The sequence below is a fragment of the Phyllostomus hastatus genome, unplaced genomic scaffold (assembly GCF_019186645.2).
Source record: "Phyllostomus hastatus isolate PE091 unplaced genomic scaffold, TTU_PhHast_1.1 phas_contig_196, whole genome shotgun sequence".
Lineage (NCBI taxonomy): Eukaryota > Metazoa > Chordata > Mammalia > Chiroptera > Phyllostomidae > Phyllostomus > Phyllostomus hastatus.
This window is the reverse complement of record NW_025333709.1, coordinates 7,339,290-7,626,833: the sequence shown is the minus strand read 5'-3', so window position 1 is coordinate 7,626,833 and position 287,544 is coordinate 7,339,290. Positions and strand designations below refer to the sequence as shown.

Here is a 287,544-nt window from a genome sequence, read left to right as displayed (position 1 = left end):
CAAAAACCAGCACAGGGACATTTATAGCACCTGTATTCGCAATGACCAAAGCTTGGAAGCCACTGAGATGTCCTTCAGGAAGTAAATGGATAAGTAGATGGTGTTACATTGCAATAGTGAAATATCATTCAGTGCAAAAAATAATGAGCTATCACACCATAAAAAGACATGGAGGAAACTTACAATCATATACGGAGTGAAAGATGTCCACCTGAAAATGTTACATTCCATCTGATTTCAACTTGATGACGTTCTGGAAAAAGCTAAACTATGGAGACAGGGAAAAGATCAGCGGTTACCAGGGATTGGGAAGAGGGAGGGATGGAGAGGCGGAACACAGAAGATATTCAGGACAGTGAAAACACTCTCTACGATACTAGAATTATAGATATGTGTCATTGTACATTTGTGAAAACCCACAGAGTGTACAACACCAAGAGCAAACTGTCAGAAGCACCGTGGACTCTGGGTAATGGTGATGCGCCAAGGAAGACTCATCAGCTGTCACGACTGTCCCACTCGGGTGGAGGAGGCAGACACTGTGAGCATCGGTGCCAGTGGTCAGTGGGGTGGGGGCATGTATGGGAACTCTGTCCTTTCTGCTCACCTGTGCTGGAAACCAAAAACTACTCTTCAAAATAAAGTCTATTAATGATTTTAAAAAGAACATCAAATAAAAAGTAAGGAGATCTAAACAATATGTAGACTTTAGGAATGCTGTATCAATAGTGGTACAATCATTTTATAAATGTGGCATTACAATGTAAGAGGTTACCCACAGGGGATGCTGGGTGAGATGCTGTGGGTCAGGGGACCAGTGACACTGATAGAGAGATGATGATATCTGAGCTGAACCCTGATGGATGAGCCAGTGTGTGCCGGGCAAAGTGGGACTGGAAGAGCCTTCCAAGTATGGGGTACAGAGGGAGCAAAGGCAGGAAGTGGGCAACCATGCTCAGGAAGTGGTGAGTGAGTAGCTTAGTGCAGCCATATTGGAGTCTGTGTGTGTGTGTGTAAATGAGTGTGGAATGACAGGCATTTGGAACCGCCCTGCCTGGTTTCAGAATCTGTAACACCCACCCCCAAGGCTAAGGCTGAGTGAGCGACCTTCAGACCATAAGCCACTAAGGGGACAAAACTTATCTCCTTGGCAGGAGCACTGCCTCTGCTCCTTTTACTTCACCCTGCCTGGCCCCCAATGCTTGATCAGTTAGCCAGTGATGGGTAAGATTCCTCAAGGGAGGGATGACCTAAGACAGGCATGGGGAGGCCCCAGGGAAGGACTTGGGGGGCTATAGCAAAAGGGGGTGATGGGCCCTCACCCCTCAGCTTTGACATAGCCTGAGTCCTCATTCTGTCTTCGAGAAGTCTCCTAACATCTTGGCTGCCTTACTTCCCCTGCCTGACTTAAGCCTAAAACAATGACAGAGGGTGGTGCAGCCCTGTGCTGGAAAGGGCGGGTTCCCAGGGTGATCAGGCCTAAGAAAGAATACATAAAATCCTGTGAAACCTGCTTTGCTAAGAATGCTCTCAATTAAATGTTAAGGGTCTGAGCAGGAAATGAGTTTGTTTCCCAAAGTATTGTAGCCCTTTAGCTAACAGACCCTGACTCAGAATAAGCCCTCATAGTTCTTTGTATGTTATCTATTGTTTGATCCTTACTGCCTGACCATGATTAATGAGCTTTACCTGCATTCCTGTGTAAAACGAACCTAATAACAGCCCATTGAGGAAAAGGCTCTTGGTCCTTCCCTTTTTAGAGAACAGCCACCTTTCCTCCCCAAGCAGATCATATCCTGATAGACTTACTCTCATCTGCGGCAGATGGAGGGCCCTGCGGGCAAAGCTCCCCCACAGACAGGCTGAGCCAACAGGGGAAGATCTACATAGCCTGGTGTAACACTGTGCCCTTGTTTAAAATAGAAAGATCGGGACAGACGTTGGGATGGGATCACAGGAAGGCTGAATGAGGCCCACCAGAAGCCGGTGGGGGCTGTTCTGTGTTCCCTGACGAAACTGAAGGAAACACTTCTCAGAAAAGGTCCTGGAGGCCACCTGTTCCCTTCAAATGTGCTTTGTGTTCTGACCTCCAGCCTTCCTCCAGAAAAAATCTGGCTGCCTCATGAGGATCAGGATGAACTTATTATTTCAGAGGCCACCTTGATCTCTCTCTCCCTGTGGAACAAAGCGGCTTTATCTTGCAAACGCCCCAATGATTTTCTAAAGCATCACGCTGTGAGTGCCTATTTGGGGAGCTCGTGGCTCTGCAGAGTGGTGGCCAGGACAATGCGGATGGATCTCTTTATGAGCCAGTTGTATAAGAGGCCTGGAGTCTGGGGAGATGGCCCCTCGGACGGCAGGTGTGAAAAGACCCTTTGACCCTCTGAGTAAACCAGTCCACACCCATAATTCTGTGACCTTGGGATTCTCAAATGGGGGCATCCTGAGTGGAATCCAACCACAGTTATGACAGCCGGGTGTCTTTACTGTGGGCCAGGATGGCATTTTTAGAGGATTTCAAGAGACGCCATTTTTATAAAAAAATGTATGAGTACATACCAAAAAAAAAAAACAAAACCCATGACTGCTGAAAATACTGACTGCCACACCGCATGTTCTCAGCCAGCTGGAGCTGAGTGCTGACCCGCAGGTGCCAGGACCGACCCAGATCGCCACGGTCCCCACCACTTCCTGTGATGCCCACGGCTTCCTGTTGTGCCCCTGTTATGCCCCACCGCTTTCCACCACTCCCGTATTTTTCTTTTCGCAAAGGCAAGGTTGCTTGCCATTTATTACTATTCACATACTATTGTTTTCTTTACGGCTGAGTTAAGAAAAGAAGTACAATTTCTTATCCCCACACACAAAAAGAGAGGTGACCGAGTACAGTGCAGTCCGCATCTTCCTTGTGGAAGTGACTCTCCTTCTCTGTGTTTAAAGAATACAACTCGAGTCACCATCGAGAACCCAATCTGTCCTCCTTCGCTTTATTTTAGTAGCTCAGCCCCGTAAATAATTTAGTACGAACCCCCTGAAGGAGGTACGGTTATGGTCAGCGATCTGGAGATGAACAAACAGAGGTTCAGAGAATTTACGGGACCGCTGTGGCAGGGGTTAGGGAAGGCTGTGTTCAGGACAGCATTCTGGTAGGAGACTGCCCGTCGAAGGCTGACCAGGGTGCGGTTCCCACGTGTGACTGGGGGTGGATGTTTTCGGCAGAAATTCCCCGATCAGGAACTCCCTCTCCACCAGCTGTCCCGAGCCGTGGCCCGATGCCTCTGCGCACACAAAGCACACAGCTGTTCCTCTTCGGGTGCCTCGGAGCACAGGGACTCAGAGCTGAGACAGCTTCCACAGCTCGTTCACTCACTCACCAAACACTGAGAGTGGAAGGTGGGAGAAGATCAGGCAAGGGATGCAGGGAATCCCAGGTTTACACCCTGGGCTCCTCATCCTCCTAGCTCCGTGACCTTGGCCAGGACCTGAACACCCCCATGCTTTAATGTTCCATCTGTATGAGATGAGCCACAACTTTCCCTATCATGGAATAAATACGATGAGAACGAACGGAGAGCTTTAGGTAAAATGGACCTAGCACGGTGTCTGGCAGCAGTGGCTGTGATTATTTTTATTGTTTACAACTTTCCCCAGAGGTACTGCTGCTGGGGTCCCTGTCTCATCAAGGAGGGTCTTTACAAGGCTGAGCTGTCCTCTCAAACTGGCCACTGGGGGAAGTAAAGGGGCTTGGAGGAAGCGGTCTAATGCCCTGTGTGCACCCGCACCTGCCCCACCCCCCGCCCACCCCCGTGGCATTACACCAACCACTTTCTCTGCGGGAACTGGCTTCCTCCCAGGGGGCGTGGCTGGGGGGAGTGTGAATAGAGCAACACAGGTGTGCGCCTTGTGAAAACCCCGTCTGCCTGGGCTCCTACAGAAAGGGCCTCCCTGTCTTGCACGGCTGATGAGACAGCCGCAAGCCTGCAAGCTCACTCTGGGGTCTGGAATCGCACTCAGAACAAGGTAAGAGCCTGGCTCTCTTAAGGGTGTGATTGTCTGCCCCATTTCCAGCTTCCCTGAGGACCTCGGGGTCTTGGGGTCTGGGTCCCATCAGGGGCATGCGGGGGCTGAGCCCGGTGATGTGAGGAAGGAGTGGGTCTTCATCAGGTACACCTGGCCTCCCGTCCCACCTTCGTGCCTATGACCGTCTTTCCCTTTCTTAATCCTAGTGTCAGGTCCGACGCCCAGGATGGAAATGAGATCAGGGCCGTTTCCTAGGCCAACCTCTTTTTAATCAAAATTCAGTATTTTCTTTTAAAACGGAGCACTGATAATACAAGTCATCTTATCATCATGAATGAAACCAAACCAAACCCTGAGCTGCTCATGATTGCTTTTTTACTTCTTGCCAATATTTTTAAAAGGCAGGGTAAGGCGAAGGCAAGAAGGGTGGTTGGTATAAAGGACCAGACAGATAAGTTCTGGCTCCCTGTCCCAGCTTTGTCAACACTTGCCCTTATGGGATGTTGAGCGACTTATTCGCCGGTCTGAGCCTTAACGGCCACGTCTGCTACCAGAGAGATTTACTCTTAGCTGCCAGGGAGGGCTCTTGTGCGGATTAACAAGGCAGGAATCAGATACTGGTGGAGTGCAGAAGTGCTATTTCTCTTCTCCTTTCAAGCGTGGTATGGTTGACCACCTGGTAAAATCCACATAGGTTAGTGTAGCATTTAAGGTTATCCTATTTGTTCAATGATTTATTCTCAAATGCATGGTTAAGAGCACCGTAGATGCCCTGCACTGTGCCACCACAGTCTAAATGCCCTGCTGGAAACTCACCCTTATCCACCCCGGGTCACTTTGCCCAGTCAAATCGGATGATCTCCCCTCCTCCGTGCCTTTCCTTGGGCTCTTACTTCATCCCAGATGCTGCTCCTCACAAACCCACCCATCTCGGAGGGTGCAAATCTTGTGCATGTTTAACCTTGGGTCAGACAGTCAGACATCACCTTTCCTGTCACTTATCATGTCCTTTCTCATAGCGTGGCCTTCTGAGTCCATGCAGAATGTGAGCTAGAAATCCAGCTCACTGCAGCTCTAGGAGAGTGGGCTGTTGTCTCATTCAACACCTTGATTTTCAGGTAAATGAACTGAGACCCAGAGGGGGAGGGTGACTTGCCCAAGATAAAGTTGAGGACACAACTGAGACAGACTCCTGGTCAGTGCTATTAAGACTCCCCAAAGTGTTGCTCCTGAGTTTTTAAGATGTGAGACTTTCTTATTTACCTTGATACATTTAACATCTAATGTAGTGCATGGCATGTGGTAGGTGCCCCACAAACACTTGTTGATTGAATGAATAAAGGCATCAGTGAGTGAGCAAATGCAGGAGAAGAGGAGGGCATGAATGAGGGAGTGAGAGTTAATAAGGGTCAGAGAGTAGGCAAGGAAAGAATGAAGAGTAGTAAGATATTGATATCCAACACTCCAGTCAAGCAGAAATATGAATAGACAGGCTCCTTGTCTAGTAATTCCAGGAACCGGAAGGCTTCTTGATCTCACTCCTAAGCAAGCCAGCATGCATCAGTGTGAAGGGAGGGTCAGCCTGCAGCCCTGCACTGCTCAACGGGTGCCCGGCATTGGCTCACCTGCCTGTTGTCACCCAGGTTCCCACCCAACTGAAGATGTGAGGATGCACAGCCTCACCCTGCTCTCCTTTCTCCTTCTGGCTGCTCAGGTGTTCTTGGTGGACGGCAAACAAGAAGTAAAAAATAGACACGTTGGCAAAGCCACCACCCTGGGCAAGCCCCAGACTGAGCAGAGACGCCAGCCACCCAAGCACCTGACCAAGGGCATGTTTGTCACCCGAGACCAGGCTGACTGCAGGTGGCTGGTGACTGAGAAGGAGAAGAGCATCATCTTGAAGGTTGACTGCGCCCGACATGATGAGAAGTTTTCCTGTTTCTTTACTGGTGACCCAACCTCGTGCCTGGAGTGGAACAAGAAGAGCTACTGGAAACACATCGGCCGGAGCCTGCGCTCTCAAAAAGTCATCTGTGGGGACTCCAGGGCATCCTGAAGACCAGGATGTGACGAAAGAAATTTCCAGAATCCAATCTCAGGCTGCTGAACTCTACTCTAATTAGGAAGAAATCTAGCCAGGGGTCCATGGAGCCGTCTCCCAGCGAGCAGAGCACAGTCAACGAGGCCTCTCCTATGGAGCCTGACAAGGTAAAAGAGAACCCCCTCTCTGGCCCTGCAGAGCCCAAGACCTTGGGCTCCAGTGATCCCGAGTGTCTGGAGGACGTAGGCTTGAAACTGCAGAAGACAGCCGTGGAGTACTGTGGGGAGGCCTGGGGCTCTCTCTGCAAATTCTTCATCATCACGGTGCAGGGTAATCCATGCTAATGAGGCCGAAAGAGAACAGAGTCCATTAGGTGTCATGTCCAGCCCTTCAGGACACTGTACAGCTCCAAGTTCTCTGTACGATGAACGTTTGTGCTACAAGCATGCGGGACATTATTTAAGCAGATTTTGTAATTTCCGTTTTGTGTTTTGGAGTTTGATTTATACTCACTTCCTTAGGTGTGATTTTCAGCAGTTGTTTCCCTCCATGTTCCCATGGCCCGCAGAGCTATGTGCGTCTGAGCAGGGGAGAGCCGTCTTTGAGCTTGAATGAGCCAGAAGGATGATCTCAGTGCAGTGCACTTTCTGATGAATTAACAAAGTTAACAAAGTTCTGTGCATTTTTCAAAAATACATTCAACCACTGTTTGGTTTCTCTGTGTGTTGTTCCAGTGGACTTACAAGCAGGACCCTATATATCAGTGCAAAAAATAAAAAATCTAAGGAATGACTTCCTGTTCCCAACCCATCCCAAGTCACCCCATAAAGTGACAGACCCCAAACCCCTCTCTTTATACTTCCATCCCCTTGGTCTGTGGTGTTTGAGCCTCACTGTACTGATTTCAAGTGGGGCACCTGTGCCATGAGGTGAGACACCTGTCAGGGTCTCACAGATAGTAGGAGAGGACGCAGGATTTGAACCTTGGAGTCTATAAGGCAAGTCCACAGGCTGGATAAACACCCTCTACCGGCTCAAGTCAGAGCTGCCCATTACCAGGCACCATAGGCAGGACCCCTGACCTGGAGGAGCTCATCTCTGGCTTGGGGGAAGAGGTCTGGGTAAGAACAGTACCTCCTGATAAAGACTGATGGAAAGGATGGGGGTGGGGGAGCATGATAAACCAAAGAGAGGGAGGAAGAAACTGCTGGAAGATTTCAGGCTGAACTTCAAGAAAGAGGTGATACTGGAGCTGGAATCTAGTGAGAGTATCATTAGGAAGGAAACAGGGCAGATTGGAGGCACATTAGGCAGATGACAGCATGCATAAAAGCGAAGATAGTAGAAAATCATAGAAGAGGGAAAAGGCCACATGGCTGGAATGTGGTGAGACACGAGGATGGCACCATGGTTAGTCATTTACACATTAGTATGAAGGATCTGAAAATGTTTTAATGCAACAGCTTGGGAGAGCATACGGACTGTCCCTATTGCCTTGTCACAGTTCCACAAAGAACAGAAAGTGAGGAGCCAGAGCTGGCTCCTCACAGTGAAAGCACACTGTGCTTTGGAGCCTCTTCAGAGCAGGTGGCAGGGAGGCACGGCCAGTGGAGCAGGAGAGTGGCATTTTACATTTGCTGTCCTACCAGGACCTACACTGAGCCTTGTCAGTGGCCAACCTGGAGTGTGACAGCCTCAGAGTACATTTGAATGTCCTTGTCATCATCATCTTCTTCTTCTTCATCATCATCAGCAGTGACACAACATTTATCTCTTACTTTCTTTTTTTATGTTTATTTACTTTTTTATTTATTTTTAAATTTTATTTATATTTTATTAAATCATTTTTTAATCATTATTCTATTACAGTTGTCCCACTTTTTCTCCCTTTGCCCTCCTTTGCCCATCCTGCCCCTTACTTTCTATGTCCAGGCACCGGGCTAACTCTTCCCATGGAGTATACATGCATTCCTTCCTTCACTCAGCCATTTAACACATACTTTACTGAGCACAGACTCTGTCAGACTCTTCCAGGAGCTGGGCATACAGCAGTCCACAAGAGATGGCTGTTCTGTCCCCACGGACCTACCCGTGGAAAACTAGTGATAAACTCACCAATATACAAGTGTCAAAGGGGAAAAGTAAAGGAGGAGGAGTGGCTAGAAGTGATGGAGATAACCAGTTTTAGATGAGGTGGTTAAGGGAGGCCCCTCTGTGGAGGTGACTTCTGAGTCGACCTAAATGAAGTGAGGAATCAAGCCAGGTGACTCTCTTGGGTAAAGGTGCTCTAAACAGATGGACAGTCAGTACACATCCCTGACATTAATGAATAAGCTATGAGCTCCTATTATATGCCAGGCATCAGTCTAGGGGAAGGAAATAACAGCAAACAAAAAAGGAAAATAATTCATTTTTTGTGGCATTTGTATTTCAATAGCTGGGGCATGTTTGACATGTTCAGAAATATCAAAGATGGCAGAGTCGCTGTAAGAGAGACCTGACCTGTAAACTTTATCCCTGTTCCCGAGAGAACAGACCTCACAGCCCAGACCCTCCCCTTGGCCCTCTGGCCACACCACAGGGGCATTTTCTCTCACCGTCTGCACAGATTGTCCGCCCCCCGCCCCCAGCCCACTCACACATTTCCATTCTCCACAGTCCTGAAAAAGGAAAACATTTCCAGGGGCCATTAAACAGTAATCTGCTCTGGTCTAGATGATGTGAACACAGAGAACCAACCAGGCCAGACGAATGGCTAGCCTCCTTAGGGTCCCTTCCAGTGTATAAAATTGGTGACCCTCAACCCGGGCGGGCACGAGGACTCAGGACATCTCGTACCCTCCAAGTGGCCACCTGCTCGAGGCCACAGAGCTTGCAGAGCCTCTGTTCTGAGCCTATGACAGAGCCAAGGCCACTGCCCCATGGGACTAATCATGATATATATATATATTTTTGAGTTCTTCCTTCTTTTTTCTGTTTTGCTCGGCTCCTCCACCCCCTCTGTTTCCTGATGCTTTGTCATCTTGGGGCCTGGCTGACCCCCAGAGTGTGCACACCTGGGGCTAGCCGATGTCTAGGGACAACAGAAGACCCCCTGCACGTGCTCCTTTCACACACAAACCCCGCCCCACACGCCTCCCTCACTGGGCTCTCACGGGACTCTCACACTCCAGGCTGATTCCCACACCCTCATCACGCCAGGGCAGGCGCCACGCAACCGGCACCCTCCCTACACCTGAGAGCCTGCTGACGCCATCCAGACCAGCCAGTTCTGAGCCTCTCAGCCTTCCTCACCTATTGCCTCCTGCGGAAACCACAGTGCAGGCTCCTGCTCCTCTCTCTGCCTCCTGACCCACCTGGTGCTTCCCAGTACGGCCCCGTTATGATGTGGTGTGCCCCCTCCTTCGGGCCGATGTGGGTGATAACAAACCGTTTTTCCAACGGCAGCCATCTCCTGGTCTGTGGGCCTCGCCCCACCTGAATAATAATGAAATCTATGCTTTAAAACACCAGCCCCGGGGGCAGAAGGCTGGGAGTGGTGTGGAGAGTGTGTGACCGTTGCCTAGTGTTGTCTTGGATGGGGGAAGAAGGTCTCTAACTGGCCTCAGTCCTTGGGTGTCCTGAAACTTCCCTCTCCCCGGGGGTTAACAGAATCAGAGGAAAGCCTGGGGAAGAGAGGTGAGACACTGATAGTTTCCCAGGTCCTACACAGAGAGAATTAGAGAGGGTTTCTCACGTGTTCTCGTTTTGCAGTGAAGTTTGTCAGAATCTAAAGCTCATGCGTGTTCTTCAACGACGGTCGTCTGTCACACAGGACCAGAGGCATACGACCTGGGTCAGAAAGCCCCGCTCTCCCTCCTGCGTGTCTCCTCTCCCTTCCCACGGCTCCCACGCTCAGCACTGCGGACACCAGACCTCTGTGTCTGCCCCACGCAGAGCCGTTCAGGGACACCAGCTAGGTGCCCTCCCGTTTAACTCAGGGGAGTCGCATCAGATCTGGCGAGTTAAGGGCTCAGTCCCAGGAGACCGTCCCCGACTTCAGGTGTCAACAGCTAGCAGTAGGTCCCCAGGTGACCCACACCTCTGTCTGATTTGGTGCAAATCAGAATTCCCCACGACCCTCCCTCAGGTCCTATCAACTTGCCAGCTCATCTCGCAGAACTCACGGAAACACTTACTTACATTTGCCAGTTTATTAAAAGATATAATAAAGGACACAGGTGAGCAGCCAGTTAAAGACATATAGAAGGCACGTTCTGGGAAAGTCCCTTGGGTAGAAAATTCTGTCTCCGTGAAGTTCAGGTGCGTCACCCTCCCCCTGTGGGTGTGGTCACCCACATGGAAGTTCTCCGGACCCCATGTTTTGGGGATTTTAAGGGAAGCTCCCACACAGGCGTGACTGATCACAAACTCCATTCCCAGCCCCCTCCCCTCTCTGAAGAATGCAGAGGAGAGGGAGCTGAAAACCCCATTTCTAATCATGTCTTGGTGTTTGTGGTGGCCAGCCCCCAGCCAGGAGCCCCCCCTGGGCCCACCTCTTTAGAAGAAAAGACACTCCTGTCACCCAGGAGAATCCAAGGGACAGCGGAGTCCTGTGTCAGAAACTGGGGTCAAAGACCGAACAGTCGAACCAAAAATGTTCTCCTCCCTGCTTTCACTTAGAAACTCACAAGGGTCCTTGGCACTCTGCACCAAGAACCAAAGGCGAGCCCTGGCTGGCGTAGCTCAGTGGATTGAGCTTGGGCTGCGGACCAAAGTGTCGCAGGTTCGATTCCCAGACAGGGTACATGCCTGGGTTGCAGGCCACGGCCCCCAGCAACCGCACATTGATGTTTCTTTCTCTCTCTATCTCCCTCCCTTCCCTCTCTAAAAATAAATAAAACCTTTAAAAAAAAAAAGAACCAAGGGCGGAGGCCAACATGTGTCTTCCCTAGTATTTCACAAGACGGAACCTCTGACATTTGAGTCCACGTGACAATAGGTTACACACGTGCCTGCTTTCTTCAGTGAAGGTTATTCGAAAGGGGCACGTGGACCACAAACTGGGCAGCCAAAATCAGAGCACGTCAGCTTCCAGTGACAGCGGAGGTGTGCACCCACCTGTCTGGAGGACATACGCTCGTCAGCGTCCAGAAAATACTCACTGTGGTGGTTTAGGAGACATTCATTTTATTTCTTTCCAGCTTTTGGGGAACTTAGAGTGAGACTAATTTTTATTGGTGTAATTAAATCAGGTGTTTTTATGGACAGAAACTTACAGTCCTTTAAAAATACATATAGTCGAGTGGTTCAGTCCCTTCAGCGGCAAAAGGCTGTGGGCTGGAGCCGGGCTTTGCCCCTCGCTGGCTGCAGTGGCTGGGTGGTCACTAACCTCTGCAGGCGTCCGTTTCTCATCCATAAGAAGGGAATGCAAACAGCGCCTGCTTCTTAATGCTGCTGTGAGAACAGGGCAAGGGGTGTGGGGATGAGGAGACCTTTATCATTCTTTCTAAATTCAGGTTGTCTCTCCTGCCAGGGGCTGACTCAGTCACCCCCTTGGCATCGGCTGGGGCTTGGTGGTTCATACTCTTGCCTAAAGCCCCCGAGGAAGGGAAGGCCGGCCAGCCCTACCCCTCCCGGGCTCAGGCCCCGCTCCACCGCCAACCTGTAGTCACCTCCTGTGCTCCAGCCAATCAGCCCGGCTGCCGCCCTCTCCGGCCAGTGGAAAGCAGGAGGGCGACCTTCCTGCCCCGCCTCTTTACTAGCCTTCACCGACTCTGGACCCCACCTTTGCCTTCGTCTCGCCCAACTTATTCCTTGTGAGGGCTCTGCCTCCTGAAAGGCAGGTATCCTAATTCCTGAGTGGGGGGCAGGGAGCCAGGGACCCACTAGCAAGAGGACACACCTTACACGGTTGGCCTTGAGCCCAGCTTTTTATATTATTTTCCCCTAAGACCAAGCTGGATTTTTCTGCTTTTCTGGCAAAGGTTGTCATGGGGAGGAAACTACCCAGAGAGGATATGGAAACCGGGGGGAAACCGCTGGTCTGGCACGGAGACGGTGGAAGGATGGCGGGGTGACAGCCAGGCCACCCCCACCCATGCCACCCTTGATTCCTTACACTGAGGAGCTTCTCGTCTGATCTTGAGACTCCCCCCTAAGATGATTCTGGGTAAAACCTGATGTGTCTGTTAAATAACACCCCTAATTAGTTCAGATGTCTTCGGTACTTACAAAATGGCAGACATCCTGCTAAAATGCTTTTTACATGGTTATTACATTTAATCTTCTCTCCTGGGAGGTTTCTATTATTGGCCCTAATTTTCACAAGAGGAAGTTTAGGTCTAAGGAGAGTGATCTACACTAATGGTAAGTGACAGAGGTGAGGAGCAAAGCTCTTGGTATAACCTCTCTGCTGAGAGTCAAATAGAACATTCTAGTCTCCTTGGCAGATGACAAAGCAGGAAAAATACCCATTTTGATGATAACTTTCCAGCCCATTTTATCTTCATAGCAGCTCATCAGAAAATCCCACGGCTTACCCTTTCATTCATGCAGTCAAACAACACGTACTGAGTCCATCTATGAGTTGGGCACCGTGTTAAGGCACAGTGATCCGACATAAATCCCTGTTCGCATGGAGCTGACGTTTCAGTGGGATGGGGGGGAGACTGACAATAAACAATAAATGTGAGAACATAATGATTTCATTATATAGTAAAATAAGCACTAGGAGAAGTAGAACGTGATAAGAGGGATTGAGAAAGCTGGGAAGGTGAAAGCAGGTTGCACTTATAACAGGGTTTATTAGTGGGTCCCCAGGGTGGGATGCATTGAGAAGACTGAGAGGGTAGGAGGTTTCCACTCTCTTAGGAAAGACTTTTCTAGAAAGAGGCAATGGACAGTGCAACGGTTCTGAGCCTGGGGTATACCTGGACCAGCTAGGAAGCTGGTAGGCTGGGGAGAAGAAAGGGAGTGAAGGAGGAAGAATGACAAGATATGAGGGCTGGAGAAGGGGCAGGTCATGTTCTGTGGGATCTCGTCAGTGATTATAAAGACCGACGTTCAGTGTGGGTGCCACTGGAGGCCACTGGAGGGGTGACGAGATCCAACCTTGATTTCACCAGGGTGCTGAGGACAGCATGCAGGAGGGCTCGGGTGGAAGCTGAGATCCAGGCAAGAGGCTTTCGTGGCAGTGCAGTTGGCAGATAAAGGTGACCGAGGACCAAAGTGAGAGCCGTGGAGGAGGGGAGGAGAACTTGGATCTTGGATCTCCATTGGAGTCAACAGGATTCGATGACGGACTGCACGTGGGTCATGAACACGAGGAGTCAAAGGCGGCTTGAAGGTCTGACCGAGCTGAAAGAAGGGAGTCGTCATTACCTGAGACGAGACAGGAATGTTGGTGGTGGGGATTAGGGTTCACTTTAGTTTGGGAGCAATCGTACAAACAAGTAATAGGGCACAGCCACGCTTGGTGTGGGGCCTTCCCCCGAGTCCCCGAGTGCCGTTCTGTTAGTCAGATGGGCTGTCCCAACACCACTTGCCCCCAGCATTCTCTCTAGCACCACCGCCTGGTAGGATTCTACTTGTCTTTAAAAGTATTGTTTAGGTAAGTGGCACTTTTCTATGAATCCCCTGATGACACTAAGGGCCTGGTGTCAGGCCGCCCTCCTCTGAGCAGGCTCAGCCCCTAGAGACTGTGCCACCCAGTGTGACCCTTGATGGTATGCTGACACTCGTGGTTCACTGCTCCCGTGAGGTTTGCTGGCTGTTGTTTTTAAGAGGCCAAGGCTCACGCTTCGTCCTTTGTGTCTCACGGGGAACCCACGTCACACACGGAGCCGGGCTCCGAATGCGACTTCCTCGGAGCGTATACACGGAGCTGCTTCTGTACACTGCGGTGAATGGCCACGGCCATACCGGATGGGGATCCCAGGTTTGGGATGACGGCACTTCTCCGTGAGGAAAGAGGACCTGGTATGGTAGCCGCCAGCTCCCGCCTAACGCCTCAGGATGGGAGCCCTTTGACGGGGAGCCGGGGGTTGGAATGCTGCGTGCGCTGTCATTCTCCCTCAGAACCTCTCAGTAAAATCTACACTGGGTGCTCGTGCAGTGGTCCCTTAGGGACGTGAAACAGTGCTGAGTTGTGCTTAAGTGTTGCTGCTGCAGAGCAAAAACAAAATCTGCACTCGGAGACAGCCAGTGTGTGGTGACAAACGCCATTTCCTTCAAACAACTGTTAGACCTCGAAGCCCTGGCCCAACCCCTGGGGATGCAGAGAGGGGGCAGTCAGGGCCCCTCCCTTTCGGGGCTTGTACTAGTGGTCGGGCATGGGGGGTGAGTTGTCTCCCACAGGAAAAAAAACACATTTTGTTTGTTTTTTGTTTTTATTTTTAGTTACTTATTTCCTTTTTTAACAATATATATATATTTTTTAATTTCAATTACAGTTGTCAGATGGATACTGGAACAAAATCACTTTCATAGAGTTTTACAATGAATGCCCCATCCTGTTACTCTTCTGAGTCAGAACACCATTTGACGACAATCGTGTGTTCTTAAAACAACTGTCACGAAGGTTTTACTCTCGGATGATTTTCTTTTTTTTTTAAAGATTTTATTTATTTATTTTTAGAGAGGGAAGGGAGGGAGAGAGAGAGAGAGAAACATCAATGTGCGGTTGCTGGGGGTCATGGCCTGCAACCCAGGCATGCACCCTGACTGGGAATCGAACCTGCGACACTTTGGTTCGCAGCCCGCGCTCAATCCACTGAGCTACGCCAGCCAGGGCTAGATGATTTTCTCTTGACTAATCCCGACGGCATGAAGCTGGAGAAATCAAGCCGGCAGCTGCATGTGGCCAATGGGTTCAAGGTCCCCTCTTCCTGTTTCAGTCGAGTGTCGCTGGCATCGGTTGGTAGCCGCTGCAGAGCAGTGTTTCTTAGGTCTGGCTGAGAGAGCCATCCCTCGGTGCTGGTTACCCTGAAGCCCATCACTGCATTAGTGTTCGGGAAGAATCACAGTGCGCTGACACTTAAGGATCAACCAGATAGACCACTGGTGGCCCACTGTATTGCAGATGATTCTTGGATTATAGGAGCTTCCCTATTTAAGAAATCTGGAAAAAACACTAGTTAAACTGGGGCTGACAACGTTTGAGCCTGGAGACCGCTGGGAGGACATCAAACCTCTCTGCCCACCAGGCCTGCAGGGCGGGGTTGAAACAACTTCTCGGTGAACCCAGCAGTGCGTCACCTGCTTTCATCCCCTTTCCTGTGGCCTCCCGAGTAGCCGCTGTGAGTGGAAGAGTTCACTGGTGCAGAAGCCTGGAGCATCTTCAGTATCCCTTCAGCACTGGAGTTCAGCTGAATGGAGGATGAGCTGGGTGCTTTGCAGAACCAGCCCTTTGCTTAAGCCAGTTGAGCAAAGGGAGACACGGGACCTTCTATTTTTTTCTAGCTTTTTATTAAAGTATAGTTGGCATGCAATAGTATATTATTTTCAAGTGTTATTGTTATTGTTAAAAATCCCTCTTAGGTCAATACTACCCCCCTCGTAGATAAATACCACAGTCACATCTTTTTGCTCCCATTTGAAAATCTCTAAAAGATTTCCAGTTCTCTTTAAAAACTTGAAGTATAGCAACACCACAGGGACCGTGGCAAAACGGACTACGACGGAGTATGGCGGCCCCCCGCTTTGCCATAGTCCCCACTGCCTGCGCCACGCACCCCTATCGCCCACCTGCAGGCACCCGAGTGTGTGGCAACGGATCTGCTGCTTCGGGTCCTCACGGAGACCTGGGCCTCGCCCCCTTTGCCCTGCCCTCACCCTGTGGGGCCAAGTCCCTCAGCCCAGTGGACCCCGTGCCTGTAAAATGAAGGTGATGAATATTGGCCCCACCTACAAGGCAGGGGAGCAGGGGACTGGCCACATAATGCCCTGAAGCCTTTTCCAATGTGAAGCCCCCTTATTCGTGCATTGTCTGCTCAGTTCCACCTTTTCTTCAGGCAACACTAGACTAGAAGCATTGGAAGAATGGGTCTAAGGGTCTAACACTTTCTTCCTGACCTCTGGCTGCATTGTTCATGCAGAGCAACCTGGGAGAACACTCTTGAGTTCCTGGGATCCAACACAAGCTCAAGTTCATCTCCGTTGGTCTGTAGATAAGGTCTTCTCTTAGATGTTTTGGATGCAGAGGAGAAAGCTTGTTAGACTACAGGGAAGCCCCAGTGGTGAAAGTGGTATTAAAATGGTTTCAATTGCTGTTGTTGTCTGAGTACATGCACTGGAACAGCACCGCGCTAGGCGTGTTCCGCAGGTCCCCTCATTTAATCTGTGCAGCAGCTCTTTGAGACGGGAAATTTTATTCCCACTTTGCAGATGAGGAAATCGGCCATGAGTGGCTAAATAGGCCTGAAGTTATATAACTAAGAAACAGGCTTTTCTATGTTCATCTTTCCAAATAGTTTTGACTATTGAATAATGTAAATGCGCTATCTATTCCAAGGGGGGGATCCTATCACCCAGCAACAAACTGAATTTCAAAAATCAAATAGAAGCCTTACGTTGTTACCTATGTCATAACACTATATCATAAATGGAAACATCAAGAGTATTAGCATCTACCTCATAGAATTATTTTTAAGGTCAAATGAGATAGTATACGGAAAGCACTTTTGATACTGCCTGAGCCTTAGCAAGCTGAATTGTGAGCACTATTGTAACAGGGTGCAACCAGGGTCCGGGGGGGCGCCCAAATAGGGATTTGTAATGGGGTCCAGAACCCAATGTCCAGGATACACACACACACACACACACACACACACACACACACAATGTCCTCACCCCCACAAGTCTGAGCTGGGGGAAGGAATGCATGGAGCAGGGCCATTGAGAAATGTTTTGAATAGCAACAGTTTTGCAGATAAGCTCTGGAACGATCATTTAACATATCTATAACCTTTAACTGGTTTCATGGATATGTTAAACAGCTTTGGCCATGCTTTGAGCCAAGGGAATGGCAGTGACTTCAACCCATGATGTAACTGAGAGGCAACTCCCCCTGGTTACAGAGCCTGAATAAGAGTTTGGAGATGATTGGCTCCTCACCACGGGGCTACACCTGCCCAGACTCACTATGGCAGCCCAATAAAGCTGGAAAAAAACTACAGGAATGCTGGCAGCTGTAACTGATTGTGGGAGGAGCCGGAAATGGGGCTGTAAAGGAAGATGGGTGCTGGGATTTAAACCCAGGTGTGGCCGCCAAGCAACATGTTTTTGAGACCATGCAGCTTGGGCAGAGAAGAACCATGGACTTCTGTATATTTTTCTGAGATATGGTACCCCAGACTGGGCAGAGGGGGAAAGAAGGACTGTGCACTTGTAAGTATTCTAAAAGACTTTGTTATCTCAATGATGACATTAAGTTATTACTCTTAAGTTTATATAACTCTTGTTTTAAAGATTTTATTTATTTATTTTTAGAGAGGGAAGGGAGGGAGAAAGAGAGAGAGAGAGAAACATCAATGTGAGGTTGCTGGGGGCCATGGCCCGCAACCCAGGCATGTGCCCTGACTGGGAATCGAACCTACGATGCTTTGGTTCGCAGCCCGTGCTCAATCCACTGAGCTATGCCAGCCAGGTTTTATATAACTCTTTAAATAATAATCCCTTTCCTTTTCACCAGTCTCTGGCATTGAAAGACATCTTTCCCTGCTGGTGAGCAAGGCGAACCTAGTCAGGGGGTGGAACTAGGAGCAGAAGGGTGGGTCCATTCGGTAACAATATCATTCACCTCCTCCCCTCCCCCAGTCTGTTCTGTAACACTATGACAAAGTGAAAAGTGCAAGTACATCAGAAATGAGTAGACTAGGATTCCGTACTTGCTACTGGAAGTACAGCTGATAGCACGGGCAATTGACTTCATTCATCCACTCATCCAAGGCTAACTGAGCACCTACTATGTGCCCTTCCTTGTTCCAGAAATTGGGGCCCATTAGAGAACTAAACAGACAAGAATCACAGCCTTTGAAGAGCTTGCATTCCAGTGGGGGGAGGGGCTGAAAAATAAATAAAATAGACATAAAAATAAACAAATTATCCTGTCCTAATAAGCACATGAAGAAACAAAACATTGAGTAACTGGGTGAGGGAGAGGAAGACTTGAGACGCACGTGCAGAGTTATCCGAGTTATCAGAGTAGGCCCCCCTGGGAAGGGGACGCTTGGGGGCGAACCGGTAAAGGGGAGGGGCCTCACTGGGGAGAAGGATTTCAGGCCGAGAGAAGAGCCGGCGCCAAGGTCCCGAGGCCGGGGTGGGCCTGGTGTGCTGAGGGCTGGCACGGATCTCCGTGAGGCAGGAGGAGGGATCCAGGCGCAGGAGAAGTAGGAGCTGGGGCGGGAGGGGTGGGGGGGAGCGGAGGGGTTTCCTGCTCTGAGGCTGCCGTGTGGGAGATGTACGATGAAGCAGCAGGAGCAAAAGCGGGGCCAGGTGGGAGTTTGTTGGCAGAACCCCCATTAGGGGTGAAAGTATCTTGGATCACAGCAACAACAGGTAAAATGACAATATACATGCAAATTCTGTAAATACTTTGAAACTACAACTGATTGGGCTGATACGGGGTGTGGGGTATGAAGGGAACGCCAAGAGACTGGACTGCCTGATACGGAGTGTGGTGTAGAGAGAGAAAGCCACTGGCAGGAGAAAGTTGCCAACAATGGAGAGAGGTGAAGCCTGAGAATTCAGTTTTGGGGGGCGTGGATGGGGACTAGTCCATTCGGAATACATCAGACTTTGAAACAGCTGTTAAATAGCCAAGTGGTGATTTCAAGAGAGAGTTGCATACTTGAGCCTAAAGTTCAGGAAAGAGGTTTGGAGAGCAGATCTCACTGTAGGAATCGTCAGTGTGTGGGTGGTATCCACACCGTTAGAGTAGAGACAAGTGAGGGAGCCGGTGGAGCCCGAGGACTGAGACCTGGGCCCCCAAAGTAAAGGGGTTTGGGTGAAAAACAGGAAGCGGCAAAGGAGACGGACAGAGCGGAGGGGGCGGTAAGGTAGGACATAAACCAACAGCGACAGTATCCCAGAAGAAGGCGTATTACTGAGAATACAGAGATCACCTGTGTCGAATGCCAAGGAGGGTGAAGGGTCTGTGGGTTTAGCAACACGTGGGGCTTGTTATGTCTTTGGCCAGAGCTCTCGTGGTATTCAGAGGTGCACCCCAAGGCAATGGGGTGAGTTCAAGAGAGAATGGGAGGAAAGGGTAAGAAGTAGTAAGTTCAGTTACTTGCTAAAGTAACGGGAGTTTACTTTAGTACATTTAGTTTAGTTCTTCCACGGAATTTTGTTGCAGAAGGGAGTTAGGAAGTGAGGTCACCAATGCAAGAGTCCAGAAAAGTATTTGTTTATATGTCCGTTTCTTCTTAAATGGAAGTGTTGACTGTATGTTTATATGCTGATGAGGATAATCTAGCAAAAAGCAAAAACCAAATGGCATAGATGACAGAAGGGAATTTTTTGGAGAATGTTCTCGAAGAGGCTGGAGGAGCAGGATCTGGCCGACAAAGTGAGTGGCTTTCCACACCACCTAAGGGGGTGGTTGGGAGGGCGGTGTGTGGGTGCAGATGCCGGCAGATGGAACACCTCTCTGGATCTCATTTTCTTATCCGTGACCGGGCTGACAATGCTCACTGCACCCCCAGTTTGTAGAGGCTACACAAGTTAATATTGGCGAGCGCTACATTAACGACAGGGCTCCACACACAGCGACCCCTGACTTGTCTCCTTGTCCTTTAGTCATGATTTCTAGCCTGGAAGCTTCTCTGTGGAGAGGTTGCACTTCTGTTAGATGAAGTTTGAGAAGCTCATGGGACTATGTTTACCCATACATACTCGTCAGATTTTTGAAACATTTTATTCTTAACAAAAGGCCTCAGGGACTGCATGAAACACCTCCTGTTAAGATACTACATGACAGGTGGCAACAAAATCTGGCAGAGGAGCAGGTTGCATATCTTCACCACCCTGTCTGGGTGAGCTCCTTTCAACCTAAAGATTTATTTAAATGATCCACAGCCTTGATAGCAGAATGGAGGTACAGGGGCTGCTCCCGGCTGTGGGTCAGAACCTGTGAGAAACCACGTCCCTCCCTGCTTGATTTCAGAACACGGATCAGCCAGCTGGAGGAGCCAAAAGTTTGAAGCCGGCCAAGTTGCACTGATTCACTCCACCGAAACTGCGTTCCCTAAGAAGCGGGGACCCTGGGGCCTAGCCCTGTGTTGGACTTGACTCTTGGCAAGACCTTTCACTTGCAGGGCCTTTGTTTCTCAATCTATACAACAAAGGTCTTGGACTGTTGGCATCACCTCAGGTGTCAGGGCCTGTGATTCGGAGAGTCTGGGGTCGTGTGAGACTTTGCGGGCAGCAGAAAGAGGTTGGTTGCGGCCACCACTAGCCCGCTGTGGAATTAGGGCAAATTGTTCAAGTTCTTCTAGTCTCAGTCTCCTCGTTGTTTCGCCGTGCTGTGAGAACTAAGTTCAGCCCTGTAAGAGAAGCACTTTATTAAGGGTATGTAGCAATTCCAAGCTCAGGGGCTAAAGCAAGCGGCCTCAGCCAGGAGTGGGCAGGGAATATCAGAAATAACCTGTGCACTGTATTTAAAATAGTCATGTCTTCCCTACCCCTCAGCAGCTGGGCCAGTGTGGGCAATGGGTGCCTTCCCTTTTTTCAAACTGTTGGATTGGCAATGGCTGTCTAGAGCCTTGTCTTGAGAAGAGTGGTGAGGACATGAATGGACCTCACTAGAAGGTTTTGGGGTTGATTTATGGGGTCTGCACTGGATACAGGATTTGTGAGAGGCAGCTGTGGCTGCTGGCACTCCCAGTTTAAATGTGTACAAGTCTGTCGGAATTACTATTCGGTTCCATTTCCTTTTTCTCTCATTATTTCTTTTCTCCTTTTTAAAACTCGGTCCTCCCCCGAGCGAGGCGTTGAGTACTCCTTAATGTTAGACTTCAGCACCAAGAGGAGACAGGCTGGTGGAGAAGTGTGGCAAAGGCTGGCTTCCCTCCTTGGTTTCCACGGCAGATCGTCGGCAAAGACGGTCACTGGGCTCCTCTTCCCAGCCGGACAGCCGGTTCCCCAGCCCTGAGACCTCGGCTGGCCTTGTGACTTGTCTGGCCAACGGAACGCAGCCACCGTGCTGCTCTGGGACTCCTGGGCCGACGAAGCCACAGAGATTCTTCTTCCACTCGGAGGGGAATCCAGCTGACCGTGGAAAGAAGCCCAAACTTCCCCTGGGGACAGAAAAGGCCACATGGACGAGAATCTAGATTCCAGACATATGAGTGACTCCAGGCAACACCACAAGAAGAGCGAGGACCAGTCACCGGAACAGTCCCCAGATATTCAAGCCATTCCAGCTAAGGCATCCAGTCCCAGAGGAGCCACCCCAGCTGAGACCACAGGGGGGCAGTCATAAGCTGTTCCTCAGGACCCTGCTCAGATGTGCCCAGCCTACAGAACTGTGTCCCCAATGTGGTTTAAAAAAATCAGGGTTACGATGAATTATCACCTTACCCAAACTCACAAAGGGAGCAAAGAGCAGAGCTGAGATTAGAACACAATTCCAGGCTCTTCAAAGTTGATCATGAAATTCCTATTCTTTCTCTTCATACTCTATTCTAGCTGCATAAACAACTTGAATTTCACAATTTTAATTGCAGAATGATAGGCTACAAAGCACAACCATGTTTAGTTGGCACTGCACAGTTCAGCTCTCAATTATATACCATCTTACTCTGCTCCCTAATCGCTTGATCAGACATGTTTCAGTTTATAATTTCTCAGAAGCCAGCAAAAGGGACTGTGCTTCCTGACAGAATTTGGAAGTACACTCATTACCTTTATTACAGGTGGGCTTTATTTTTCACGATAAAGCCCGACTTTTAAAAGTTTTATGTAAACAAAACCTGCATAAGCCAAATCCTATTTTAACGAAATGGAAGTCTCCACTTCCAGAAAATCATCAGTGAGCTTTGTATAGAGCTTCAGTCATTTTTGAGATGTTGAATCGCTTCCAGGTCATTGTCTATCCCAGAAGCTGAGCTTTTTATGTTATATTTTCTTAAATTGTGGCACAACTTTAAATGATGAAATATATGCAGTTCATAGAATAGTTCTTGTCCCTAACTAAGTGCTAAGGGAAAAAAAAATGGTACCTATTATATGCATGTTATGGGTCGAACAGCGTTCCTCCAAAATGTCGAAATCTGAATCCCCAGTACTTATGCCTGTGACCTTATTTGGAAATAGGGTCCTCGAGCATGTTATCAAATGAGGGTGAGGCCATCAGCGTGAGCCCTGATCCAGCATGACTGATGGCCTCGCCAGAGGAGGGACATACCACATGATGACGGAGACAGACTTTGCAGCGCTGACACTGCAGGCCAAGGAATGCAGGGGATCAACAGCCATGGCCTGGTGCTGGGAAGAGGCAAGAAAGGGCCCTGCCCAGAGCCTCAGAGGGATCCTGGCTCTGCAAACACCTTGGATTTGGACCTCTAGCCTCCAGCACTGTGCGAGAACCGATTTCTGCTGTTTTGAGCCACCCAGTTTACGGTAATTTGTTACCGGGTCTCCAAAAGTTTTTGAAGCAAAATTTAAAAGAAAGAAGATAAATGAGGAACCAGGACCGAAGACTACTTTGGGGCCACATCAATAGATATCCCCACCCCCTTTCTCTGATGCCTCTTTTACTGTCGGGGTAGAAAACAATGACGTAGCTCCTTGCTTTCTCAAGCTCCCGTAGGGCCTGGGGTTTCTCACGTGACACGTCTGCAGCCGATGAAACACAAGCAGAACTCTGCTAGGAGACTCTGGGCAGATTTTCTTGTTTTGTTTTGTGTGTTTGACTAACGGTAAAGGCATGGCTAGGCCAGGCTTCCTTGCTCCTCCTCCTTCAGTTCAAATGTCCCATCATGGGGCAGAGCACCCCTCTTGCAACAAACAGGTAGCAAGCAGGAGAGAAAGACAAAGAGCATCAGATTATACTGTGTGCACATGAGACACACTACGGCCACCCTTCCTGGCGGAAAGCCCCTCCCCCCAAACTCCACAGCACTCCCAGGGTCTAGTAACACCCCTATGCAGAGGCGATAACAGCTCCTCACTGTTGCTACCCTCTGGTGCCTCCCCATCCTTTATTTATTCCATTCACCCTGTGTACACCTTTGGAAAATGACCCCTCTTAAAACTCTTTCATTACCCTTTGAGTGTCTGTCTTCCTCCAAAAAGCAGATTTATACAGAGTATCTGAGGAGATTAAAGAGGAGCTGTGTGAAGAGGTTTTCCTTTGAGAGGGCTTGATCGGGAATTCGAGAGGAGGGGGACCCTGAGTGCCCAGGGGAGATGATGCATTAGGTTCAAAGCACCCGTTGGGAGTTATGAGCCCAGGGGACAGAAGCAGGAGTGCTTGTGAAAGTGGGTTCCACCATGCGGAGGTCTGGCTGGGCTGGTGCACCGAGAGAGAAACCCCTGTTGTGTTGGGCTGTCAAATTCACTCGAGGAGATTCTTCAAATCTCTTCTGAATGACTCAGCCACACTCCAGTTTCAGGGAGGCTGATGAGGGCAAGGAGGGTAGGAGCAATGTCCAGCATTCAGAATGCCAATTTTACGTAATCCTTCGTTTTGGTTTTGTGCGGTACCATTGCCCTTTCGTGTGATTAGATAAGACTGTTAGAGATCCTCTCTGTTTTATCCTCTTAAAATAAACCTCCAGTCATCTTCCAGGGTAGAAGGGGTCAATTCAAGGGGGGGATACAGAGATTTCAGCTACTTTTTTTCAATCCTCACCTGAGGATATATTTATTGATTTTAGAGAGAAAGGAGTGGGGAGAGAGAGAGAAGGACTGAGCTACTGAGGATTAGGACTTCAACATATGAATTTGGGGGCTGTAAGTCAGCCTACACCATGCAGTATAAAATTGGATTACTTTGGCCTTCCCCTGTACTCGCTTAGAGTTAGCTTTTTGGATTTTCCAATTCCACTCAACCAAATGCTTTCCGTCTCCCAAAATGTTGCCATTAACTTGTATCCCAAAGCTTTTGTCCTGAGAAGTTTGTTCCTGTCTTTATAGGTCTCACGCACATTGGGTGTGGTCTGGAAGTCAGCAAAGGTGTGTGCTTGCGTTCCATCCATCATCTCTCATCAGATGTCTCTAGCTCACTTTCTGTCTCTTGACAACATAGGAGTTTTCCAAATTATTGGAAAATCTCCTCAAATCTATTTTTTTATGACTGCATAACCAAATCCCCCAAGGGGGTATCACACTCTATTTATTTATTTGATCTATGGATGTGTTGACCCGTTTATGATAGAAATAACACTGCAGTAAAAACCTGGGTCAAGACTATTATGTCTTTGAGGTTTTCTTAATGCATACCTCAACTCATCAAACTTAAGACACTATACATTGTAAGATGCACCAAAAGAGTTGAACAAGTTTGTTTTTTGGAGAAGAGAGAAGGAGGGGTTGGTGAAGTCAAGAGACTGGATTTTTACAAGTCATTGAAAACCTTTTTGACTATAAATGTGTACATCGATGAAATCTAATCAAAATAAAAACAAAGGAAAAATTCATCTCCAAAAATTATGTCTACAATGTGTCTTTAATTATTTAAAAACAATTTAAAAATTCACAGAAAAGATACTAAGGAGCAACAAAGATAAGTTTATGAGTGAGTTTTTCTTCATTTTTGGACTTTTCAGAATTGTTCGAGGTCAATAGCTAGTTTCTAAAAAATTGTTACTGGTTCTTTATTCTAAAAATAAAAATGAACAGGAGGAAATATACCAAACTTAGTTCTTGCTTGATGAACTATGGATGTTATTTCTCCGTTGTTCTTCTCTGGAGTTTCCAAACGTCCCCTAACAAACATGTCGGAAGGCTTTAAGGGCCCAAGAAATAGCACCCCAGTTGAGAAATATTTGAAGAATTAAGGAAGACGAAAAATCAAATATCAGCCTTATAATTGGTAAATACTAGGTTGAAGGACTTGCCTAAAAATCAGACTTCGTCCTTTTCTTGTGGCGGAGGAGTACTCCTCAACCACACGTCTCCTTTCTCCCAATCCCGACTTTTCTGCCTCCCTCCCACAGTACTGATCTCAAGAGCACACAGTCAATTTCTGCCCTCAGATCCTCTTCCCCAAGTCTCTTTCCCAGGGAACCTGACCTGCGACACACACGTGCCTCGGGCTGGTTCAGAGGAAAACTTCTATGAACTTGTTGTGAGTCACGGAAGTATTGCAAGGGTGCTGTTTTGAAAAGAACTCATTTTGGCTGGTAATTTTCAGGTGTATATTAACTAGCTGGTTACAAAACACTTCACAGGCTATGAATGATTGCAATTTAAATCATTTATAAGTACATACATTTAATAATAATAGACTTGAGGAGGTAGTCAATAAACTAATATTTTGTATGTATCTATTTTATATCAGGCATTGAGTTCAGCATTACACCAAAAGTATGAAAATGGTGATTAACCCTGGGTGATGGAATTAGAAGTGATTTTTTTTCTTCTTTTTAGCATTTTTCCCAAATTTTGTTTTGTGATTCCATGTACAAAGTCATAAAAAATCATTTTATAAATAAGCCTTACATAAACAAATGTACATTATATCAAATATTTCCATAAACATTTGCTTCATATTTATATTACATGGATAGTACATGGTACCTCAAATTCTTCTCTCCATTCCCTGAAAAGCCCAAGACACAAAAATAAGATGTGTCAGTTTCACAGAAGTGAGAGAATTCTGAGTTTCAAGATTTGGAATATGCAGAGTTGTTATTAATTCTTTAGAGCTGAAAAACTAGCTCAAGTATTTTCTAAATCATTTTCATTTTGAAACTGAGAAAAGGGAACTCTTAGATACAGTACTTCCCCTTGACCTCACATAGATTACATGACAAAAGAAACTTACAGTTTTCCCAGAATTGGGCCTTTGACAAAATCGCTGTAGACACCAGAAAAGGCAGAGCCTAGACCTAAGAGTTTGGGACCACACCCTAATGTTTTCATTTCTCCCGTCTAGAACCTGTCATCCAAGGATTATATCCATTACTTTTTCTTTGCCACATGTTTATTTGGAATTCATTCTTAACTGGCTATATCTGGTTTTCAACTCAGAGAAAAATCAATATATTGTCACTCTAGGGCTAAAAGGAAAAATCATGGGCAAAATATTTTACAATATAATTCCTTCCCCCCAAAACATATTGGTTTAGTTTTTTACTTTCTTGACTCAAATAAATATATTTTGCTACCTCTCTCAGGCAAAACTTTTGACTGAACAAGAATACCTGCAAGTTCATTGAAGCATGGATTTTTTATGTAAGATTTTCCAGTGGCTAATGAATTTCTGCCCAGCCAAGATAACAGCTGAGATGTAAAGATAAGTTGACGCCTTCCAGATGTGAATCTGGCCTTGTGGGTGAGACCACGCCCCGTCACATCCAGAGCGGCACTGTCTAATCTCATTGAACCAGGTGTGTAACACAGGGGATGGGTCACGAGAAGCCAGGAGAGCTGATCCCTTTAAGGAGTGTTCCCAGCTTTCTCTGGTCTTTGAACAAACTAAAGCATAGCAAGGACTTCTGGGAAATAGCAATGTTCATCACTTTCAAGGAAATCATAGAGTGTTCATTAGAACATTGCTTAGGTTGGGCACCCCTGATTAGGGAAGGTGGAAATCATTGCTACGGATCGCTGGAAGCTAGCTGGGTATCAGATGGCATATGGCAGGGAAGGGGAGGCTTTGGGCACTTCACTTTCTTGGACTGTGAACAAAACGAGAGATTGTAACCGGAAAAGACACTGGCGTTCGGGCTGCCTGTCACTACCAAATCCAATAAGCAATGACAGAGATTGAATCTTTTATAGGTGCCTTATTCAGATGTCCGGTGATCTGAGAAGATGGCGGGTTCATACCCTAACAAACCATCTTACTCTTTCTTTCCCGGCCAGATCTTTTATAAGCGGGTTGGGGGAGGGCAAACAAGGTGTCAGCGAAAGCCTTTGAAATTCAACAGTTGCCTCCAAGGGGGAAGGGTAGTCACTTGCTTCTTCCTGGTATAGACGTCTCCAAGAGGTCATCTCCATCCAGTGACCCAGGAGGTCAACTGCCGAATCCCAGATGCCAGGATGGGCCTTATCTGTACTTACTGAAACAAAAACTTAACATACACATTACTTGCTAGATTTATGACTATTTACCTTAAGCTAAATTTTCCCAAGTCTTAAACCCTTATCAAGATCCCCTTCCTTGACACTGATGAGCAGTACCACCATGGTTTTCTCTTTTACAAGGTTTCCCAGATTGCTCAGTCTATCCAACAAGCTACTGCTAGACTCATCTCCCTAAGGCACCATTCCCCCCCCACACATGAAGGATTTATTGACTGTGGTTTAAGTAAGGATCACAGGCTTTTAGAGCAAGAATGATCGAAGCAAACACCTTGTCCAGCCCCCTCGTTGTACAGATGGGAAAATCGAAGCCCAGAGAAGTGAAGTGACTCACCCAAGGCCACACAGCACTGTTCCACAGTATCTCAGCGATTTTCTGAAGTCGGTCTCCGCTTCCACACATCTGCCTTCATGCAGAGACGCCTAAAGCGTAAGACACGTTCTTCTTACGAACTGGAAGCATTTCTACCACTGAAGAGACAGTGTGTGAAAAATCAAGGGGAGCCAGTTATCCAAAAGGGTCCCGATGGCCCGGTGGAGGGCTGGGAGCCGGTTATAGAGAGTGGGCCTTTCCCGGGTGGGACTAGCCTGGCTGACGATCTCTTAACGGACGGACTGTGCTTCAGGGAGACAACTAACACGGCAGAGACGCCTGCGAAGGGGGGCGAGACGCTGCCCTGCCCTCTCTCCCCTCCAGCTAATTTCTCCCTCACTCTGGACTCGTCAAGAGATGGGACTCGCTGAGGGCTTAGGCGGAAGCTGGCGAGGAAAAGGAATACCAGGTCTGCATCCTCACTGCACCAAACTTCCATATTCCACGACCTTGATCTCCAAGGTTTCACGGACTAGCAAGGGCTCCTGACAGGGACGTGACAGTGAGATGAGATGGACGATCCAGGGAGAGAAAGAAAGGGAGGATGTGCCTGTCCCCCTGCCCGCCAGTGGCCCGAGATAAGTTAATTGAGGAACCCATTTATTGCCCACAATGGCTTATTGAGTCCTGCTAGGCACCAGGAAGGCAGAAATTAATGATGACAGTGACAGTGAAATAGTTCCTGTTTGCAGAGTGTTGACTGTGCTGGGTACTCCCCTGAGCACTTGGTTTCCTTACTCCTTCGGCCCCACAGGGTCTCCGTGATAAGTGCTGTTAGTACCATTGTGTCAAAGACCCTGATCCTTGGAGAGATCATATCCCAGCCGCCAGTAAGAGGGGCGGCTGGGCTTTAAAGTCACAGAGTCCAAGTGGTAAGCCCACATTGTTAGCTATTGTCTCTGCCCTCAAGGGTACAGATGTATAGATAAATAATTTCCTTTATTCCCTCACCCATGCATACATGCAGTGGGCATTTATTGAACACCTACTATGTACTGGGCAGTGTGCCAGGCTCCACAGATACAAAACCCAGGGAGAGGCCAGGACCCCAGAGTCACAGAGGCCAGAGGCAAGGGGAGTCTTCCCTGGTTTCCCAAAGGGCTCCGTTCCCAGCCCTGCACTTGCCTTTCTCCCCGACTAGGCTCACAGCTAGCCGCTTGGTGCCGAGGATGTGTCTCACACGCCTCTCTACCCACGGCTCCCAAGCACCATGCCTGGGTGCAGAAAGTGCCTGGTAAATATGTGTTCACTAGAAGGGAGCAGAGCCTGGAAAAGGTCCGGGTGTGGGAAAACGATTCCCTGGTTCCTTAGGTCGCTGCCTTGCTTGGCTCAGGAAAGGTGCATGCGCGATGCAGTCCATGTAAGGGCAGCTTGGACCATAATATCTCCTTGGGGAGTGCGCTCTGGGCGTCTGCCCTGGAGCTCTGTATTCTGCAGCTGGCTGCCTCGATCCCGGAATCTACTCCTAACTTGCGTCTCGCCTTTATCAGATAGCAGCATTCATACCAAGCATCAGGAAGTATCAGACATGGGTGAAGAAATGAATTGGGGAGGCAAACAGGCTTGGGTTTGAATGCCAGCTGTGCCCCTGTTTTTTGTTGTTGTTTCGTTTTTTTTGTATAAATGATTTAACTTCTCAGAACTCCAGTTCCCTCATCTGCACTCGGGGGGAGTAGCCTCCTCTGTCCGGCCATGATGAGGATCGAGTGCTGTGGTAGCAAATTTTTATGTGTCAACTTGCCTGGGCAGCAGTGGTCAGATATTTGGCCAAACAATGTTTTGACTGTTTCTGAGAGAGGGATTTTTGTAAACGAGGTTAACATTGAAATTGGTGGACTTGGAGTAGACCAGATGGCCCTCCCTAGTAGGGGTGGGCTCCGTGCAGTCAGCTGAAGGTCTGAACAGAACCAAGACCGACCTCCCCTGAGCAGAGGGAATTCCGCCAGCAGAGGACCTTCCGACTTGTTTTTTTTTAAAATATATTTAAGTTTCCAGCAATAAGCACTATGTTATTGGAACTAAAGTGATGAGAGTGATAGAGTGTCTGTCTTCTAAAAGCTCAGAGGTGGTAGAAGAGACACGTAAACAGACCGTTGTTCTGAACCGTCCCTGGGAGGAGGGCACCAGGACCTGCCTTCTAGCGAGGGAGGCAGACAGTGAGCAAGTAAATCCTGAACTCCCGTGTCCCACGCACTGAGTGCAACGAGAGGCAGCCAGGTGGAGTTAGGAGGGGGTGTGCAGAGCAAGACCCCACCCGACACCAACCCCAGGACTTGGTCAGGTTGCCCACTTTCCTGTCCCTGAGCTTCCTCACCCATGAAACTCAGAGAACGGTGAGGCCCACCTCATGTGGATTTGTGTGAGAACTCAGCACCACACCTTGAGAGTACTCAGGATTGTATGCGGGACGCAGGAAGCGCCGTGGAAGTTTTCAGTGAGTAAACATGGAGAAAACTAAAGCAGAGAAGGGGCAGAAGGCTGTAGGAAGCATGGAAGAGGACAAGGCGTATAGGATGGTCAAGGAAGACATCGCCGGAGAGGAGGCGTTTCAGCCAAGACGTGAGGAGGGAAGAGACCCACCATGCAGGTGGATACCTGGGGAAGTGTCCCAGGGCCGGGGAGAAGGCAGCGCAAGGCCCTGGGCGGGGAGCACCGAGCAGCGAGGAGGCCAGTCTGGCCGGCGCAGATGACGGAAGGAGAGAAAGGAGGAGATGAAGGCAGGGAGGTGTGGATGGGGGAGGAGGAGGAGGGCCTCACAGGGCTCCTCGACCATTTCGGCCTGAGTGCCCTGAGGAGCCAGTGGAGAGCCTTGACCTGGGGTGTGATGTGGTCTATGTTTTGTTTCAGAAATGCCATTCTTGCTGCTCTTGGGTGAATGTGCCACGAGGGAGGAAGGAGCGGGAAACTGGTCAGGAGGTGTAGGAGACCGCTCTGCGTGGCGTGGACCCGGCTCCCACTCAGAGATGCACAGGACCCACACCCACAGATAGGTTCTCCAGTGGGGAATCAGGCCTGCAATGTGCGTAGGCCGCTTTGAGTCTTGCACTTGCAAAAAAGAACTCCCTCACTCTGAATTGAGGACATTTACTGCAAAGTAACTTCCTAAAATCCATGCTAAACCTTCCAAGGATGAGTGTAACCGGTTCAACCACTTTTGCCTTTTCATTGGCAAATGTCCCTCTTCTGTGATGTGATTAGCGGTATTGGCTCCTTTGTTTTCTGTAAAAGGCAACCCCCTAGAGCGAACCTGTGCATAGTAAATGAGGCCCATCGTGTAATGTGCAGAGGCGAGAAATAAAGGCCTGTCATGGCGGAGGCCATTGGTTTTGCTCCCCTGGAGAGAAAAGCCATGCTGTCCCTTTTCCTCCACCGGACTCAGTAGTCCGTGTGAATGTCTCATTTCATCCATAATGACTCGGACACTGCAGGCCGGTGTCTGCATCAAGGAGGCCTTTGCAAGAATATGAGGAAATTAGGGGCTTGACCGTGGTGGGGAGATGTGGTCAGGTTTTGGAGGTTGAGTCAATGGGATTTTCTGTTGGTTTGGATGTGGGGTTGACACTTGGTCAAGGGTTGGAGTAGAAGAGACGTGCTGGGCACTACGAAGGCATGAAGGAGTTCCTCTAGAGAAAGCAGACAGCGGGGGAGACTGCCCCGGGCAGGAATTAGTGAGGAAAAGCAGTTGAAACATGGCATCTCACATAGGTGACCTACCCATTTAAACAGGCTCCTTAAAATCAGAGTTAGTGTTTATATATACGAGGTCTGTCTGGAAAAAGTCCAGCCATTGTTAATTTGACAAGAAGGGTTTTTGAGACACTGATGCAACCTGGCAGCCAAGGAGAGTGACTGGAATGCACAGGCAGGAACAATGACAACCTCACTGTACTAGTCAGTGGGGGCAGCAGACACTGTTGAGTGAGCATGTGTACTGTGTGGCCATCACATTCACAATGACTAAGCGAGTGAAGCAACAAATCTGTATCGGATTTTGTGTTAAGCTTGAACACTCCTCCGTGGAAACTATTGGGATGATTCAGCAGGCCGCAGCTGGTGATTGGCAGCTGGTGATTGGCAGCTTCATCACAACAACACGCCTGCTAACATATCGTGTCTCGTGCAGAGCTTTTTGGCAAAACATCAAATCACCCAGGTGACTCAGCTCCCCTATAGCCCAGATTTGGCACCCTGTGACTTCTGGCTTTTCCTAAAATTAAAATCACCTTTGAAAGAGAAATTTCAGACCATCAGTGAGATTTCAGGGCAATATGATGGGGCAGCTGATGGTTATTGGAAGAGCTATGTGAGGTCCCAAGGTGCCTACTTTGAAGGGGACTGAGGCATCGTTGTTTTATGTGCAATGCTTCTTGTATCTTGTATCTTCTTCAATAAATGTCTGTATTTTCATATTGCATGGCTGGATGCCTTCTGGGCAGCCTCATATTTAACGCATTGAATTCCAAGAGCACACAGAACATGAATCAGATCCAACCTATAAATGCTATTGTGTCTGTACCTGGTGACATTGTCAAGCCCACTCTGGGGAGGTAGGCAAACAGGCTCCTGACTCCCTCTTCTGGTCATCCTTGTATTTCAGTTTACACACAGGCTGTGACAACGCTTACTAGGTCTTCTGGTATTTTACTGACCTTGAATATTTGCTGTAGCTTTCCTTTACATACTCAGCTTAGAAGGGCATTTTAAATAGAGCCAGGTTTATAAAAATTCTATTTTTGCCCCAAATTACAAGATGATACTGAAAAAAAAATCATATCGTCATCATCACCACCACAGCAACAACTCACCTTTGTCCCATGCTTTTCCTAACACTTTCTGCATTTGCTTGTTCGCTCACGTATCCTCTCTGTGAGGTAAACTAAGATGTCATTCCCATTACACGCGAGAGAAAACTGAGGCTTGGAAGGGTGACGCGACTTGCTCACTGTAGGACTCGAGTAGAATGTTTTGCCATGAATCCTATCTTTCTGTCACTGAGAGAGATGCCCCATGTGACTGAGAGAGAACCTTGGGTGATATGAAAACCAGGCCAGAGACGACCGTAAGAGTGTATATCCTAGGTAAGGGTTTCTGATCTCCCCTGGGAGTGAGGACCACTTACTGCCGTCTGACCCCACCCCAGGTGAGAGCAGTAGGCACAGCAGGCCCTTTAGTGGCTGCCGTTACTAACCCTTTTCACTTGTGCCTTCTCGGGGACTACACAGGAACGCCTGGCCCATGGTTCCCGAGAGCTTCAGTAAATGCCAGAGCTGGGATTTGAACCTAGTTCCATGGGCCACACCATTTTCTCCCCCACCCCCCGTGCTGCTTTTCTGTCTGTCTGGACATGGGGGCCTCTGTCCACCATGACCCTTCGGAGCATGACGGCGGGCCTTTCTCTCTCTCCTTCTCCCACTCTGCAAAGGGTTGCACCACCGCCTTCCGTCAATCTTCAACTTTAAGAACTTCCGATGCCAGCTGAATGTGGCCTTGGGCAGCTTGCATGGACCCACGGGACTCTGTTTCCAGTGCCTGCCCTGTGCTCTGGGGTCGAAGTGCTACCCCTGGCAGCTCAGCAGGTGCAGCAGGTGGGCACGGTCTTCTCTTTACAGGTGAGGAATCCGAAGCTGGGGACTCTCCCTCGACTAAGCACCAGGAGACTCACGTCTCCTTAAGTTTCATGTCCTCAGTGACTCTTTTAATGCACCCAAGTCCTGACTCTGCTGAATGGGACAGGCATGGAAAAACGCACCTACCTGGCTCTCAAGTTTCAAATTCACATTCAAGTTTCTGATTGAAAACACACATGTGTGTGCCCAACCCAGTAAACTCTCGTGGACTTAATATCTTACCCGAGTTTTACATTAACTTGAGAGGAAAATCCCATGTCACCCTACACTGTCAAACACTTCATTATCATTTATGCAGCTTTCTGTCCAATTCTACCAGTTTTCTTTCCATACACAATTTATGCAGATAAAATATATCTCTATCACATACTTTTAAAACCACACATTGCCTTTCTTTCCCTTCTAGTCAAAGACTAGACTCTATCCAGGAAAAGAATTGATTAATATTGGCGATGGAAGGAATATCAGTAAATCAGTTGTTCCACAGCGAGGCTGAAGCAGCCAGCAAAGTCAAGCCCGGAGCAGGGGGCTGCAGCGCAGAGGCAAGAACGGAGCAGAGGGTCGTGGCGACGGGAGCTCTGAGGACGAATAAACTTTGAGTGTCTGCCGTGTGCCAGGGTGAAGGATAAAGCACTGAACAGAACAGACCAAGTCTTGCCAGCATGCGGCGGAGATCCTGGGTAGCAGTGACTCGGGATGGGGGAAGGGAGGGAGAAGTCTCCCTGCGATCCGTCGGATTTGCCTTCCACCAGCTGTGGCTTCATGTCTGGGTCTCGGGCTGCTCCTGGAGTTTCATTGTTCAACAACTGTCACGAGGGCCATGCCTTACCCTCTGCTCCATTACTCCCAGGGTCTGAGCTTCTAAACCAAGTAAGCTTGCCAGGGAATTTCCTCTAGAATAAAAACAGGTTTCAACATTTTTTTAATTAAAGAAATGAACCGTAATAGAGCTCTTCCTAAGTGTCAAGCACCATCCTGAGATTTGTACTTCTATCATCTTGCTTAACGCCCGAGAGAACCCAGAGGTGGGCACTATCATCACCCCATCTCACAGGTAGAAACACTGAGGTCTGTTCCAAGACTTCCCATGTATCAGGCCCTGCGCACCAGGTGGATCTGCAGCCATGAACCTGAGGCTTCACGTGCCATCCACTGTGAACTGTGCATCACCCACTTTGCTTACTTCTAGTCCCAGAAACAGCAGTGGCCACGTCTCCCAGTGACAAAGTGACATCTGAGTGTCCTTGGGACAAGAACAACTTCTCTAAGAGGCTTCCAAAAGTGTATTGTCCTCCTGGAGAACCTGTAAGCTCCTGATATTCTCTGGAAAGTGCATTTCCAGCCAGACTTGTGCTCTGTCACTACAGCTGAGATCACTGGCTGACACTTGCGTGCAGTGTCTGGTGCGATGCATGTTAGGGTTCTCTTCTTTGCAGGTCTGCATCTCGCATCAAGACCTCAAGTGGTTCACGTTTATGTACCAGTTGAGACTCATACATTTCACTGTGTCAACACAGATGCCTGGGGGGTCTCAAGGTGGGTTTCCTCAGTAGAGGACAGAGGTGTGTTTGGTGATTCCCAAAGCTGAGGTTTTTAAATTATTATTATTTATTTATTTTTATAGAGAGAGGAAGGGAGGAAGGGAGAGGGAGAGGATCATCAACGTGAGAAACATCTATCGATCGCCTCTCACACAAGCCCTGACCAGGGACCAACCCCGCAACCCAGGTATGTGCCCTGACCAGGAATCCAACTGCCAACCTCTCACTGTGTAGGAGGACAATGGCCAACCAACTGAGCCACACTGATCAGGGCTGAGATCTTAATAAAAAGCAAAGAGCCCTAATCCTCCTTTGATTTTGATGTTTCAACAGGTAAAGAGGAGTTAGTGAGGATTTCTGGGCCTTCAATAGACTGTCAGTTTGGGCCGGCTCCCCCACCCACAAGACATGCCCAGGACAGTGGCCCGTGGTCTCTCCAGCTGCCCAATCATCTGATCTTGGGGCGGGGTCGGTGAGAGGGCCTGCTGCCTTTGACATGTCATCGCCAACTTAATTAATTCTTCTTTGAACTCCAGAGAGAACTGTCGTAGAGCTTTTCCCCCAGCTTTATTGAGGTATGATTGACAAACAAATATATATTTAAGGTATCCAGTGTGGAATTTTAGTATATGTATACTCCATGAAATGATTACCAAAACTGAGCTACTTAACATATCCATCACTTCACATAGTTACCTGTGGTGTGTGTGCGGTGAGAACACTGAGATCCACCCTCCTGGCAAAGGTCAAGCACGTGATGCAGTGCTACTCGCTGCAGTCCCCATGCTGAACACTAGGGCTCCAGAGCTTAGCCATCTTATAGCTAAAAGTTTACATGCTTTGGCCAGCATCTCCCCCACTTCTCCCAAAGCCTGTAAGTGAGATCAAGAGGTGTTTGCAGAGGCAACTGTTTTTTTCTTAAAAAAAAATGACTCCACAAAGTCTTTTTATTATTCTTTAATTGTTTATATAACTCATTTATGTCTATTATAAGCATTTTCCAAACTGGAAATTCACAGGTGTTCATGAACATGCCTCTTCTGTCTCTTAACTCTGGGGTCATCTGTCTCTTAACTCCGGGGTTTTCGCTACCTTTTGCTGCTGGCACTTCGATCAGAAGATGAGCATGGCAATGTGCAATGATGTGAATCAAGTTCAAGAATAAATTCCTTGCTAGGGACCAGTTCAAAACCTTCTGTGCTTTGTGAGTGTGAACTGAGGGCCAGCTAACCTCTGCCTCTGACGGAGACACACGGAACTGATTCCTTGGTGGGTCCTTAAAAATATATGTACATTGAAATGATGATTCTTAGTCATATAAATCATTGTTTTGTTAGTTAAAAACTGTGGACAATATTTGTTAACACTGTATTCATAAAATACCTTTTGTAGTTATATCATACTCTAGGTTTAATTTCACATTTTACTTTATACAATTTTAATTTGCCAGACGTAACATTTATCCAGTACATATAACTTCTACCCACAGAAACAGTACGGATTCTTCTTAAAAACCCACAGAAACAGTACGGATTCTCCCTGAGACACTCAAGTCACAGCCTTAGGAACTGTTTAAGGGAGAACGGGACACCAGGAGGTAGGCAGATGCCTCTCTGGCTGCATCCCTTGTGTCCAGGGCTGTGAACACATGGGATGAGCGTGTTTCAACAAAAGCGAAGGGTGCGGAAAACTGTCAAGCCAGAGAAAGAATGTGTTTTGCCAAAGTGTTTGACGTACATCCAGCTGTGTCTGCCAGGTATATAAGAGACACAGATATGGCACTAAACCGGTCCACACCAACAGTGACCCAGGGCAAGTGACGAGAAAGGCCCACTGAATGCAGAGTCGCTGTGGACTCAGAGGCACGGTTTTTGTGTCATGCAAGTGTGTATGTACATACGATATGCACACACACACACACACACACGTGTGTGTGTATACCTTTTCAAGTATTCAGCCTAAAATTTCAGAGCTGCATTGGAAAGCGTGCCTCAAAAATAAGGTCAAGAACCATGACAGAAGGAAAATAGCGAGGCTTCGGGAGTTAGAAAAGGGAAATTAGGTCCTGAATTATCCCCACGGCCTCTGGGTCAAGTATGATAGTGGGTGTGCATTGGGATAATACAAGGGTTTTCTGGGGCAGACAGGAATGCAGTGTGGTGGAGACAGGGTAGATGGTTTATGAGTAAACACTGAGGTTTATGAGCAATTGCTAATTCAGTGAAGACGTCACTTATAGAAAGAGGGACATAGAGGATCGATTTACATATGTAAGCCAGAAAGGCCATAGGACTAGAGATGGCTGCATGGTCCATGGCAAAGATACACAAGTGGCAACTACAGAGAGACAGGAGGCAGAGATGGGGGTCATGATAATAAAGATACAGAGGTAATGGCGTGAGGAAAGAGCTCCCCAGCCCTCAGCCACCCCAGGGCTCCAGGGCCCTCTGCAGCCCATGGTTGTGAAGACCATGGGACCAGTCCCCCTTAGTGTCCACCAACTGTGACCTGAACACTCAAATGAGTCTTCTTGGAAGAAACCTCTTGTGAATTGATTCCCCCCTGCCTATCTCGTCTTTGCCAGAGGATTTGGCAAAGAACACAATTGTTCTGATGTAGGCAGCCACTTCCTGGTGGATCTGGGTGAATAAGAAACATACATTCAGAGAGTCACCAAGCAAGCCCAGCAAGCAATAAGGCGGGCACCGTCCAGAGAGGAAGACGGTCTAGCCACCCAGTGGATTCGCAGGGACCTGTTGCTGAGAGCATTCTGCAGGCGGAGGTCATTGAAATCTGGGGCAAGTCTGAATCTTAATCAGAGCTGGTCCCAAGCACCTAGCCTCATGCCCAGCCAGCACTACATCCCATGAGGACGTGTTGAAGTGGAGAGGGGGCTACCGAAGAGTTTGCAGACTGACCACAGTGGCTGTAGCTACAAGGCTCTGGAAGGAAACAGGACTGCCAACCAGTGGCAGGCAGGAAGGAGTCAACCTTGGCTGAGGACTCGCTCACATAGGAGGCGCAGTGGTTTGTCAGTTTTTGTCCTCTTCTTTAGTTCTTACCACACTTCAGTGGGGATACATGTATAATCTTTATTGGAGTGGCCAGGATGCTGACATTCAGAAACATTAAGTATTTCATTCAAGATCACAGAGTGATGCCAAAACATGAACCCAGAAATGCCTTGCTCCAAAATGTATGCTGTTTCCAGCAATCCTAGTGGGTTCCCTCAAAGAGCCTCAAATTAGTTTAATAATTTTGTATTCAATGCATCTATATTTAAAATAAAACTAAAAGATCTCCAGATGTTTGAAAATTAAACAGCACATTTCTAAATGAGAATTAAATTGGAAAATATTTTTTAACTAAGAACTTAACTTAGAACCAAACTTAAGAACTGCAGCTAAAGCAGTACTCAGAGGGAAATTTATAGTACTGAATATATGTATAAGAAAAGAAAATGAACCGGAAAAAAATCAATGATCTCAACTTCCATTGCAAAAAGCTGAATTTAAAAATCCAAAGGTATTTTAAGGAATTTCTTTATCTTTAATAATAAAGAGAAGAACGAAAACCAATACAAAGACAAAATTTACAAAGCTCAAGGTTGTTTCTTTGAGAGGTAATACAAGTGATCATTCCTGATCGAGGCTGACCAAGAAAACAAGAGAAAGGGACAAACCGAAATGCCAGGATCAGGAACAACAACATAGTTTAACTCCTGACTACATATGTAAGACACTGAGCATGAGGGGCAGGAGGAAAAGGAAGAAGAGGAAACAATGTAACCGTTTTGAAGCCATCTAGAAAAATTACATTCCAGATTCTGCTAGTGTTCGATTTAATCTGACATGCCTTTCCTGAGAGAGAACATAAGGCACTTCCAGTTTAGTATTATAGGCCGAGAAAGAGAAAGCACATGTAGTCTGGGATCAAACAAAGCTGAGTTCAAACTGGCCTCTACCTGGAACCCCATGTATGACATTAGGTGAATTATGTTACCTCTCTTCCACCTTTTCCTCTAACAAACGGGAGATAACAATATCAACCTCACAGAGCTATTAGAAGGGTTAGAGGTAAAGAACCAAGCACATGAGTAGCTTATTGCCTACAGAATATTTTCCCCAGCGTGACCCACAACGATAGCATGGTAGTGTATCTGTAAAAAGGGGACAAAAATATATCCTGGGACAAGGTCATTCATTTGGAAATGTCACATTTTCTGAAAAGCTTAGACATCTACCTTTCTTTACTTACATGGTCCAATAAGAGAGGAGTGGTGTGGTCATCCTTCAACAGAAAGGATGTTACCAACACACAAACAACATAAAAGCATCGGCTGAAAACTACAATCGGATAACTTAAGAGAGTGTTTGAGATCTTGCTCCCGGACATGTCATCAGGGTTCAAATAAACTCTTACAAAATTTTTTAAAAGGTAAACTAATGTAAAATTTTCATTTCAACTTTATAGAATGATTCATCTTTTCTTGAATGTTAAGAGATCAAAATAAAAACTATGGCAGTAACACAATTTCTTTTTAAGACTTCGGCGAGGTAAGGCGTCCATCTCTGGTGCTGACGCGATGACAGAAGGGTCCCCCAGGTCCCCAGCTTTCCGCCGGCACGCCTCCCGCATCACGCACGGCCACGTACACCGCAGGGGGCTCAGAGATCCGAAACCGCCACGCCGACAGCTCACATTACAGATCTGCACGACGGATGCTCAGGATTTGTCACGCACTGGAGCAGCCGGAGAGGCCTGGGACGCAAAAGCAAACAGGAAGACCTGGAGGCGGTGCGATCCACCTACAGCCCCGTTCAGTTCATCGTCGAAAGGAGACACTCCCCAGCAAGCACAGTGTGCGTGGGCCACTTAGCACCCACACCGCTCCGCTCCTGCGGTGACGACCCAGGGAAAGGGCAAGTCCAGGCGTGCGTGACTTGGAGGGGGGCCCAGGTTAGTTTTGTTGCACTTGCCAGGCCATAAAAATAAGCGCCGAGAAGGGGTGTTTGGTAATGGTATGTGGGGATGAACATGTATATCCGGGTCTGACATGGCCTAGATACGGGCTATGAGTGTCAGCGGACCACCAAGAAAGGGCAGAAGCGGCAACCCGAGGAGGGACCCCATATCTTCCTCACAAGGTCACTGGCCCTGAACACGTCTGGGTTAGGCTGGGGGCGGGGTGGAAAGGAACAGAGGTCACCATAGATGGCCATCCCAGGTCACCATCACAGCCCACGGGAAATGCCTGCAGATGGCTAGATGGCTATACCTTCTTCAAGAACAAATCGATTACCTGTAGTCATCCTGGCAGGTAAATGTGATATTCTTCTTTTCTAAAATCAACTTCAGATCATTGATGAGGGAACTCGAGCATGTGTGACTAGGGAGGAAAGAGGAAAGTGTTAGGACAACAAGATCTTACAGACATCTCCTGAACCTATCCCTTCTGGGCAGCAGGCCTCCGCACAGCCCGGGGACGAGGCGGAGAAGCAGGGCTGCCTCTCGGAGTCCGCAGGCCCGCGGGGAGCCAAAGCTGCAAAGTGGGTTGGCATCTATCATAGAGATAAAATGGAGAGGTGGTTGGGATGAGCTAAATGGGACATAACGCCCAGTCCGTTTCTGGAGCCCGCCTTTCCTCAGCACATTCATGTGACTGTGAATTCTTTTGTGGACCAATTCCCAAAATAACCCTGAGAATGTACGGGTGCAGAGTAGTAACATACCTGGGAGGTCCTTCAAGGTCACGCATCACCCAGGCTTGTAGTGTAGGAGCCTTCTCTGGACGCAAATTATAGATTTCCACACGTCCAAAGGTGCTAAGACAGAAGGGGCAGAGAGCATTGTTAACCCCAAACCAAATCGTTCAGGCACCCAAAGCCCCTGGGAGAAGCACGCAGGGCGGGCGCCGTTGGTTAGAACCCACCCTCTGGAACTGGTGCCCCTTTACTCTTCCAGTGTGACCCTCCGTGGGTGAAGATCCTCAAAATAAGATTCTTAATCTGTTGATGTTAATTCTTTAAGTACTTGCTCTTCCAAGAGTGGGCCTTAGGCAACATAAGGACCTCTCCTGGGTGCTAGTTAGAATGGCAGAATCTCAGTCCAGCACCCGCTGCCGCACCAGTACCTGAAGCTGGGCAATCTCCGGGTGGTCCGCACACTCAGGCAAGTGGGAGCATGACTTTGAGAGGCCCCGGCGCCCTGTTCTACCCCCACCCCCATGCCTGAGCTCATCCCCATTAGTCTCTGGCACCTGGCACTCCTATAGCAAGTACTTGGGTCTCTCCTAGCAGATTATAACATTCTGGAATGTTAGCACTGTCACCCAAAAGCCCACACACGACGCTGAGGTTAAAAGAAGACGGAAACACAAATGCTTCTTTGTAGAATTAAATATTAAAGCAGGAGAGAAGGAAATTGAATCTGCAGCACCTAGAGTGTTCCTCCCTCTTCATCTAGCCCTGTCCAGGGAAAGTGTGGCAAACAGACTCCACAGCTCATTCACGGGGTGAAATCTGGAAGTACAGAAGCCAGCAGAGAAGGAAGGCGTCGGTGTGGCCAACGGTGCGGATTAACTGAGGCGATCACGTTGAGCACTTTCTTTCTGTCAGGCACAGAGCTCGGCGTTTTTCATGCGTTAGCTCAGCTCATCATCCCGTCACTGTCACCTCAGCAGGTGCATACACCGCAGGGGCAAAGAGGTTAAGGGCGCCACCTAACCTCACCTACGGAATCCACGGTGAGCTCTGGAGTCCCACCTCTTGCTGACTAAACCGCTTGCTGACAGTGTCTGCAGAGAGAATGCAGCTCAAGAGTACAGCACAGCTCCTGGTGCTCCCAACGGTGGTCATAGTGCAGAACCGGGGCTTGCATGTTCATGCAGGAGAGAGGGGCCGGGGCAGGTTTTCGCGGATGGTGAGGATTTAGGCAGAAGGCGGGAGGGGGCAGGTTATACGGGAGCAGCAGCGTGCAGTGCCACAGAAGACGAAGCTGAGGACATTCCACCAGGCCTCGAAAAGGCAAGACAGGGAGCTGGACAAGCGCAAGGACCATACGGACCTTGAGAGGATTATGCGCGACCGAGAAGACAGACAGAAACATTCACTTAGAAAGACAACAATTTTACCCTTTCTTAGCCCAAATCTTTATTACCCGACCTTAAACATGAGGTGTGTGTTTTTCCATAGGTGAACTATCAAATAGGCTGAGTTAACCCTTGCAAATTAGAATGCAAAGAAATAAGTACCTGTTTTTATCAAAGGTGTTACTGTTGGACCCGTTGAGCACCACCTGGACCGTACCACAGGCATTTTTTGCAAACTTTAAAAAAAGAAACAAAGAAAGCTCACAATGCTGCAGCATGCAGACTTAACCAGCACTCCTCAGCAGGTGCACCCCAAATAGCCCTTAGCATTCGCTGGTTAAGGGGGAAGAGCTCAGCGTGGCCCAGTCTGTGCATTTCCATCCCAAACCACCAGAGGGCTTATGCATCCCAGGAGAGCTCCGGAAGCAGCTGCTCTCTGATCTGCGTTTGCACGATGAGGTTGCAAATTCAACCTCTGAGCTCCAAAGTCAGAAGTTCAGATGAGTAAGAGGAACATCGCTGGAGGAGGAAGATAAAAGCGCTTTCTTGGTGTCATAAACTCAGACACTGCATATTTCATTTAGGGAGAGGGGTAGATGATTTTGGGGTAAGGGAAATGGGGACCCTGAAAAGGTGACATTGAGGCCTGCACGGGCACAAAAAGAAATGGGGGCCCTGGCTGGTATGGCTCAGTGGATTGAGTGCTGGCCTGCACACCAAAGGGTCGCCGGTTCAATTCCCAGTCGGGGCACATGCCTGGGGGGTGGGCCAGGTCCCCGGTGCAGGGGGCACATGAGAGACAACCACACATTGATGTTTCTCTTCCTCTCTTTCTCCCTCCCTTCCCCTCTCTCTAAAAATAAATAAATAAAAATCTTTTTTAAGAAAAGAGAGACATGGGGAATGAATGAATATTGTTAAGCAAAGACTTTTATTTCCTCATGCAACCAACATTCAGCCAGATTCTTTGCAAGGCCCTGCAGAAAACAAAATGAGCAAAACAAAGCAATCTGCATGCCTCCCACAGGAAGCCCACCCCCAGGTCTCCTTCTCATCTTATGCCACCATCTCACCCAGCAAGGATGAGCTTCATGTGAGCTCAGAGAAGACTGGCTCCATGACATGGGGTCACACCTGCCCAGACCCACGATGGCGACCAGAAAAGCTGGAAAAGACAGCAGATTGAGGGCAAGTGTGCCCGAGTGTAGGGGGAGTCAGAAATGGGGCTGCAGAGGAAGATTGGCGCAGGGATTTAAACCCAGACACGGCAGCCATTGAGAGGAGAAGCATGCGGTTTTGGCTGAGTGGAGACTCCCGTGGCCCTGGGAGAGAGGACCACATGCCTTTGCCAGAGTGGGGACCCCCGCAGCTTTAGAAGGGGGAACCATCACCTGGTTTTAGCAGAGATCCCGGCGACACAGCTGAGGGTGCCGGGAACCCAGGGAGGTCTCCCAGTCGAGACGGAGTACTAACTGGGAAGAACCAGAGGACTGCCTGAGCCATGGACTTCTATTTCCTTTCCTGAGATACGGTACTCTGGACTGGGCAAAGGGGGAAGGAAGGACTGTGTCTGTTTGTGGGTGTTTTAAGGGACTTTAGGATTTTTGATAAAGACATTAGGTCACTACTTGAAGTTTACATAGCATTAAATAAACAGTTCCTTTCCTTTTCACAAATCTCTGGCATTGAGAGACGTCTTTCCTCTGGCGTTGGACATAACGGACCCGGGGCCTTCTTTCAATAACAGTATATCGTCCCAGCACCCCCTCCCCCTTGTTTGTTCTGTAACAGATGCACCTTCAATCCCCGTCACCACTGTGCGCCTAGCTGCAGGGACCACATGGCGAACACAGGCAGGTGCTCGCCACATATATAAAATGTGACTCGGCTTTAAAAGCTTTTAGCAACAGCCCTGCCCCAAAACTTATTGTAGAGTGACAAAACAGGCACTTTTCTCAGAAAAAGCAAGAAGCTTTTCTCAAAAACACAACCCACAAAAAACTATATGGTGCTTCTGATTTGTCACAGCACACAGTAGGCACTCAACCAATACGTGTTAAAGGAACACAGTCTTAGTTAGTGGGACAGTGGTATCATTTTAAAATATCGCAGTAACCCCAGGGGGCAGGCACTGCTTTTCTCCGCACGTGACAAATGAGGAATCGGTGTCAGACAGATGGTTCAAGTCTGTCCAAGTGGAACCAGTCTCTGGGCTTCAAACCCCAGACTCCCTCCTTGGTCTCTGCCGGGGTTTACCGGAATCTCCTCAAGGTGGGCTGGGCTCTCTCTCCTGACTAGCCCACTGACCTTGAATGAGTCCCTTAGCCTCTAAGCCTTCCTTTGTCACCTTCCCTCAGCACGAATTGTGAGGAGTAAAGGCGTGAGCCAGCCAGCTTAGAGTGGCATCAGAACTAGAGAGAAGTGGGTGGGGAAGCCTGTGACCGTGTCCCGGCCTGGATTCTGGATCCAGAGTCGGGCAACTTGGGATCCACTCCCGACCCGCCCCTCGCTGTGTGCACTCACTACTAGATCGCTCCCTTACCTGCAGCTCTGTTTTGTCATCTGTAAAATGCTGCGATACTCGTGGTCCCTACTTTACAGGGTCCTTGTGAGGATGAAAGGTTTTGGTCCTTGTGCCTGGCACCTGGCACACAGGAAGTGGTCTGCAGGGATAAGTTAGCCAGACGGTTCCAGGAACCTAAGGGTGGTCAACACCTGGACCGGAGGATTAAACCCAGCAGGGGACTCCTGGCCGCCAAAGCCAAAATGTGGGTAAGAGCAGGGGTTCGCCAACTGGTGCCCACGGGGCCCTCCACCGCATGCCCTAAAATTACACATGAAAATCTTCTAGAATGTACTCGGGACTCTTTTCCTTGGGGAAGGATCTCATACTTTTGTTCCTAAAAGGATCTGTGATCTTCCCCAACCCCTGAAAACAAAAAAAAAAAAATCAAGCCAAACACTGGCTAGAAGACCTCGTCATTGTTCGGTCTCCGAAATTCTGGCACGTCGCGGTGGCCACTCACCCGCCTGGACACCGCCTCCCAGAACACGGACACCGTGTTGTTGCGGCAGTCTTTCCTCCAGTCGGGGCAGGACTGGTAGTTCATATCTGAAAGGGATGGTTTACAGGAATATTTACAGTGCGAAATCCAAGATCTAATCAAGCCGCACTCTCCCCTGGCTGTTCGATCCCAGCGGCGGCGGCGGCGTCATCCGCCGGCCTCCCTGCCAAGGCGGAGGGGGGACGATGGACACGCCCGGACCCAATTTAACTAAGTGCCCCCTGAATCCCGTCCAAGTCCTTACCTTACCCTCCACATCCCGGACGGGGACACGGTGACCAGCTCTGAGTCACTGTTCCGGGAAGCTGCGGAGAGCTCGTCTGGCAGAGACGAGCCCCCACCGCGGCCCTGGCGCGCTGCAGCCGTAACACTGGGCCCCGGGGCAGAGAAGGGGTTCTCCCCGACCACTCCAGGGTTTCCGGCCAACAGCCCCCGCCCCCCCGCCTCTCCCCCACCCCTGCTGACAGCTTTCCTCTCCTCCCCACTAGACCTGCACCCTGTGGCCTCTGAGCCGACCCCCACTCCCGGCCAGGCAGCCAGGACAGATCCAGAGCGTGAGCTCACGCTTCCTGCGTCACTCCTCCCGGGGATGCCCACCCCCGTGCACAGACATTTCCTAGTTCCCTTTGACGTTTAGTCGGCAAATGGGATTGTAAGGCATTTACAGTGTGCCGTGGGATGGTGTGACACACACATGTACCTTGTGGAAAGATTTCCCCGTGTGGGGAACACACCCCTCACCTCACATACTTATCTGTGTGTGTGCCTGTGTCCCTGAGAGAACACGCGGGGTCTCTGCTGTCCCAGAAAACTGCAATCACGCTGCCACCATGTGGTCAACTATGGTCGCCTGCTGCACTCGAGACCCTTGGACCTCGCTCCTCTTCTAAGTGAACCTCCACACCGGTTCCCCAACCTCTGCGCATAGCCCCGCCCTCCGCCCCTGGCCACCACTTTCTACTCTGCTTCTCCAAGCTCGTCTTTTTTTTTAAAGATTCCACCTTTAAGTGACAGCAGGCAGTACTTGTTTTTCTCTGCAGAAGCGGACCGACCCAACCACTCCCTGCCACACGAGGCCTATATGTGCACTTCTATGTGCCACACGCTCTCCATCCGTCACCCCCGACGGACACTTGAGTGTTAAGTCCTGGGGACGGAGAGGAAGGGGACAGAGGCCTGCCCGCAGGGGACACACCATCTGGGCAGAATCGAATACATCAGAGAAAGGTCAGTTTGGGTTGGGGGCGGGGCCAGCACCCCTAGGGAAGGAAGGTTGGTGTTGAACTTGATTTGGAAGGATGAGTGAGAGTCTGCAGACTGACCAGAGGGGAAGGAGCTCCAGGCCGAGGTGTGACAGCCCCGAGGGAGGGAGCTGGGAGACGAGAATCCAAAAGACAGAGGCCAGGCCACGCTCAGGAACCTGAACCTTATCTTAGAGGCAAAAGACAGCTGCTTAGGTTTTAGATTAGAGACAGAACCAGCCCCACTGAGGCAGCCAGCGGGGGCTGACCAGCATGCAGATGGTCAGGACAGTCTGAATCGGAACCAGGGTGGGTGCGTTCGTGTGCTGGACACAGGGAGTGGGGACGGGAGAAGGCAGGAGGGATGAACACATGCGTTGCTCTGAAGAACAGATTTTACGTCAGGCTGGTTGTCAGCGGGACACCGATGGCATTTGGGTGGGCACCTGGGGCCCTGTCCTCCACAAAGGGTCTCTCGGGGCCCCCAGCAGAGCCCAGGGCTCCTTCGCCCCACGCGTCGCTGGACGACCCCAGACGGCCCAGACCCTCACCAGAGGAGCCTGCGTCTCCGCACCACGTGAGGCCGTCGGCCATGTAGCCCAGCAGCGTGTCCTCCAGCGTGAACATCTCCCGCTGCACCCGCGTGTACTGATGCACCAGCTCACTGGACTTGCTCCACAAGACGACCTGGGAGAGAGGACACACGACCTGTTACCGAGATCGCTGCAGTGAGCCAGAGCACACCCACATGCCAAACCCACACCCTTTGAAACGGAAGGTGAGCACAGGAAATAGAGTAAAGCACAGGTAGTCAGGGTAAGGGCTGCTCGGTTCACGGCCGCTGTGAGTGTGTGTGTGTGCGTTCTAGGTCACAGTGTAAAATGAGCTTATCGTTCTGGGTCACCATGAAAAGAAGTGTGAAAGCCACGGATCCAAATCTTAACCCCAGCCCTGGCTGGCGTAGCTCAGTGGATTGAGTGAGGGCTGCAAACCAAAGTGTCGCAGGTTCAATTCCCAGTCAGGGCACATGCCTGGGTTGCAGGCCATGACCCCCAGCAACCGTACATTGGTGTTTGTCTCTCTCTCTATCTCCTTCCCTTCCCTCTCTAAAAATAAATAAATAAAATATTTTTTAAAAATTAAAAAAAAAATCTTAACCCCAGACAGAGGACTAGAACACATCTGGGGAAGCCATGTGGACGTTGCAGAATTCCTGGAGTTATCTGCAGAGCAATTTTGTCTCCGTGCTGTGCTGGGTGAGAAGTGCCCTTTGTTTCTTAAAGAGCTCCGCACCCCCTGCTTCCTTTCCCAAATCTCCCCTATCCTCACAAAAAAGAAAAGAAAGAAAAACAAAAGAGCAAATACAGGGAGTTTTTCAGGGTGCCTTGTAAAGGTACAAAAAGTCAAAAAATTTCAGAGCACGCTTCAGCTCCAGGGATCTGCTCCTTCTGACTGGGAGGCCATGGAGGGCATGCTTGGAAGCCTGGGTCCTGCCGTCACGCTGCCCTACCAGGGCCCAGCATCACCGCTGATTAGTTGTCTGACCTGGGACAACCAGAGAAAAGCCTCACTTTTTCCGTCTGTGAAATGGTAACAAGAATAATTGGCAGAAACTCTTGGGATGCTGAGGAGATTGGACGAGACAATGCAGGTGAAGGGTGTAGTCCCATGTCTGGGCCGGAGCCCCATGTCACCCAGGCCTGTGCTTGGTGCCCCCAGCGGGGGCTCCTTGGTGACTCCCGCTCCCTAGTGACAGGATGAGAGGCTGTGACAGGGCTCACAGGCTCCACACAGATGACGTGGGGCGTGTTTCATGCTGGCTCCAGGATAAACAGGGTAGGAAAACCCAGGCGTCTCTGGCTCCAGACCTCGTGCTGGTGCAACTGGTCACTTCTAGCACCAATGAACTTGAGGAGCTGCTGGTCACCGAAACTCCCCAGAGCTCCCTTTTCTCACTGGCGGCATGGGGATGGTGACACCCGACCTGGGAAATGCAACTTGGTGGTGTTGTCGTGATCCTTGTCACCAGAGGTCCAAGGCGAGTTTTGTAATTACACAAAGTTGGGTTATTCTTGTTTGGGTCGGATTGGGTTTCCTGTTAGGTGTGTTCTGCCTGATTTTTAATTAAGTGTCGCTTTCTCTTTCCGAATCCCCACTTCTCTCGGACCTCCCTGCTCCAACGTCCCAGACCCGAATCCTATCCCGGTCTCCCACTAGCCCCACAGACTCCATCCCTGCCAAGCACACCTACATTCTCCTGTCCCGATTATTCCTCTTCCCTCCTGCTGGCCAAAATCTGGACCTGTGACCTCGTCCCGCTGGCTTCCGGCCTCAGTGCTAAAACCAAGTCCGTGGCCCAGTTACCTTGCTGCAGGGTATGGTTTGACTGGTCAGGTCCATCAGCGGCTGGTAATCTTTCTCCCTGGAGCTACAGGGGTCCTTAGAAAGAAACGCATTCTGGAACGCCTTCACTATCTCCTGGCAGTCTTTCTGTCTGTGAGATAAAACGTGGGAAATAAAATCAAGCATGAATGATGAGATCTCAAACGTATTTTTGGAGCATAATTACCCTTCCCCCTCAAAACCTCACGTAGGGAGCACATACGGAGGGCCACACAGGTCACACGCATGACGCCACCTCATCGTGCATTTTCAGGGGTGATCACTACTGTGTCTGCCCCACAAAGCCCCTGCCCCCCAGGGAGCTCACTCTCTGGTTAGAGAGACCAACAGGACGCAAACAGGCAAACACGTTACCGTATTGTTTAGACTATAAGACGCTAGCACAGTATGCTATTTATGTTATTAATTATTTTACCACATTTTTTTTGCTTCAAAATTTTGTTTTCTGTTTGCCTGCTCTAAAACCTAGGTGCATCTTATGGTCTGAAAAATACGGTAATGAAATAAGCACAGATGATTATAACCATGCAGGAAACCAGCTGGGGGTGGGTGAGAGCAAAATACCAAAGCAGCGACCACTTTAGGGAGGCTGGTGAGGCGCGGCCTCCCTGAGAGGTCATTTTCGCCGAAACTAAGTGATGAGAAAAAGCGTCTTCCAGACCAAGGGCGTTGCATGTGCCAAGGCTCTGAGGCAGAAAGGAACCTGTGGATTTCGAGGAACAGAGAGACGAACAGCATCACCACAGTGTAAGGAAGCAAGGGGGCGGGGCTTGGTGGCAGTCAAGTCAGAGAAACAGTCGAGAGCAGGTCACTTGAGCCTTTCAGATGGAGGTAAAGATGCCTAATTCTACTCCAATTACAGTGGGAAAGCCACTGGATGGTTTAAAGCACAGAAGTCGCCTCATCTGATTGTTGACTTTGAAAAATCGCTCTGGGAAACTCTGAGCGGGCCCCACAGAAGGAGAAGAATGGCTGAAATAGAAATTTTAAGCCCAGGTCCCCTGCAAACAGGCCCTGGTGGGGGGAAAGCAGCAGGCCAGGAAGAACAGAACAGATGGGGGGACGTAGACAGCTGGGGGGACTTTCCTAGTGTGTCTGTGTTAAACAAGGGCTCGTAAGCCCATCAGTTTCTCCGGGCAAAGAGGCGGGTTCCTCTGGGAGAGTCTGGTTATCAATGTCAGGACAAACCCCAGCGCTTGGAGCAGGACCCTCGGCGCAGCGCGGGGTCAGGCAGCGTGACCTGGGGACAGAAAGACGAGGCCCGTTTTCTCCTCCCTCTGAGCCTGCTCTCCCACTGCAGAGACGAGCCACGCGGGCCACCGCACAGGGGCCCCTGCCTCCCCAGTTCAGACTGGCTTCCCCACCTAAGCCAAGAATCGGAGAGTGTCGGCATGGCATAGGCTCTTCCGCAGAAGCCACCCCGCCCACCCACTCTTTGGGGGACAGGAAGCAGGGCCAAGCCCTTTGGTTGATGACAAAGATGAAGCCCTTGAGTTAGGCTGCCCGTCTGACCTCTGGCCCTGCCGGTTATGCTGTGTGTCCTTGGGAAAGGCGCCCAACCCCTCTCTGCCTGTTTCCTCATCTGTGGCATAGCTACCCTAACACAAGTGTTCTGGGGTTGAATAAAACACAGGCTAAAGCCTTTCACAACAGTGCCCAGAGCAGAACAGGGGCTCAATCAACATCAACATTCTCTCTCCTTCCTTCATGTTTGTGCCCCTTGCTCAGACCTTCTTGAGGGGAGCCATCCTGCCCGGACAGCAGGCGTGGGCGTGGCCCGCACAGCCATCTCCTGCTAACCTGGGAATGTGGCTCCTCCCCACAGGGTCCCGGAGGACCGTCAATACGTCCCATACCTGGGGTGGTGAGAACGCACAGCTGCTCAGGGTCAGAGATGTAGGGCACAGACCCAAGCCAGAGGCACCCCTGCTTGTCTCCTTGTCCAGAGGCAATGTGAGTTTCCCCATGCTCTCAGTTTTGGGTGACACACACCCTCACCTTAGTAAGAATCAGCCTAGAAAATGTAACTGCTTTGATGTAAAGCAGCCACAGGACAAAATGCCAGATCATCACCCACTGGCTGGGTAGAGTGGGGTAATAATAATAATAATAATAAAACAATAGGTAACACTTACTGAGAGTTTAATATATGTTTTACATGCATATATCATTAAGCCTCACAACACTTCTATGAGCAGGTATATCAGGATTTTATTTGAGTTAATAAGACCAAAAATTGCAAGAATTTAAATAGGATAAAATTTTATTTCTTGCTTAGATATAAATCTGGAGGTCAGTATCTGAGACTGGCATGACATTCCTCATGTCAGAGACCCAACTGCTCACTCCAAAACGGCTGCTTCAGTTCCAGCCATCACAACTACCTTCCAGTCCAGACGAAAAAATTAAAGAAAAGAAAAATGAAGAGAAAGAAGAAGGAAGAGGAGGAAAAAGCAGCAGGAAAGAGTATGTGCCAGCTGCTTTTTAATAACAGAAACTAAAAGATGTTCTTACTGTTTGCTCTTATCTTATTTGCTAAAATGTAGTCACATGGCCACACGCAGCTGCGGGGGAAGATGAGAGATGCAATCTTTAATCACACTGCTAGCATTGCCCTATGAAGCAGGCTGTTAACTGCTCCAGCCTCAGTTTCTTCATCTACCAAAAGGAGATGGTAACACCTGACGAGTGGGAGGTTTGCGAGGATTAACTGAGGCAACACAGGGCAGCTGCCAGGCGCCCGGGAGGGTTCTCTTCATGGACTCCCCTCAGTTTCCCCAGTCGGCACAGGACATTTCCACTGTGTCCCTGCCTGACTCCAAACGCTGTCCCAGGACCCCGTTATCCACCTGGTTTTCTCCAAACACTATACACCTAAAGAACAGTTATTCCATTTTGTACTCTGGGTCAATCAAAATCCATGGGGCACTGTCCTGGGATATTAAGAGAAAAGCTGTCTGGTGGCTGTTTCATGTCAGGGGATCACATTTGAATTCCATTCATTTAATTCAGTGGCCTTCTCAGCTAGTCCCTGTTTGGATTCCAACTGCCTCCTAAAATTCTTCTACCTCTGTCCTTAGCCACCTCTGCAGGGCTTGAGGCTGGACAAAGTGTAGAGGAGAGACATCTCCCTGAGTTGAAAGAACAAGAGAGCCCTGGCTGGTGTGGCTCAGTGGATTGAGTGCCGGCCTGCAAACCAAAGGGTCTCTGTTTCAATTCCCAGTCAGGGCACACGCCTGGGTTGCGAGCCAGGTCCCCAGTAGGGGGAGCGCGAGAGGCAATCGCACTTTGATGTTTTTCTCCCTCTCTCTGGAAAACAAAATAATAATAATGAAAAAAGAAAGAACAGGAGAAAATTTTCCACAACAAAAAAATCTGGCAGGAAAGAAATGAACATGCACCGAATGCCTACCATATACCAGATGCTTCCGTGAACCTATTCTCACCGAATCACCCCAGACACGATGGAGTCTCACAGAGAACTCACAAACCTCCAATGTTATTTTTATGCTTCTCTGCTACATGGACCCCAGTTCAAAAACATCACCTTCGGTGACCGAAAACCCTCAGGCTAAAAAAGCTAAGGAGGCCCTGGTTTGGAAGGAGCAGAGGCATCGAACAGTGGAGCTGGAACCCACCTCGCGAGCATTTATCACCCAGCTGTCTCCCCTTGCTCTGCCTCAGAGATCAGACGCTCCTCTGGCCCCACCAGTAAGAAGAAAATGGACAAAGACAATGAGCAGCTTGGGGCAGCCTTTACGAAGCTCCTTTTCATCCTTAGAATCAAAAGCCAACATTTCACCCTGGATGGGCGAGTCAGCATTTCTACTGGCATAGGTAGGTAGGTAGGCGGATAGATGACAGGGAGAAGTTGAGTTAAACACTAATATGATGATGATGATAGACAGACAGACAGACAGAAAGGAATTAGGGCGGCAGCGTGCAGAGGTGTCTGCAGGGCTCATCCATACATGCCATGGCAGAAATGGGCCTCAGGATCACCAGTCTGGCTCTCAAAAAGGACAGGCTGTCACTTGGATATTTGCAAAAGTCCACAGCCCTCATTGCGTCCCCCTGGGTAGAGCACGGTTCCCTCACATCCAATGGCAGCCAGGCAAACGCTGTTCTGAGTCAGCGGGTCGGGGCCTGTGGGATTCTGTGTCCGGCAGGGACAGGAGCAGGTCGCTCTGACTGGAGATGCATCGTGGGAGGAGTCAGGCCCACTTCTGCAAGGCCAGCAAACTGTTGTTCTTCCGTGGCTCCTTCACTCCAAAATTAGAGGCCTCGGCTGTGCCACTTATAGGAAGGCCTGCTCCTGAGGACAGGGACTGGGAGGTGGCCGTTGTGAGTCCAGGGACGAGTCCCCGGAGCTCAGTGTGTGCCGGGGGCCCATCCTCGGGGGCCCATCCTCGGGGGCCACCCGAACCAGAGGGGTTGTCGAAGGTCCTCTGGTCCTGTGGTTCTCAGTTCCGGCCACGGCTGAGGACCTCCTGCAGCGCTTTGGAAAAGATACAAAGCCGTGACTCCAGACCAACGGAGTCACAGTGGGGACAGGGGAAAGGGAAGAACCTGCCATTTTCCCACAGCTCCCATTCCCATCCCGCCCAGCACCAGACCTTCCACTTTCTGCCTCATGAGTTTGACTGTTGCGAGTATCCCATATAAGTGGAGCCATATAGTATTTTTCTTTTTGTGTCCGGCTTATTTCATTTAGCACAGTGTCCTCGGGGTTCTCCCATGTTGTGGCACATGCCAGGACTTTTTCCTTCCTTCTGAAGGCTGAGTAATTCCACTGTAGGTGTCCACTACACTGCGTTATCCATCGGTCAGCCACAGACACTTGGTTGCTCCCTCTGTCCATGCTTTGGTCCCACAGATCCTACCGACCAAGGCCCCACTGGGAGCCTCACAATGGGCACTGGGCTGTAAAGAGAAGTCAGCACTATTTCTACCCTCAAAGCACTCACCCCAGCGTGCAGGGCAGAGAAAGAACAAAATTCATTTCAGTTAGAGTGCTGGTGCCTGGCCCGAGGCAGTAAAAGATGAAAACAATGAACAGCAGAAGATAGAAACTGGATGAAACGAAACAAAACAAAAAACCCCAAGAGGCTCTGAATCCTTATTTCGAAACCTGGCATTCCTTTGTGTTGGCTCCTCCAGTTGCTGTGACCCGTGAGCTCTCTGCCTCTGCAGCTGCTGGGAGCTTCCGTCTGACCGCTGCGGCTGTGCTTCCTTGGGTGCGGTCCAGAGCAGTTAGGGAGCTGGGCCAAAAAAGGAGGGGTTCGTGGGGGGGGGCGGTCTGCCCAGTGGAATACAAAGCAGCCCTTGAACAAGGCGTTTATACACAGCTTGGAATAGCCTGGGGAACGGTTATTTTTCTATCCAGTGAGAAAAGCAGGCTTCAACTTCACAGGAAATAGAAAAGCATGCATAGCACACGGGGACCTGGGGCTGTCCCTGGGAAGGCGAATAAAGGGGGACTTCCACTTTTGCCTTGCCTTGCCCTTTATGGTTGGCTCACAACAAAAAATGGATTCACGTTTTACCCAAAAATTAGGGTTACATTTTTTAAATTAAAGGTACAGCATGATCAATTTTTAAAAACTGAAGGAAAAAAACCCACGGTAATCAAACCACCTTATAAAAAGAGTTATAGTTAGCTGCTTTGGGCCTGCCACGTTGTGTTTTCTATAATAAGCACCTATTAGATCTAATATGTTAGATCGAGGCTCAGAACAAAACTCTCATTTTCTTAAGTTGCTTGAGCAACTAAATCACAAAAGTTGGAGGATCTGGGAAGGTCTTAGAACATGGGAGCCTCAGGCCCAAGCTCCCTCAGTCGCCACCTGTTATTTCTGTGCCCTCCCCCTTGTGTCTGTCTACAAGGTGCCTTTCCTCATCCCTCCTCCAGTGAAGGTCAATCTCCAGGCTAGACTTTGTGTTGGTGCCACAGCCCCAGGAGCCAGGGCCTAATGCTGTAAAGTAAGGGCTGGGCTGGGGTGGGGACAGAGCCGCAGCTTCTCCCAGCGGAACCTTCTCTCTGCTTTAGACACGTGCTTTCGCGAGACCTCATTGTCAAGTTGCACTCTCACCAGCTGCAGATCACACCCAGCATCAGGCTGCATGAACACTCTCGAGCAGACAGGTCACAGAGGCACAGGCGGAGCAAGGAAAAGACGACACACCCTACCTACCCCCCTGGTCCTGCCTGCCTTTGGGCAGGGGACGCCCCCCCACCTGGCCCAGAACGACAGGCAAGGGCACTGAGTGAGGCGGTGTGGGTCCCTCACCCAGCTGCTGGGACTGAAATGGGGAAACACCTCTGCCGTATTCCCCAGAGAGCTCTACAGGGTACATGCTCTTCCAGGAACTCGTGTCTCACAGATCCTGAATTTACCTTCTGTAAGGAACCCTTGCACCAAGGACGTCCTGCTGAGGTGGTCAAGAGACAAGGTTGTGTGTTCGAGTCAGTCTCATCGGTGGAAGCACGTGAAGCCCAGCTGACCAGCAGACTAGCCCAGCTCCCTTGCCCCCCTGTCTTTCCCCAGCATCCTCCCTCTTTCCAACTGAAGTAAAGCCTCGCGGGCCAGCTGCTTGCTCCTTCCTCCCGGCGGGGGGGGGGACCAAGAGTGTGCAGGGTGGGACAAGGAGAGGCTGGGGAGGCGAGGGGGAAATGCAGCCCCTGGCACTCGGGAGCCAGCCTGGCACTCACCGCGAGGCCTCGGCGTTCTACTGAACATACTTCACGGGCACCCGTGTCGGGAACGGCCACTGTGTGACCATGATAGACGGCAATAAAAGCAATGTCTAAGTGACAAAAGATGACCAAACATCCTTTTATCATAACACATATAGACAGTGCCTGCTGCTTCCTTACCAATGACAGCTTCAGCTTTGCCTCATCCCTCCAGCCTGGTGGATACAAATTTTTCAGACACCCTATCACATCCCTTCTCCTTCTGGGCAGCATCCATGCAAAACCAGCCTCCGTGAACCTTCCTCAAAAGTCTCCTAAAACAAGCCCAAATCCCGTCAGGTGCTTTCTAACATCCTTGAACGGACCCTCCCCACCTCCGTGAGGCCCCACAGCGAGTGCTCAGCCTTCTTGCAAAGAGCCGGGAAACCTGCCCGTATTCAACTGCAGTGCGTTCCTGGCCGCCTTGGGTTGGGCGCATTGCTGGGAACCGGCAGTCTCGAATGGGATGGTTCACAATCAACGGCCTGGGGAAACCAGCATGCTTGGCAGATGCTCCAGGAACAGCTCCTGAAAGTCTCAATTTGTTCGTAAGTGTCCCTGTTGAGCTGGAGTCTCAGCCTGATGGCAGTTTGCTGCTCGCCCAGCGGGCTGCGCACTAATGTCAGGATTCCAGGTCAACAGCCTGTCCGCTCCTTCCTGCTGCTCTGCTCCTTCCCACAGACCCCAGGCAGTTCCTCACTTACTCTGTTCCCCATGAGCCGGGCCCTCCTGTTCAGTCTCCCCCCTTCTCCCTGCCTCTGGCCTTCCAGGCAGGCTGTCTCCAGGAGCCAGAGGCAAGAGGGTGGAACAGAAGGAGGAAGGGAGCGCACTGGGCAGGGGCTCAGTGGGTAGCTTACACTCACCCGGTCTCTACCCCACACTAGCCCCCTGGGGAGGATGCCAGCGTGACTCCTGTTCCAGAGCCGCTGGTGCTCGGAGAGTTTCGAAACCGGCCCAAGGCCAAACAACTGCCTTCCATTCCTAACTCAGCCCTTTTTCCCGACCAGTGCTGCCTCCCACCAGAAATGTCATCTCACGGGCCTGGTCTCAGAGTGAGGCCGTTCTTTGCAGAAGGGAGGACCTCAGACCCCACAGGGGTTACCCTTTCCCTGGAGCATAGGAGAGGCTGAAGACCAAAATGGGCACAGGTATTCCCAGGTGACGGATACAGTGAGTGGGGTAAGAGGGCACGGGGCACAAGGGGTCAAGTCTTGTGTGGCGACGTCTATGCCAGGGTCAAAAGCAGATGTATTTGGTGGTTAAATCCATTTGGTGCGTTGTCAGCCTACATCAGGGTTCATAGCACTATGCTGACATTTCTCTCTAAACCTACACCCTTCCCACAAATAATTACATTTCAAACCCGTGTCAATGAAGCAACACCGCCTTCATAATGTGCTGCTCACACACCCTGAATCCTCATCCCTAAGAGCATTCAGGTCTTGAGGGGTAATTCCATTCATTCGATGAATCTTCCTGCTGGCAAGTCCGGCATAGTCCGGATGTCTTGGCCCAAAGAAAACAGATGTCTTGGCCCAAAGAAAACAAGCAAGGTCACGCAGTTCCCATTGTTTCTCAAATCCGTGGCTGCGGAGGTGGGTCTTGAAGGCGAAGCCTGCCACCTTGTGGTGGAGTGAGTGATCGGTGAGACTCTCTGAGGCATCTGGGATTTTTCTCAGCAGTCATTAACATCCGAAGACTCTCCAGGCAAAAGGCAAGCTTAGACGGCATTAATTCACTAATTCAGAAAACATCCGTTGAGAATCTAGTCTGTGCCAGGCACATGTGTGAACATGCAGGATGTACCGGTAAATAAAACGGACAGAGTCCCTGTCCTAGCGGGAGTTCACATCCTGTCGGAGCTGCACAGTCAGCAGGAAGCTGCAGAGCACCTTAGACATGTTCCAGTTCTTCGGAAAAGACTAAAGCTAGAGTAAGATGAGTGTGTCAGGAGTGATGCAGAAGGAGGTGGCAGGGCTCAGCATTAAACAGGGTGGACAGTAGCTGACATTTGAGCAAGGAATTGAAGGACGAAAGGGACTTAGTCATGGAGACACCCCAGGGAACAGCATTCCGGGCAGAAGGAACAGGCAGCTCCAACGTGAATGGTGTTTCTGTGAAATCACTGACGGCGAGGACATCACTGTCAGGGGGTATATAGCTTCCTTTTGAGAATCTCCTTACTTTTTTTTTTAATCGTGGCCTTGTCCACTATTTAGAATTCCGCTTTGGGGATAAGTGATTTTGTTTTCACCTGTATAGGTTTTTACTCTCCCCAAACAGTGCTCCCCAAGGGGCATGGTTTGCTTTTATGGTTAGGAAAAAGGAGTCATTGGAAGGAAACAGAATGTGATTCTCTTGCTCTGTGTATTTTTCAGTTTCATGAGCCAGATTTCACGCTCTTTGTTGTCTTCAAACACAAGAGTCCCATTATCCCCTGTTCCAGAGAAATCATGTACCGGTGACACTTTGTTGAAAAAGATAATCCCCGACTCCACCGCCCCTCCTGTCAACTACAAAGTTCCGTGCATATTGTCACTCCTCTCCTTCCAAACTCTTTGAAGCGTGCAAGCACACACACACACACACACACACACACACAATCAATCAATTCTTGATTTCATCTACCATCCTGTTTGTTTTTTTTCTCAGAATCCTCTCCATTCTTCCCACCATCCTTTATTTCAAGAAAACTTTGCCTTGGTAATTTTCTGACACTTCTAAGGGATTCCTTTAATGGCAAGAAAAAAAAATGCCTGACCAGTTCTAAATGTATTTATTGCAAAAAAACAAAAAAACAAAAACAAAACCTTAGCAAACCTGTGTTTAACTGAGTCCCTGTATAAACCGAGACGCCGCTCCGTCTGCCGGCTCCGTGGCCGGTCTCCTCTGGGCTCAGTGGGCTGCCCTGCAGGAGAACCAGGAACTCCCGTGCTCCTGACATGGCCACTATCTACCTACGTGTTATGCTTGCTTTTTAATTATATAACTCAATTACATTGTACATAAACAAATTGAATAAGTGGAAAAGGAACAACTCTGTTTACTAAGTGGCACATCCTGTAGAAATGACCACAGGTGGGTCACTTTAAAAAATGCGATGGAAGTTGACATTGGTACGCCAGTTGTGAAAGGCCACAGGAAACTCGACAAATCCAGATGTATTCTTCACTTAAATGACTTCTCAGCCTGCCTGAAGAAAGCCACCCCTCCAGCAAGCCCGGATTTCTTCCACCACGGACCTCTTCTCATCCACCCAGCCACTACTGAGTTTCTGTTCTCCTTTCCAGAAAAACCCTCGGGGGGGAAAAAAAGTGAAGAAACAGTGAAATCGCATGATGCTGATCCTTATGGAGGTTGGGTAACAAGTAAATGGGGCTGATGTATTTTCTCTGCTTTTACACATGTTTGCAAATTTCCATTGCAGGAAGTCCCAGCCCCACCAGCATGTTTGGGGCTTTTCACAGAAACTGCCAAAAACTGTCTTTGCACATGCTCCTCCTTTTGCCCAGAATGCTCCCTTCCCCAGACATTTCTAGGCTTTGTTCTCCCTCTTGTCTCCAGGCCTTTGCTAATCTGCCAGCGATCTGTGAAGCCCTCTTTATTTTATTACTGTATTTAGAACCCTAAACCCTGCCCCCCCCCCCCACCCCGAATTAGAATAGGAGTTCCATGAGAGCGAGAATTCTGTCTGGTTTGTGCACTGCTCGGTCCCCAGGATCTAGAAGAGCTTGTGGAGCATAGTAGGAGCTCAATAAATGCTTACTGAGTAACAAAGATACTTAAAATTTGGAAGCAAAGCAAAAAGATGGGCCCCGTATCCCTCCAACAATGTATTGATTGGGGAATTATTTGACTGGTTATGCAAGAATTCGCTATCTAGCAGAATGTATATTGGCTTGTCTTTGTTATTTACCATCAAACCTTTGCGGAATTAGTGGGTAACTTGGGGATCTTGTCTGTTGGAGATGTGAATAATTCCTGCCTGGCAGAAAAATATCCCCAAAGGCTTTTACTGCCCTGTAGAACATTGACCGGTTTTATAGCTAACCTATAAATGTCATTATAATATTCCCTTTTAAATACTTATAAATACTCAGTGCCTCCAAGTGTTCTTTGGACTGGCTTTCTCATTTATTGACTCATAAATCTTTGACATATTGATCCCGTATGTTATGAAGGCGGGCTCTTAACTTTGTGAACCTTCTGCTTCAACAAAAGAACTCGAATTATGACGAACCTGGGCTGCCCCTCCTGACTCTTTGCTGTCTGGGGCTCCGGCTCTGCCTTGGACAGCTACGCGACGCACACCCAATCCTCTTGCAACAGGGCTCTTCTTGAATCAGCGAGGGACCCTTGCACACCTGTAGTATCTCCCATCAGGTTTGTCCAAACCAAGCAATCTCGGACCCTTGAACTTCATCAAGTTTCTCATCCTGCTGCCCCTGTAACAGGGTGCAGCCAAGGGGCCCTCCCCCAAAGAAGGATTTGTAATGGGGTCCAGAACGTGGGGTGTCCAGGAAATATTAAGAATATAGTTCACAAGCCTGCACTGGGGGATGGGACACAAGGAGTAGGGCCGTTGAATGATTTTGCACATCAGCAGCTTTGCAGATAACTTCGAGGATGGTCATTTGACGTATCCATAACTTTTGACTGGTTTCATGGATATGTGAAATGGCTGTGGCTGTGCTCCGAGCCAGGGGGATGGGAGTGACTTCCACCCAGGATGCAACTGGGAGGCAGCGCCCCCTTGTTATGGCACCTGTGTGAGAGCTTGCAGGTGACTCCCTTCATACCACGGAGCCACGCCTGCCTGAACTCACTATGTAGCAGCCCCGAAAAGCTGGAAAAAAAAAAAATACAGGAATGCTGGCAGGTGTAGCCAATTGTGGGAGGAGTCGGAAATGGGGCTGCAGAGGAAGACTGGCGTGGGGGTTTAACTCGAGGCACCGCAGCTGTGAAAGGGGACTCACGCAGCTTTGGCGAGAGAGAGGGAGAGCCATACAGCTTTGGGGCTCCCTTGGCCGGGCAGCTTAGGAAGCCGGAAAGCAAGATGTAGCAGCGATGCAGAGCTCTCTCTTAGCAGCTCGGAAGAAGGCAGGAGAGACGCTGCAGGAAGGAAAGGGGTGAAAGGACTCTTGCTGGTGGGCCAGGAGGAGGTGCCACGTGGGTTTGGATTAAGAACTGGAGATCCCAGCAACACAGCTGATGGTGCTGGGAACCGAGGGAGGCCTGCGAGCTGAGCATGGATTACTGGGAAGAACAGGGTGGTACCTGAGCCACAGACTTCTAGTTCTTTTCCTGAGATACAGTACCCCAGGCTGTGCAAAGGGGGGAAGTGATAAGGTACTCAAGACTTGGAAAACTTTAGCTTAAGGTAAAAAGTTATAAGTCTAGCAAGTAATGTGTATGCTAAGCTTTTGTTTCAGAAACTACAGATAAGGCCCATCCTGGCTCCTGGGAAAAGCAGCCGAACTCCTGGGGCACTGGCTAGAGATTACTGCCTGGGGACGTGATGGAGGCATCTGGGCCTTTTGCGTGACCACCCCCCGCCCCCACACACTGCCTTGGGAACAGCTAACTACCGAGAACAGGAAGGCTGCAGCTTCACTCTCCTAATCCTCCCTGAATTTCAAAGCCCTCACCGCACCTTGCTTGTCCTCTCCCACCCCCTTATAAAAGATCTGGCCAGGAAAGAGAAGGCAAAATGGTTTTGCTGGGGTAGGAAACCCCCATCTTCTCGGATCGCCAGCCATCTGAATAAAGCGCCCATAAAAGATTCAATCACTGTCATTGCTTATTGGATTTGGTAGTGACAGGCAGCCCGAACACCGGTGTCTTTTCCCGTTACAGAAGGAGGGACTGTGTGTGTTTGTGGGTGTTTTAAGAGGCTTTGGGATTTTAATGAAGACATTAGGTCATTACTCTTAAGTCTGTATAACCTTTGAATAAATAATTCCTTTCCTTTTCGCCAATGTCTGACATTGAGAGCTATCTATAATCCCCTGGTGGCGGGCAAGGCGAACGTAGTACAGGGGGACCCCGGGGAAGCGGGGTCCCTTCGGTAACAGTGTCTCTCTCCCCGCCCCTGGTCTGTTCGGTAACACCCCGACTGCATGACCCGCCCCTGACCAGGACTCTGAAGCAGCATCACAAATAGATGTCATCTCTTGGAACAAGTCCAACCAACGAGCAGCATCTATGTGCCAGGCTGTCGGGGGTTTTGAGGCTACACCCTGGCTCACCCACGGTGCTGTGAGGAAGCAGCAAGGCCTCCCACGGACACAGGGCTAGGGGCTCAGCACGGGCACTGTGTCCCTCCTGGCTTAGCGCTGAGAGGTGAGATGAACCCAGGCAGGACAGGGCAGCAGCGTTCTGCCACTTTCCCTGCAGGGAGCTGTGACGTCGTTCCAAAGCGGGAAGAGGAAGCACTGCTCTAGGGCACTTGTCTCCCTAGGAGGAAGGGCCCAGTTCCCGCACTGCAGCCTCCACCCCGGAGGCAGAGAGGAAGAGCAGCCGCTGCCTCCCCTGGAGACCTCGGACACGCCCGCCGAGCTGGAGTGGCCAGCCCCAGGCCCTGAGGGCTGCTCAGAGTGCACTCCTTGGAAAGCCACGGGGCCCAGTGGCCCCAGGCTGTGTTGTCAGTCCAGAACCCTGCCCTATCCCTTCCCAGCTCTGGACCTCGGGAAATCACTCCAGGCCTCAGTTTTTTCATCAGCCCAGCGGTTCCGCTGAGTCCAAGGACAGAAAGAGCTGACTTTTAGTCCCCACTGGGCCAAACCACAAGACTGGCTTCATGGACATATGACCAACACAGTCACACAGGGACCCGGGCCCCAAAGGCCCCATGATTGGAGTTGAATGCTCTGCATTTGCTGTTGTGAAATTCTTTCTTCTTTGAAATACTTTCATGTCTTTGATATTTTCAGACACATTAGCTTGCGTCTTTTTTAAAAATTTTACTTGGGCGGCATTGGTTAATAAATTTATACAGGTTTCAGGTGTACGATTCTATAACACATCATCTGTATATTGTATTGTGTGTTCACCACCCAAAGTCAAGTCTCCTTCCATCACCATTTATTCCCCTTTACCCTCTTCTACCGCCCCCACCCCCTTTCCCTCTGGTCATCACTATACTGTCGTCTGTGTCTATGGGTTTGTTTTTCTTTAATCCTTTCACATTTATCACCTAGCCCCGCAACCCACTACCCCCTGACAGCTGTCAGTCTGTTCTCTGTATCCATGAGTTTCTATTTTATTAGTTTCTTTTGTTCATTAGATTCCACATATGAAAGGATTCATATGATACTTGTCTTTCTCTGACGGACTCATTTTTAATTTAGCATAATACTCTCCAGTGCCATCCATGCAAAAAGTAAGGTTTGCTTTTTCACGGCTGAGTAGTATTCCATTGTATAAATGTGCCACAGCTCTTTTTATCCACTCATCTACCAGTGGGCACTTGGGCTGCTTCCTAATGTTGGCTATGGTAAATAACACTGCAATGGACAGAGGAATGCGTATATTCTTTTGAATCAGTTGTTTGATTTTCTTTGGATATATTTCCTAAAGTACAATTGCTGGGTAATAAGTCAGATCCATTTTTATTCATTTTTAATAGTGAACTTATTTCTTTTGCTTTTCTTTTTTTAACTTTATTCTCATTGATGACCCTATTACACATGTCCCCATCATCTCCCCCTTTGCCTGCCTCCGCCCAACCTGCCCTCCCACATCCCCCTAGCCATCCCAGGCTGTTGTCGGTGTCTGTGGGCTACCCATATATTCCCTCCTTTGTTTATTTTCTCTTTTGTTTCCCTTGCCCAAGGAGATACATCAGAAAAAATACTGGGGTATTTAGGGTTCTCTATATACAGTATCATGTCATCTGCAAATAATGACAGTTTAACTTCTTCTTTTTCTATTTGAATGCCTTTTATTTCTTCTTCTTGTCTGACCACTGTGGCTAGCACTTCCAGTACTGTGTTGAATAAGAGGTGAAAGTAGACATCCTTGTCTTATTCCTGATCTTAAAGGAAACACTTTTAGTTTTCGTTCTTTGAGTATGATGCTGGCGGTGGGGTTGTCAGATACGGCCTTTATTATGTCGAGGTGTGTTTCTTCTATTCCCACTTTGCTGATAGTTTTTATCATAAATGGGTGCTAAATTTCATCAAATGCCTTTTCTGTATTTGTTGATGCAATCATGTGATTTTTAGCCTTCATTTTTTAAATGTGGTGTATCATGTTTGTAGATTTGTAAATATTGTACCAACCCTACATCCCCAGATTAAAGCCCACTTGATCACAGTGAATGATCTTTTTAATGTATTGCTGAATCGGGTTTGCTATTATTTTGGTGAGGATTTTAGCATCTATGTTCATCAGGTATCTTGGCCTATAATTTTCTTTCTTTATAATGTCCTTATCTGGTTTTAGAATTAGGATAATGCTGGTCTCATAAAGTGAGCTTGGGAGTCTTCCCTCCTCCAGAATTGTGTTTGGAATAGCATGAGAAGGATAGGTGTTAGTTTTTCTTCAAATGTTTAGTAAAATTCACCTGTGAATCCATCTGGTTCAGGACTTTTGTTTATTGGGAGTTTTTGACTACTGCTTCAATTTCACTAGTTGTAATTGATCTATTCAGATTTTCTAATTCTCCCTGATTCAGCTTTGAAAGTTTGTGTGTTTCTAGGAATTTAACCATTTATTCGGATTGTCCAATTTGTTGATCTATAATTGTTTGTAGTATTTTCTTATAATCCCTTATTCCTTCTGTGTAGTCAATGGTTACTTCCCTTTGTTCGTTTCTGATTTTACTTATTTGGGTCCTCTTTCTTCTTTTCTTGATAAGTCTGGTTAAAGGTTTGTGAATCTTGTTTATCCTTTTTTAAAAAAGCTCTTGGTTTTATTGATCTGTTGTATTTTTTAGACTATTTTATTTGTTTCTACACTAATTTTTATTATTTCATTTCCTCTACTCATTTTGGGCTTTGTTTGTTTTTCCTAGTTCCTTTAAGTGTAAAATGAGACTGTTTATTTGACATTTTCTTGTTTCTTGAAGTAAGCCTGGAAGGCTATGAATGTACCCTTTAGGACTGCTTTAGCTTTGTTCCATAGATTTGGGGTTGTTGTGTTTTCGTTTTTCTTTGTTTCAAGATAGCTTTTGATTTCTTACTTAATCTCATTGCTGACCCATTCATTTTCAGTAACATGTTATTTAGCCTCCACGTCTTTGTGTGTTTCCCCTTTTTTTTCTTGTGATTGATTTCTAGTTTCATACCATTATGGTCAGAAAAGATACTTGGTGTGATTTCAGTCTTCTTAAGTTTACTGAGACTTGTTTTGTGCCCTAACATGGTCTATCCTAGAAAATGTTCCATGTGCACTTAAAAAGGATGTATATTCTGCCACGTGGGGGTGAATGTTGGGGAATTCTCCATGACTTTGTCTTTGTTTTTGTGTTTTGTGAGAGAAGTCCAATGGGACACTGATGTGCACCGGGGGCTGGTCGCCTTGGCTGGCACATGGTCCTGCCTGTGCCTGTTCCTCCACCTCCCTGGAGAGGTTTTCCGCCACCTAATGACCACTGCCACCGTCTGCCACCAGCAGGAGCCTGAGAACAGGAGGGTGGGAGTCAGGCACACCTTCCTCATGTGCCGAGTTACAGGGTGCAACCCCGGACATCTCTGGGGGCCTGCTCTATTCCTGAAAGTACCCTTGTGCCCAAGGGAACTTGACATTAAATAGCGAGTAAAAACCACCTCACAGGTGAAGCAAAATAACTCAGAAAGAAGGAAAAGCTTTCTCCTGCTTTTTGAAAAATGAGTCCCATACTTTCATGCACATGGGCCCCACAAATCACCTTGCCAGCCCTGACTCACTGAGCTAACCCCTCAGGCCCCATTTCTCCATCCATGAGATGTGGCCAGACTTTCCCAACAGGATTCTGATCAATTTTTTAAAGAACCAACTATATAAAGACATTGGACACAACCCATAAACATCAATTCCCAGCTGGTCTTCCTTCAAAATTTCTCAGTGAATTTTGGCAGCTGTTTTCCAAGGGTTTTCCCTTCGAAGAGGAAAGAAGGAAACAGAGGAGGCACGAGTGCTCACTGTGATAAAGAACAAAAGCTTTTTCCAGGGGAAAGCCCCCTTCTCTGGGCTATTAATCGTGGTACCAGAGCAAGGCCGGCAGCCGGACCTCAGCAGGGAACACCACGGACATTTCTAGGAACAACATACTGACCAAAGAGTGCAGCAATGCCATTTCTCCTTCTTCCTCTCCTCTCTTCTCTGCTGTCTCTCACTCAGCCATTGGACATGCTCACTCCGAGACTTCCAGCTAACCTCTGGAAGATTCTGTCCCCAGGGCCACGTTTGTTCAGATGTCTTGGCAGCAGCCCAGGTCCCACAGGCCCCAAACTCAGTTCATTGGCATATACACTCTACTCCACCCTTCCTTCTACAAATAAGTCAGCTCTGGGGTTGACTTCCCTCTCGCAACCACAGCAGCACCCGGGCCCCATGGCTCGGAGCCTTGTTCCACTTTCCTTATTTACCTTCCACATTTAGTCAGGTGTGTCTCAGACTCTCTGGACACTGGTCTCTGTCTTAAAACCCCAGAATTCAAGGTGGGATTGAAGCAAAGTTGATGATCACAGAACTGAGCATTGAGGACGCACAGGTGAGCGTGAGGCCATGCAAAGCTCTGATGGAGTTCGGGTCTAACTGGCAATAGACGTTGAGCAGGTGGCCATTCCATCACTCCCTAAAGAAAACACGCTGGAATTCTGTCCTGTGCAAGTACGGTCATTCTCAGAGTCCCTCGTGTGCTGAGAAAGTCCAGGTAGTGAGTGGTCCAACCAAAGGTCCAGACTCTCCCACCAGTGAGAGCTTCCCAAGGTCCCACAACCTTTAAAGAGTGTTGGTCCATCAAGTGGCCCAATCTCTGTGCCCCCAGGGGGAGCATCTTATCCATCTCCTGGGCTGTGTTCAATAGCACAACACGCACTATTCAGAACACACTGTCGATGAAATTCTGTCGTGAAAGGAAGACCTCAGATGCTACTTCTTTCATGGAGCCCTTCCTGGCTCTGCCCTACCAGCTGGTGATGCTCATTTCTGAATCTCTGTAGCATTGTGCTGGCACTTGGTTCATGGAAGTTCACATATTTCCTTGTTTGAGTGTATCTGAGACACGCCTACAGGATCTGGCAAACAGCTAACAGCACAGAAGCACCCCACTTCCACCCCCTGGGGCCCATCTCGCCCATGTCCAAGCCCATTGCTGTCATAGATCACACTGTCCTGCGGTATTCAGTTTCCAGGCCAGCCCTCCCCCACCACGCCTGCAGGACCCTGGAGAGCAGGACCTGGGTTTTCTTCCTCCCTGAAACCCCCATGCCCAGCCCCAGCCCCAGGCACCCAGTAAGCCTTTACTAAGTGTTAACTAAGTGTTTGCTTTTTTGTACATTTTGCACTAATAAATGCCACTGAATGGAAGTTAATAAAATGCTAAAGTCATTAAAATGAGAGACACGGGGAAGTAAAATTGAAGAAGTGGCCCCAGGAAATCTTGCTAGAAACTTTGAAGAGGAAAGAGAAGCCGAAAGAAACTGTGAAACGAAGATAAAGGAATCAGAAAGATAGTGTGGGCACAGAAATGATCATTACAAGACAGGGTAAGAGGGATGAAGAGTTTGTTCTGAATAAGTGTCTCACTATGCACTTGTTTCAACCAGCACAATGTGGACCTGATTTCGATTAAGCAAGCACCTATTAAGAGACTATAACGTGATGAGCAATGTGCTGGACAACAAGCGACACAGAACTGGATGAAACAGTCCCTGTGCTCCAGGGCCCTAGCAGCTCCCGGGGCAGGGATGAGGAGAGCTGTCGTAGAAGGTCAGGCTCCCGCCCCCAGGCAGACAGTGGCTGTCAGCATGGGTGCCTGCAGTTCATGGACATGGCTGGGTTTCTCCAAGCAGAGAAGATGCATGCAAATGAAGGCACATCGTCTAGGCACCTGCCTTGACACCCGTGTTACTCTGGGAGCACCCATTTCTCCCATGTTACCCTGGGAGCTGTCCATTTCTTCCTGCAGGCTCCACCCCACTCTTCCACATTCCCTGGGTCCTAACGTTTCCCAGATGCTGGACACTCCCCACAGTATCAATCTGCTTTCGTGAGTCTTGGGCCACACATCTCTCAGGTTGCATATGCCCAGAGCCATCTTGGTCAGAAGGTAGCTCTCGTGTGTGAAGCTTTAGACAGGATGGCTAGGTGTGACCTCTTCAGGAGTTGTCTGTATTTAATGCTCCTGGTTTAACTCAAAAGGGGCTCACCTTGCTAATGAGAGACAAGTTTCAACACTAAAAAGTTGGTAGAAAGTGAGTTCTGTGAGAGTTAGAGATACTGGGGAAAAAAACCAAAGAAAAGGAACGTGTAAAGGAGATAAAGTTCTACAGCCTACAAAACAAACAAACAAACAAACAGAACACCACAAAGCTATTGCCCAAAAGAGAAATTGATGGATTTCAGAAGTGGTGGTATTAAAAAGTTTATCTAGGAGATACATTAATTATATTTTTCTTTTTTTCTACTATTTATAATATACTAGCTTGTATACCATTCAGTTAATTCAACTCGGTATTTCTGCTTATTACATTCCCGGCACAGTTTCAGGTCCTTCAGGTATTATCGCTCAACGAGCAGTCCTTAGACTCCAGGAGCTTATGTTCCAGGTGGCATGTAGTAGACGTGTCATTTGTTTGTTTTATCATTTAAAAAAAAATTCTTATTGTTGTTCAAAAACAGTCGTCCCCACTTGTCCCCCATTACTCTCCCCTGCCCTACCCACCCCCACCTCCCACATTCCATCTTTCCCCCTGTTGTCCTTGTCCACGGGTCCATTATACATACATGTGCCTTGACTTCACCCTTCCCCTTCTTTCCCCCGTTGTCCCCTCCCACCTGCCCTCTGGTCACTGTTCAGTTTGTTCTTTATTTCCATGTCTCTGGTTCTATTTTGCTCTCTTGTTTGTTTTGTTGATTAGGTTCCACTTATAGGTGAGATCACGTTTTTAAATATAGTCCATGAAAGGTAATCAGGTAGAAAGAACAACAGATATAACAGAAAAAAAAAACAAAACAAGATGAAACTGAAAAAAGAAACATGAAGACGGGGTAAGGCTACCCACAAAATCTATGCCGCTCCCCTGTCCAGGGCTGGTGCTTCCATACCCTTTGAATCTGGGCTGAAGATTCCAGGTGGCATGTAATAGACTCGTGACTGTTTCAACCAATGTAATGTGCTGGAAGCAAGTGCCAGGTACGGGGCTGAAACTTTAAGAACACAAGCCAGCCCCCACGTTTAAGAGTTTAGGAACTCTGAAGGCATCCCGCTGCACCAGGGAGAGACCATGTGGTGAGGTCGCAGGACAGAAGCCCGGAGATGCTACAAAGAGAAAGAGAGGGACGGCCATCCAGCTGAGCCCATGGCCACGGCTCCACCCTGTAAGTGTGATATTTTGCATGTCCCAGCCAAGTCAGGCCTTCAGGTGCCCACCGCCCCAGCTGACACCACGTGAGGCACGCCTCTGTGCTGATCCCAGTCAACCCACAGACTCATGAGAGATAATAGGTGCTTGTTGTTTTAAGTCACTATGTTTTAGGGTAGTTAATGATGCAGCAATCGACTACCAAACCAGGAAGGGGTGCCTGGGGTGAGGTGCTACATGATGAAAACCTAACACGTGTGTACGATGGTTCCTTTTATGTGTCAACTTGGCTAGGCCATGGTACCTAGATACATGGTCCAACACATCTGGATATCTCTGTGAAGGTATTCTGAGATGAGATTAACATTAAGTCAATGGACTTTGAGTAAAGCAGATTATTCCTCATAAATGGATGAGCCTCTTTTGATCAGCTGAAGACATTAAGAAAAAGACTCACACCGCCCCTGCCAGGAAAGGGAATTCTGCCGGCCAATGGCCTGCAGACTCGATCGAGCTGCAACAGGAGCTCTTCCCTGGGTCGCCAGCCTGCCTGCCGGCCTGCCCTGCAGGTTTGGGGCTTGTCGGCCTCCACCATCCCATGAGCCGATTCCTTAAAGTCAATCAGGGCTCATCTCTCTGTCACCGTGGAGAGCCCTGACTACCATAACATGGCATTAACACTGGGGACTGAGGAGCAGGCATAAGCAAGGCCTCGAGGACACTGTTTATGAGGGCTGGACAGACACAGAGGAAAGTGTTATTGGAGGCTAGGAGGAAGATGACCCATGTTACGTAGTGGTGGAAAGTTTAGTAACACTGGCACCTGCGCTAATGGAGCTAAAAGAATGTATAGATTTGGCTAAGGAGAGTTCCAAGCAGATTGTTAAAAGTGCCAACTCATTCTTCTCAGCTGTGTATGGTGAGGTACAGAGAAAAAGAGAAAAATGAACTAAAAAAAGAACTGTTCTCCTTTTTTTTTTAGCAGAATTGAGAGAAAATATTTCCAGGTGAGGTACTGCTGAGTTGGAAAACAAAACTGCTTGTTATCCCCCATAGTTCGAGGTTAAAGACTATCAAAACAAGAAATGGTCTCAAGGCAAAGACCACATCCAGGACACTGAGAGTAAAGCGCGTTCACAGAGCCAAGAGTTCAAGGGTGTGAGTGTAAGGCTCTGAGACTTCAAGGAGAAAGAGCGAGACCCAGCCTGTCCGGCATCCCGGGTGACACCAGCCTTTTAGCTGACCCCTCCAAGGTGTCTTTCCCGTGGGTGACATCCAGTCTATCTGGATATGACAGCTTCGTTGGGCACTCAGACGACTTCGGCCCCAGTCGGCATCATAAGCAGCAGAAGAACCGCCCAACCGAGCCCAACCAACCTACCGAGTCACGTGAAATCACCACATGGTTTGTGTTTTAAGCCGCTAAGTTTTCGGGTGACTTCTTACTTAGTAATAGATAAGAAAAATACCAATTATGGATCCTGAAGAATAATAAGGAAGGAGACCTATGATAATTCCATTTTTAACCCAGCAGTGCCATAGTTTACTGTCTTTCATTTGTACATTCAGTTTTACTGTAGGTAGTTACAACTATTATATATGTGATTTTTATGCTGGTTTTGTTTTGCTTGGTAATCCATATTACATTTTATATGTTAATACATAGTTTAGATAAACACCTGCAAAAGTTAAAAGAATCAGGTCAAAGTGGAAATACCAGGTTAAATAATTGACATAAATTGCTTTAGCCCAATATAAAAAAACTAGGCAGGAGAGAGTAATCTAGCAAGGTATAGATTTCCTGATTTATCAGGGAAAAGATTGCTGATGTTAAGAAGGTGTGATTATAAGGGCAATCGTGTGCCAAAGTTTCGACAACATAGAAAGGAGGAAGAAATTATTCATTAGTCATGACTTTGAGGTTAAAGTCTCCCAGGAGACAACAAATTAAATTTGATTCAAGGACAACAGGCACTGAGAAAGAAAACACCACATATATAAAATATATAAAATATGTAAAGAACTCCCATAAAAAGAAATAAACAAGTAGCTCAGTAGAAATTAGTAAGAATCTGAACAAGAATTCACACATATACACACTCTATATATATATGGCCAATAACAGTGTAGAACGTGCTAAGACTCACTGACAATCAGGGAACAATTAGATGTTACTTCTTTCATAAGGAAGCATGGCTGAGACTACCCAGCCATGATGAGACTTTGGGAAAGCCTGTCCTCTGACAGATGGTGACGGGGGTATAAAGTAGTGCAGTCATTTTGGAGGGAATTTAGAAATACTTATTAACATTTTAAATATGCATAATTCTCCCTTCAGTCCAGAAACACCACCACTAGAAATCTATCCTACAGACACATAAGTACACAAAGACACCTATATGAAGATATTCATGGAGACGCGTCTCTCCCAGCTAGGATGGCAGCCTCATGAGGTTGGGAACTTTGTCATTAGATCCTACACGGTTGGTAGCTACGCCACTTCCTGAAACACAGCAGAGGCTCTGCAAATACTTGTTGAATCAGCGAGTGGGACTGAAAATTGGAAATCAATTTTCTGTCACTAGGAAATATTTACATCTACCCTATGGAATACTACAAGCTATTAAAAAAAATATGAAATAAACCTATGTATACCAGCTTTGGAATGTCTCTAAGACCAAGTGTTCAGTTAAAAAAAAAAGAATAATGGTAAAAAGTTAAAAATAACATAAATCCCGCCATGAGAGAACTGACTTGCTAGATTGTGATTTAAATAAATATAATTATGCAGCTACTGTGTTGATGTTGGCCTTGATCTACATTTATTGTTGAAAGATGTCTGTTATATTGCATTTCCAAAAAAATGTTAGCATTTTCACCGCTTAGTGCATATCGGGGTAATTGCTCCTCGTCCTCATAATCTCTCAGTGTGGTCGGTCCTCTCCTTCCGCTCCACAGTCAGGACCACTGCGCGCAGCACGGACAGAGTAAGCCCGTCGCCCAGAGTGACTGTGGCAGAGCCCAGCCATGGGGCTCCAGAGCTCCTTGTCCAAGCCACACAAGGACGAGCTGGCCGTGGGCTCAGGGTTTGGCCCAGTGACGCAGCATGATTATGAATAGCATCCTCTTTCCTTTCAGAATGCCTCCAGATAGGGCCCACGACTTTTGTGGTGGTCACTCTACCGCCGCAGGGACTGAGTTCATTCTTTGGAGCCAGTTTTTTGCAGTGTCCTCAAACTCCCACCTCTGTCTGCTCATATGGAAAAAGGGACAGCAATTTTCTCTGCCCTGTATGTTGTTAAAGATAAATGATTTGATGGCTTTTTTAAAGATTTTATCTACTCATTTTTAGAGAGGGAAGGGAGGGAGAAAGAGAGAGAGAGAGAGAGAAATCAATGTGCAGTTGCTGGGGGCCGTGACCTACAACCCAGGTATGTGCCCTGACTGGGAATTGAACCTGCAATGCCTGGTTCGCAGCCCACACTCAATCCACTGAGCTACACCAGCCAGGGCTTGATTTGATGTTTTTAAGTGCCTGGCACATAGCACCACATACCATTGCTAACCCACTTACAGTGTGTGTACATGTGCGTGAGATATCTGGATGCTCAAAAAATACTAGCAGAAGGTATCCCGTTAATATTTTAAACACATGTACATGCACACGTGTGTGTGCTGAACATATGAGTGTACATATGTGTTTGATGGTGAGCAAGCATCCTGACAAACATTCCAATGCCACGTGGCTTCCGTGGAGCATCCTGCCTGCCATGCAGATGTGCTGACCAAAGACGACTGAGCAGCAAACACTTCTAAATGTTAAATTAAGGTGAGAATTAAAAGGTCGCTTTTATCGTCAGCAATTCAGATGGGGTATCAGTTAATTTCACTGGTGCTCTGTCACAAGCTGAAGGAACATCTCAACTTCTGGTTTCTCTATTAGTTAACTACTTAATTATTTGTAAACAAATCTGAAGGGACCCTGGCAAGCGTGGGCTTGAACAATTTGAGGAAGACCTCGGGGATCTGCATGAGAACCCAACGCTTGAGCGCAAGCAGGGAGGCGGGAAGGCAGGGGACTGGGGGGAGGGGGAGGTCTCGCTGCTTCCTGCCCTGAACTGCAGGTGTCTCAGCGGCGGAACTGTGCAATCTCTAACTTGACAGCTTAAAACTGTGTCTCTCCCTGCTGCCTTTGGCAGCCTGAGAAGTCGCTTTTACTTGCCAGCGTGTTGTACTTCGTGTACAGCTCCACAAATGTGTGCCACCGCCGAAGCCGTGCCCTGGGAACAGCAGTCAAGAAGGTGGTTCGCTTTGGGGAGAGATCAGGAGGGAGCTGGGAGGGGGTGCGAGGAACCTTCGGGAAAGGTCCCACTGCTCCGTGCGGGTGCGGGCGGTGTTTGGGGGTTTGGACAGATTCGTCGAGCTAATTAAGATAATCCTCGTGTAAAGGGTAGCTCAATTGTTGAAGGTGTTATTTCTTGGTTTTGTCTCGTTAATGAGTTCTCTAGTTACAGTTATTGCCCGACGCGCAAAAGGCATCCGGGTGCTGTTTTCTATTAATGAATGAAACTCTTTTCAGAGAGCCGGCCCTTCTGACTTCATCCCGCCACCACAAGCTCCAGAAGCTACTTAGGAAGGTGTCATCTGTCACCGTGCTCAGAGACAGTGGAAGGAAACCTCAGCGCAGTAGAAAATGCTACCAAACCCCATCTGACCCCCTACGCGCACCTGCACCTGCGGTGGTTTTCGGTCCCTGCAGCGGGGCCGGGAGCCCTGAGGCAGGCTGCGGGTCAGGACTGCCTGCGCACCGCGGACCTTGCCCAGAGAGCAGTCATCTCTGCCGAGAGTTCACAGCTGAGCCGGCGCGGCCAGCGAGCTGCGCTCTCCGCCGCACACTCGGTGCCACCGTCCCTCACTGCGCCCCCAGCTCCTGCAAGGAACGCGAGGAATTGCAAGCCGGGTACTTGGTGAGCAGCACTGCCCCACGGGCTCTCAGCTGACCCGAAACAGAAAATGCTTTGTTTCAGTAATCCAGAGAGCTCCCCAGTGCCCGGTGGCCCGCTGTGCGCCGTAACCACCGCGCGAGGTGCCCAGCGGTGCGCCACTGACGCCAACTCACCTCAGCTCCGGCCGCTTGATTTGAGTGTAAGTGTAGCATCGTCCCAGGACGATCTCGGGAAAATGGGGGGTGGTGGGCCTCCCATTCCACCTCTTGTGCGTGTGCGCCCGGCCAAACTTCGGGATGACAACCACCACCACCACAACCACGACAATCGCCACCACAACCAGGACGCACAGGATGCCGAGCCAGATCTTGACTTTCTTGGAGAGATTGCAGCAGGGCCTCTCCTCTGACTCGGGGTCCATTGCAGGGTCGGTCAGGCTCAGTCGGAGGACAGGACTGGCCAGAGGTTGGGCAGGAAGAGGGAAGAGAGCTGCCTCTTTGGGAAACTGCACCTCCCCTCTTATCTTTCACTTGCCTTTTCTGCATTTCCTTTCTAACCCTAACCCACCCCACCCCTCCTTCAAACTTCCCTGGCCAGCTGGACCAATAAGAATTGAAAGGACTTTATAAGACTTTAACAAAAGGCAGCCACCTTAAACTTACCCTGCAGATGCTTGCATAACTCCCTATGTTCTTGCACCTTTCCGCCAGCTCCCTTTGTCAGACTTGGACTTCAGACTTTGGCTGCACAGCTTCCTGGGAAAGGCGAAGGCTGGCTGCCTTCCTATGCACCTCTGTACCGGCAATACCCTTCACGGGCCGAGGGATGCCGTGCCTCTGCTCTGTGCGCGGACCATGCCTGCTCAGCCCCCTTTAGAGGCTCCAGCCAAGCCTGACCCCTTCCCTCAAGTGGCATCTTGGTAAAGGTCTGGGTTCAAACTTAGCTCCATCACCCAGTTGCTGGGCGAGGTAGGGTAAGTGACTTGACTTCTCTGTGCTTCGGATGTAAAGTGGGGTCAACAGTATCACCCACTTCACAAGGCTGTCACGAGCATGAAGTGAGTTCATACTTGCAGCATGTTTAGCATCCCGCCTGGCACATGGGAAGCACGCAGTAACTGCGGGGTATTCTTACTTGCTCTGTGAGCGTGTGGAGGGGATGCCCTTCTGTCATCCATAGGTCGTGCTTAGAAAAGTGTCTGGCACGCAGGGAGCGCTCTAAGTAGTGATTCCACGAATAACCAAGCGGCTTTTCCCAGACTTCCTTTGCCTCCCCACTCTCAAGGGCCCTTCGCCCTGGGAGACCCAGACACCAGGGCAGAGGGGGGTGAGGGGAGAACTCTGCCACCTCCCAGAACTAAGGCAGAGAACATAGCTTCAGGGGTTGGCAGGGTAATGGATTTGCTGAGAGTGACGTGTGGACGTTGTCTTCTGACTGCTTCTCTGTGCAATGAGAAGGTCCCCTACTGAGAGCGTGTGGGGTGCTGGGGAAGCCTCGGGAGACTGGGAGAGCGGACGGGTGGGAAATGAAATGAGTTTTCCAAGTGTCACAAAGTGGTCAGGAAGTTTAACAAAGGCCGGACAGCGAGGGTGTGTTTTTTGTCCAGATACCTGGGCTTAGAAGAAAATGCAAAAGTAGGCAGAGAGTTGATTTTCACGGGATAGGGGTTTGCCTGCTTCCTGGGAGTTGACCAGGGGTGCCGTGACAAAGCCACAGGGTCTGTTGAGGCGTAAACAACAGAAATGTGTTGTCCTACAGTCTTGGAGCCTAGACATCTGAGGTCAGGGAGTCAGTGAGGTTCATTTCCTCCGAGGCCTCTCTCCTCGGTCACCCACGGCTGCCTCCATTCTGGGTCCTCACCTGTCCTTTTTCTCTGTGTGTCCACACCTCTCTGCTCCAGTTTCCTCTTCTCAGAAAGACACCAGTTATATTGGATAGGGCCCACCCTAGAGACCTCATTTGAACTTCACTGCTTCTTTAAAGGTCCTGTCTCCAAACCCCGTGACACTCTGAGGTCCTGGGAGTTAGAACTTCGACATGTAAATTTGAGGGTGGGGAACCAATGTAGCCCATAACGCCAGGTAAGAGCAACACAGTACGAGAAAGGCAAGGGCGTTGGAAGTTTAAGCCGAGGTGGAGTTTTAATAATGGAACATGGCCCCAAAGTCCCACAGAAACTGGAGCGAGGACAAAAGAAAGGTGACAGTGAAAGATGAGGAGGTCCTGAGGGGACCAAAGAACTGGTAAGAGCAGGGACCATCTCCCCTTGCAAATCACTCTGTCCAGACCTGAACTGCTGACCTTTCTCCTTCAAACCTCAAACCTTTTCCCGGGCTTTCAAATTGCAGCGGAAAGAACCCCCATTCCGCCAGCTGCTCAGGCTGCAACTTTCCACGTCTTTGAATCCTCCCTTCTCCCTCATCCCACGCATCCACCCAGAAGTTGGCTCTTTCTGTCTGACACTAGTGATCGGTGATAGTTACTGCTAACGATAATGAATGACATTGAATATTCATTAAATATCCACTCTCCTCACCTCCCCTGCCACCAGCTATTCCAGGAGAAAGTCAGCCTCTTTCGCACCTAGGCAGAGCTCACCTGGGCCTGAACTCTCCTTTATATTAAAGGGTATGCAAGGGCCAACGTCAGTCACTGTGTGACGAAGTTTGTCACCCACTTCTGAATGAACTGAGCTGTCTGATAGGAATAGGTCTCTGGCTTGCAGAATGAAACACTGAAGACCTGCCACAACAACACCCCTTTAGAAAGATATATAAATGTAATAAATATAATAAATACACATGGAGTAAAAGTGAAATAGAACAAAGTGAGTATGTGGAACATGATTCTTTCTCCTGCTCTGGACTCCCCTCTCATTTTGCTAATGAGCAGGCAGCTTATGTACGAGTACACACGAACGGAGAGATACACTTCCACTGTTTCATAAAGATTACGGCATATTGCAGACCTGGCTGGGCACCTGGCTTTCTTATAGAGTGAAATGTTTAGAAGACCTTGCCTATCAGCACCTATATCGCTCTACCTAATCCCTCTAAGTGACCCCTAGCACTCCATCGTCCATACCATGGTTTATTTCACTAGCCCCATATCTATGGGGACCTAGGTTTTCTACTCGTTTGTTACCACGTTAAATACTGGAATACACATTCTTGCGTCTACATGTTTCTTCACACGTTCAAGTAGGTACAGTCCTCAAAGGGTTCTTCCTGGCTCAAAGAGCACAAACTTTTAAAATTTTGCAAGATACAGTCAACCAAAGAGGTTGCACCAAGAGACACTCCCACCCACCCAGTTACACTTTTGGTTTTGTTTTATCTTAATCTCTGATTACAAATCAGCAGTAACTTGGGAGCACTTCAGCTTTTATGCTCCCCTTGTGTTCAGTGGAACAAAGACTTGAGAAAATAAGATCTCAGAGGACCCTGCAGTCCTTTGCCCTGCCGACGTCACTTGGTGGGTGAGCCTTCCTCTCGCTGTGCTCCGTCTTTCTGCAAGTTCAACGACCAAGCCCCAGAGTCCTGGTGAGCCTTAGCAAAGAAGATTGCAAATGCACAAGTAACCACTTCCCTGCACTCCCTCTGGTTGTGGCATGATTCAGGGAAAGTTCCATTTTTAAACTGGCTTTCTCGTCTGTCAAATGAGTTCAGTACAATGCTTCCTCGGCAGGTTCAAGTGGGGAGTAAGTGGGGTAATACACACACCAAGGACAGGCTAGGCACTCGAAACGTGGTGATGTTGTTATTGTGAATGAACTTATTTGTGCATGGCTTCAATACACCGAGGCTCAGAAAAATGGCATATTCTGGTGTACATTCAACACGTATTAAGACCCAGCCGTGCCAGGCACCGTGGCAGCTTGCTGGGGCCACAGAAGGACACTGTCCCTGAGGAAGCCAGTTAGAACACGGGCTTTCTGGTCAGGTGGCCCTGAGCGGGCTCTGCCGCCTGGACAAGGAACAGACCTTCTCGGAAGAACAAGTTTCTTTTCTGCTGAGCGGGCTTAAAATTTGCTGCGGGCCTCACTGAATTTGAGGATTGACTCAGGCAATGTACACCGACAACTTAGCTGAGTGTCTGACTGCTAACAAGAATCCAACAAACAAGCACCGATATTGGGATGGCTGTGTACAGGCAAGAGAGAGCCAAAATGTCAGAGTGGATTTCAGAAGGTCCTGCAGAAGACCGTGACACTGATCGGGGGTTGACAGACAAGCGAGGATTGCAAAAACAGGGGAAAGGCATTTAAGCACAGCAGCAGGGAGAACTGCAGGCTGGATGTTGGGACATCTGGGGCACAGAGATGTGACTTCCTCCCAGTCACACACCCAGTTAGTGGAAGTGCTTACTCTTGAATGACCTTTCCTTGGTCAATGTCATTAGTTAGTTTCAAATCGTTCAAGTAATGCAATCACATTTTAATCACGGGAAACAGAGAAAAGAAGAAAAATGTCCCCCACATCCCATTCCAAAACCCAAACTCAACTACCATTAATATTTTGGTATCTACTTTCACAATCTGTTTTCTAATCTTTGACAGCTTTATAAGTGGTTACAATATATATTATTTGATGCTATACACATATCTCATACATATGTGTAAATATATAAATTATGCTCTTTCCTCTTCACTGTGCATACCGGACCCCCGCCGGGCCATGTCTCCTCCCCCAGAACACCAAACCCAGGCCCAAATCCCAGCTCTCCCTCCTTGGTAGCTCTTTGAGCCCGAGCGTCTTATCCTGCAGTCTCCCCGTGTCTCAGGCTTCCTGTTAGCACCTGTGAGCGTAAGTGTAAAACAAAGAGTCGCCAACTTCCCTGGTAAAGCCCTAGAAATGGGGGCTCCTCCTGTCCTCATGCCTCCCACTCATAGGTGAGCTCCGTGAGAATAAGGCCGCTGCCCGTCTTTGTCCATGGAGCCCCTAGCCTGGACCAGTGCCTAGTTAGTGCTCAGGCAGTGGTCACAGATTGAACAACTCCCTCTCCCACATTCAAACCCAGCAACTACAGACTGACCATCCCCCAGGGTCAGAGAAACCAATATGTCCAGGCTGTTTGTCACATTCAGCAGCTAAAACCCAACCATCAGCAAGGACCTGTTGTCCACCTGCTGAGCAGTGAACCACAGTTTTGAAGGGAGAAGAGGACAGAGGCACAATTCTGGAATGCTTCTCTTCCCTCCTTCCGCAGTCATTGCTAGCATCACTGGAATGTCAAATACTTTGTGTATAACACCCTACAAAAAGGCCATCATGTAAACACGTTCTGATTCCCATATTGCAGGTGAGGAATCAGAGGCGTCCACTGGCCATGGTTGGTTAATCAAGAGGATTTTGAACCCAGACGACCTTATGTCAAACCTGTCCAGCTAACTCTACCTCTCTGCCATTAGGCAACAGAGAGTTAGTGGGCACCCACCATGTGCTGGCCAAGAGTTGACAGACTCAAACTCTTCTTGCAGAGGATTTATGGTCCAAAGCAGAAGCTTCTGGGAACATGTTCTTGGGCATGAGTCCATGGTAGCCTTGAGGCTCTGAGCACCACTGGGAAGCTGGGGGTGGACTTGCTTTCCTAGGAACGTGTTGGTCTCCACAACACGTTTTGTACCTCCTCTCGTCAGAGCGCCATCAGCAGGCAGTGAATAGGTGTCGATATAAAAAAACCACAGGAAAGTGTACTCATTGAATGAAGCCTATCACAGCCTGCAATCTGTTTGTTTTTCTTTCTTTTTTCCTAGCTAGCAGTCTTATGGAAAGGAAAGCTGCGTGATTTCTCCTCTCACATCCTGAAACTCAGCAGGACTGAATCTTGTATTTGCTCTTTATTCCGTATTTTCATTGACACAAGGATTAAGAGGATCAGCAGAATGTCAAGTGTTTTAATTCACTTGGGCGGCCTGCTCTTCCTTGTAGTGAAACCAGAAAAGACACCGGCATTCAGGCTGCCTGTCACTACCAAACCCAATAAGTGATGACAGCGTTTGAATCTCTATGGGCACTTTATTCAGATGGCCAGTGATCTGAGAAGGTGGCAGGTTCATACCCTAACAGACGATCTTGTCTTTTCTTTCCAGGCCAGCATTGTTTTTTTGTTGTTGTTGTTGTTGTTGTTGTTTTAAGATTTCATTTATTTATTTTTAGAGAGGGAAGGGAGGGAGAAAGAGAGAGAGAGAAACAACAATGTGCGGTTGCTGGGTGTCATGGCCTGCAACCCTGGCATGTGCCCTGACTGGGAATCGAACCTGCAGACACTTTGGTTCCCAGCCCACGCTCAATCCACTGAGCTATGCCAGCCAGGTCAGGCCAACATTTTTATACAAGGGAATAAACAAAGTGTGGTGAGGGCTTTGAGATTCCGGGAGGATTAGGTGAAAGAAGCTGCAACATTCCTGTCCTGGGCAGTTAGCTGTTCCCAGGGGAGGGTGGTCGTCTATCTCTCCCTGGAACACAAAGGCCCAGATGCCTGCAGTTGTCCCCAGGCTGTCATCTTTAGCAATGCCCCAGGAGGTCAGCTGTTTTCCCAGGAGCCAGGACAGGGCCTTATCTGTGTTTCTGAAACAAAAGCTTTAACATATATATTACTTGCTAGGCTTATAACTTTTTACCTTATACTAAAATTTTCCAACTTTTTTTCTTTCTTTTTTTAATTGTTGTTCAAATACAGTTTTCTGCCTTTTCCCCCAGTCCCAACCCACCCACCCAGCCTTCCCCACCTGCCTCCCATTACCACCCTCCCCCTAGTTTTTGTCCATGTGTCCTTTATACTTGTTCCTGCAAACCCTTCACACTTTTCCCCTGAAATTCCCTCCCCTTTCCCCTCTGGTCACTATCAGCCTGTTCTCTATTTCAGTGTCTTTGGTTATATTTTGCTTGTTTATTTGTTTTGGTGATTAGGTTCCTGTTACAGGTGAGATCATATGGTATTTGTCTTTCACTGCCTGGCTTGTTTCACTTAGCACAATGCTTTCCAGCTCCATCCAACCTGTTGCAAAGGGTAGGAGCTCCTTCTTTCTTTCTCCTGCATAGAATTCCATTGTGTAAACTATGTAGCATAGTTTTTTGATCCATTCATTTACTGATGGGCACCTAGGTTGCTTTCAGCACTTGGCTATTGTAAATTGTGCTGCTATGAACATTGGGGTAAATAGGTTCTTTTGGATTGGTATTTTAGTGTTCTTAGGATATAGTCCCAGCAGTGGAATTGCTGGGTCAAAAGACAGTTCCATTTTTAGTTTGTTGAGGAAATTCCATGCTGTTTTCCACAGTGGTTGCACCAGTCTGCAATCCCACCAACAGTGCACTAGGGTTCCCTTTTCTCCACAACCTCTCCAACACTTGTTTGTTGCTTTCTTTCTAATGTGGTTTTAATTTGCATCTCTCTGATAGCTAGCGATGCTGAGCATCTTTTTATGTGTCTCTGGACCCTCTGTATGTCCACATTTTCCACCTCTTGAGTCCCCTATGGGTAGTGCACACTGGCTTGTTTATCGGGTCTGGAAGAAACCGAGTGCATTCTCATGCTCTGCACTTCCCAACCACGTTCTCGGTGCGGGCTAACTCTGGCCTAACACATTTGTGACTTCTCAGTTCTGCACACCCTTCAGCTCTTTTCTCTAGTTAGTTGCTCTTCCTCAATTTTTAGGTGACATCTTAGAAACTCTAAGCCTGGGATCTCTTTTACAAGCCTTCATGTCTGGGTTACAAGCTCCTATCATGGGCTTCCATATGCACCCTCTATTTCCTGATTTTTGAGGGGGGCAGTTTCTTTATTCCCTTGTGCCCCACACTAGATTGTAAATGGACATTAAAAACAGCTTATTGATGAATATCATACTTTTATGCAAATCTTTTTCTTTCATTCATTTATTCATCCATTCATGCATTAAATATTTACTGAGCACCTACTCTGTTCTATGAACTGTTTTAGGTACTGGATACATAGCAGTTAAAAAAATTCAGTACTTATAGAGCTTATGTTCTGATGAGGGGTAGACATGTTTATAACAGTCAAGGTAAATAAGTGAACCATAGCATATAGGAGGTGATGCTGAAGCCTGAGAAACAAAACAAGGAGGAAATGAGATAAAGGCTGGGGAGAGGGTGGTGCCCTTGGAATGAGGTCAAGAAAGGTCTCACTGAGAGGGCAGCATTTGAGTAAGAATGTGAGGAATGTGAGGAACGTGAGGTAGCCACAGGACACTTGGGGAGACAGGGTTTCAGGAGAGAGAAGAAAAAAGCAAGTGTTGAACCTCTGATGTGTTGAAAAAAGAGCAGAGGCCAAACCACAGGTGCCTGGTGCAGAAGAAGCGAGGAGGAAGGAAATCAGAGGAGAGGCTAGAGATGTAACAGCATGTGCTGGGGGCAGGGGGACAGATGGGCACTCTCACTGCAGAAGAGCGACATTTTATGGCTTTATTTTACCAGGCTCACACTGCCTGCTTGTTGAGAACAAGCTCAGGTGGGTTGAGGACAGCGGCAAGGAGACCGTTTAGGAGGCTACAGAGCAGTCATTCAGACAAGAGGATGGTGGCTTGAACCCGGGTAACTTCAGTACATGTTGCTTTATTCTGGATATGTTTTGAGGCAGAACTGACAGAATTTGTTTATGGGGTAAATAGACTAAGAGAAAGGTCCAAGACAAATCCAAGGGTTTTGGCTTGAGCAACTGGAAAGATGGAGAAGTCATTAACTGAGCTGATGAAGACTATAAAGGGAGAATTTATCTGAAGCACAGTCAATCTGAGATGCTTGTTCCATATCCAAGGAAAACCATCAAGGAGACAAACATCGTGCCAGGCATTACAAATATGGACTCCTTCGATCTCCCTAACAAACCCATGACTTCCGGCAAGATGGAGGCATAGGTGGATGCACCATACCTCCACGCACAACCAAGATTAGAACAACAACAATTTAGAGCTAGAATAACACCCAGAATTGATAGAGAATTTATCTGAATGAAAGTCGGACAGCCAAGAAGTTGAAGTAGACCCATTCATCCAGACTGGTAGGAGGGGCATTGAGGAGGAGCGGGCACGGAGATTGGGGAGAACTGGGCACATAAGGCACTGGGAGCGCGTAAGCCATCCAGGATGCAGCGGTGGTCCCTGAGTATGCAAGCAGCGGCTGGCGGACCCAGTGGGGCAGCGATTGTGGACCAGGGCAGAGCGCGCAACCCAGGATCCCAGAGAAGGGACTAGGGTCCCAGGAGAGTGGGGCTGCCGCCATTGTTCCCTCCTGCCTCGGCCCCCACATAAAACGTCACAATTTGGCAACTGGGGTGCCCAGCCCCAGTGAACATCTAAGGCTCTGCCCCTCACCATAACAGGAGTGACCAGACTGGAAAAAAAAAAAAGAGAGAGAGAGAGAGACATGTTTCCAACAGAAGAACAGATCAGTCCCCCAGGACTCATCCTTTTGAGCGACCAAGAAATAGCCAATCTATCAGATGCACAGTTCAAAACACTGGTGATCAGGAAGCTCATGGAATTGGTTGATTTTGGGCGCAAATTAGATGAAAAAATGCAGGTTACCATAAAAGAGATGAAGGAAGATGCACGGAGAGCCAGTAGTGAAGGGAAGAAAACTGGGACTCAAAACAATAGAGTGGACCAGAAGGAAGCAAGAAACAACCAAGCAGGAAAGCATGAAGAAATAAGAATTCAAAAAAATGAGAAGCTTAGGAACCTCCAGGACATCTTTAAACGTTCCAACATCCGAATTATAGGGGTACCAGAAGGGGAAGAGGAAAAGCAACAGATTGAGCACGTATTTGAACAAATAATAAAGGAGAACTTCCCCATTCTGGCAAAGGAAATAGACTTCCAGGGAGTCCAGGAAGCTCAGAGAGTCCCAAAGAAGTTGGACCCAAGAAGAAACACACCAAGGCACATCATAATTACATTAGCCAAGGTAAAAATGAAGGAGAGAATCCTAGAAGCAGCAAGAGATAAGGGGACAGTAACCTACAAAGGAGTTCCCATCAGACTGTCAGCGGATTTCTCAAAAAGAGACCTTACAGGCAAGAAGGGGACTGGAAAGAAATATTCCCAAATCATGAAAGACAAGGGACCTACATCCCAGATTGCTCTATCCATCAAAGCTCTCATTTAGAATGGAAGGGCAGATAAAGTGCTTCTCAGATAAGGTCAAGTTAAAGGGAGCTCATCATCACCAAGCCCTTATTTTATGAAATGTTAAAGGGACTTATCTAAGAAAAGAAGATAAAGAAAAAACATGTATAGTAAAAGGACAGCAAACTCACAATTATTAACAACCACACCTGAAGCAAAACCAAAAGAAACTAAGAAAACAAGTAGAACAGGAACAGAACCACAGAAATGGAGATCACATGGAGGGTTAGCAACAGGGGAGTGGGAGGAGGAGAGAGGGGAAAAAGGTACAGAGAATAAGTAGCATAGAATGTAGGTTGAAAATAGATAGGGGGAGGGTAAGAATAGTATGGGAAATTTAGAAGCTAAAGAACTTATAAGTATGACACATGGACATGACTAAAGGGGGGGATATGGGTGGGAGAGGGTGTACAGGGTGGAGGGGAGTGAAGGGGGAAAAATGGGACAACTGTAATAGCATAATCAATAAAATATATTTTAAAAAAAACAAACCCATGAGGTAGGAAGTATTCTTGGCCCCATTTTACACGGGGAGCTTGAGAGCCAGAGAGAATGAGTGACTTCCCTAGTGTCACCTAGCTCGTAGGTGGCGAAACTGGGGAACTGAGATTCAAACTCAAGCAATGGGCTCAAGAATACATACTCCTGTAAACTACGCTGCCACTTGGCTGAGCAAATGCATACACACGTACTCCACAGAATTTGAGCCCCGTAAAATCTTTGCCATGAGCTTTGAGCCAATTGCTGTGGCCTGGGGCTGGCTTGCTCTGATTAGATTAGGTCTCAGTTTTCAGCTGTCTGAACTGGGGTGAGGGGGGGGGGCAGGGGGTGTGTACAGCCTCACAGGGGCTTAGAGTGGTGCAGGGGAAATTTTCTGAAGAAAAATCAGGATATTATCACCCAAAGAAGGGTAAATAGATGCTGAATTTCAAAAATGACAGAAAAGCACACTTTCAGATGTCAAATTTGGCCCATCCGTAACAACTTGGTCAAAATTTATATATTAGTTATTTTATATATACATTTCAAGCCATTCAAAACACCCTAAAATTCATACTAAGACTTGCTCAGCAGCTTTTCTTTTTTAATTATGTTTTATTTTTAAATACAATTAAACATTTTTTATGTTTAATTATTTCTAAACATTTTGTTTAATTATGATGCTATCACAGTTGTCCTGATTTCCCCCCTTTGCCCCTTTCCACCCAGCACCCCCCATTCCCTCAGGCAATCCCCCACCATTGTTCATGCCCATGAGTCATGCATATAAGCCAAAGGGCTACTCCATTTCCTAGACTGTACTTTACATCCACATGGTTTTCTGTAACTGCCTGTTTGTACTTCTTAATCCCTCACCTCTTCACCTGATACACCCATACCTCTTGCCATCTGGCAACCATCAAAACACTCTCTGTATCCATGATCAACAGCTTTTCATATGGGGTGTTGACTTGATTCCCTGGGACATTTGTGCTTTCCATTTTTATATTCTAACACAAAGAGGCTAAAGGTCAAATATCTCAGCTGGGGGGAGGAACACATACTTGAATATCTAAGAGGCAACCTTTCAATGTGTTCCCAACCCAGCATTCTTCTGAGCAGACTAACAACAAAACAAACAAAAATCTCAAAAGAAAGCCCCAAGGAGAATTCACTGAAAGTAAGGACATTGAATATCATTCACCGATTTTATTTTGCTTTTTTAAAAAATAAACAAGTTTTTAGAGCAGGGTTAGGCTTACAGCAAAACTGAGCAAATGTAGAGAGCTTCCGTGTCCCCTGCCCCTGCACATGCACCACCTCCGTCACGACCGACATCCCCAACCACCAAGTACGCTTGGTATAATCAATGAGCCTGCACTGACACATCACAGTCCACTGAAGTCCACAGGTCTCCACAGGGCGCGCCCGTGGTGCTGTGCATTGTACGGGCTTTGACAAATGTGTAATGGCAGGTCTCCACCATTGCAGTACCCTACAGAACGGTCTCACTGCCCTCCGTACCCTCTGTGCTCCACCCATTCATCCCTCCTCTCCCCCTAACTTCTGGCAACCACTGATCTATTTACCACCTGCCTGGCTTTGCTTTTCCGGAATGACATGGAGTCAGCATCATGCAGTATGAAGCCTTTTCAGATTGGCTTTTTTCACTTGGTGATGTGTGCTTGTTTCCTCTTTTCATGGTATGTCAGATCATTTTAGTGCTGAATGATATTCCACTGTCTGAATGCACCACAGTTCTTTTAGCCATTCACTTGCTGATGGACATTGTGATTATTTTGTTTTGTTTCTGAGATGAAAGTTACTTCAACCTGATAAATTTTAGAATTCTGCTTGTTTTGCTGATTAATTAGTAGTTAAAGCAAAGTTCAAACTTATATTTTAGAAAGATACCCCTTTTTGCAAAGTAAGAACTCTACAAATAATTTTTCAAGTTATAGAGATTTTGTTCTCACATGTAATTTCAAAATGACTCATAACTTCATCACTCAGAAATAAATGTCATAAATAGTAATAATTTGGCATAATATATGCACTTATTTTCCCAGGATTTTTATCCTAGCATTTAAAGTTTATATTACATGATATTTTACCTACTTTTAAGTGTTTTTCATATATAGTTTCCTAATAATGCATATCTTTCACATTATCATCATACCATAGTTTATTTCATCATTATTCTGATTGCAAATACTTCTAATCTTTTGCTGTGCTTTGATTACATCCTAAAAAAATCCACTCGGCACAGCTCTTAGGATTTTTTTCAATAAATTTCTGAAATTTGAAAGAAAATATTATTGATGTTATAAGAAACAGGACAAAATCAAAAGAAATTGAAATTAAAACCTATCTAAAGCTATAATCATTAAAACTCATACAGAATAAAAGCAGCTCAGCTCTCCCAGCCACATTAATTATTGGGAACACTATCAAGAATTTAGAAATAGGTTCTCTTCTTTTCTTTTTCAAAATGCATTTATTACATGGTTTTTTCTGTCCAAAAGCATAATACATGCCTTTTACAAATAATTTGAAAATATGCACGATATACAAATTTGTCCTTATAGTTGTCCTTCCTATCACATATATACATACATATAATATATAGTTGCATACACACACATATACACACACAGTTTAGATTTAAGTTCTTAAAACCATCCACATAAGAGAAAACAGTTTATTAGCACCAAAGCAATGTCACAAAAGCTCACTCATTCATTCATGCGCACATTCCAAAACTGGGCACTGAACCTGTGCTGCGTGCCCAGCTGTGGGCTAGACGCAGGAGTATAAAACACCTTCAGGATACGGCGTCTGCCTTGCACAGGCCTACAGTCTGTTCTGGAGAAGGAATTCTTCCTCACTACGGATAACTGGTTGCAGTGAGTGCCGTGATACAAGCTCCCAGGCAGAGGTGTGGCAGCCCGAGGGAGGGAATGGTGAATGAACATGAACTAAAGATGGAACTTCACTCAGGCCCTCATTTATAATTTTCTCATATTTTAGATACAGTCTGAGAGTGTGGTTTTTCAGCTACCAAGCTATGAGCAGCCTAGAAGATAAGGGCAAAGAAATTGTTTTTTTAGTACTTCAATGCATAGCTTTTTGTGCTAAACACGTGTCACCATAGACAGTGTATTCTCATTTGAATTTCACACTGAATTCACTGGTTTTTCTATGAGAGCAAAAGGGTGGCACAGGGCGCCACTAAAAGACCTCTTTCTCAGAAGTACGCAAGGCAGAGTAACATTTCAAAGTCCCCTTTTTAATTAGCATCCATTACCAAGAAAGGAAAGAAAGAACTGTTTGTCATACTTAATGCTCCCCAAAAATATTTTATGCATGTTTACATATATAAGAAAAAATTGTGTTTTCACCAGACAGGTATATTCATTTATTCGACTTGTTGAATTAACCCTCACGTTGGTTCACCACGTGCCGCATTGCGTCAGCAGCGACCACGCCAGGTGAAACCCTTGCCCGTAGCCCGGCCGCTGTTCAGAATGTTCGACTCACTGGAGGACTAGACGTTCCAACTCGACGGGTCTCCCTGAGAGAGCGGTAAGTGTACGTACATCCACACAAAAACGGGCGTGAGTGTTCATTGCAACATTGTCATCACCACCAAAACATGGAGGCAAGCCAAAAGTTCATCAGTACATGAGTGTGGTCTACCCACAGGGTGGAATATCACTCGGCCACGGAGACGGACGGTGGGGGGCGGGGTGAGCGGTTGCCTAGGGCTGCACGTGGGGAACGGGGCCTGGCTGCCATTGGGCACGGGGCTTCTTTTCGGAGGGATGAAAATGCTCTGAACTAGATTCCGTGGTGTTTGCAAAACTGTCAATGTTCTAACAACCATTGAATTGTATACTTCAGAAGGATGAATGTTATGGTATGTGAATTGTATAGATGTATGTGATATATGTATAAACATGTGGTATGTGAATTTATGGCCTGTGAATTTTATAGGCTGAAACAACGAGGACTTTTTTAAGACCCCCGCCTTTATGTAGTTTACATTCTCTACCGCAGTTCCCTCCCATTTCTCCTGGATCTGGTATGAAGACTGCCCATTTTGTATTTGAGGCCACCAGGGAAAGGCTAGGGGGAAAAATGAGAAAAGAAAGAGATGCATTGAAGAGTTATTATTTTATGGTGCTATTCACTGAAATTGTGGCTTTTGGACTCTTGGACACTGTAACTCCTCCTGGGCCCAGAAGCAGGAGAAATTCTTTCCCTAGGCTGAACTGTTCGTATGCTGCCTCTCATCACTTGGAAGGAGAAGGAGCAAAACACGGAGAAGAAGAGGAGAGGGAGAGAAAGAGAAAGAAAAAAAGGAGGCGGAAAAAAGGAAGTGAAGGAAAAGCAAAGGAAGGAGGAAGGGGAGGAAATAAAGAGGAAATGTTAACTGAGCATTCCTATACGCCCAATATACTGGCCCCTCAAGTGAGGGGCTTTCTCAACACTGCCTTCGGAGCTCTCGAGTCATCGGTCACTGGCACAGCCCTTGCCCTGGTGGGGGAGTTCAGGGCTCTCAGATGGCCTTGCCTTTGTCACCCCAAACATTTGAACCGCTGGGATCAGAAGCTGATATCTTTGCAATAACTTGTTTCTTTGGAAGTGGGGCGGGGTCTATATCTGCAGTGTTAACCAGATGGCTAGATTCTTTTCAGATTGCTTCTCAGATCAAGGCACCCATAAACACCGAGAGACCTTCGACATGAGTGTGAGCCAACATTCTGCACTGACCGAAGGTTTTATCTGGACTCAGCATTTATTTCCCTCTTTGGAGCTTTTTATTTGGAAATATATATGGTTGTTCAATTCATGGCTAGGCAATAGAGACCCAGCAAAGAATCAATGTATCAATACATCAGTCTTGTAAACGTACTGATTCTTTGACCCACTGGCCCCATTGCTAGGAATTCTTCCTATACATCCCTGCCCACGTGAAAATGATGGCTATGTCGGATTACTCACTGTAACAATGTTTATAAGAGAAAGTGATTGCAAACCAACCAAGTGATGTTTCCAACAGGGGGTGGGTAACATAATCTCTCCCAGGGAATATTATGAAGTTGTAAACAAAAAAGTGGGGAGTCTCTCTAGGATATGTTAGTAAGCAAGAAAAGCCAAGATATGCTATATTGTGTATTGAATGTTCTCTCTCGCGTAAGAAAAAGTAGGGAGTAGGAATACTCATTCATAAATGCTCGTATCACCACAAAGAAAAGGGTGGAAGGTAGGGGACAGGAAGGCTGATGGGGCAGGAGTGCAGCTTTTCACATGGTTTTTTTATTTTTGACCCATGTGTCTGTTTGGCCTTTGAGAAATGATATAAATATAATCTAAACCAAAAATAAATACTTATATTACAAAAAGGGACCACTGGGGACAACACAGGCTTTGCATCGTATCGGGCACACTTATCAAATGACCCTTCAGCTGAGAAACAACAAAATTAAATGTGTGTTCAGCTGCATCCTTTGTGATTTCTCGAGTGACTTCAGAACCACAGAGAGTCATTGGTCTTCTTCTCCGCACTGGTCTTTCTGCAGCCACCCCAGGGCTCCTGAGTAGGGAGCCAGAGAGAGGAAGTGCAAATGTTTATCATCGACCCTTAGAGAGGAGCACCAGTGGACAGGTGCAGGACCACGAGAAGATATTTGGAAATTCAGAAATATTGCCAAGCTAAACACACGTGTTTCCCTGGATCTCTTTAGGCCAGAGGTCACGGTGGGGTCACAGTACAACCTCCCTTTCAGTGGCTTTTGAAATCACTTACATCTTTATTTTTGTGTGTCATCACAAAAGAGGAAATATTTCATCTCCGTCCCCAAAGGCTGCCCACCACGCTGTGGCTTCCATCGGGATTCTTCTTTCTTGCTCAACCCCCACTGGTGATATCACTGAAGAGGCTGCAAGCAACACGTGTCCCAAATGACCCTCCAGACCTTCCAGTCTCCTCTGCTTGGCTTCCTGCCCCAGCAGGCTCTCCCAGAGCGAAGGAGAACTCCAGCTGGTTACTTATTTCCTGTCTTAACCATTGGGGTTGTAACAAAATGCCACAGACTAAGCAGATTACAAACAACAGAAATTTCTTTCTCCTACTTCCGTAGGCTGAGAAGTTCCGGCCCCAGGCACCAGCACGGACGTGTTTTGTTTCTTTTTTGGACCTGTGTTCCCAGTTTGTAGCCAGCACTGGCTTTCTGTGGGCTCACACGATAGAGGGGTGAGGGAGCTCTGTGGGTGGGGCCGCTTTTAGACGGGCACTATTCCAGCCAATACGCTCCACCCTCATGACCTAATCCCCTCCCAGGGACCCCACGTCCTAGTACCCCCATCTGTGGGGGTTAGGATTTCAACACACGACCCGAGTTGGGGGTTGAGCACAAACATCCAGACCGTGGCATCTCCCTAGCTGGCCCTCTCCTTGCCGGGATTGCCTCATGCCTACTTGATTCATCCACAGAAGAGCACTGCCCCTCCCAAGGTGGCCTATCCATGAGACTCCTCCTGTCCAGATTCCTGCAGCCACTTCATTCGCGTTCTCCCTCAGGCCTTGGCACATGCCCGCACATTATCGCTTTGTTAAACCCTCCTCAAATGATCCTCCTTTGAGTGTGTCAACTGGCCCTGACCACAGGCAGCTTGAGTGTGTTCTGTGAAAATCAGTAAAGGTAAATCTCATTGAAAATGGAGTCAGGAAGCGCCGAAGGGGAGCTCTCACACACCACTTCTCTTCACAGCGTGCTTTACATAGGCTGGCCAGAAGGTGCCTTTACATACCCAGCAGGAGGAAGATTTTTTTTCCTTGCCCAGCAACAACCCAGCCAATGAGAAACAGCGACATCTCAGCCAATGAGAAGTTTCACAACTCTGAACCCTACGCCCTTCTAATTAATAGACTTTCATTAAAAACGGCCCCTCTGAAAATAATATTGAATGTCAACTGTAATGGGGGAAAAACGGGCCCTCCCAACAATGTAAAATTGCAACAATATAATATTTTGATATAATCATTTTATATAATTTTTATGTGATACAATATATAATACATTGTTGGGAACCACCCTGCCCTGTTTCAGAAACTGTAACCCCTTGTGGCTAAGGCTGAGTCAACAGACCTTGGGACCATAAGCCATTAAGGAGACAAAGCTTATCTCCCTGGCAGGGGTACCACCTCTGCCCACTTTACTTCACCCTGCCTGTCCCCGAGTGGATGACTGGTTAGCCAGTGACAGGTAAGATTCCTCAAGGAGGGACAACCCAAGACAGGTACGATCGTGAAAGGGCCCTCAGGGAAGGACTTGGGGGTCTATAGAAAAAGGGGGGATGGGCCCTTGCCCCTCAGCTTTGACATAGCCTGAGTCCTCATTCTGTCTGCCAGAAGTCTCCTCATCTCTTGGCTGCCTTACTTGCCCTGCCTGACTTAAACCTGAAGCAATGACAGAGGGCAGTGCAGCCCTGTGCTGGAAAGGGCGGGTTCCCTGGGGCACTCAGGCCTAAGAAAGAATTCATCAAGTCCTGTGAAACCTGCTTTGCTAATATCCTCAACTTAAATGATAAGCGTCCAAGCATGGAATGAGTTTGTCCCCCAAAGTTTTATGGTTCTTTAGCTATCTGACCCTGATTCAGAATAAGCCCTCAGAATTCTTTGAATGTTACCTATTGTGTGATCATTTCTGCCTGACAATGATTGATGAGCTTTACCTGTATTCCTATGCAAATTGAACCCAATAAAAGCCCATTGAGGAACAGGCTCCTGGCCCTTCTCCTTTGAGAAATCGGCCACCTTTCCTCCCCAAGCAGATCACATCTTGGTAAACTTATTCTCATCCATGGCCGATTGACGGGGGGGGGGTGGGGGGGGTGGTAATGGACCCTGCAGGTGGAGCCCCCGACAATACATAATTTTATATAACACAATAAATAATACTTTATTAATGTGATATCTAAATTGACCATAAGATTTCTCTTCTCACTTTTCTGCACATTCATTTGATACATCATCAAAATTCATACTTAAGGCAACTTCATTTTCAGTCAATATAGATGCAGTTTGCCAACCACTCTTGGCAAATTCAAGATTCCAAATAATTTTTGATAATTTGTTTTGAGAAGGATTTTGTTCTGATATAACTGTTCCTAGGACTGTGAAATACATTTTGTAAACTTTGATAGCTATGAAATAAGTATCATAAATTATTTCTTAATATAAATTATGGTACATCTAGAGCTAGTGCCTTGAAGAACAATTTTTATAAAGAGATTCATAGTTCACACCTGTCAGGATGGCTATCATCAATAAATCAGCAAACAACCAGTGCTGGCAAGGATGTAGAGAAAGGGGAACGCTTTCACACTGTTGGTGGGAATGCAGACTGGTGCAGCCACTGTGGAAAGCAGTATGGAGATAGCTCACAAAATTAAAAATGGATCTACCTTTTGACCCAGCAATCCCAGTTCTGGGACTATATCCATGTTTTTTGATCCATGTTTGGGACAAAGAAACCCAAAACACTAATTTGAAAGAACATAAGCATCCCTATGTTTGTTGCAGCATTATTTATATTTACTGAGATAGCAAAGCAGCCCAAGCGTCCATCAGTAGATGAGTGGATAAAACAACTATGGGATATTTACACAATGGAATACTACTCGGCCACAAAAAATAAGATTTTACCCTTTGAGACAGTATGGATGGACCTGGAGAACATTCTGCTAAGTGAAATAAGCCCATCAGAGAAAGACAAATACATATGATTTCTCTCATATTTGGAATCTAATGAACCAACTGAACTAACACGGAAAATGGAAACAGACTCATAAAGAACAGGATGACAGCTAGTGGGGTGGGGAGGTTAGTGGGTGGAGGGATTGAGGAAAAAGGACTCATGGACATGGACAGCAGTGTGGTGATTGCTTGGGGGAGGGAAGTGGGTAGAGGTGGAAGAGGGGATGAGGGGGATAAATGGTAATGGAAAAAAGACAAAAGATTAAGTTAAAAATAAAGTAAAAGATTTAACTCTTTATACAAGTCAAGTCTGAATTAGGTTTAAAATGGAAAGTTACTCAATGACATTTTGATGGGGCCTCTGATATTTTCTGTAGCTTGTAGAAGTCATGCAACAAACCAGAAGTGACTTCATAATTTTTGTATAATTAAAAATGTTTCTTTAAACATTCTGGCTCTAGCTGGTGTAGCTCAGTAGATTGAGCATAGGCTGAGAACCAAAGCGTTGCTGGTTTGATTCCCAGTCAGGGCACGTGCCTAGATTTTGGGCCAGGTCTCCAGTAGGGGGTGTGTGAGTGGCAACCACACATAGATGTTTCTCTTCCTCTCTTTCTCCATCCTTTCCCTTCTGTCTAAAAATAAATAAATAAATAAATAAATAAATAAATAAATAAATAAAATATTTTAAAAAATTATTTCATTGTGCCTTCAATTACAAAGAAAAATTAATATTAAAACTATCTTCCTTGTTAATAATTGGTTCCCAAACTTCATATGAAAATCTCATTTATTTCTGTTCATTGTGTCAATCTTTAAATTCCGTTTTAGCCTGGGTGTATTTGCTTTGCAATGTTGCAGCAGTTTTCAAAACCAGAAATTCTAAACTTGTTGAAAAATTTCAATAACTCCCTGACAGGCTTTCTTTGTTGCAATTTCTCTGTGTGTGGCTGTTTCATAATGATCTCCTGACAAAATTGACTGCCCGAGTGCTGGCAATTTCTGGCAGAGACCTAAGGCCAGAGTTAATACTTGTACAGATGCCACAATCACAGGCTTGGAGACAAAAGGGCATGTGATGTCCCATCGCTGCTGTCGTCATCCCATCTCTACTGCTGCTGTCGGTGGTCACGATGGTAGACCAGATGTCCTCATGCGATCAGCCCTCCACCTGTGACTAATGGGTGGTCAATGATGTCCACCACCCCCGTGCCAGGTGTGAGGACTCTGAAGTATGTTCTGCACTCTCTGCAGGATTAAGCTCCAGTTGTCTTCGCTGGAGGACCCCAGATTGGCTTCCGGCCCTCCAACTCTCACTTTCGACTTCTTCACCGGTGTTCCTGGGATCACGTCCTAAATCAACCATCTGGACTATTCTGTATCTTGGGGAATAGTCAGACCAACTTCTAAGTTGTCAAGCTAATCAGCATGATTCTGTAATGGGGTGCAGCCAGGGCCCCTCAAAGAGGTGATTTGCAACAGGGTTCAGAACTTGGGGTGTCCAGGAATACAGTTTGGCTAGGGGATGGGAGACATGGAGCTTGGCCATTGAGAGTTATTTTGCACATCCATAACAGCAGGCCAGCTTCATACCTGATATGCAAAAGCAGTTATTTTGCATATCAATGATGGCAGACTAGTCCTCCAGCTTGAATAGAGCCAGAAGATATGCATCACTTTGACCCATGTTGTAACTGGGAGGCTTATCACACCTGCTCAAGAGTTTGGAAATGGTTAGCTCTAGGCCAAGGGTCCACGCCTGCCCACACTAACTATGGCGGCCAAGAAAGGCAGAGAATACAGGAGTGCTGGCAGGTGTAGCTGGTTGTGGGAGGAGTCGGAAATGGGGTTAGGGAAGAGGTTCCGGGCTGGGATTTAAAGTAAAAGGCAGGCTGCCGTGAGGGGACGGGTGCTATTGGAGAATGCGTGGGGAAGAAAAGAGGTGAAAGGACTCTTGCTGGTGGGCCAGGAAGAGGTGCCACGTGGTTTTGGATTGAGAACTGGAGAGCCCGGTGACACAGCTGATGGTGCTGGGGACTGCGGGAGACCTGCCCAGGTGAGCACGGATGACTGGGAGGAACGGGAGAAGTACGCTGTGGACTTCTGTTCTGTTTCTTCTGGAGGAGAGTACTTCTGGTTGGCATGTTCTGAGACTGGCATGATTGGGCAAAGGGGTGAAGGCAGCACTGTGCATGTGTGTTTGTGGGTGTTTAAAGGAAATTTGGGATTTTAACTGTGACATTCCACCATTACTCTAAACCTGTATAACTTTTGAATGAATAACCCCTTTCCTTTTTAACCAAACTCTGGCACTGAGGGCCCCGATTCCTAACACCTGGTGACAGGCAAGGTACCCACAGTGACGAAAAGACCCCAGGGGAGGGGGCTTTTTTCCATAACAGTATCTGGGCTCTCTCCCCCATGGGTTCCTCTTGGTAACAATTCCTTGACTCTCAACTTCTCAAGGAAAAACAGCTCAAGAAAAACCTGGGGGAAAAAAGACCTCCTGCTCCTTCTCTCTAAGAAGCAGTTTCTCATGGGCTCTTCACAGCTGTGCCCACAGAGCCGAGGATGCTGGAAGAAAAGGTGGTGTTATTTGCGCAGACTGTGCATCCGCGAAGCACGTGGCACCCTCGTACACCGAGCAGACTGCCCAGTATTCTCCCAGTGTGGCCGTGGGCTTCTGGGGACTTTTGAGTCATAGGTCAGCAAACATTTTCTGTCAAGGGCCAGATAATGAATACTTTCCTTTCCAGCTTTGCTGGCCTTCCAGTCTCTGTCACAACTATTCCAGACTCTGCCATTGTAGCTTGAAAGCAGCCACGGATAAGTGAATGGGTATGGCTGAGTTTCTGTAAAGCTTTATTTGGAGACACTGAAATTTGAATTCTCTGTCTATCTGTCTTCACTCTCCTCTTTGCATCTCCTAGTGCCCCATCAACTCCTTCCAAGAAGGAAGAGCGCCTGATGGGATTGCTGAAAGCAAGGAATCCTTGGGCCACCTTTACTTCTGGGCAAGGTCACCACACTCAGATGTGACGTCCTCTGGGCCCCATCCCCCTCACCTTGGACAAGGTAGGCCTCAGGTTGCCAGGTAGGCCTGACAACCTGATTGCTAAGTAATGATAGCTGCTTTCCAATCTGTGCTGGTGTTGAGCTATAGCAGCCTCGTTGAGCAACTTCCTTGGAAGAGGCAACAGCTGCAGGGCCAAATTCAGTCTTGCGTCCTTCGACCTCATACCTCAAAGAGTCACTACATCTCCTATGACTACTAAGCAAGATAATCGATGACTAGTGGCTGAGCAAGGTAACCAGTGACCATGTACATTTGTTAAATAAAGAAAGTGCAAACGTTGAAGTCATACTCAGTAGCTGAGAACATAAACTTTAAATTTTGTACATCCTAGTCTACCTGTCTAGAAATAGTTCCAACACACCCCCTCATGTTTGGGATAGATAGTCATTATTTTTTTTGGTCTCCACGTGTTTGTTCCCTGGGGCTAGACTGCTAGACTCCCCATCCTGTAATCCCAAAGCAGCCTGTGTCTCCACCACACACATACAGACAGAGAACAATTATGGTTTAAGTGTCAGTCAGTGAAAGTCAGAAGGGAGTCTCTTTCTCCCTCTCTGCCTGCCCCTTCCCTACATTCTATTAACCACAGCCAACTAGAAACAAAAACTTCATTCTAATTATAATTCTGTACGGATCCCTGTGTCACACAGAATCTGGACAAGTTCAATGGGTTCTTCTGAGAGCTTTTAACCATGTGCTTGCTATTCCCAGAGTAAAATCTTACAAGCACTGCCTAGAGTTGTGTCGCATTGCTGTAACAAAATCATGCAGGTGCAGCTGGTACCAGCCAAATTAACCCCTTTGACTTCTGCACAAGATGGAAACACACGTACTCACACTGGCTTGTCAACGCGCATTTTTCTCCAATAAGACACCTCAGTGAAGTTTGGGTAAATTCATCAGCTATCCTTAATGGCTACATAACAATTGGACTTTCAAAGGACCAAAATAGCACAATAATGAAAAAAATATGATTTAGGTAAGCTACTGCAATTCACACTTTTGGGCAGGGGGGAAGCAACTACTTCCTAAAATGCCAAGTAAAGTGATTTAATACTTAGACATTTCTTACTTTTGGGACATATCTTAAATAGACTCTGCCAAAACAATACAAAAACAGAAGGCCGTAAGTAATGAATAACTGTATTGATATTAGCATAATTGAGATTCTGCAACCTGTTTCATTCAATGTTATTTTATTACCTTTATTGGGGTGACATTTGTTAATAGGGTCATGGAGGTTTCAGCTGTGCATGTCTATGATACATGATCTGTATACTGCATCCTGTGCCCATCACCCAATGTCACATCATCTCTCGTATTTGGCTCTCGTTAGCCTTTACCACGCTGCCCCACACTTTTGTCCGGTAAGCCCCATACTGCTGTTACCTGTGTCTATGAGCTTCAGTTTTATATCCCACATATGAGTGAAATCCTATGGTTCTAGGCTTTTTCTAACTTACTTATTTCACTCAGCATGATATTCTTGGGGTCCATCCATGTCGTCACAACTGGCAGTATTTCATTTTTCCTTACGGCTGAGTGGCATTCTATCATCTATGTGTATCATATCTTCATATACATATGATATTTTTATTGACTTCATATATGTGATATTTTTATTGATTTTAGAGAAAGAGGGAAGGTAGGGGTGATGGGGGAGAGAGAGAGAGAGAGAGACATTGAGGTGAGAGAGAAACGTCAATCCATTGCCTCTCATATGCACCCTGACCAGAAATCAAACCTGTAGCATTTTGGTATACAAGACAATGCTCCAAAAGACTGAGCCCCCTAGCCTGGGCTGTACCATATCTTCTTTATCTAACCTTCCATCAAAGGACACCTTGGTTGTCTCCATGTCCTGGCCACTGTGAATAATGCTGCAATAAATGTAGGGGTATGTGTATATCTTCCCCAATAAATGTTTTTAAGTTTTTCAGGTAGATATCTGGAAGAGGGATTGCTGGGTCATACAGTAAATCTATTCTTCATTTTTTGAGGAAACGCCACACTGATTTCCTTAGGGGCTGTACAAGTGTATATCCCCACCAGCAGTGAAAAGGGGCCAGCAGGGGTCCCTTTTGTCCACAACCTCTCCGACACTTGTTATTGCCTGCCCTGTTGATAACAGGCGTTCCAGCGTGTGTGAGGTGGTATCTCATTGCGGTTTTGACTTACATTTCCCTAATAACTCGTGAGGTTGAACATCTTTTCATATATCTGATGGCCATTTGTATGTCTTCTTGGGGGAGGCATCCGTTCAGGTCCTTTGCCCACTTTCTAGTTGAATTGTGTTTGGTGTTGAGTTGTACGAACTCTTTACATACTTTGGATATTAACCCCTTGTTGGGGCTGTTGTTTGCAAATATCATCTCCCTTCTGTTGGTTGTCTTTTTGTTTTGATAGAAGTTTCTTTTGTTGTGCAGGAGCTTTTTAGTTTGATACAGTCCCATTTACTTTTTTTTTTTTGGCCTTTACTTCCCTTGCCTCAGGGATCGAATTCATAAATTGTTCTCTACAACTAAGGTCTGTAAGTTTAGTACCTGTGTTTTCTTCTATGTAATTTATTGTTTCAGATCTTGTATTTAGGTCTTTGATCCATTTTGAATTAATTTTTGTACATGAGGACAAAGAGCAATCTAGTTTTATTCTTTTGCATGGGGCTTTTCAAATCTTCCAGCACCATTGATCAAAAAAGCTTTCTTTTCTCCATTGTGTGTTTTCGGCTCCGTTGCTAAAATTATTTGCCCATGTACATGTGGTTTTATTTCGGGGCTTTCAGTTCCATTCCATTATCTGTGTGTCTGCTTGTGCGCCAACACTATGGGGTTTTTTGGTTTGTTTTTTTTTTTTTTTTTATTGTAGCTCTGTGGTATAGTTTGAAAACAGGCAGTGTGATAGTTCCAGTTTTGTTCTTTTTTCTCAGGGTTTCCTTGGTTATTTGGGGCCTTTATGGTTTCATATAAATCTAATTTTTTTTGTTCTATTTCTCTAGAAAATGACATTGTGATTTTGATGGCAACCACATTAAATCTATGTATTGCTTTGGGCAATGTAACCATTTTAAATACGTTGATCCTTCTAACTCATGAACAGAGAATATCTTTCCATTTCATTGTGGCTTTTTCAATCTCTTTTAATCATGCTTTGTAGCAGAAGGGTTCAAACCTTTGGCGTCTCTGGGCCACACCGGAAGAAGAGTTGTCTTGGGCCGCACATTCAATACATTGGGACACATAATCACGAAAAAAAAATCTCATAAAGTTTTAAGTAAATTCACAATTTTGTGTCAGGCCACAGTCACAGCCGTCCCAGCCGCACATGGCCCGCAGCCCGCAGGCTGGACGTGCCTGCGGAGTTCTCCGTATAGAGATCCCTCACATCCTTTGGTAATGTGTTCCTAGGTATTTCGCTCATTTGGTGCAATTGCAAAAGAAGTTCTTTTTCATTCTTTTTCTGAAGTTTCATTGTTAGTGTACAGAAATGCAGTGGGTTTTTTGTACATTGGTCTCGTATCCTGCAACTTGACTGTATTTGTTTATTGTTTCTAATAGTTTTTTTTTTTTTTTTGGTGTGATCTTTAGGGTTTTCTATATACAGAATCATGTCATCTGCAAAAAGCGACACTTTTACTTCTTTCTTCCCAATCTGGATGCCTTTTATTTCTTTCTCTTGCCTGATGCTGTGTCTAGGACTTCCAGGACTAGGTGGAATAAGAGTGGCAAGAGTGGGCATGCTTGTCTCGTTCCTGATTTTAGAAGAAAAGCTTTCAGTTTTCGCCATGGACTAGGCTATTGGCTGAGGGTTTGTCATATATGGCCATGATTATGTTGAGTCATTTCCCTTCTACAACCATTTTATTGAGTGTTTCAATCACAAAGGAAAGTTGTAGCCCATCAAATGCTTTTTCTGCATCTATTGACAAGATCCTATGATTTTTATCCTTTCTTTTGCTAATGTGGTGTGTTATGCTGATTGATTTGTGTGTGTTGAACCGTCCTTGTGCCCCTGGAATGCAGTTCACTTGTTCATGTTGTATTATTTTTTTAATGCATTGTATTCGATTTGCTAGTATTGCGTTAGGATTTTTGCCTCTATATCGATGAGAGATATTGGTCTGCAGTTTTCTTTTTTGTGTTATCCTTGCCAGGTTTTGGTATCAGGGTTATTTATGTTGGCCTCATAAAATGTGTTAGGAAGTATTGCCTCTTTTTCAATTTTTTGGAAGAGTTTGAGAAGAATAGGTATCAAATCTTCTTTGAATGTTCGGTAGAATTCACTAGCGAAGCCATCCGGTCCTGACTTTTATTTTCTGGGAGATTTCTGATGGTTGTTTCAATTTTCTCACTGTTTCATCAGTCTATTTAGATTCTCCAATTATTTATAATTCAGTCTAAGAAGGTTATATATTTCCAGGAACCTGTCCAGTTTTTCTAGGTTTCATTGGTTATTAGTGTGGATATTTGGGACTCTCTCTGGGTCTTAAAGTGGCAGCTTCCATTTCTCAGCATTACTTGTGCCCTTGTTGCAAGTACTCGGCTCTGGCTCCGGTTGCCCCCTTCCTTGGTGCCAAAAGTCTCCTGTGAAGTGCAACACTGAGCTCTGCATCTCAAAAGCCTATTACTTAAGCTCCAGCAACTGCTAAGTCTTCCTGAGAATTCATTGTCATGAGATCCACTTTTCTGCACTGAGGAATTTTGGAAAGACTCAACACACAGAAGAGTAAGAGTCTGGAGGCGGATCAGCTGTGCTTTGGGCCGTGGAGTGGGGCCGTGAACACTTCTCAGAGTGGTGCTCTGAAGTCGCTCACGTCTGCTTAGCACCGTGGGCAAACATCAACTTCTAGTATCTCTTGAATAAAGGAATCAGGAAAGCTGGTCTCCACTTCACATGTCTGTTTATGTAGCTTACTGTTGAAATATTCATCGGTTTGCGAGGGCCGCCATAACACGATATACACTGTGTGGGGTGGGGGCGCAATTCAGACCCCGGCGGCTGTATTCAAGGCGAGCTCCAGACATGGGTCTGTCAGGCAGCCACCGCACGTCTCTGAAGACCCACAGGAGGGAGTCGGCACGTTTTTTATCAAAGTCCTGGGCCTTCCGACCTGTATTTTATATCAATACATACACTAAATCAATGTGTACTTTAAATGCAACATGTATTTTAAATCAACATTCAGGAATGTTTTTAGGATTTTTCCCTCATTCTTTTCTCCTTTTTTATTTACCAGCATCGCCAGATGCCTGGGAACCTAAGTCCTCCCCTGTCACACGTCCTTGTTCTCGGGCCTCTGTGCATGCCCTGCCTCCATGACGTGGGCACCGGGCGCGTCAGGTGTCTCCACCACGGAGGGCTCACAGACAAGGGCCTGAAACCCCTTTCCAAACTGGGCTTCTATTTCACCCAGTTTCCACCGAAGTTTGTGGGGGACGCTGACAGGGTTCAATGGGGCGAGGCAGGCCTGTGATCACATCAGGGTTCCCACAGCCCTTGGCCTCCGTGGCTCCGTGGGCGTGGGAGGCCCTTGTGTCTTCAGACTTGCTGAGCTGTCAGCATCGTTACCACCATGGTGTCCACTTCCTCTTCAGGCCTGAAAGTCCCCTGGTGCCAAGTCCACTGTGCAAGGAGGGACAGCCCTTCAGGTGGCTGTGGCAGAGACCCAGAACAAGGAAGGCCGGAGCTCCGTTCTCCCGAGAGCCCACCCAGTTCTCTCTCTTGTGCTCTGGGGCTGTCCGTGAGCGCGTCTCTTGTGGTCCAGTGCCTGACAGTTCCTCACTCACTCAGCGGATGTGCAGCTGGTGCCCTCTGCTCACCAGGCGTGACGCTGGCGCTAACCGTGTCAACTGATGACGAACCAGAGCTCGTGTGTCCCTGCTTCTGCTGAGGCTGGCTGCCACCCTGTCTGCCCTGACTGGGAAAACTCTCAGAAACACCCACATTGCGTGATCTTGGCCCAGTCATGAAAGCGCTGTACTTCGACATGTTCTCCTCTATAAAACAGGGTACTAGGTGAACTGATCTCACGGAGATGAGTGAGGATTAAAAAGGGGCCTGTATAAAAGGGCTTAGCCCAGAGCCTACTGCGCAGTAATCTCTTGCCCTGTATGAGAAGGCACCGTATTGGTAAATAGTTTATTTATTGTCGGACAGCTCTAGTAGTAGTGGCAATGCTAGGACTCACGCCTACACAGGGCTGACTACGTGTCTGACCCTGTTCTGGGTTCTTCGTGCCCATGGACTCACTCCATTAAATGCAAATTCCATGTCCATTCCTTCATGCATCAAATGTCCCCTGGGTTACAGTTCGTCGGGGGGAAGCACTGTGACCGACATGGAGACGAAGGGAGGAAGGCACTGTCCTCGAGAGAGACATAAAAACAAATGCATCTGGAACCGGGACAAAGGGGGGCCTCGAGGAGGAAGCGAGCACAGGTACCGAGTGCAGAGGCTGACGCTGAGAACCGGGAGCTCAGGGCAAGCAGGGAGGGGCTCTGGGAACCCGGGACTGGGAGGCAGCGTGGGAGCCAACGGAAAGGTCGGAAAGGTAGTCAGTGCTAGACTCTGTTTTGCGCTGATGACTTTGACCCGAGGGGAGGAGGGAGGTTTGTGATCAGGATCTTGGCATAGGGTGATTGCTGGGACAGCGGACAGCGTCGTAGAAGCTGGGCTGGAGGGGGACCGGATCAGAAGCAGGAGGCCAGTTAGGGGGCAACTGTATGTCTGCAGTCAGCATTGTAACGTGTTAAAAGCCTGACAGCTGTGGTTGAATGATTCTGTTCTCAGTGGCGTTCCTGATGTCAAACAGCCTCGTGCATTTAAACGTATAAACTCGCGTATGTGTTTGAACAGACGTGGAGAAAACTCTCCTGCTTTGCGCGTAGTGTGACAGACATTTATTTTTCTGCATTGTTTAAAGTTGTTCAAGGTAGCGGGTGTTATTACTTTTACATTCAGATAAAAGTCAAATTTCCTTTCGTTCTTTAAAAAGTAAAACATTTTCTTGTCCATGGAACTCAAAGCGGCAACATTTCATTAAGTCCCAGGCCACTGTGCTGTGAGTGACTAAGCGGGCTGGTAACCAGGCAACCCAAAGGCAGGGGACACTGCGTCCTCCTGAGCCTGGCCCGAGAGACGCCCTTGGCCGGGGCTTCCGTGGGATCAGCCTGTGGAGCTGGCCGCCCTGAGACAGACCATGAATCAGAAATGAGTTGGGACCTTTTCTCTCCCTTTCTAGGTATCCCAAGGTCTTAGGCCTCTTGTCACCCTCTCTCTTCACCCACACTGGCGATACATACCCATTTCAAACATTTTATTGAAATGTAGCATAAATACAGAACAGTGTGACACAGGGTGCTTCTAATCTTCTCTCATACCATCCCTGACCTCCTCCAACAAAACTCACATTAAAAGAAAATTAAACTATCACCCCCCCCCACCTCCACTTTCTTTTCTGAAGTTCATTCATGTCTCTATTCTCTCATTAAAACCACATGTGGAGTGACCACTTTCTCCAGTCGCGGCCAGGCCAGGAGCACAAAGATGGGGAAGTCCTCAAAGAAGCCACAGTCCCGAAAGGTGACCAGACAGTGGAGATGAACCATGTTAGGGAGCTTCTTGGATGGCTGGGGCGTGAAGGAGCAAAGGACAGCCAAGGTTCTGATGGGGGCGGGTGACAGAGGATTCCGTGAGGAGGTGGGGCTTTAGGTGGGCCTTCAAGTCTGCCAAACGGACAGCAGAGCAGGAAGGGAAGTCAATGCAGGGAGACCAGCATGTTGAGACCCCAAGGAGTGAGAAAGCAGGGCACTGGGTTAGGCAAGCTGCCTGGTGTGATGGCACCCAGCTGGGTAGAACTTCTCCAAGAGGTTCGCTGCACTCTTGAAACTCACATCGGCGGTCACACCAGTGCACATGCCACAACCTGCCAGTTCTTCGATTTTGCTCCTCTACAGCCTTTCTTTCCAGAGCCTGCTGAGCCCATTCTGAGCTGAACCTGGCTCGCAGCCCCACCCACAGCACCTGTCCGCAGTCTCCTGCCACTTCCTTCCTCCCCAGAGTGCTCTGGCTTCAAGGGAGGAATCCACTGTTGCCTCAGGTGTGTGTCTGCAGGGCACGGGAGCTGGAGGCAGGACAAGTAGCTTCAGGAGGCAACACTACCTGGTATGCATATCCTGGTAAGGGTGTGGTAGGAAGCCGCAGAAGGTTTAACACATTTGGTGCAACAAAATTGTGGAACAAATCTAGGACCTACAAAAAAAGGTCAACAACAGAGAACAATCATTTATTCACCAGACATTTACTGAGCATCTTTTATGTGCAGAGCACTGGGCCAGGGGCTGATTATACAACAAGGAGCCAGTTAGTCCCGCCCTTGCAGGGGCTGCCGATGGTACCCACCACACAGGGCCAGTTACTAAGGCTAGTGGCTTTCCTAATAAGGTCGCTGGGTGTCTGCGGTGATTGGCTAGACCTGCGCCACAATGGTGGTCCCCCCTGAGGTTAAAGGAATCTCCCACAGCCCACAAATTTGTACCAGGGCTCCTCCTGCTGGACAGTTTTTACAATTGCACATCTGATTCAGCTTGTGTCCCAAACTTGAGTCATTCAAAATTAATTTTTTTTTTTGCTTTTAGATAATTTGTACACAAGGATACATTTATTTTTATTTTAAGGAAGTAAATGATGCCAAACAGAACAGTAATGATGAGAGTCTCCTTTTACCTTTTCCAGTTCTCTCTCCCTTTCCCAGAAGTGACCACAGTTAGCAATTTGGAGCTTCTCTTCTCACACCTCTTTCTATCACTCATGCCCACTGGCATTCACACGCAGAAATACCGTTTTGTGGATTCATCTTGTTTTCTATGCCTGGGTCCACGTTCTCTGAGCCTCAGATCGTCGGGGGTCCAATGGCCCACCTTCAGGGATGTGGTTGGGATGAAGCAAGGTGAGGACTCCAGAGCACTGGAAGCCTGATGTGTCCAAAGTGCTCAGCGAGCCCCCAGGATGGGCGGGAGGAGCCACCTCATTCACCATGCACATCCTGCAGCGGGGGAGGTAAACTGAGACACTGGTGCCAGAGCGCCCCACCTTCCTGCTTTGGGAACAGCAGGGTCCCGTGCAGTGGGTTTGCAAAAAGGACTTTCATGTGATCTGTGTCCGTACAGAGTGTACGGTCTGCTCGGGGAGACAAGGAGTAAAACCACCAAGACGTACGTCAAACCGCAACACTAAGGATCAGCTGCCCTGTTAAATCTTCCCAACGACCTTACGTTCTTTGTCTCAAATCTACGCCTCCCCAGGCTAGAAACCAACCCTCTGCCCACCCCGCCATTCAGCCCTAAGTGCCCACCAGGCTGCGAGCTCTGTTCTAGGGTCTCGGGACACATCCACCCATGAACAAAAGCAGTAAAAGTCCTGCCCACCGGGAGCTTACGGTCCAACAGGTGGGTGATGGGCAGCCCTGAATAAACTGAACAAGCAGCTAAGTCAGCAGATGACAAAGCACCATACACAAGGAAAAGGAGAACAGCCTGAGGGGTCTCGCGGAGTTAGAGTTTGCGGCGCGGGCTGTCATTTTAGACGCTGAAGTCCAGGTAGCCTCTCGGAGGTGGCAGGTGGGAGGTAACCTGCAGGAGTGAGATGAGTAGCTGCAGGGGCAGCTGGGGGAGGACTTCCAGGCAGAGGGAGCAGCGAGGGCAAAGTCTCCAAGGTGGGAAAGTGCCTGGCGTGTCCCAGGAGTCCACTGTGGCTGAGACTCAGAGCAAGGAATGGGAGCAAGGAAAGAGATTGGAGAAGTGGAGGTGGGGTGGGGGAGGGGCTGTTCAGCCCTTACGCCGTGCGACACAGGTGCAATTGTAGGACCATGAGCAAGCAAGTGAGGTGGCTGAGTTTTTAAGGGACTATTCTCCGTACTTCATGCGTGTTTGAAAATGTCCCCAATAAAAACAACAAAAAGTGAACTCTAATCGCTGGGTTTCAAAGAGGCCATAGGGTGGGGCAAGGTGGAAGCAGGGAGAGTCGTTAGGGTTCAAGGCCGTAATCCAGGCGGCAGACTACAGCAGCTCAAAGCAGGCTGGGCAAAGCAGACTGGATTGTTGGGCGGTTCTGTAAGCCGAACCAGCAAGGGCGAGAGAAGGGAAGGGGTGACAGGTGACTCAAGGTGTTTGAAAGGGCATCTGGGGACTTCTGGAGGGTGGGCTTATCCGTCTAAACAGAAGACTATGGGTAGGCCGAGTTCAGGGTGTGTTAGTTTCCTGTTGCTGCTGTAGTACATTCCGTGGCTCAAACAAAAGAGATCCACCCTCTTACAGCTCTGGAGGCTGGAAGGCAGAGAGCAGTTTCACCAGGCTAAGGCTGGGCTGCTGGGGCTCCCTCCCCCTGAGGAATCTCCTGAGGGGAGAGTCTGGTTCTCTGCCCTCGACCTTCAAAGTGCCTCACTCCGTCTCTCTGCCACCATCACGTGGCTGTCTCCTCCTCTCCTGTGTCGGTGTCCCTCTGCCTCCCTGTCAGAAGGACACTTACAATCACACTGAGGGCTCACCTAGACAATCCAGGATAAACTCTGACCTCAGGACCCTTCAACTTAATCGCATCTGCAAAACCCTCACTTACAGCATAAGGTACATTCTCTGGCCTCGGGACTAGGACCGGGGTATCTTTGGAAGCCGGGGCTCAGCCTTCCACAGTGGCTGTCTTCAGGAGCTCAGTGTGGGGTGTTTTATGTTTGAAACAGCCAGGAGGCACCCAAAGGGGAATATTGACTAGACTGTTGAACAGACAAGTGTGGTGTCTGGTAGAAGGCCTGAACTGCATTTATTCCTTTGGGAGTCCCCAGCCTGTTGATGAGATTTAAAGCCATGAGACTGAATTTAACACCGATAACTCAATTTCCCAACCTCCCTTGCAGCTGGAGCACAAACACGTGGCCAACACTCTACCAACCAGGTGTACCCACATCTGGGTTCCCCTGGACCTCTGAGAGCACAGTGGATTAAGACAGCAGGTGCCACTCAGTGTCTATTCTAGCCATGGAGGTGCCCAAGGTGCCAGCTTTCCCGGACAGCAGTGGCGGAAATTCTAGACGCATCCAGGTGTGAGCATCACAGGTATTCTCTAAAACCAGACAGGCTATAGTGAGGTCTCCCTTGGGGCAGTTCTGGGCGGGACTCTGGTGTGACCTCCAGCCCTGCCTCTCTGGCTCTCTCAGGAAGGTTCTGTGAGTGACCTCAAGTCTTTTAATACATCCCATTTCTGCTGAACTATCTGGGGCTGACGTGTGATACGTGTAGTTAAGAATATAAACCAAGGAGCTCCCTACTTGAACTTTAGGAACCGGAACGCTGCACCTATCCCAAGCGCTGGGGAGTCTTCCTAGTTCCTGTCTAGAAAGGAAGTTGGGAGCTTAAACACACACAGTTTTATCCGATCTTCACAACAAACCCGTGAGAGGGCTGCCGTTATTTCTGGTTTTGTGGATGAGGTCCTCAGACTCCGACTGCAGCGCTCCTACCTGCCCGAGGGCTCGGTGTCCCCAGACTGTGGACAGATGTCTTTAGGGAAGTAGAGCAAAGCTCTCTTGAAATGCCAGTTCCAGCCAGGAGCCCCCGGAAGGCCAGGCTAGAAGTTTGGACTCGGCGGCAAGGAACCCCGATGGCCTTTGAGCAGCGGGAAAGAGGCGGTGGGTGTCACTCTCAGGTGAACAAAGTCGGGTCCTCCTCCCGTGAGTGGACTCCAGAGGAATGCACGGCGAACTCCCAGGAAGGGGACGGCAGAGTGCGGGACGGGCCTTCAACGCCCCAGCCACCGCAGGAGTGTCAGCTCCCAGGACTCATGCGGGCGATGGGGGATCTGCCCTCCCGGCTGCCAAAAGAGCATCGAGGTCACCAGGGTGAATCCTGGAGCCTCACAGACCCGCCTGAGGCCCCTCACTGCTGGGTGGTCTTGAGCGAGTTCTTCGTTAGCTTCTCTGAGCCGGAGTTCCTCCACTCCTGAAATAGGCATAACAGAACCTACCCACAGGGGTTCAGATACGGGTGTGGTTGCCGTGGAAATGGCCCCAAAGTCCCGTGGCTAGACAAGACAGACGTTCATTTCTTTCTCAGTGATGGGCCACGTGGCTCCAGCCCCGCCCAGGGAGCACCCAGCCATGCCCCTTTGGGGATGGCTCAGCGCCACGTCTTCTGGGTCCGTACAGGGGCCAGCAGGGAAGGGGTCCCCCTTTCCGGGAACACACATCCCTTCCTTCCAAGTGCTTAAGCCAGAAGTTGCACACATCACATGGCCACGGGGACAAGGGAGGCTAGGAAGTGCACTTGTCATTCTTGGCAGCCGTGACTGCAACTGAAATCCAAAAGTTCTGTTACTAAATGAAGGGAAGAAGAGCTATGTGGGGCTGATGCGCAGTCTCCATCTAACTGTGTGTGTGTCTGTCTAAGGCACACCGCACAGTGCCTGACATACAGTTGATGTCCAGCCCTGATTCATTTTCTTTCCATGGCTCATACGTGAATGGATCCTACAGACATTCACGGAGCACCTACTGTGTGCAACTGTTATAAGACACACAGAGGAAGTTGATGCAACTTCCAAGTCAAGAGAGGCAGACAGCTGGTCTGACATGAAGTGTAATGTAGCTAGAAAGAGGGAAAAACACTGTCCCCCAGTTCTATGAGAAACCCTTGGAGCACAGAGAAGGGAGTTTTCAATCCACCTGCAGAACTGGGAAAGCCTTGCAGGGAAGGGACATTTGGGGTTGGGTCTGCAAGGGTAAGTAAGGTTTTAGCAGACAGAAAGAAAGGGAAGGGAAACCTTCCTGCTGACACAAATGAAAACAATAAAGCACCATGTTTTACCCATAAGTCCACCTAAAATTAGGTATGGATGTAGGCCCAGGCCCAGGTCCAGACGTAGGTAACACCCATGCTCTGTGCTGGCCCCGGGTTCTCAATACCAGCATTGTGGCTGCACCAGCCCTGGCCATTCTTCTTGCGGTTGCAAGATGCCCTTCAGCGATAACCAGCAGAAAACTTTGAAAAAAATGTTTATTGCTTTCTGGACCTGAAAATTACCCAGCACACCTGGGGGGCCACACAGCAAGGTTGCAGGTTGTGAGTAGGGAACACACGTCTGGGGTTCGGCCTTAACTGGGGTCACGATGGGTGGGGGGTTAGGGTTTCAGGGCTCACTCCTTATTGGGCGGGTACACAGGGGACTCAAACTGGGCTCGGGTGCTGGCTCTCCGGTCAGTGGCCGGTGACGTCGTGCAGTTTCCTGTCGTGGACGTGGACGCAGATGCCTCTTTGAAGTGGGCGGCTCAGGAACCAAAGCCTACGTCAGGCACATGAGCTACAAAAAAGAAAAGAGAAGAAAACGAACACCTGTCAGGGCCCACGGCACACTCCAGTGGTGGCAGAGGAGGGCACAAAGGAGCACCCGCCTTAGACTTCGGCGGGAGCACACGTGGGTGGGACTTTTAGAAACATGAAAATGTAAACCGCACATATCCTCTGACCCCGCAAGGTCACTGCCGGTGCTCTGTCCCACCCCAATGCGTGCACGAGAGCTCACCGTGGACAACCAAGGATTCCTCTCGGCGTGGTTTATAACAACAAAACAGCAACAGCTGCCACCTAACGCTAAGTGAGCCTGTGACTGGGCAGTGACTGATGGCGCAGCGGCCACTGTGCAGAATCCCCCACGGCCCCTGGAGACTGAATCGGACAGCTGGAGCAGAGCCGGAAGGGCGCCCTTATACCGTGCAGTGCGAGACGCCCGCGGCAGAACAGCCTGTCTAGCACCGTTGCTTTTTGTACAAAAACAAAGGCAAATAAATGCGTGAAAATATAAGACCAAGCCAAAACCAAACAAACGTACATCTGTGTCTAGTAACATGTGTATGTTGAGCACCAAGGACATACGGCAAGAGGTGGGCCAAAAATGTTGAAGACATTACTTTGAGAAACTGGAATAGAGGGAAAAGAAATCCATTGTTGACGACAGGTGAATACTGGAAACAACCTAAACGCCCGCCTGTGGGTGGCGGCCGAAGCGCATCATGATGCAGGGGCACGACAGAGCACCACAGAGCTGCGGGAAGGCAGGAGGCAGCTCCATCCACAGACACGAACGCAGCGCCGAAGCACACTGCCGTGTGATACATCCAGCCGTAGCACCCTGTGTGCACTGCTGTTTATATGCGCAGTACCATGGAAGAGAGAGGTGTGTGTGCATGTGTGTGTGTTGTTAAAGGCACAGACTATTCTAGAAGGATACACGAGGAACTAGCAATAGGGGCAAAATAATGTTGAATGTAACCTGTAATTGAAAGCATTTTTTTTTAAAGAAATAGTGGTTGCCTCTGGTTAGGGAGATGGGTGACTAGAAATAGAGGGAAAAAGATGTTCTCTTTCTCAACCATGTTACAGCTATGAATTCCAACCCATGCCTATATATATATTGCTTTTTAAAAAATAAGGTAATTTTAAAACCGGTTAGGATTAAGAAATACATTTTAAAACTTATTTAAAATGTATCAATCCCCCTGCCGCCCCATGCCTCGCATTTCTGCTGCATTAGAGCAGGCTTGACTCTGCATTCATGGGGGGAAGTAGGCTCGGCCAGCAGGTGTGTGCCACCCCTGCACCAGCCCAGCAGCCCACGCTGAGAGAAGTGCAGGGCAGAAGCAAACCCGACTCGGCAGCCAGGCATTTTGCAGAACTCATATTGCAGTTCATCAGTGTTCTGTAGAGGGTACGGACTGGCTATCTCGGGAAGCATGAGGTTGGGTTAAGATATCTACTTACCCTTTAGGGCACAGTCAGGATGAGTGCTGTGGTCCACGCACTTCAAGAGCTTCACTGGGCTATAGGATGAAGAAAATAATAATATTTGAGGGCCTGTGTAAATGGCTTTTATTCACTAAGCAGCTACGGTGTGCCTGCGAGGTCCTGGGGACACAAAGTCTCTGACCTCAAAGAACACAATTTTGTTTTTCTTTTTATTTGTTTTTAAAGCTTTATTCCAGCTGTTATTTTTTAAAGCCTTGTTTATTACTAGAGAGAGGAGAAGGGAGGGAGAAAAAGAGGGAAAGAAACATCGACGTGTGAGATCACATTACCCCCAACTGGGGACCTGGCCCACAATCCAGGCACATGCCCTAACTGGGAATCGAACTGCTGACCTTTTGGTTCGCAGGCTGGCACTCAGTCCCCTGAGCCACACCTGTCAGGACCTGTTTTTCTTTTTAAATATAACCAGCATTTTTTAAAATGCTCATTGTGTACCAAGAATTACATATCTTACATAAATTATGCTCTATCCTCAACAACTACATAGAACAGATACTATATGATTATTCCCATGTCATAGTCGAGAAAGCTGTCCACAGGACTTGCCCAGGTTCTCACAGTGGCAGGTTGTGCAGCCGCACTTGAACCCTGCAGGCACACTTCCGTATGCATGTACTTTGGGCAGAAGGTTGGACTTGGAAGCACACGGGCGATGGCTGATGCCCGGCACAGCAAAGAAAGCTAAATGGCTCTGCACGGTGGAGGGGGACGCTGTGAGGCCCCAGGGCAGCTGGGAGGGGAGGAAGGACAGCAGAGATCCGAAGAGCCACATAGCCGCGGCACCCTGGACATGCGGAGGGAGGCAAGCTAAGAGAACCTCTTCCCCGGCAGCAGGACCGGAGGGAACTTTACAAGAACAGGAAACACGCTGTTCGCTCTGTGACGTGCTGGGGACTCCTCTCAGGGACATGCCTACTTTTCAGTAAAGTCTACACAACACAGATATTTTTTTATGAGAGGAGTTATTCTGTTCCCTGGCCTCCACCGCCCCCAAAAAACTCATGGAGTTTTACTAAGTCTGGTTCAAGCAGAGACTAGCCAGGAGGCAAGACAAGGTATGAAAACACAGCACCTCACCAGAATTGCAAGAGGCAACGTCACCTGAATTTTGTGGGGCAGGAGGTCTCCCTGACACGGAGCTTGGAGTTTGATTTGTTAACCTTTATCTCTTAAGCCTTCTGTTACCTGCTCTGTGCTCCCAAGAACAACACAAAGCCCCACCTCAACACGGAAGGAGCCCACGGGCAGTAGAGAATGGGGAGCTGGGGGGAGTGAGTCAGGCCCACGAGGGAACAGCCCTAAGGCCCGCGTAGCTGGGGAGGACACCAGAGGAGGTAAGAGCAGGCCGAGGCCCCGAGGACGGCTGGGAGCCAGAAGGAGACACAAACTCTGGCCGGGCCTCCCTCGTGGGTGGATGACTTATCAAATGACAGCCTCCTTGGGGTCATTCCTGGACCGAAGCAAAGCCACCATAAATGTGAAATTCTCAGCCACTCATTTCCCCCATCTTTGAGCTGTTTTAAAGTCAGGACTAACTTCTTAAAAACTGGCTAAGATCTGGTGCACTAAGAAAGGAGGAGTCCTACAGCGGGGAGAAAAGGACGGCGGCGCGAGGCTGCGTTGCAAACTCAGGTCCGCCTGTCGCTGAGTGGGGGGACCTTGGGAAGCTCAGCTAGCCTCTCTGAGCCTTACCCTGCCCGTCCATAAGAGGAGCTATTTCTATAACGCTTGGAAACAGTCAAAACTAACCTACGACCTCACAGTCAGAGAGTGGTCGCTGCGGTGGGCAGGGAGAGACTGAAAGGGAGGTCAGGGGGAGGCACTGGAGTGCTGGTTCCATGTGTGTGCTGAGCTTGCTGAGAATCCATTCAACTGAACACATATGGTTCGGGAATGAATTTTTCTGTACCTAGGTTGTATTTCAAAAAACCAGTAATTGGCTTTCATCTGTCTTTAAAAGAGGGGGATGATAATAACACCTGACTTTCGAGCTTCCTGACAGCATTTGCAACAATAATCGGTGAGTAACGTGCACAGCTTCAAGCTGTGGGAAAAGAGAACAGCTTTGAGGACTCGTCGTTCTCTCGGGGAGACACGAGCTGGGGGAGCCCCGCACTTCCCGGGGGCCTCTGCTCCGATGGGAGGCTTATTCGGCCCCCGAGGCTTTCAGAAGGTAGCGTGATACGGAGCTGGCTGGAAGGTCAAGGGTGCTGGACAAGGCTGCAGATGTCATCGGCACCCTGCCATACCCTCAAGCGTGTGGGAAAACCACTAAGTGTTTGAAGGGCGAGACCCTTGGCTCCGAGGAAGGAAACAAGCCCGCACACTTAGGTGAGGAATTCCCAGAGGAGGGCGGGCCTTCCAACCGGCTCAGGCGTGCAGGCAAACTTATCCGCGTTTCCGAGAATCGGAAACGCCCTCAAACGCTATCTGATTTTAAATATATAACGTTCCCCACCCACAATGGGTTCGCTAAATGGGAGCTAGTACTGTTTTCCTGCTGGCCTCCAGTCAAGAGGCTCCTACGTGTGAGAATCTCAAACGCCACCTTAGCACCTATCACGGGTAAAGAGACCACCCACCACCGGGGCGTGCCACCCAAAGATGCAAGCACCATGTTTCCTGTTCGCAGGTTACTCGCCATGCTCTTAGCAAGGGAACAGCAAACTGGACATGCACAGTGACAAAGGGCTGTGCTCTGTGTGCTCTGCGAGCTAACTGAAAAGGGTTTGGACAGAGGTGGGGGGTGGGGCAGGCAGAAGAACCCTGGCCAGAAGGCACACTCAGTCCCCACACCCAGTGACAACCCAGGAGGTTCAGTCCCTTGGTCCTTAGAGCTGATCCCTGCAAAACCCTTTCCACAGCCCCCTACCCTCCAAAGTTGCCGAATACATGCGCTGGTTACAATACACCACCTACAGGTGATCGTTAATGCAGCTGTACTGAAAACCCATTTCCTTCAGTCTCTCCTCCAGGATCTTCACACTGCCTTTTCCGCAGGACTCTCTAAAATGTAAAAACATAAAATAACGTAAGAGGAGGGAAAAAGTTTTTTCTAGATTAATTAAAATTTATTTTGATCCCTGGCTGGCGTAGCTCAGTGGATTGAGCGCGGGCTGCGAACCAAAGTGTCCCAGGTTCGATTCCCAGTCAGGGTACATGCCTGGGTTGCAGGCCTTAGCCCCCAGCAACCGCACATTGATGTTTCTCTCTCTCTCTCTCTCCCTCCCTTCCCTCTCTAAAAAGAATAAATAAATACAATCTTTAAAAAAATTTATTTTGATCACATGCTCCTGGGGTAGTCTCCTCTCTGGAGAACTACAGCGGTACCTCGGCACTCGTCAGTAATTCCTTCTCGAACTCATGGCGCGGGCCGAAGCCGACGAGTACTGAACAAGCGACAAGTGATGAAGCATTTTCTCTTGAAGGGCGGTGTCGTGACTCACACAAGTTCTAGCAAGTGTAATGAGTCCCAAGCAAGCGCTGAGTGCTGAAACATTTTTTTCTCGTCAAAATGCCACGAGTCCAGGGTTTGACCCGTTCTGAAGCGGACGACCACCGAGGTGTGACTGTAACCGGGAAAGTCCCTGGACCCAAAAGTGCCGCAGCAGTACACCCGGGCGACCCCAGAGGGGCTGGTCTGAGCACTCAACGCCAAGTCCAAGGTTGCAAATCGAGTCTCAGCGCATTTCCGGGCCCCACCCACCAAGGCAGCTCCGGGACCGTCAGCCACCTTGTTCAGCCTGCGGTGTATTAAGTCAGCATCACATGGCAACAAAAACGTATGAATCAAAAATATCAGAAAACACAAGTAAACAAAAGGGAGAGAACCCCAAATCTCACATTATTAGAGATAACTGCTGCTAACAGTTTGATGTTATCTCTTTCTAGACTTCTAAAATATATTCCCGTGAGACGGTTAAAATATAACAGTGGGGTTCTGCTGCCCGATGCATTTAGCTTTCTGGGTTTGCCCATGTCTGTGAACCTACACATATACCTGCCCTGATTCTTAATACCTATGTGCTCTCCCTCCCATGACTGAAACGTATTTCGTAAGACTTTGTTAAAGATCAAGGTTCACTCCTAGATTTGAATGCCATTGACATTGCAACAAACCTTGACAATGCTTCATTTTTTCTTACACACATCCTTAATTATTTGCTTCCTTAGCATAAACGCCTGAAAATGGGTTTTCTGGCACCAAGCTTCTGAACACATTTTAAGGCTCTCCAGAAGCACTGCCAAACCGGACCTCATGCTGCCCACGGCCACGGAGCATGAGATGTCCACGTCCCCCAGTTCTCATCCACAGGGGCCCTCGCCCCGCCCCACGTTGTGATTGAGCAGAGGGATGTATACAGGCAAACAGCTGTGGTCAACAGACACGGTATTCCCATCGCAGGCAGGGTCCTGCCTCAGTTTACGTGGAATGGGAAGGCAAACAACTTGCCCACCGTAAAGCGAATAGACGGGTAGTGTACCGGGGGGACAGGAGTGACGGAAGGACGCTTTCCCAGAAGAAGTGGAATCCCGGGCACTGCGTGAGTGAAGAGGGCAAGGTGTTGAGTGACGTCATGTTTCAGAACCTTGCTACAGTCTGGGACGATGTCCTTCTCTGGGCCAAGCCCGCTACTTAGAATATTTTAGTAAGCAGTGACATGGAGGTTTCAGAACACCTAGACACAGGGTTCAGTCGAGGGGTTATTTGACTATTTATTTTAAAATAAAGGCATAAACACAATCAGGTATGAGCGTGTTGTTTTGAGCTCCTTGTCCATGTTTTTTTTTTTTCCTGAAGATCTCAGCAGCTCAGGACCCCCTGCTTTCTTAGCGCATGACCTGCAGCTCCCCCTTCCCACACAAATGCACACACAGGTGTTCTAATCCCTTTATCACCCATCTCTCCTGCAGTCAAAGTGATGGTCTGAGATGACATTCCACTGCAGTTTCCTTGTGTCCCTAAACGTAGGTTCGGAGGGCAAGCTTTCTCTGATAGATACATTAACCCAACAACACGCATAACGTTTAGACAAAGAGCAACTTCGCACAGAAATAAGAAAAAACAATGCATATTCTTTTCCATGCAACAAGAAGCATAATTTGTCTTCCAGAAAGAGAGATGCAAGAGGATAAAAATCACTCATCATATGATGAGTCTTAGAGGGCTCTGGGGGCCGGAAGTGGGGAATTTGCCGAGATTCTCCAGAATACTTTCAATAACACATCCGCTCCTTGGGGTCGGCCATGCTCTCCTGCACCTGACATCAGCGTTCAGGACCAAAGCCCCAGCATGTGCCTCTGCAGCAGCAACGCCCCGGCTGCACAGCTTTGACTAGGCTTGGCCTCATTGGCTTGTCTTTGAACCAATGGTATTTTAAGTTTTTCATCTACAGTTTTGCTTTTAAGGATGAAAGGGATAGCCCTGGCTGGCATAGCTCAGTGGATTGAGCGCAGGCTGCGAACCAAAGTGTCGCAGGTTTGATTCCCAGTCAGGGTACATGCCTGGGTTGCAGGCTACGGCCCCCAGCAACTGCACATTGATGTTTCTCTCTCTCTCTCTCTCTCTCTCTCTCTCTCTCTCTATCTCTATCTCTATCTCTATCTCTATCTCTATCTCCCTCCCTTCCCTCTCTAAAAATAAATAAACAAAATATTTTAAAAAAGAAAGAAAGAAAGGGATGAGTTTAAGTTTGCATTTACATAAACTCAAGTGGTTTCCCAGAAAATGTGGATCGTAAAAGTTTCCTTGGCCACTTATCTGAGACCCAGTTGTGGAATTGATTGTTACATAGTCTTTGGGTCAATTCATAGAACTCCTGATAGGAGTTTGGGAGCTTCATATGACCGGAAAGAGAAACTGGGCTCTGTCCCACACAAATGCATGAGGAGCTCTCCTATCAAGGCTGCCCAGGTTGCTCAGAAAGGAATGCGACTTCCATTGGCTGTGAGGAGTGTCTGGGTAAAGAAGGTTTTCTCTCTGGGGTGAGGACTGGCTAGTGGCATTGCCAGAGAGTCGAGCCTTTGCTTTTCTCTGCCCACATTAGAGACAGAGAAGACTATTGTTCCCGCAAACATGAAAATGTGAAACAGGCTTGATCAGATCACATCCGAGAAAAGCGTGTTTGCACTATTATCCTCACTAAGAGCACCAAAACTTACAGGATGGGCCCTCCGATTTCATGCATGACCCAGATCTCAATGTGTGTGACTTTATCCTTCTGGAGGTAGGCAACTTCAAAATCTGCAAAAAACCTGAAAAACAGGAAAGACACTCCTTAAAGTACTAAAGCAATATGCCACTGTCCCCATTTCACTGGCGGTTGATTTACACATTACTTCTGCTTTCAAGCTTTTAGGGGGTTATGTTTCAGCCTTAATTTTTAGATTCCTTATTTTATTCCAGCTTTCCTCATCTGTTAATGATGTATAAACCTATCTCTAGTCTTCAGATCTTTGGACTGTTTTGCTTTACCTGAGCAAAGCATTATGAATTAGGACCATTCTCTTAAGTCTGCATTCAAAACAACTAGATAAACACTTTGGCATCTCTGCTGCAGTTGCTGGTGCTGCATTCTTACCCTTTTATAGGATAGGCTCCTCTGGGCTCCGAACCATTCAGCATGACGTGAATCACACCACAACTATCCTTTGCGTACTGCAAGAAAAAAACAGTGAGCACTTTGAGTAAATTGACATATCTTTTTTCAGCTGTAAATTGGCCAAATTTTCATTTATTTATTTTGAGAGCAAGAGAGAGAGAGAGATTTGTTGTTCTACTGATTCATGCAGTCATTGGTTGATTCTTGTATGTACCCCAACAAGGCATCCAGCCCGCAACGTTGGTGTATCGGGACAACATTCCAACCAACTGAGCTACCCAGTGACCAATTTTTTTTCAAATTGACAATTGTCAATACGAGCAAGGGTGTGATAAATTTGATATTTCATACAGCTAGAAAGGATGAAAACTGGTATATCTTGGAAAGCAAACTGCTTTGAAGTGTCAAAGACTCATAGACTCAAGTAATTCCACGCCTGGGGGAATCCACCCTAAGAAAATAATGCGCAGCAGTATCAGACTCCAGCAGTGCATCGGCCGGAGTGGGCTAGCTCACGCTGCCCTCACAGACAACGTCCAAATCACAGTGGCTTTAAACACCGGAGATTTACGTCTTGCTCGCACTGCGTGTTTACCACAGGTCCCCTGGGGTTTTGCTCCCTGTGCCCTCGCTCTGGGCCCCCAGCTGAGGAAGTCTGCGCATGCGCCAAGTCACTGGTTACCGGCACCAGGAGGGCGGAAGGGGGAAGTGGCAAATCACAGAGCAGTTCTTAAAGGCTTCCTTCTACCCACAAGTCACAAAGCCACTCTCGTGCACACACCTCACTGGCCTGTGTAAGTCACACGTTAAGTAACTTCAAGAGGCGGAGGAGGGCAAACCACCTGCTCAGAAGATGAGCCAGAAACATTTGGCTGGTGAATGCACAACACAGCCTACAGATGATGTGTTGTAAAATTCTGCACCTGAAGCCTGTACAGTTTTGTTCACCAGTGTCACCCCAATAGAAAAACACTTGACGAAGAGCCCTGGCTGGTGTGGTTCGGTGGCTCAAGTGCCGGTCTGCGAACCAAAGGATCGCCAGTTCAATTCCCATTCAGGGCATGTGCCTGGGTTGAGGGCCAGGTCCCCAGTAGGGGGCACTCAAGAGGCAACCACACATTGATGTTTCTCTCCCTTTCTTTCTCCTTCCCTTCCCCTCTCTCTAAAAATAAATAAATAAAATCATATATATATATATGAGTATGTGCCAATACTTGAAAAAAAAGAATGTTGGAAAGGTGAAAAGGGAGGCTCTGAGTGGTTACGTAATGACCAGGTGGCCCAGTCCCTGAGTCCCTCTGTCCCATCGTCCCAGGACCCGCCTGTGCCCAGCCACCCAGCCGTCTATCCCGACACTACCTGCATGGAAGCTCTTTTCCAGAAAGAATCCACAGCATTGTTCTCGCAATCCTCCGACGTGGGGCAGGACTGGTAATGGAGCCCTGGGGGGAAAAATGGACAAACACATTTTACTTCGAAGATTATTTTGGGAAGAATTAATTTAAAGTACTTGCTGGCTCTACAAAATATATCCAGCCTGTGTTCTGCTCAAGGTGCTCAGGTCGAGTAGCCAGAGTCGTGCCCACTCAGTCCACAAGGAGCCCAGCGAGTGACCACCCAACCTGCGGGACGGAGACATCCCTCATCTAGGTCAGCACACACGTGCGGGAGGCAGAGAACGGAGCGGCTGGCTGGTGCGTGAGCCTGGCCAACCGCCAACACGTTGGCCGGGTTATGTATGTACGGGAATGCTAATAAAGGGATTTAAAAAACAGAACCACAAAAACTTTGCTTTACTGGAAGAAGTGCCTTCTCCAATTAGCCCAGGTCTTAAAAGGATTTAAGTATCAATATTAAAAAAAAAAAAATAGGAAGCGAGAGTCCTTAGCTAGAAAATAGACATTTGATAACATTTAAAATATACATGCTCAAACGCATTAAACTTCATTTAATGTCAAGGACAACATTCAGCAGATATATACGGCATTTGTGCACTGTTGACTCTGCTGCAGAAAGGAACATGCTGATTGACAAGCCGTTCCAGGGAGAACCCAGCGGGGAAGATGCGCGCCTGCAGCCCAGTGACGCGCTTCAGGGCGGCGCAGACGCACTCGCCTGCCGCGTTCTCAAGGAGACGCAAGGCCCATCGCATGACTCGAGAGCACATCATTACTTAACATCACCTGAGAGGCTGGTAATTACTTCTGTGCATTATGCACTCTAGAATTCAAACTAGTTCAGGTCATCATCTCTGCGGGCCGAAGTCCCAGTTTCTCCGAGATCTCTTGAGTTTCGGAGAGGTCTCCTGCATGGTGCCAGACACGGAGGACCAGAAGCCAACTCTCCAGCTTCCCTCTGCTGTTATTACTGATGGTTGGTATTACCACCTACTTGAGAACACTGGTGGGGGTGGCGATCCAGGGACACAAACGCATAGGCACACGTTTAGCCCAAGCGGCAGATGCATGGGAAACAGGAACTCGCACTTGTCTTGCGAGCTGCGCGAGAAAAAGGAGCCTTACCGGAGGCGTTTTCCTGGCGGCACCAGCTCAGCAGGTCTACGACCCTGCCGTACAGAACGTGGCTCACAGGCGTAAGGCGACGGGTGTTCTCCGCGTAGCTGCTAACGAGGAACTGGTTGTTTTCCCAGAACAGGGACTAGGGAGAAACAAACACAACGTGAAAATATAACACAAAATCAAAGCCAATTTTTTTCAGGCACAACATCGTCGAGCTGAGTCAGGCAGCCCACGTGCCATTCGCCTCTGACATGCCTCCCAGCAAACGCTCTTTCCTCTCTCTGTCTCAGGTCACCGGCTCAGCGCAAGCGCCAGGGCCTCCTTGCCCTTGAGTCCCAGGCGTGGTGCAGAGGTGAGTGCGATTTTCCCAGTAGTGCAGTACCGTGTGCGCGTCTGCACGTGTGTATGAAGATCCCTGGATTTAAACGATCAAGGGACCTGGGTTTGTGACACACTAGACGTGTGATCTTCTTGACCAGTGCATGGCATCTCCTTGTGCCTCAGTTTCCACACCTGGGAAATGGGGAGCACGAGCCCTTCCTCTTCTCCCACCGTCGTGTTTAGGATGATAGGCAATCGCAAAAAGCGCTTCCTAAAGTGGAAGGTGCCTCGCAAATCTATTACTTTTATAGTATACTTTATAGTGCCCTGTAGCCAATCCCCTGGAAGTTTAATGCCCCTGGTATTTTTTGGCAGCTAGAATTAATTGGTTAGGCCTTTGTTCATGTGTTGACGGCGCTTCTGTTCTCACGACTGCAGCTCAGTTGTCTGGGCGCTGTCTCCTTGTCAAGCTGGAGGGAGAACTTCAGGAAGGCGAGGAGAATTTATGAGTGTGTCTTGCAGAAGGAAAGAATGTCCCCAAAGTAGCTGCCACTGGTTGCTGCTGCCCAGAAGTCTGGCTGCACAGAATGTTATCTGTGACTACAGAAACAGACTTCTCTCTCAGTTCTCTGGAACTACCCCTCCCCTACTTCCTGGCTGCATAAAAGCTCCACACTGTGCCTTGGGGGACAGATGCATTTGAGACATCTTGCCCTCCCTGGCACTCTGCCAAGTCAAATAAGCCCTTCTCTGTTTCCGAGCACCAGTGTCCTGATGTTTGGGCTACTGGTGCAGTGGGTGCATAACCTGAATTCTTGAAGGTCATTCGGCAATATGCCCTCTATAAAGTTATAGTATTTTTACCCAGCAATTCCGCTTCGGGGCACATCTCCAAAGAAACCCAAAATGCTAATTGAAAAAGATATATACATCCCTATGTTCACTGAAGTGTTATTTGCAACAACCAAGATTCGGAAGCAACCCAAGTGTTCATCAAGAGATGAATGGATAAAGATGAATGGATAACAACAGAATACGACTCAGCCATTAAAAAAATGAAATCTTACCATTTGATACAACATAGATGGACCTAGAGGGTGTTATGCTCAGGAAAATAAGGCAGACAGAGAATGATAAGCACCGTATGATTTTACCAATATGTGGAATTGAAAGAATAATATAAATGAGCCCAAAACAGAAACAGACTCACAGAAACAGAGAACCCACAGATGGTTGCCAGATGCGAGGGTTGGGGAGCTGGGCAAAAAGGGTGAAGGAATTAAGAAGCACAGATTGGTAGTCACAGCATCATCACAGGGATGTCAGGTACAGCCCAGGGAATATAGTCAATAATGTTATAATAATTACGTCGGGTGCCAAGTGGGTACTTGAAATATCGAGGGATCACTCAGTAAAGTACATGATTGTCTAACCATCACCACCATGTTGTGCATCTGAAACTAATATAAAATAATATCATGCCAACTGTAATTGAAAAATAAAATGTAAAAGGTAAAAGTAATACAGTTGTACTGTTTTCACATAAAAATAACGCAAACAGCAATACCCTGCTCGCCCATTCTCTCATCAGATACTCAGTAGCCCGACAGGCCCCCGCCCAGACAGGCAGCTCCCTGGCGGCCCGTTCCCTGTTGCATCCGCAGCCCTCAGCACGACGCCCAGTGCGTGGAAGTAGCTCGGTCAGTATTTACTGAGTTCATTTACTAGAACCAAAGTCCATGCGAAAGGAGAACAAAATTTACAGCTCCCCTTTCACTGTCAGGGAAGCGGCCAGGTTCAAAATATACTTAAAAACTATGTTTTCAGTCTATCACATCTCTGAACCTCCTGGCTCCACTGACCAGTTTTTAACAAAGGAAAAAAAATCGGTGTTAAGATTTTGTTCATTTGTAAACATCGACGTTACCTGATTTTACAATTAAAAATCAAGTTAAGAATTATTGTATCAGGGACATGAAAATGACCTCTAACGTTCTTTAAAGGGGAGGCACTGTTGTAAGGAAGCATTGCACACAGACCTTCTCATTTATCTCCCTTGTATTAGACCTGGGAGTGCAGGCAGGATGCAGAAATGTGGTTTCCTTAAACTGGAACTGAACAGATATAACCCGAAGGCCCATTAAAAGGTGAAACTGGTTGGCTGTCCGGGAGGCTCCTGCATCATGAGCGCTTGCTGAGCGAGTCACGGTTCAGGCCTGCAGGCTGACCTAGGACAGAGATAGCTCATCACTGGCCCGGGGTGGAGGCCCAGCATGAAAGTAGGACAGTATCCTAATGTGGCTGTGCCTTGCACTGACTTGTTGACTTAGAAAATTTCCTTCTGCCCAGACACACAGGAGACACAGGACCGCTGGTGAAGAGAAAGCCACCTTCCCCCTCCCCCCCCCCCCGCAAGCTCCACAGGTGCAAGTGATTCGGGAGTTTGTCACCCAGCGTTTCAGTGACACTGTAGGGTCTCTGGAGACCGCTCACTCCCACGTCTGCACAGACGGAGAGCCACGTTTGACGGGGGCTCACCTTGTCTCTGGGGATGGAGTGCCTGGACAGGTTTATGAAAAGGTCGTAGTCGGAGGGAAACACGGAGCAGGGGTCCTTCTGCAGCACGGCGTGAAAGGCTTCCCAGATGGCGGTGCAGTTCTTGTCCCTGGGCAAGAGCACACATTTGTCAAAGAAGAACACGGCGTCACAGTGTGCCATATTTCCACTTCTCTCAAAGTACGCCGAGAACTGCCCTAGTCACTTTGTCGTGCGTCAACTCTGCCCAGCTAAGCATACAAAAAACACGGGAAATTGTCACGGCTCATGCCTTCACCCCCCACTCAGAAGAAGAAAATAAATAATTGAGGGGGTGGACTGAGAAACCTGACGGTGAAAGTGTCTCTCAGGGTGTACCACACACACTTTTCAGAGCTAAGGAAGACCATCTTGCCCCAGGCTCACAGAAAATGCACCAAGCTAGAGAGTGACAATTTCAATAAAGCCAAGCCGGTGCCCAGCTTCTTCCTGTAGACAAGGAGGCCCATTGCGCGGCTGGGGCCAGGTGAGGTTGGGCCGAAGTGCAGGACCCTGTAAAGTCAGGAGTGAGCACGGGGGACTGAGGGAGTCTGCCGCACCGCCCGGCCCATGCCAGCTTTCCAAAAACATTCCCAAGTTGCATTTGCAACCTTGTGCCTCCTGTTGCGTGGGGGGCAACATGGGTGTTCCTTACAGTATTTCTGACTTTTTTTTTTGCCCTGAAAAGTGTCACTTTCAAAACAGCTAGCACAAGAAAGGGATGTTATGAAAACGGGGGGAAAATAGGTCCCAAAGAAGGAACAAAAAAGTAAGAAGCACACGGAGCACAGGGCTGGCAAAAGAGACTCCAACTTTTAAAAAGTCCTCTGGATTAGATCTGAAGTTTGAACCCCTAAAATGCCTGGACTCGGTGATTTCCTGGACCTGCTTGTTCTGGGTCTGTCATCCCAACTCCACACTCCCCCTAATCCTCACCTCTAGACTGACCCCCCCCCCACACACACACACACCCTGCTTCATCTGCATAAACACACACAAACACACCTCTCGCCTTCAGACCCTACACACTGACCTCATCACCTCCAGACTCCCCAGCTTGGCACCCCTGACCTCAGAACCCCCACTCGCCCTCCACCACGCACCCCTCTAGTCAGAACCCCTTACTTCCCTCACGCCCCTGACCTTTAGACCCCATTGCTACCTCCCCACAACATTTTTGCCTCTGGAGTGCCCACTTTCCCTCCCATGTCGCCCCCCACGCCTTTATTTCCCGTCCCCGCTCCCAGTCCTCTCCTCTTCGGCGCCCCCTCGCCTGCCTGCAGAGCTCACCGCAGCGCGGGATTCAGCAGTGCGAGGTACTCGGTGCAGCGGCCCAGGAAGATGCTTTGCAGGTGCTGGGTGGTGCCCTCCCCGCTCCACCGCGAGCGAGCGGCGCTCGCAGTGCCCCCAGATCCAGCAGAGCTGACCAACAGCAGCAGAAGCAGCAGCATCACCGGGAGCAGCGAGCAAGACAGTGCGCACCCCTGGAGAGCCACGCGGGCACTCTGAAGAGCCTCCTGGACTCGCTTTCTCTTTTACAGGAAGACGCCCCACCCCACCCCACCGACACCTGGGCGCGGGAGAAACAACTTGTTTTTCTGAGTTACTGCCTAGGCATTTTCCAGTTTTCCCGCCCTGTTCACACCAAGCATCTGGATGTTTAGATAAGGATTTGGGTTTAGGATCCCCGCCATAAGATATCGCTTTGCTTCTCTGGGACACAATTTAAAATAACCACAAAGCCCTGGCTGGTGTGGTTGCATAGACTGAGCACCCACCTGCCCATGGACCAGAAAGGTCGCCCAACGTGATCCCCCACGCCTGGCCAGTTGGGGGCGCCCGAGGCAACTTCACTGTTTCTCTCGCACTTCATGTTTCTCTCTCTCTTTCCCCCCTCTCTAAAAATAAATAAAATATTTAAAGTCACCACCAAAAGTGAACCCGTTGAAAAGGTGGTGACCTCCACCCCAAGTACGGAATAGGTGCTTATTACCCCGCTCTCTGAAACCTGCTGGTCTGCACAGGGTGCTGCTTTCCTCTGATTTGTGCCCTGAGTTTCACCCCCGCCCCCAACCCCTGCAGGAATGTGTAATACCTTCTTTTGTGTGGGAGTAGAGATTGCGCCTTCGAACAATTGATGTACTTAATTACACTGGATGCTGAAGGCGTGTGGGTGGCTAGCGCCTCCTCGTCGTGGCCATAATGGGCATAATCTTAATTTACTAATCACAGGCTGCTTGTCGACAAAACACAACACCCTTGCTCCGCTTCCTTTCCGCCACACTTTCTTTTTCCGTTCCAGGACTGAGCTGGGACGTCAGCTGGGACAGGGCAGCTGCTCTTCAGCGGGTCAGGCCTGAGCCAGGGTGGCAGGAGCCCCAGAGAAGAAGGAGGTGAGTGCTGACTCAGTGGAAGGGAGCCATTTCTGGCCCCAAACTATGACCGCTTTGACAGGCCACCTCTTTCCACTGGCAAGTGGGTTTTGTTTGTTTTCAGGAAATAATAACTACAAAAAAATAATATTTATGGAGCTGCTCTATGTGCCCAGAACTCTGCAAACATACTTTTCATTTACTTTTCACAACATCCTCTGATCTGGCTTTATCGCCCCCATTTAACCAATGAGGATTCCGGGGAAGGTAAGTAACTCGTTGGGGTCACCATCTCCCTACTGACTGACGTACAGTCGTGGATACCATCCGTTTAGAGAGCCAGGACACCAGGAGCAACAGAATCCCACATGCAGAGCCAGGCTCTCAGTCTGTGCAGTGACCAGAGCTGTGAACTCCGCCTGGCAGGCCTTTGATGAACATGGGGGGCGGGTGCAGGTAGGTCTGCAGGGTTCTGTAACATTTTATATGAGTCTTTGTTTTGTTTTTAAAGGTTATAACCAAGCTTTGAAATGTACTGAGGTTTTCCCAGGTGACTTCAAAGTGGTTGGCTGATGATTCCTTTTTGCCTTTCATATTCTGCCTTTCTGAACGGGAATGGCTGTCCGTTATCCCCACACAGGTCCCACCATTGTATTTCTGGAGCGCGGAACTTGCCTCCTAGTTTCACTACTCCACAAACAGAGGACTTTTTCCAAGGATGGGTTATATCCAGGACTGCACCCACACCTGAGATTTGAGACTTTCGAGCTGATGAGACATGTTCTGAGGTTGTGGACTTGAGTTAATGCTGTAATGGGCTGAGACTCTGGGGCACCTTGGGATGGGTGGATGAATGAATTTCTCATGTAGGAAATGTCTTTGGGAACCAGGGGATGTGCTATGACAGGCTGAATAATGGTCCCTCACCTTACCCCCAACATGCAGCCTTGCATAGTGAAGGGGATTTCGCGTAAGTAACATACACTGACAGACCAAGGCCACTAGGTCAGAGACACGATTTATTACTAATGGCCAAAAAAACCCAGCCAGAGCCGCATTATCTGTCAGTCAAGTCCCCATGCCCCGATTCCCACAGCATCACAGTGTGGAGCAGATGTCACCTCTACGTGCAGTAGGAAACTCGAGCAGGGGTGTCCATTGCCTGTGGACTGCATGCGCCCAACACAAAATAGTAAGTGTACTCAAAATATTATGAATTTTGTGATTACATGTCACCATGCGTTTAATAATGTGTGGCCCAAGACAACTCTTCTTTCAGTATGGCCCAGAGATGCCAAAAGTTTGGACATCCCGCCTCAGGTTTAACGGGGTTGCTGGTATATCTTCCCATCCTCTCCGACAGAGAAATTACCCATTACTCCTGGAATGCATGCAAATGTCTCCAGGGAGTGGGGAGAGGGCTTTATCTTTACTTCCCTGGGATGTCTCTAGGGAAGGAGATGTCTCCAGCTTCACTATCTCGGAATGTCTCCTTATACAAATATTCTTCACTTAGAGGCAAATACTTTTAGAGAATCCAGACTGCAGAAATATGAGCTACTCATGGAAAATGGCCTTCCAACATCCATTTCAAGCACCAAAAGGGCAGGGAAAAGCTATTACCTTTAATAGAATAGAAACCTGCAACAAACAAAAATAATAGAAAGTCTGAAAAATCAATTATAATAATGCTAGACTGATGGAAAGGAATTGCTAATGTACCTGACTTTAGAAAAAGACCATGCCAAAAGAAACATCACCTAGTAGGACCAGAAAATACCTAAAGAAAGGCAGACAGAAGGTGAAATTAGTTTGATGAAGGCATTAAGCAATATATGTTGCTTATTAGCAATAATACGAGAAAGCAACATCAATCCGTGCCATTTACAAATGCTTGCAGAGATTATCTGACAAAAGATTTGAAAATGTAAAAAAGGCAAAGAAATTTGCCACACATTTAGTACTTATTCCTGGGAAGATGACTTCATTATAGGTGTTGGATGGTAGTTCATGTGTTCTTCGTCAAATGTATATTGAATACTCACTATACATCAGACAAGATGGACATGACGTCTGCCCCCAAGGAGCATTCATTCCAGGGTGGCGGACTGACAGCACTAGTAATCAAATAAGTGCAAATATTATCAACTCTATACTACAAAGGAGACAAAGAAACAGAGGGAAGCATAATGAAAGATGTACCCACGCCCAAACTCAGGTGGTTAGGAAAGCCCTCCTTTGGGAAGGAACATTTAATTCAATCTATTCCCCAAACAGCAGAGTGAATCTCGGAAACCCCGTGCAGGTCAGTGTCTGCTCTAGGTAATCCTTCCGCTCTCCGCCTCACTGACAAAAACCAAGGCTCTCTAACAGCCTACCGAGCCCTTTATGATTTGGTCCCTGAATAGTTTCCTGACATCCTTTTCTTAGTCTTCTTTTTTTTTTTAAGATTTTATTTATTTATTTTTAGAGAGGGAAGGGAGGGAGAAAGAGAGAGAGAGAAACATCAATGTGCAGTTGCTGGGGGCCGTGGCCTGCAACCCAGGCATGTGCCCTGACTGGGAATCGAACTTGCAACACTTTGGTTTGCAGCCCACGCTCAATCTACTGAGCTACGCCAGTCAGGGCTTTTAGTGTTCTGATAGCACTTATTATCTTCTAAGTATGACAAAGCCTATTTACTGTATTTGTTGTTTCTCTCCTTGCCAGAACTTCAGCTCTACTAGAGAATGATCTTTGCTTTCTTCACTTTGTATCCCAAATGTCTCTAGAACAGTTCCTGGCCTCTAATACAAGTTCATTAAATTTTGTTCAATGAATATACAATTACATTAATTTTAACATTTAAGTGTAGCAAAAATAAAAATGTAAGTTATCACATGTAATGATATATTAACATTTAAATGCAACATAGAAAAATACCACAAAACAAGAAACACTATGAAAACCAGGCAAGATTTTTTTCATGTGATGAGTATGTTTGCTGCCTGTTGAGTTCATCCCGGTCTGGAGCACAGGAGGATAACGCTACCCGCGTGTCTGCCACACCATTTAATCCTCTTTTTTCCTTCGTTCTTAACTGGGTCAAGACGGAAAACCCCAGTTCACACAAACTAGTTGTTGTGAATGGTAGTAATCGTAGGATACTCTTTCTACTTAGCAAAGTCTTCTTTCACCTTAATCCAAAATGCTGATAAACTTAATGCTTTATAACCATTCTTCAATGTGTACAATACACTGAGCTGCAGTAATTCATTTTCTTCTTCAGGCATCAAGTTTAACTCAACTATTGATTGTGGGTTTCGAAAAGCAAATGGATCTTTTACGCAACAGTTTTCTCTTAATGATTCAAATCTCTCTTCCGGAAAGAAATGTTTAAAAGTTTGAGATAGAGAGGTGAGATGTCACAGTACCTCTAATTTTCCTTCTTTCAAATTGATTTCATTAATAACATTCTCTTCAATATGTGGCAAAAAAACTTGGAAATATGTAGTAGCTAGGCCTACTGCTTTTAAGCCTTGTTTGCCATAACAATAATGCCTTCTGGAATCCTTGGATACATTCAACATGTTGGGCTACATCACTGTTTTTCCCTGTAGTTTTAAACTTAGCTCATTAAGAATACCAAAAATATCAGTTAAATATGCCAACTTCATTATCCAAATGTCATCTTCAAAACTACTTGCCAAATGAGATTGTTTTACAGTGAGAAAAATATGAGTCTCCTTCCTGAGTTCATAAACCCTGCTTAGTATTTTCCTTGGAGACAACCAATGAACTTTGGTGTAATGCAGTAAGGGGGTATGATTACCTCCAATCTCTGAACAAAACGTTTTGAGAAGGTGGCTATGTAGTGAGCTCCCCTTAATAAAATTAACGACTTTCACTGCATTTTTCAATACTTCCATGAGATTCTGTGGCATTTCTCTGGACACTAAAGCTCCACGATATATAAAACAATGATTCCACACAGCACCATCATGAGTAACTTCTAGCAACTTTTTAACTACTCTGCTATGTTTTACAGTGACATCTGCTGTTCCATCACTTGTAACTCCTTTGCAGTTTGTCCAGCTTCATTTATGTTGACCAACAATGTACTTTTCTAATCCTATAAAAATATCTAATCCACTTGGATGTGAGGTTAAATTTAAACAACACAAAAAATCCTCTGTGAAATCGCCTTGCCGTGCATATCTGACATAAACTGACGTGCAGCTTCCAACATCAGCGCTGTCATCCAGCCGGATCTCCAAATTTGTACCATGCTGTAACTGGGACACAAGCATTGTCTCTAATCTAAATGCTTTCCAATAGTACAAATTTGAAGAGATGTTACTGTGTTATCACTGGGTATAGTTTTTAATTTATCAGCTAGTTTATCATCAAAAATTGTACATACCATATCCAAACATGCTGCAAGAATAATTTTTTTCAGCAGCTGTGTGAGCCATGTTCTCTTTTGCCGTACGGTATGCAACTAAATATGATGTGGGCCAAATCCTTTAAATCGGAGCCTCATCCTATCTTTTTACGTTTCTCCTTCATCGCATATCTCCATACAATTCTACATTTTAAACTCCTAAGACAGCAGAAGTTCTTGAAATACCTGATGCACTTTCACACTTCTGCTTTTGTTCTAACTGCATAGATTCCCTTTGCCTGGAATGCTCTTCTTGTCTTCTTAAGTCATTTGAAATCCTATTACTTAAGATTCAGCTCAAACGCTAGAGCAGTCATCCATTCAACTAATAGTTTAGTACTTACAATGTGTCAGGCACTGGGGATACAAAGCAATAAAACAAATAATGACATATTCCTACTAGGGAATGCCTGTACAGCTGTTGCAGTGAATTAAGAACACTTCCATGACACTGACAAATCTTAAAAAGCATGAAGTAAAAGAAAGCTGCAAAAGGATATATACATTACTATTAAAATTATGCAAAACAGCACTACATATGTAATTAAAACATAAAGGTGTTTGGGAGAGTGGTTATCTTGGGCACGAGGGAGCAGAATGGGATTGGGTGGAGCAGACAAAAAACTTTACTTCCATGATAGTTTATTTCTCCAGTGGCAAGTATACATGTTTTAGTTACAGTTTTATTTCTACCTTTGTCAGTCTAAAATATTCTATTTTTTAAAGGCTTGACTCCCTCCTGAAGGCACTGCAAATGTTTCTTGTAACCAATAGTTAAAAATTACTTCCATCTCTTGTACTCCCCTTCGTTTCCCGTATTGTCCTCTCTCTCTCTCCCTCTCACACACACATTCACACACACACACACACACACACACACACGCGCACGCCTTAAGAGTGGGTGCTTCCAGGTACGAGTTTTCGGTAGATCAGAATGTAACCCTCTCCCCAGGAGATTCCTGACTGTTCCCTCCGATCCTCTGGGAAGCCAGCTACGCCTTTTAAAACCTTCACACTGAGCCTTCCAGCCGACCCTGGAAGGCCTGCCCTCGGTTCCCGGATTGCTGCCCTCTTTCCCCGGTAGATGTCAGTTGGTCCTTTGAGCAAAACCCGCCTGTGTCTCCCCCAAACGAACTCTGGAGTGTTCCCCCTTAGTGGATTCCTGTCCATTGCCAATCCACGTTGCCTTTCGTCCTTTCCACCTCCACCCCTGGTCCGCACCCGAGGCGTCCCGCCAGGCAGGGAGCAATCCTGCACGCCCCCCACCGCCCACATCCCGCCACTTCCGGCCGCAGCCCCGCAGCCGCAGCCGAGGATCTCCCACTTCCAGCCGGAAGGGGGCCCGCTCGGCTCTCTGCGCAAGCGCAACGCGGGGTGGGTGGGGATGGGGGCGGTTCCGCTTTGTCCGCTTCCCCACGCTCTCGCTGCCGCCTAGCGGCTAGTTCCGCTCTCGCACACGGTCTTTGAAGACCACGGCGGTAACCACGCCTGGCTGCCGAGAGTCAGGAAAGGTGCAGACGTGGTCTTTCGGTCCAGCCGCGGCCCGGCAGACGAGGCTCGTCCCCGCGGGGGGGGGGCGGCACCGTGGTGGCAGAGAAGAAGCTGCTAGGTTAAGGAGGCTTTTCAGTGGGCGCAGCAGCAGCACCCTGAGCCATGCGAGGCTGCTGGGGGAGCTGAGTTGGGCCTGCCACACAGTCTGCATGCGACCCGGAGGCCGCACCCGGCCGCTGCAGCCCCTCGCCCTCCAGGGTCCAGCTAATAGTACTAAGAGCGCACTCTGAAGCAATTTTGACAGTCTTGCAAGAAAAGTGTAGATAATTTAGAATTTTAACATTTTAACATTTCCTTATTTAAAGAACTATATTTAGTGATCATTGTAGTCTTAGTGTAGTCATAAGTGTCTCTTTAGGGTAGCAGTTCACTGATTTTTAACATGCATCTGCCTTTCATGAAATAGATTTAAAATATGTGTTAAATATGTATATTTCTGTTTCTACCCTGGAATAATTTTAACAACGCATTTCTTAATTATTAACAAAATAAATCGATGCAAGCAACTTATTTGTTGCAAGCCAACTATTTTTCAGGTTGATTATATTTATTGCCTTTTATTATAATTTAGTTTAAGAAATAGAAAAAGGTTAGATACAGAGGTTTTCATTTTAAATCTAAGGCTTCATACGACTTTGTCAGCATTTCTTTACCTCAAGCTACCACTTCTTTTACTAGCAAGATTACACGAAGAGATTTTTTAAAACTATTTGGTTAGCAAATACTTAGTCTACATGGCTGAAACTACATAAACTTGAACTACATGAGACTACGTAAAAAGACCTGCATACAAATTACATAAGGAACAATGCACTGAGACTGGCCAGTCCCTAACCCCATCCAGTGCTGTTCCTCATGGTCTCCCCCAGGTAACCACCCTAAGTCAGTCCCGTGTTTATCTTCCCAGTCTCCCTGCAAATACACTCAAATGCAAATGTACAATCATATTTCCCTCCATTGTATAACTTGCATTTTTCAGCACTTTGTTTTTTTTACTTAACAGTATATTCTGGATATTGGTGTTGTCACTATTTAAACTTCTTTCTTCCTCTCTTCTTCCTTCCTCCCGCCCTCCCTCCCTTCCTTCCTCTCCATTTCCCCCTTTCATTCTTTCATTTTTTACCTGCCACCTTCCTATTCCATCCCCAAGCTACCTGTGCTTCTACCTAGCTGACTACAAATTCAGGGATTCCCACAACCCCCCACCCTCTTCCTCAGGGGTGATAATTTTTTAAAATAATTGACAATTCAAGAAAGTGCTATACTTACTATTATAGTTTTATTATAAAGAGTACAATTGAGGAACAGCCAAATGGAAAGACATATAATGCAAGCTCAGGGGGCCAGGAGTGCAGGGCTGGCAGTGGCTTGTTCGGTGTGCCGTCCTCTCAGCACGCTGGTGTTTTCACCAGCCTGGAAGCCTCTTGAGCCTGGTTGTTTTGGGGTTTTTTTACGGAATTTTACTGAGTTGGGGAGGTTGATTAAATCATTGAACTCAAATCTGTGGTCCCTCTCCCCTCCCTGGAAATCAGTGGATGGGCCTCAAAGTCCCTGCCCTATAATCACCTAGCTGGGTTTTCTGGCGACCACCCTGTGTCTGGAAGCTGTATAGGGTCTCCCAAGGGTGCCAGTAGTTCCCTCATTAGCATAAATACAGGTGCAGTTGAAGGGAACTCAGGAATAACAGAACACACTCATATCAGGAAGTTTCAAGGGTTCAGGAGTTTTGGAACAGGAAATGGGCAATGATCAAATACATTTTATTATACCATAAAAGAATAGTAAAATTAACACATAATACCCAACATCTAAATAAGAAATAGAATGCTGACCTCATTTACTTTATTATAAGGCTACCTAGATGTATCCTCAAAATACACACTGTATTTTTGCTCCTTTTGTACTTTTGTGGATGGAAAAAGAGGCATTCTATGAAAGGTTCTGTCTTCACAAGGAGATCTGATTGTATACTTGTAACTGGGCAGGTCAGGGTGGTTAGTCATGCCCCAGGCATGTGACTTCTTTAGAAAAGGCTTCTCTTTGCCCCAAGCAATTCTTGTCTGTTTCTGTGCATCTAGGTTAATAGCCTTTGAAATACCTCTTTTCAGAACCCTCCAGAAAGCACGTAGTCTTAACTGCTTCGTACTTCAGTTCCTGCCTTGCCTTCTGCCCCTTTCACCGATTCTTCCTCACCTCCTCCCCTTAATTCCGATGGACAAACGAAACTAAAACTGCTATCTCCAGGCATTTGAGATCTTGTGCCCTGGCTTTTGGCATCAGTTTTTACTCAGACTCATAAAAGTTCTCTATTCTTTTTCCATTTAACACTGTTTCTTAGAGTAGCCCAAATTTACACCTGTCGCTATAGTTTATTCCTTTTCACTACTGAACAGTATCTGTTTTAGAAGTACAGCAGATTTTCGTTATTCATCATATTGTTTACGGTTATGAACTAAACTGTTATCAGCATTCTCAAACACGTGCAAAGGTGTGGCTGATATGCCTAGAGGTGGTGTCGTGGACTGAATTTCCCCCAAAATTCATTGTCAAAGCAGTAACTCCCAAACCCTCAGAATGTGATTACATTCGGAAATATTGCTTTTCAAGGGGTAATGAAGTTAAAATGAGGGCTTTGCAGTTGGGGGAGGCTAATCCGATCTGACTGGTGTCCTTATAAAAGGAGATTAGGACGCACAGAGAGACACTGGACACAGCCATGAAGAGAGAGAAGGCCCCGTGAGGACACTGCAAGAGGGCAGCTTCGGGCCTCAGAAGAAACCCAGCTTGAGCACACCCTGATCTTGGGCTTCTCGTCTCCCAGACTAAGAAAGTGAATTGCTGTTGTGTAAGCCACCCAGTCTAGAGTAGTTTTGTGATTGCTGTTATGGGAGGAACTCCCGGAAACTCGGCTCCAATGCAGTGCAGAATTATAGATCAGCAAGTGCATTAGCATGCAAGCGGGGTTTACTGGGGATCCGTTCTCAAGGGAGAGACTAGGCCTAGTTAAGGTGAAGGGGTGGTGAAAGGCACAGGTCCCGGGCAAAGCAGGGTAGGGGTGGCCAAAGGCTGGGGTGGCAGAGGCCAGGTGGCCTGAGGCCAAGTGGTCTGAGGCTGGGTGGCAGGAGAACTAACTGGGCCAAGCCTGAGAGTCCTTTGTTCTGAGGACTTAATGTAGTTGGTGGGATGGGGGTGCAGAAATTACCTATTGATTGACAGATAAAGGTGGGGCCAGCTTCCTATGGGGGGGCGGAGGGGAGGGGTGCATGAATACACAAAAGTGTCAATGGGCTTCTTCCTTTGGGCACCATGGGCCATTTCCACCCTTTCAGGCCTTCGGATGAAGGCACAGTTTCAAAGGCTTTCTTTCCCAGAGAGTGGAGAAGGTCCATAGGATTTCGAGGACTGTCCTCCTCCCGTGTTAGCACAATGTTTCCGGTGGTGTTGGAACACCTGGCAAGACTGCGGACCGGGCCCAGTCCTGCTGAGTTAGCGGGTGTGACACGTCTCCCTCCTCCTCCCTGCCTTGGTTTGCTGCCTATCCTACCTAAGATGCCATCCTAGCAAGCCAATACAGTTATAACTGCTAGATGCTAGGATCTGCACATGTTCTGTTTAATTAGCAATGGTGATATTTTTCTAAAGGAGTTGGACCAATTTACAATCCTACTGGTAGAGTACAGTCATTTTTATTCTACATTCTTGACCAAACTTGGTAATTAATCATATTCTAGTTTGTCATGTCTGGTGCAAGAGGAATGGAATCTTATTGTCAGGTTAGTTTTATTTTCTTTATAACTAAGGGTTGAATATCTTCATGTTTCTTGTTTCTGTATCAATAAAATATTTGCTATATCATTGTGTATTTTTCTGTTGTGCTGTTTTTCTTACTGATAGGAGTTAAATGAAAGTAAGATTTAGCCTTTTTTTTCCTTGTTATTTTTTTTACCTCCAGAGAAAAAAGAAGGTGAAACTTTTACCGACCAAAGAGGGGGGCCTGAGATGATATACTATTACCTGAAAGGAACCCCCCCAGGTTCGTTATGTCTACAACCAGAGGAAAGACTTCTCTCGATGCCAGAGATTCGTGAAAAGGAAAGGGAATGTTTATTTAATGCTATACAGACTTAAAGTAGTGACCTAATATCTTCATCAAAATCCCAAAGTCCGTTAAAACACCCACAAGCACACACAGTCCTTCCTCCCCCCTTTGCCCAGTATGGGGTACCCTATCTCAGGAAAAGAAATAGAAGTCCATGACTCAGGCAGCCCCCAGTTCTTCTCAGTAATCTGTCTCAGCTGGTAGGCCTCCCTTGGTTCCCGGCACCACCAGCTGTGTCGCCAGGATCTCTGCTAAAGTTGGGTGGTGGTTCCCCCTTCTAAAGCTGTGGGGGTCCCCACTCTGGCAAAGCCGAGAGGTTCTTCCCTTAATGGCTGCTGCGTCTGGGTTTAAATCCCCACGCCAATCTTCCTCTGCAGCCCCATTTCCAACTCTTCCTACAATCAGCTACACATGCCAGCATTCTCATATCCTTCCAGCTTCACTGGGCTGCCATCATGGATCTGGGCAGGTGTGGCCCCACATTATGGAGCCAATCTTCTCCAAGCTCCCACGCAGGCGCCATAATTCGGGGGGCCTGCCCCCCCAGTTATATCTTGGTGGGTAAGTTACTTCCATCCCCCTGGCTCTGAGGGAGGCCACAGCTATTTAACATATCTATGTAACCAGTTAAAGATTATAGATACGTTAAATGACCACACCAGAGGTCAGCTGCAAAGCTGTAGCTATGCAAAACAGCTCTCAATGGCCCTGCTCCATGTGTCCCTTCCCCCAACCCACACCTGTAGGGTAGGGGGTGAGGACATCTTAATATTTCCTGAACACCTTGAGTTCTGGATCCCATTCCAAATCCCTAGTTGGGGTCTCCCCTCTTGGCTGCACCCTGCTACAAAACCACAAAAGACACCGGCATTCATGCTGCCTGTCACTACCAAACCTAATAAGCAATGACAGCATTTGAATCTTTATGGGCGTTTTATTCAGATGGCTGGCAATCTGAGAAGGTGGTGGGTTCATACCCTAACAGACCATCTTGTCTTCTCCTTCCAGGCCAGACTTTTTATAACGGAGGGGAGCTGGTGAATAAACAAGGTACCAGCAGGGCTTTGAGATCCAGAAGCTGCAACATTCCTGTCCTAGGCCGTTAGCTGTTCCCAGAGGAGGGTGGTCGTCTGTCTCTCCCTGGAACACAAAGGCCTGGATGCCTCCAGTTGTCCCCAGGCGGTAATCTTTAGCAGTAGCCGGGAAGGTCAGCTGTTTTCCCAGGAGCTAGGACAGGCCTTATCTGTAGTTTCTGAAACAAAAGCTTTAACCTATGCATTACTTGCTAGGCTTATAACTTTTTACCTTAAGCTGAAATTTTCCAAGTCTTGAGTCCCCTATCAAAGGGAGGGAGAAATTGAAGGAGAGAAATACTGATGACAGAGAGAAACATCGATCAGTGGCCTCTTGCACGCACCCTGACGGGACCAAACCTACAACCTGGACATGTGCCTTGATGGGGAATTGAACTTACAACCTTTCAGTTTGTGGGACGACGCCCAACCAACCAAGCCACACCAGCCGGGGCCTCTTTTCTATCTTACTTAAGAAATTATTCCCACTCTCAGAATAAAAAAAAAAGATATTCTCATAATTTTGATGAATGTTTTACTCTATTTAACAATCAATATATGCACGATCCTGACCCTGTCAGATGTGAGGATAGAGCTGACTGACTGTGTTCAAGTATAGGAAATGGTTTTGATAGTGGGACTCAAGAGTCAACGACTTTAGCTTTAGTTATGGTCCATAGGCTTAAGTGATTAATGCATATGGAAAGCTGCTGTTCCAGGAACTGGAGGGAATACGTGACCAGCAGGACTCCAGGAGGTGATAAGCAATTCGACCTTTGTGCCCCAGAGGGTCTGCAAGCAATCCGGAAGGTATCTGAGCCATTCCGTTCCAGGCAGGGAGGTGACCGCAGCTAAAGAATTGTTGATCAGCAGATAAAGAAACACTAGGAGAATCTCCACTGGACTGCCGCTCTTGTCTGGCTAACCTTTTCCCAAACCCCTTACCTACCTTCTTCTCCTTATGAAAAGGTCAGCTTGAGATGAGATGTTAGGATGGTTTTACAACCATCCTCGGATGCCACACAACCCACCACTTTGTCAGACCGTCGGCATCTGAATGCAGCGTCCATACAGAGCCAATCCTCGTCTGTACTTACCGGTTCCGGCAGTGACAGGCAGCAAGAATGCTGACTTTTCAGGTCTCATGTTCTGCCCCAAAGACTAAAACAGAATTCCTTTCAAGGTAACTCAATAAAAATCAAACTCATAAGCCTTTTAAGAAAGCATTTCTAATACAGAATAGGGGCATTCAGGGTATCTTGGAAGGGGTTTCAGATGACAAGAAATGTATGGTAAGTTGGCAATTGGTTGTATTACTTTTATAGGTTTTAGTGGTTTACCTTTTTTAGTTTTACTCATTTCATTTATTTTTTAGAGAGAGGGGAAGGGAGGGAGAAAGAGAGGGAGAGACACATCTGTCAGTTGCCTCTCATATGTGCACTGACCAGGGATCACACCCGCAGCCCAGACATTGCCCTGACTGGGTGGGGGTCAACCAGTGACCTTTCACTTTGCGGGATGACGCCCGACCAACTGAGCCCGAGCGGTTTATTTTTCCGGTAGATACAGGTTGCATCCCTTGGATAATGGGGACTTCAGTGACTACTTTTTTTTTGTCTTTTTGTTTGTTTGTTTTCCTAAGAGTTTATACTTAGCTCAGAATTCCATTTCTTCAACAGGACTAATGACGTATCAGGTAACATGTACATAAAATTAATAGATTTGAAAATCATACCTTTTTTTACTATTATGAAAATTTTCAAGGTAGAGAATAGTAAAATGAACCCAACAACTCAACACCTACCTTCACCCATTATTAATATCTGGCCAATTTTTCCATTCTATTCCCTCCCTCCCCACCACAGAAACATTTCCTGCGCCCCCAACCCCCCTCCCAGCTGGGCCTGTTTTAAAGAACCCTGGGTAGCATAGCATTTTCATCTAATAACCAGCATTTGGATTTTTTACATTGTCTCAAAAAAAAAAAAGACTTTTCACATGCTTGTTTCTTTGAATCAGGATCTCAGCTATGTCAATACATTTGATTGATATTTTTTTGTGTCTCTTTTAATATATGTCAGGCTCTCCCTCTAAGTGTACATGAGTGAGCTGAAGTTCGACTTTTTGGGGGATGAGGCAAAAGTAGTTCTTGTATGACAGTTTATAACCACTATTGCAGTCATATCGAGAGAGGGAAGCCTTCAATAATATTTTGAAACAGTGTTCTAATACATATGAATTAGGGATTATAAAGCAAAATATAATTCCTGTAATCGGTATTCCTCTGTAGTCTTATCACCTCCAACCTTTCTGTTTTTACAGATGGGGAAAAGAAGGCCCAGAGTTACATATTTGCCAGAGGCCAGACAATGAATTTAGTAGAAGTAGGGTTCTCCTTCACCTGCGACTGCTTTTAGATTTTTGCCTGAGGTGTACGTGCCTTACCTGAAGGTGTTTGTGCAGCACAGAGACAGGGGGTCAGGACCGCATTTCTGCTGGTCCAACCAGCTTGGTGACTGAGAAGGAGAGACGTAAACTTCCAGCGTCCCTGAGCAGTTCTGTGTTTTGCACTGCCAGTGTGATTGCTAAGACTTGAGTTTGAAAGTAACAGAGAGCGGCCTTAGATAGGACCTAAGCCTGAAGCTTGGTAAATCCAGGATGGGAAGAATGAAAAAAAATCATAAAATTTTTTATTTTATTTTATTGACTTTAAAGAGAGAGAGGAAGGAAGGGAGGGAGGGAGAGAGAGAGACCAATTTGTTGTTCCACTTATTTATGCATTTATAAGTGGTTGATTTTTGTTATGTACCCTGACTGGGAATTGAACCCCTGACCTTGCCAACTGAACTACCTGGCCAGGGCAAGAAAATCTTTATAGGCTACAATAGTAATTGGTTATTTATTCCTAAATAATTTTTACTTGTGGCATTTGTTCACCTCATTTATTTTTATACTGGTACGCTTTGTTGCCCATTTTAGTTCCTACTTGTCTTATAGATGCTGTCAATATTAATTTGAAGAAAACGAATTATGCAACAAAATACAGGAAGTGAAAACCAGAGGGGAGTTACATGCCTCCACAACTTACATAACTGAACAGATACTGTAAAATCAGTGATGTGAGAAAATCATCTGCAAGCCTGGTTACGCTTCACTGAAATGTCTCAGAGTAGCTTTATCTGATGCGTAAAAGTGGTCTAGAGCGGCGGGCTCATGGCTTTCTTTTTCAGGGACTCCCAGGGCCCTGCGGGGAATTTGCAAAAACAATGACTGTAGGTATCTGACAAATTATCCTTAAAAGCCTTTACCTTGATCACTTTCTAACAATAGAAATGAGTTCGATGATGGGAGAAAGGAAATCTTTACAACTGAAATAAAAAATTCATGCAACTATACTTTTGTAAGAAAAAAAGTGATCACATAAATTTTACTAATACTTGAATGCAACATAGAGAAATAATCCCAAATGAACACAATACAAATAAAAACTGAGGATTATCTAATGTGAACGGGGTGCTGCCTGTGCATAAGCTAATTCCTGTCTGGAGCACACATGGGCAATTCTCACATATTTGATTAACCCTGTTTCCTCTGTTCTTAATTGGATTAACTGTTAAAAGAACTAATGATTGCTGCTGCTACATGCTACTGTGTAAAGGGAAGTCTTATTTCCCCCCAAAGAAGGATAAATTTAATGTCTGGCTCATGATCATTCTTTATTGTTTATGGAAAGTAAGCTGTAGTTCATATTCCTCAATTACCAAGTATAACTCAAATTTTGATTCAGAGTTTTAGAAAGCAAATGATCTATCTAGATATTTTTCTTGAATGCATCAACTTTTTTCTTTTTCAGGGATGCAATGGTTAAAAGTTTGAGATAGCCCAAAAACAAATTAAAAAAAAAATGGACAAAACATGTGAAACAATTTTTTAACTCCTCGAATTTTTTTCCATGTCTTTTTATTTATTTATTTTCTATTGTTGTTCTATTATAGTTGTTCCAGTTTTCCCCTGCCCCGGGCCATAGTCAGTCCCCCACCCTGCTGTCCAGGTCCATGGGTCATGTGTACCTGTTCGTTGATTAGACCCTTCCCCTTCTTTCCTCCTTTATCCCCCCTCCCCTCTCATCACTGTCAGCCTACTCCTTGTTTCCCTGTCTCTGGTTCTATCTTGCTAGTTTGTTTGTTTTGTTCATTAGGTTCCTCTTATTGGTGAGATCATACGGTATTTGTCTTTTACCGCCTGGCTTGTTTCACTTAGCGTAATGCTCTCTAGTTCCATCCATGCTGCAGGGAAAGGTAGGAGTTCCTTCTGAAATGATGTTTTCAAAGACATTGGGCATCAAGCAATGAAAAAAGAACCTGAAATTAAGAATGTGAACTTTGAGTGCAAGGACACCAACAAGGTGAGTTCTATGATTGCTCCAGCTTACTGCCTTAAGAGCGTCTCCAGGCCATAGCATAGGGAGGGGAGGACACAGGGGGAGCCCGGTGGGACCCCTGACTTGATGACTCAGTCTCGTGACACCGCTGTGGCTAGAATTTGCAGCAAGAGCACTACAGGGTAGAGAACTAACTGCACAGAGGGCTCAAGAAATCTGGAAAAATCTCCCTTGAGTTTTCAGGTGAGTACTGATCAGGGTGTGCAGGTGAGCAATTATCTGAGGCCAAGGAAAGAGCCACTTAAAAGTGTTAGAAGTAATAGAGTCCATCTCAGAAACGGCTGGGAATAATGGCAGTTCCCACAAGACAGACAGGAAAACATCCTTCCCATCAGGTAAAGTAGTAGGAAGGTCCAGCCTCAGGTGCAGGGAATATCAGAGCCAGGCTGAGCACTGTTCTGTCTTACCCTGTGTTTAAAGCAAGAATGAAAGCATCATATGGTTTCCAAGTGACCAGTTACACAGATAACTGTGTCCCAGAACACAGATTTATAGGAATATAAAAATAGCTAGTGCCAAAGAATGTGAAATGTCTGGCATCCAATCAGAGCTCACCAAAGATGCAAATAGGCAGAAAAACAGAACCATTATGAGGAGACAATTGAAACTGTAGAATACGCATGTATTACATTGTAATTATTCCATATGTTTGAAAATTTAAGAAGAGACATGGAAGGTAGACACTAAACTCTAGAGACGAAAATTATAATGTGCAAAATATAAAATGTGGTGGGACTAATCGCAGGTTTGACATCACAGAAAAGAAGATTCATGACTTTGAAGACATTAATAAAAACCTACCCAAAATCAAGCACAGGAAAAAAAAAATGAGACTGTCAGCAAGCTGTAACTACCTTTAAGGAGGCTAATAGGCCTGTAATAGGAAATGAAGGGGTGGGGGAAGAAGTTTGAAGGAAAAACTAGAAAGTTTTAAAATTTGATACAAGCTATAAGCCATTAGATCTAAGATCAGTGAACCCCAAGCACAAGCAGCATGAAACAACTACACCAAGGTCCACTGCAATCAAATTATCACCGGTAATCAAACTGAATACCAGTGATAAAGACAAAGTGAGACCAGGGGAAATGGCCCTGTTTCCAAGTATGCGGGGAACAGTTGCAAGGGTGAGAATGGTGCTTCTTTTAGAAAACAATTCAATGGCTAAGTCAGTAGACAAACATTTAGTGTTTTAGAAAGGATCCTGACGATCTAAAATTTTATGCCCAGGGGAAATATCTTTCAAAAAGAGACAAACTACTTTTTCAGAGAAAAGCTGAAAATTCATTAGTAGCAGGAATGTAACACAAGAAGCGTTAAAACAAGTCACGTTTCTCAGGCAGAAGCCAGCAAACTGTGATCTGTAACCTCTTTCTTTACTGTCTGCAATATAAAACCAATTTCTACATTTGTAGAAGGTTACTTTGAAAAAGACCAAAAATATCGTCAAGAGATATCAAGTGCTTTATAGAGGACAAAGCCACCTCCAATTAGGAACCACTGACTGTACCCCAGTTAAAATGTGGAGAGTTGGATTAGATTAAAAAAAAAAGCAAGACCCAATTATATGCCACTTAGAAGACAGAGATTGGTTAAAAATAAGAGGGGAGACAAAGAGGTATGGTGACGCCAATCATGAGAAAGCTGAAGTGAGTATTGTTAGACAAAGTAGATTTCAGAACAAAGAATATTGCCAGGGATAAAGAATGTAAAATTATACAACCACTTGGAAAGTACTTTGGCAGTTTCTTGTAAAGTCAAACATTCGTCTATCATGTGGTCTAGTCATTCTACTCAAATATTTACCCAAGAGAAAGGAAAATATTTGCCCATGCAAAAACTTTTATGAAAATGTTCACAGCAGCTTGATTATTTCTGGAATAACCAAAATTAGAAAGAAAATGTCCATCAACAAGTGCATAGATAAATTGGTATACAATAGAACACACACAATGAATACAACTCAACTATAAAAAGAAATACACTGAATAAATACAACATAGATAAATTTGAAAAAGAAATCATGCTAAGCCAAACAAAAGGTATATTCCATGTGATTTTACTTATGTACAAAATCCTAGAAAGTGCAAACTCATTCACAGAGACAGGAAGGTCAGGAACTGCCTGGGCTAGACAGAGGGGGTGAGGGGCTAGCAGGTGAAGGGCTTCCCAAGGGCACGGTGAGACTCGGGATGGTGGTACCACCTGGATTCCAGATACAGTTTCCTGCGCGTGTGCCTTTGTTGGAACCTCGAGTTCTACATTTCAAATGTGCGCGGTTCATTGTACGTCACTGATACTTCTGTGAAGCTTTCCTAGAAGTTTGTATCAAAAAAGTGAGATGTAATAATATCTTTAATTGGATTTCTTTCAGGATATCTTAATGTTCTCTTCCATAGGTTGGGAAAATCGGGAGAGCAAGTAATAGCTAGGGTGATTGCCACCATGACAATAATGCCTTTTGGAACCCTTGGCTGTGTCTGATGTTTAAATAAATCCCTGTAGTTGTAGAAGCCTACAGGAAGATAAATAGGAAATAAACAGGAAAAAATACTTTTTTTTCAAATTTATCTATGGCGTAGTATTTATTCATAGTTGAGTTGTATTTCATTGTGTATGTTCTATTGCATCCATCAGGAATGCTGAAAATATCAGTTAAATAGGGGATATTTTTAGTTGCATACTGTGTTTGGAAATGTTTGCCAAATAATAATTGCTTTTTAATTAGAAAAAAAATAGTTGACCAAGTAAAGTTGAATATTTAGTAAAAATAATGTTTATGTGTTCTTCAATACCTCGGTGAAATCAGTAGAATGCCTTTGGATGACAGATTTATTGTATGTATGTTAGTTGATAATTATAGAAGCCAAGTATTGGGTGCATGGTGGTATTCGCTATACCATTGTCTCTATTCTCATGTTTGTTTGTAATTTTCCATCATGAAACATTTTTAAAATTAATATTCCCCAGCACTATGGTATCTATTATAAACACATCTAGTTCAGTTTTGTGTGAAGTTATATTTCTACAATGTAACGATCCAGTGCTTGCCTGATGTTGCTACACATACCCAGCATTCTCCAGCCGTTATGCAACTTGTCGTGTCAAATTGGAATTTTGAAATCAATGTTTGGCAATATTGAAAAAAATGGTGCTCCTGTGCTGTCCCTCTGTACAGTTTTTGGTTGATTAGCTGAGATTTAAATTTGTACACACCACACCTAAACATGCTGGAAGAATATATGTGAGTCGTTTTCTGTGTCACAATATGCCAAATGAGGACACAGAAACCAAAATATCCTAGCCAGCTTGTTTCATTGGCCATCAGTCAACAGTGGCTACAGTTAATCGTGGCATGTGTGGCAGTAGGCAGTGTCCTTGCTCAGGCTTTCAGGAAGTTGCTCTGGTATTTCCGACTGAAAAGACTTGCTGGTTTCCACCCACATGCAGGCGCGTGTGACCTGTTTGCAGAAGCACCATCCCGGGCCGTTTGATTTGTGTTTAGAGGCAGTATGGCATATTTGAATGTAATGATGAGATTTTCCAGATCTACATGTCCAACAGGTGCGTATAGCTATTTAGTATGGAACTCATAAAAATATACTTTAATATGTGTTAAAACTTCCATTTTAGCCAATGTCGAATGCCTATGCAATATGCCAAGTGTTGTGCTAGGAACGTTCACATCTGTTTTCTCATACATTGCCGTAAAGGTTAAAGAACTTGGCCGCGATCATGGAGTTTTTTAGTGAAGGACTCAAAGAACAGAGCCTCACAACTGTAACATAAAATGCCTTTGCACTGCACCATGATTCAAATCATTAAGAGTGAGATGAAATTTTCATGATTAATAGTTGCACTTTGCAATAATACTAATGTGATTTATAGTGTTGACATTAAACTAAAAAGTATCAACATTTAGTCATTTCTTTTGAAATGAAGCTTATTTAATACCAGTGAAATGAAACCCTACCAATATTCAAAACCCTAATATATTTAGCAATTGGATGAATTTTCTCCACTAATGCCACATTGCCCAAAGGGCTGCATTTCATGAAAACAACAAAAAAATATCTATGAAAAATCTGAAAAGTCAAATCAGCCTAAAAATTTGCATTAAATAAACAAGACTGGCAGCTAAACGTTTTTATTTTTTAAAGATTGTGTCAATAATGAATGAGAGACGGGCGCCAGACGCCTGACCCTCTTGCGGGTCATTGCTCCCAAGATGACCAAGAAAAGAAGGAACGGCAGTTACGCCAGAAAAGGCCACGGGCGTGCACACCCGACCCGCTGCCCCGACTGCGCCTGCGCACTCCCAGAGACCAGGCCTTTAAGAAGTTCGTCATGCGGAACAGCACAGGCGCAGCTGTCTGGGGCATTTCTGGGACATTTCCCAAGTGTCTCTGGCACCTGTGTGTTTGCCAAGCTGCATGTGAAACTACATGACGGCGGGAGTCCTGCCATTCACGGCAAGGTGGCGGGGATCGGTCGGTGAACCCGAAGGACCGAACGGCCCCCACCCGGATTTAGACTTGCGAGTGCTGCCGCACGACCTGCACCAAAGCCCACGCAAGGAGCTGACTCCCTAAGGACGGAAGGAAAGGTCTCTGGAAAAAAATAAAATGGAAATTGTACTTAAAAAAAAATGTGTTGACAGAACTTGGGGCAATCTGTCTGCAATTGGCCACAAGGAAAGTGACTCACCTTCCTCTTGCTTCATCCCAAGGGTGTGGCGTCTGTTTTGAACAGCTCACCGTGACCCAGCGGCCCCTGCAGGGCTGCTTGGAGAACATAGGTGTGTGCACTGTGGCCGTCAGGGTCCTAGCAGCCACCACACCGACCTCGGCTGAGCACCCGTGGGTTTTTGGGTTTTTGTTTTTTGTTTCTTTAAATGTCAGGATTTCTGTGTAGTTTCGAACTGAGAGCCAGGGAGTCGCATCCTAAGTTTGTATTCCTTTCCTCAGGCAAACTTAAGTTCTGCTGAAGTGGTATGCAATTTTACTTTTTATTACATGTTTAAAAATGTTTATTAAGGCCCCAGTGTGCCCACAGCCCCACGCAAGGCAACGGGGTGGCGCGGGGGAGTGGAAGGAGACAAACGGCTGGGAACGCACACCTGGAGCCTTCCGTGCGCGCGCTCTGGACTTTGGATAATTTTAGATACATTTGGCAGACTGGCGAGGCGGCCCCACATAAGGTTTGCCAGACTTACTGGGGCAGCTTACATAAGACAGAACATCCTGAGGGGAAGAGGAATGAGCTAGACCAATACTAAAACCGTGGTTGGGGTGAGTGAAGGAGGGATTCTGAGTGTGATGGGATGGCCGTGACTCACCTTTGCCGGGGCTCAGACACCTGACGGTGTATCCAATGCCCAGGGAGTAGAGGGCTCTGAGAGAGTATGTTTGAAAGTTAACTCCCTGAACACACAAGGCTGCAGCAACCCTCCTTTGGGACCCCCAAGAGTGTGTCACAAGAAGAAAGCAAGTCGTTACCACCTTTGCACTTAAAGTTTATGATGATGATCTTAGAATACAGGCCCCAGAGGAAGAGTGGAAGAGACACAGTGGCTCATTTGTCAAATCTGGGGCAGCGGTGTAGCTACACTGGGAGTGCATGTTACTGAGCATGCGGGGAAACATCCCCGGGGACACAGAAGTGCTTCATAGTAACGGTCAGGAAGTTCTGCTGGAGTTACAAGTTCTGCTCCTGCTGCTGGGGCAGTGAAGCCCTAAGATTCCCAGACTAATGATATTGTGACTTCATGTGTATCTGAGACCTGGTAGGACCCGGAGAAATATAGGTTATGTAAAGAAAAACCAAACAGTGTCCCTACTTTCAAAAAGGGCCCACATTAGTGGGGGAAAAGACACATTTATACCAATGAAAATAAAATGCAATGCATTCATTGTAAGCTGAGGTAATGCCCTAGGTGCCTCATTGAAGGGCACATACGAGTGTTTGAGTTCCACTCTGTGAAAATTGGGGCACCATTAAATGTTTTTAACGAAGGGAGAGTTATTTATCAGATCTGTATTTTCAAAACATTCCTGACTAGTTGGTTTGGCAGAGGATTGAACACAACGTTGAAACCAGGGAGACCAGCAGTTCAAGCAGAAGTTGAGTCTGGCCTAACCCAGGTCCACGTCAGTATGAGCAGTGGAGAGGGGGCAGGTTAGACATGTGTAAGAGGACTACACGTCCTCCTAAATATTTAAGTGGTGGGCAGTGAGAGCTTTTAAAATAACTCCCTAATCTCCGGAGGCCATATTATGTACATTAAAAGGTATAGACTCTTGGGCTAGCTTGCCTAGATTTGAATCTTGTCCCTGCTATTAATGGGATAGCCCTGGGCAAATTATTAATGGGATAGCCCTGGGCAAATTATGTATCTTCTCCATCTCAGTTTCTTCATCTGTAAAGATGGTGCTAGTGCTGACACACTCCATACAGTCATTGTGAATAGACATAATTTAATACCAAAAAGTACTCAGGATAATGCCTTGTACTCGTTTGTTTGCTACTATTATTTTAGCTAGGGCAACTAGCTAGAATAGATGGGCAGTGATAACAGTAGGTGAGGATACCAGCTGGGAAAACTCAGAGGACCAAGAAAATGCTGAGTCCACTCTGAGATACATTGAACCGGGGGTTTCTGACACGCAGTGTTCCCTAAGTAACAGGAAGGAGCGGGTTTCTTTCCTAACGCACTGTGACTGTGTTCCCGGCATTGTCATCAACTGCTTGCCTGCATTGTCTCAGTTAATCCTCCCATAATCCTGTCTGGTAGGTAGTATTGTTTGCATTTCACAATTTCTTTAGCAGCATAGTGAACAGGTTTGTGACTTAACAATACTGACGAAGGTCTCATTCCTCGAAGGTGCAAGAAGTTCTGACTTACTCTGCAGGGTATAAGTGGGAAAGTAGGCCAGCTGAACTCTGAACCCAAACAATCTGATTCCAAAGTTGGTGTGCTGACCCACTAGAATGGCTGGAACCGTGTGAAACCTCTGACCCCTAATATCTCTTAATAGTGGAGTCTATTAAGATATGGTGTCCTACTTCATACAGCGTTAGGAATTTAATAACAAAAATCCTATCGCTTAGTGAATGGTTACTACGTGCCAGGCCAATTATCATCGTCAGTCTTTCCAATAACTCATCGAAGGCATCATAATTAATATTTTACAGCAGTGGAAGTCAAGACTGAGAGATGCTCAAAACTTGCCCTCAGTGGCGTAATTACTAAGCAGCAGAGGAGACGTTTGAGCTCAGGTCTGTTTATTTCCGAAGTCTATAGCAATGTAGCTCCCAAACCTAGCTGTGTTACACTTAGTGTGTTGCGTCATTGTGTTTCGTAAGTGATACCGTGAGTCCCATGAACTCCACAACCAACTTACCAAGTGTGAAAAACAGTTTTAGTTATGGAAGCATAGTTAGTAACCGGAATAGTGTTTATCAAACTTTAACATGGGAATCGCGTGTGGATTCTGAGGCCTTGAACTCAATGAAGTTTCCAACGTGAGTCTCAGAAATCGTATCTTTGGAAGGACCCGATGCGACTTTGATGGGGTTCCCCGAGGACCATGCTTTGAAGAACACTGTCAGGGACGGGGCCAGTTCAGGCAGCCTTGGCCTCTGCGCCCTCTGGTTGGAGTCTGATTGCACTTGCATTGTCGGTCCATACAGCTTATTGCCTCTTAGTTACTCTTTTCAATCTTCTACCGTTAATGTAGCCGAGAGAAGCACTTAGCTAAGAACCTCGAAGCAGTGGTTGTGTCCTCTGCCTCCTGTTTGGCTCTGCGTTGTTTCCCGCTCCGCAGCCCTGTGCATGGACGAAGCTCCCAGGAAGGCTACGTGGTAGGACTTGGGTTTAGTGGAAAGTCGAGTGCGACAGTTGCACAGGAGGGCAAGGGCCCTGCCGCGCGGTGAGAAGGAGAGATCTGGCTTCGAACCCGACTCGTGCTTCTCAGAGCGCTGGTTTGCTCATCCGTGAAACAGGGTCGCTGGAACCCACTTCGTGATGTTGTGAGCTAATGTGGTGTGTAGTTAGTCCTTGAGTTTCAGTAACGTGCGGCTATCATCAGTGAATAGTTTACCTTACTTTTGGAGAGGCAGATCATAGAAGTGTTATGCTGCATGTAAAAGAAGGTTATCTACAGACAGAGACTGGCAAGATTAAACATGTTGAAGTCTGTAATGCTCCATGAATAATAACATTCCCTTTATTGCAACCCGTCACCATAAGCTGACTCAGACTGGACATTCACACTTGGCCTGTATTTCCCAGCCATCCCTTGTTCACGGTGTCCTGCGGACTACGTCAGTTTGACACACTCTTCCCCTTCATGGGGCTAGATGGCCAGCTTGACTGCAGCCCCAGGAAGGAACCTGAGCTCGTAAGACTCAGTGAATTCTTGATCCCCAGAAACTGTGGAACACTAAATGTTCTGAGCCACCAAGTTTGTCATGCCAAGTTTGGCATAATTTGTCATGTGGCAATAGATGCCTACTATCATGACAAGAAGAAAAAGAAACCCTCTATCTTATTTCAGCTGGTGACATTTTGTGTTTCTTGTCCCACAGCATCCAAATCTAACTCTGAGGCCCTCCTTTCTGCAGTTAATTTGTACAATTAACCTGAACAAACAGCTTTCAAGCAGCTGTGTGCTTGGTGTCTCAGAAACAGAAGGAGGAGACCAGGAGGAGCAGCTTGCCCAAGCTCCGCACTGCACAGGTAAAAGTGAGAGCTGATGTTCAGTGCTTCCTATGTCAGGGCATCCTGCGAGGTGTCTCCCTCATTTTATAGATGGGTGGACTGGGTCTCTACTCCACCACTTTGCTTTCCTCTTTCCCCTGTTACAGACCACCTTTCAGGCCGTTCAGTTACAAGCATACGTGGATGTTTTAACACAACCTTGCACGTGAGGGAAAATATCTGTAGCATCCAAATAATCACCTTGGTAGAGACAGTTCAGGACAAGTGAGGGGAACAGGTCATAGTTAAACTAGTTACACAAAGAAATGAATAGCTGGCTGAAGGTCAAGTGCCTCTTGATGGACGTATCTGGAGGCTGGTGACTGATTTCCCATCCTAAGAGGTAAGCACATGCCTGGGACAGTCCTCTTCACTTGGCTGTAGATATGTAGTGATTGCTTATCACCCCTCGTCACTCTCAAAGGCACCCAGACCTCATCTGTGTGAGTGTGCACAAACGAGGAAACGGAAGCCCCAACTTGAAACATCTGTCCAAGGTCCCACAGGCAGGTGGGCAGTGGCAGACGTGGAATTAGAACTCAGCTCAGTGTTGTATGTAACCAGCTGTTCCCCTTCCCCAGCCCCCAGATCCTAAAAAGCTGTGGGTCAATCTATGGGAATCAAAGGTCTGTAAGACACTCCTGTTTCTTTCTGCCAACATACCTCTCAGAATTTAACATTTTCCTGGGAGTAAACTTACGGAACTAGGGATATTTTTTCATTCTGTGTTTCAGGTTTCTGAGGGTTAGTGTTCATTTACTGTCAGGGGCCGGCAGGGAGGAAACAGCTGAGACTTCCCTGAACACTTTTGTTCCTTTTCTGTAAGCAGGAATGAAGCAACTACCTGCCAGATTTTATCATTACAATGAATGTCAGCCCGATACTTTACAGGAAGCTTATCGCTCATTTCTGTTCCAACTTGTGATAGTTTTCCTTGGTACACGGAGCGGAGAGCTGAGTCAGGTTGTTCGTGGGACCAGGCGCCTTTCCCTCAGGCCACGTACGCTGACACTGTGCCGTCTCGTCCATGCCAGTCAGCCCATAATGGGGCCTTTGACTGCAAGTCGAGGAGCTGGCACTGACTTGGCAGTGTTTATTAAGAACAAGGTAAATGACACACAGGTATGTTCAGGAAATCGAAGGCTGTCCTTTGTTTAGAATGTTTTTGCAAAGAAACATTATAAACCACTTTACCCATTATATCTCCATGTTTGCATTGAAGTAAACCATGATCGTAGCATTATCTAAACTACCCCCCTTCAAAAGGTAATCCAAGGAATGGACTCCCCTCCATTTGGACACTTACACAGTTTGTGGTGTCACCCACATTCTTCCCAGTCCCCTCTGACTCCAGTTCAGAAGTTAATAGCACATATTACGTGTTCAGTTTGTTGATATAAATTAATGACAGAGAACTGTCCTTCAGTGCAGGGTTAAGTACATGTTCTAGGCTGAGAAAGACACAGATTTTTATCTCCCTGATTTCCTATTAACTGACTCTAGGCCTTGGACAAATCCGTAATGCTCTCAACACCACTTTCCTTTTTCGTCACGTGAGAAAAACTGAACCTTCTACATACAATCGTTGTGAGGATTACATGTGATAATGTATGCAAAGAAAGCATGTATAGTGCCTGGTGCATGGTAAGACCTTAATACATTTTAAGTTTTGTTTTCTTCTATTTCCACCTATACTTTTTTCTTTCCTTTTCTCCTGCCCCGCCTCTGTTTTTCCTTGTCTTTTTACTTCTGTCCTATTTCTTCCTTGGTCTTTTATGCCTTTCCCTCATCTTGGCTCTCCTGTTATTCTACGCCTTTGTATGTGTCCTGGCGTTTCATTTGCTCATGTATGAGGCGTCAAGGGCCACCTCCAGGGGCAAGAGCTTTCACACTCTGACAAAAGGGCACACAGTAGGGAGCACCTGTGTTCCAGTCTGATGGCCTGTCCCGTTAGTCAAGAAGGGGAAGCACGTGCCGCCGAAATGCAACCTTGAAGTTCTGGGGAGGGGCAGCGTCTTGTGTGACTGCAGAGGGACGCTGAACAGGGACATGCCCAGTGTGGTAGATACCAGCCCCCAACTTTCTAGCAACTATGTGGACTTTTAAAAGAGCCGGCAGCATCCTAGGCTGGGGAGGGAGGCCTAGCCACGGTGAGGGTGGTCCTGGGTATGTGTCATGTGGGAAGTGCCCCAGGGGCCTGGTGGTCTCAGGAATAGAACGCAGCCAGAACTCACTGGAATGGCCTCCCAGTGACAAGTGGAGCAAGCCCCGTGCCAGAAGGATGGGACCTTGTGGCAGGGGAAGGAGGCACAGATCTCTAGGCACAGGTACAGGAAGCGTCCTAGGACTTTGTTTACGTGTCTGCAGGGCAGGGTGGACCTGCAGAGACTGGGGATAGTGCCGGCATCGTAGAACTTATGGCAGTGAATGTTAATAAAATGGAAATCTTAAAAAAACTAATTTTTTTTTCAATTACAAAATTTCAGGAAAATGTTTTTGTTAAAAGCTTGAGGAAAAAAAGTAGCTGCCCCTTCCCTCAAATCAGCCACTGTCCCACCACCAAAGACAGCCATTGTCACCATTTTGATATATGCGTACTCTCCTACAGCCCTTTTTAAATGTATTTATCAAATGTGGTCATCATCAGATTGTTTGTAACATATGCATTTCTGTATTTTTTTAAAAAATGATTTTATTTATTTATTTTTAGAGAGGGGGAAGGAGGGAGAAAGAAAGGGAGGGAAACATCAATGTGCGGTTGCCTCTCGAGTACCCCCCACTGGGGACCTGGCCCACAGCCCAGGCATGTGCCCTGACTGGGAATTGAACCCTTTGGTTCGCAGGCCAGCACTCAATCCACTGAGCCATATCAGCCTGGGTGTATTTCTGTATTTCTGACATTAAAAGTAAAATATGCTCATTTAAAACACTGGAAAGAAGATAAAAATATCATTCAGAGAAGACTTGTAAAGATTTGGCATCATTCATGTCGAGCCCTTCCTGCTCATTTTCGTAACCTTGGCGTGGGTTAGACTGCACGGACAAATTTGATCCCACCTTTTTCAGTTTACGTTCTGCCGTACCCACGTACCGACGTCACTAACAACACTGTACCTGCCCTCGAAGGCGCTCCTGGCCCCAAGGGGGAAGTGGATGTGGACCAAATGGCACTGCAAACAGAAAAGCCAGAGGCAACGCAGATGTTAGAATAAAATTTGGGGATAAACATAAACTGGTTCTACTTGCAATTAGCACTGTGTCTACTGATTATATATAATCAAACATTTTTTTTCCTTTAGTAGTACTTTTAAAGATTTAGAAGTTATTTAAAAATGCTTCTTTAAAAATGCATTCGAATCAATGCATTTTTGTAGTTGTAAGAGCACTAAGTGGACATAGTAAAATACTAAAACCGTAGCTAATGTAAAAGGCATTTAACTGCTTTGCATCCCAGAACCCCTGCTCCCAAGTTTCTGCTGTTGCTATTCTAGAAATACAGTCATACCTCTGTCCTCCTCGGTTCAGAACTCAACCTGGTACTTGTCACATTTTGACGAGAAAACATGTTTCAGCACTCGGTGCCTGCCTGCCCCTCGTCGCCCTTGCTGGACCGTGTGAGTCACGACACTGTCCCGCAAGAGAAAATGCTTCATTGACCGCTGCTCACTTGCCACTTGTCGGAACAAATAACCATGAGGACTGAGGTACCACTGTGTATCTTTTTAAAAACACAAATGAGAGCATACTTGACAAAGTGTTCTCTACATTGTTTTTATTAACTTAGTGAATCCTGGTTTCACAGCAAACATAGACTTATCTTATGCTTTTTAACAGATGCACATTTGTTTATTGAATGAATGTCTAGTATCCAGTATCTAGTATTCTACTGATTTGTTTCCAAAAAATTGTTTCCAATATTTCTGGTCGTGGTTTGAAAGGTTTTATTATATTTTCACTATTTCAGTGAAAAAAAAATGAAGGTAAGAGTGTACGGCAAACTGCACGCTACACATATTTCATATAAAGTACAGTACCTTAAAGGGAAATGAAAAAAATGTAGCATCTAGCTTTGCATTTCAACTCAGAGCCTACGTTTTCTCTTAATAATGCCATCATCCTTACTAAAAGCTCTACTGTTAATTCTGTACCAGTTGTAGATTGGCTATTGTGACTGACAGGGAGGGCCAACTCTGGGAAGAGTCAGGACTGGAATTCCAGCTGTTTTACAATAGCAACATTCTTTCATTGTTTGTTTTCACAACTAACCCCCTATTTGGGAAAGTGCTGTGTCACCCTCAAATAAACAGAGTTAAATGCCTTCGAGTTGACTTTCCCGGACCAGCAACCTTTCTACCGCCCTCCGACTAGAGCCGGAAAACACTGAAGAGGCCTTGTGTCATATTTTTAGGTCACCGGGGAATGAGTTGGCATCTTTTGTTTCCCCTTGTAGCATGCAGTTTTTCAGGGAGAAAGACAATGGCAAAGAAGGAATCACGGATCCTCCAGGCACTATCCAATGTGTTTTCTCTGTTCTTATGCCTTATCCACTCCCCTTGTGGTGGCTAATAGGAAGGTGGTCCTTAGAATTTCTTTCCTGTCGAATACCATAAGAGTCAGCGAGGTGATTACATGGACAACCTTGGCCTTAATAAGTTCCTGATCTGCTGTAGTTGCAATAACCTACAATAATGAGACTAAACTGATCAATGTCTTCTTTCTGGGGCTAAAGTTTAGTGTAAATCAATCACTTATCTTGTTATATTAGGTTATTAATTGCTACATTACTCAGCATATGGAGCTGATATTAACAGCTTCTTTCAAAGAGAAGAATGACCTACAAGGCTTATTATTTATCACTTTGTTTCTTTCATTTTGTCATCTTAAACAAATTCCCTGAAATGGCCAGAGTCCAAAGTGGCTGTTATTACTGTTCAGCTGACTACACAGCTTCAAATTCTGGGTCATGGTGAAACTGTGGATGGACATCTTTTGCCGTTCAACACCTACTTCACGGGCCCGGTTCTAGGGAGCAAACGGCACAGACACGGAGAGGCATCGGGAAAGGAAGCCGGGCATACCACAAGTTAGTTAAAATTAGGAAATTACTAGAATGCCATGAACTTGCCTTGTTCTTTCTTTCTTTTTAAGACTATTTATTTATTTATTTGTAGAGAGAGAGAAGGGAGGGAGAAAGAGAGGGAGAGAAACATCAGTGTGTGGTTGCCTCTCCCACAAGCCCTCCACCGGGGACCTGGCCCACAACCCAGGCATGGGCCCTGATTGGGAATTGGACTGGCAGCCCTTTGGTTCGCAGGCTGGTACTCAACCCACTGAGCCACACCAGCCAGGGCCCTTCTTTCTTTATTTGAAAACATTGAGTAGGAACTGTATGCTGGGCATTGTTGTCAGGGATGAGGATAAAGCAAAACCCTCATTTTCACGTCCCGTTTATATGGTTTTTCTATATAACTGGTGCACCTGAGGTGTGATTCTACCTACATTCCAAGACCAGGATGAGGTAAAGAAATAGAGGGGGAATAAGGAAATGCCTCCTGGGGGATATTTAAAAAGGCACAGAGGCAAAACCCTAGTGAAAGAGCAGCACGTTGAAAAGAAAGGAGAAAGGAGAGGATGAGAGAGAGGGAGCAAGAAATTAAGGACCTCACCTACACGCTATTACCTAAGCGTTATTCCTGTGTCCTCAGGACACACCGTGTGTAAATTACCACCTCTGCAGCTCCCAGAACTAACACGGTGCCTGCCAGGGTATTCTCACACCTGGATGCAAACGGCCAGATTATTCATCTGCTAATTTGTGGGGCCCCAGACAACCACCAGAATGCCTTCAGGACTCAGCTTGCAACACCACCACCTCAGAGTTGTGGTATTCGCTAATCACAGCTTACAGACAGGACTTGTACGTCCCGGGTACTCTTAGGAGCAGGTCAAACATACATGCTCTCTTTAATCCTCACAACCACCCGGCGAGGTAGGGATTTCTCTTAGCTCCGACCACCACAACAAAATACCACAGACTGGGGAGTTTATAAACAGCTGAAATGCATTCCTCAGGGTCCTGGATGTTGAAAAGGCCAAGGTCAGGGTGCCAGCATGGAGAGGGCCCTCTTCAGGGTTGGTCCACAGCACACGTTACCCCCATTTTCATATGAGGACACTGAGGTCCAGAGAAGTCATGGAGCTTACTGAAGGTCTCACCAGTGGTATCTGGCCAAACCGCAATACTGATCAAACCCGTATGGTGTCATGACACTGTGATCGATACCGGGCACAGAAGGGGTGAAGAGGACATACCCGGGTCTTGCGCTCCTGGAGTTTATAGCCATGGTCGATTGGGCACAAACCGTCAGGAGGCTCTGGCCAGAAACACACAGCAAAGATGTATTCAAGTCTCAGGGTTTGTAAACCGGACACACAACTAGGCAAGGCCCGGAGTGTTCCGAAAAAGAGAAACACGTGGAGCCCCGAGCTCTTACAGTACAATGCACATTCTTGGGAAGAATCCGTCCTGCGTTCTCACCCCCTGGATTGGTCCAGGATGCGTCCTGCCTCCGCCCACTGGATTCTCTAGCAGCTAGCAGAGCTGGTAAGCTAGCAGCTTCATTATGGCGACTCCATTTTATTTCTTCACTCTTTCCATCTAACCCTACGCCGGTTCTCGGGCTTCCCTGTTCCCCCCCCCCCCCATTTCTTTGTGTCCCTTAGTCCTCCAGCCCACCAGTGGAAAGGGGATCGGGGTGAATGGTGCCCATAACCGGGCTCCCAGTCTCCCCGCGGGCCGGGGCAGGGCCCAGGTGACCTGTGGAAGAGAAACATTTCTCCGGGCAGTGACGTCCTCGAATCTCCTTTCTTTCCGAGCCGCTGCTTAAAATGGAGGGATGTGTAGCAAGGTTCTCAACCGCACTAACCTCCCTTGATGAGTCACCAGCCCCCCCCCCCGCCCCCCCACAAGGCCTTTCTGCTGTCCCTGGCCAGCCACACCAGTGCTCGAGGCGCCTTCCCGCCTCCTTGAGGCCCAGAACGTTTTCCCTCCTTGTCATTCTCCAGAATTTCATGGCCTTTCCCTCCCGCCCCAGAGGAGATGGAAGGAGATGCCCACCCAGGTCCTTGGTCTCTGTGCTCCAACCCCAGCCTCTGACCCAGGCGCCTGACCCCAGCTGCCTGCTGGGGCCGCCAGTGTCCGCCTTGTCACGTGTCACCCTCCCGCTGCGGGTGGCAAGCTCTGGGAGCCCTCAGTCCGGGTTCACCAATCACTGGGGCTCGTGGTTGAGTCTGACACCCAGATATTACCGGGAGGCAAAAGGTTGCTCGGGAGGGCCTGAGCTACACACAGCACAGTCACCCTGGCACACGGGGCGTCAGCGCCCGCGGCGCCCAGGCAGAGAGGTCCCTGCCCGACCGCGACCATTGTGCTGCCTGCCTTGGCCTCAAGGTTTGGTGGGCGCACCAACACGAGAGAAGCGCCGGGAGTGCCTCTAAAACGACACCCAGTCTTGTTTCATGTTGCAAAACAAACAGGAAGACTTGGTTTCTTTCTGCGACACCCGAAGAGGGTAAGGAACGAAAAGAGTGGAGGCGGGAGGTGGAAGCTCGAGCCTCCACCGCACACCCGGTCACGTGGGCCAGGGGGGGACCACATGGCGGCTGCCCGCGCGCCCCCGCGTCCCTACCGGCCCGGCAGCCCGGCGGCGCGCGCCGACGGGGCGGGCGCATGCGCAGGGGGGCGCGCCGCCTCTGCCCGGCGGCGAGGGTGTCTATGGAGAGGCGGCGGCCGCGGCTGCTGAGGCAGAGGCTGAGGCAGCGGCGATGGCGCCCTTTCCCGAAGAAGTGGATGTGTTCACCGCCCCGCACTGGCGGATGAAGCAGCTGGTGGGGCTGTACTGCGACAAGGTAACGGCGTGCGGGGCTTCTGGCTCTGGGCGGCGCAGGCGGAGAGGAGGTGCGGACCGGTCCCCGGGCGGCCTGGCCTGCGCCGCGCCCGCAGCTCCCGGCCCCGCGCCGGGCCGAGCGCCGCCTGCGTAGCTGTCAGCGCCGCGCTCGCCGCCCCGCTAATTCCCCGGGAGCCCGCGCCCCCGCCCGCCCCGCGGCCCCCGACGTGCCCTCGGGGTTGGCGGCGCGGCCCTCCGGGCCGGGGCCGGCTTCCCGCGGCCGCGGTGGGCCTCCCGCTCGCGCGCCCTCTCGGAGGTGGGCGCCCTCGCTCCCCACCGACCTTTGGGGTCTCGGGTCCGCCACCCGCGATGGGCTTCCCATCCGCTGGGGGCCGGCCGTTTTCGAGGTTGTTCCCTACCCCCCCCCCCCCCCGCACCCCTGTCCCCGCCTTCTGCCCGGCCGGTTCGGGGGCTCCCGAATTCTTTGCAGAAACCCATCCATCCATCTTCTGAAGCTCCAGCTTGCTCTCTGGCTCAACGGGAAGCTTCTCCCAAGTGCCCCCAGTTCGTTGTAAGCCCCAGCCTTTCCCTGGTTTGATTTGGGAGAAAAACCAGGTTTCTTGGTGTAGGAACTAGCGAACCTGCCCTCTTCGTGTGTGTGTGTGTGTGTGTGTGTGTGTGTGTGTGTGTGTTTTCTTGCAACTTTTATTGTCCAGAGCATTGACGCCTTGTAGGTTGTATTCTGAAACAGCTATTATCTGTTGGAATTCTGTGCCTGGGCTCGAGTTAAAGGGGCCTCGGAAAAAGTTGGTTTAGCCCTGAGGACCTTTTTGGACTCCTAATTGGTGCAGCATATGCTGAACAAGCACTTTCGTGGGGATGGTTCAGGGCCTTCTGCCGGTGACTTTAAAAACAATAGTAAGATCCCACGTTTTTGTCCATTGACGTTGGGGATGTTCTGAAAACTCCAGGCAGTTCTGTTTCCTGTAGAAATAAACCAGATGCAAAATACATGTGAACAGTCATTGTTTAAGCGCAGCAAACAGCTTCTCTGAATTTTCAGAAATTGCGTGGCATCGAGCAGAACCCCTGCGAGGAGAGAAGCGGGGTTCTCCTTGCCCAGGGAAGTGGTTGGAGGATGCCCCTAGTGTTCCTGGCTAGGCCGCGCTCAAAGCCAGCAATTGAAAGTGCACCCCCAGCCATCCTTTCCCTCCTTTCATTTTGAAAATTAAAAAAAAAAAACACCTGATTTAGATACAGGTTGAAACAGCAAGGTATTCTAGAACAGCATCTCTCAACCTGGGTTGCTCGTTAGAATCACCCGAAAAGCTGTTTATAAATCCTGTTGCCTAAACCACTGAAATCAGGGTCCCTGACGGTGGGACCCAGGCGTCAAGTCGTGCAACCCTAATGACTTCTCTGCCTAGGAGGGACTGCATGTGTGACCTTGGTCCCCTGAGATTGTAATGGAACTGAAAAATTCCTGTGGCCTAGTGACATGGTAGCCCGTGTCCCCAAGACATTAGTCATGTGTTTGCGGTGATGCTGGTGTAAACACACCCACTCTGTTGCCACAGGCGTGAAAGTATAACATGTACGATTCTGTACGGTACAGAGTACTCCACAGTGATGATAAACGACTCTGTTAGTCGCTATGTATTTACTGTGCTATTAGTCATTATTTTGGAGTGTACTTATAAAAAAGTTTATTGTAAAACAATATGTCGTGTCATGCCACATGTCTCTTGATTGCATTATTTTCTCTTGTGCTTGAATTAACCTTTTGTACAGTAACGTGCTGCACAGGCCTGTGGCCTAGAGGCAGCAGGCTGTGCCACCTAGCCTAGGTGTGCAGTAGGCTGTGCTTCAGTGCTGTCTGACTGTGTGTAAGTGCCCTCGGTGATGTTCACACGACAAGGAAATCACTTTATGGTAAATTTCTCAGACTGCTTCCGGTCATTAAGGGGCGCATGATTGTGTAATTTAAAGCTCCTGGGCGACGCCAGTGTGCAGCCAGGGGTGAGAACTCCTTACCCAGTAGAAGCATCAAGAATGGGTAACCTGTTAGTTAAGCTTAGAAACCCTGAATTTTTGGGTTAGTTTACTGTAATTTTTTTAGCTCCTCTGGCTTTTTAACTTACTCCGACAGTACCCTTTATTTGCAACAACAACAAAAAAAATAGGGAGGTTTTTTTACTTTCTCAAAATCAAAAAGGGAAGGCTAGTGAGAACTGATGGAATCTGAAGTCTTCTCTCCATTTTAAAATGATTTGGGGAGAGGTAATGTGGTGATTGCCTGAAATTGCTGTGGAAATTTTTCTGCATGTGTACATTTTCCTAGGAGGTTTGTGGATTTCCAGATGCTTGATACTCTACTAAAAATAAGAAAGAATAACACATTTTAAGGATAAACAATTTTCACAAAGTTAATTCATTTTGTGTCATTTCTTGGTGATTGAGAGCACTAGAACAAGTTTTGAAAATACAGTGCCATTTTAAAAAACAGTGTCTGAGTCAAGTAAGATTATTTTTAGTAGTTAAATGTTCCTCTTGCAATAACTAGAAAGCATTTTCAGTTTGACATATCATAAGTTAAAATCATCACTAATTCTGAATTAATTGCATGTAGATAATGAGGTTGCTGTATATATATTGGTCAAGAAGGTTAATAGTCCAGTTTTCTGACCTGTGGACCAAGGTGATTTAGGGGGAAAAAAGCTGCATAAGAATTCTATATCTGGATTTCTTCTTGATACTAATATCTAATGGAATTTCCTAGGTCATTGTTTGGGAGCCAGTGTGGAAAAATAAGTGTTTCATAGTGGCTGAATAGTCTTTCTTTTTTAAAAATTCTATTTATTTATTTATTTGAGAAAGGGGAAGGGAGAAAGAGAGGGAGAGAAGAAACAGTGTGAGAGAGAAACATCGACGGGTTGCCTCTCACACGTGCCCCACCAGAACCGAACCCACTCAGGCGTGTGTCCTCACTGGGAATTGAACTGGTGACTTTTGCTTTGGCGGACAACACCCAGCCAATGGAGTCACATTGGTCAGGGTGTGGCTGAATAGTCTTGAAGTGCTATTTATTTTCATTCACTTACTCCCCCAAGTTTTGCCTTCAGTATCTTTTGGTTGCATAGGCCAGGTATATCCAACCCAAACAGTCTGTAGTAAAACTTTACAAAATGAGAACTAGTTTATTTTTTAATCCTCACCTGAGGATATTTTTTCATTGCTTTTATAGAGAAGAGGGGAGAGAGGAAGGGACAGAGAGAAACTTCCATGTGAGAGAAAGACATTAATCGGTTGCTTCCTGTATGCGCCCTGACCAGAGATTGGACCCACAACCCAGGCATGTGCCCTGACCAGGCATCCAACCCACAGTCCTTTGGTCAGTGCTCCAAACAAGTGAGCCACCTGGCCAGGGCATATATTATTTTTTAAAAATTGAACAAATACAGCTTTATGAAGAATTTATTTAGTTTCCTTTGTTTTTGTACTTCTTGGCATATCTGTAAAAACTGTTACTTGTTGGCATAGAGAGGACTGATTTATTTGAGAGAATGTTGAATTGACAGCTAGGAGAGGAAGGAAAAGGGAATTTAATGAGTTCTTACTACATGAGTTCTTTATTACTTTAAATCCTCACAAGAGCCCTGTGAGACAAGTATTATCCCTCATTTAAAGATGAAGAAACAGACTTAGTGGTTAAGTAACTTACCCAACTTACTCAACTAGTAATTAGGGGAGCCTGAATTTTAATCTTAGGATTTTCCCCTTTCTGAAGCCCATGTTTTTTGTATTACCTAACTGGTTCTGCTGCTTATTACTAGCTATATGATTTTATGCAAAACATCTTCCTGTGGGTCACAGGTTTTTCTATACGTCGAGTTAGTTTGACCAGAGATAGTTGGTTTCCTTCATTAAGTGTAAAGTCGTCTTTGATTAATTGAAAGCATTGTCTGGCTGAGTAGGCAAAAAGTAAAGACTTATTTGCGGTAATGATAGTGATTGGGTTTTGTTATTCTATGTTCATATTTGTTTTTGAATTTATTATCTAGTATTTAAGTGACACACAACTTTTCAAATCAGTTTGAAACCATACTGTAAGATTTTAGGTTGTAAAGTCCCTGAGATGGAAAGTTAGCTATACATTTTTAAAATAGGGGAGATACCATATTACTGGTTGTTAACATTTGTTGGTTATGTGTATTCTATTTTACATAGGTTTTTTTTTTTCATTGAATTTGCTAGGCATCAGATTATATAAGTTAATAGGTCACTTAGGAACTTTTATATCCTACCTTAGAACATTGTTTTTCAACATATGTCTTATGACCCATTTGTGGGATATTAAATCAATTTCGTGGGTCAGAAACAGCATTAAAAAGCTACATCCAGGTTAGAGAAGGAAATGCTGTTTGCTGAAATTTGTTCGAAATGTTTGTGATACGTGTGTGTCTAGATTGCACTGTATTTTATGCTAACAAACGGTCATGGTTAAACACTTTTGAAAAATGCTTTAGAGCAGCATTCCTCAACTGCAGCACTACTGACATTGGGCCAGGTGACTCTTTGTCGTGGGTGCTGCCCTGTGCAGTTGCACGATGTGTAGCCAGATTCCAGACTTTTACCCACTAGATGTCAGTAGCACTTCTGCAGTAGTGACGTCCAAAAATGTCCCCAGACCTTGCACATTGGTGGTGGAGGTGGGGGTGCACAAAATAGACTGCCTTGGGAGAACTATTGCTTTAGAGCTGACATTCTTTTTGACAATTTACTCTGTTGGATCTGAAAAGATAGCTTTATGATTGGGATTAACATTGTATCTTGTGGAAAGAACATAGGTCGCAGGGGTGTCCAACCTTCTGGCATCTTGGGCCACACTGGGAGAAAAAAATTGTCTTGGGCCACACATTAAATACGTTATGTCATGTAATCACAAAAAAAATCTCATGTTTTAAGTAAATGTACGATTTTGTGTTGGGTCGTATTTATAGCCATCCTGGGCTGCGTGCGGCCTGAGGGCCCCACGTTGGACACCCCTGGTAGAGCCATAGTGGTTTGATCTGTGTTTTCTTGTCTTCTACGTGTCTGATTTTGGGTAAGTTATTTTCTCTGAGTCTCAGGTTTTTTCACATGTAAAATAAGAGTTATAATAACTGCTTTCTAGGATTGTTGTAAGAATAATATCTAAAAATACTTAGTACTGTATAACATCACAGGCCTCAGTATGTCCCAGACGTTATTAGTGTATGGGTTTATTTTTTTCTCAATCAAGTCTATATGTTTGAATAACTCTGCAGAGACAAAATTTTAAAAAATTCATATAAACAGACTTTTTAAAAGTTAAATTGTATATGCTCTGCTTATTTTTTTAACTGCTAAATTTACTGACTTGAGTATTAGGTTAAAAACACTTGCCTGCCCTGACCAGTGTAGCTAAGTTGGTTGAGCGTTGTCCTAAAAAGTGAAATTCAGTCACTGGTTTGATTCCCAGTCAGGGCACATGCCTGCGTTGTGGGCCCTGTCCCCATAAATGAGAAGCCCAAGTAAGGCTTTTTTATGTTATATTCTGTGTTCTTTAAATATATTATTAAGTTTCACAGGAATCCTATGTGGTAGTTTAATATTATTAGCCTTATTTTACAGGTGAAGAAACCGAGGCACAGAGCACTTGAATGGCTTTTGCTGGCAGAGATAGAGCCACACCTAAGCAGTCTGGCTCCAGAGTAACTAACCACCATGCTGGATTGACTCTACATACAACGTAGAGTCCTTTCGTATATCTGATTCGGTTTTTCAGTCTGTATCATGAACCCAGGCTTTATCTTAGCTGGTCATTAAATCTGAAAGATTTTCTGATAGCCCAATGAGAATGTATGCAAAATTTTCTGCATGTCTTTTAAGATGCTGTTTTCCTTAACTCCTGTGAGGTCATTTTTTAAAATATATATATTTTTGTGTTTAGAGAGATAGGAACAGATGGGGTGAGGGAGAGAGACAGACATTGATTTGTTGTTGTACTTATTTATGCATTCATTGGTTGAATCTTGTATATGCTCTGGCCTGGAATTGAACCTGCAACCTTGACTTATCAGGACAGTGCTCTAGCCAAGGGAGCTATCTGGCCAGGGCCTCAGACATTTTTCACTTTTTTGCCATGCTTTTGTTTTTAAAAAATTTATAGCCATTATTAATGCTTTCTTTTGATTTATCTCTTATTTCTGCTGATTTTTAATTTTTTGAAGAATAAAGTAACACATGGTAGTATTTGCTGAAATTAAACACTAGTGAATTTTGTTGTGATCTTAGGTGGCATTTCTTGGAATAAAAATCTACATTGAAATAAAAAAAACCCTACATTGGTTTAACCAAATCATTCTGTGTTGTTTTATATGATTTAGGAACTAAAGTTTGAAAAAATTAAAAGAATAATATTGGGTTAGCCAAAAAGTTCATTTAGTTTTTTCATATGATGGCTCTAGTAGTGCTTAGTTTTCTTTAACTTCATTTGAGACAGTTTTGTTAGATACTGTGACAGCTGTTGTATCAGTGTGCATTTTTTAAAAACTTAACAAAATTGGTGAATTTTTGTGCAGCCACTTTAATACTGAAAATGGAAGAAAATATCCAACATTTTTGTCATATTATGCTTTATTATTTCATGAAAGGTAAAAATGCAACTGAAGTGGGAAAAAAGATTTGTGCGGTGTATAGAGAAGGTGCTGTGACTGATCGAATGTGTCAGAAGTGGTTTGTGGAGTTCCTTGGTGCTACTGACATTCTAAACAAATAATTCTTTGTTGTGGGGCTGTCTTATGCATTGAAAGGTGTTCAGTAGCACCCCTGGCTTCTACCCACTAGAATGCAATAGCGGGAGATAGCTGACATACTCAAAATATCGAAGTCAATAAAGTTATTGGTGAAAATGAGAAACGTATCTTTTATGGAAAAATCTAAATGGACTTTTTGGCCAATCCAGTATTTTAGAATGTGAAAATTATATGAAAATCAAATTTCAGTGTTCATCAATAAAGTGCTTTGGGAATACAGCCACACTCTTTTGTATGACTACTTTTGTGCAACAACTTAAAGTATTTACTGTCTGCCGCCCCCCCAATAGTTCTAAACCTCATTCTAGATAATTTATTTATTGTGGTTACTATTCATTGTCTTATTTCCCTTCACTTACATAATAGAATGTAAGCCCTGTAAAGACTAAGAAGTCATTTTTGTTAACTGATATAGCTCAAGTATCAGAAACAGTGCCTGGCTTATGATGGCTGCTCATTAAGTATCTGAATAGAGTAAAAAATGCATGAATTTATAAAACCGCATGATTAATTTTCAAAATGATAGCTAACATTTACTAAGCAGTAATTCATTTTGATCTCACAGGGACCATGTGAAGTGCAGGTGTTATTGTTATTCGCATTTAACACCAACAGAACATTAAGACATGGAGGGAGAAAACTAACTTATTTATGGTTACACAGCTCAATAAATGGTAGAGCTGGGATCTGATCTTAGAGAATCTGACCATAGATCTGGTTTTCTATAAATGACTCTTAATACCTAATCCATATGGTGTTTTACAGAAACTAAATTAATTCTGTTGTGTACAGTGGATAGTGGAATAGTTTTGCTTTAGTAATCTCTGGTGCTTTGTTAAGAGCCTGCTATTCTTGCCGAGAACAGGCAATTAAGACAGCTTGGACTGTGCTCCATTTTAGGAATACTAGATCAGACTTCACAAAGCAAGTCTAGGAAGTATGGTGTTAGTAGCTTCTTCCCCTCCGTTTACTGTCTGTTGTTTCTGACCTAATCAGGTTTTCCTCTTTAAAATGAATTTTGAAACTGGAATTGATATAATTGAAGGTAGATTTAATATGGCAATGGAGGCAGTGCAGGGTTTGAATATTTGAACTTTAATTTGAATCAAGTTGATAATATGTATGCCTTGAACATGAGAACTTAATATGCCATTTAAATGTAAAAAATTGAAATTATGTCAGAATAGTCATCTTCTCGCTAAATAGTAGAAGTTAAAAATGGCAGTGGATATATTTCTTTATGTTTTCAATGATTGTTTCTTTCCTTCAAGTGCATTTACCTTCTTATGTCCTAGGTTTCCACGTTGCACTATTGTAGTGCCTCCACTTCAGAAAAGTACGCGATTTCTAATAAAAGCTGCTAAGTGTTTATCCCAGTTTTCTGTTAAAAAATTAGTTCCTCTAAAATTATCTAATAATGCTCTAATAGCTCAATATTTTATAATTATTTTCGGAACAGAACAGACTCATCTTGGTATTAAAGTTTAAACAAACTATAATAGAATATTTTTGAATTGTTTAAATTGTAAAAGTAGTATAATAACATGAAGAACATTTTAAACAAAGAAAAAAACACTTTTTAACAGCTATTTTTGACATTGTTACTACAGTATTATTGAATATATTCCCTGTGCTTTACACAACTCTTTTAATGTTTACGTATAACTTGGTGGAGTATTCTATTTAGCATATATATAAACTAATGGAATTTTAGATTTGAAGGGAATCTAGTCAAACCCTTTTATTTAAAGGAAACTTAAATTTAACCAAATACTTTAACCAAGGAAAGTATGAGAGATATTTGACTATGTACAAACTAAATAAGATGCATCTAAATATTTTTATTGGTGAATATTTACATGTACTTATTTTGTCTTTCTTTTTATGTTTTTATTCAGCTTTCTAAAACCAACTTTTCCAACAACAATGATTTCCGTGCTCTTCTGCAGTCTCTGTACGCTACTTTTAAGGAGTTCAAAATGCATGAGCAGATTGAAAATGAATACATTATTGGTTTGCTTCAGCAACGCAGTCAGACCATTTATAATGTTCATTCTGACAATAAACTCTCTGAGATGCTTAGCCTCTTTGAAAAGGGACTGAAGAATGTTAAGGTGAGTTGTAAAAATGGGCATTTAGTGCCACAACCTGTGACATCCTCTGGTTTGTCATTGGCAAAAGTTGTTAGTATTTTATAGTAAATGATGTTATGTTAAAGAAAAAGACCATTTTGACACTTGTTAATGGCGGTAAGGAAGAATTTATTCAAGGGGTTACTACAGTGGGGTTCAGCTCTGAATGTAACAGGGGCAGGTGGGGATTTAGAGTTAAGGAGCAGGGTGGGGGCAGGAAAAGGACTAAGAGGAATCGTCAAGGTTAGGGAGGTTCTTGCTAGACTGACAGTTTTTCCTGAAGACAGACCAGGGGATAAGATCGCAGGGGTGGATGATATCAAGGGTGATAAGCTGCTAAGAATTCGGGCATTTTTTTTTGGAAGATTAGATAGATGCAGGATGATTTTGCTAAAAGTGCACTAAGTGTGCCAAGGACAAAGCTCCAGGTTGGATCTAGTTAAGAAGAGGGCTTAGTGGAACCTCAGTCAGGTTTGATGAAATCTGTCAGTTACATCTTTACTACGGTATATAAATAATATCTTATAATGAACACCACGCTCTAAATCTTAAACTTATTTTGAAGTGAAATTTAATTACCGTAAGATTTTTACTTTCTTATAATATTTACTGAACTCTTGAAAGATAAAGAGTTACTGGCGACTAACGGTAAATTGTTACATAGAATGAATAAACACTTTAATCTTATAAATTGTATTTATTAAAATTAAATGTTAGCTAAAATGTTGACTATAGTTTCTTTCTCCATATTTTAGGGCACAGCATTTGTTAAACAGGATAAAGTTTTTTTAAAGTATTGGTTTATTTATTTATTTTAGAGAGAGGATGGGCGAGAGGGGCAGAGAACACTGTTGTTCCCCTTACTGATAACGTTCACCGGCTAACCCTCGTGTGTGGCCGGACTGGACTGAGCCCTGTCCGGTCAGCCATGGCCCGTCCCTGCAGCCATGGCTGTTGACAGGATGCTTTTTCAGCTGGCCGGGGTGAGAAACAGGACCATATTTAATTGTTAGCATGAAGCTAGTTTTGAATGTAGTTTAGGATAATGATAAAGAGAGATTTTTCTATGACTATAGTTATGAATTATAGGATATTTAAAATTTGGTCTTTGTTTATCTCCCTGCTGGTTCGGCGAAGCACAGGTATAAGTTGCAACTCTGTCAAACCACCATGCACCTGTGACTTAGGGAATTGTGTTCTAGCTAGAAAGACTGTTCTGCAGTAGGGAAGAGGATGGTGTGAAGGGAAAGAAAAGGCATAAGCAGAAAGACTTACAAAAATTACTGTAATTATCTGTGGAAGAATACATAGTAGCTACTTGGTGGGGACGTGGGAGATGGGGTAGTAGGCTGGGGTACTGGGTAGTGATGGGAGTTTTACTTTTTATTGAATGTTCTTTTATACTTACTGAATTTTATATAAGGTGGGGCAGAAGTAGGTTCATAGGTGTGAGTATGTGAAACAGTTTATTCTTATATTAATATTCACTAATTATTATTTTCCATATGAACAACTGTAAACCTACTTTTGCCCTAAAAACCTACTTTTTACTCTGTATTATGTTTATGTACTACCTGTTCCATAAAATGATTAGGTCTGAACTAAAGTAGTGACTAGTGGACATAGAGGGGAGGGGACAGACTTGAGAACTTTGTGGGACAAATAAAGTTGATAGGATGTAATGATTGCATAAAAGGAGGGAAGGAGAAAGAGAAGGGAATAAGAACAGCATTGAGCCTAGTCTCCAGGGAGTATGGAAGATACTTGGGGAGTACAAAGCTCCGTTACAGACAGGTTGCGTTTGAACTGCTTGTGTAATTTGGGTGGGCATTTATTATTATAGGAGGAGACATAAAAGGTCAGAAGAGTATTTTGGTTTGGAAAAGAACATTTGATAATCATTGGCAGTAAGAGGAAATGGAAGCTCTTTGGTATACGTATGGAAAATGTATAAAATTTTAAGAAAATGGGACATTGGGTAGAATATTAGGAAGCAGTTAAATAAGTCAGTTGCAAAAGATTACAGAGGACTCAGCAGAGATAAAATATTCTCACATTTTAAAAGTTCATTATTTTATAAATTTTCCAAATGTTTTAAGTTTAGAGGTCTGATACAGAAATGATGGATAAGGTATAGGGAGATACAATCTCAATTCATATAAGGAAGAGCTTTTTAGCAGTTGTCTGGACTTAGAATGATTTACTTCAAGATGTAGTCAACTCCTTGCCTCTAGAAGTCAATACTTTGCCTTTAGCGATGTGTATGGTCTTCTAGAAGTAGGGTACTGCAACAGGCATTCTGAATTGCTTAGTGGAAGATAAACTAGTGACCTCGAAGCAATGATTTTCAGCCTTTTCATGTCTTGGTGCATATAAACTAATTACTAAAATTCTGCAGCATGTCAAAAAATATATTTTTTGTTGATCTGCCAAAAAATAGGCATAATTTTGATTCTTTCAAATTGGATAGTTACTGTTCTGTTGGTTTTGTCATTTTTTAATTTGGCAGTCTAAGGGAAAAGAGGTCAGTGCCCCTGACTGAGTAGTCAGGTATTGCACATTTTAAAAATTCTTGCAGCACACGGGTTGAAAATCAGTGCCCTGAAGTAATTCTGTAATGGTAAGAGTCCAGTAGGCTCTTGTAGACTGCTTGGAGATATATTGAGAAAACTGACACACAGAAATTATGTAAATATATATATTAGAAATCATTAGATGTTTTGAGCAAATACTTGATTTTTTAAAAAGATTATTTATTCATTTCTTTATTTTTAGAGAGACAGGAAGGGAAGGAGAAAGAGGGGGAGAGAAACATCAGTGTGGTTGCCTCTCCTGCACTGCCTGCTGGGGACCTGGCTGCTAACCCAGGCACGTGCCCTCTCTGGGAATGGAACCGGCGACCCTTTGGTTCACAGGCTGGCCCTCAGTCAGTCCACTGAGCCACACCAGCCAGGGCTTGCTTTTTCTTTTAAGACTTTTTATAGCATTTAAAAAAAGAAGTATAGATCCCATTACTAAAAGAATTCAAGGTTCAGATGTCCTTAAGACATCTTTTGTACTTAGAAGAGTATAACAGAGACCACTTTGCATTTGTCCTTTTTTTTTAGGTTTTATGTTGCATTTTAAACTGACTTTCTAGAATCAGGTACAATGTAAGTTAATGAAGCAGAACTTTTCAGAGTACTTTCGATTTGTTTTTAGAATGAATATGAGCAGTTAAATTATGAGAAACAGCTGAAAGAGAGATTGGAGGCTTTTACAAGAGATTTTCTTCCTCACATGAAAGAGGAAGAGGAGGTAAGCATAATTTTCCCTCCGTGTGATTTTGATTTAAATTTAAAAAATGTTGTTTTGGGCACTCTTTCTGAGCACACCTGCACCCCCGCCCGCGTCCGCCCGCCAGGCCAGCGCACTCACTGCCTTCGCTCTTCTCTGTCCCGAGCTCCCAGGGCCTCCTCCTTCCCCGTGACTTGTGACTTGTTTCCCGAGCCTGGGCGGCCCAGCTGGCTCATTGCTGCCTGCTGCCGCCGCCTCTGTAACTCTCCAGGTCAGCTGCAGCTCACAGTTGGAAGTAAATAAATAATTGAAAATGTTATTTTGTCTTTGATTCTTCAATATAATGCATAGGAAGATAAACTTCCAGTTCATTTTAAGAAATGAAGAAAAACCCAAGGAAAAACTAATAATTTTTTTTTACCTCAGGGAGATTATTGTTTTTCATTGAATAAATGATGTAATTCATTTATTCAGTATTTTCTTATTATGCAGATGGCAGTATATTGAACATTACTAACTTTTTATGCCATCCTAATGCATTTTTAGAACCTTGGAGAATTCTTTAAACTTTCTGTATTTCTATGCTAAGTTTAAAGAATTTTTAGTGTTTCTTTTAGAAGTGGATTCTAGTAATTAAATGATGGTATTAAACTTACCGGACTTAAGCCTAGTGCATGTGTACGAGGATATCACTGCATGGATGAGCAAAATATTTTCCCGGTCTTGAAGTGGGATGGGCACACTCTTCTGTGAGCAGGCCACGTCCCCCTCCCCAGGTGCAGACTTGGCGGCTTCTGTCTGAAGCTCTGCGGTCCCCGTGAGACCGGCTCCCTGTCTCCGCGGGCCCTTCCACTGACTTACTGTCCCAAGCTTTAATGAACTTACTGTCATTTAAAAAAAATAAATAAAGTGGAATGAGTATCAGGGTAAGGAATAGAGAAAATGTTTGACAAAGAACTGGATTCTCGTTCAGCTGTTAATCAGTTGTTATAGTGATTCTCATTTATAGTTTTACCTTACACTCAGACTGGAATTTTTTTAAAAAACCAAAACACTTGAAAGCCCTTTCCAGACCAGCTAAATCATGTGGAGATACTCGTATAGGTCTATTTTAAAGGCTTCCCAAGTTATTAATGTTATAATCAACCAGCATTGAAACCACTTCTTAGAGCAGTATTTGTTAACCTTAGGTGTGCATCAAAATGATCTGTGGAACCATTTTTTTAAAAAGTTCCACTTCTGAAGATTCTGATTCTATAAATTAGCAGTTGGGATTAAGCATCTATTTTGAAGAAGAGATCTCCCAGGTAATACTTAGTAGTTGAAAGTCTCAGGAGAGTTCTGACTTATGGTTCCTATAGGCTGGGTACCATTCCTGAAGGACTCAGAGGCCCTGTTTGGGTACAGGTCGGTTACTGCAGTAGCAGAAGGCAGTTAACTGACCTAACTGTCCAACCATGAGACAATGACTGAGAGTGTTTGGCAAGCTCTGTATAGGAAGACCTTCTGGTATGATGCTTTGAAAGTGTTTAGGGATTGGCTTTGCCAGAGAATTCTTAAGAGAGAGGGATCTCTTTTGGTGATATTCTTCTCTAATATTTGGATGAACTAACTCGGCAGTAACTAATGTTTTTCTCTTACATTTTAACGATTAATAATTTGAAAGGTGTAGAGTAAAACAAAACAAAGTAAGCAACTTTCCTCATGACTGTTTTGTTTTAATTTAGGTTTTTCAGCCCATGTTAATGGAATATTTTACCTATGAAGAGCTGAAGGATATTAAAAAGAAAGTGATTGCACAGCATTGCTCTCAGAAGGATGCCGCAGAACTCCTTAGAGGTCTCAGCCTGTGGAATCAAGCTGAGGAGCGACAGAAGTTTTTTAAATATTCAGTGGATGAAAAATCAGATAAAGGTGAGATTGAAGTGTTTAGATAGCAAATGATTTATTAGTTTCAAGGCCATTTTTCCTTTGTTGATGTGAACTGTAGATTTTGTTTGAGGAATGAGTTAAGCCATTTATTTTCAAGTATAAATTTAATTGAAACAGTTTCTATATTAGAATTTAGTGTTGTCTGATAATTTAACACTCATATACTTGGGCCAATTGTAATACAGTATTTATTAAATAAATTTGTATATACATAAAATATTAATAATACTTGGCTTATCAAAATTATTGAAAACTACCATATACAGAGCACTTTTTTAGTACTGTTCAACTTTTTGAGGTCATTAAACGTGGTAGCTGCTTTTTCTTTCCTTATTTTTTCCGTCAGTTTACAAAATTATTTCTGCTTACAGTTTTATCTTTGTCCTTTCCCGTGTGTCACTCTCTTAGCTTACATCCAGCCGTACACGGGAGGGGGCGAGCGCGGGCGTAGTTTTTCTTTGCACAGTTGCTTTGAGAAAACACAGGAGAAATGCAAATAAAATATGTTTACTTTTTTTTCTTAGACTACTTCCTCATTTTTATTCTTCTTTGCCTTTGATAGCTTTGCCTTTTAAAACATCATTAAAGAGATTAACATTCTTAGGTTAGTAAAAATTCCTTTGAATCTTTCAGATGGGACATAGTAATGGCACTTCTGTTAAAATAGCTTAAACTTTTTGAAATTCGTTCTTTTCTGTTATTTTTATTTAACAATGTAGGTGAGATGCATGTTGAAACAAAGACGTTTCTGTGGGTAAGCTATAATTAAACCCATAAAGTGTGTGCGCTTCACTGTGAAATTCAACTTGTGCCTTAGACACCAAGCCAAGACCTGTTGTGTCTGGTTTAATTGTAGTGTAACATGGGATTTAAAAGCATCACACTTATTACATTTAGTTTTCCCATTCCTTCAAAGCAAATTATAGCTGCATTATTTTTAAAATATCTGCGTCTAAAAAGGGTTCGATTCAAGGAATTTGATCATAGCACTTCTATATTTTGTGAAGAAAAATCAGATATACAAAGTCCTCAGGTTCTTCATAATACTTTAACAGTGAACCTCTATGTTTTATATTCTTTATAGTATTCCTAATTTGCATTTTTCCAGAAAATTGCTACTGAAATAATATATTATAGGAAATTAGACATCCAGTGACTACTTTTTATAGTAGTGGCTGACAAAAGATTCCTGACAAATATATGCCAGCTCTAGAAATATTTACATTATATTGTTTCAACTGGCTCATAAATAATATATGTATGAGTTGGTTAGGGTACCTATAGGTAAAAGAATTCAGGTTTCACAGACTTACACGAAATGTGAAAAGGGGCCACTGGGAAGATGCTGACAGGAGTCATAACGCATGAATGGCAGATGCTGTGAGACTCGTGTGTGTCATTAAAAATGCCTTGGAGATCTCATAATCTGGCCAACTCCACACTTGTTGATTTAAAGCTGTATAACCTGTTGGGTTCCTTTTTCAAATGATGCTTATGCTACAAAGTGAGTATTGTTTTTTCTGTGCCGCCTTTGTAAGAGCAAGTCGATTCTGTGTTTATTGTAGCTCCCACTGATGAAGTATGATTTGGGCCATGATAGTTTAACCCTACAGATTCTTAACAACTTTAACATCCCCATGTTACCTCTAATCCATGTTATTTCCTTTTCTCATCTTGCAAGCAGGAAGGAGTGGACTTCAGGCACTGGATTTTATTTATAGAAATGTGACTATAATTTTTTACTGCGTTTGCTCTTACAACCTTTAATACTAAAGTTTTCTTTTTAATTTCAGAAGCGGAAGTATCAGAACGAGCCACAGGTATAACGCATCTTCCTCCTGAGGTAATGCTGGCAATTTTCAGTTATCTTAATCCTCAAGAACTATGTCGGTGCAGTCAAGTAAGCACCAAATGGGCCCAGCTGGCAAAGACGGGATCACTTTGGAAACATCTTTACCCTGTTCACTGGGCCAGAGGTAGGTAAATGGGGCTTTCAGTTAGTTTGAAAAATATTTCAGTCTGTTTTTTTGTTTTGTTTTTTTAAGATGAATACTCATAGACATTAATAGGCAAGGCCAGGGAAGGAAAACTGAGAGGTTGACTAAAAATGTAGATTTCATAGTGTGTGTTCTTTATATGCATTTTGAGAAGTGAGCAAAGCTAAAAGAAACATTTATGGGTAAACTATGTGATGTGTGCAGTTTCCTTTAAAGTAATCAGAAAAAAAAAACAGTTGGAGAGGGAATGCCATATAATTGGCAAAATGTTGATCCTTGTTGAAGGTAGGTGATAAGTACACTGGTATTCATGATGCTACCTTTAAATGCTATTTCTTTCTACTTTTGGCTGTATTTGGGATTTTCCATCACCAAAAGTTAGAAGTAAAATTAATAGGATGTCAGAACAGCTTTAAAGGATAGATTATTTAAAGTATTTAAAAAATACAGAAAAAATCAGTCATGTAGAATAAGAAGATGAGGCACAATCATGGCTCCCTTTTCGCAGTGGCACAAAATGATTTGCATCTGTTTTTATCTTAGCATTGTTTTGTGATTAGTATGCTCTCATTCAATAAATCAAAATTTCATGTTAATTTCATGTGGTAAGTTACTTTTTTACATGTGAACAATTATAGACAATTTTATTTTCATGAGCATTTAATGTGGTCACAGGATAATGCAGCTACTATTGCATATTTTTTGTCACTGAATTAAAATAATTTCTAGGTGAATATTAATTTCAAAATATACATTGTAATTCTTAGTTTTCTATAATTTGTCATGGTATTGACATGGTATTATATATTTCTCACATAAATTATGAATCTGATTTTTAAAGTTGTACTTTTTAATTAATTTGTGGTATCTTTAAAATACGCTGTTTTTAGATATTTAACATTTTTGAGTGAAGCCATTTGGTGTAGTGGGTGGACTCGTATAAGCCAAATAATTAGAATTATTATTGTTATGTAGAATAATTTTTTCTATAAGTTGTAGGATAATGAAAGTCAAACAAGACAAATGTGGATATTTCAAATACTTCTTTGCTTAGCTATATTTTTAATTATGAATAATTTATTAGATATTAATACATGATATAAATACTTTTTAATATAAAAATCGAATGTTAAAATGCTATGCTAGACTTCTGTGAAGTTAAGTAAATCTTAATAAGTTTCTTTTTTTCTGTTTTAATATACTTTAAAAGTTCCAATAAAAATGGTTTTTATTTATTTATAGTATTTTTTTCCCAGCGGTTTTCACTCAGAATTGATTTTCCCTCCCTCCAGGGGATGTTTTGAAATGTCTATGGGGACATTTTTGTTTGTCCCCTCTGGGGGGGACATGTGCCGGTCTTTGGCAGGTGAAGGCCTTGCCGTGCCTAGGGCAGGCCCTCACAGCCAAGATTCCCCAGCCCAGAATGCTGTGGTGCCGAAAGGTTTCACCATTCAGCAGAAAGTCTTGCTTCCTTTTGTTCGTTAACTATCATCATAATGAGGATATTGTCCAGGCCAGTGTGAAGCCACTGTAGGGGGAAAAGTTATGTTGTTTTCAGTGATTTCTAAAATTGCCAGTAAGATTATTGAAAATGGTTTTTAATCATTCTTTTTAGTATGTATTCTTTGCTCATTGAAGTGTATTTTTTTTAAACCATAACTGAATATTTCGTGTGTGCAGAGATTTTTACTATAAATAGGTTATATTTTTGTAATGGTAGCCAGTGTAACCTTATTTTGTTCTTGTTTATTTGTTGAGTAGGTGACTGGTACAATGGCCCTGCAACTGAACTTGATACCGAGCCTGATGAGGAATGGGTGAAAAACAGAAGAGATGAAAGCCGTGCTTTTCAGGAATGGGACGAAGATGCCGATGTAGATGAATCTGGTAAGCTGTGCTTGTTAATGAAATTATTACATGGTGCTTTAATAATTAACATATTAAACAAGAAATACTTAGATGTTTAGATTTATGTTGTGTGTTCTAAATAAACTGTTGTTTTTAAGCCTACTACTTTTTAAAATTTGAAATAATAATCAGCAAATTTAAGATGTGTTTTATTCGTTTCCCATGTTTTTACATTTAAAAACTTTAAAAATCAGATTATGATGGCCTTCTCTTACTGAAATGTTGTACATTCATTATAATGCTTTGCACTTTACAATGTGTTTTTTTAATGTGCTCATTTGATCAGTTCCATAGTATTTATTGAGTCATCTTTGCCCAGAGGAAGGAGCATGAAGCTGTTCACTCTGTTTATTCACTTGTAAAAAGTCATACCACTTGCTTTACATGGTTGTAGAATTGAGAAGTAATCTGCATGAAAATTCTTTGCAAATGTAGCCATTTGTTAGCACTGCAGAAGAATTCATGGGTGAATAAGACTTCATTTCTACCCTTAAAGTATTCACGGGTGAGAATTTAAAATGCATGATTCTTAAAGTACATAATGAAAAATGCGTTTTTATAGAGGTACAGAAAGGGAAGGAGGAACATACAAAGTTTGTTTTAGGTGTTATTCAGATAGTAATTACTAAAAGATGAAATAGTAAAAACACATGAAAAGATATTTTTTGCTTGGTAAAACTAAACCTATAGGAAATTTTTATTTACAGGTTACCCATTTAAAAAATAGAAAGTTGGTCTGGCAAAAGAATTAAATATGGGGAAAGTAAATGTCATATATTTAAAGATTATTCTTTCAGCATCCCAGGGAGTGGAATCCCTGGCTTCGTTTTGCCTGAAATTTGGAGAGGATACACAGATAATAAATGCAGGCAAAGTATATACTGTGTTACATAGTGTCAAGTGCTGCAGAGAAAAAGAAGGAAGGTTGGGAGTGCCAGGAAGAGAGAGAGGGCGCATTTTAGAGACCTCAGGGGTTGTTTGTGGGCTGTCACCTGCAGTCCTTCCATCGGTCCGACCTCGCTTTTTGTACTGTGCCGTGGGCTCACTTGAAGTAATGGTTAAAGTGATTTGCGTGGACTTTTAAAAAAAGTCTTCTCTGAGGGAAGACTTAATTAACGCATGCTGGAAAATGAATTCATAATACCCATGTTGTGTTTTAAAGGCTTTACCAAACTCAACGCTTGAGGAGAGCCAAAGGGAAGGCTGTCTTTCCCTTTGGAGAGGGAAAGGTTAAGGTGATGAGGTTAAGGCCTCTCTGTGGTAATGTGTCTGTTCAGTCTAGTGGACATGAGACTAAACTCGGGGCCTGCTTTTTCATCTTCGCTGCCCTTCTCGTTTTACAGAGAAATTCTTCACAGGATGTTTAATTTTTTTTTAAAGATTTCATAGCAACAGTATACATTTAGATGAGGGAGCACAGAGAGAAGAATCATTTGGGAATAAAATTATAGTAGAATAAATAGGGCTAACGAAAAGGCATTTTTGAAAAGATTTAATTTATTTATTTTTAGATAGAGGGGAAGGGAGGGAGGGAAACATCAATGTGTGGTTGCCTTTCATGCGCCTCCCCTGCACCCCCACTGGGGGGACCCGGCCTGCAAACCAGGCATGTGCCCTGACTGGGTATCGAACCAGCAGCCTTCTGCTTCGCAGCCTGGTGCTCGGTCCACTGAGCCACACCAATCAGGGCTAAAAGGCATTTTTATCCCTCTATTTTCTATGTATGTGTGTATATATATGAGAAAGAGTAATTTAGGATAATATTTGTAAATATGGAACTATTAGTTACAAATTCAGAATTGTTCTTTCTACTTATAATCCATTTGTCAGCTATATTGTTACTACTAAAAAAAATCATTTACTTATTTATTTATTTTTAGAGAGAGGGAAGGCAGGGAGAAATGGGAGAGAAACATCGATGTGTGGTTGCTTCTCGCACACCCCCTACTGGGGACCTGGCCCACAACCCAGGGAGTTGAACTGGCGTCCCTTTGGTTCACAGGCCAGCACTCAATCCACTGAGCCACACCTGCCAGGGCTATTATTATTATTTTAAATAAGGTTTCCTTAACTTACTCTGTTAAACAGTTTTGTATTTAAGTTAGGTTTTCAGGTAAGCATAACAACAACAGGACCCTGTGAAAGGTGATACAATTATTAGTTCATTCTTTTTAGTGTACTGTGTTTTTTTTTTAAATATCAAAATGAAGTTTGTATTTTATTGTGTTTGTTACAGTAGTCCATCCTGTTCTAAACATCCAGGCTCTACAGAAGTTATTAAGCAAAAAACAAAAGTCATGCTCATTTTTAACTTTTTAAAAATCCTAATGTATTTTCCTTTGGCTTGATTGATTATGACCAGGTTGTTTCAAATGTCTTCCAGCACTGTGTCCTTTTTATTTAGGTAAAATAACGAATGGTACTTTCATTATGGTTCATTTTTCATTCAGTGTTCTATATTCTCTTGAAGAGCTAATATTCTTCAAGTATTCAAAGTTTCTAAAACTTTTCAGTGCTGGAAACTGGAGTTATTTTTTCTTTTCCTCTGCTGCCTGCCTTGATATGAAAATCACCTTTAACCTTAAAAGTATATGAAAAAAACCTTTCCTTCATTCTCACTGTAAACCTTTTTTTCTTCTTTTACTTCTCTTTTAGTTGAAGCAAGCCCTGTTAAATATTAAGTCCTGGCGAGTGAGACCATGTTCATTTAACTTGCTTCACATACGTAAGAGAGTTTAAGGATAGCAGAAAGTATTTTATATTTAATGATTTGGTGGTTCCTTGTGAAGAGCAATTCTAATTAGTGTTTCAGGTTCTTAGATTTTTTAATTCATTTTACAGAAGAGTCTGCAGGGGAGTCGATTGCTATCAGCATTGCACAAATGGAAAAGCGCTTACTCCATGGCTTAATCCATAATGTTCTGCCATATGTTGGTACTTCTGTAAAAACTCTTGTGTTAGCATACAGCTCTGCAGTTTCCACCAAAATGGTATGTATCAATTAGCACCAGTTTGGGTATTAACAAAAACTAGCAATGATCTAAATTTGGTTTTCTTATTCCTAAGTTTAATTAAGGGGGGCGGAAAAACTTTACCCATGAGAGTTCCTTCCCATGGATAGGCATATACTGCTGACTTGCATATTCTTTCATTTCAGTGCTCACAGTATCTTTGTCTACACATTATAGAAAAGGGTACAAAGATTAGGAGAGGTTAAACCATTTATCCATTTTTTTATGATTCTTTATAATATGTGAGGCATGTAATGGGCAAGTGAGATTAAATCTCTGTTTTATAAGTGTATCTTGTGCCATCCTACATCTCTAGGTATTCCTTAGAAATGTACATTTCCTGAATCTAATGTTAGTTACTAAAACAGATTCTCTGGGGTTTGAGCCCAGAATATATATTGGCAGTGCAGATTTGAAGTGATTTTTACATGCACAAATGTTTGAGAGCCACTGGATTATGTCATTTACTGAAAGTTATCTGTCTCTTGTCTAATTAAAAGTCTGTAGATCTTCACAGTGACTTTTTCCCCCTTTAGGTTAGGCAGATTTTAGAGCTTTGTCCTAATCTGGAGCACCTGGATCTTACCCAAACTGACATTTCAGATTCTGCATTTGACAGGTTAGTTATTTTTGAATATTTAAATATGATTTCTAACTATGAATCCATAGACTTGTTCTGTAGTTCCTCATTTGCATAATTGTAGTTTAATCATGCTATTATTTTTTATTGTCACCTCTTAGTCACACATGCTTATAACTTGATAACACCTCCAGTTCTTTGCCTCTTGTCAGGTCCTAGCTGCTCCGAAACTCCAGTCTGTATCATCCCGTCATTTTTATAATCCTGTACTGTGTCTAGGCCTTTGTGCCTTGCTGGGCACTAATATTTTTAAGATGTTTTCACTTTTAGTTGGTTCCAAATACCATTTGGCCAGGCTCTGTCTTACAGTCTTCATATTTATTCCAAAATTATAACACTTTCTTCAAGTTACATTCTTCACAGATTTTATTTCTTTGGGTGCCACCAATTTCCTTCTTAGTCTACCTTACTTTGCTCTTTTTCACCCTAGCATGTACATCAGCACCTGTTTTCCTCCAGAGAGGTGTACTCTTCTCTGGCTACGGCTGATGCTACCAGTTCCTAGAGCTTGTTTCTTCTGGGTCTTCCTGAATTAATCCCTAGTTATTCTCTTTTCATGCATGTACAGCCTTTCCTTTATTGGTTACTTTTCAGTAAAATAAACTAAGTCTTCTCCTTTCCTGTCCTTTTTTTGTATCCTTGGCATCTAAAGTACTACCTCACAATATATATTCAGTAAATGTTTGATTGTATTAGATTTAAAGTCTTTCTTTTATTTTTCATCTACTTACATATAGTCAAATACTTTTGAAAAAGTTAGCAGTATCCCCTAATAGCCTCGTTATCTGTAAATTATAGTTGGTCTTGGCTTGGATGCTGCCAGAGTCTTCGGCATCTTGATCTGTCTGGATGTGAAAAAATCACAGATGTGGCTCTGGAGAAGATTTCTAGAGCTCTTGGAATTCTGACGTCTCATCAGAGTGGCCTTCTGAAAACTTCTACAAGCAAAATCACTTCGACTTCATGGGAAAATGAAGACATCACCAAGCAGTCCACCAAGCAGTATGCGTGTTTGCAGGATTTAACCAACAAGAGCGTCGGAGAAGAAATCGATAATGAACACTCCTGGACTAAGCCCGATTCTTCTGAAAATTTCACCTCTCCGTATGTGTGGATGTTAGATGCTGAAGACCTGGCTGATATTGAGGATGCTGTAGAATGGAGACATAGAAATGTTGAAAGTCTTTGTGTAATGGAAACAGCATCCAACTTCAGTTGTTCCTCTGGTTGTTACAGCAAGGACATTGTTGGACTAAGGACTAGTGTCTGTTGGCAGCAGCATTGTGCTTCTCCAGCCTTTGCCTATTGTGGCCATTCGTTCTGTTGTACAGGAACAGCTCTAAGAACTATGTCAGCACTCCCAGAGTCTTCTGCGTTGTGCAGAAAAGCATCAAGGACTAGAGTGCTTAGGGAAAAAGACTTAATTTACTCTGGGAGTGAAAAATCTGATCAGGAGACTGGACGTGTACTTCTGTTTCTCAGTCTGTCCGGGTGTTACCAGATCACAGACCATGGTCTCAGGTAAGTAATCAATTGCAGAGTATTAGAAATGGATATGTTCTCATTCTCAAATGGAATATAAAAGTTTGAATCTAAGAGCTGTGCTTTTTAGCTGATTTATTTAACCTAAAGAGTTAACTAAGATTTGTCCTACTTTAAAGTGTTGGAACAATATAGTTTCAGCTGGTAGTTCACTTAAGTTTGTTCAAATAATTTGTGATATATGGGAGAACATACATTTAAAAGTTTAATAAATACTTAGCAAATGCCTACAACACATTTTCCATGGTGCTTAGTGGATGTAAACCTGAATAAGAATCTTCACCCTCAAGGACTTGAAATAGAGAAGAAAATATGCATACCGTATTCTGTTGCTGGGTATTCTTTAAGAGATTTTGAATAAAGATTCTGTAGGGATCCGAGAAGAGAGTAAATGGTCAGAAAATTGAACAGAGATGACACTGAGTGAACCTGAAGAACGATGAAGGGTTTTGATAGGTGGCAGCGGGAGGAGACGGTCCCTCGTAGCGGGGATCCCCGGAGCACACAGTGGAGCACACAGTAAAGCACCTGCTGTTCGGTTACTCTGTTATGGTGGTTCTCGGCGTTAATAATGTGCAATCATTGTGTGATTATCTTTGATGTGAGCCTTTGGAAACTGAAGACGTGCTTTCTGTTTTACCTTTTAATAGACTTGAATTTTACTAATGCTCTTTAGTAATGGGATGTTAGACATGTTAAACAATGAACATTCATCCAGGATAAAGCCTAATAGTCTCTTTTTTTCTTTTAAGTATGATCTTTAGCATATTAAATTGAATGTGGTAGGGAATATTTAGAGAAGACTTGGTATTCCAGTCTTGGTATTTGTCGTAGTGAAAGATACGGATTGGGTGTTAGTGGGAGATAAGGCTATGGCAGAGTTTGGATTCAAGGCAGGATTCATCTGGGGACAGGAGAAACACAGAAAATGTCTTATGTGGTATCATTTGGGCTGATAGTTAATCAAAAAGTCTGCAATCTGAGTGCAAATGGTCTCTTTTTCATTGATGTATCTCGAAGGAATCTTTTTCTTACTCATTTAGATAGTTATTGTGCACCTACTATGTGACTTGCCCTGTTTTAATTACTTGGGAGCCAGACATATTTCCTGCTTTCCTAGAGTTTATAATCTATTGGTAGAAATAGATAATAAATGTGGTATCAAACTGAATGTTCTGAAGAAAAGTAGAGTTAGGGTTACAGGCTAGAGAATGCTGAGAATGCTCCTTTATAATATTTGATGGACAGGAAAGGCCTTGAAAGGAAGCAGTTTTTGAGTAGAGATTGGAATGAAGTTAGGGGATGAATTTTGTATTTTATGTGGAAAGAAAGGAAGGAAATAAAAAATACAAATGTAGTATTTACAAACCACTTTTTTGCATTTATATGTTGATTTAAATAGTATTTCAATGAGCCAGTTGTAACACTAAGTAAACTGTGTCAGTAGGTTAGAAAACAAAAACAGTTCAAGTCGGCATTCAAGTAAAATTTCAAGGAACAAGAACAGCTTGACTGGGGAACAAACAGAAGTGCTAGTTGGGAGCATTCAGCGCATCCTTCTGTGTTATTCATAATGTTTTATCCAGAGATGGATGGCATGAGTTTTGGCAAGTTCATTAAATGGGGCTTGTTAAAAGAGCGTTGTGCAAGTGTAGGTTGAAGATCAAAGTTTCAGACTAAAACAAAGCCATAAGGAACAGATGGTGTTTTGTTCTTTATGTTCCTAGTGTTTTGGACGAGTTTGAGAAAGATTTTAAAAATTACTTGAATTTTTCAATCACAGTTGATGTATTACATTAGTTTCAGGTATACAGCGTAGTGATTAGATATTTATATATAACTTACAAAGTGATCACCCCAATAAATTTAGTACTCATTTTGACACTGTACGAATATTATTAATTCTTCTTTAAATGTTTGAGTATTCACCAGTGAACATCTGATTTTGGCTTCTTTGCTGGGAGGTTTTCAGTTACTAATTAAATCTCCTTGTTACATAGGTCTACTCTGATTTTTTTTTTCTGTCAGTTTGGTACTTTTTGTGTTGTTGGGGATTTATCCATTTCATCCAGGTTATGCACTTTGTTGCAGACAGTTATTTATGGTACTACTTTATAATCCTTTTGTTTCTGTAAAATAGGTAGTAATGTCCCAGCTCTCATTTTTGACTTTGGTAGTTTGTGTCCTCTTTCTGTTTTTCTTGGTTAGGGTAACAAAATGTTTGTCCATGTTGTTGACCTTTTCAAAGAACCAATTTTTGGTCTCATTGATTTTTCTCAACTTCTGCTCTAGTCTTGATTATTTTTTTTCTTTTCTGGCTTTTGGTGTAGTTTATTCATCTTTCTTAATTCTTTAAGTTGTTCAGTTAGGTTACTGCTTTAAGATTTTCATTTTTATTGTGGGTGTTTACAACTGTAAATTTTGCTCTTGGACCTGATTTTGCTCCATCCCACAGCTTTGGTTCGTTGTATGGATTCTTTTTTTTTTTTTTTCCAGTTTTTTTTTGTGTGTGTGCATGTGTGATTTTTTTCCTTTGGTCCATTGGTTGTTTAATAGTATATTGTTTAATATCTACATATTAGTGACTTTCCAGTTTTATTTCTGTTACTGATTTGTAGTTTGATTCCACTGTGGTCAGAAAATATGGTATATTTTGTATGAGTTAAACCTTTTAAATATATTAAAACTTGTTTTTTGGCTTAACGTGGTCTATCTTAGAGAGAAAGAGTAGATGTTTAAATATATTAAAACTTGTTTTTTGGCTTAACGTGGTCTATCTTAGAGAGAAAGAGTAGATGTCTACTATGGATGGGCAAAAGTAGGTTTACAGTTGCGATACAAATAAAGAATACAACAATTAAGGAGTAATGATACAAGAATAAACTGTGTTTTGCATACTCACAACTGTAAACCTACTTTTTCCTGTACCTGTATGTGCCTGTTAAGTCTAATTGGTTACGGTGTTGTTCAGTTCTGTTTCCCTATTGATCTTTTGTCTGGTTGTTCTATCCATTATTAAAAGTGGGGTATTGACGTCTCCAACTATTTTTGTAGGACTGTTTCTCAGTTCAATTGAACTGAATTGTCAATTTTTGTTTCATATATATTTGGTATTTTGTTTTTAGGTGTTTTATAATTGTTTTATCTTCTTGGTATAATGAGCCTTTTATCAATATATAGTATCCCTCTTTGTCTCCTGTAACCTTTTTTTAAATTTTAAATCTCTGTTGTTTGACAGTAGTATAGCCACCCTGGCTCTCCTGGTTACTTTTTGTATGGAATATGTTTTCTCATGCTTTTCCTTTTAAGCTCTTTGTCTTTGCATCCAAAGGAGGCCTGTTATGGATAGTGTATAGATGCATCATGTTTTTTTAATCTAGTCTGCTAATCTCTGCCTTTTCATACAAGTGTTTGATTTACATTTAAAGTTTATATATATATGTATATATATGTGTATATGTGTGTGTGTGTGTATATATATATATATATATAAAATGTACCATTTAATTCTCTAGTTTCCCATTTTCTGTATTTTTTTAAAGTTATTTTCTTTGTTGTTATCTTGGGGATACAGTTAATAGAATTTAAAAAAGCCTAGTTTGACAACCAACTTAATTTCAATTATATACAAACATATTCTTACACAGTTTAGTGTATTCCTGCCTGAAGATGAGGTTATCATATTTTATGGAAATTATTAAATTTTCTTAGTACCAAATTTAAAGGTCTATTAATAGTGGTCCAGTGGGCTGTTGGAGTACATAAGATTTCACAGGTCAATGTGTTCTAATTGCTGAATTGCTTCTCTTGCAGGGTTTTGACTCTGGGAGGAGGGCTGCCTTATTTGGAGCGCCTGAACCTCTCCGGCTGTCTCACTGTGACTGGTGCGGGCCTGCAGGATTTGGTTTCAGCGTGTCCTTCTCTAAATGATGAATACTTTTACTACTGTGACAACATTAACGGTAATGCCTTTCCACAATGAGGGTTTTGGAGGAGTTGATTTTAAAAATTTTAACAATTCGGCTTATTCTTAGGGTGTCTATTTAGTTTTCTAGATTTCCAGTTACCACATTATTTTATTTTTAGATATAGCCCTTTATATTTAATAAAATTTAAATATCACATTTTTCATTAATTAGCTTCTCTAAAAGTAATTTTTTAACGGATGTTTCAGATACTCTGCGAGATTTTTGAGATATGTTCATAGTTTAGCCATTCTAAAATGGCAAGTTATCATGGAAATACTTATATTCTTACTAAGTTCTGGGAAGTTCCTCCAGAACGATATAGCAGTCGTTAACAATGTAGATGTACTGGTGTTCTAGATGTACTGATTTCTTAGGCAAGAGAGACTCGGTTTTCTAATAGGACAGCCTGGTAAAAGGCAGCAGAGAAAAGAGGACTCGGTAACATGGACTCCTCAGGATCCTGGGTCTGGTGCCAGAGCAGTCGTGGGAGGGTGAGGAGGGTAACGAGTGGCTCGGGTGCTCTAGGCAGGACTCAGAGTCTTACAGTAGTTTGAAGATTGGTTCCTGAACCTAACTTTTAACAGTCATCAGATAAACATACTTTGTTTTGTTTTGTTTTGTTCTGATTTTTAACCTATCCCTTCCCTCTAATGGGCTTGTTCCACATGCTTTTGCAAAGTATATTCAGTGCCCTTGGAGCACTGATATTCACTGGTAGAGACTCAAAGTCCCAGACGCATAAAAAGCTGCTCTCAGTTGTTAGTACGCAAGTCAACTTTATTTATAACTGGGAAACAATTTAGATGGTTCAGGTTCTGCTACACACCTGTCTTTTTACACCATATACTGTTATCTTTGAGCCTGATTCATCTTAGGATGACAGGAAGATCAACGGAGTTTTTCTCAGGCAGAACAACGGAAGACTGGAGGAGTGGTCTCTTCTTTAATGGCAGACCAGTAGGCAGAGAAGTTAGTAAATCTGCTATTTCTCAGAGATTAGATGTTTCCTAGAATATATATGAAGAGACATGAGATAGTAGCTCTCTTGTTTCTGGAATCATATTAGTGATGCAGGAGATGACTTTCATGTCTTGAAATAGCAACACTAAGTTGAAGCATTTCTTGCTATCGTTACCCTTAGTGTAAATCAAGGAATGGTGAAATGAATGTCTAAAATTTTAGTTGCAACCTGCTAAGTGTACAAAAACAGAGGATGATTGCTATAGTGAGGGACTTGCTGCTTGTATGGATGCAGTGAGTTTGAAAAAGGAGACTTTTTTTAACATACAGCTCTGTCATTGTAGGTGCAGTTTGTACTTCCTAAGGCTTATTGGCTATATTATGAAAATTAATCAGTAAGCAATTGCTTTTATAAGAAAAACATCAGTGTGTTATACTTGAATTGTCTAAAATGATTTCAGTATAAGATATGCTGTGGGAATACATCTCACAACCTAATTTGTTATATTTATTTTTGGGTGTATAGATGTTATGAAGTGGGAGAGATTGGTCTCATTTCCTTTTTATGATCTGCCTACTTGTTTTAACTGTATGCTTTTAAAAACTTTTTGAAATAATTTACATGATGGGATAAAGTTAAATACTTAAAATCTTTTGCACTTTGTTAGGATTTTAGAGTTCCTTTCATCCTGATTCTGAATATATAAATTTTGGAGTGTTCCAAAGGAGCTGCTACATTCCTTGTGTTGAAATTTAGGGTTTTTGATAAGTGACTGGTAATTTTTAATAAATAAATATTAATCTGACTTTGAAAGGTGTAGAAGGAAATTGACAGTGCTTGCATAATCCAATATTAAGTCTCCTTTTACAGCTGCTTAAAGCATCATGTGGGGGAAATGGAAGTCCTATAAAGTTTATAGGGTGACTTATGTTAATTTGTATTCCAGAGTTCCAGCCAGTTGTTCTGATATAATCTCTCCCTTAAAAAGACATGGACAACCTAGAAAGTGTTAGAATACAGTTGTATTACCTCTGTTTTGCAAGATGATACAATTGATCAGCATCTTTCACTATAGCTCAACTTGTACAGTAGATAGTTAGTGACTGCTTGGGTGGCCCTTTTAATTATTATCTTTATTATTTTTGAAAGTAGTTAATCTGCTTTATATAAGGTCTTAGAATAATGAGCATACGTAGGTGACAAATTATGTCTTAAATATTTGAGAGTTAACATTTAACTAAAAATGTATTTTGTCAAAAGAAAATTTATACAGGTAACTCCCAGATTACTAACTAAAAGAAGTAAATACTGATGAACAGTATTCATTATGTAAACAGTAAGTGATAAGTAAAGCAGCAGAGTGATCTGTTTCCTAAGCACTAGCAGAGATTTTACAGATGATTTAGTAATCAAATACAGTATTTAGACAATACCTACTGTGAGGAAGACACTACTAAACATTGATATAAAATGCCATTTCGAGTCTTCTGAGTGATTCTTCGTAATATTTAGATTTGTTATTTAATTGATAAGTTGTGATTTAAATATTATAAAAGAAGGCTTCTTAGCCATAATATTTAAAAAATGTCATTTAAGAAGTGTTAAATCGAATTGCATAGTTTTAGAGCTCTTAAGTACATTTAAACAATGATAGCAAATAAACTTTTTGTATTGATTTGCATTTCAATATGTGTATAGTTTATGAATTAAGATAGATTAGCTCGTAGTTTTGGAGGTGACAGTCTCAGATGATTTGCTCTCTCATGTTTCTAATTTAAGTTAAAGAGGAATTAAAGGTAAGTGAAGGTAAGTGCAGATACACAGCATAAGTAAGATGCTTAATATCAAGGAAAAACTTTCAATAGAAGAATTTGGGTAAATAATTACATCTGACATACATGTCTTAGTCAAATTTTTTTCCAGTGCTGCCTTACTTTTTCTGTTGTCCATTTACTCCCTTTTCCGAACAGTCTTACCTTGATGCTTAAAGGTCTTACTGCTAACTTTGCATGAGGTTTCTAGGCTTTGGAAATTGTTATTCTCCCATTTTCTACATGAGACTAATTCAAGTAAAGACAGTGTCTTCACTTTTGCTTGCCCCAGGCTTTCAGCAGCACACAATCCCTTCATGGGTGGCATCACTTTGATGGATTATTAGAATCAGACACCTGCTCTGTCGTTGACCTTATGATGAGATTGTAGTTACTCTTACAGTTATTAAGTACCCATAGGCTTTCTGCTTTCACATGTGAAGGCACTGGCATATTAATTCCCTCTGTTTACTCTGGTCACTTAGAATCCCATGGAAATGCAGATATTCCAGAGACTGTTTGAGGGAGGGGACACATTTTTACATCAGTGTGAGCTAGAACTTTGTTTTGTGATAAGAAGCTGACAGCAGGACTGGGCAACTGTCTACCTGATACAGGGCACATCTTTTTATTTCACTATTACTCGTGCTGCAGTCCCCGAGCTTTGAGAGCACAGTGACCCAGGCGGCCAGCGTGGAGACTGAGGATGCCGGGCGGCCCCTCTGTCTTTTGGGGTGGACAGTCAAAAGCTGTGGGGTGTTTGGAAAGATAGGGATCTTTAGAAGAGCCTCCTCAATCCAACTGGCTCTGTTGAAGGCTCCCTTTTACTTTCTCCCTTCAAATCTAGCACCTCGCTTTTTATTGCTTCCGGTCATTGTTCCTGATTGTTTCCCTAGGTCACTGTTGAATTCACTAAAAAGACATTCTGAAGCATTTTAGGGAGTTTTAGTATGAATAATTATACAAAGCCTCCGTGTTTTCTTCCTCTTATTTCTTCTTTAGAAATTTGGAATAGAATTACATACTAAGAAAATCATAATCAGATACATTTTTGCAAAAACCACCAGTCGGAGCATTTCATCACTCAGTATCAGGGCAGGGCAGTGACGTGAAGCAGGGGACTGGGTCTTGAAGAAAGGCACTGGGTGATTGATTGGTGGGCACCGCAGTAACCAGAGTTGGGGGCGTGTTGAGGGGAGACGAGAAGGGGCAGCATGGAGAGTTGGGGGGTGGTGAAAATTTAAAAGCTGAAAGTGCATTTGAAGGGAAAACCAGGCCAGAGGTCGGCAGTGAGGGGAGGGTTCCAAACCGTGGGGTTTCCTATCCGGGCGTTTCTAATAAATACCCGATAGCATGTACTGACGGATTTGATTTTTATTTTGATTAAGACTCATTTTAATGGAACATAATCTTAACAAAAATGCTACTTTGTGAACTGCAAATATATGACACACTCAATGGATCCGTTTAAAAATAGAACATTTAATTTTGGTTAAATAAAAATGGGCTTGTGGCAATTCAGTTTTATATTTGGAATAATTTGGGGATTTTTATTGTGGAAAAATTTAAACATATGAACATAGGCCAACAGAATGAATGTTTGTGTATCATCGGCTGCAGCAGCTGCAAACCTGTGGCCAGTCTCCTTTCATATCCCATTGCCCATTACCATACCTGCTCTACATATATTTGTGAAGTTCATTAGTTTCTTTCTACTTAAGGACAAATTATCATTTCTACAGTGAAATATATGAACATTATTCTTCATTGTGTATCCTAACAAATTTTCCCTTTATATTTTGTATATGCCATTTCAGGGATGCAAGGAAAAGTTAAATTCTGGGAATACCATATTTTTCCGACCATAAGATGCACCCCCTCCCCCCATTTGGGAGGAATAATGGTTGTTAATGCTGCTGTTGAATTCTGTTTACATTTACATTGATGAAATATTATTTATGTTATTAAATATTTTACCACACTTTTTGCTTCAAAAGTTTTTTCCCTATTTTCCTCCTCTAAAACCTAGGTGCCTCTTATGGTCCGAAAAATACAGTAAGTATGTTCTGTGTGTTTAGATGATATTAGCATAGTGGCCTTTTACAGTGGATTGCTATTTTAAAAAACAAAACAAAGCTAATTAAAAATCTTTCTGGTTAAGCTGGAGGTCAGTCCAGACAGAGTACTGCTGTTTTTCAGTTATAACCCATTTGACATAGTCTGTAATAAAATTACATTTCATGTACTTTTGTATGATCCTTATATATCACAATTGCATGTATTTTTGTTCCAGTTGATGAGTAAAGAATTATTAAGCTGTTCTTTATTTGTTCATGGTGCACATATACTGAAAGGCTTCAATATTGTTAAAACATCCCTTTTTACATTTATCTGCCTTTATGAAAACAGATTCATTCAAAGTAATTAACATTTGAATATGGACCCTGATATCTCTTTTTTGACATTTTCTAATCCATAGCTGTGTTCCCTAATGGTCTTTTATCTAGTGTCTGGGCAGCATAATGTAACTAGGATAAAATGTCACTTATTCCACAAATGTTATTACTCTTCTTTGTAATTGAGTCACATTTTTTATTATGCCTTAGATATGTTTATTTAGTTAATCCTCATTACATACTGGAAGGTATATAGTTCTGGAAGGTAATTTCACTTAACCCTACTATATGATTTATTTTGGCTGCAGATAAAAATATGACAAACATGTTAAGCCTATGTCTTTATAGTTTTAAAAATTTTGAATATAATGTTTATTGTATATAATTGCTCAATATTGGGTTCTTTAGCTGATGATCTATTACAGATAAGGCTGTTTTTGCCTTAATTATATTTCTCAGAAGTATGTTGATAGTATAAGAAATGTGTTAAGTTACCCTGGGAATCTTGTCTGTGGGCTATCTCCTTTTCTTCTTAGAGTTTCATTTTGTAAGAATGTTGCCAAAATATTATTTCCCTTTTTCTTTCATTCAGCTTTTGGACCATGAAAGATATGTTAAAGTCAAGCTATTGGCAGTTTTTGTGTCTCAATAATTTTTTATACACTCACTGTGAGATTTTTCCTCTATATTATAAATGCATTGCTGGTAAAAAAAAAAAAAGTCAATGTTTTAAGTTCTTTCATAAGCAAGATTACTTTATGTGGTTCCCTAGGAAGTTCCTCCTCTGACACTTGTCTGTTTTTACGCAGGTCCTCATGCAGACACCGCCAGCGGATGCCAGAACTTGCAGTGTGGTTTTCGGGCCTGCTGCCGCTCTGGCGAATGACCCTTGACTTCTGACTTGTGTCTACTTCATTTAGCTGAGCAGGCTTCCTTTCATGCACTTTACTTGTAGCACATTTCTTGTGTTAACCATCCCTTTTTTGAGTGTGACTTGTTTTGGCCCCATTCCTTTCAGCCTCAGAAATCTTAATTTACCAGTGAATTGTACAGTGTCATTTCTCTTGCAAATCTTATTTTTGTTTTAGAAAGGGATTAGGTCTTTTCATAAGAATAAGGGTAGTTTTATCAGCTTTCTTTTAAATTGAATGCTTTGAAAATAATGTCACTAATGCCTTGCCATTTAAAGCATTTTTTAGATTATTTGGAGTTTTAGTCAGTGGGGGTTATTGGTTCTCTCTCTGTATAAACACTGCATCAGGCTTTGCAGGTCTTTTCGGACATAGCTGCTGAAGTTTTATTTTCAGAGACTGCACGTTTTGGAACCAGTCTCTTTTCCATACTGTTTCCTTTATTTGAACAACTCTCAGAGGGCCAATTCAAACATACCCACATGTAAGATTCTTTAAGAATACAGAACAAATTGGCTTCTTGGTGGTAGCTCAGTGAGCTGGCAAAGCACCAGTTTATTTGTATTAGCTTCTTCTAAGAACCCCTGGTTCTACCACTTCCCCTAAATTGTCAAATTTGAGAGGGATTTTTAAAAATTCCACAATCATTTGAAGAAATGTATAAATAAAATCTACTTTGAGGACTTTACCAAGTAATTTCTTTTGTGTTTTGGTTTTATTATCAATCTCAGTGCAGGTTTAAATTTAGTGTGAAATAGGAATAAATATCTCAACTCCCATGAGCTGAATTGTCTTTTTGAGATTGATTGTGCAGTAGTCAAATTTGAATTTGCACGCTTATCTTCATTGCCGCGCGAAGAGATAGCGGGAGTGGAGACCTCCAGCTCAGCGAGGCGCACACCGAGTCAGTTTTATACAGCGCCGCGTGTGCTTCCATGTGATGAAGAAGGGGGTATAGCTGGCGGCGTGCCGCCGAAGTCCCCGCACGGCTGTGGAAGAGGGAGTCGTCGTGTTGTCTGTCATCCCAGGTATTGTTTGTTCTACTGGGCATAGGAGGGGTAGGAGAGACCCCAGTTACAGGGCGATGGGTTTCAGTTCAGGCTCAGAGAAAACTATCTGGGAGCTGTGTAAAGATGGAAAAAGAATCATTTGATGGGCATACAAATAAGAATTCACGCATGCTTATTCCACTCACATTTGAATTAAACACTCTAAAGGGAAGATCATCAGCTCTAAAGCAGGGACGTCTAATGACTGAAAATTTACCTCTCTCTGAGGGCTCTCATCTTGATCCCGCTCCTGTTAGCATTTGCAGAATAAATGATGGAGCCACTGAACTCCCTGGCAGGGCAGCTGTCTCAGCAGACCATCTTCCGTTTTGAGTTTGTAGCTGCTGAACTTGAGCAGTTATGTCTCTTGTGGCACCGCTGTGTGCTGTCTTGTCCTTTCAAGTCCGGCCTCAGCACAAAGTGAGAAACTGTTCCTTGATTCCCTTAGAGAACTTGAAAGGAAATCGGAGCATATTGAATAGTTACGGGGTCAGAATTTTTATTTTGTAAGATTGACTCTTAATTGTAGTCATGGTATTTTTATTTCCCTAAATGTTTAGTGAAGTTTGTTTGAAAAGTTGACATAAGGGACTATTGCAGGAAAACAAACTACAGGAATTTTTCCGCGGCGAGTGCCACCCAGTCCTGTACTTCACCTTACCATCAGTAGTTGCATGGACTCCTTGGTAGAAATTACTCATCTGTAACCATGCCCGGGTCATCCAGGGGAGCTAAAGAAGTTGATCTCCCATGTAATCAGAAAATGGCATCAGATTTGGGGTGTAAAATTATGATAATACTTACATAAAAATAATAAATGGTGTTTCAGGACTTGGCTCTAAATGTATCCTTTTAAATAATTTGAGCAGCTAATTTCCCCAGGGGTTCCAGGTAATTGAGGTGCCTCCCTTTTGCTTTGTCCTGTGCTCGCCTAATGTTAGCAAACCATTTAGTTTAGGCTTAGTATTTATTTCTGTGGGCTATGGTTTTATGATGTATTTAACATTAAAAATGAATAGTTTTACATTGCAGAGTTGTTCCTCCTTCCCTCAGAAACGTATCTGTGCGGGGTCTTAGAAGTATGGCTGGTCCTCTGCTGGGCAGGTGGAGAAGAAGGGCTCTCGAGCGGGAGGTGAGCAAGTGCCGGGGCCGCGTGTGTGCGGCTAAGAGTGTAGGGGGGACCTGGGGAGTCGCCCGATGTTCAGGTCACAGTGGCAGAGACAAGGCAGATCACTAAATAAAAACACTTTTTTGCACAGTTTGAAATTTTATTTGCAAATATTTTCTTGCGATGCGATTGATCAGTATCACTTAACAATATTCTCATATCCTAATTACAGTTTTACCTGATAGAAAAAGTATACAATGAAAACATTACCTGTTACGTATAAGGGAGGCAACATAGATCCAAACAGACAAGACGTTTTTGGGATATGGGTGGATATACACAGCTAAAGCAAATTCGACACTAGGGACGTCTATGTTGTGTACTCCGGTGCTATACACAGCTTCAATTAAAGGCTTCAGTTCTGAATAGGGCATGTGAAGGGGAAATCCAGAGAACTGAAGGGAAAGAAAAAAAAACAAATTTTAATTCTTAATTCTTAATAAAAAGTCTTTCCGGATATCAAAGTTGTTTCTGTTTTTCTGTTCAGCTGTATATTAGCAATACAGAAAATGGAGCGAGGACGAATGTCTTTTTTTGTCATTAGTTGCCAGTGTGTTGACTTGGTGTGTGACACCCCTTAGTCATCTTCTGCTGTTCCCTTCCCTCTTCCTGATAGCCCCTAGTTTGCACAGTAACCCATGTAAGTTTGGGGTCTAGATTAAGCTAATCATTGCATTCTGCACTCCCGGCCACAGTGATTATCTGCAGGGATGGGCATGTGATGGAAGGAAGTCTCAACATGAGTCACAGGGAACTGGCTAGGGCTCAGCACTCAGAGCTGCCTCCCGCTTCGGCAGTGCATGTGCGCATCCAGTATTTGGGAGTCCTGCCTGGAACCGTTCCAGCCTTCTGGGACCACGGGAAAAGCCAGCTTGCGGGGGATGCCATCGCGTGGACAAGGGCTAGAGGTACTCACCTCTAACTTTTACTTAATAATAACTTATGTTCACTGCTGAAGGCTGTTGGAACTAAGTGTTCTGTCACTTGAGAACATCCTGGCTGAAAACCTGACCTTAAAAGTTAAAGGATATGTTTAAGTCAGTGGCTAGAATCAAGTGTCCGGCTTCACACTGGCCACCAGTGTGTACTGTCTTAGTTTGAGGCTGCTGTCTAGGTTAGCCACCTGTGGGCACGGCACTACCAGCAGTCAGTAGAGAGGGTACATTGTCTAGTAATGAGAATTTTTCTTAGCAATGAAAATAATTAGTATAAAATCGTATCCTTTTAAAAAACCTGATTGAGAATGGTTGGTTTCACCTTTATGCACAACTGAGTCTAACATGAATCAGCTAGATCATTTTATTTAACATTTGCAATGTAGTTTATAAAAGTTATTTTTTCCATAGGATCCTCTTATTAAAAAATGGTTTTTCATTTTAAAGAGGTATTTTGCTATTTAATAATATGTTAATTACTGAGATTTGAACTCAAACATTTTTTTTTTCTGTTCAGCTGAGGACACTTTTTCACAGCTTTTAGAGGGAGGAGGGGACAGGGAGACAGCGACGTGAGAGAGAAGCACCAGTTGGCTGTCCTCCACACGTGCTAGGCCCTGGGGTCGCTCCTGCAGCCTCTCGGTCAGTGACGGTGTTCCCACCAACTGAGCCACCCAGCCCGGGCAAGATTTGAGCAGTTCATTTCCTTTCTTAGGCTGTGCAGCTTCATCCATATACTTTGTAGAGCAATATAGGATTTTTTAAAACTTACTTTTCAATTACAGTCTACTTTTAGTACCCTTCTGCACCAGCTGCCGATAGATGCACAGCAGAGTGGTCAGAAACCATGCATCTCACCGGGTGGTTCCCCTGCCACCCAAGCACCCACCTGGCCCCATGCCCTGTTGTCTCGATGTTACTCCCCACACTGCGGTCCGTATGTCTGTGGCTGTTCTGCAACTCCCCATTTCTACTGCTTAATCCCGTTACCTTTTTCACCCAGGCCCCCAACGACCCTCCCCTCTGACATCTGTCAGTCTGTTCTCTGTATCTACGAGTCTCTTTTGTTCATTAGATTCTAAGTGAAATCATACGGTGTTTTGTCTTTCTCTGGCTGGCTGATTTCACTTAGCATAACATAATATCCTGTAGGTCCATCCATGTGGCTGCAAAAGTAAGACTTCCTTTTTTATGGTCGATAGTATTTCATTGTGTAAATGTTACCACAGCGTTTTTATCCACTCATTTACTGATGGGCCAGTGTGGGAGTTTTGGTGCCAAAACCACGCTACGGGGCTACAGTTTCCCACTTGAAACAAGAAGCCCGCGGTCTCCGCTGAGAGGCGTGTGTGCTCACCCGGTAGTCGCCCAGCTGTCTCAGCAGCTCTGCTCGGTGGTCGTCCTCTACGTCCTCGCCTCGGCTGGTTTCCAGCAGGGGCAGGAAGTGGCGCAGCGTGGAGGTGCAGTACCTGTTCCACCGAGTCAGGTGCCGTGGCCTCCAGTCCATGATTTTTTCTTTCAGTATTTTTTCAATCCTGTTTATAAAACGTAAACTCCATTTTTCTTCCCTCCCTCCCTCCCTTTCCTTCCTTGTTTGACTTTTCCCTTATAGACAAAAACCCACTCTGTATGCAGTGGGGATTCAGGTGATTACATACCACATTTTTCTTGGTGGTGGTGTCCCTTACTAGGCAAAGTTCCTACTTAATATGGGCGACTCCCTGGGGATTCAGAAATTACCACAAGAGATCTCTGCCCTTAGGGGTTGTATGTGGTTGGGATGGCGGGTAGAAGGCCAGTGAGGGGAAAGGACAGGGTAGCCTAAGGGCCATAACAGATGCTTGCAGTGGAACACAGGAGGGAGCACTGAGCAACTGGGATAGCTAAATTCAGGACTATTGGCCAAAGACCTATTGTCAACTCCCTGGCTGGTGTGGCTCAGTGGGTTGAGCACCAGCCTCAGAACCAAAGGGTTGCTGGTTCGATTCCCAGTCAGGGCACATGCCTGGGTTGCCGGCCAGGTCCCTGGTTGGGGCTTGTGAGAGGCAACTGGTCATCACATTGATGTTTCCCTCTTTTTCTCCCTTCCCATCTCTCTAAAAGTAAATAAAATCTTTTTTTTATAAGACGTATTATCGGGAACTGTTTTATCATTTTGTTCACTGGTAACATAAATAAGACAAATCAGACCCAGGCATAAAGGGTGGGATTTAAGCTGAAAGCTTCAAATAGCCTCTGAATGCCGCGTATTGATTGCTTCCTCAGTGCCTTCTATTCATGAGGTTTATGTCTCTGAATTGCCTTAAAACTGCCTTTAAAATATCTATCATCATTGCAACGTAAGTTCTGGTATCCTGCTTTATAGTTAATATGATGGGTATTGGGTCCAAAGGATGTGAAGTTTAAACGCAGAATGAAAGAAAAGAACTACCCCTTATTCACTAGATACTGTGCTAGTGCTTTTTGTACATTTTTATTTAATCCTAACAATAGCCCTATGACGTAGGGGAATATTGTCCCATTTTTATGTATAAGGGGACATTTTGAAATAGGATAAATGGCTTGATGATGGCAGGGGAGCTGGGATTTGAACCGAGGCCCTGCCAGTTCTAAAGCATCCTGTGCATCCCTAGCCAAACACAGGTGTAGGGGCGCAGCCAGCCTCCTACTGCTCGGTAGCTCTAGGACCCCTTTCTCTTTTGGCACATGACACGTATCTTTGTGTTGGGTTTCAAGGTGGTCTCAGCAAGAATTGCCTTGGCGCCTCTCATCAGTATTGCAGAACTAGATGATGTGAGTCTAATCAGTAGTATCCTGAAGCTATTAGAGAATTTTTTTGCTAGGTGGGGATCCCAAATAAAGCTTTAGTTGACATTGAGAGTAAATTGGTGTTTCCTAGTAGTAGTACCTTAAACTGGGCCACGTTAGTTTAGTCTCATGTCATTGGCGTGATGCCCTTCACAGAACTTGGTGCAGTAGAAAGGGCGCACTGGCTCTGGGTTCAGGTCTGCCGGGGCCTAGGGCCTCCCCTAATACCTAAGTGTGTGGCCCGCTCTGAGCCTCAGTTTCCACATTTGTGAAACTGGCAGAGTAAGTTCTATTTTGCAGGGTTTTAAGGTTTATAGGGACTCAAATAGGTACACACCTTCCCTGTGTCTTAGGTTTATAAATTAGCCAAAGCTCAGTAAGCCACTAATTGGGCAAAGAGGCATATGTAAGCTGAAGATTGTATGTCTGAATAAGACCTGTAAAAACATGTTGAACTCCAATCTGAGGCAGAATTTTTGGTGAACTGCCCAGCACCGCTGGAGTTCTTGTTTGCCCACAACACCATGCTGATGCTAAAATCTCCGTTTGAGCTGGGGGAGCTAGAGACACACCTGTACTGGGGGTCTGCAAACATGGATTGAAATGAACTGCCCACATTGTATGCTCACACTGCCCCAGGCTGAGAACCGTCCAGTTTGGAATTACACTCCTAGTGACAGTGGACTGGTGGATTCAGGGATCACCTGACCTGTCCTGCAGCTCGGCCGCGGCCGCTTTGTCAGAGCCCTGGTACACCAGCTCTTCGGGCTGTAAAAGAGGAAGTAGTTCAGAAATCCTGGAAATCATTTACACCTAATTTGAATAGCTACACATCCTTTTCTAAGTCTTTTTAAATTCTGAAATCTTACACATTCAGCCAGATGCAGGGAATGAGGTAACCGATGCTGAGGTACTTAGGACCCAGCTTCAGGAAAACATCACAAACAAATGATAGTGCTGTGTGGCTCTTCCTCAGCGTCCCTTCTCTCTCATCACGGAAGTGACCATGGCCCGCATTTGTTTTCTAGCACTTTCCTTCAACATGCATAACGCACCTACTGTGTGTCAGGCACTTTCACAGGTGATGGGCATGTAGCGGTGAAGAAGAATCCCTGCCCCCATGGCATTTACATGATAGTCAGTGGCGGTAGGCCGATTAACGTGTTCGTGATTTTACTGCAGACGTGTGTTCCTAAACAATATGCTGTATGTTTTCTAAACTGTGTAATAATTTTATATGGTGAACATTGCTTTTTCCTCTCAACATTATATTTAGAAATAGTAGCAAACACATTTTTAGAGTGTTTACTAAAATTAATATTGATTCCTTTGTGTAACAATTATAAAATACTCTGTATGTACTGTAATTTATCCCCAGTCTGTTCCAGTCCTTAGGCTATTGCAGACATTGTTCCTATGAAAAATCCTAGGAGAGTGTTTTGTGCCCCTTTTTTAAAAAAGGTTTGATCACAATGAAAAATACATTTTATATTACACACCCAGCATACACATATATATCTGGCTCTCATACAAAAGTGGTAGTGAACAATTCTTATGCTTACTACTTGAAATCTACTACCAGGACCCTGTTATATTAATTTTATGGATAAATCATGCTATGAAATGAATGTAGTGAGTTGACACCATAATTTAAAAAATTATATAGAATGTACTTTGTGATAATTTTTGTCACCAGACTGTCAGAATGCTTTATCATGTATATGTGTGTACTGGTTCTTGACACGATGGTTAGTTCTTACTATGAGTTGGGCACAGCTAAGTTTGAAAAACAAATAGTATTTTAGACAAAACATTTAGTAAAATTAAAGGTCAAAAAATATCTGGCTACCCAGAACAGTAACTTCAGATTCTTTCCTTGCTTTGTCTACATTTAGTTGTTATTAAAAGAATTATACCTGGACACTGGAAAGGCCAGGGTATGGAAGGCTTCTTGAAAAGAAAGATTTCCATAGCTTGGGTTTGGTGACGTCAAAATTTATTCTTAGTGGTGAATCATATCGTTGAATGTTAAACCAAATCTAAAAAAGACAAGACTCAATTAGCGTGTGTGTGTGTGTGTGTGTGTGTGTGCATGCATGTGGAGAGGGGGATCCCTGCTCTATACAGACCCCTGTGTGGTTAAATGGCTCCCCAGACTGGGTGCAGCCAGAATCACCCGCTGGCACCTGGAAATCTCTCTTAAAGAGAGAACAAACGCAGTTTTCTCAGGTGATAACTCAGAGCGCTGTGAGGTAGACATTGTAAACTCGCTTTTGGAAGAGAGAACTGAGGGCAGAGCCAGGACACAAATTCAGGTCCTCAGGAGTCTTTAACTTCATTCTGCTTCTTTGTAATGTGACAAATTCAACCAAAACTTTATTATTTAGGATAATTGTGCAACTGTGTTTGACACCACATTTCTTTAAATGGTATATATTTGTATAAAAGTTTTGGATATATATGTTTAAGTAGGTCAATTAAAAAAAAAGCCACAGCCAACCATGTTCAAGAGGAGATGTCAATACTTACGTTATCAGGACCTATTAAACAGCCCACACTTTTTAAGGGACAGAATGTATCAAACTGTGCATAAAAATGTCCACTGCAGGGATTCCATATTAAGTAGTGACTTTGCTCTCGAGTTAGCACGTAGGCAGTCGGGCCCTGAAGGAACACAGCCGTTAAAAGAGTTTCCAACTGATTATGCAATTAAGGTCAAGAGTACTTTGTACAAATAATTTATCATTTTAGCTGGACTCCTGATATCTAAAATCCATGGCTAATGGTAAAGATGAGTTTGAAGTTCTAGGTTGTGCTGGATTTAAGAAATAAAATCAGTGTTTATTTTTGCAGAATTCTTGCATCTGCTCATAGTGCAGTTTAGTAAACAAATAGGGTAGTGGTTGTGTTGCTCAACCAATAGACAGTAGTTTAAGATTAGCTGGAGAACTATTACTAATGGAAATAAGCATTGCATTTTTTTAAAAAAGAGCAACGCTGCCTGTCAAGTACTTAGAAGTCTGATTATATCTGAATACTACTTTTTAAAAGTATATCTTATTGATTATGCTATTACGGTTGTCCCATTTTTCTCTCCCCTTGCTTCCCCTCCACCCTGCGCCCCTCCCACCGCTTGTATTTCTAATACAGTGAGTGATATTTGATGAACATTTATAATTATGTAAATGCAGAGAAGGTAATTTGGCAAGATATATATCCAGTTGTTAGAGTGACTACCCCTGGGAGTGGGGTTGGAGCCTGCAGAGGGACTCCACTTTCTGCCTGGAACAGTCTGCACTGTCGGATTCTCTCAGCAATGAGCACTCACTCATTTTTGCCCCCCCGTGGTTTCACTGCGAGCTTGGAGTTCTGAAATGACGTGCTTAGAGTCCCACAGCTCAGGAGGAGCGGGCAGAGCCTGGAACCCAGGCCCCGTGGCTTCCTAGCCCAGGGTTCCCGCCCTCACACCAGGCTGTCTGGAAGGTCCTGATGGGGAATGCATTAGGATCCAGACAGGGTGCCGCCTGCCTGGCAGCAGCCTCTGCTGTTTCATTCCTGCAGGATTCCTAGAGCCCCGCAGCCTCTTTTTGAAACACTTTTTGGACCAGCTGTTTCAGTCCACCTGGATTTTCTAAACTTGTACCCAGAGTTACACCAAGGTGCCCAAACGTAGGGATGTTTGCAGAGAGCTGTGGAAACACATTCTAGCAGTCACTAAGTCTCCAGTCTAACAAAACAATGATAATATCAAAAGATGGCTGCTAACTTTCTTTGCCCCTGTGGTTACCTGCCTTGTTCCCTTTGTGGGTTGGAGAGGAGGGAGATATTGCTAACCTTTCCACACCTCTGATCCCCTGCCCTCCTTCGCTGGATGACACTAGGTCACTGAGGGAATCAGAATCTTAGTAACGGGGGCAGGAGAAGGCTCATAGTAAACAGGCAGAGCTGTGGGAAAGGCTTTAGATTTGCAAAAAAAAATCTGAAAAGTGCAGGGCTCAGTACTCGGGCACCACTGAAAACCGTTTTGTGTCTTAATCACTGGTTCTCTCTGCTGTTTTGGAATCTCTGGGCCACTGTCTTAGTGGGCCACAGACATAGTTGTTAAAATCAGTTCTTCATGATCTGGAACATAACCCCCCAGTGGGGCAGCTGCACCCCCGTGTCAGAGCCCGCCCACGCCGCCTCACCTCGGGGACGGCGTTGCCCATCACGAGCCAGGCCTTCTTCCCCAGGGAGAGGAAGTAGTTACACAGTAAGACTGCGTGCTCTTCTTCGTCTCCTGCCAGGAGGTCCAGAAATTGCTGACAAAAAGAAGAGAATTACGTTGCGGTGACTGATGGCTTCATTCTGGATTAGTGCGTGGCACGGGGTGTTAAAAAGTCGGTGTTCAAGTTAGTACCTTAAAGTATATGACCCATTTTTAAAATCTATCTCCAAATGCTGGTACTATATTTTAGTTCATCTTTTAAAAAGCAGTTTTAGTGGACGTGGTGCTTTCTCAGACATTGAAGATATAGGTTTCTAGAATCGATTAATACTGTGGGGTGGGGGAGACACACTTCAAAATTTTACATTTCATTCTGAGTTTATGTATGACAGCTTACTGTGTGCTGAATACTTTTTTAAAGTTATCAGTAATTTTTCTAAAACTCGTACTGATTTGAGAGAGAGAGGAAGAGGGGAGGACAGGAACATTAATTTGTTCCACTTACTCATGCTGCATTCATTGGTTGCTTCTTGTATGTTCCCTGACTGGGGCTCAAACCTGCAACCTTGGATTATTGCAGATGCTCTAACCAACTGAGTTACCCAGGCAGGGCTAAAGCCTACACTTTAGAGCAGGTAGGTTCACAGCACAACTGGGAAGACGGTACAGAGATTTCCCATATAAGCCCTGCCCCCACGTGCGCACAGCTGAGCCCTCAACGTCCCGCACCGGACAGGTGGGCACCTTTGTTACGATTGCTGAACCTACACTGGCACATCATAATCACCCAGAGTCCGAGGTTCACGTTGTAGTTCTCTCTCGGTGTTGGACAGCCTGTGGGTTTGGACAAATGTATAATGACATGCATCCATCCTCACAGTGTCATGCAGAGTGGGGAAGTGGCGGCCCAGCAGGGTGGGGTAATGCCTGGGCGGTGGGAAAGCCAGCCGGGCTCTGGAGCACATAGACTGTCTTTCCCATATTATCTTCCTACAGGTGTCTCCAGATGGTGGAAACTTTTATCTCTAAAATTTTGTCAACGTTATGTTGCCAAAATAAATATGTTGGGGAACAGAAAATTTAAAGTGCCCTTCAGTGTTTTTTTTTGGTTTAGAGCTATCCTTCAAAGGGAGTTCTGTATTTTAACTTTATGCAAACACAGTGTATCACGAGACCCAGAAACAGAAGGAATACAGAGACGTGGGTTTGCTTCGTCCTGCCAGAGAGTTGGCTGGGAGGCCCGTGGCACACAGACTGGACCCTCACCAAGGGCCGAGGCCAGGCTCTGGCCAACGGCCAGAACTTTGTGCAGTGTCTGCACTGTGGGAGGTGGCCGAGAAGCGCATACCGAATGCATAGGGACATGGCATGCCTTCAGAAGGAAGCCCACAGGCTAAGGGATACACGATTTCCAAATGTAGCAGATGGTGTAGCTTTGATTGTTTTTTAATGAATAAACCTGGAATATTGATAAAGTGATACTAGGAGCCTGTCAGCATTGATATCTCAAGTGTTTTTTTAATTTATTTCTGCAAATAACTAATGTTTGTAAACTTCTGATCTTTGGGTAGATTGACTCAGAAAGAAAAAAATACATGAGACTTCAGCTCATCCTACTCAACGACCGACCAGTAGATTTTGTAATGACTAAAAGCATGTCGTAATTTAAAAGTACACAATCTGTTTAGCTAATATTCTGAGAAGTCTGCTGTAACTAGTCAGTCTGTTCGGAAGAACTACTCACGTCGGACGTGCTCCATAAGTCACAGATCCCGGCAAACGACACGGAGTCCGGCAAGAACGGAATCAACGACACGTATCGCGCCACCAGCTCCTGTGTAAACGAAATGAGCTTTAACGAAATAATTTCTAATAAATAGAAAGCCGGATTCTCGGTCTCATTTCCTACAAGTTGCACAGATCACAAACGTGTACAAAATAAAACGAATGCTCACCAAGTGCTTAAGTGTTCTACCAATATTAGCCCACTTAGTCCTCACCTAGCATCCTATGAAGACAGTTATTGTTATTGCCCATTTTTTTACAGATGAAGAAACTGGCTCTGGTGTCTCTTTTTTTTTTTGAGATGGGAAGAGAGGGAGAAAGAGAGGGAGAGAAACATCAGTGTGTGGTTGCCTCTCATGTGGCCCCCACTGGGGACCTGGCCCGCCACCCAGGCATGTGCCCTGGCTGGGAATCGAATCTGCGATGCTTTGGTTCGCAGATCCGGTGTCTCTTTGAAATGTCCTTATCACTTTCCCTCTCCGCTCCCTTACTCTGGTAAAACGAGACTCTCCAGGGTCATCTCGTGTTTTCACTAGCTCAGCCCTGAAGACAGCCATTTCTCCAAGGAGCCCCGCTCCCTCTGAGAGGACAGTTGTCCGTAGAAACCACGATGAGGACACCATTGCTGGTATAACCCAGATTCATGTAATTTATAAGGAGGTTGAACATCTTTTCCTGTGGCCCCTTGTGTTTCCACTTCTGTGAGTTTCTGGTTACTGTGCATATTTTTAAGTTATTTTTTTACATTGACATGCAAGGGAAACGTTGATTGGCCACCTCTCGCATACCCCCAACGAAGGGGTAGGGGGTGGGGAGGGGACAGGGAGACTTGGCCCGCAACCCAGGCATGTGCCCTGACCGGCAATCGAAACTGGAGACCTTTCGGTTTGCAGGACCACGCCCAACCCACTGAGCCACACCAGCCAGGGCAAGTTCTCGGTTTTAATGTGGTCAAGTTTGTCCTTCTTTTTATAGTTTGTGCTGCATTGTCTGGTGTAAGAAACACTTCTTAGCTCAGGTCATATACCTGTAGGTAGAAATACTTTTCATACGTAAATCATCTATCTGTAACTGAATGACATGAAGTAGAGATCTATTTTTATTCTTTTATATGAAAAATCATTGATCCTGGTACCATTTATGTAATACTCCATCTTTTTGTTACTAATTTTTATTGCCTGCTTTGTCATATATCATGTTTGAAAAGTCATATTTGAGTGGGTCTATTCTGGAGTTTTTATTTTTATTTTTTTCTTAGTTACCCATGTTTAAATACCATTTTCCCTTAATTACTGTGGCCGCATCAGCAGTTTGGATGCATGGCATGGCAAATCTTCCCACCGAGTTCTCACTCTTCAGGATTGTCTAAGCTCTTTCTGACACTTTGCACTGCCACATAAATATTAGAATCAGCGCGTCCAGTTCCACTAAAAACCGGACATCTGTTTTTAACAGTCTTCGTCTTTTAACTGGAAAGTTAATCCCTTAGGTTTGATTGTGATTATTGGTAAATATTTAGACTATTTTCAGTACCTTGTTTTGTGGGGTTTTTTTGTGCTTTTTTATGTCTTGCAGTTTTTCTCTATATTTTCACCTCCCCACTTCCTTTCACCCCACTTCATTTCTTTTTTTTCTTTTGCTGCTAGTTTGGAAATCATAGTATTCACTTTTCTAATTTCAAATTTCCATGTGAAAATTTCACTCAAATTCTGAAGTTAATAAATGTCTCTGTCCTCATCTTGGGAAAGACCCACATGAGGGTGTTCCATTTCATGACAGCTTGGATGGACCTGGAGAGTATTATGCTAAGTGAAATAAGGCAGTCAGATTTCACTTACACGTGGAATGTAATGAACAAAATAACAAACAAAATAGAAACAAACTCAGAGAGAACAGACTGGCAGCTGTCAGGGGAGGGGCTTTGAGGAGCCCAGTGAAAAAGGTAAAGGGATGAAGCAAAGAAATCCCCAGACAGACACAGACGACAGTGTGGTGACTGCCGGAGGGAAAGGGGTGGGGGAGGTGGGAGAGGACGAAAGGCAGTAAGGGAGAGGCAGTAAGTTGAAAAAAGTTTTTACCAATCCTGGCTTGACACACCCATTTTTTTCCCAGGAGTTTTTCCTCCATCCTGATTTTTCACCCACATTATTGTCGTCATTGCTATGAAAACAATGCGGTTTCAGATTCCCTCATACATTTCCTTTTTTTTAAACCTAGCAGTATATGTTGCATCTAGAATTTTTCTAAGAGTCTTCCTTCTCTTTGAAGCATATTTTTAAGGAATTCTGCAAGTGAGGATCTTTTGGCTGTAAATTCTCCCAATGTTTGTCTGAAAGATCGTTTCAGTGGCTATAAATGATTAGTGTGATGACTATTATCTTTCAGTCTTTTGAAGTACTCCTTTTCTGACTTTCATTTTTGCAGCTGAAAAGTCTATTGGCCTAACCACTGTCTGTTGTAGATGATCTGTTTCCTCTTGAGCTGCTTTTCAGGTCAGCCTTGTCTTCGTAGTTCCCTCTGGTATTCCTAGATTTTCATTTCTTTTTACTCCTCTCGCTCAGGATTCACTGGGCTTCCTGAATTGGAGGATTATTGTCTTTAATCAAATCCGGAAAATCATCAGCTTTCTCTTTTAATATCACTCCTCTCCTTTTACACACAGTTTGGTCCTCCCTCCTCCACTGTGCCTCCTAACCATTCCTTTGTGTTTTTTCTCTCTGTGCTACATACCAAGTGATTTCTTTGTATGTGTACTCCAGTTCTGTAATTCTGCATTTCACTGTATGAAACTTAACTCTGTATCTAACCGTATTTAATGTTTTGCTTAACCTGTTTAGTTTTTAATATTAAGTATATGATCTTTTATTTAGATACGTGTGCTTTTAACATGTTCCTGCCAGTTCTGGTAGTCTGTTGTTACCTATTCAGTTCCCTGCATTTCTGAAACACATTACACATCTCTGCTTTACACGCTGGATCTGAGCCTTCGAACATCTGCAGTCTCTGTGGCCAGGCCCTCTGCAGTTGCTGTTCCTGCCAACTCTCACCTGCTTCCTGGCGACTTATTTCTTCACGGATGCTTTTACGTGTTCACGCTGCTTGGAACTTTTTCTGTGGAGTTTTTTGGAGGCTGAGCTTAAAGGCTGTTCTTCTAGAAGGATTTGTTTGCTTCTGACAGGGATCTAGGGGCATTACCAACAGGGAACACTTTCAATTAAATTTTTGGTTGGAGTGTTTGGGGGTCATGTGGTTGTGTACATTCCAGCACTAAAGGTGAATAAATATAGCTTCATGAGAGGAATCCCCGTGAGAGCCTCTGCCTCCTTCCAGAGTCACGGGTGAGGCCGGCAGGACCTCCCGCAGGGCCGGGTATGTCCTGGCTCACCCTCAGGTATCACTCTGCAAGGGAGGGTCCTAACGGCAGGGGGACCTCCAGTCCGGCCTTTACCCCTGCTCCAGCCCCGGGTGTTCTCTCCTGCCTCCGCAGCCTGGCAGCCCCGGGAAACCCAGCGCCAGGAGTTCAGGAATTCGGTGCCCTCAGGGCAAACACTGTTTCAAGCCCTCACTTGCCTGGAATCTTGCTCTCTTGCTGTTTACTGTCTCTTCCTATTTCAGCCATGATTTTTAAAATGTTTTAAATATTTTATTCATCACTCTTAAAGGTTCTGTACTGGGAGAAGTTTTCTGCACATCTTTCTACTATGTTAGAGACAACAGAAGTCCCTTTATGGTTTTCAATAAAAATTGATTAATAAATAATGCAAATGAAATGTGGAACACAAGGGTTTTTTAACATACTTCTATCTGCAAATAGATATATCACTTTCCCGTTCCTAAAGCACTGTGTTACTAACTTACTAGCAGCAGCCACTCCCTCATCTCTCCACTCTGCAAAGGCAGTGAGGGGTTCCAGTATCCACTGAAGAACAGCCTGCTTCTCGGGGGGCTTCCGTTCACACCAGGTCGCGATGAGCGTGAGAGCGGCCCTCTGCGTGCACCGGAAGGTGCGCCCGTGTGCGCCACGGCCCGTTCACTGTGGGCGTGCTTTGCGGTGACGGCATGCCTCCGCAGTGCTGCGACACTGGAAATCACTGCCGCTTAAATGGAATTCAGTGATGCTCACAGCACTAAGGATAATACTGAATAGTTATCTTGGACTACTAGGAAGTGCGTGAGCTCCCAAGTCAGAGGCCTAGGTTCAAATCCTAGTGAAGTTATGGAGAATAATAACGACATGTTTATGTAAGACACTGTGAAAGTGTACAGCATCTTCCACACATTAATTTTCTGGCACCCAATATACTGTCAGGGATACAGTAAGTACTCAATCATGGTGGAAAGAATGAACCAAGGATTTCAAGGTAGTTACTTTTTTAAGGATATACTATGAACTGTGGTAATTCAGATGGCAACAGATTGCAATTTTGACCCACGTTCCGCACCAGCGCTGGTTGGCTGAGACATACTTACTGCCGTGGCCTGCGGGTTGTTGGGATGAGCCTCGAGAAGCTCCGGGGGAGGGTTTAAAGGCTTCAGATAGCGAGTGATGAAAACGGTCTTCCCGCTGAGGTCGAGCACCGTGGCCGGGCACTGGCGGTTTGGGAATTTTAAGGCACATTCAGCTCGAAACTTCTCTGTGGCTTGAAGTAATTTCTCATCTTCCTGGGAATCGAACTTCAAAAAGAAAGACTGCATGGAGCTTACGTATGATTCTAGGAGACACGATAACCCTGCTCAGATCTCCTAGTCCACGTGACCTGTTGATAAGTACGTGCCCCAGGAAGTGGGGTTAATGACCCCTTCCAACACGGGCATGCTCTGGAGTCCCTGAAGCTTTAATTACACTTACAATCTTAAAATTAGATAGATTCATTAGATACTTAAAATATATTGAAACAGGATTGAAAGGGAATAGTCAACAGACAAGCAGCCATATAGGATTAATAAAATAACATAAAACTTAAACTATGATGTACTAATGTTGATCGATGAGAACCAAGCAATAGTTTCATGGTATTTTGATGTTGGTTTTAGAGGGAAGAAGAACTCAGGAGTCTAAAATCTCACATGTAAAGCTTAAGCAACTTAAATGGACAGCAAGTTTACAGATGTACATGGGTGTATGAAAACGTTTCAAATCCATAATCAATGCAATAAATAATAGTAATGGCTCGCACGGAAGAAGGAAGCGGAGCTAGAAACATCAAATGTGTAATAGTCATTTTAAGAGGGTCTCTGATCCAAGATGAGCTACGAGTTCCTAGACTTTTAAACATAACTCAGAGCAGATGAGACAGAACACATTTCAATTGCCGTTTCCCCTCCAGCCACTGCTAAAAATGGCATGAAAAGAAGCAGCTCTTTAAAATGCTTTCACAAGACTTTTGTTGCTTAGTATAAAAATACATGCATTGTCACGTACACTTCAAGGGATTTCAGAACAAACAACATTTTACTAGGAAAATTAAATTTTAAGTAGAATTTAGATTCTAGGCAGTGTTTGAAAGATTTTTGTTTCGTTTTCATGGCTTTCTTCTTTGAGAGGGAAAATGCACCCAGCTTCCCCCTCCATTCTCTGCCACCGCCCTCATCTCTCTCATTTTTTAGCATTTAAGGTCACTGACATACGATATGTTTATTTACTCTCTCTTCTCCATTGAGGAAGTTTCCTGAAGTCAGGGGTTTTGTTTTGATCTTGGTTTTATCTCTAGTACCAAGAATACTACCTAGCACACAGTAAGCGTTTAACAACTATCGTTGAGTGAATGAAAAAATATCACATTACTTTTTATGACTTCAACTAGAATTGAAAATATTCTAATTGTTCTTGATTTCTCTTATATTGGAGCTGGACCATGGCTTCTGTTTCTAACTTGATTTCTGTACCTGAGAAACTGGGGCAGCGGATGAGGGGGTGAGGCGGGGAAGAGGCATCTCCAAAAGCCAATGTATTGTTCTCTTGGGGTGTCACCCTGACATCGGAATCAACATCCTCACAACCACCTACAACTCAGCGTAGTGCCAAGACGTGGTAGCTACCCACCGGGTGTAATAAAGAATAAATAAATAAATGAAAAAGGGGAGCTTCTAAGGTTTGGTGTGGGTGTGTCACAGACTCCTACAGTAGAACTGTCAAGCCAGAAATAATAATTTTAGAAAGATGGGGAATTATGAAACAAGGGTGGTGTGAAAAAAAAGCACCCAGGGGAATTTCATCCCTGTTTCCTTTAAACTCATTCATTCATCCAATTATTTGAAAAATGTTTCTGAGAGTCTACAAGGTTCCAGGTACTCTGGATGAATGAGTACGACACAGTCCCCTTGAGGAACTTCCAGTCCGGAGGAGAACATTAGTAAGCGGCCAGGTGCTTCCAGTGCTTGGCCGGGACTTCCGTGGGGATCAGCGCCCTGTGCGGTGAAGACAGGCAGCTCTAGGCCGCCTCCAGGAAGCACAATGAAAATCTCGAAAAAAGCGTGTCAGCCTTTTCCTGCCACTTGGACCTGGATGTTCTCTGTACTGTATTTTGACTCTGTAACTACTGCTTCTTGAGAGCAGGGCCCATGCTGGACCCGTTCTTTGCCCTTCCCTGCACCGGGCGTGCAGTAAGCACCAGTGGTCGGTAATACCTCCTTTAGGCCACGGGGTGCCGTTTCATGGCGTGAAACAGTCAAGCGCGCTACGCGGGTAGCCTAAGGAGTGCCAGGCAAAAGCTCCGTGCTAAATGAATTCGGGCCGTTCATCACGAAACAAATGAAGACAAACCCGACAAGTTCACCATTCGATTCAACGTGAAGTTGGGAGGATTCTTAACTGGCTTGACTCTTTAACCTCCAGGTTAATGTAAATACTTAACAGGAAGCTGAATGGGTTTACCCTCCCCTTGAATACTTACATTGCGACAGCTCAGCTGGTCAGAAATAATTGTCACAGACACGCTGTCCCTGTAAGAAGCTGCCCATGAGCGTTACGGACTTGAAAACACAGGAGGTAGCTCCCAGCATGCGGGTGACATTCAGGCCTACGGCTTCCCAGAGCCCTAGCTACGTGAGAATCCTTCTGACATCATGAAGTGGGCCGAAAGACAACGCTGCACGTGCCTCGTGGAACCACAGACGTCTGTAGTCCACTGCCAAGGGGACGCACGCACACGCATCAGGACCCAGCACGTTCCAAAAGGAGGCAGAGGACAAACGCAGCTACTTAAGCCCTCGTAACTGCTGATGGACAAATGGTCAACATGTGAAGGGTGCGGGCACCTGTGCCTTTTTAAGCATCTCACTCATCTCTCAGAGGGAAGAAAGAAAAAAGAGAAACGAGGAAACACTTTATCAACAGAAATAATCCATTTTCAAAACCTTTTGTTTTAAACCAAGGCAGTGTAAAGTAGGGGTATAAGAATGAGCTCAGGCTCTGCGACGGATTTTTTAGACAATTCCTTGAGTAAGCAAACACCTTTTAAAAAAAAATCACGTGGAATGGTGCCACAGGGGATGACGGCAGGCGGGAGGGAGACTCATTTGCTAATCCTGGAGGTTGCTGTAAATGGCAGAACAACTCCACGTGTGGTGTGGGTAGGGACCCACATTCTCTGCAGGGGAGCTGCTCTTCCCTGAGCGGTCTGCAGGGGAGCCCCGGGAAACGTTTCCGCCTCTGCGTGCTAGGCCGGCAGGGTGCTGGTGGTCAAAGTGCCTCCCTCATCAAAACGCATCCCGCCCTGGGCTCCGCGGGGTGTCTGAGGCCTTGTTGATCTGAGAGAAACGCTTCCCGCAGCCGCAACCAGGCGGTGCAATGCCGCCAGGGGCCGCAGCGGGGAGCCTGGCTACCCGCTTCAAGGAAGGGAGGCTGCAAGGCCTGGGAACTATGTTTCAGTGCCCTGGAGGCCTCCGGAACTTGCTGTGATAGGAGGTCAGTGCCCCTGAACAGGGCAGGGCACAGAGAGTCTGGTTTCCTCCGTGCAGCCGCAGCTGCAGCCGCAGCCGCAGCCGCAGCCAAACAGCTTTCCCGGGGCCTGGAGGCTCACCTGCAGGTGGCGCACTAGCTGACGACTTTCTCCTGCTAAGAATACACAGAAATTGTGAAATCCTCTTTTGTCGGGGAGCATTCTTCCGTGTAAACATGCCTGTTGGCTTTCTCCCAAGTGTACACAGGAAGAAAAACATTCTGAATATGTTTCCTTTTCTGAAATATTTCAGAATGCATATATTCTAGCATGCTTTCTAAGAGACCATATTCGTCATAACGTTAGTGACAAAAACCAGCATATAAGATTAACTTGAATTTCAGTAGGTTTGTTTTTCCAGTAATGCTTTATGTCCTCTGGACCCACGTTGTAACACTGAACCAAACTGTAACACGAAAAGGGAGGAACGTGCACATTAAAAACGTATCTCCATCCGAGTCTAGTTCCAGTGGGTGAAGAGTCAGCACGTCATCTACGCAGTGCAGCTCAGTGAGTGGTCAACAACTTGGGCCCACACGCGACTAGAAACACCGAGGAATTTTTATTTGCTTTTCTAGGCTCTTGCACGCCCAGGGCCGGAGAAGCACCTGGGCCGCAGGAGAGGCCCAGTGAGTGTCTGTCGAGTATGTAAGATGTAGAGTGAGACAGGTATTTGCTAGCGGTGCCATGTCCTGCCTGGGCGAGCCAGCATAGGTGGGGCTTCGCTTCCTCATCTCTGGGTTGGGGACCCTCTCACAAGACAGCTGGGAGTACCGAAGGAGAGAACATGTGTCTCTCTGGCATGGGAGTGCTCAGGGCAGAGTACGACCTCATATAGGTTGATCACTGCATTAGTTCGTCACAGTAAGGGGTCCTGGCCAGCATTCTCTCCCCCACCCAGTGAGGGTGGCGGCCTAGTGCTGCACCAGCGTGTTACGTTAACTGAGTGCCCCCTGACTATGAAGGGGGAACACAGTTGCTAACAAACAGGAGTTCCGAAAACTCTTTTTTCTAGAGCCATTCAAAAGTAGAATACTTGTGCACATATTTGTTTCTGTCCGAAGGCACTGAGACGAACTGAGGTGACCCCTGAAGGTCACCTGGCCTTGGAATCCTCTTGCATCGATTCAGTGCACCGTACCGCCAGGGGTGTGCGGTCCGCCCTGCAAACGTACGTCGGCGTGCTGGCCAACGAATGTCCAGAGTAAGAGTGACCTGCTTCTCTAGTCGGCCATATTTCTCGTCTCCCCCCAGAGAAAATTCTCCTGAAAGGGGAGCGTATTTATATTCGCCTTGCTTTGCCTAAAAGTTGGGGTTGCTGATTGACGTGGTCACCGGCGCCGTGGACAGGCAAACCCACACCACTGCTCTCTCCCTGCAGTCCGTCCGGACCGGACGAGTGCCCAGTGGCCCCCGGAGCAAGGAGACCTCTGCTCGTGCCGTGAGCTCCGGGTCACAACGGCGTGGCCTGGCAGCGTTTGTCACGTTGTGGTAGCAACAGACAGGACTGCAGAGTGCAGACAGACCTACCTTTTCTCGAACCGGCTCCCCGGGAACCAGCTGAGGCTCGATGGTGATGAACAGGGTGATGTAGGAGCCCTCGCTGAGGCTCCGGACGGGGTCAAAACCCCGCTCAAGAGCCACGCTTCGCTCCTTACTGTAGCCCAGGAGAACCGGGGGGATGTCTATTTTAAATGTGCCATCAATCTGTGGAGGGAAGACGACTTGGTCAACATCCCCGTCATTTTCCAACAGAAGTTCGAAGGCAGCTCCTCATTGCTGATGAATTCAGTAGACTGCCCAGCCTGGCATTCGAGGCCTGGCCCCTCTTCCTAGCCCGGACTCCTGAAGCACTCAAGAAAGGGCTGTCTTTTCGGCCGCCCTCTTTCCTTGGGCCGGCAGAGTGTGGGCTAGTTATGCCAACACCAGATAGCCTGGGTTCACTTCCCGAAGGAAACTCCGAAAGTGTCTCAGTGTACGCATTTGTAAAAAGGAGACAGAAATAGTGCCTACTCTGCAGGGCAGTCGTGTGTGCTGAGTGCATTAATAGATGTAAAAACACGAAGAGCAATGCCTGGAGTGTGGTTAACTGCTCTGCACAGTTAAGGTGTGGGCTAGCAGCCACCCCCCTTTTCTGGAGTGTCCCATGGCCTCCCATCCCCACCTTTCAGAATTTTAATGATTTCTCGGGGCTCTGGTCAGTGGTTACCGCCTTCGTGAATTATTCTGTCATCGGCACCAGCCTCACATGCAGTCCGTTTCTTTCATCTGTCGCCCCGACCCGGTCTGTCGGACACTGCAGTTGTGTGCACATTCCCCCATTTGCTCCCAGAGGATCGCTCAGCGGACAGAGCCCGTATCCCACTGCCTTTGGTAGCGCCCTCCTCTAGCGCACAGCTGGGCTTTGTGGACCCAGCGGGGACTCAGTGAATGCGGGCTGGATGGGTTACAAGTGACCTAATGTATGCAGAGGCTCGGAAAGGCAGCGACCTTAGCTCTTGCATGATCCTAGCAACGCGGTGTTTATCAAAGACTGTCCGGTGCTACACAGCTACTCAGGGCTGCAACCTGGAATTGGAAGTTACAGAATTCAGATTTTTGCTTCACTTTTTAGTGGCATTTGTGTATCAGGAGAAATAGGGAAAGAGCTCGAATTGTAAGTGAATATGCCTTCTAGGGCGGAAGGGGCATTTCCTGGGTATAGTCAAGGTGATGCGTTTATCACGAAGGCATCAGGAGTCATTTCTCCTGAGTGCTCTCCCACAGGTGAGATTCGGCAATGGCCAACAACATGGGCCATTGCAGTTGCAAAATGATGTGCTTAAAATTGTTATTTAAAATGTATTCAAAGAGGGAAATGTGAGTTCTTTTGGCAAGCACATCCTATAGCGACACCTGCAGACTGTCCCTTTTGTCTAGGGAGGATGGCGGTACCCAACGGGCTTTGAGATTCCAACCAGTCCATCCTCTCAGAGTTGCCTTTGGCCTTGGCCTTGCTGGGGACGCTGTGACCCAGGCAGCGCTGCTCTGCGCGCTCAGGTGTGTGCCGCGTGTGCAGTTACACCGATCCTCCCCAGCTGCGTGAGGGCAGCCCCGCCCCTGTGGCTCAGGGCCTCCCGTGGCCAGGGACTGAATCCTGGGGTGTGGAAGCCGTTTCCGAATCTTCAACCGTCCCGGCTTGGAGGCAATACGTCATTCAGGAGTTGTTAGGCTAATGGACCCCTTTAGAAAAATTGCTCAATTCTGAAAAAGGTTGTCTTAGGTGAGCGGGTCTCTACTGACCACTGGCCACCTTTGAAATAGCAAGGACCGCAGGAACATTCACGAAATGCACTGGACTAAATGGGCCGTCCACTGTCCCATTTTGTTCAAGTCACTCTGGGGCACCTGTGCATTCCACTTTGTCACTTTGACAAGTTTCCACTTCGTTCCACCTTCTCCTTCACTTCTGTTTAAACGTTTAAGAAATCCTCAGATTGGACCAGTCACACATTGGCAACTAACTCTGGGGAAGATGGATGTTTACTAGGTGGTGCGACTACGACAGAAAACCGGCGGCCCGGCGCCGGCGGCAGATGCCCCCACGGAGAGCTTCGCCGGGCCAACGGATGGAGCGTGCCCTGTTCCCGTGGAGCTCCCAGCCAGGTGCTTACCCTTGCCTGGACATAGATGGTGCTGAATGGAATCTTCACACATCCCAACCAGTGTCTCTCGATCCGGGTGTGGGTTCCGCTCCCTCTGTCCCGGTCATCCTAAAGGAGAGGGGGTAGTAATGGCTGTTACAGCGCTCCAGACACTCACTGAACGGATTCTGCGGCAGAAAGCGGCAGGGATGGGGGCTTAGGTTCGAGAGGCCGAAGTCACTTTCTGGCTCAGATGCTTCATGGTTTTGGGGCCCCGGGAAAGCCTGAACCTCAGTTTCCTCATCAATACATTGGATATTTAACAATCTGCCTCATAGCATTATTTTAGAAGTAAATAAGAAAAGGTGTATGAAAGCACCAGGTACAGCCCTGGCTGGTGTAGCTCAGTGGATGGAGCGCAGGCCTGTGAACCAAAGCGTCACTGGTTTGATTCCCAGTCAGGGCACATGCCTGGGTTGTGGGCCGTATTCCCAGTAGGGGGTGTGCTAGAGACAACCACACATTGATGTTTCTCTCCCTCTCTTTCTCCCTTCCTTCCCCATCTCTCTAAAATGAATAAATAAAATCTTAAAAAAAAAGAAAACACCAGGTACAATTCCTGGAACACAGCGACACTCAGCTGAAAATAAAAACACTACTTTGCTTTTTCCATCCTCCCCCCTCCCCTTCCCCACTGATACATGTCGGGTCTCAGACGTCTAAAACACAAGAGGGGCGGGGAGTGGGTTCAGGTCTTCTAGCGCGGAGAGAGGCTGCGAAAATGAGGGCGGACTCCCTCCTCAAGCCGCGAACTCACCTCCGAGATGTCGTATAGGACTTCGTCGAAAATGTTAATGAACACGTCGTCTTTCACCGACTGCAAACTCGTCATGCTGTAGTCCCCGTTCGGGGCCCTGCGAGTGGGCACGCGCGACCCAGGCACCGGGAGGGCGGGAAACGAGACATAATGAGCATTCAAATGTACCAAGTTTGAACAAAACACTCCAGCGGGAACACAGACGCAGGTTAAGGCAGTGCTTCAGTTCAGGGATCTATCTTACACCGGGATGGGCATTTTTTTTTTGAGGGGGGACCCCAAAAAACCAGAGTTACCTTCTGGAGGGCGGGCCCCTTGTCAGACAGGCTGCCCCCTAGGTGAGTGTTCTAGGAACCCATCTGTATCAGTGCACCAGCTGGCGTTGTTGTGAGAGGCTGCAGCCGGCTTCAGTGAATTTTTTTTGAAACTCTTTCAACGCGCCTGCCCACTTCATGGTGGGTGAGTTACGAGCATACTTGCCCCCACTGCGCCATGGTGCTGAGTGTTCAGCGGTTTTTGACCAAAAACGCCATGACCCCTGTGCTCCAACCTTCCTATTCACCCGATCCCGCCCGACTGACCCTTTTATTTCCCTGGATGAGAAAAGTCCACAAAGGGAAATGTTCTGCCTATGAGGAAGAGGTGAAACAAAAAATGGCAGAAGCACCAAAAGACATCAAAATTGACAAGTTCAAACACTGTTTTGAGCAGTGGGAAAAAAGTCTCGACAGGTGTATTGCATCAGGTGGACAGACTTTGGGAGGTGACTCAAGTTTAAACATGTAAGAATAAATACATAATTTTTTATAAATAAATTCCAGTTTTGGGGGGTCCCCCTCATAACAGTGTCTACACCCAAGTGGAAAGGGCACTAAACCTCTGTCCTCTGGCTTGTCCTCATGAGTCTCACGTCCACTTCCCACCGTCAGTCCCATGGGGAGCTTTGCAAGGAGGCAGCTGGCCAGGGCTGAGCTGGCCGGGCGGACGGGCTGCACACAGGCTCTCCAGCGGCCCCTGGTGTTGGTGTGTGGACCCTGCAAGCAGCTGGGCTCCAGCACGTGCCCCTCCAGCAGGCCCTTCTCCGGCCATAAACCCACTGCTTCGCAGCTGGTGGAATGCCCCTGGTCCCACCCACTTTCCCCACAGATAAGTGAGCACCGCAGGGAAGAGGTTCATCCCCTGGAACAGGAGCTGCTCGCAGTCCAGCGGGGCCCGGGCGAAGCAGGCTGCTCCATGGGAGAGCGAGGGACCGGGCTGCTGCAGGCGTTTGTCGAGCACCTGCCTTTACGTTTGCTTTCTCATTCTCCTGGCCTGCACCATGTGTAATAGTGGTATCTGCCCCTTTCTCCCGACTCAGCTAGTTCTGATGGTTACCGTCTCTAGTTTACTATTAACGCTTAAAAAGTCACCTTCTGTGTTTGGGTTTTAGTGTGGTTTTGTTTTTGCATTTTTACAAAGGTAGAGCATTGGACTAGATAATTTCTAAGGTTGCTTCAAGGTCTGAGAAAATGAGGCTTAAATATCTAACGTCATATCAAAGTGTTTTATATATCTATGTGTGTTTTATTTGTTTGTATTTTATTGAATTTGCTGAGGTGGCATTGGTTAATAAAACCATACAGGTTTCAAGTGTACAGCTCCGTAACACATCATCTGAGGCTGCATCCCGCGCTCCCCACTCAAAGTCAAGTCTCTTTCTGCCCCATTTATTGCCCCTGTTGCCCACTTCCTCCTCCCCCACCCCACCCCCTTTCTCTCTTGTACTGTTATCTGTATGCTTTTTTCTACACTTATTCCCTTCATCCTTTTCACCCAGCTCCCCAGCCCCTCTCCCCTCTGCCAGCTGTCAGTCTGTTCCCTGTATCCGTGAGTCTGTTTCTGTTTTGGTTTGTGAGTTTATTGTGTCCATAAGCTCCCACATATAATTGAAATCACAAATGACTGGCTGGTTTCCCTTAGCATAATACTCCCCAGGTCTAGCCATGCTGTCACAGAGAGTAAGATTTCCTTCTTTTCTAAACGCTTCTGTATCTTCGGTAAGGGGAAAGCATCATTTACGAGAACAAGGGAGTTTCAAATTTACTTAACGCTTCCAGAGTTGGGGGAGACCAGGAAGAAAGGGAAAGCAGTGCAGGGGCCATGGGTGAAGGGACTGGGGAGCTTGGGCTGTAAGCAGCCAGAGCCTGCAGAGGAGCACAGAGTCCCAACAGTGCACCCAGCTTCAGAAGGTGGACGTTTTCCCACCGTATTCTCGATCAGACTCAGCGCGGTACACGAGGCAGAACGTGGGACCTGGCGTCGGGGCTCCTGGTCCCCATCTGAGCTCACTAGCTGCACGAACCTTCACCCTAGCTGGTTCCCGGGAGCCCCGGGGGCCCCTGTTGCCTCCCCACTGCTTCAACATACCCTGCAGCGCATTAACCGGGAACTACGCTCACCGAAACGGAAGTTCAAGTTCTTCATTCCAGCTGGGGTTTGGCCCTTCAGCCGTCGTGGTGTGGCAGATTGTTCGTTGAAAAGAAACTTCTACAAAAGGCCGTACTAAAACCTTAAGATATGAAGCAGAAAACAGACCAGGAAGTTTCTAGGCAATTCTTGAAAGCCCGGCGGGTGGGGGGTGCCGAGTCTGCGCGGAGACCCACCCGGGCAGGCGCCTCACCTGGCCCAGCGGGTAGTCGGCACTGGGGGCCGGGCTGCTGTGCGCCGCTGGGGAAGCAGCCCGCTTCTCGCTGAAAGTCCTGGAAGACCTTGCTGGCTGCTGGAATTTGCTGGGAGGGAAAATGTTTGAAAACATAAATGACAGGGAAGTCTAATTATATACTGAGAAGAGGGTTTTTTCAAAGGTGTATGGCTCTGGTGGCTAAGGTGACAGACATTCTGTCGAAGCTTGTTGACACTTCAGTAGGCTTCAGTTGCTCTGGTCACCCCCAGATGGCTAGGGACAGAGGAAAGAGTCCTTCTCTCTCCCCTCTGGCAGGGGAGGGGGAGGCATAAATGAGCCGCAGTCCCTCTCAGGTGGCAGAATCCTGAACTTCCTGGCCAACCTTCTTTGTCGCTGTTTAATTCCTCTCCTACTGTATTTTCTCTGAACCTGCATTCTCCAGGAACCTTAAGCTGCAAATCCCAGCTAAACATCTCTCTCGGGCCTCCCAGGCCTTGCTGGGAAAGGGCTGGGGGGTGGGGTCAGATTCTGAGCTTGAGCCAGGATCCAGGGGACTTGTCCTCTTTCTCTCTCTCTTTTAAATTCTATTTTAATCATTTTGTTCAAGTACAGTTTTCTGTCCTTTACTCCCATTCCAGCCCACCCACCCATCCCTCCCCACCTCCCTCCCATTTCCAGCCCCCCTAGTTTTTGTCCATGTGTCCTTTATATTTGTTTCTGAAACCCTTCCCCTTTCCCCTGAACTTCCCTCCCCTCTCCTCTCTGGTCACTGCCTGTCCTCTGTTTCAGTGTCTTTGACTATATTTTGCTTGTTTCCTTGTTTTGTTGTTTAGGTTCCTGTTAAAGGTGCTGGAAGCAACCTAGTTGCCCATCAGTAAATGAATGTATCAAAAAACTATGGTACATTTACACCATGGAATTCTATGCAGCAGAAAGAAGGCACTCCTACCCTTTGCAACAGCTTGGATGGAGCTGGAAAGCATTATGCTAAGCAAAATAAGCCAGATGGTGAAAGACAAATGCCATATGATCCTCTTTCCCTTTTAAAGAGCTGCGCTTCTTGGAGGGAGGAATGAAGGTCATGTCCAGAGAGCCTCTCCCAGGCACCTTCCCCTCCTCCTAACAACTCACCTGGGTATTTTGTCTGAACTTTATGGTTCACCAAATATGCTGCACTCATTACCAAGCTGTAAGTTGTCTACTTTTATCACACTGTCTTACCTTTTCACAGGTAAGCGTTTCAGATAAGTGATGAGACAACAACAATGGAGTATTTTAACGTAACAGCTACCAGAGAAGACCCCTTTCTCTCTGGAGCAGCAGCAATTACACGGTCACACAAATATTCGGTAGGTGCCTTCTGCACTTCAGGCCCCGCGCTGAACACTGAACACTGGGGCTGCAGAGACAAGCAGGACGCTCTTCAGCTCAGACTGGAGCAGATGGCAGCCATGTAAACAATCGTCACAAGATCCTGGGATGCTTGCTAGACTACAGCGATGAGCAAGGGCCACAGGAGTGCAGAGAGGGAGTGGGAAAATTCCGTTTGGTTGGACGCAAGGGCAGAGGGCTGAGACTCGGGCCGGCGTAGTTCGGGGGCTGGCAGATGGGCCGCCTCGGTGAGTCTACACTAACGTGTGTGCCATGCGACCCACTGTGCTTCCTGGTGGTTAGTTCGATTGAACTGTTTAACACTTAAAAAAAACCAAGAGAGACCAAAAGTAAGACAAACACCTATATATTAAAACAAACAAACAAACAAACAAACAAACAGCCTTTCCCTCTACAATCCATGAAGGTGAGAGGCCTGGGCTACGGCCCCAGGAAGCAACGCTATGGCACAGACTCCAGAGCTTAAACCGACATGTACAAGCGATAAAACGGGGAACAGCTGGTGTTGATCAGGTGCTCTGTACTGGGTGAGAGAGTTAGTTTAAAAAAAAAGGAAAAATAATGGGGTGGGAGGAAGGGAAAGAAAATGTATGAAAAGAACTTGGGGAGGAGAGAAGATGCCAGGGCTAGAATGGCACTCATCCAGGGCTGGTGACCTTGGGCAAGCCACTTATAGTCCCTTTACTTCTGTCTTCCCTTTTGTGACATGGAGTTGGCAGCAGCAGTGAGGAGCTGATGAAATAATATGGATGAAAGTGCCCAGCGCAGTGCCTAGACTATGGTGAGCGTACAACGAGTGACAGCTTCCCTCATGATACCGGCAAGGACACCAGCCAAAAGTTGTTTTCGTTCTGGGTTCTTCCATCTCTGTTCTCCAAGGGGATAAGTAACTCAGTGCCCTCATCCATGGCTGAGGGTCCCCAGTGCCCCCCAGTGTAGATAAATGTCGTAAGCATAACACTTCTCGGAGCAGGTAAGAGAGAAATCTCGGCTTTACGTCTGTAGCGCGTGTGTCTAAAACCCCGGGGCAGGCACCTTCTCAGCTCACACCTGCGTCTCTGAGAACTGTTTCCCACCTATCCGGGCTGGTGACCCTGTTGCTCTGGCTGTGGGTGGGAAGGATGTGGATTAACACCTGACCCCTGTTAGGACCCTCAGGTCCTCCCTCGAGAAGCCGAAGCTTGGTGGGTGGTACCCTGGCTGGATGAATCACTTCCATCACATGCAAGAAGGGAGCAAATCCACAGAGGGAAGCACTCGAGAGAGTGGACGCGGCCTCAGAAGAACCACCTTAATCTTTACAGTCTGCCATGTAGCTCAGCTGTGCCCCTTGGCCTGAGTTCCACGAGACAGTCCCCGTGACCCCTTTGGTAGCCTAAGCTGACTGAGTTGGTTCTAGTACTCATAACCAATGGGATTTTGACTTGGGCAAGGACGCCCCGCCCCCCCAGAGCAACACCGCTGAAACCCGAGTGCACCAGCGATAGACTGCCTGGGCCGGGATCCCGCACAGCCCCTCTGTCGGGAGGGCTCTCACCCTGCCGCCGGCTTCCGCACCGGAATGTCGTAAGCTCGGATGATGTTCACCAGCAGCTTGATGTCTCCGTCCGACAGGTTCTGGGCGGTCACCTTCTTCCGGCCTTTCCTCCTTGGCCTCAGGGGTCGCTTCTGTTCCGCCAGCTTGAAGAGGCTTAGGCCAAGAATGCTAATGATTACAGAACAGGATTAGGACTCTGAAGGAAAGGAAGATCTGGAAAGTCACAGACAACTTCCCAAGCTCTGCCCCAAGGTCCCTCACAGGCCCCTGAAAAACTCTGTCTTTATTTTAAAGAGGGTAGAAATCGTCAAGAAATTTTCCTAAGATGGGAGCCATCCTACTGCATCGATTATTACAATTTATTTTAGCTGCTACTGATCAGAGAAAGAAAAGGGTGCTCTCGCCCCTCCCAGCATTTCCCGCCGTGCTTTCTGCCACGCTTGCCTCGCAGCCCCTCCGACGGGCCCTGTCTCTCCTCCTCTCCGCCTTGGTCCGTCCCTGCACGTGGAGTGCCTCCCTCCACCTTCTCATCTGCCCATTTGGTTGCAGTGTTTCCTGCCTTCAGGGCAGGGTCCCCCCTTCCCGAGGCCCAGGCACGTCAGCTAGCAGGGATGTCCTGTCCTGAGCCCCTGGAGCACTCTCTCCCCTGCTCCGTTCTCCTGCAGTTGATGTTTACTGCCTTTCCAGGTGTTTCCCGGGATACCTCGCTCTCTGGGGTTAGACAACACTGGGTGTGCATCCTGGCGCTGCTCTCTGACCTTGAGCAAATGATTTCACCCTTTTAAGCCTCTGTTTTGTCATCTGTAAAATGGGGCCCGTAGCTCCCTCTTGGGCTGTTGAGAGGACTAAGTGAGGAGGTGCATCCGAGCACCTGGCGCTGGTGTAGCGCTTAGTAGATGCGGAATGGTGAGTGTTGGGACGATGGCAGTGATGATGATGTTAGTGAGTGTGCTGGAGGAAGAGGAAGAGGTGGAATCAGGAGGAAGGGCGGGGGAGGAGGAGCAGGAGGATCTCCTGTCTTCCTACCTCTCACCCCGGTCGTGTCAGACACACACTTCCTGGAAGGTGAAAGCAACACAGTCAGTGACTCATGGGAGAACGGGCCTTGGAGTAAATAATTAAATTCTGGCCCAGAGACTAAGCAGAAACACAGATGTGACTTTGCACCTGGAGGCTGACATGACCGACTATGCCAAACAGCACAGAACCAAGCCAGCGGTGTAGAGCTGGTCGCAGGCTGCGGTGCAGCCTGCTCTGCCGCTCCGCTTCCCGGTGAGCTCGGCCGGAGCCCTCTGTCCAAGAGGCACCTGCCAGCAGGGAGACGCATCTCCCCAGGGGCTCCCGGGAGCTGCTGTTCCCTTTCCTTCTCGGGGACTTCGGTCCCACAGAGCACGGAATAGTGAGCCCTCACCAGCACCTTCGTGCATCAAGCAGAGTGCTGGGTGCCTCACACGTAACCATTTCTAATCCTCGCAGGTATAAGGTTTACCCCCATTTTTCCAGATGAAGAAACTGCAGGCCGTGAGCGGTGATATGATTTGCTGAAGGTTCCTAAATAGGGGAGGGGGAGCTGGGGTCCAGTCTCAGGTCACTCTGACTTCACAGCCCGTCTGCTCCTTTTCCAGTGTTTACATATACTCACTTCTCAACCCACTCAAAACAGGAGTAAGTCCACTGCACGTTAACATGATGTAAAACCATGAAGGCTAATTCTCCTCTCGCACACAAAATGTGAGGAGAGTGACATTATGGTACATTTTTGCAAATCTCCGTTTGTGTGTGCAATTATCTACATTATCTACAGTTTTATTATTTTATTACTTTAATTTTCATGGAGATATAATTGACTGTAACATTCAATATAACATTCAGTTTAAGGTGCACAGCATGCTGGTCTGAGGTCTTTATAGATTATGATTCTCGCCATGACATTAGCTGACGCTTCTATCAGGTCAAATGATTATCATTTCTTTCATGTGGTCACAGTATCTAAGGTCTGGGCTTTCAGTGCCTTTGAGTGCTGTTGGCCGCAGTCACTATGCTCGCATTGGATCTCCGGGACTTATCTACCTGCTGGTCACAACTCTGTACCGTTAAGGCACACCTCCCCTGCTCTCCGGCCCCCCGGCCTCTCCTAGCCACCATTCTGCTCTCTGCTCTCATGAGTCTGGCTCTTTAGATTCCACATGGAAGTGACAGCCTGTGGCGTTTATCTTCCTCTGTCTTATTTCACTTAGCGTGATGGCCCCTAGCGCCAACCTGTTGTCCCAAATTACAGCCCCCCTTCTTCAGCACCTGGCCAGCACACTTGCCAGCCCAAGCTTGGGACCTGGGAGAGGCACCTTTGCCAGGGGGTCCTTATGGGGTACACCCCCCTGAAAATACTGCCTCCCCGCCCATGGGCGGGGCTCTCCCCAAAGACTTCACGTGGGAACATCTTGGTAGCTGGGACCATTAAATACAGCAACATATTAGTTTAAAACCAAGAACAAATGGAAATTAAAAGAAGAAAGAACATACCCCGAGCCTTCAGAACTTAATGCAGAAAGTAAAGCAGAGAAAAAGAAAAAGAAAGAAAAGAAATGGGAAAACAGCATGAAAAATCACCATCGAGTCTACGCATAATTTCCATGACGGAATCAAGCGTTCACTGACCAGACTCGGGGCCTGGACTAGAGAGAAGGGGGTCGTGTGAATTTACGGGCACGGCCTCTCTCTCCTGTAGGTGGATGGAGACAGAGTCAAGGTCAGGGGCTGCTGAAGACAGCGCAATGCTTTGTCTCCTTCCCGACTCGACGGTGGAGAGGAAATACATGCCTAAGGAATGACCTTTTTAGGGGAGGCCATGAGGTTCGGTCACAGAAAGGGTCCCGAGATTAATGGACTGCACAAGACCACCAATGAGGAAAGTTCTCCTCCGTCTTTCCTGAATCCCGCCCCCCACCCCGAGTTGAAACAATTTGAAGATTTTTCTAAGTGATAGGAGAAAACAATCAAGCAGATCGGGTCAATTCCCAACTTCCAGGTAAATAACCGTTTCTCCCCAGCTGCCCTCAGGCTGCACCAAACACAGCAGCTCTGCCCTCCCAGCGGCGGTTCTGGGACCAGGCCGCCCCTGCCACCCACACCTGGGGGCCCGTGGTTCCCAGCCACCCGCACTGCCCCGCGAGGGGGGAGGAGGCGAAGGGCCAGCACCGGGAGATGACAGAAGCAGGAGGAGCATGTGCAGGAGGGAAGGAAAGGCTGTGGGACTCTGACGGCAACGAGAAAGGGCAAAGGCTGGCGAAGCTGGCGCGGCGGTAGGTGGGGGTGAGGCAGGTGGCTGGCTGGCGTGAGATGGCGAGGACCCCGGGTAACTAGTTCTGACAGAGACCCCTCTCCTAATGCAACCATCAGGCACGCACCGAGTGTCACCGGTTTCCAGCAGTGTTCGTGGACCAAGTGCACCCCGTACAGTGACAGACATCTTGCAGTCACACGCAGGTTTTACTATAATGCAATGACAGTCATTTTTAGATGAAACAAAAGGTTTGTTTTTACCTGATATTGGGAACTTCTTCTTCGACGATCAAATCCGTGAGAAGAAAATGGCGTTTTGCGATTAGGAAACGATTTAACACGGATTCTCTAACCTGGGGAAAGAAAGCAAGGCTAGGGCAAACGTTCCTGTTTGGTGGCCTTCACCGTTCATTCCCTGAACTTCTCCACATCCTCACCCCAGCGCCACGTCCGCACAGCCCCCACCAGCCACCTCCCCTTCTCTCCGCAGCACTGACCTCGGCCCACTGCCAACCACCGGGCTCTGCTCACTAGTGCACGCTCCTAAGGGGGAGGGGTTTCTGTTCCGTTCACTGCTCCACTCTCAGGACCCGGGAAAGCTCCTGACCCACAGACAGTAAACGCTTGCGGAACGAATGGATGAACAGAAAATAGGACCAGCCTCGAGGCACACAGGACGCAGAAGTGCTTCTTAAGTTCTTCCTCTACTCAGATTGGTTTATCTCCTAATTCTCCTTTAAATAGACAACCTCTTCAATGTCATAAATTGTTCTTTTTTTATATGTGCGCCAGAAGGCAAAACCACTGGATGGGGACCCTGTACCACAGTCACTGTAGCATTTCTTATAAATTAAATTTATTAAAGAAAGGAAGGGAAGAAGGGAAGGAGAGAGAGAGAGGGGACCAAAAGGCATTTCAACCTTCTAGTGAATAGGGCAGTTAGTATGTCACTTATAAAACTTCTGTTTCATTACGAAGGATGATGCAGACATTCAATAACTGAGTCCCTTGTCACCCTATCCCACTTAAGAGAACCCCTGACAGTAAGCTGAGATACGTCCTAATGCTGTCGTGTGTTCAAAAGATGAAGAGAACCAGTAATCAATTTCATATCTGCAATCTTGAGGAAAGAAGCCTTCCGGGGCTAAGGATCACACAGCTCCTTAAAAGAAGAGAAACCTCCAACCTCCTACCTTCCACCTCCCACCTCAGGAGGCGGGCCGTTTTCCCCCGTCGGGGCTGTGGAACACGATTTCCCTTACCTGCTGGAGGTACTTGGCTACTACGGCCCTGTGGCCATCGACGGGGTCCTTTGTCTCAATCACATTTCTGTCTCGTAGCCGCTTCTCATAGTCCTAAAAATTAAAGCGGAATAATTTTATGATTTTAAAGTATTAGTACTCTCTCATGCCCTTCTCGAGATTAGGGAATTTATCACTTGTGGTTTACATTCATAAATTATGCTTCTTCCCCCTTCCTGTGAACTTTTGGTTCAGAGTTGGCCTTTGATGCGGTATCCAGGATTCGGGGAGTCAGTTGGCAGGTGCCTTATAAGTAGACGAGAAACCTGTAATTATACTTTGCAACGTTCATGAGGGAAGAGATAGAGGCTACGCCGATAACACTCGCTGTGGTTCCAGATGCCGAGCTCACCCGGCAACTTAGTCAAAGCCTCTGCTTAACCCTTGCCTTTTCCTATCTTAAGCAAAGCAATGACAAAGCAGAGAATGGCATCTGGGTGCAGCGGACTCAGTCACCAACTTGGAGGGAGGTCGTGGGCGCTTTGGATTAGTCTGCGCAGGCCGCTGCATTCTCCTCTCTTTTTCCATCGATAAAGTTCCCTGTGGCCCCCCGGGGAGCTACCCTCTTCTCCTTCAGTGCTTTCCTGGTCACACTGGATGCTCACGGTGACCCGAGATTTTTAAACTTGGGACAGAAGGTGACACCTCTGTGCCCTGGCCGGGTAGCTCAGTTGGTTGAGGGTCGCTGTGACACGCCAGACTTGACTGGTTGATCCTCAGTCAGAGACCGCACAGGAAGCAGCCAGTGAACGGATGACTACGTGGGACAACACCCTGAAGTCCCTCTCCCCCGTCTCTGTAAGGTAAATTAAAAAAAAAAAGGACGCAGCTCTCCCTTCTGGCTGAAACTACTGGATGTGAACTTGGATAGTGGTGGGGACCATGTGGCCAAGTAGAGAAGCCTGTTGATAGTGGGGGAGTGAAGCCACCACGGCAGGCAAGGGGAGCCCGGACAGGGTGGGACAGGGCCTGGGGGCATTCGGGCCCTGCCGCCAGGTGTCACTGAGGCACAGATGAACTCCTGACACTCACACGTCTTCAGCTACTTAACCCCATTTTGGGGTTCCATCACTCAGTAAACCCCCCTTGGTGCCTGCGCCAGTTCAAACTGGGATTTCGTCACCATCACAGGTCCGAACCACGCAAACGAGAACCAAGCAACCAAAAGCATTCTCCCAGAATGGCTTCCGCAGGAGAAGTCATACTGGTGCCAGTGTCTAATGGCTCCTCACTGACCTCATCAGACACAGACTCACCTGTCTGGGTTCGCTGGCCTGCCCCACCTACCCGGGCCTACGACCTGAAGGCCCTCAGAGGTCCCGCCCCCACGGCCCTCAGATGGCTCCTGGCCCACCTGACTCTGCACCCCGCTGCCCTTGCCCGGACGCCAGCCTGTCCCCCACTTCCTCTCTCCCGCTCCCACCCCGAGGCGCTCCCACCCCGAGGCCGCTCAAATCCTGCCCCTCAGTTTCCCACGGTGCTCACCACTGACTGTGAGCTTCTCTTATTGGATTAAAACGGCATTGAACTCTTGACTAAGGCAGCCTGATTTGCCATATTAACCCCTAAGATATTTCTCAACCCTACAATCCTAATTTTTCTTAGTTTATGTCTTTTACCATATTGAGATAAAAGGTTATTTAAACATTGAATGCAAGAAAAGTAATGAAAAGGTTATGTAAAGTAATGCAAAAGAGAAACTAGTATTGCCACTGAGACTGTTATCAACAGCAACAGAATTCACATAAAAAGCTGACCAAGTGGCACAGTGGTGTTTCACCACAGCCATTTCTCACCTGGAATACCCTTTCCATGATTTCTCGGTCATATGCTGGGATTTGCTTATAATTTCGGAATTCTGGCACCTCTTGGCTTCTAAGATGCAGAAGCCTGAATCGTTTCGATCTATTTAGTTCCTCATCTGACACGAAGTTAAATTCCTGCTGCAGCTGTTCCAGTCGAAAGAAGCCAGGGACGTAGGACTCGCCGCTGGTGGCGACCTATAAAAACCAGAGAATACAAAACTCTAGACAATGGGCAGATTCCATCCAAAGGAAGCCAGCACCAGGCTTTTGGGAGTGGAAGCTTAACTGCTTTAGACTGAGAGACTTGAAATGTCCTGCATTTCATTTAAAGACAAAGTACATTAAAGTGTAATAGTAACAAGGACGATGTTAATATGTCGATTCAGTAGCTATAAACAGTACCACATCTGATCTCACCTGTAAGTGGAACCTAATCAACAAAACAAGCAAGCAAGCAAAATGTAACCAGAGACATGGAAATGAAGAATAAACTGACAGTGACCAGAGGGGAGGTGGGAGGGGAATAATGGGGGAAAGAAGGAAAAGTCATCAAGGAACTTGTATAAAGGACCCATGGACAAAGCCAATGGGGGATGGGAGGGAGGATGGGTGGGGCAGGGGAAAGTGGTGGTGGTGGGAAAATGGAGATAACTGTGTTGGAACAACAATAAAAAAATGATTTAAAAAAGTACCATAAATCGTTTTTTCAAAGCAATAAAAATTAGAAGGTTCATCTTTGGTATGTACGTTCCCCTACTAGGTATGATGAAAATAGACAGAATGAAGAATGAGAGATTTATAGTAATGTATTACTAGATGCCTACTGCAAATAAGATTATGCACGTGCATGGTGTATATAGAATCTAATATGTGTGTTTTAAATTTATATTTTTAAATTAAATGTATTGGGGTGGCGCTGGTTAATAACATACACATTTCAAGTGTACAATTCCATAACACATCATCCGTATGTTGCGTCGTGTGCTCACTACCCACAGTCTAGTCTTCCTCCCTCACCATATATTTGACCCCCTTTATCCTCTTCATGTTTTACGTTTATTTTACAATATAACTTTTTACTATTCTTCGGCACATGTGTGGCTTAAAGGCACCAGAGTCAAGCTGATCACCTTCACTCAGCTCCACGGCCATGCCCTCCCATCTCTGAACGGCCCCTCCCGGCCTTGGTCCCTGAGAACAGTGAGCCTGAGATGGATCTGGGTGCCGACCTCCAGTGCGTCTGTGCAGTTGCATGGGAGGGACGGCTTCAGTCCTACTGGAGGCTGAGCAGGTGCGGGGGTGACTCTGCCCACGAGTCTGCCAGCCCTCTGCTGGGTGCTCTGCCAGCCACGACCTCCTCCGGGGCGGAAGGAAAGCCAGGGAGCAGAGGTTTGCTGGGCTTTGTGATGGGCGAGGTGATCCTGCTGTGCAAACCCTGGTTCACAAAAGGAGCCCAGTCAGGAAGGCATCCCCGTGCTTTTATGCTTCTGTGGGAAGGCACATGGTTACAAAGGTGACACGCGCACTGTATTACTTCTGATGGAAAGACAGTAATGAAATCATGATTCGAAAACTTTACGTGGAAGAGACTCCCTTCAGGTAGGTGATATGATCTGTTCCTTCTGACATTTTTCTTACCCACACTAAAAGCACCACGTTGCAAGGAGAGTGTATAGAGGCAAAAGTCAGAGGCTCGTCTGGGGACTTATCTTAGAAATACTGGGAGAGAAATGAAAATTTTCATGCCGGTTACAATTATCCTGCTGATGAACTTATACTAATAAACATGGTCACAGGATGTGTTGCTATGGTCACTTTCTGTATCATCTACTTGTTTATGATGTTTTTGTGGGAATCATGATCTCAGGAGTAAAAACAGTTGTATTTGATGCCAAAAGATAATTTACTAATGGCCTATTTTATTTATAAATTGACTGAAAATTTTAAGATGTTATGATAGATACAAGCAACTTATCTCATAAATACTTAAATGAAACCTAAATAATAATCAACTTAATCATTAAACAAGAATACAAACAAAACCACCACTTCTTAAAATGCCCCATCAGCCCTTCAGGGTGTGATGGAGAGGGCACAGACTCTGAAGTCAGATGAACTTGGATCTGAGTCCTTTACTAGCTATGTGACTTTGAGGAGGTAACTCTCTGTAGAAGGAAACTTGAGGAGTTTTCTCTCTATTAAAGGGGAAAATTAAACCTTTCTTTAGGGTTTTACAGAAGTTTGAGGTGACAGTTACAATGACAACAGCTAGTATTTATTGCACACCAATTATGTGCCCAGCAAAGTATGGATATGCAGCAGTTTATTTATTGTGACAGTATTAGCACAGGAAGCTAGTTAAGGAAGGGAGCAACGGGAATCAGACATTAAGCCTAACAAACTAGGGAGCTGAATCAGACATGAAGCCTGATTCACTGGGAATCCCCCCTGGGAAACCTGACCCTCCTCAGACCCTGAGGACTTTTTCTGCCCAATCCTCAAAGTGGGCAGAAAAAATCAGTTACCCGTTATTAGCAGAGATTACCAAGGTAGGAAATTTCCTCTGCCAAGGCATGCGCAGTAGAAGGCAAGACGGCACCAGGGGAGATAAGCCCGTGTGCAAAATAGTGACATAAAGGGCAGAGCCTAGTCTGGGAAAGGACTCAGATTGGATAAGGGCTTGGAAATGTGGAAGGTCCGGGAAAACCCAGGAAGTAGGTTAGATAGTTTGAAAGAAAGCCTGCTCCTTCCTGAAGGCCAAGAGAACACATGGAGGGTTTTCAAGGATCTCGGAACCATGGTTGCTAGAGCCTGCCCACCCCCTACATCCCAGGGGGTGTCTTACTGCCTTTCATCCCAATAAGTCTTTCCACTCTGCTAAAACTTCTCCCACACACATGCCTTTTGCAATTCCTTTCTTGCAACACCCCAAGAACCCATTTTCACTGGCAACAGCAGCACTGTGCGGGCGTCTCGGGGCTTAGACACACGAGGGACCACCTTGCTCACACAGCCAGGTAGGTGCCGAGCTGCCATTTAAACCAGCCATTCACTCAGCACTCACGCTATTCAGCACCGCGGCACAGAGCACAGGAGGAAAGACAATGTGTGCGAAGGGCGGAGCCATTTTTATCATTGTCATCACGCCGCATAGAGAAAGAGCGCAGTTCTGCCACATTACCGAGATCAGCTGCATCAGAGGAGCGTTGCTGGGATCGTTGGGATCGAGCTTGGATTCTGCCGCCCACTTGGCCAACTTTTTCATGTCTGTCAGTCCCGAGGCGCCAATGGATGAGATGGCATCTGCTCTTTTCAAAGCACTGGAAAAAAATCATTCCGGGAGATGGACGCGACCACTGAATCCCAGAGGCTACTTGTTCAATGAAGCTATTAATCTCCACAACAGAACATCTGATGATAAGGATGGACTTCTGCCGTTTTTCTTTATTTGAAGATTGCTATTTCGTATGTTATAGGGACAGTAAACAAGTAAGAATGGTGGCCGGAAGTATTTGCAAACCACGCATCTGATAAGGGGTTAATATCCAAAATATATAAGCAACTTATACAACTCAATAGCAAAAAAAAAGGAAAAAAAAAAGAAAAATCTGAAAAAATAAAAAATGGACAAAGGAACTTAGGAGACATTTTTTCCAAAGAAGGTATTCAAACAGCTGACAGCTACATGAAAAAATGCACAACAGAACTCATTATCAGGGAAATGCAAATCAAAGCCACAAAGAGATATCATCTCACAGCTGTTAGGATGCTTATTATTGAGAAGAGAACGGAGAATGAGTGTTGGCAAGAATGCTGAGAAAGAAGACTCCTCATGCTCTCTCGGTGGGAGCGGACACTGGTGCACCACTGCAGGGAACAGGGCGGAGGTTCTTGAAGGAATGACAAGTGGAATTTCCATGTGATCCAGCAATCCCACTTCTGGGTATATACACGCAGAAAACAAGATTACTGCCCCAAAGAGGTGTCTGCACCCCCGTTGCCATTGCAGTGTTATTTACAATGGCCAAAGTTTGGAAACAATCTAAGTGTCCATTGGCAGATGAATGGATAAAGAAAATGTGGTATATACATCAAAGGAACACTATTCAGCCACAGAAATGAAATCCTGCCATTTGTGACAGCGTGGATGAAACTGGAGGGCATTAAGCTAAGTGAAATAAGTCAGGCAGACAAAGAAAGATAAATACTGTGGAATATTTAAAAAAACCCACAAATGTATAGGAACAGAGACCAAAGTGGTGGTTGCCAGATGCAGCGGGTGGGGTGAAGGTGGTCAAAAATGACAAACTTCCAGTTATAGGTAAGTCCTGGGGATGTGATCAGCAACAACAGTGACTACAGCTAACAATGCTCTATTGAATACTTGCAAGCTGCTTGGAGAGTAAATCTTACAAGTTCTCATCACAAGGAAAAACATGTATAACCGCGGGTGGTGGTGGCTGTTAACTAGAGTTCATGTGGTGATCATCTGACAGTATTTACATAGGTCAGACCACGATGATAACCAACAAGGATACAGCTTAAGGTCACACAATGTCATGTGTCAATTATATCTCAATAAAATAAAGAGAATAAAAGAAGGGGAGGGACTGGAAACGTGACTGCTCCCACACCTGCCCAGGGCATGCAAGTGACCCAGAGTCCCAGGACCCAGGCCGGTGAAAAGGGGCCTCTGAACCTGGTACAGGGTGCCCCGAAGGCTCACATTCAGGCAACTGAGGAACCACTGGTAACTGAGGCAAAAAAAAAAAAGGTGAGAGACAGAAAAATAAACACACAACCAGCGTAAGCACCGACTCTGGGCGCGCTGAGTTCCGGGGAGGCTGGGGCTGTCAGCACCGTGGAACCGTGGCGTTATCAGCAGTGCTGCAGTTCCCGTTGACTCCGCTGAGTGGGAGCTTTATGCCCCAAGAGTCTCCCTGGGGTGAAACGCAGTGAAATGTATGCTACGTGCTCATCCTGGAGGCAGGAGCAAGCCTCCACCGGACGTGGTGGCCAGTGGAGAATGTCCTTGTTTTTTATCACGTGAACACAGGTTGGTATGGGGACGGAGGGGGCCTACGAGGGAAACAGAACAAGCCTGTTCTACTTTTCTGCATGTTGCCAATGACAGTCTGTAACTGGGAAAGTGTGTTCTCGATGATCAGAACACGCCCTTTTATTTTATAGGTGAGGCAGCTGCGGCCTAGGATGGTAAAATGATGCATTTGAGACAAATCTATTGAAGGGTGACAGAGACAAAACTCGAACCCAGGACACGTGGCTCCCACCATCCACGCTGCTTGGATAGGCATCACCCACAAGGAGAGGGGGCTAGCCTAGGGGTCTCTGTCTTCTGTTATGAATAGAAAGCTAAGACTCTAGCCGCCATAGAAGGGGACTGAGCATAGGGCCCTTCACAGAACCAGAAGGTTCAACACTCATCATCAGTAGCAATGAACCTTTACAATTATGTGCTGCTTACTCCCCGATCTGTAAAGCAGGGAGAGTACTTCTCAGAATTTTTGTCAAGATTAAACAAGAGAAAGCACTTTTTGCTGTTTCTGACCCTGGTAAACAGCAAATATTTGATAGGCCATTCATATCTTAATTTTTACCTTAAGAACAATAAAACTCCCTGAATATGCTGGCACAGGACAATCAGAGGGATGCTTGTGATTTGCAAGCCGTTTCCCCCCAGTGGATATTATTAACGCTAAGGTCGACGCTGCTCATCAGTTTCTTCCAGCCACGCATTACCTCCTAAATCCAATGTTCTGCTGTGACAGTGGAGGAATTAAAGGTATCCCATTTTCTCCAACGGCCCATGCCACGCTGTTGGACACTTTCCCCGAGGTCATCAGAATCAGCTGGTTACTACCATCGGCTTCAAATGAGAAGGGCACACCTAGGGAAACAGCACGTCAAACAGGGTGTTGCTTGGACAGAGGGAGTGAGCCCAGTCCTGGTAAGACAGCAGACGGTAGACAATGGGCCACGTGGACGGGGGTGGGGTGGGGCAGGAACACATAATTCAGCATCACTGAGCTCTGGGGGTGAGGACGTTCAGCATCGCTGGTTGGCTCTGTCTCCGCCAACACTGTGGCCATTAGGATGGATGACGCGCATGGAGCGGGACCATCTGTGCAAAATATGGTGGCTTTGACACTCTGCAGCGCTGTGGCCACAGACACAGTCCTCAGCCGCTCTGCGCCCTAGTTCCTTAATGTATAAAATAAGGATAATAACGGCATCGCCTGCAAAGGAGGAGACTGTTGTGGAGACCTTCCTTTATTCATTCACTCAGTAGATGAGTATCTGCTCCTGCATCGTGCCAGGCGCCACTCCAGGCACTGAGGACCAGGAAAGAAGCCCAACTGGTAAGAATCCCTGATATCGTGGAGTTTATATGTCAGTAGGAAAGATGGGCAATACATAAGATTAGTAAGTGAAATGCAATGTGTAGCAAGTTACAGAATGATAGGTATAAAAGAGAAACATAAATTAGGGAAAGTATACAGAAAATATGTGTTTTGGGGTGTGGGGAGGGGTTGAACTTTCAGAGGGAGTAGCCAGGGGAGACTTCAGAGATGGGACTTTATTCTTTTTTAAAAGATTTTCTTTATTTTTTAGAGAGAGGGGAATGGAGGGACAAAGAGAGGGAGGGAAAGATCGATGTGAGAGAGAAACATCGATAGGGTCCCTCCCGTATGCATCCCTACCGCGTCCCTACCGGGACTGAACCTGCAACCCAGTCGTGTGCCCGGACTGGATACTGAACTGGGACCCTTCGCTTTGTGGGACAGTGCCCAGCCCACTGAGCCACACCAGTCAGGGCAGGACTTTTAAATAAAGGCGTGAAGACAGGGAGCACGTGAGATGGTGAAATCTTGGGAAAGAGCATTGCTTGGTGGAAGGAACAGGGCAAGGGCCCCGAGGTGGATGTGTCCCTGGAGGGAAGGACGGCGGGTTAAGTGAGGCCCTGCTGGCCCAGCACTTAGCGCCCGGCAAACAGGGACCACTCAGGAAATGTTCGCTACGGCTGGGCTATGGGGCAGCAGCAAAGCCTCACTGATCTGGCCCCCACGGAATGAAAACGAATGATAAAAACCCTTTCGGCAGTATGTTTGATTAACTAAAAAAGAAAAGGTTTTCAAGCACTACATATAGCGACTTCACACTCTGCATTTCCAGTTGATATTATTCACACAAAACCATACCATTGTTACACTGTAATGGCATCTTTGTGTTTTTCAAAGATTTTTCCTACTTATTAAACATCCCACCTTGATCTTCAGAACAACCCGACAGGGCTCTAAACAGGGTAGTATTAGGTCTATTTTATGAATGAAGAAGACGAGAGTCAAAGAGGTCACACGACTACTCGGGGCACACAGCTTGTCAGCATCACAGCTGGGACGAAAGCCTCGGTCTGCAGACTTTTAGTGATTGAATTAGGGTCTCAGAAGATCCTTGCAGATCTCCCGGTGTGACCTCACCGTAAAAAATCACCAGACCCACAAGGAGACAGGCCACCATGAACAAAAGGTGACAGATCAGACCAATGAGCAGGTAGGTATTGAGATGATCACATACAGAATATTTCAAAAAGTCTTTACTATGTTTTAAAAATAGGGTAATGAATGAATAAAAAATGACTGAGTCTGAGCAAAAGACAAAAAATTATCACAGCTGACCAGACTGATTGGAAAAGAACTAAACAGAATGTCTAGAGGTGAAAAAATACAGTAATTGAAACAAGAAACACAATGATGAATTGCATTGCTCAGGCCCATCCAAAGAATGAATTCATCACCTGGGAGGGAGATGCAAAGAAATCACAGAATGTAGCAGCGAAATAAAAAGACATCAAGTACAAGAAACGTAGTGGGAAGAATGAGATGATCCATCACTTATCTAACCAGAATTGCAGAGAAAGATAAGAGAGAATATTAATTAATGATCTCCCTATCACAATTGTTCAAGTTATTTCAAACTTTTCAGCTTTAAGATAATACCACGATATATACTTTTTATGTACAAAACTTTGTCCTCATTTCAGATTATTTTCTGAGGAAAGATTCTTGGAAGTAGAATTAAGGTATCAAAGGCATTCTAGCTGTTCTTAATTCATGCTGCCAAACTACTTTATACTTGCAAAATCATATGACTGTACTGGCCATCAGTATTGTATAAAAATTAAGTTTGCAAAATTATGGTTTCTATTTGGATTTCTGACAGCGATTTTAGAATTATCTGGTTGACTGAGAAGTGAAAAAACAGATACATTCTGACAGTGAAACTGTGAGCCATCAAGGATAATCGGGTGCCCATACATACCACTTCCGACCCCCTCGTGGTCCAGGGTCACGTGCTGGTTACTGCTAAACTCCACTTCTTCGGTGGGAGCCCTCCCACTGACCACAGTGCTTTCAGGAATGGGCAGGAACACTTCTGCTAGCAAGGTGGTCCCGCTGTGTCCAACTGTCTCATAGACCTGAAATTGAGGGAGAGTAGCAGTCACATAAAGACAGCAATAGAACGCCTCGTGAATGGGAAGATACTCGCAAACATTATACCCTATAAGGGGTTGAAATCCAAAATGTATAAGAAACTCATGCAACTGAACACCATAGAAACAACCCAATTAAAAAATGGGCAGAGGACCTGGACAGACATTCCCAGGTCCCCCGGTCAGCTCCCCACTGTAGTCTACTGGCCATGTCAGGGACCACATTGAACGTCCAGTTCGTCTTCCTGTTTCCCACGGTGCTTTGCATGGTGCATTTGCTCAACAGAAAACACTTTTTGGGCTGGATGTACAAAGTGCAGGTGGTTGCGGCCTGGTGAGGTGGATGAGAGAACAGGTTCTGGGGTCTGGGCACTGGCTCTGCCACTTTGTGGCTGTGTGACCTCAGCGAGTTACTTAACTTCTCCACCGTGCAGTGTACCGGGGGCAATGATGCCGCTACAGGGACTCAGTGAAGATTCAATGAGTTCCCATACGAAAAACGGTGCCTGGCATATTGTAATTGTCCAGTAACTATTACCTTACACCTGACGTTGCTAAATACCAGCCCCGCTCAATGCATAGTGATGCCCACGCTTGTTTTTCCAGGACTTTCCCCTCAGTAATTAGTCCTCTGAGGGCAGAGCTATGTCAAAGTTTGGACTTTGCTCCTCTTTACCATTATGTCCAGTCACCGTGGAGAAACGAGCCTGAAATTCAGAGTCCAACAGCACAGGGTTGGAATTCTCCTCTCTGCCATTGACTTGCTTCATGGTTAAGTTACTCGGTATCTCAGAAGCTCAATTTTCCTGTCTTTAAAATTGGGAGAATAAAAGTACCCGTGGTTTTCTGCAGGATAGCATGAGATAGCACATGTGAAGAAGGTGGTTCTGAAGTAGACATTTGGGAAATGTTATTTCCTGAAGAGTTTTCCTGTTGTCACGGGCCCCTGTCCATGCCAAGCCCTCACTCCTCCCATTTAGATGACTGCACCTGTCTCCACCTCGCCCTGGACCAGCCATTCCCCGACAGCAGCCACAGCCCCACGCCCGCTCTCGGCCACCTGCGTCCTCTGCCCTACACACTCTGGGGTTCCTGATGCCTGATCCCCTTGGCTCTGAGGGACAGCTCTCCACAGTCTGACTCATCCAATTAAGTGCACAGATAAGGTGGATGCAGGGCAGGGGGGGGGGGAATGTATCCTGGCTTTATGTCCACAAAGGACCAGCAGCAACCACAAAAGGGAGCTGGCCTGAGGGAACCAGGACGCTGCTCCAGGCAGGATTGGTTTTTCCTGTTCCAACAGTGCAATTCCACCCTCGAGCCCGAGAAACCAGGGGAGGCCCTGGGGAGGGAAACTCAAGGAAGATCCCAGGGAAAACACTTTCCCTGCTTGAACCCACATGCCAGGAAAACGAAGGTTCAATGGGACTGATTCCTCAGGAGGAGCAATAATGTGAAGAGCTGTGAGAGCCGCCCAGCCGTGTCATGCAGTGTGGGAGGCAGGGAGACGGATGCTGGACGGCGGTGTTACAGACGTGAGTGATAGACGAAGACATGGAGGTAATCATCACGAGCTCTTATCTCTAAATCAAATTGCATTTTTGTAAAAGGCCTCGCATTTACTTGGCAAAGACCTCAAAGCTGAGCTGTCACGGCCTCTCTGGAAGGTCGAGGTCCAAGTCCCCTGCTCCCCAAAGTCCAATCTCACCTTCCCCTTGGGGCCAACTTTGGACGCTCCTGCTTGTTACCCTCTTAAGTCAAACGGTCATCGAGTCCTGTCACGTCCTCCCTTCCAGGCTACAGTATTGCTCTAGTCAATTCTTCCCTCCCGTCTCCACCGCCAGGCCCGGTCCGTCCCTTCACTCCCGGCTTTTCGTGCCGGACTAACCTGTGGACTGAAGGACCGCTTTGGCACTGTTGTCTTCGGCCTGGCTAGGACGCACTGAGCCGCGCGGTTCCGAACACACAGAAAACCAAACATTGCGGTCCCCACAGCCCCTTCCAGGGTCCTGGACTCCCACACACAGCCGAGTGTTATGATTTTGTAGTTCTCCCTCTCTTACCCCTCGCTGGGGCTAAAGGCACTGGAGAGAGGGCTCTGTGGCCGCCTTTCTACACATGATGGCTTCCAGCTCTCCCCCACGCACCTGGCACAGCGTGGGACACTCAGCTGGCTCTTAGCAAGCCAAGAGCAAGTGTTCAGGCCTGTTGACTTGCCAATTGATGTGTTAAAGTTTTGGGAATCTCGGACCTTTTTTTTCTGAAATAATTAGGCTCTAAAGTTAGGGATTTGATAATATTGGCATAAACAGATGCATTTAAGGTGACTTTTCTTACCCTCTTAAAATTGCGAATAATTCTGGAACCTTCCCTAATTAAAAACTTGCAATTATAGGTAAATTTTTCAAATGGCCTAGTACTATTCCTAGAGAGGTGACATGTAATATCCCCTAAATTAATTTCACCTGTAACTGTGATGTAATCATGAGAAATTTTGCCATGAACCATCCTGCCGTGGGATTTGATCAGTTTCTACATATCTATAGATAGCTTAAGAACTTAACCAAGACTCCTTTCAATTGTAATTTTGAAAAGAAGTTTACATAATTCAGCTCTTCGGGTAGGGCTAAGTTAATTACCTCCAAGTATATTCTTGGTATTATAAAATAAAGTTTTCCTTGTTTATTTAAAAAATTCACTTCATTATATTTTAGTGAATTACTCTTTCACATGACTTGAATAAATTCTTTTGACTGTAACGTTCACAAATTAATATTCAAGACAGTACACAGGACATAGTCTAGGAGGCTTCTCCTAGACTATGTTATTTAAAATAACACCTGCAATAAAATATTGGTGCACTAGTGGAAGGTGGAGGAGGTCTCCCCTTCCAGAAAATTCAGAGCTGCCCAGGATGACTGGCCAGGTGGACCGGTCCACACGGGCAAGGCTGGGCGGGTACCTGCCGGCAGAGGGGGGTCTTCTCTCCTGCCTCTTGTCCTCTGTTCAGTGGGACGCCTCCTTCTCTCTTGCTATCTTATCTGCGGCTCTCTGTCACCTCCCACTAGCTGTCTGTCTGGTCTTCTCACGTTAATCTTGCTCTTCTCACACCAGCTTTTCCTCTGCAGGGAGCAATGGGGAGGAGGCGTTAAGGACGCATCTCCAATCAGGGGGCAAACTCTGAATGACAGATCTTTGCCCTGCCGTGGATGAAGAGTGGGAGAGACTCATATAGGGGCCCCCAGAGACCCCTCTTTATTAAAGGCAGGTGACAGCGAGGTGTCACCTGGAGATTGTGTTTATTTGCTTTCTTTGTCAAGTTTCATTCCTCACACAGACAATTTTTCCATGTGCAGTATCCATCTTACTTGAAACTGAAGGTTAAATGCATGTATTCAGGGCCAGGGCAGGAGAGGCCATGTGGGAGCACCAAGGTGAGGGGCTTCAGAGCCAGCAGAGTACAACCGTCCCCCCAGAGCTTTGGGAACAGAGAGGTTCCAGGCCCCTCACCATCCAGACACTGCCCCCAGCTCCTCGCTGCAGGGAACCCCTGGCCAAGAAGGGGCACTCTTCATCAGGGGTACACTCTTCATTAATGGTACAGAGAACACTAGATTGTTCTCATGTCCACCTATCTGAAACGGGGTCGTGCCTTTTGACCCACAGCGTGTCACAGTTTAAGTGGCTCAAGTAATGATACATCTCTGAAGGAGTGGCGATGAGGTCGAAGCTAGTCAGTAGGACCCAGAGCCGCTCAGACGCGGCTTTGCGAGGAGGACGGAGGAGGAGGAGCCCCGCTGGACCTGAGAGCTGAGGGCGGGGGCGCTGGCATTGTGGATGCCCACCGTCATCTGCCGGAGGCGGCCCAGCTTGCCTTCCCGGTGCAGAATCAGGTGGCTTCTCACTCTCCCCTTCAGGTGCAATCACCCCATTTCACTCTCTGCCTCCATGCAGAGTGGTAAACCCGGGGGGAACAGGTGGAGATGTACAAGGATTTTCTGACAAGTGATATTCGGAAAGGGAATTTTCAGTCCTCAGGAAAAGTCAGTTTCACCAAACGTCCAAATTCAATCTCCTCTCTAATACCATCCTTTACTTTAACAGAATGTTCTTCCTTTCTCCTCTTATGCATATTGTTAAGTTTCAGTTTAGCAGCAAGTGAAGTTCTATATTTCAAGTTCCAGAATACACAGACATTTCCTTAAAAATCAGATGGGGTTTTAAGGAATTATATGAGTGACTGGACTGAGCCCAGGTCTAAAATTTCAAAGAATTCACAAAGATTTTTCAGTTGTGTAGATATCAATGCGGTTACCCGTATGACCAAGGCATCTGGTTTGAGTCTTGATGCTTGGAGCTCTGTAAATGAGGATTCCCACCCTACCCCTTGCCGGCCCCAGGTCACGAATGCCAAGCGTGGGACAAAATCTCCCCAGTCTCTGGGAGAGTCCCAATGCGCGGTGATGGACATTGGGTGTCCAGCACTGACCCGACGGCACCCTACTGCATCCTGAGTATGTCTATTACGCTTCCTTCCCACTGTTAACAAGACTCCCTATCTTAGTTGTCTGAAACTTCTATGGGTTTTAGAAGGTTTTTAACTATCAAGGGGTCTAGGCAGGGGTTGATATTCAAAATGCTGAACAACACCCATGGCCAAGAGCTAACCAATCAGAAGAAATTTCAGTCACACATAGGAACAGGATCCTGGGGCATTAGCCTTATTCAGACAAGATTTGAACTGGTCCATAGTGGGGAGACCCGGGGGTCTTGAGAGGAAGGTCTATGTGACCAGGATGGCATTTGGGGGGATAAGGTCAGGAGCCATCTACCATTTGGTACAGAAATATTTAAATATTTCAATAAGTATACAGCTGCGATTGTACCTCCAGACTTAATGTTAATTGCAATCAACGGGTCACGTCTGCCAGGACTATGGTGTTGAGAAGGATTCTGAAGTTATACCCAGGACACCGTCCAGTAGTCGTTTCTGGCAAGGGTGGTGGGTGGGAATGAGAAGTTTCTCCGTTAGTGGTAGCTGAAGATGAGTGAGCCTGCATGGGTGGCGGATGGCAAACAAAGGCACGCCCGCTGCCTATGTGCAGCCCTAGCAACAGCCCTGTTAGGATCAACAGAAAGAATTCCTATAGCGCTGTGAGAGAGGATTCACCGGGAAAGTCCAGACACTGCTGTGGGTTGAGCAGTGCCCTCTGAAAATGGCTCTCCACCTGGAACCTCAGACTGTGGCCTCATTTGGCAATAGCCTTACTACGGATGGGATTAACTAAGGATCAGCAGGAACTCCTATTAGAATAAGGCACACCTGAAGTCCAACAAAAGCATCTCCATAAGACACAGAAAGGACACACTGAGATACAGAGAAGGTCATGTGGAAACAGAGGCAGAGACTGGAGCTACTTCATCATAAGCCAAGGAGCTCCAAGAGCCACTGGAAGTGGAGGAGGCGGGAAGGATTCTGCTCGAGAGCTTCCGGAGGAAGCCTGGCCTGGCCGGCACCTGGGTTTCAGAGTGCAGGGCCTGCAGGGCTGCCCCAGTAAATATCGGCTGTTTTGAGCCACCAAATTGGTGTTGCTTAGCATGGCAGCCCTGGGAAACTAAAACAGAAAGAAATATATTGCTAAGGGTGCAATTCAAGCTAGTAGGGAGATTTGTTATTTGGGGGGGAATCCTAACACCTGTAACTCCTTCCTACCTGCCTCTTAAGCACCTGTGGTGACAGCATAATGGACTTCCCTGGTACATCATGCCAGGGTCCTGGCACAGGGTGAGACCGAGGTCCTCCCCTGATGAATGGGCCGAGATCCTCCCCACCCCCACCTCCCTCAGCCCCCACTCCTCTTGAGGCACACCCTGGAGCACGGCGGCGGTCCCTCGGTCAACACTGTGAGGAGGCGGATTCAGGAGCGGACCTCCTTCTGCCAAGACCTTACGAACAGGTCAGTCTGGGAGCCGGCTGACCTTGTGTTGCCCTTGAGAGTCTGTCAGGACGCCGGCCGAGCCCACGGGAGATTTCAAACCGTCTCCCACTGGCGATGGCCAAAATATTCTAGGGACGGAGACTCTGATTAAATCGCGTACCTGCAGTGTTAAACTCTCTGGCCAGTTGACTATCTGCAGGTTGAAAATCTGTCCAAAGTGGACTCGGAAGTCTGCTCCGAGTGGCCGAACTTCGGTCCTGGACACCTCCTTGTTGTTGAAGATCACCTTCAAGTACACCGAGCGCCTCTTGACGTCTTCCCTGCGTAAGACCTCCACCCTGCGGAGCGAGACGTTCTCATTAAAAATGAAACTCAGGGCCCTTGCTGGTGTAGCTCAGTGGATTGAGCGTGGGCTGCGACCAAAGCATCGCAGGTTCGATTCCCAGTCATGGCACATGCCTGGGTTGCAGGCTAGGTCCCCAGTGGGGGCTATGTGAGAGGCAACCACACATTGATTCTCTCTCTCTTTCTCCCTCCCTTCCCTTCTCTAAAAATAAATAAATAAAATCTTTAAAAAAATGCAAAGTTTAAAAAAATGAGACTCAGCATGAAAGATGGTCAGATCAACCCCAAATTTCCCCGTTATAAAATGTGTGGTGTATGGCTGTCTAAGATATAGGGGTGTCGGTAAGAGGCTCAGTTCTAAGAGGTTTTATCACAAGGAGAATGATTTTCCTTTTTCTTCTTTCTTTCCTTTTTACTGTGTCTGTATGAGATGATGGGTGTTAGCTGCACCTCTCGCGGTCATCATGTCACCACATATGTAAATGAAACCATTGCACTGCGAGCCTGACACTCACACAGTGATGCATGCCAATTATTTCTCAATGAAACTGGGAAAAAACATGTCGTGTCATCATACGGTTTAAATATTCATGACAAAATTACGAGGCCCACTATTTATGGCTTCAAAATGGCTAATTTAGTGTTGGGGAATAGTTCACGTATGTTTGAATGCTATGAAGTTGAGACAGTACATGAAAATGCATGAGAAGCTGCAATGTAAAAATAAACTATTACTATAGTAACAGAAGTTTGAAAGCAAGCAGGCTGTAGGAAACCAGATAATGACATCCTAATTAACCACTATCTCCTAATTCCCTCTGAAGATGGCTGACTTGACTGAATTCTCACTTCCTACGGTGGAATACTGACAATTCCTTCTGGTCCTGATAGGTCTCTGCTGACTGGAGAATTCAGCTCAGATCTGGTGGTGTCGAAGATTTTAGTGGATTCCCTTTCTCAGATTACAACACACTCTAACATGCATCAGAGTCACCAGGAAGCCTGTGAAAACACAGGTCTCTGGGCCCTGATTTGGAGTTTCTGCTTTAGCTGGCCTCAGTGGGACCCCCAAATTTGCGCTTCTAGCAAGTTCTTCAGTGATGTTGATGCTGCTGGTTCTGGGGCGACACTCAGAGAACCGTCTCTCCACGAAGCAGCAAAGAAGTACGTAGGAAACTTAAAAAGTTTCAATTAAATGGAACTTTCAAGAGAGGATGAATATAGGACCTGTGTGTCCAGGAGTTTATTACATGGGTAGATTTATATACATAAAGTGAAGCTTCTGATTGTTTCTGTGCCTGGCGCCACATACTAACGACTAGAAATGTGTTTCTATCAGCTCTGGAGGGTAGGCTCCAGATGGCTTGTCTTGAATACCCACAGTTCCTCTGGGAAGCTCTACAAGCTGAAATCAGGGGCTGAGGAGAGACCTGGGTGTCTGTGCCAGGGAGGGTGGGGAGGTACTAACAGTGGACAGAAAACACGCACTGAGGTTCGAGATAAAGGCTCCAAATCAAAAGCCATGTGCACAGCAACTGTGAAAGTGCGCCCCCTACAGTCAGCTTCATGTAACGGGCTCCTGGGAAGCCAGCAGGGATGCATTCATTAATTAGGTAGGTGAAGTACGTGGAATCACCAAAATATGGACAAATAGCAGCAATTTCACGTGGTTCAAGCAAATATACATTTACGGAGAGTAAATGAAGCTCCTGATTGTATGATGTTGGGCAGGAGATACGCACTCCACACAGCGTGTGGGGGTGTGTGCGCATGGGCATGTGTAAGGCTGGGTGTCACCTGTCAACCTCACCTGGGACACTGGTCGTTGGGCGTCACGCTCCCCGCCAGGGTCAGCTCTGGGACCAGCGTGGGCTCCCCAGGCCTCCTCCTGCTCCGGGCTGCTCTCTCCCGCACCTGCTGCTCCAGCACCACCCCACTGGGCGGCTCCGGAGGGACGGGTTTCACCGGACCCTCGCCAGGAAACGGCTCCTCCCCCTCCTCCTCAGGGTGTTCTTCCGCTGCGTGTTTCTTTTTCTTTTTCTTGGCCCTCTGTTGGGTCAGAGAAAGTTGCTTGTGTCAAACAGAAATGTCGTCACCTCATTATTTAAGAGCACAGTCTTCAGAATCAGACAGACCTGGATGCAAACGCAGCTCCACCCCAGCCCGCTGTGCGCACTCAGGCAGCTTACTGAGCCACCTGACCCCTCCGTGCCTCTTGTTTTCTCAGCTACCAAATGAGGGAACTCCTTTTGTAACTCCTGGGAAACTCCTTCCAGGGCTGATGCAATGGGGTAATGCCCGCAAAGCACTTATCACGGCGGGCGCCCGGCCCTTAAAAACACGAGCTCTTCATTTGATCATGAATGTAGGTTCTCGAGCCAAGGACACGTCTTAAAGCCAAAGGTGGGCTGTGGGCACAATGGGCACTGCAGGTCCCCCTCGTCTGTTCCTCATTGGCCCTGGATGCCGTTTTGCAGGCCGTGTGTTCAAAGTGCTGTAAGTTTCTCAGGGAGACCAGGAAGCGTCAGTGCCCTACGGATAATGCATGTGAAACCCTCGAGCAATTACTTGTTTCTTCACTCGGATAGCCACAAGGTGATACCACAGAGCTATCTGTGGAAGGAAACTGGCTCTGTTTCAGCTAGCTCCATGGCTTTTTACAGAAGCACATTCCTTAGCCAGTTTGCCCACTCATTCTTGTGTCCCTTAGCAAGGGGGCAAGGAGGGAGACAGAGCAGAGCCAGCAGGGGACCCCATCTGCTTGCCCCGTTTCCCTCCCTCTGTCCCACTGCGAGCCCTGCAGACGCTCCCCCTCCCCAAGGTCAGCCCCGTGCAGGGCCGCGCCACTGTGTGCAAACCTGGGCTTTCTTCCAGGCTTTCCACTGCTGGTGGGCGGCTCTGTACTCCTCCATCTTCTGCTCGTGCTCCTCCGAGAGTTCTTCCAGCAATTCACCTACTTCAGCTTGAATTTCTGCTTCATATGCTTCTTCGTCAGCCTTCTGGTCCACTTTTTCCCTTTAAAATAATGTACAGTGCCCCGGTTACTTCTTGAAATTAAGTGATAATAGTAATACCAACAGCCAACGCCTATCCTGGCCTTGCTTTGTGGCGGGTCCTCTCCTAAAAGCTCTGTACGTGTTAGCTCACAACCCACGATGCAGAGACTTACCTGCATTTTGTACATGAGGAGACCGAGGCACAGAGAAGCTATGTCACTTGCCTGAGAACTCTACCACTAAGCGACAATGCCACTCTGAGTTAAACGACACAAGTGGCATACTGACACAGTGCCCGTAAATTCTACTTCCACAGCGGCAGGAATTTCACTGTGGTTGTTTCACTCTTCAGGTCTCTGCGGACCCACTCCCCTCATGTTGCTACCGAGTCCCTAAAACCACTTTTTGACTTTGGACTGACCATTTGAGTTTTTCTTTGATGAACCTGCTGACGCTTCCTCGGGAGTTTGACTCAACTCAAAGTCGTGTTTCCCGAGATGTGCTCTGTAGAACAATGATAGTTCTGGAAGATGACCTACAAAAAAGGCGCTGGGGCTAAATCAACCTGAGGTTAAACAAGCGTGAGAGGTCCCTTGCTCATCTTTGCAGAGCCCTTTATATGTTCACGGCGGTGTGGCTCTCTGGGCGGGGGAGGGCCGGCATGCCTCCCAGCACAGCACAGCCGGCGCATCCTCCCAGCACTGGGAGCTGCGGCCACTCACTCATCGCCTGTGCTTATCTCCTAATGTGGTCAGGTCAGGTCGGTGTGGTCTGGCCTCTACCAGCCCCTCATACCTTTTAGACAAACTTAATCAAGTGCCCAGAGCTGACAAATGTTTGCTATGTACACATGTGGCCTGGTGGTTTAACAATTAGCAGTCCCCCAAAGCACAGAGCCTTACAGATGTCTAGGAGTCTCTCTCGGAAATCACTTCGGAAGCACATGGTGCCTGACATTTATAAACAGTGGGGAAATCAGGCTCAAAAGTTTAGTTCCATCTCCGATACACAAGAAAGGATTCACTTTGCCCCCTGTTATTCAGAAACATGAATAAGCTGGCGGGAATTGGGATAGTTGTCCAGGAAAAAAAATTAGACTGTATCTTGAGGTGGCTGATGAACCGAGAATGTGAACCAAGGGCCCTCCAGGCGGTTTTAGGGAACAGCGCTCACTAGGGGCAAGGGTCTCAAGTGTGACAGAAGGGAAGGCTGCAACCAGGAAGTGACCTAAGAGTAAATTCCCTATACAGTTTGGTTTATCCTAAGCTTGGACGGAAGGAAGGAAGGAAGAAAGGAAGGAAGGAAAGAAAAGCAATCTTGTAAATATTTATATTTTGGTTCAAAGTTGGAGGTAGCCTGGGACATGGAATTTACGAGTAGAAACCCTGGAATTTCTGGGCAACATCCACGGTTTCTGTGGCAGAAAGTATTTGAATTTGTTTTCCATCAACTGACATTAAACAAGCAGACAGGAAGCAGCAGGTGCTCTGTTGGCGACCAGATATCTAATGGCGACAAGGCCCCCGACCTCATAGCGCCCAGACTGACATTTGTCCTGGACACTGTGGGATGTTTTCTCAGCCTTACGATGATTACAACCCCCCAAAATCACAATCTGCAGCTCTCTTTGGCTAAAGCATGGCCGTTTTCAAAGCAAAGCATCAGCTAATTGCCCACCCACACTTTTTGTTTTTCGTGTTGGTGCACGGCACAACACTTATTCAGAAGAAACAACCAGGAAGGGACCAACACCAACAGAAACACACCTGAGTTGACACCAGAACACAGTTTTGCTGTGATCACTATGCTCTTATTAATCACGTATCCATGCCCAGTGACTGAGGCGTCATTAGCACAAGCGCTATGAAAGCGCCCTTTCCCCACACCGTGCCCAGGCTATTCCAAGTGGCTCAGAGACAGATGCAAAAGGTAAAGATGTAAAGACTATAGGAGACAATACAGAGCCCATACAGACTACCTACATGACTCGGGGGGAGTTTCCACAGCGGTTCAAAATCACCAATCATAAAAGAAAGGAGTACTATATTCTTTTTAAAATGAAGAGTTTTAGCCCTGGCTGGCGTAGCTCAGTGGACTGAGCACACAGGCTGTGAACCAAAGCATCGCAGGTTCGATTCCCAGTCGGGGCACATGCCTGGGTTGCAGGCCACAGCCCCCAGCAACCGCACATTGATGTTTCTCTCTCTCTCTCTTTCTCCCTCCCTTTCCTCTCTAAAAATAAATAAATAAAATTAAAAAAAAGTTTAAAAAAGTCTTAAAAAGTGAAGAGTTTCTATTCATCAAAAAGCAGCAAAATGAAAGTAAAAAGACAAGTTCAAATGGGAGCGGCTACCTGCACGCAGCCCACACCGTCTGCCTAGGTCTCGTGAACAGGGTATGTGCCAAACTCCAGCAAATTATGGAAAAGATACAAAGACAAACAATCCAGGTCAAAAATCGACACGAGCCTTGAACAGACACTTCATAAAAGAGGAAATGAAGATGGCCAGTCCACATAGGGGAAATAAATATTAGAAGATGCCACCCGCAGCCTGGCACCAGGTTCATGTCTGACGAGCCAGGCAGTGTGGGTGATGCAGGTGACATGGCCCATGGCTCCCCGGTCAGAGTGTAGACCAGCCCAGCCACCCTGGGAAGACCTCAGGATGCCGCGTGCAAATATCTGGCGAAGCGCCTCCCTTAGGACACAACCATTTCACTTCCAGGTATACTTTTGGAAAACTTAGGCGCATGTACCCTAAAAGACATGCATACCAACATGTCTGCAGAAGTGCTGTTTGTAACAGTTGAAAAATGGAGTCAACTCAAATGTCTGCCAACAGTAAAATGGACACATTTTGTAATATTCATAGAAGGAAGGATTATAGAACAGATAAACTACAGGTATGCATCATAAAGTAGATGAATCTCATGTAGTATTAATGAAAAAAAACAGGAGTGTGTATTCACTGAAGAATACACAACACACTTTTGTTTATGGGAAAGCCAAAGAATGCATGCTGCTGGGGATTATACACAGATGACAAATCTGTAAATAGAAGCCAGGAAACGCTGGTCATAAAAGTCCAGAGAACGGCTACTTCCATGGTGAGGGGGACATCGTTGGGGTTGGAACACGGGGGCTGCTGGGTACTGGTCTGCTCTGCTTCTCAACCTCGGAAGGGGTTTCATGGTCATTCATTTGTAAGTATTTTTTTGTAATTATTTTTTAAACTGTATCTATGTTTTATGCATTTTTCTCTAGGCACGATACAACCCAATAAAACAGTGTTTGAAAAAAACCTACTTTCTCAAAACAAGTTTCAGGGGTGTATTTGTAAACCTCTGGAACTCTCTCAGGGACTTCATTTCCTTCCAAACTTTGATGATGGTCTTAAGCAATGTTCGATCTTTTTCTTGTTCGGCGTCACGGAGTTTTCTTGTTTGCCTAGAAGATAAAGTACGTGGGTATACATAAATATTAAAAAGTCATTTAGGTGTGTTTGCAAATTTGAAAAAATGAATAATGCTATAGTGATTGTATATTTAATTTAAGAACTATAATATTTCTTAAGCACTAGGAAACCAGAAATATGAATACAAATTTGAAGACAATGGGATGCTGACCTATTGTGAGAGGTTATTTGACTTTGTTTTTGTTAGGTGAATATGACTTCGACTTAGCTAAATTACCTTTAAGAATCATTGTTAATACGAAGTACCCTTAAATCGCCACCATCAACGCTATAAAAATAAAGGGCCAGTAAGCGCAGTTCTCACGGACTAAATTATTGTAAACATAGCAGGGCACGTTGCTGTCCCAGTTAACAACACGTACACGCAAGTCTGTGTTAGCACAGACCACAGGCTTTCCCTTCAGGAGACGAAGCACGGTGCCTACCGCGTGCCTTGGCGAGTTTTCAGAGCTAACTGGAATAACAGTATTTTTGGCCTCGTTGGAAGAGGCATTGTCGGAAAATGCTTCCATTTTTGTTCCCATTATTTAAAGTGTTTGACAGTGATCTAATGCCCTACTTTAAGCCCTCTCTATGAATGATGGCCCAATCCAGAACCCAACCGTGCTCTATTATGTCATTCATTCATTCATTAGACAATTTACTTTTTCTTGGGCAAGGACCAGGTGTCAAGCCAGGGGATTTGAAAGCGTCTTGGAGACAGGACGTGCCTCTGTCCTCAGGGACTTAACTCAGGAGGCAGACAAGCAACTACTACATACAATGTGAGATTGGCCTGAGAGAGTGTCCTAGGCAACTGGAGCGAGTGTTTCATGGATGAGCCCCTCCTAAACGCCAGGGGGATGGTCTGAGTCTGGGGGTTGGGCTTGTGATGACTGAGTCTGGGGATGGCACAGAGAAGCACAGAGGGCTCGGTGTCTAATCATTGGACTGGTGGCTGTGGAAAAGGAAGAGGACAGAAGATGACAGCCTATCAGTGGGCATGTGGCCAAGATTCGGGACTCTCTGGAGACCTTAGAAGAGCAGGAAAGCAGTGAACCAGAGTAAGAAGCATTCCCCTTGATGAGCAGCAAAGCATGTGGTTAGGGGCACAGATGTTGGAACCAGACTGCCCAGGTTTAAATCCCGGTTCTATCGTTCACTAGCCGGGATGTGCCTCTCCTGTCCACGTGGGCTGCACATGTGTACCCAGGACAGCTGCGCACCGTCTCAGGTGTACTGGAGGTTTCTGTGCCACACAGCAAGCATCCTCCTGCACCTGGAGTTTTAAATCCAACCTTGTTTCATCCGTATCGATCCAGGCAGATCTGATCCAGTCATTTCAACCGTAGTATAGACGTTCAGTGTGAGACTCCGGCAGATGTGTTCATCGCTATGGGGTTATTTCTACTTTCTGATTTTGTAAATGGTGCACAGGGCTCCTTGGGTTGCATGTGTCTGGAGCGGAAGTGCTGGGCCCTAGCTGAAGGGCATTTCAACACTCTTCTTGTCTATGGCCAGGCTACTCCCTGCAGTGGTGGCCATAGCAACATTTGTTTACACCAGCAGAGTGTGTGACTTACAACACCCTACACCCCCATTCTTTTGCTGGCTTTCAGATTTGGGGTTAACATGATGGGTACAGCTCATCGCTTCTTTTGGCTTAATTTCACATGTATTCAGTGCATTCAGAAAAACTCTGAAGAAGAAAAGCTCTCAGCAAGTACACATCAAACAGGAGAAAAAAAAAGCAGAAGTTATGATTACAGACTTGACTCACCGAATTTCAGATTTATACTCATTGATGGCTTTTTGGGTTATATCAACAGACTTTTGAGTTTTTGCTGGATCAAGGCCTGTCTGAACAGCATTTCTCAGAGCTTGGAGCTTGAAAGGATATAGACACAAGTTTTCCGTTAGTCACTCTCCTCCCTCCCGCAAGTTAAGTGGCCGCCAATAAAATGACCCACCCGCAGAAGGACCCAGAGGACCCATCCTGTGAGTGGATGTCCAAGCGTCCACCTATCCCCAGGCTTTCACTAAAATGATCTTTGATGAAGAGCTATTCCTTCTATTTTTAAAGAAAAAAAGAGGAATACTAAAGAACATTGCATGTCTGTCCTTGTTCTGTGGCTCAGGTAATCAAGCTGGTCATGAGAAACGTCACTTTTATGTGCGTGTCTCAGGGACAAGGTTTCTTTCAAGGCTAAAAGTGGATCTTCCCGGGTGCTGGACATACAGTGATATTCTTGTGATGTGAAGAGATCATGAAATAATAGACTCATAAAAGGAAGTATCACGGAGTTATCTCCTTTTGGGGGCAGTAAGTTGAAAGTCAGGGTATAAGACTAAAATCGCCTAGCATCAAAATTATCCATGAAAATTTCACGGGGTAATATACTTTGGAAACCAATCCAAAACAGACAGCAATTTCTTTGAGCACCAGTTCAAACAACTGACTTGTGTTGAGGTACCACCTTATGGGAGATTACATACAAAAACGAGAATGTCTCTAAGGACAGAGAGATTCTTAAGCCTTGAACAGTCTCAGCCTGGGAGATCACACAAGCAAGACACAGCAAGAATCCTCCATCTAATACCCATTTCTGACAGGTGGGACTACTTCCACTGTGTGCACAAATCTTTTTCTTTAAGCCCACTGTGCGCCACTGAATTTGCACATGTTCAAGTGATCATTACATCCTTCCTTTGCCTCTAGGTATGACAGCACATCTCACGCCCTAGAAGGAGGGACCATGTGAAAGAGGCTCTGGAAGTATTTCTGTTGTTTGGGTTCAGAAAAACCAGCCCCACCAATAAGAAACACGGAAGAGTGTACCTTATCAGAAAGAAATTTTGCCTTGTTCCGCTGGCATCTTGCAAGGTACTGGTCATATAACTGGGCCAGCTTGGCTGCCAAAACATGCTCTCGGCTAAAACAGGGATGGTGAGTGAAGATTAACCCTGAAATATCAATGTCCAGTTGGAAATTCCCAGGAGGGTCTCCAGATCCAATCATATGTTGACTTCTGTGCACATATCGGACCGCCTGGCAAAGAAAGCAGAGCGCATGGGAACACAGTTACAGCACCTACTAGGTAATGATGCACTACCAAGCAATGGGAAGACGGTCGGAGGCAAAATACCTCCTAAAGGTCAAGCCAGGAGAATAATGCTCCATCTCCTCCTTCCTGGGGGTTTTAGGGGCCTACTCTTTTCTGACTACTTGAAAGGTAACACGAAAGACAAGAGAAAGGAAACTCTTGCCATCTTGTTTCCAGGGTCTTTTAGATTTCTTTCTCTCCCAGCTCAGTCCTAATCTTTGTCCGGCAGACTTGACTAGACTATTTCTTGGTTTTTGTGGCTGGTCAGCTTGACATTCTTTTAACTAACGAGAGAAGCATTGATTCTGGCCCAAACTGTTCATTACTGGGGTCGTAGTTATGCTCTTCAGGTACAAAGTGACAGCAGAAGGGGGAGATGGAGCAGCTCAGTGTGCGGAAAACAGGAATGGAAGTTTCCACTGGGGCTTTCCTGGATGGCTCGGAGTAGAGCATGCCAGACAAATCTCTCTGTTTTTATTTCAGAAACCCTTCAAGATATGCCCCATCGATCACTTTGGCTTCTGTGGGAATCTAGGGTTTGAGTTAGGAGGTCCGAGGTGGAGAGACCTTTCTGATTTTGTGTGTTTGTTTGTAGGTGGATGTGCACTGTGATTGGGACTGTGGGCTTTGAGGCACATCACGCAATCCTCCCTTCTTGCAGAATGGAGCTTTTGGAAGCTACTTATGTTATCCGGAAAATGATATTATAGGCTTACGTGACATAAATGTATTATTTATAAGTTACGAGGGTAAATGGAAGTTGTACAAACTCTAGTGAGAACTGAAGCATCTAGCCTTCAGAATTATGGGTAATGTTCACCTAATCTCTTCGTTTAATCCCTCTTCGTGGCATCTTGGGAAGATGCTGAACGGGGCCAGAAGCCTTGGATTGCAGCTCTGGCTCCAACTTGAACTTGCTCTGGAGCCTTGTCAGGTCTCCACACGGCCCTGAGCCTCTGCTTCTTCCTCAGCAGAAACGGGCGGCTGAGGACCAGTTTCCTGTTAGCACTTCATAGACCACGAGGCATCATCTCCTCACTCACATGGACCATCTCATTTGTCCCACAGGGCCAGATGGCTGTCTGCAGCGCAGCGGGCTTGTCTTCAAGCAGCCATCGAGTCAGACAGGACTGAGATCTGGTCCTTGTCACAGGAGGCGGGAAGGGTGAGGCCTGGGGTCTGCAGAGGGGGCCTGGGATCTCGGAAGAGGGGACCCCAGAATCCTATGATCGTAAGATTCTCACATTGTCCCCTATCAGAGTAAGACCAGAAAAGAGAGGTCCAGATTGTGTGTGTGTGTGTCTGTATGTACATACATGTACATATGCACAGAAATGTACTCACACTGGTTATACAGTGTGATCTGCTTTGCAGTTACTAGCAGTCTTCGAAATAGCACTGGTATTTGCCTTTACAGCAAAGCATATACACGTGGGTCTTTCTTTACCAGTAAATGTGTCATGACTTGTGTTGTTGGCTGATTTGTACTGGTAAGAACATATGAGTTTATTTATTTTTTAGCTCTTTAATTTCATACTCTGTCTTCCCCCTAGACTAGTAGACTATTAATGTACAATTAGGACTTATGATTTTCTGCAAGACTTCAATAGAGTGTATCTTGCATTAATTTTAATTAAGTGGCAAGTTTTCTCCTATAAAATAGCACTGAGTCTGCCTTTCATGAGAAAACCGGCAGATTTTTTGTTTTAAAAAAAGTCCTGTGAACTGGGGTGTGTGTACAAACACGTCAGGCTCGAACAGGAAAGGGCCGACCTTGTCTCGGTCCCCTCCGAGAGACGCCGGATTGAGTCTCCATTTGGATCTACGGGGCAGAAAGACCACCCGATGTGGGTAACATTCTACCCTCATCTTGTACCTTACAAAAGCCGTGGTTCTGGTCATTCAAGTCCTTACACTTCAGATGGCAAGAGGAAGGCCCGTTTTTTCTCGTTCACTCCAGTAAGCGTATTCAATTATAACTGCATTCATGTTAGAAGTTTTTAATCTGCCTGTGGTCACCATGTATCTTACGATCACGCAGACTCCTGGGATTGCTTAAAACATTCCCACCTCACGGAGACAAAACCAAACAGCACCCTCCCGCATTGCTTCGCGCTTGCTGGGTCTCGCCCTGACTCTCCTTTCTCCCTGGGGAACGCAATCACTCGGGGTGCGGCTCCCAGCTCCCATCTGGTGCTCTTCCTGGTGAGTGAGTACCGCTGGCAGCATCACGGTGATTGCTTGAAATGTTACCTGGCCACCTTTATTTTGTGTCTCCCTCCCCAAATTGGCACTAGCCCGGGTTCAGACAACTTTTGGCGGCCTCTGCCTTAAACTCAGCTCAACCAAGTAAAAACGGCTTCCAGGACTCTTGGCCGTCATTGGGGAAGACTGCTCAAAAGACCCGAGTCTTCCCATTGGGGAGAGAGACCCCCGGCATTCTTGTTACACCTGTTTCTACATGCGGATTGAGACGTATCATGAAAACAGTAGCTGCAATTTCTCCCGAGAGTAGATATCATTTATAGGGCATATAATTTTAATTTTGAAATCAATCTAACTTTTCAGTCTTTCAGTGGAAACTGGAAACCAAAACCGTCAGAGACGGTGCACATGAATCACCTGCCGACGTTCTCAGCATGTGCAGAGATGCGTGCCAATGGAGGAAAAAACTTAAAGGTGTGCAGAAAAAGAATAATCACTGGTGGGATTCGAATACTACAAGTTTTCATATTTTCCCGGGAAAACAGTAGCAACAGCGTCTGAATCCAGCCCAGAGCTTGCGGTGGATTCTACAGCCATTGTTCTGTTTTGTTTTGTTTTTTTCCTGGGGACCTTTCCCATTCTCCATCTCCTGGCCATGTCTCCGGGGCATGAAGGAGAGGTGGGCGTATGTCCGACTTACAGCTGGCCAGTCGGTCCTTGGTGTTAGTAACGTGAACCTGGGAGGGAAATAGGATGCTTTTCCTCTGGGGTTGCTAAGCCTAGGTTATGAAGGGTCATGGTTCCTAACACATGGGGGATTCTGGCCTCCCTGCAGTAGGAGAGAACGAAACCAGCTGACTTCAAGGAGACCCAGAGAAAAGAGACATGGATGGAGACCTGGAACACTGAGTCCCTGGTCCTAGGACCTGAGTAGTCTCTGGCTCCTACAGGCCCTCCTTCGATTCAGTGATTCACCCCCAGACCCCTACATTTGTAAGCAGATTTGAAAAGAGGAGGCTCCTACACATGCACCCCCAGAAATGCCGTGCTGACCCCTAACCGCAGCACCTGTAACACCCGACGTTTCCGTCTCCTACACCATGGACAAAACCTCTCTGTGGCCATGTCTGTGTTCCTGCCCCTGTATTTCCAGGGTTTGGCGCATCTAAGGGCATAGTTGTGCTGAGTAGACCTCAGGTAAGGGTGGAAAGAATACAACGGGAAGGAGGGAAAGGAAGGAAGGAAGGAGCTGTTTGGACAGAAGCTTCTGTTCTGCAGGAGAGATAGCTGAGAAGAAGAACAGAAAAGAAGGAATTTCTTCTGGATATGGTCAGCTCAGTGAAGTCTATTTCCTGGTATTCGATGCATACTTGGATTGCAACGTCAGGCTTCCTGCTGAGTGTGAGGGTTAGAAGAACAATAAGACCCAGTCTTTGACCTTGAGTCACTCTCAGGGGTTTAAGGGAGGGAGAGAGAAGATGGATTAACACTTGTGAATGGAACAGTCTCTGCTTATTCTGTTTCTGCTTCTGTGTTTTCATATCAAAGCTCAAAAAAGAAAACCCCATGGGTTTTGACATCAGACAGCTCTGAATAAATGTAGCAAAAGGTAAAATTGAGTAAATAAATAAAATCGTAAAAAATATTAATTCTGGAAGACATGAATTGTATTTTCAATCACTGGAATACACCATAAGCACATTAGAAAAAACAACTGAGATACATAAGTCAAGAGTAAACTTAATAGGCGACTTGTATTGGAGAAACAGAGATAGGTGTTATACCGCCTCCCTCGAATTTAAACCCCTCTGCTTGTCTGTTACACACTCCAACACATTCTTTGCCCTCTTCAAAGCCTACCCTCTAAGGAATGGCCTTGGAGGACATCAGCCCCTTTGAATTTCTCGTTTCCCTAACTTCCTTTGTTCTGTGATGCTGGGCAAGCAGCCCTCCGACTGGGACTGTTCTCTTTGTGTACTTTCCTCTTTCTGCCCACAAGATAGGAAGATCTTCCCTCTCAAAAGCACTGGGAGGGAACCCTGTGTGCTTCTCTCCCCCTCTGCCATCCCCATGGCACAGAGAAAGAAGAATGCGTCTGTTGGCAAGTCAACGGGATCCCAAGAGCCATTGGTCCAGGTCCTCTGCTGGGCAGAGTAGCCAGCAGCCTCTGGCTGGCCCCTCTCAGCTCTCCCCTGGGAGCCTGCTCTCTGGCCACGTCTGAGCTCACGGGACACCCCTCCAGCTGCTCAGGCCGTGTCAGATGGGGAACAGAGCCCATGGCAGATGGAGCAGGAAGACTATCTGGTCTTGGTTCTGGGTGGCAGTCTGCCATCCAGCATCACCCTTGGCGCACTTGATACCTGCATCTCTCTCCGAATCCTGTGCATTTCCAGTTAGTTCAGAACTTCTCGAGGAGACATAGAAGATTAATTGGCTCCATTCTCCACAGTAATTAGTCTTTTATTTTCCGATTCGAACTCATAATTTAGTGCTTCATTGTATCTGTGTTGTATGTTGGATGGATGGATAGATGAAGCAGCACCCAGTGGATTATTAGACAGATGTATAAGTCGATAGTGTCTGGATCATTAATTATATCATGTGTCTTTGTCATGCGAGCTAATCAAGGATAAATCCCTCATGGACTGGCACTTAGGTGTATGCTTGTTTTATAATCTACTCCTAGGATCTCATTTCTGCACAAAGTAGCCACTCATCAACACTTGTCTATAATTAACAATAGTTTATAAAAATTCACAATTTAAAAAATGGGTGTATAGAATACATTATGTCAATACTCACTTTGATCCTATGGGTTAGGCAAGATTATCGTTTTTCAATGGGGGAAACAGGTCCAGGGAGGTCCAGGGACCACCCGCCCAAAGCCACAGGCTCGGTAACAGAACAACTGACCCCACGTGGGTTCTCTGACTTGAGCCTGTGTCTTCTCTGTTCATCACCCGCTTTATAGACCGATCATTATGGCCCCTCCTTCTGCTTTACTTTACCAGTGTTGAGATGCTGTGGATTTATAACTACACGGGCTTCCGAAGGAGGTAATACTGGCTCAGCACTTCAGGAACGCAAGGGCAATGCCATTGCACACCAAGACAGGAAACTCGGTCAAAATAACACTAGGCAGTGCTTTCTGAGCTCTGTTCTTAGCCCTCAGTCATCTCAACCAATCTGCACAGCAATTCTAGGAGAGAGATGCTATTCCTGTGCTCGCTTCACAGATGCAGAAATTGTGGCAGAGAGTTCCAGGGCCAAGTTTTCCCTCCGGAGGAGTTTAGTGCCAGCACCCAGATCAGATGGCGAGGTACCACAGCTTAGGGGAAGACAATAAAAAAGATTTGCAAGGACAGAAAGCCTCCAGTTATACAACGAAGAGACAATGCATGGGAAGGAATCCTGCAGCGTATGGAAGATGACAGAAAGAAAAGAAGAAAAATAAGGTCAGCTGACCTGGATATGCAAATAGAGACACTGACGCAGCCTTCCCTACCGGGTAAACTCTCTCCTTGTTTGAGAAGGGATTAGGTGACCACATCAGACTCACTGGTAAACACATTGCTGTTTGTTCTTTATGTGCCAGACAGTGAACTATTTGAAAAGTAAATCGAAGTCGAAAGTTACAGATTCAGCCCTCCAAGCTATTCAAGAAGCAGAGCACTTTCCAGCAAAGTATGACAAAGGGGTGGGGAGTTTACCTTTTTATACAGCGTTTCAAGCTCTGCGTTCACGCCTTGCCCTTGGGTCAGCACTGGCGGCCTTGCAGGGAATGGCTTGATGGGGTTTGGCAGGGCTAGGATTCTGCCATCATCTCCGAACCACTTTCTGTCCTGGGGACCGAGCAGAGGGAAGAGCATTGTCTTCTAACTGGACAGAGATGGTTTACCACGTAAACGACTTGTTGCAGGGAAATTCTGCGTCAGCACAGGCATCTCATGCACCTCCCCCTTTCCCCACAAGGTTTTCTACAGTCTCTGCTTCCACTGGAAATCAGCACTAATGCCCCCCCATGATTAACTTAAGATACAGTCCTCACCTCCCTCCCTGGCACTGGCAGAAAAAGAAAGCTTAAGAAAAAGCTTAAATGATTGTTATGGTAAACTTCATATTCTATTCATTAAAAATTGAAGGAGAAAAGAGCATGGGAGAAAAACAATTGAGAACGTTCTGTCTTGGGGCCATTAAACATCTCTGTGAACTGGGAAAAGGTCGCCGGCATCTGATTTAGCGGAAGTCCAAATCCGCTGGCAGGGGTTGGGCAGTGAGAGCTTTTGCTGCTTTAGGGTCATTAAACACGCGGGAGACAAAGGTACACAGAGTGGGGCTGCACGTTGGACACCCTCAAGGGGAAGTGAGTTCGATGGCGCAATGACCGCGCCCATCGGGAGCCAGGAGCTCTGGGTCACTCGGGCAGCGGCTGACATCGGGGGCAGGGCTGCGTGCTTACAGGGTCCTGCGTGAGCAGTCTGTTCTCCACGATGTTCTGCGTGGTGCGCGGCACGGCCGGCCTGGTGCCGACGTACAGGCCTTCGTCTTCCAGGAACCGGGGCTGCACGTTCTCGGGAAGCTTTTTGTACGTGGGCACTAGGAGGTTCACACACAAACACAGTCCTCGTGAGTGCCGGCCTGGCGTGTCACACTGTCCTGGGTGACTTCAAGCAACCCCTGGGGTTTCCGTTTCTGTTCTTGGAAAATGCACATTTTCCCAAATTAATTTCTAGAGGCAGAGCTAAGGAGGAGATGAGTGCGTTTACCTGCAGCATCGTGTTGTCGAGTGATGGAATAATTCGATGCCTAAGTGACCACCAGTGTGCAGACCGGGGAGCCTGGCATTCAAACCAGAGCACAGCCCCTCCGCCTGTCGGCAGAGGGAATCTGGGCAGGCGCCCCGGGAGCTCCTTCCTTCTCACCGAAGGGATGACAGTATCTATTTCACCGGGTGCTTGGGAGGATTCGGTGAGGGAAAGTACGAGGCAATGCTTGGTATGTTGAAATGCTTGGTATTCCAGCAAGTGACCATTACCTCATTCATCCCCCCCAACCCAGTCCTTGGTTCGTTCACCCAGAACAGATCTTTGCTGACAGCCTCCCTGTGCCCGGTGCTCGGGGGCATTTCGGGGTCGGCGGGAGCATCAGGCAGCACCAGGAAACCAAGAGGGAGATTGTTCCAGAGAGCGGGAAGTGTTGTGAAGAAAATGCACATGTTGGTGGGGCGGGGGCGGGGGTTGGGGGGCAGTTCCGGCTGGGAGGGGATAAATCCAGAAAGAGCGGTGAAGAAAGCCACCTGAAGCTGGGCAGGGAGGGGGCGGCGCTGGGACAAGTCAGTGTGTCTGCACCAGGGAAGGGCGCCTTTGGAAACAGAAATGCCCAGCACGCCGGGTGTGGTGAGCGGGGGCGGGGGCTTGAGAGCCGGTTCGAGGTGGGTGGGAGGGAGCCACAGAGCCTTGCTGGCCCCAGAGGAGCTGGGGTATGTTCACGGAGAGGGGTCACTGAGGTCTCATCACGGGGGCCGGGGGTGTCCCCAGCAGATTTTTCATTCTAACAAGACATCTGGAACTAATAGAAGAGTGAATGTCAACTGTAATTAAAAAGTAAAAAAAAATTAACAAATTTAACAAATGGGCTTCATGACTGATGTTAAAAGAACAGAAGGAAGGTTTTAGCCTAAACAAAGGGCAACGAAATCTTATTACAATACATCTCCAGGCCGGCAGTGACCCCAAAGGGCCAGCAGTGACCCCAAAGGGTCAAAGGGTGTGTTCAACAAAAGGAGCTCTTTTCCAAGTGGAAGAAATCTGACCCTCAAGGACACGGAAAACGTAAAATAGGAAGACCACCGGGCCTGCAGCTGTGGCAGAGGGGGCCGGGGCGGGGGGAGAGATGGGGGGAGGAGCCTGCAGACACTGGCCTGTGGGAAAGGGTCGGGGCGTACTTTGGGAATGAATTATTACAAGTTGAGGCTTGTTTTTCTCCCATAATGACTTCACTCTTAGCCACGTGACATGCCTGAATCTGCAAATTTTCCCTCGCGTGGTGGCTGGACACGGTGTACCCCAAACCCACCCACAGAAAACCCCTCACGCCAGTACCCCTGGGGAAACCTATCTCCCCGCCGTGGGAAGTGGGGGGCAAACACAGTTTTAGCCTCCTTCTGTTTCCCACCCCTCCATTCGCTCGCTGGGGTGAACACACTCTGCTTTGGAAACCGCTCTTCAAACAGTGACGCAAACAACAGCCACGGTCACAGAAGTAGCTGCTGTGGACCCACTGCTGTGTGCTAGCAGCATCCTGGGCCCCGGCCTGGTGTGATCTCCTTGGTGCACACATGCCCGGGGTCATCTATCGGACTGCTGCGTTTCCTCCCGTCTTCAGGGAGGCACCCGAAAACAGAGGAACTCGCTTAAGGGCACAGCTCATGAAGGAGGAGCTGGGTCTATGCGTGCCCCCAAGTCCTGCTCGTTTGGCCGTGAGGCCCCAGGGCGCTCCCTGTAGATCAGAGCAAAGCAGAAGACGGATCCCTGCTCTGTCTCCTGCTCAGAGCAGCTGCCGTGCAGCCAGCGCCCCCAACCCCAAAACCTCTTCCCGGGCCCCCACCACCTCCGAGTTGCAGGCCGTGTGGGAGCCAGTCTGGGGGCTAGCCTCCATCCCAACCCGAGTGGTGCTGGGGTCCCTGGGGAGAGAGGCCAAACTGCGAGTCCTCTGAGCAAACACACAGGAGACAAAGCTCCTCGTTGGCCGAGGCTGCTGCCCGTGCATGTCCCCCTCCCCCGGGGAAGCAGCAGGGTGTGTGGTGCTAGGTGTGTGGCTTCTGAGACGGGCTGTCTCGTCTGTAAATGCGCCTGAAAAGCAACATCTCTCCAGCCCTGGGGCAGGGCCATGGTAGTTGATACACATGAAATGCTTAGAAAAGTACCTGGTGGAGTAGGTGCACAGAACACATTCACTATTATTATTATTATTACAAAGTTGTAATCTTTGGAAACTTTTGCCAACTACTACTTTAAAAGGAAATTTGAGATGTCCAACAAATTCCAACACTTTGAATATAGGTGATCCAAAACAACCTATCGAAACGCCACCATAATTGATGGCGTTGCATTTAACGCCATGAAATGCAATGCCATCAATGCGTTCAGCACTGGCTCAGCATTTAACTGGAATTCAGAGAGAACGTGACAAATGGAGAGAAATCCAACTTCCAAGTGCAGGTAAGGGCAGACCCCTTCCCCGCCCGGCAGGGACTCTCTGGTGGGACTCAGGCCCTGCCATTTGGAGAGTGGGCTACTAGAATGGCAGAGCCCCCCCAGGGGCGTCAGCAGGAAAGGGAATTCCAGGGCAGAAAAGAGCAAGGGGAGACCCGGGGCAGAAAGGAAGCAAGGAGCAGTGACGAGGAGTTCATCAAACCGTCTGCTCCAGTATCCTGGCCGTTCCCCCACCTCCGGGAACCCCCAGCAGCCTGCTTCCCAGCACACAGCAGCTCAAACCCTTGGAATCTCCAGACTGATAACTGTCCCTCCTTCCGTATGCTAATGAGATGGCTCCTCCACAGTAGCCTCAGGACAGGTGCAGGGGAACCAGCCCTGGGAGGAGACGGCTGGGACGTGTTCCGCCCTGCCCCTCCACTCCCACCTCTGGGAACAAAGAGGGACAGAGGGACTGGAGAGTGAATGAATGAGTCTCTCATGGCAGTGATTTAATCAGTCCTGTGTACACACCTTCACTAAAGTCCTAACTGCAGGGGTGTGGAGAGCTTCCAGGTTGGTGAACAGGAAGGGGGGCTGCTGGGAGGGTGGGCTGCCGGAGAGGGCGTGGGAGCTCCGTGAGGCTTCCCACACACCTTGCCCCAGGCATCTCTTCGCCTGTATGCTCTATCACATCCTTCACTACATAATAAACCAGGAAATGTAAGTGTTTCTCTGAGTTCTATGTGCTGCTATATCAAAGTATGGAACTTGAAGAAGGATGGAGTCGTGGGAACCCGATTTGTAGCAGAGTTGAGTGTAAGTGTGTTGACTCGGGGGCGGGCTACTTGGCAGCTACGGCTGAAAGCAGCGGGCAGTCCTGTGGGACCGGGCCCCTGCCGTGCGGGGGCTGCGCTGACTCCTGGCGGGTAGATCAGGATCTGACTGTGGCACACCTGGCTGGTGCTGGGGGTTGGCTGGTGCAGGTAAAAGCCCACATGTCTGGTCCATGTGGGCTGTGTTCTAGAAGCAGGGACTGTGAGTAGAGGATGGAACAGTTGTTCCTTTTCACAGCCTGCATCTCAGAGCGCCCAGGGGTGCTCAGTGATGTGATGGGAGGGGGCTCCCACGGCACCCTGCCATTCCTTGTGCTCTTCTGTCACTAAGTGGTCGTTCAGTGGGTATTTTTCCATGTGCTACATGTTTGTGTGTGTGTGTGAAGATATTTCTTTCCTTTTTTAAAAAAGATTGTATTTATTTTTAGATAGAAGAGGAAGGGAAGGAGAAAGAGAGGGAGAGAAACGTCAATGTGTGGTTGCTTCTTGTGCGCCCCCTACTGAGGACCTGGCCTGCAACCCAGGCATGTGCCCTGACTAGGAACTGAACCGGCAACCCTATGGCTCGCAGGCTGGCGCTCAGTCCACTGAGCCACACCAGCCAGGGCTGAGGATATTTCTTGGTTATGAAATCAGATGAGGAATCGGGATCCGTGGTGGACACTGGGCATCTGTAGACGCCAGCCCTGTTTCCCTGGGGGGGCACGTGCAGGTGAGTGGGAAGTGGCAGGGGCCGGTACCTGTCAGCCTGCTGGGTGTGAACAGGAGCTCTTTCTCCTTCTGCAGCCGAACACGGGCGCCGTCATAGTCGGCGGGTCGGACGGCCACGAGGTCTTCAGCCGCGGGATCCAAGCCCAACAGGAAGTCCTCAGCATCTTTGCCACGAAGCAGCTCTTCCTCATCCTGCATAATGTTAAGAAATAACAATGAAAAAATCATGCTTGGATGACTAGCTTACACAGAAAAAAATAACCATTAGTATTAAACTCATCAAACAACATACCTTACAATAAAATTACCTTTTCTTTCCACTGATCTTTTTTTAGTTATATTTTATTGATTAAACTATTTTTTAATAGTGTATGGTTTCTATAGTTTTTTTTAAAGATTTTTATTTATTTACTTTCAGAGAGGGAAGGGAAGGAGAAAGAGAGAGAGAGAGAAACATCAATATGCGGTTGCTGAGGGCTGTGGCCTGCAACCCAGGCATGTGCCCTGAAACCCAGGCATGTGCCCTGACTGGGAATCAAACCTGAGATGCTTTGGTTCGCAGCCCGCGCTCAATCCACTGAGCTACGCCAGCCAGGGCTTGATTAAATTATTATGGCCATCCTGATTTTTCCCCTGTGCCTCCCTCCACCCAGCACCCCCACTCCCTCAGGCAATCCCCCACCATTGTTCATGTCCAGGGGTCATGCATGTAAGTTCTTTGGCTGCTCCATTTCCTACACTGTACTTTATATCCCCATGGCTACTCTGTAATTACTAAAGCATAAGATCACATGGCCTTTCATATTTGCCAAGGGGATTTTCTTTGCTTTTCACGATTCCCCGTACTCGGAAAATGTCACAGTCAGAAAGGGCTGAAATCGGAAGAGACTGAAATCGGAAGAGACGGGCTAAGCGACTGAAACCTCACCAACTCTGGCCTCCTTGGAGGGTGTTTACTTATTGACATTTATTCAAAGGTCGTGGGTTCATAAGTTAGGCAGCAGTTTACGCCTCCACACGACACCCACCCCCGGCAAACGCAACAGGCGCAGGGCCCACGCCCCTGGGACTGCCTGGGCTGGGACCCCAGCTTCACCCACGTGGCCTGGTGACGGCAGGGGGCTCATCCTACTTTTCCGATCCTCGGCTTTCTCGGCCGTGCAATGGGGACATTAACAAAGAGGACCTCGTAGGGTTTTGTGAAGATAGAATTAAATGACACGTGTAAACATTGTAAGCACAGACCCGTGACTATAAATATTAGCAGAAGCATGTCAGTTTTGTTTCATTGCGGATTATTCTGAGCGTTTTCTCCTTTTGTTTCTTCTCTTTCTCTTTCCCCCTCTTCTTCTTTACCCTCTTACTTCCTCTGCTTCTTTTTAAAACTTAAGCCTGGTGTTCTTTGTGAGTGACACCCTTTAAAATCCCGCGGAGACTGGCAGGTGGCTGAGATACTGGTGGTGGCCTAGCTACTCACCTCCCCACTTTTCCTCCCCAACGTACAAAACAATAAAAACGGAAAAGTCAATCTACAGGGTAGCTAAGCTGTCCGCGTAATCTGAAGGTCGAGAAAGCCAAACACCTCAAAAAGGGAAAAAGAGGAACCCCCCCAATATCAGCCTGTGGTTTTCCTTCCCCTGCCCCATCTCTGCTCTGGGACAAGCAAAGGCACGGAGGCGGATCTGCAGGGAAGACAGGAAAAGGAAGCTGGTGGCAGGAGCTGTGCACGCTCTGAAACTTCCCCCAGAAAGACTAGCTCCTCTTTGAGTATGGAAACAGTCAAGAAGGGTCTGGTGGCCATGGGGGAGGGGCTTCAAAGGACCACTGATTTCAAAGGGCGGTTCCCCAAACACAGATTTCACGGGAGAAAATGGAAAAGGAAAGAGAAGTGCTTCTGGACAGAAATGCCATGATTTGGAAGAAGCCCACGAATTTGTTGACAGTCCTGCCTTCCGAAGTCATGGATTCTCTTCCTTTTTTCCGTGGGGGCTGTACTTAGTGACCTGCTGCTAATGAGTCACTACATTGTCGGAAGGTGACAATATGTACCTTCTGACGCCACGTGGTACAAGGCACCGCGGCTTCCTCTTTGCTTCATCATCAGATCACTTGCTTTGGGGGCAACCAGCCGTCCTGTCATGGGGACGCTCAAGCATCTTTACGGGAGGTCTGGACAGAAGCCCCCCACCAGCAGCCAGCACTTGCTGGGCAGGTGACTGGGTCACTTGTGAGCCAGGCTCCCCGACTCAGCCCAGCCTTTAGATAGGTGACAGCAGTTGGGGCCACCTTGTGGGAAACCTCATAAGAGACGCAGAGCCAGAACAACCTCAGTGCTGCTTTGTAAAACAACGATCGCACCACAAGGTGAAGTGTCCCCAGGCTTTTGTAGACCTGGGTAAGACATGACATTTCTGGGAGGCATTTTTCAAGGGAAGTGATTCAAGGTTAAGCACAGAAATAGGGGAACTGTGCACATTTTGAAGCGTTCTGGTATGTGTTCCTTTTTATTTTTTAGTGCGGTAAAATATAAGTAACAAAATTTACTATTTTAATCATCTTGAAGCGTAGCACCTGTGGCATTAAGTACATTCACATTGTTGTACAATCATCAGCACCATCTCCAGAACTTTTTTATCTTCTCCAACTGGAACTCTGTCCCATAAAATAATACCCCCTTATCCCCACCCCCTCCTGGTCTCTGGCACCCACCCTTCTACTTTCTGTCTATGAATTTGATAACTGTAGGGACCGCATGTGATCGAATCACACAATATTTGTTCTTTCATAACTGGCTTATTCCACTTAGCATGATGTCTTCCAATTTCATCTGTGTCGTAGCATGACTCATGATTTCCTTCCTTATTCATGGTACATATAATATTCCATTGTATGTCTATATCATATTTCGCTGACCCGTTCATCTGTTGATGGACACTTGGGTTGTTTCTACCTTTTGGCTAGTGTGAATCATGCTCCCATGAACATGGGTGTACACATTCTGTCTAAGTACCTGCTTTCAACACTTTTGGGGAGATATCCAGAAGTGGGATTGCTGGGTCATATGGTGGTTCTGTGCTTAAATTTTTGAGGAACTATCAGACCATTTTTCACTGCAGTTACACCAGTTTACAACCCTATCAGCAATGAACAAGGGTCCAACCTCTCTACATTCTTGCCAACACTTGTTATTTTCTGGGTTTTTTTTTTTTTAGCCATTTGTATATCTTCTCTGGAAACATGCCTATTCAGGTCCTTTGCAACATTTTTACTGGCTTGTTTTTTCACACATACCACTCACGATTATGTGTCCTGAGCTGTAGCGTGGGTGTGGCACGGGACACAAAATGCCACTTGCCTGTGAGGTCGTGGGAGGAAAGACTGAGCTCTCATTGGCCGGGGGAAGGTCAACGTTCTGCATGTGAAACGAATACTAATCATCGTGTGGAGTCTCGCAAGAAAAGCCTGCAAACCACATTGTTCCGATTTTTTTTTCTCCACCGAAGAAAGAAGGGAAGGTTTAATTCAAGGCCCTCACTACTCAAATTGTGGGGTGAAATCCAAGGCCACAGAAAATAATGTGAACCTAGTACCCCTTTTACTTTCAATTAAGACATGAATGAGCTGTTCTGTGTGGAGGTGGCAGGTCTGTCTTTAGCCACTTTCTTCCTGGCTAGGATGTCATCATCATTACCACCACCACCACCACCCTCATCATCATCATCGTCACCATCATCAACAGCACCCCTCTCTGCGTTCCCATCACAATATTAAATACCATTTGGTTTGCTCCTCGCACGGGTGGCTCTTCTCCCTCTCCTTCCTCCTCCTCTTGGTTAGCTCCATCTCTGCTTCTTACTTTTGTTTTTTCTTCTGATTCCTCTGGTTCGGGGTCAAAGCTGAAGGTAAAGAAGTTATAGGCTTCTTCAGCAGAAGGGAAGCCAGGCGGAACCTAAGGAGAGTGGAGAGCAATAGGATTTTAGATTTCACGAGCTGAAGTGGGCGCTGCTGCACAGTTCGCCGACCGCTGGCCGGGGCTGACGGCACCAGGCGCATCCCGGGCCTGGGACGTGTATTACCTTCGCTGAAGGTGCAAGACTACAGGCAGGGAGCTGTGACAATCCAACAGGCAGTCGGTGGTCTCATTTAATAAGTTATCTTGAGTGAGTTACCTTTTATAAACCAGCCATTATTTACACTCCCACAAGCACTTAGAGCAGTAAAAGCTTTAGCAAGGATGGTTAAAATGCCAAAAAGTGGATTCATTGTTTTATAGGCCAACTAAAACTGAAATGGTTTTAGTTATGATCAATGCAAGATTTGTAGCCTTCTTTTTAAAGACCTTTTTTGGGGGTTTTGTTCCTCCTGAGTTAGTATCCCCCTTTTATCCATATTGAAAGCCGGTGCAGGCGACTTCAGAACTGAACATCGCCTTACCACTAGCATTTCCTGCCCTTCCCTGCATTTCCCTGCCCCCAGCTGGGCATTCTTCTCCTCTCTCCAGAGCATCAGTCTAGGGTTTGGAATGTAGGAATTATTTCTCATACGTTTTCCCTGCCTACTCCATGACAAGAACAGCTAGGTCACATACATCATCATTATCTCTCATTGGAGTTTTTTTGAAAAACAAACTAACAAAAAGCATGATTTCAAGCATGCATGATTTAAAACACGTGTGATCTGAAAAGACAAGATTTCTCAGCCCTGGCTGGCATAGCTCAGTGGATTGGGCGCGGGCTGGGAACCAAAGTGTCCCAGGTTCGATTCCCAGCTAGGGTACATTCCTGGGTTGCAGGCCATAACTCCCAGCAACCGCACATTGATGTCTCTCTCTCTCTCTCTATCCCCCTCCTTTCCCCCCCTAAAAATAAATGAATAAAATCTTAGATTTCTCACCGGGGGTTTAGACTTGATTTTTCGCGCAGAATCACGGAACTTGACTCTTGCGTGCGCTTGGGAGTCGTCTTCCTGTGGGGTCCTCTGTGCCCCTCTGCCTGGCTAGAGGAGTGGAAAACGATACATACGCCATTCAGTGACGAAGCTGAGGATGCTGTGAAGCAAGCGTTAACCCTCAAAAGGCTGATTCTGTGAGAACTAACGCGGATCGCCGCTCCTGAGGAATGAAGCGCTGACAAACGTCGAATGTATCTGAAGGTCAAGAGTGTTGAATATTACTCAGCTCTGTCTCTCTCAGGACAAAACGAATATAAGATTTTATACTCAATGAATCCTAACATGACAAGTATTACTTCTCCTATAGATCAGTAGATTATCCTTCACAGAGGATAATCCTTTCCAAATAGTCAACGAAGAGAAGTGTCAGCAGTGTCTGATTGTAAATAAGTCCAACATGCAGCCTTCAGGGCACATGGCCTGTCCTTCTCGTGGGCCTTGGGACCTGCTGTCCCCACCGGAAGCGGAGCCTCCTGTCTATCATGGCTTGCTGGGCTAATAATCATTATGGGTGTTCTTTCTCCCCTCAGATAACCCACCAGCGGCTGTGTCCACCTTGTCTTCATCTCTCCTCAAACCCACCCCTCCTAGGACCTGGCTCCTCCACGTAGCAGCCACCATGGGACTCAACCACCCTGTACCTCCATTGTCTGTTGGCATGTCTGTCACCCCCTGGGGTCCTCAAGGGTGGGCTGTTGCTGTCACCACTGTGAGTTCAGAGCCCATCGGACACCTGGTGGAAGAAATCTCCCATAGATGCTGGCGGGACGACAGGTAGAGTGTGTCAGAGGATCGGACCTTGGGGAGCCTGGGACATGGAGCCAGGCCCACAGAGAGAGAAATTTTGGCTCTGTCTAGTGGAGCCCAGTGTTCGAGCGTTCCGTGTTATTTCCACCTTGATGTCTATGTGTTCTTGGGGGTTTGTGTTTGGCTTTGTTCTTTTATCAGAAGTTGCTGAGAACAAAGTGAAAAGAAACGCAAAAGAGAGCAAGCACAGGTCTGTGTTGGTGAACTTGGGCTACTGACCAAAGTACTCCCAAGTGGTCTCTGAGTTTCTCTCTGACTCTGCAGCCTCTAACATTAGCTAATACTCCAATCGAGAGGGCTTCCTGTGTGCCAGGCACTCTCTGAAATGCTATACCATGTGTGAACTCACTGAATCCTCGATACAATACCAAGAATTAGGTTCTGGTAGTATCCCTATTTATTTTTTTAAATTATTTTTCATATTTGTACTATGTTATTTGTTCATTTTATTTTATTTTTATATATATTTTTTTAATTTTTAAAAAGATTTTATTTATTTATTTTTAGAGAGGGAAAGGAAGGAGAGAGAGAGAGAGAGAAACATCAATGTGCGGTTGCTGGGGGCTGTGGCCTGCAACCCAGGCATGTGCCCTGACTGGGAATCGAACCTGCGACACTTTGGTTTGCAGCCCGCGCTCAATCCACTGAGCTACGCCAGCCAGGGCTAGTATCCCTATTTTATGGAGGTGGAAAGTGGGGTCCACAGAGTCGGTAGGTTACATGTCCAAGGTCACACTGCTAGTGAGTGAGCCTGTCAGCATTTAACGCTGGGCAGCTCAGGTTCAGCATCTGGGTTCTCTGTGTGCTATACTCTTGGCAAAACAGGATGGACGTGGGCCACTCTTTAGACACTCCTTCTGGCTGAGGTGTGTATACTGAGAAATATGTTTGTGAGTGAGATGTTCCATGGGGAACCTGAGATCGGGTCTAAAGACAAGGCGGCTGATGTTTGTCGCAAATCCATGCAATGACTCTGAGGGGACAGGGAATATAGTGGCCACGCGAGTCAAGGTCTTGTTCACAAGGAGAAATAAAGACCTTGTAAGCCAAGGGAGTCTATTTTTACTTCTAACACTTCCAGCTTTATTTGGGGGTTCATATTCATGACACACGGACAAGTGAGAGGTGATTGCCAATCAACAGGCATAGACAAGACCAGATATGAGGGGTCGTGCCCTCCTATCACTCAACCTGCTTGACCAGACGCTGAAACTCACACACCTGCCAAAATGAGTACCTAGTCCGGAGCTGATGGGATTTTAGGTAGTTTTTCTAAATTTACTAATATCTTAACATTGTGGCTCTCACAAGGAAAAATAAATTGGAATCAGAGAAGAAGGAAAGTCAGCTCAGTGGAGTGCAGCAAACTGTCACCAAATCATTTCCTTGGCCCCACTGAGCGTCCTACTCGAGGACCGTGGACCACGGCCGACAAGCACGGTCGCAACTTTCCTATGACCACACAATCATGGCTTGTTTGGGATGGACAAAGATCAGATCTCTCCAGCATCTCATCACAGAGAAAGAAAAAGCATCATCGAAGAGGCCAGCGGTGAAGCCACAGAAATACTCCCAAATCCTGTGCTTCTTCATTTTGGTGGCAAAAAGCCACCAACACCACCGTCACCACCAACAAGGAACAGCTGGACAGACTCATAGACACTTCACTGAGCCGTTTGCGGTGGTCCCTTCAGTTCCTTCTTCCACCCCTTCGCATGCTTGCCCCCCCTCCATATTCCGGACACGTCTCTCTGACTTTGCCTGGCTCCCTCTCTGCCCCGGAGGCCTCGACAGTAAGTTTTTCTCCAAGTGTCAAGACCTGCCCCTCCATGCAGTGTTCTCTCCCCCAGGAAACAAAGGTGTTCTCGAACCTTTGGCACTCACCGCAGTGGAAATGCTTCTTCCTAAATCCGTGTGTCCAGGCCTGGCCCCTCCCTCTACCGACCTCTCTAGAAGAACACACACATTGAGATGCCCCACCAGCACCTCGGATTCGAATAACGGTCACCCCAGTGTGTTCACCCCACGTCCCTATCCCATCACCAATAGCTTCCCATGGCATGTAAAAAAGCACCGAAATGTAAAAAAGCACCGAGTCTCCTTAGAGCGACAATCCAGGCCCTTCCACCCTCTGACCCTGCTCTCCTCCCTCTCTCTGTTTCCCAGCAAGATCCATGGACCCAGCAACTCTGACCCATGAGCCAGACTGGGAATGAGACAGAGCTGGGATCGAATCCTGGCGCTTCCCCCCACATGCTCTGTGGCCCGGGGACAGCTTTGCAGCTGCTCTGGACCTCAGTGTGCCCATCTGTCAAATGCAAATGAGAGAAGCAGCCCCTGTCCCCAGGGGGGCTGGGGCGATGATACGTGATTACGTGGGAACGAGACCGGGCCAAGCGTCTGGCACTGGGCAGTGTTCCATCCACGGTGACTATTATAATGATCCACAAGTGGCGAACCCCCCCGCTGGGCACAGCCCTGTTCCAGCGCTCCAGCTGGAAGTGATGCCTTCCCTCTCACCGTCTTTGGTCCTAAAGCCGAGATGGCGGCCGTTTCTCACCTCCGTGCCGAACTCAGTCTCCAGGTCCTTCTCACCGGGGCCTCGTAAGCGCCTGGGCCGAGGGGTGGGCATTTCCTGGAGCAACGCACTCTCTGCTTTGGACTGAAAAACCACGCAGAACGTTACTGCTGTGTCGGGTCGGCGACGCAGTGAAAACCACGCTCGCCCTCTCGGCGGAGTGCTGTCCCTTTAGGGACACATCTTTACTCCCTCAAGGCAGGAGGGCAAGTGAGGTGGTTGAGAAAAATGACCTCAAAGTCCCCTCCAGCATAATTTTTATCTGCACCAATGTGAAATGACTACATTCCCATTAAAAAATGTGAAGGGACATTCCGCAGCGCTCCGACCCACGCCGCCGCCGGGAACACACAAAGGCAGCTGAAGACGCGCCCCGAAGGGCGGCTGTCCCCACTGCACGGAACGGCGCAGCCGCGGGGCCCGCTCACCCTGGCGGCCTGCAGCTTCTCGCGCATGCGCTCCCTCATGGAGAACTCCGCAAAGCCCGTTCTGGAGGCCGACGGGATCGGAGGTAAGCCTAGAACATAGAATAACATGACTGTAAACCAACATTTTGTTTTCCCAAAGGGAAGATTAGATTAAAAACGAAACAAGAGAATGCAAATTTATTTTTGCAAATTTAGGACTCTGCACGCGCAAACGAGAAATAATGGTGACAGCGACCCATTGGACCCCATCAGCACGGGCCTCGGCTCCTTTGAGACCCAGGGCGACAGGCAGCCTGGGTCCTGCCGCCGGAGCTGGGCCTTGCGCAAGGCCTCGGGCAGAACAGAAAAAACAGGAGGAGGGCGCGGAACTGCAGGAGAGACAGCCGGGTAGGAGGGAGTGATCTCCAAACAAACTGAGAATTTCGGAGAGGGGAAATGCTATGCAAAGCTTCTAAAGCTGGAATATGCTAGTGAGAGTTCGTCTCTGACAGAATACCAGTCTTTGATACAACCCGGCTTTGGAAGTGCTAGACTAGAGAGTCTCTTCTCCACTTTTCAAGGATCCAACCAACAGATATTTATTAAGCACCTGTTAGGTGTGCAAGGCATGAGGGCTGGAACAGTGAACAAGCAAACAAATGTCCCACCATCATGGAGGACATCTGCCGGTGGGCCGGAGGGGACCGTTAACAAGGAGTATATGTAGTATGACGGGGGTACAGAGGTCGTAGGAAGGCCGACAAAGCAGGATCGAGGACGAGGAGGGCCAGGAGGGAGGGGCAAGTTGTAGTCTGAAGTCGAGTGGCCAAGCAGGGCCTTCAGGGTGACGTTGGAACAGGCGAAGGAGGGGGACAGTGGGGGACAAGCATTTTAGCTACAGGCGCCATGGCTGAGACAGGGCCACACTGCCTATGGGGCCAGAGCAGAAAGGGGGACCCCAGGGGAGGGGAGAGGCAGTGAGAGGTTTCTGGGTCATGAAGACAAGGCGGAGACGAACTGTGTGGGTACAGATCACCCAACAGGGTGTGGCTTTAACTCTCAGTCAATGGAGAGCCGCCGGAGGATTGGAACGGAGTGACGTGACTTTGTTCCCAGAAGTCCACTCTGGCCGCTGGGCTGTGAACAGGGGCGAGGGGACCCAGAGAACTGCGGTACTCTGGGTGAGAGTTCGCTTGGGGCCGGCTGGTGGTGGTGGTGGGGGCGTGAGAGCGGTCCTGATTTAGATCTGTCCTACAGGCAGAGCAAACAGCACCTGCTGATAGATTAGACTCGGGCAGGCGGACAGAAAGACGGGAACGACGAAGGACTCCGAGGTTTTGACCTCGGAGCAGCAGCAGAGATAAAATGCCCATGGAATGAGATGGGGAAACTGCAGGAGGAACGCGTTGCGATGGGGAGAAGGAGGTCAGCTCAGTTTCAGTTGAGGAAACTGTGTCTCACAATTGATCACAGGCTGGCAAGGACTTGGGGTGCAGCAGCGAGGGGGACGCCCAGCCAGGAGAGCGGAGTCCAGAGGGAAGAAGGCGCAGAGGAAGGTGGGAGCGGAGAGCTCAGCCGCGCTGCCGACAGGCAGGTACAGACTGAGAGCTGACTGCCGCGCTGAGCGACGTGCCTTCCTGGGCAACCGCGACGGGAACAGCTCTGACGGGGAGTGGGGGCGTGAGTTAGAGTGCAGTAGGTTCCAGGTTGTATACAAAAATGGGGCCACGTGACTTTGGGGGGGATTTTGCTGTAAAGGAAGTTTTTTTTGGAAAAAGCTTTCCCTTATAACTAATCATAACAATGTGTATGTTTTGCATTCTTTGTGTTCCTGTATGATGGTCATTCAGGTGCAGCCACGGAGGAGACAGAGGAGAGGCCTGGGACACGAGGTGCACTGTCCTCCCAGGTCCTAGAGCCGCCCGCAGGGCGGACCCCACGGGGCTGCACGGGAAGACACCAGGTGGTCAGGGAGCAGAGGGCAGGAGCAGGGAGAGCTCAGGCCCCGGCCTCTGTCGGGGTTGCCGAGGGAAAGACAGGGCAGGGCAGGGAGAACAGCCCAGCACTGGCCAGTCTGGGGAGCCGGGCGGGCTCTGGTCTACGGGGTGGTCTCCGGTCTCCTGGTGCTGGGCCCTGGGCTGGTTCAGATGGAGGACTATGGCCTGCTGGGGAGCGAGGGCCGGGCAGAGGGGGCTGGGCCCCGGGCTGGGGAGTCTGTGCATCCTGCATCCAGCAAGCTCCGGTCCGGGCCCTTTGTCCTCTCCAAGAATGAGCTGGTCTCTCCCCAGCTAGAACGGTTTATTTTTTCTTAAGATGTCAGACATCATAATATTCAGAAAATAAAAAATTCTATGGTATAGAGTGTACTATTTATTTATACTTGTCTCTCAGCACTGTGTGAGCGAGTAGTGTCTCCACTGGAGGGGAACTTTCCGGCATCCCTGCCTCCCCCAAGATGCGTCCTCTAACTAGAACGTTCTTTCCCTTCTGCAGCCGCGGGGCTCCGAGAACACCCCGGACCCTGCTCCCCTGGGTGGCTCTCCTGCCTCACCCCGTCCCTTGGACAGGTGTTTCCTGGGTCAGTCTTTGCACCTCCCTGTGGGATTTAGAAAGTATGCCCAAACGAAATGGTCTATTATTTCCTTTCTTTGGCATCAAATTTCACCAGGTTCTGAACTCCCTTTTCAATCAATACTGAGAAGTTGGCTCTGAAGTGCTTTAATCAGAGAAGCCAACACGAATGAACGGAAAACAGATGTCTGTAACGAAGAAATTTCTGTTCATAAGAAACCACTTAACATTTGATTGTCACTCCCTAAAGCGGGGCTGCGAGCTGGAGTCATGGGGGAATGTGTGCACTTTTGTTCTAGATGTTTGTTTGGTTTGGAACTTGGGCCTGCTCAGCGCAGTGCTTGCTTTGTGTGGAATGTCCGGACTGTGTACGCGTTTGAACAGCAAATTAGAAGACAAAGTGTTCCCTGTGTAGACCTGTGCTGCCGTTAACCAGGGCAGTGGTACCTCTGGGCATGAGGCCGGTGCGGTGGAGGAGGCCACACAACCAGGGGTGCCGGCGTCTGAGTGTCTGGATACTGTCTGACCTTGACAACGCTCGGGGCCCCGAGGGAATGCGACAACGTGGAGAGGGTTGCAGGTTCAAGGTGAGGAGCTGTGTGGTAGCTCCGAGGGGCACGCCAGAGCCACGAGAGGTCTGGGAAGTCGAAATTCTGGCCTCAGGGGAACAGACACAGCTGCAAGAGCATGGCGGGCATGGAGGTGGGGGTGGTGAGGGAGCACACCTAGGCCAGAGCACAGCCCCAGTCAAACGCAGGAAGGCCAGCTTGAGACACGGGTCACCCAGTCAGCACTGCAGAGTGCCGTGTGTGTACCAGCGCCGTGCTGAGCGGAGCGGACAGTCAGAGTCTGTCCTCAACGAGTCCTAGTCCAGCGGGGAGGGGAGGCCGTGTGCCAACGAGAAAGACTTCAGGCACTCACATGGGCCAGGGCCCAGCCCACAAAACACGGAGCACGTCTGCTCAGCCACACGGGGCGGGGGTGGGCAATGGGGAAACTTCCCAAAGGAGGCGACGTATATACTGGTTTTTGAAAGGTAAGGAGCTAGGCAAAGACAAACGAACAAAACCCCAAATAGAGAAGGGGTTGGCCTAGGTGGGGAGAACCAGGTGTGCGATTTACCTGAGTGACACACTTTGGGGGAAAAACAAGGCACAGTGAGGTCGACAATCTTGAGAAGACTCTGAGCTGGCTCCCCTGCCCGTATACGGAGTCCCTGGGGGGCCCTGACACTGCTGTGGACAGTGCCAGTTGTAGCACTGCCACTGTTCCCTCCGGGGGCAGCCATGAACCATACCACCTTCAAAGACCAGCCAGGGTGGAGGTTTGTGGGTGCAGAGCAATGCTATCTGTAGTGCGGCTCCCGGAGGTCCCCCGACTGGAGCTGGCGTTCTGCTCCACCGCCCCTAGCTGCTGGTCCTCTCTGAACACGGTTCCCTCGTTTGTAGAGCGATGCCTAGTGGTGGGGCTGTTCTGGGACTAGACTAATGTGACGCATGTAAAGCCCTTAGCATGGTGCCTGTCACGTCTTAGCCTCAAGAAAGGCAATTATTTCTGTTAGTGACTTAGCATAGAGCTTTTCTTCCAGTTGGAGGAGGCCACTGCTGGGTATGTGCCAGACCCTCTGAGGGATGCTTTCGGCACATCAGCGGATTTCATTGCCGTAACAGCTACACGAAGCCAGGCTTTTATTATCCCCGTTTTATCACTGAGGCTCCCGTGGCTTAGGTAGCTTTGGTTATTGCTCCAGCCCCCATGAGCAAGGGTCATGAAGTAAACCCTTGTATTAAATGACCTCCAACAAAGACCCCGAGACCTCTCAGTGGGAGAAGGACGGCCTCTTTGACACATGGTGTTGGGAAGCTCGTTATCCACCCGCGAAAGAATAAAGCCGGCCCCTTACCTGACACCACACAGGAAAATAAACCCAAAATGGACTACAGACCTAAATGCAAGACCTGAAATTATACCACTCCTAGAAGAAGCACAGAGGAGACCTTCACCACACTGAGTTTGGCGAAGATTTCTTGAACACGACACAAAACACAGGCAACAGAAGCGAAAACGGACCAAAGGGACCACCTCAAACGTAGACGTCTGGTGCGTCCGAGGACACGCCCCACAGAGCGAAAAGGTGACGATGAAATGGGAGAAAACAAGGCAAACCCTCTGCCCGACAAGGGGCCATTCTCCAGATCATATAAAGAACTCCTACAACTCAGTGACATTAACAGCAAAGCAAAGAACTCGATGGGAAAGTGGGCAACGAATGCACCTTTCCCCAAACATCACATACACATGGTCAATGGGCACAGGGAAAGATGCTCAGCATTGCTGGTCGGCAGAGACCGGAACCAAGAGACACTCACTTCGCGGGCCTCGGCGGGCCGTCACGCCCAGGAGCTGGGTGTTGGGGTCGGGATCCTCCGCTGCCGCCTCCCGTGGGCCTCCAAGATCATCTCTGCCAGACACCATCTCCGCGGGGCCGGCGGTGCGCAGCTGCGGGCAGAGGGGCGGAGGCTGTGACTCTCAGGGCTTCGGGGGACTCGGGGCCTGTCTCGGGATGGGGTGGGCCCCTCAAACAGGGAACAGACCCGCGCACTGTTCAGACCCGGATAACCGCGGTCCCCGCTACCTGCATCTCAGCGGCCACTCCGCAGGGAGGCGGGGCCAACCCTGCGTTTCTCTAAGGGCATCCCCAGATAAAGTGAACATTTCCACGTCTTCTGCGTATAATGTCCAGAGCGCTGCAGGCATTGGGAGAGACGGGGAAGTAGGGAAGGCACGGCCAGACTATTTGATCCCAACTCCAACTCGTTTGGGAACAGCTGTTCGGTGTCCCCGGGTGACCCAGGGCGAAGAGTCGCCCCGGTGTCCTCCCCCGACTCTCAGAGGAGGGCAGGCAGGTGAGAGAAGGTGGCCAGGGAGGCCAAGGCTGAGTGATGATGGTCCTTTCGATGGGCCAAAGGCTTGAACTCAGATGTACCGTGGGAGTCTGGGAAGGCCGTTGGACTGCTAGCTTCCCTCCTTCCCTCTCAGTAAACGAAGGGGAATTGAAAAGCCCATCCACTGAGATGCTGCTACGTATTGGGCATTGCGCAATGCACAGAGATTCTGGCTTCAATGAATGGCCTGGGTTGCTGGGGTGGGGCGGGGGGCGGAATCTGAGGCATCTACTTAAAGGAAAAAAGTGCCCCAGTGACTGTGAAGTGGCAGGGGGTTGAGAATCATTCCCGAAGGTTTGTCACAAAGCCCCAGTGGCTGCTGTGCGGTCAGTGACGGGGCTCTCGTGCCTGTTCAGTTAATGAGCTGATGCCTAAGGACTGAGATGCCTGACCCTGGGTTCCATTCTCTACCCCATGCCCCCTAATCCTGGCCGCCCAGCTCACCCTTCTTGCGGCCCTTGCTTTAAACATTTGCCCTTTTCCTATCTGCTCTGGGCCACGGCCGCCTCCTTGGGTCCCCTGGCCCTTTGCTGCCGAGCCACCGCTCATCCTGCAGCAGGAGGCTAAAGCTCTCTGAGTGGCCGGAGGGACCAGCCACGTGGCTGGGCAGCACCTCCCATCCCCTGGGCCCTCCCCTGGGTGGCTCTGTCTCAGCTGCAGGAGCAGAAATCTGCCCCGAAGCCGGGCTGGTTAAAACGGCAGTGCACTGGGGAAGAGGAGCTGAGAGGAGGGTTTCTTCCCTGTGGGGGGGCTCTCGGGTGCCCTCCCCGCCTCCCCACTGTCCCCACCACCCTTCCACGGGCCCCATCTCAGGGCTGCTGGCTCAAAATGGCGCTCCCGTCCCTTCCTTCCCTGGCTGGCATCCCGGGTATTCCAAACAAATCGTCCGTCTGAGGAAGGCAAGGCCCCGTACCAAGGGATTTTATTACCTTGCGAAGTTGACCTTGCACTTGCTTGGGGGACGCTCCCAGTTAGGGGGGGCGACCGCTGCGGAGAGGAGAGCTGGGGGCGGGACTGCCCGAGGCGCCGGGAGTTGGGAGTGGGCCTCCCGCTGGGACTGAAGCGGAATTCCGAGTTGGAGAAAGAAGGGGTGGGGTAGGGGGGTTCCCAAGATTTGCAGTCCTGCACTGCCATCTATCGTCGGCCTTAGCTAATAATGGCCTGTGATGACAACCCTGAACAGGCCCTTCCCATCATTTCCAGACTTCTCTCCCAGGGGAGGGTAACCTTGGAGGAAAAATGTCCCTGTACTGACCGGGGTCCTGTCGTGAGTGTCCTGCGTGCCACACGAGGGCCCCCCCTGGGCCACCCACAGGTCCCCGCCTCCCCCAGAGAAGGATGCGTGGCCCCCCCACCCCTGCCCCGTGGGTGCAGGTGGGTTGTGAACCAACAGTTCGAGACCCTACCTGTCTCTTTCTTCTTTGTCTGTGAGCCTTCGCAGCCTTCTCTCTTCCCATATCTGCATCCTCATCATTTTCAATGACCTCCTTTGTCAAAGTGCAAATGACAGAGTCGTCAGTTGGTGTGTCACTTGATGAGTGTGTGTGTGTGTGTGTGTGTGTGTGTGTGTTTAGAAAGAACCGTTAAGAGAGAAAGGGGGTGACTCTTAGGTACTGAAATGAAAATCGCCATCCTGCCCCGGGGCCTCCATGCACTGAGGCTGAGTGTGGGTGGACCAGCCATCCCCACCTACCCTTCCCAGAACAGATGCATCCTTGAAAAGTTGTTTCCAAATGGAAACCCTGGGAAAGAGGTGACGGGGCTTCCCTAGTCCCAGGTGCTCCTTCGGCATAGGGCATTTATTGAGCGCTTACTGTGTTCCTGGCACTGGGGGGCACAGAGATACCCCCACCTTCAAAAGTCACAACCTGATGGGCAGCTAACAAGGGAACCTTCTGGGGCCAGCGGGCTGGCCCAGATGAAGGGCCCTCACACAGGGCGGCCCAGAACCTCGTGAAGGGACTCCAGGGTCAGGCCTCTCTGCACCCCGGGTCTTACTATCAGGGGGAGAATGATGCTAATACAGGTTGAATCACGGTGGAAGTTATGATTTAAAGAAACACTTGGCAGATCTTTCAAAAAAGCAAGACATCCTTCAACAGTGCAAACTTCATTTTTTCTTTTCCCATATGGCATTTTCTCAAGTTCTGTTCATAAAACGTCAGAGCTGAATGCACTCACATCGTCAAGCATTCAACTTGTCTAGTGCTAAAGTTTTTCAAACTGGGGAGCAAGCACTTCTGGGCATAAGAGTAATTGCAAGATAAAGCCAGAATTTCTCCCTAGTACACCAGCTTTATTAGAGTTTTTCTTTAAAATTGGGAACTTTAAAATTTTCATACAGAAACAAACTTGGAACAGAAAGCATGGGTTTTGATGATATGAGAGTTCAAAGACGTGTAACGTAGGTCGTTGGCTGAGGCTCCAATCACACATCATGCCCTTGGCTGTCGGGATCGGGGGAGACGTGAACTTCAGTGACAGCGGAGGTGACCCGGGGCATGGGCACGGTGTGGGCTGCTCCCCCTTCTCTGACTCGCCCTCTGGGGGCAGGGCTCACTCAGACCTTGCCCTTCGGGTGCCCACCAGGGAGGGAGTGCTCTGAGCTCAGAAACTCGCCACCTGAGATTACACGCACGACGCTGATAGCACTGGGGTACGCAAGTATGGTTCCTCAGTCAAGTCTAAGTTCTTGCTGGCTTAGAGTGGCCTTATGAGAAATCTAGGTTCTTTTTTCACTTTCCAATAATGGTTCGATCCTTCATCAATGAGAAGCAGTCCGGTGGGACTTCAAATTACATAGAACGTAAACTCCACGAGGGCACAGGGGTGTGTTCCCCGCTGTACCCCCAGGGCCTGGAGGCACAGCAGACATCTGCTGCGTGAATGAATGAGCAGATGTGGAGTGATGAGGTTGTATCTGGGAAATGTATTCCTGTAGCCTTTTTGAAACACTGTTGAAGAGAGCGTAGTGTCTCCCCGTCTGTCTCCGTGGTCTCCAGTCAGGGAGCCCCGGAGCCAAGACAGAAGCAAGGATTGAGGGGAGTAAGTCCCCCTGTTTTGGGGGTCTACGGTCTCCAAACTGGAGACAGCCCTCTTTCTCTGTCCTAGACAGTGTTTAATGATGCTTGTGCACAATGAGTCAGAAATGGCAGGGACTCCACAAGACGGAGGATTTGATCGGTGGTTCTACGCTATGCTTGCTACCTTCACTCTGAATTTCTTTGGGAACCTGTGGGCTTCAGCAGAGCTGGCTGCTATAGCAGGTGGTGCCTCAAAACTGCTGTGTGTCAGAGTTAAAACCCCTGTAGTGCCTGCCAGCTGCCTTTCCTGCACCATCCACCCCCCTCTTCCCCACCACGTGCCCGACACAGCCCCCTCTGAGTGCAGTGCCGTGGCCGGGCGATTCGCGCTGGTTGCTGGCCGAGTTTCCTCCCTCACAAACACGTGTGATGTGAGTGCACAGCCCACACAAGCACAGCCCGAGAGGGTGTCTAACGAACCACGTACCTCTGTGATTATTTTCATTTTTTCTTCCTTGGGATCCATTCTGGCTGTGATGGCTCCTCCCTGACAGACAAAGAACAAAGAAGTCACGCCTTTGCGTCCGTGGAATGTCTTTCTTACTGTTGACAGATGCGAAGCTGACCTCCATGGGCAGCGAAGTGCTTGACTTGAGTAGACGCCCCATTCACCAGGAACATGTCCTCACAGACCCAGGGCTGGTGGGGATGACCCCTTGGGGAGCAGGGGGGCTGCCAGGCCTTCTGTTCCCATCCGCCTGCCACGGAGCCCTCCTGAGCATCATGGGGGGAGGCAGGAAGTGGCCCTGCCCTTGCAGTCAGAGGACCCAGCTCCGGAAAGATACTTCCCAGCCTCAGACCTCCACCTTCCCTCTCCTCCTTTCTACCCTTGACCTTGGTTCTCATTTCACTGAGCCAGAGATGAGACCAAAGGGGGTTCTCACATCTCCCTCTCCCTCCCCGCTGAAGGATGTCACCTCTTCTGCTCCCACTTGCTACTGTGGCCTGTCCCTGCTCGCATCCACGTCCCCTCCCCCTCCTCCAGAGCCTGATAAGGAGGATCATTCCCTTCCACCCGGAGGGTCCTTTCCTCTGGCCCTGCCGGCTCACCACTCTCAGCGCACAAAGTGCTGTAACCGGCCCTTCCTTTAAAAATACCTTCCCCGACTTCCGTGTTTCCTTCTAGCTGTTGCTCAGCTTTTCAATCTTCTACAGGAAAAGTCCTCGAACCTTCTCTTCCCAGTCGGCGTTTTGAGCTCAGCACTTCCTGAAACTGCTCTTGCCAGCGAGCCCTGTGCCACCACATCTACGGATGGGTCCTCAGTCCCCATCTGACTCCACCCGACGGAGAGCCGTGTAGGAAGGCACGCGACCCGTCACTTTCTTTTCCTTGACATTGTCTTCACTCGGCTCCTGGGACACGCTGTCTGCTGGTTTTCCTCCTGCCCGCAGGCTGCTGCTTGTCAGACTCCAGGGCCGGCTTCTCCTCGTCTCCCGACCACCCCATGGGGGTGCCTGGGCTCAGCCTGCCTCTACTCATTCCCTGGGGGGGTCTCCTCCTGCTGCTTGGCTTTAAACACCATCGACCTGCTGATATTCTCTCTCCAAGTTACCTCCTGGGCCCACATGTGTCCCCAGAACTCCAGACTCACGTGTCCGAGTGCGAGAGGAATATGGGTTTAACGCGCTCCAGATGAAGCTTCTTGTCCTGACATCCAACCGGCTGGTCCTGCGACCTCCCTTGTGGCCATAAACAGAACTGCATTTTGCTCAGGCTGAAACCTTGGAGTCATTCTTGATTCTGATCTGACTCTCACAGGACACACCGCATCCAACCCATCAGACACTTGTCCAGCTTTGCCTTCCAATCATACTGAGAATTCAACCACCTCCAGCTACCACCTCCATGTTATCCCTTTGGGGGGGCACCCTGTCTCTCTTGTGGCCTCACCCAAGGACCCCCTAACTTCTCTGATTCCCACCTTATGCACGTACAGTTGAAATCAGAGCAAATTGTTTAAAATTTACGTGAGATCAAGTCATTCCTCCATGCAAAATCCTCCAAAGACTTTCCTTTCTCAACATGATAAAATTCCATTTTTTTCAATAACCAGCTCATTGCTGCAGGTTCTATGCTTGAATCCTCTGGCCTCGGGGTCTGGGCACTTGCTGTTCTCTCTGCATGGCATGCTCTTGCCCCAGAGGTCTGTGGGGCTCTCTCTCTTGTTCAGTGCCTCAGGACTCTGTTCCAAGTTCATTCTATTGGAGCGGTCCTCCACAAACACTCCCAACACAGTGCTGACCTTCCGCCTTCACCCTCCTGGAGCTCAGTACCTACCGTACGAGGGTCTATTTCCCCTCAGCACTTATCACCCGTCGACATGCATCTTCATTTGTGATCGCCTGCTCATTCCCTGTTAGAATAGAAGCTACAAGAGGGCAGGAACACCCCCAGAGCCCAGGACTCTGACACACGGCAGACTCTCAATGCATACTTTTCAAATGAATGCCTGCATCTCCCTACTGGCTGTGTCCTCACAGCCCCATTCTGGAGCCCGTCAGAGCTTCCTTGTCCCCTTTGGGCCGCCGTGAAGAATGAATGAGCACGTGGGAGGGGGTGGAACATGAGGGCTGGCAAATCATAAGCCCTCGCTGCTGTCCCCGGAGGCCGAGTCTTAACTTGGATTCGTCCATGTCAGCAGCCCGCCGGAGGTGTTCAAGGTGTGGCTGACCCTCACGGGGAATTAGCGTGTTAAAGGGAAAATAGAGCACTTGAATTTCTAGTGTCTCCCACCCAGACCCCCTCAGAGGCTGCAGACAATCGAGGCAGGGAAACAAGAGAAGCAGCTGAGAAAAGGAGAAGGAGAGGAGGTATTCTAGAGAGAGCCAGGGGGCGGATAATAACAATAAAATTCCCACGGACGCAGAAGCGCTCTGATCAACAACTCTGAACCCTGCAAACTAGAACCAAGGAACTGGGGAACGTTTCCGTGACTTAAAAAGAGATTTTTCCAGTAAATTAAAAAATGTTATGTATGAAAGGAAGAAGTAGAAAATGAAAAATGTAATGGGGTTGCCTTTTTCTTCTCATTCTTTCCTGGTCATTACCTTTGAATGAGTTTCTAAGGAAACCAGATGACATCAAAATTTATTTTTCTTTTATGAACACTCTTACTAAGAAAAGATACATCAATACGGCCCAACGTTAATATGCTGCTTGTCAGCCTGAGCTCGGAGTGCTTCTTTGTACATTTCCATCAACAATATCAAAATAACAGCCGTGATTTGCTGCAGGCTCACTCTGAGCTCCCTCCAGACAAATGTTGTCACTAGGTCTCGCAACAATACTGCTGGCTTAGCAGCGCCTGCCTCAGTTTACCTGAAAGGAACCGGAGGTGTCCCCGGAGGTCACCTCTGACAGGCTGCGCGATTTGCCCAAGAGTATCGCCGTTAAATGTGGCATTCAGAATCTGACTCCAGCACGACTTCCGAGTCCTCCCTCAGGCATCTCTGCGCCTCCGTCTGTCTCACCACGTGCTCCTGTTTTGTCAGTGGTATCAGAAACTGTCCCGTGAGCCCGTGATGCTGGACATCTTTACACCGGAAAACTGCAGAGCGCCGCGCCAGTGAGCAAGAGCGTTGGTGAGGTTAGGTTCATGATTTCTTTAGCTCAGTACAGAAAACCGAACACAGTTTTGAAGGGAAGTCCTGGTACCTTCCCCTAGACGAACGGACTGTCCTCAGAGGATCGAAGTCACACATTCAACAGGCTGTAGGGACGAAGGAATGAAGGTGTACGAAAAGGGCAGAACCGTCCTCATCTCAGCCTTGGCTGCTTAGAACAATGAACACAGGATGTGCGCCCCTGTCCGGGACGGTGAACACATGGGTTCCCACAGAGAGCGAGGGCTTTGCGAAAAATGACATGGGCCTGGGTACCAATTCCAGCTGCACGCACCAGCTGTGTGCTCTTGGAGCGATGCCTACACCTCTCAAGAGGAGACAGACGTCCCTCCGTCTGTGAGCGTGTGGTCGCGACTCCTCCCTCGGCGGGGGTCCTCTCGCCAGGGGTAACTAACTGGTAGAAGGTGGGCAAGTGACACACCGAACAGACGCCAGGCAGTCTCCCTTCTGTTTCCACTGACGGGGCCTCGGAAGCCGCCCCCGCCCTCCTACCCCACACGGGCGGTTTCCCCTGAGCACGGCGCTTAGCTTCTCTGTTCCCTCCTGTTAGAGCTGCAGCCTGGAGCCCTGGCGGGTGCCACACGCATCCTTTTGAGTTCATCCCCCAGTTCTACAAGTTATTCCAGCCAAATAGCTTTAGAGAATCGTTTAAGCAGCTCCATATCCCAGGCACTGCCTTCAAAGAGCGCATATAAACATTGGAGCTGTGCTGGGATTTGTGCCTGGGGGGCTGACAGGACGCACCGAGTGCCCCCGGGCCCTCCCCGAGGGGTCCCGCTGGGCTCGGAGCGCTGCAGTCCCTTCTATAAATCTCTCAGGGCTCTGTTATCTGTTTACAGTCCGTCTTCCTGGGAAACTCGGAGCTTCTGACCCGGTCTGACTCGATTTTGTGCACTCTGAATTTCCAGCACGTGGCCTGGTGCATTGTTAATATTCAATAAATGTTTCAATGGATGGCTCTGTAAATGAGCCCTCGGAGAGAGAGGCAGAGACACCATGTGCTGGCGCTGAGTTGATTTGCAGAAGTTCTATGAAAAATTAATAACGTCTTGTACATGTATTTCCCATTAGACTTTATGAGCTTCTCACAGGGATCCTCAGCCCTTTGTCGTGGGCCTTGGCTGTCTAGTGCGAAGAAAAGGGAGGCTTGCAATAGCTACTCCTGAACCCTTTGAACCAGTGTGGGCTAAGGGGCCCAGGAAGGCACCACTCAGCCCACGCTTCTGGGAGACTGGAATGCAGTGGGCTGGCCGGGCTGGGCAGTGTCCCAGGAAGCGGAATGACCGTCTGGGAGGAATTCTCCCAGGGGCTGACTTAGCGTTGCTGCAAACCAGGCTCCAGGCGGCTGCTCTAATCAAAGCGGCCTGAAGGATGCTGCTGTGTGTTTCAATTCCAGAAACTAGAACGTGGATAAAAAGGATGAGAACCCCTAACGTGCCTGACAAGTCCCTCAGTCTGCTCAGCGCCCGAGGGGCGGGGCTGAGCCCCAAGGTGGGTACTGAGAGCAGGCCCCCAGCAGCCCTGCTCCCAGACGAGGAGGAGGAGGTGGAGGAGGAGGGGGGGGCGGGGAGGGAATTACCTTAAGAAACGTTACAAAGGCACGTGGCAGATTCTGCTTTCTGGGGCGAAGGGGATGCGGAGAGAGACGGGTCTCCCTGTGGCGTCTTCTCTGAGCTCAAAGGGCAAGGCCGAACGCTGGGGCGGTCCCAGGGCTCGGGCTCCAGGGAAGCTGCAGCCAAGCCTTCGCAAAAACACCCACTTAGCAACTCGTTCCTAAGGAAGGTCACTTGGCGGCTTTTTTTTTTTTCTTTTAAAGTGACAGGTTACTCCTCCTCGTGGAACACGAATGTGCTGAGCTGAGGAGCGCGACCTGCAGGACAAGGATAAAGAGAAATCAGCCTGCGGGGGAGGAGCTGGGCAGAAAGTAGGTCAAGCTTTGAGAGCCGCAGGTCAGGGGGTCACTGGGCGTTTCTGGTACAGACAGGCCGGGCTCGGAGGCAGGCGGCTTAGCTCCGTAAAGGACATCATTTCGGGGGCGGGGAGCATGTCTCCTCTGTGGCAAAGGCGCCCTGGCGGTGCTCCGGGCCCCCGTGGATGTGCCTCTGGGCTGTTTCTCAGTCGCATGTGGGAGCGTCAATGTGCCCAGTTAATCTCCATTTATCCTCTGAATCCCCTAAAGTTGCTGAAGATACAAATGTTATGGCCCCAAAGAGCAGAGAGAATGAGGGCGGAGGCAGAGCTGAGGGAAGAGTGTGGGATGAACAGACCAACGCGAGCCACGCGCCCAGGATGCCGGTCTGTGTGTCTGCGTGTCTGTGTGTCTCTCCGTGTTTCTGCGTATCTGTGTGTGTGTCTCAGTGTGTGTGCCCAGGTGTAGGCGTGTGTCTCTGTGTGTGCCTCTATGTACTGGGGTGTGTGTGTGAGTGTATCTACGTTTGTGTATCTGAGTGTCTTTGTGTGGATCTCTGTGTAACTGTGTCTATACATGTCTCTCCATTTCCATGCATCTGTGTGGGATTCTGCACATGTGTTTATCTCTCTGTGTGTGTGTCCATGTGCACACGTGTGTCTCTGTGTGAGGGGGGACAGGAGAGCATGAGAATGAGGAGACGAGCTGTTCACTCTGCAGGACTCCTGCGAGGCCCCCAAATTGCGTCAGTAGTGTGCTGGGCTGAACGTGTCCTTCCGCCACGGGCATACCGGAGTCCTAACCCTCGGCACCTCCGAGTGCGGCCTGCTTTGGAGACGAGGTCTTGACCATGAGGCCATTGGGCCGGGCCCCGATCCAGTGTGACGGCGTCCTTATAACCCAAAGGGGAATCTGCGCACAGAGACGCACACGGAGGGAAGACCTTGTGCACGCACGGGAAGGACGGCAGCCACAGGCCCAGGGGCGCCTGCGGCCACGGGAAGCTGGCGCCAGGCACGGGACCGACCCTCCCTCCCTGCCCTCAGGGGCAGCCAAGCTGCCAACGCCTTGATTTCTTACTGCTCGTCTCTGGGATTGTGAGTCGATACATTTCTGTGGTTGTAAGCCACTGAGTGTGCGGTGCTTTGTCACAGCAGCCTCGGGAAACTAATACAGTCAGGTACCAGGAGAAGCGGGGAGAGCCACAGGGCTGACATGCAAGAAGATTTGAAGGCCTGCCTACACAGAGAGGGGCTAGCTTTTTAGGATCCTCCTTTACTGCTGGCAGCCTGCTTAGTGCCAGTCCTCTTCACCCCCTCTCCTTCTGCCACTCGGAGGAGACTGGGGGCTTCGAGGGAAGTTGAGTCATAGACACTCTGGTCTCAAGTCCCCCCCGGGCAGGGCCGAGGGTGCTTGCGTTTCAGGGCTGACACGGAATACTGAGCGGGAGGCGGGAAGGGTGCTCTCCTTCTCGCAGAGCCGAGGCAGCCAAAAATATATCTGGAGAAACGGAACGCCACAGAGAACAGGTCCCAGACACTGGCATTTGTGGATCCCCCGATGAAAGAAACCAGCCTGTCGCCCTTACAATAAAGTGTTCCAGAGAAAACGAGAGGACCTCAGGTTGAGAAATCTCACACTCGTAGACATAGAAAGAGACAACCAAGAAAGAAAGAAAGAAAGAAAGAAAGAAGAAAGGAAGGAAGGAAGGAAGAAGGAAAGAAAGAAGGAAAGAAAGAAAGGAAAGGAAAAGAAAGGAAAGGAAAAGAAAAGAAAAAAGAAAAGAAAAGAAAAGAAAAGGCAAAACTTGTCAAAGAAGTGATACAAGGAAAGCTCTCCAAAGAGCAAGAATAGGTCTTCAGACTGAAAGCACGAGGAGACAACAGAAGCACTGGCCTGTCTCAGTCTGTGCTCCGAGCATGGTGAGAAAAATATTCTCCCCGGAATTCACAGCAGCATGGCTTGTGCTCTGCTGTTTAACTGT

The 287,544-nt window shown here is 46.7% G+C and overlaps 5 protein-coding genes across 8 annotated transcripts; 2 read left to right on the top strand and 3 right to left on the bottom strand.

Moving 5' to 3' along the window:
* The first annotated feature begins 5,575 nt into the window (after window positions 1-5,575).
* On the top strand, window positions 5,576-6,405 carry FGFBP1 (fibroblast growth factor binding protein 1). Its single transcript, XM_045834678.1, is given in 3 exon segments — window positions 5,576-6,065; window positions 6,068-6,228; window positions 6,262-6,405. Coding segments are annotated over 3 exon segments (795 nt in total).
* A 29,372-nt stretch (window positions 6,406-35,777) lies between these two features.
* Window positions 35,778-74,424, bottom strand: CD38 (CD38 molecule). Its single transcript, XM_045834472.1, has 8 exons — window positions 74,002-74,424; window positions 48,597-48,726; window positions 46,784-46,919; window positions 44,953-45,038; window positions 42,089-42,162; window positions 40,569-40,661; window positions 40,139-40,225; window positions 35,778-39,597 (listed from the first exon to the last, which is right to left on the bottom strand). The coding sequence occupies exons 1-8, from the start codon at window positions 74,247-74,249 to the stop codon at window positions 39,534-39,536; spliced, it is 918 nt and encodes a 305-aa protein (XP_045690428.1). The 5' UTR covers window positions 74,250-74,424; the 3' UTR covers window positions 35,778-39,533.
* A 34,893-nt stretch (window positions 74,425-109,317) lies between these two features.
* Window positions 109,318-124,696, bottom strand: BST1 (bone marrow stromal cell antigen 1). Its single transcript, XM_045834473.1, has 9 exons — window positions 124,448-124,696; window positions 123,122-123,248; window positions 120,266-120,401; window positions 119,103-119,185; window positions 117,723-117,799; window positions 117,304-117,396; window positions 114,061-114,147; window positions 111,097-111,155; window positions 109,318-109,639 (listed from the first exon to the last, which is right to left on the bottom strand). Exons 1-9 carry the CDS (start codon window positions 124,606-124,608, stop codon window positions 109,608-109,610), a joined length of 855 nt encoding a protein of 284 aa, XP_045690429.1. The 5' UTR covers window positions 124,609-124,696; the 3' UTR covers window positions 109,318-109,607.
* Window positions 124,697-157,588: 32,892 nt separating this feature from the next.
* FBXL5 (F-box and leucine rich repeat protein 5) lies at window positions 157,589-191,778 on the top strand. The gene is made up of 11 exons (XM_045833956.1): window positions 157,589-157,783; window positions 166,496-166,711; window positions 169,931-170,026; window positions 171,733-171,919; window positions 173,731-173,913; window positions 175,696-175,821; window positions 178,684-178,832; window positions 179,390-179,472; window positions 180,292-181,014; window positions 184,849-184,997; window positions 190,981-191,778. The coding sequence occupies exons 1-11, from the start codon at window positions 157,700-157,702 to the stop codon at window positions 191,055-191,057; spliced, it is 2,073 nt and encodes a 690-aa protein (XP_045689912.1). The 5' UTR covers window positions 157,589-157,699; the 3' UTR covers window positions 191,058-191,778.
* Window positions 191,450-285,473, bottom strand: CC2D2A (coiled-coil and C2 domain containing 2A). Of its 4 annotated transcripts, XM_045833951.1 has the most exons (38): window positions 285,231-285,473; window positions 280,455-280,514; window positions 278,351-278,431; window positions 276,369-276,498; window positions 271,450-271,538; window positions 271,004-271,105; window positions 267,580-267,681; window positions 266,462-266,635; window positions 262,716-262,878; window positions 258,406-258,542; window positions 257,657-257,788; window positions 251,477-251,686; window positions 250,418-250,524; window positions 248,490-248,630; window positions 245,045-245,201; window positions 243,997-244,235; window positions 242,002-242,179; window positions 235,731-235,887; window positions 233,151-233,298; window positions 230,572-230,710; window positions 227,382-227,585; window positions 225,547-225,639; window positions 224,546-224,637; window positions 223,526-223,540; window positions 221,006-221,173; window positions 218,074-218,182; window positions 217,853-217,962; window positions 215,415-215,511; window positions 214,628-214,726; window positions 212,505-212,681; window positions 207,505-207,708; window positions 202,994-203,083; window positions 201,230-201,343; window positions 199,572-199,706; window positions 198,959-199,081; window positions 197,752-197,810; window positions 195,592-195,769; window positions 191,450-193,694 (listed from the first exon to the last, which is right to left on the bottom strand). In XM_045833951.1, the coding sequence occupies exons 2-38, from the start codon at window positions 280,491-280,493 to the stop codon at window positions 193,506-193,508; spliced, it is 4,881 nt and encodes a 1,626-aa protein (XP_045689907.1). In that variant the 5' UTR covers window positions 280,494-280,514; window positions 285,231-285,473; the 3' UTR covers window positions 191,450-193,505. The 4 variants fall into 4 exon arrangements, with proteins under 4 accessions (XP_045689907.1, XP_045689909.1, XP_045689908.1 ...); XM_045833953.1 differs by lacking the exon at window positions 199,572-199,706; XM_045833952.1 differs by lacking the exon at window positions 223,526-223,540.
* Between the last annotated feature and the right edge of the window lie 2,071 nt (window positions 285,474-287,544).

What these genes read in the sequence shown, in the direction of transcription:
- CD38 (XM_045834472.1), bottom strand. Translation starts at nt 74,249, where the DNA reads ATGGACCCCGAGTCAGAGGAGAGGCCCTGCTGCAATCTCTCCAAGAAA. An exon ending in AAACCATACCCTGCAGCAAG is followed by an intron (nt 46,920 to 48,596) that starts GTAACTGGGCCA and finishes CCTCTCTCCCAG; the next exon opens with GTCGTCTTGTGGAGCAAGTC. An exon ending in GACCTTGAAGGACCTCCCAG is followed by an intron (nt 40,226 to 40,568) that starts GTATGTTACTAC and finishes TTTCCTCCCTAG; the next exon opens with TCACACATGCTCGAGTTCCC.
- BST1 (XM_045834473.1), bottom strand. Translation starts at nt 124,608, where the DNA reads ATGCTGCTGCTTCTGCTGCTGTTGGTCAGCTCTGCTGGATCTGGGGGC. An exon ending in ACTCCATCCCCAGAGACAAG is followed by an intron (nt 120,402 to 123,121) that starts GTGAGCCCCCGT and finishes GTTTCTCCCTAG; the next exon opens with TCCCTGTTCTGGGAAAACAA. An exon ending in GAAATCGGAGGGCCCATCCT is followed by an intron (nt 114,148 to 117,303) that starts GTAAGTTTTGGT and finishes TTTACATTTTAG; the next exon opens with AGAGTCCTGCGGAAAAGGCA.
- FBXL5 (XM_045833956.1), top strand. Translation starts at nt 157,700, where the DNA reads ATGGCGCCCTTTCCCGAAGAAGTGGATGTGTTCACCGCCCCGCACTGG. An exon ending in ACATGAAAGAGGAAGAGGAG is followed by an intron (nt 170,027 to 171,732) that starts GTAAGCATAATT and finishes GTTTTAATTTAG; the next exon opens with GTTTTTCAGCCCATGTTAAT. An exon ending in CCCTGTTCACTGGGCCAGAG is followed by an intron (nt 173,914 to 175,695) that starts GTAGGTAAATGG and finishes TTTGTTGAGTAG; the next exon opens with GTGACTGGTACAATGGCCCT.
- CC2D2A (XM_045833951.1), bottom strand. Translation starts at nt 280,493, where the DNA reads ATGGATCCCAAGGAAGAAAAAATGAAAATAATCACAGAG. An exon ending in CAGAGAGTTTAACACTGCAG is followed by an intron (nt 235,888 to 242,001) that starts GTACGCGATTTA and finishes CCTCAATTTCAG; the next exon opens with GTCTATGAGACAGTTGGACA. An exon ending in TCCTATACGACATCTCGGAG is followed by an intron (nt 214,727 to 215,414) that starts GTGAGTTCGCGG and finishes CCTCTCCTTTAG; the next exon opens with GATGACCGGGACAGAGGGAG.